This window comes from Pongo abelii, chromosome 4, assembly GCF_028885655.2.
Source record: "Pongo abelii isolate AG06213 chromosome 4, NHGRI_mPonAbe1-v2.0_pri, whole genome shotgun sequence".
NCBI classification, from domain to species: domain Eukaryota; kingdom Metazoa; phylum Chordata; class Mammalia; order Primates; family Hominidae; genus Pongo; species Pongo abelii.
This window is the reverse complement of record NC_071989.2, coordinates 73329273-73617630: the sequence shown is the minus strand read 5'-3', so window position 1 is coordinate 73617630 and position 288358 is coordinate 73329273. Positions and strand designations below refer to the sequence as shown.

Genomic DNA, 288358 nt, shown 5'->3' with positions numbered 1-288358 from the left:
TTCCAGATAAATCTTTAAAAATGTCAGATAATGTCATTTTTAAGATAAAAAACTGTGGTTATTGTGAACTTTTTCAGAGTAGAAATCAAAGTCTTCTGTAGTCAATCAAACCCTATCTGATATAGGTCGCCATTACTTTTTTTTTTTTTCATCTACTACTGCCTTGTAACTCACTTATTTTGCTGCAGCTATTTGTCAGTCTTCTTTATATTTCTTAAATATTATAAATGTTCTTTATATTATTATCAACTTGAAGTCTATGCTTTTGCTATTTCATTTGCCTAGGAAGCTCTTCTCCCACATATTGACACAGCTGGCGTTTCTTGCTTAAATATCACCTTGGAGTGGCTTCCTCAGAAGACCTTATTTTAAACAATACCCTCTACCCTGGCACTGTAGTCGCCTTTCTGGTTTAGCTTCTATTCATAGCACTTACTAGCTTCTAATAGAGGATACATTTCAATTAATCACTTTGTTTATTGTCTGTCTCTCCTCATTCCATGAGAGTAAAGATTTTTTGTCTGTGATATGTCTAATACCAAGAATAGTGCCTGGCATGAGGAGTTGTTCAAATGAAGGTATTTACAGGTTATTCACTGTTTTTAAGGTCATCAGATTACCTCAAGGTGTGTCATAAATTATGCAATGTTAGTATGCAGGTTTAATAATTATGCCATAAGTAATAATGGGGGATATTTCATGTCACTATCTTCACTATCTTCTAAGTGAGATTACTCATATTTATAATCAATGAAATTGTGGTGTTTAAAGCAGTCTACTAGACTTTTACACATTTTTATTGTTAACATCTTTTTACAATACAGACTTTTTTTAGAACAGTTGTAGGTTTACAGCAAAATCAAATGGAATGTGTAGAGATTTCCCATGTACTTCCAGTCCCTACACATGCATAGCCATCTCATTATCAACATCCCCAACCAGGGTGGTATATTTGTTATAATTGATGAACTTACATTCACACATTTGTACTCATTAATTTTACTCATTAATTAACCTCTCTTTATCTCTCCTTCCCTGCTACCTTTCCAATGCTCTGTAACCACTATTCTACTCTCTCTTCCTGAGATCTACTTTTTTAAGCAACCACAGGTGAGTGAGAATATGCAATATTTGTCTTTCTTTGCTTGCCTTATTTCACTTAACATAGTGACCTCCAGTTGCATCCATGTTGCTGCAAATGACATGATTTCATTTTTTTATGGCAGAATAATATTCCTTTGTGTGTGTGTGTGTGTGTGTGTGTATATACATATATATACACATATATATAATATATACACATATATACACATATATATACATATATACACATATATACATATATACACATATACATATATACATATATACACATATATACATATATACATATATATACGTATATGTACACGTATATATACGTATATATACATATATGTACACGTATATATACGTATATATACATATATGTACATGTATATATGTATACATATATACATATATGTACACGTATATATGTATACATATATACATATACACGTATATATACATATATACACATATAAACGTGTATATATACGTGTATATACGAGTATATATATACGTGTGTATATATACGTGTGTATATATACGTGTATGTATATATACACGTGTGTATATACGTGTATGTATATATACACGTGTGTATATACGTGTGTATATATGTATATACACACGTGTGTATATACGTGTGTATATACGTGTGTATATACATATACGTGTGTATATACATATATATATACGTATATATATATGTAGTGTTAAAAGATCCATTTATTCTTTTTTTTTTTGAGAATCTCACTCTGTCACCCAGGCTGGAGTGCAGTGGCGTGGTCTCAGCTCACTGTAACCTCTTCCTCCCAAGTTTAAGTGATTCTCATGTCTCAGCCTCCTGAGTAGCTGGGATTACAGGCATGCACCATCATGCACCATCATGCCTGGCTAACTTTTGTAGAGATGGGGCTTTGCCATGTTCGCCAGGCTGGTCTCAAACTCTTGGCCTCAAGCAATCCACCTGCCTTGGCCTTCCAAAGTGCTGTGATTACAGATGTGAACCACCATGCCCAGCCCTATTCAATCTTTGGTGGGCACTTAGGTTGGTTCCATATTTTGGCTATTGCAGATAGCGCTGCAGTAATCATGGGAGTGCAGAAATCTTGATACGTTCATTTCCTTTCTTTCGGATATGTACACACTAGTGGAATTGCTGGATCATATGGTAGTTCTATTTTTAATTTTTTTGGGAATTTTTTTGGGAACTTCCATACTGTTCTCCATAGTGGCTGTACTAATTTACAGTCCCACAAATAGAGTATAAGAGTTCATTTTTCTCCATATCCTCACCAGCATCTATTTCTTGTCTTTTTGATAAAAGACATTTTAACTGGGGTAAGATGATACCACATTGTGGTTTTGATTCACATTTCCCTGATGATTAGTGATGTTGAGCATTTTCTCATATATCCTTTGGCCATTTGCATATCTGCTTTGAGAAATGTTTATTCAGATCTTTTGCCCATTTTTAGATTGGATTATTAGTATTATCATTTGCTATTGAGTTGTTTGAACTCTTTGTGTATTCTGGTTGTTAAATCCTGGTTAGATGGATAGTCTTCAAATATTTTCTTCCTTTCTGTGGGCTGTCTCTTCACTTTGTTGATTATTTTCTTTGCTGGGAAGAAGCTTTTAAGTTTAATCTAATTTCATTTGTCCATTTTTGCTTTGGTTGTCTATGCTTTTGAAGTCCTACACAAAATATTTTTGCCCAGATCAATGTTCTGGAGTGTTTCCCCTAAGTTTTCTTCTAGTAGTTTCATAGTTTCAGGTCTTACATTTAAGTCTTTAATCCATTTTGATATGATTTTTGTTTATGGTGAGAGATGGAGGTCTGGTTTTAGTCTTCTGCATCTGGATATCCAGTTTTCCCAGCACCATTTATTGAAGAGATTGTCCTTTTCCCACTGTGTATTCTTGGTACCTTTGTAAACAATGATTTGGCTGTAAATGCGTGGATTTATATCTGGGTTCTCTATTTTGTTCCATTGGCTTATGTGTCTATTTTCATGCCAGGACCATCCTGATTTGGTTCCTAGAACTTTGCAGTATATTTTGAAGTCAGGAAGTATGATGCCTCCATCTGTTCTTTTTGCTTAAGGTTGATTTAGCCTTTCAGGGTCTTTTGTGGCTCCATTATAAATTTTAGGGTTCTTTCTATTTGTGTGAGGAATGTCATTGTTATTTTGATAGGGATTGAATTGAACCTGTAAATTGCTTTGGGTAGTATGGTCATTTTAACAGTATTAATTCTTCCAGTTCATGATCATGGAATGTCTTTCCATTTTTTTTAGTTCCTTTTCAACTTTCAAATTCAATGTTTTAAAATTTTCTTTGGATAGAAATTTCAAGTTTTGGTTAAATTTATTTCTAAATTTTTCATATTCTTTTTAGCTATTGTAAATTACATTGCTTCTTGATTTCTTTTTGATTTTTCTTTTGCTATTGGTGTATATAAATGTTACTGATTTGTGTAGGTTGATTTTGTATCCTGTAACTTTGCCGAATTTGTTTATCAGTCCTAACAGTTTTTTGGTGTTTTTTAGGTTTTCCTAAGTATAGGATCATGTCTGTGAACAAAGCTAATTTGACTTCTTGCCTTCTGATTTGGATGTCTTTAATTCTTTCTCTTACCTAATTGTCCTCTTCAGGACTTCCAGCATAATGATGAACAAAAGTGGGTATGGTTGTCTTGTTCTAGATCTTAGAGGAAAAGTTTCCAATTTCCCTCCATTTAATACAATGTTAGCTATAGGTTTGTTGTGTATGGCCTTTATCATTTTGAAGTATGTTCCTTCCATACCCAGTTTGGTTGAGAGATTTTATCGTAAAGAATGTTGAATTATTATCAAATGATTTTTCAGCACCTATTGAAATGATCATGTGATTTTTGTTTATTCTGTTAATGTGATGTATCATGTTTATTGAATTGCATATGTCAATCCATCCTTGCATTTCTGGGATGAATCCTGCTTGATCGTGATGAATAATCTTTTTAATGTTTTGTTCAATTTGATTTGCTAGTATTTTGTTGAAGATTTTTGCGTATATGTTAATCAGTGATATTGGCTGGTAGTTTTTTTTTTTTTTTCCACTGAGTCCTTATCGGTTTTGGTATCAAGGTAATGCTGGCCTTGTAGAATTAGTTTGGAAGTATTCCTTCCCTGTCATTTGTTTTTTGAACAGTGTGAGTAGAATTGATGTTAGTTCTTCTTTAAATATTTGGTAGAATTCACAGCGAAGCCATCAGGTCCTGGGATTTTCTTTGACTGAAGACATTATTACAGCCTCATCTTGTTACATATTATTGGTTTGTTGAGGTTATTTCTTCATGGTTCAGTCATGGTAGGTTGTGAATGTCCCAGAATTTATCAATTTCTTCCAGGTTTTCCAATTTGCTGAAATATAGTCGTTCATAATAGCCTCTAATGATTCTTTATATTTCTGTCTTCTCAATTATGTCTCAGTTTTTTTGTTTACAATTTTACTTATTCGGCCCCTTCCCGTCTTTTTTTTTTTCATTAGTGCAGTTAAGAGTTTTTTCATTTTGCTTATCTTTCCAAAAAACAAGTTTTCATCTTGTTGATTTTCTGTATTTTTCAGATCTTAATACCATTTATTTCTGCTCTGATCTTTATTATTTCTTTCTTTCTACTAATTTTGCATTTTTTTTTCTCGATTTTCTGGTTTCTTGTGATGCATTGTTGGGTTTATTTGAAAGTCTTTCTGCTTTTTGATGTCAGTGTTTACTAATTTTGCATTTAGTTTTTTCTTGATTTTCTAGTTTCTTGTGTTCCTCTTCTTATTAATGTCGTTTTCTTCAATTGTTGTCAGAAAAGATACATGATGTGATTGCTACCTTTTTGAATTTGTTGAGACTTGTTTGGTGGCCTAAGATATGGTCTATTTTGGAGAATGTTACATGTGTTGATGAAAAGAATGTGTATTCTGCAGTACTTGGGTGAAATGTTCTGTAAATGTCAATTAGGCCTATTTGGTCTAATGTATAGCTTAACACCAATGTTTCTTTGTTGATTTTTGTCCTGGACTCTCTATTCATTACTAAGAGTGGGCTCTTGAGATCTTCTACTATTATTACACTGCAGTCTGTCTCTCCCTTTAGATACACTTACGTTTGCTTTATATACTTTGGAGCTCTATTGTTGGGTGCATACATGCTTATGATTGTTATATCATCTCACTGAATTGTCCCCTTCATTATTATATGGTGACCATCGTTGTCTCTTTTTATAGTCTTTGATTTGTAGTCTATTTTTATCTGACGTAAACATAGATATTCCTGAGTTTTTTTTGTTTTCTTTTTTTTTTTTTCTGGTTTCCAGTTGCTTGGAATATCTTTATCCACTCCTTCACTTTCACTCTGTGTCTTTATGGATGAAGTAGGTTTCCTGTAGACAGCCTATAGTTGGGTCTCGTTACTTCCTCCATTCAGTCACTCTATGCTTTTTAATTGAAGAACTGAGTCCATTTACATTTATTGTTACTACTGATAAGGACTTATTACTGCCATTTTGTTGCTTGGTGTTTGGTTGTCTTGTAACTTCTTCTTTCCTCTCTTCCTTTCTTACTATCTTCCTTTGTGGTTAAGTGATTTTCTCTTGCAGTACATTTTAAATAATTTCCTTTTATTTTTAATGAAGCTATTGTAGAGTTTTGCATTGCGGTTACCATAAGGCTTACAAAATTATCTTACAGATAAAAGAAGTTATTTTAAAGAGATGACACCTTATCTTAGATCACAATAAAGAAATAGAAGCAAACAGAAAAAGAGAAAAAAAAAACCTTTTCACTTTAACTTCATCACCTTCCAACACTGGACATTATCTTGTCTCAATTTACATGCTTTTAGTCTATCTCTTAACAAGCTGCTGTAGCTGTTATTGTTTTCTATAATTTTTTTGGGGCTTATATTAGAGTTGTAAATGGATTGTAAACCACAGCTACAGTGTTAGAGTATTGTATATTTCTCCACGCACTTACTGTTACCAGTGGATTTTGTATCTTCACGTGTCTTTTTTTGCATGTTAGTGTTTTTTTCCTTCAGATTGAAGAACTTAGCATTTCTTACAAGATGGATTTGGTGGTGGTGGTGAATTCTCTCAGCTTTTGTTTATCTGGGAATGACCACCTCTCCTTCATATTTGAATGATAGCTTTGCAGGATGGACTATTCTTAGATGCCAGTTTTCTTTCTTTCAGTACTTTGAAAATGTTGTCCCACTTTTTCCTGGCTTGTATGGTTTCCATCAAGAAGTCTGTTGCCAGACAAATTGGAGCTCCTTTATATGTTATTTGCTTCTTTTCTCTTGCTGTTTTAAGGATCCTCTCTTTTTCATTGACCTTTGAGAATTTGATTTTATGCCTTCAGATAGGCTTATTTGGGTCAAATTTATTTGGTGTCCTCTGATCATCCTATATCTGGATATTTATATCTTCTCCAGGTTTTGGAAAGGTTTCTGTTATTATTACTTTGAATAAGCTTTCTACCCCTTGCTCTTGCTCAACTCCGTCTTGAACACCGGTAATTCTTATACTTGGTATTTTGAGGTAATTTTCTATTTTGTGTAGGCTTTCTCTTCTTTTCTTTTTCTTCTCTTTTCTTTTTTTCTTTTTTTTGAGACAGGGTCTCATTCTGTCACCCAGGCTTGAGTGCAGTGGCATGATCTTGGCTCACTACCACCTCTGCCTCCTGGGGTCAACAATTCTCTTGCCTCAGCATCCTGAGTAGCTGGGACTACAGGCGTATGCCATCATATCTGGCTAATTTTTGTTATTTCTTGTAGAGACAGGGTTTCACCCTTTTGCCCAGGCAGTTCTCAAACTCCTGGGCTCAAGTGTTCCACCTGCCTCGGCCTCCTAAAGTGCTGGGATTACAGGCATGAGCTACCTCACCTAGACTTTTCTCTTCCTTTTTATTGTTTATTCTTTTTTCTCCTCTTACCATGTATTTTCAGATAGCCTGTTTTTTAAATTTTTAATTTTTGTGGGTATATACTGGGTGTATATATTTATGGGTTACATGAGATATATTGTTACAGGCATGCAATGCACAGTACTTACATCAGGGCATATGGGGTATCCATCACCTCAAGCATTTATCCTTTGTGATACAAACAATCCAATTGTATTCTTTTAGTTGTTTGAAAGTTTACAATTAAATTATTATTGACTATAATCACCCTATTGTCCTAGCAAATACTAGGTCTTATTCTTTCAATTTTTTGTACCCCTTAGCCATCCATGCTTATCCCTCCTACCCCCAACTACCCTTCCAAGCCTCTGATAGCCATCCTTCTACTCTCCATGTTCATGAGTTCAGTAGTTTTAATTTTTGTCTCCTTTAGCCGTCCTTCTGCTCTCTGTCTCTGTGAGTTCAATAGTTTCAATTTTTAGCTCCCACAAATAAGTGAGAACATGTGATGTTTGTCTTTCTGTGCCTGGCTTATTTCACTTAACATAATGGCCTCCCGGTTCATCTATGTTGTTACAAATAACAGGATTTCTTTTTTTATGGCTGAATAATACTCTATTGTGTATATGTACCAAATTTTCTCTCTCCATTCATCTGTTGACGGACACGTAGGTAGCTTCCAAATCTTGGCTATTGTGAATAGTGCTGCACTAAACATGGGAGAGCAGAAATCTCTTCAATATACTGATTTCTTTTTTTTCAGTATATACCTAGGAGTGAGATTCAGGGATCATATGGTAGCTCTATTTTTGTTTTGTTTTGTTTTGTTTTGTTTTGTTTTTTTGTGTTTTTTTTTGAGGAACTCCAAATTGCTCTGCATACTGGTTTTATTAATTTACCTTCCCACCAACTGTGTACAAGGGTTCCCATTTCTCCACATTCTCACCAGTATTTGTTATTGCCTGGCTTGGATAAAAGCCATTTTAACTGGAGTGGGGTGATATCTCATTGTAGATTTGATTTGCATTTCTCTGATGATCAGTGATGTTGAGCACCTTTTTATATACCTCTTTGCCATTTGTGTCCCCTTTTGAGAAATGCTTATTTAGATCTTTTACCCATTTTTCAATTAGATTATTATATATTTTTTCCTATAAAGTTGTTTTATCTCATTATATATTCTGTTTATTAATCCTTTATCAGATGAATAGTTTGCAAATATTTCTTTCTAATTCTATAGGTCATCTCTTCATTTTGTTGATTGTTTCCTTTGCTGTGGAGAAACTTTTTAGCTTGATGTGATCCCATTTGTCTATTTGTGTTTTGGTTGCCTGTGCTTATGGGGTATTACTCAAGAAATCTTTGCCCAGTACAACGTCCTGGAGAGTTTCTCCAGTGTTTTCTTTTAGTGGTTTTAAACTTTGAGGTCCTAGATTTAAGTCATTAATCCACTTTGACTTGATCTTTGTATATGGTGAGAGAGGGGTGTGGTTTCATTTCATTGCGTATGGATATCCAGTTTTCCCAACACCATTTATTGAAGAGACTTTCCTTTCACCAATGTACATTCTTGGCACCTTTGTCAAAAATGAGTTCACTACAGATGCATGGACTTATCTCTGGGTTTTCTATTCTGTTCCACTGATCTATGTGTCAGTTTTTATACAATATCATTTTGTTTTGGTTACCATACCTCTGTAGTATAATTTAAAGTCAGGTAATGTGATTCTTCCAGTTTTATTCTTTTTGCTTAGGATACCTTTGACTATTTAGGGTCTGTCGTGGTTCTATATAAATGTTAGGATAGTTTTTTCTATTTCTGGGAAGAATGTCGTTGGTAATTTGATAGGGATTGCATTAAATCTGTAGATTATTTTGGGTAGTATGGACATTTTAACAATATTGATTCTTCCAATCTATGAACATGTAATATTTTCCCTTTTTTTGTCTTCTTCAATTTCTTGCATCTGTGTTTTATACTTTTCATTGTAGAGATCTTTCAATTCTTTGGTTAATTCCTAGATATTTTACTTTTAGCTATTATAAATGGAATTACTTTCTGATTTCTTTTTCAGATTGTTTGCTGTACACATATAGATGTGCTACCAATTCTTGTCTGTTAATTTTGTATCCTGCAACTTTAATGAATTTGTTTATCAGTTCTAATGGTTTTTTTGGTAGAGCCTAGGTTTTCCTAAATATAAGATCATATCAACTGCAAAGAAGAATAATTTCACTTCTTTCTTTCCGTTTGGATACCCTTGCTTTCTTTTAATTTAATTTAATTTAATTTTTTTACTTTTATTTTAAGTTCAGGGGTACATGTGCAGATTTGTTATATAGGTAAATTTGTGTCATAGGGGTTTGTTGTATAGATTGTTTTGTCACCAAGGTATTAAGCCTAGTACCCATTAGTTATTTTTCGTGATTTTCTCTCTCTCCTCCCACCCTCTACCCTCCAATAGGCCCCAGTCTGTGTTGTTCCCCTTTATGTGTCCATGTGTTCTCATCATTTAGCTCCCACTTATAAGTGAGAACATGTGGCATTTGGTTTTCTGTTGCTGCATTAGTTTGCTAAAGATAATGGCCTCCAGATCCATCCATGTTGCTGCAAAGGACATGATCTCATTCTTTGTTATGGCTGCATAGTATTCCATGGTGTATATGTACCACATTTTCTTTATCCAGTCTGTTATCAATGGGCATTTAGGTTGATTCCATGTCTTTGCTATTGTGAATTAGTGCTAGAATGAATATACATGTGCATGTGTGTTCATAATAGAACAATTTATATTCCTTTGGGTATATACCCAATAATGGGATTGCTGGGTCAAATGATACTTCTGTCTTTAGGTATTTGAAGATTTGCCACACTGTCTTCCACAATGGTTGAACTAATTCATACTCCCACCAATGGTGTAAAAGTGTTCCTTTTTGTCTACAACCTCACCAGCATCTGTTATTTTTGGACTTTTCAATAACAGCCATTCTGACTGGTGTGAGATGATATCTCTCATGGTTTTGATTTGCATTTCTCTAATGATCAGCCATGCTGGGTTTTTTTTTTTTCACCTAATTGTTGGCCGCATGTATGTCTTCTCTTGAAAAGTGACTGTTCATGTCCTTTACCCACTTTTTAATAGGGTTGTTTGTTTTCCTCTTGTAATTTTGTTGAAGTGCCATATAGATTCTTGTATTAGATCTTTGTCAGATGCATAATTTGTAAAAATTTTCTTCCATTCTGTAGGTTGTTTGTTTACTATATTGATAGTAAAAACATAGTTGTTTCTATGAAGGAACATAGCGCTTTATTTTGATGTGCAGAGCCCTTTAGTTTAATTAAATCCCATTTGTTAATTTTTGCCTTTGTTGCAATTGCTTTTGGCATCATCATTATGAAATCTTTGCCCATGCCTATGTCTTGGCAATGGGCAATTGGCATTTTCTATGTTGTCTTCCAGAGTTTTTATAGTTTTGGGTTTTACATTTAAGTCCTTAATTCATCTTGAATTAATATTTGTCTATGGTGTAAGGAAGGGGTCCAGGTTCAATCTGCTGCATATGGCTAGCCAGTTCTCCCAGCTCCTTTTGCTGAATAGGGAATCCTTTCCTCATTGCTTGTTTTTGTCAGGTTTCTGGAAGATCAGCTAGTAGCAGGTGTGTGGTCTTATTTCTGGGTTCTCTATTCTGTTCCATTGGCCTATGTGTCTGTTTGTTTGTATCAGTACCATGTTGTTTTGGTTATTGTAGCCCTATAGTATAATTTGAAGTTGGGTAGCATGATGCCTCCAGTTTTGTTCTTTTGGCTTAGGATTGCCTTGGATATTCAGGCTCTTTTCTGGTTTCATATGAATTTTAAAATAATTTTTTCCAGTGCTGTGAAGTATCTAAATGATAGTTTGATAGGAATAGCACTGAATCTTTAAATTGCTTTGGGCAGTATGGCCATTTTAACAATATTGATTCTTCCTATCCATGAGCATGGAATGCTTTCCATTTGTTTGTATCATCTCTGATTTCCTTTAGCAGTGGTTTATAGTTTTTCTTGTAGAGATCTTTCACCTCTCTGGTTAGCTGTATTTCTAGGTATTTTATCCCTTTTGTGGCAGTTGTGAATGTGAGTTCATTTTTAATTTGGATGTCGGATTGACTGTTGCTGGTGTATAGACATGCTAGTGATTTTTGCACATTAGTTTTACATCCTCAGACTTTGGTGAGTTTATCAAGTTAAGATTTTGGGCTGAGATGATGGGGTTTTCTAGACAGGATCATGTCTTCTGCAAACAGGGATATTTTGACTTATTCTCTTTCTATTTGAACACCTTTATTTCTTTCTCTTGCCTAATTGCCTTGGCCAGGACTTCCAATACTATGTTGAATAGGAGTGGTGAGAGAGGACGTCCTTGTTCTATGCCAGTTTTTAAGGGGAATACTTCCAACTTGTGCCCATTCAGTATGATGTTGGCTGTGGGTTTATCATAGATGGCTCTTATTACTTGGAGGTACGTTTTTCCAGTAAGTAGTTTATTGGGAATTTTTTAACATGAAGAGATTTTGGATTTTATCAAAAGCCTTTTCTGAATCTATTGACGTAATCATGTGGTTTTTGTCTTTAGTTCTGTTTATGTGATGAATCACATTTATTGACTTGTGTATGTTGAACCAGTCTTGCATCCCAGTGATAAAACCTACTTGATCATGGTAGATAAGCTTTTTGATCTGCTGCTGGATTAGATTTGCCAGTATTTTGTTGAGGATTTATGCATCATTGCTTGTCAGGGATATTGGCCTGAAATTTTCTTTTTTGTTGTTTCTCTGCCAGGTTTTGGTATCAGAATCATGCTGGCCTTGTGTAATGAGTTAGGGAGGAGTCCCTCCTCCTCATTTTTTGGAATAGTTTCAGTAGGAATGGTACAGCTCTTTGTACATCTGGTAGAATTCAGCTGTGAATCCATCTGGTCCTGGGCTTTTTTGTTGTTGTTTGGTAGGCTGTTTATTTTTGCCTCAATTTCAGAGCTTATTATTGGTCTGTTCAGGGATTCAATTTCTTTCTGATTGAGTCTTGCCAATACCCTTTATTTGTTTCTCTTGTCTGATTGCCATAGCCAGGATTTCCAGTACTGTGTTGAATGACAATGGTGAAAGTGGGCATCCTCAATAGGCTTTCAGTTTCTCCTCTTTCAGTATGATACTAGCTATGAGTCTGACATACATAGCTTTTATTACGTTGAGGTATGTTCATTCTATATTCAGTTTTTTAAGGGTTTTTAGTCATCAAGGGAGGTTGAATTCTATAAAATGCTTTTTCAGCATTGGTTGAAATAATCATATGATTTTTGTCCTTCATTCTGTTGACATGATGTATCAAACTGATAGATTTGCATGTGTTGAATCATTCCTGAATCCCTGAGATAAATTCTGCTTGCTCATGATGAATGGGCTCTTCAATGTGTTGTTGAATTTGGTTTTCTAGTATTTTGTTGAGGATTTTTTCATCAATATTCATCAGAGATATTGGCCTATAGTTTCCTTTTTTTAAATGTATCTTTTTATGGTTTGGTATAAGGTAATACTGGCCTCACAGAATGGGTTTGGAAGTATTTCCTCCTCCTATATTTTTTCAGAATACTTTGAGTAGGACTGGTATTAGTTCTTGTTTACATGTTTGTTTTAGCATTGAAGGCACCGAGGCCCAGGCTTTTTTTAAATGGGAGACGTTTTTTACGGCTTTGATCTTGTTACTTGTTGTTTACCTGTTCTGGTTTTGGATTTCTTCATGGTTCAATGTTAGTAGGCTGTGTGTTTCTAGGAATTTATTCATTTCTTCTAGATGTTCCAGTTTCAAAAAACTGAAATAATATGAAGTATCTTCTCTGACCACAATGGAGTTAGAAATCAATAACGAGGAATTTTAGAAACTACAAAAACACATGGAAATTAAACAACATGCTCCTAAATGACCAGTAGGTCAATGAAGAAATTAAGAAGGAAATTGAAAAATTTTGTTGGCATATAATTTCTTATAGTAGTCACTAATGATCCTTCAAATGTCTGTGGTATCAGTTGTGATGTCTCCCTTTTCATCTCTGATTTATTTGAATCTTCTCTCTTTTTTTCTTTGTAAGCCTGACTAAAGGTTTGTCAATTTTATTTTTTTAAACATATTTTTGTCTCATTAATCTTTCGTATTTTGTTTCTTGAAACAAATGATAATGGAAATATAACATACCAAAACCCATGCAATACGATGAAAGTAGTACTTAAGAGGAAAGTTTATAGCTATAAATGCCCACATGAAAAAAGAAGAAAAACTTCAAATAAGGAAGTTATTTGAATAAATAACTTAAATTAAAGAGAATATTACACCACAGTTACCGTGTTGTCATATTCTGTGTTTTCTGTGTATTTACCATGACCAGTGAGTTTTGTACCTTCGGATGATTTCTTCTTATTAGCATCCTTTTCTTACTTATTGAAATACTTCGTTTAGCATTTCTTATAGGACAGGTCTGGTGTTGATGAAATCCCTCAGCTTTTGTTTGTCTGGGAAAGTCCTTTATTTCTCCTTCATGTTTGAAGGATATTTTCACTGGATATACTATTCTAGGGTAAAAGTTTTTTTTCCTTCAGCACTTTAAATATGTCATGCCGCTTTCTCCTGGCCTATAAGTTTTCCACTGAAAAGTCTGCTGCCAGACATATTGGACTCCATTGCATGTTATTTGTTTCTTTTCTCTTGCTGCCTTTCAGATCATTTCTTTAACATTGACCACTGGGAATTTTATTATTAGATGCCTTGAGGTAGTCTTTGGGTTAAATCTGTTTGGTGTTCTGTAACCTTCATGTACTTCAATATTGATATCTTTCTCTAGGTTTGGGAATTTCCCTGTTATTATCCCTTTGAATAAACTTTCTATCCCTATCTCTTTCTCCCCCTTCTCTTTAAGGCCAATAAGTCTTAGCTTCCCCTTTTTGAGGCTATTGTCTAGATCCTGCAGGTGTACTTCATTATTTTTTGTTCTTTTCTGTTTTGTCTTCTCTGACCATGTATTTTCAAATAGCCTGTCTTCAAGCTCACCAATTCTTTTTTCTTCCTGATCAATTCTGCTATTAAAAGACTCTGACACATTCTTCAATATGTCAGTTGTATTTTTCAACTCCAGAATTTCTGCTTGATTCTTTTAAATTATACCAGTCTCTTTGTTAAATTTATCTGACAGGATTCTGAATTCCTTCTGGTTTTCTTGTTTGTTTGTTTCCTCAAAACAGCTATTTAAAATTGTCTGTCTGCAAAGTCACAAGTCTTTATTTCTCCAGGATTGGTGCCTGGTGCCTTATTTAGTTTGTTTGGTGAGGTCATGTTTTCCTGGATGATCTTGATGCATTTTGGTGTTTGTCTGTGTCTGGGTATTGAAGAGTTAGTATTTACTGTAGTCTTAGTCTGGGCTTGTTTGTACCCACTCTAACTTTCCAGATATTTGAATGGACTTGGTTGTTGTGATCTCAGTCATATCTGCATTAGGGGACACCCCAAGCTCAGTAACACCGTTTCTTGCAGACTTGTAGAGATACTGCTTGGTGGTCTTGAATAAGATCCAGTACAATTCTCTGGATTACCAGGCACAGACACTTGTTTACTTCCCTTACTTTCTCTCAGACCAATGAGTCTCTCACTCTGTTCTGAGCTGCCTGAAGCTGGGGGTATGGTGACACAAGCACCTCTGTGACCACCACCATTGGGACTGTGCTGGCTCAGACCTGAAGCCAGCACAGCACTGGGTCTCACCCAAGGCCCACTGTAACCACTGCCTGGATATTGGCTATATTTGCTCAGGGCTCTGGGACTCTACAAACAGAAGTTGGCAAAGCCAGCCATGCTTGTGTCCTTCCCTTCAGGGCAGTGAGTTCCCTTAGGCCCTGGGTGATTCCAGAGGTGCCATTTGGGATCCAGGACTAGAGTAAAAAAACCTTAGGAATCTACCCAGTGTTCTCTTGTACTGTGGCTGAGCTGGCGCTAAAATCATGAACTGCAATTCTTACCACTCTTCCCTCCCCTTTCCACAGGTAGAGGAACCTCACCCTGTGGCCACCACCACCATAGGCCCATGAGAAATACTGCCAGGCTACTGTCAATGTTCACTTAAGGCCCAAGCACTCTTCAGTCAGCTCATGGTGAATGTTCCTAGGCCTAAGACTCACCCTTCAGGGCAGTGGACTCCCCTGTGTCTCAAGGCAGGTCCAGAAATGCCATCAAAGAGCCAAGGCCTGGAATTGCGACTGCTAGAGCCCAATTGTTGCTCTATCCCCCTGTGGCTGAGCTAAGGTGCAAGACAGAATTCCTTTTAGTTTACCTCTGCTTTTCTTTTTCTTTTTTTCCAATGAATTTGGAAAGTTTATTTTGCCAAGGTTATGGATGTGACACAGCCTATGGAGGTCCTGAGGACATGTTTCCAAGATGGCTGGGGTACAGCTTGCTTTTATACATTGTTGGGAGTTGTGAGACATCAGACAATATGTTTAAGATGTACATTGGTTTTGTCCAGAAAGCTGGGACAACTCGAAGCATGGGAGGGGGCTTCCAGGTCATAAGTAGATAAGACAAACAGCTGCATTATTTTGAGTCTCTGATTAGCCTTTTTCTGAATACACAATTTACATGTGAGAGGAGGGTAAAGGAATCTTCACCTATGTCTTAGTCTGGCTTAGTGAAATGATAGGGCAGAAGAAGCAATGAGATGTGCATTTGTTTCAGGTGAGCAGAGAGATGGCATTGTGTTCTGTTCATCCTTTGCCCACAAGGAAATTCCCTAAGGGCAAATGGTGAGGGAGGTATAGTAGCTTCCTTATCTTTGTAGCCATCTTATTTAGTAATAAATTGGGAGCAAGTTTGCTTGATACAGTTCCCAGCTGTCTTCCCTTTGGAGTAGTGAAAATTTATTTTATTTCATACCATAAACTTGCTCTGTGATTTAGTTGGTGTTAGTGTGATATTTGAGAATATAGTATTTGGGATTTGAAGATAATTAGCTAAGCTAGAGAGAAATTCCTAAAATAATTCTAAAAAGAAAATAAATAAATCCCTTTTCTTTATTATTGCTTCCTGGTCCTCTGCTTTTCTCAGGCAGGAGGAATTTAGTCCTGTAGTCACCGCAGTTGGGAATGTGCTGAGTCTCACCTGAAGCCAGCAAGTCTCAGAGTCTCACCCAAGGCCTACAATGTATTATGTGGATATTACTGCTGGTTATTCAGGGACCAAGGGCTCTTTAGTCGGCAGGTGATTGTTCCTTTCTTTCAAGGCAATGGGTTCCCTTCTGGCTCATAGTGTGTCTGGAAATGTTGTCTGTGAGCTAGGGCCTGGAAAGGGGGCCTCACAACTCTGACTGGTGCCCTATCCTACTGTGGTGAGGTGATATCCAATATGCAAGACAAAGTCTTCTTAGTTTTCCTTCTCCTCTCCTCAAGTGGAAGAAAAGGGTCTTTTTTTGGGGGCTGTGGGCTATACAGCCTGGGGTTGGGAGAGAGGTGGCACAAGCACTCCCTTAACCACCTCAGCTGGTATCTTAGTAGGTTGTGTGTCCCCCCCACGTCCACTGGCTCTGAGTCCAGTTCAAGAGGAGGACTCATGTAGAAGTTACAGTCTTTGTTGCCTAGGCTACCTTTTAAGTTTATTTAGAGCCCTACAGCACTTTAGCCTGTGGTGGTGAGGCTTGCCAGAACTCACATTCGGACCATTGGGATGGGTGATTCCCTTCTGGCTAGGGCTGGTTTTAATATGCCCTCTGTGGGTGGGTATCATCTGAGTTCAGTCCAGTGTTGCTTTCTGCTCTGATAGGGCAGCACTGAGTTCAACACAGTGTCTCACAATTTCTGCACTCTCCCTCTCCCAAGTGCACAGATTCTCTCTCCACGCCAAATGGCTGCTGCCAGGAAATGGGGGCGGGGTGGCATCAGCAATTCAAGATTATTTTTCTACCCTCTTAAGTGCCTCTTTCAGCTATATGTTAAAACCAGGTACTGCAAGTGCTGACTTCATTTTTGGTACTTATGAAGGTACTTTTTTTGTGCATGTAGATATTTGATAAATTTTGTGTTTCTGATCAGTGGAGCCTTCTATTAGGCTATCTTGCTCTGTCCTCCTCAACAGCTTGTTTTCTAGTTCACTGATTCTTTCCTCTGCTTGATTTATTCTGCTGCTGAGTGCCCCTAATGAGCTTTTCAGTTAAACAAATGGATTTCTCAGTTCCAAGATTTCTGTTTGATTTTTTTACATTATTATTATTATTGTTATTATTATTATTTGAGATGGAGTCTTGCTCTGTCACCCAGGCTGGAGTCCAGTGGCACAATCTTGGCTAACTGCATCCTCTGCCTCCCAGATTCAAGCGATTCTCCTGCCTCAGCCTCCCGAGTAACTGGGATTATAGGTGCCTGCCATCAAGCCTGGCTAATTTTTGTGTTTTTAGTAGAGATGGGGTTTCACCATGTTGGCCAGGCTGGTCTTGAACTTCTGACCTCAGGTGATCCTCCCACCTCAGCCTCCCAAAGTGCTGGGATTACAGGCATGAGCCACTGCACCCAGCCCATTATTTTAATCTCTGTTAAATTTCTCTGACCAATTTCTGAATTGCTTTTCTGTATTATGTTAGAGATCACTAAGTTTCATTAAAACTGTTTTTTTTTTTGAATTCTTGGTCAGAGTTCACATGTCACTATCTTCTTAGGATCAGTTACTGGTTTCTTGCTTTGTCTGTTTTGGGAGGTCTTGGTTTTGTTTGCCATTGTTCCTTGTGGATGAACATTTGTGTATTCATTGAAAGATTAGTGATTCCAGTTTTCTCTGTTTGGCTTGGTTTGTTTTTTATTGACTATGTTTGCCTTGAGATTTTTTTTGTAATTTATCTGTTGATTGTTTTTACTTTCTGCTTGGTCACTTCCTTCTTCTTAGCACAGATGGCACTTTATGCCCAGGTTTGTCTTGGTTCTAGTATAGTTAATAATCAGAGTACTTCCTGTCCCAAATGGAAGAGGTTCTAATTGTGATATCCCAGTAGTGTGGGAAGGCTGGCTAGAAGTTTGTGTCCAGGGACTTGTGTAACAAGCCTCCTATAGTGTGGTGCTACTGAACAGTCACTCTGATCTGGCATCTCCTTTGATTGAGTTACAGAGCAGAGTTTCTAGGGCTAGAGGATGGTAGTTCTGTCTCCCTGCTTTGATTATTCTCAGGGATATTTCTCCTTTCAGGCACTCCTGATGCTTCCCACGAGTTAAGGTGAAGACAGAACTCTTGCTAGGCAACCCAAGATGGTGGGGAAGCTGGTTGTCTAACTCAGTATCATTTTTCCAGTGTAGAAATAGAATTGGGGAGGACATTTTTTGCACACTTGGTGTCAGCAGATTGGGGGTAGGAGCACTGTGGATGTGGGAGTCTGATTCTCTCACTGTCTGCTCAGAATTTTTTCACTTTTCTGTAACTGTGGGACTTGTCTTATCCTTATATTTGAGTTCTGTGATATTGCTAGTTATAATCTTGTGCTATACATTTGTTTTTGGTTTTCTGGGAGGGGGTGGGGGAGACTGAAGCCAGTTTGCTTCTATATTGTCATTGGAATTGGATGTTATTAAATGCCTGGAATTAACAGCTTGACAATATTGTCTTCCTATCCATAGACATGGAATATCTCTCCAGTTATTTAGTTCTTTTTTCCTCTCATCAGAGTTTTGTAGTTTTCCTCATATAGATCTTATACATCTTATACACATTTTGTTAGTTTTATACCTATTTCAGTACATGGCAATGTGTTTCTAATTTCAAATTCCAGTTCTTCATTGCTAGCACTGTAGTCTCCTCTTATCTACAGTTTCACTTTCTGTGGCTACAGTTACCTGTAGCCAACTATGGACTGTAAATATTAAATGGAAAATTCCAGAAATAAATAATTCTTAAGTTTTAAATTGTGAAGTGTTCTAAGTAGCATAATGAAATTTTGCACCATCCCACTCCATCCCTTCTGGGATGTGAATCATCCCTTTGTCCAGCGTATTCACACTATATACGCTCCCTGCCCTTTCGTCATGGACATAGTCTGGTTCTGACTTCCAAGCACATCAACACTGTCATGGCTTGATGATCTAGGATCACATGAAGCAGATGATCCTCATTCTGATATCTTGTCAGAAGGTCAGTAGTAGCCTAATGCTATATCACAATACCTATATCATTCACATCACTTCATCTCATCCTGTAGGCATTTTATTATCTTGTATCATCATAGGAAGAAGAAGGGTGAGTACAGACAATGAGATATTTTGAGATAGAGATACCACATGTACCCCATATAACTTTTATTTCAGCATAGTGTTACAATTGTTCTATTTTATTATTGGTTATTGTTGTTAATTTTTTACTACACCTTATTTATAAATTAAACTCTCTCATAGATGTGTATATATAGGAAAAAAACAGTACATATAGGTTTTAGTACAATGGTTTTAGGCATCCACTAGTACTCTTAGAATGTGATAAAGAGTCTAAGAGTAAAGGGGGACTACTGTGTATAGACAAGTGATTGACTTTCATATGTTAACCTTACAACCTTACTATAATTATTTCCACTCTCACTCATTATTTACACTCATATCTTCATAAGATTTGTGAACATCAAAAGTGTTATTATAGGTAACTGTCAGTAGTTCTTCAACTCCTACTTCATAATCTCTAATTGTCCCACTGAAGTGTTTTCCCAAGAAGTTCTGTGGGGAAAATATATGCCAGAGGTATCAGTGATAAAAGATTGGAACTAACTTAATGATTACAGAATTCCCTAAGGGTGTAAAAAGGCAAATATAATTCATAAAGCTCTCTGCTTTTTAAAAGAAAGTGCACATACATTCATATCATTTGTTTTAATGTTTTATTTTTATTTTACTCAGAATAGTTGGTTTTCTATATCATGCTGATTAATTTAAAAATGCATATACTTTTTTTACTCTATTGTTCAAGCGTCCTACTCCATGTAAATCTGATGCTTTAAAATATTAAATGATAAAAAAATCAATCAATGGAAAATGATGAATATTATTGGTCTTTAAAAAATTTACAAAGGACCCTACCACAGGATTAATTTTTAGTAATAATTCATATTAGTGATTTCAAAACATCACTGATTTTGATTTTCAAAATAGGTACTTATTTACCCTTATAAGGAATAAAGCTATTTCAGAAAATGCAGGAGAAAAACATCAGGATTTCTTTTTAGTCCTTTGCAGTGACTATGAATGAATTAAAAAATTATTTCAGTTAGGAATAACAATATGTATTTTTATAAAGTAGGCCAGTGTGCCTACACCAGCTGAAAACAATATTTAAGTTAGCATGTTATTTACCTAAGATTCATCATATCATTGCATTTCCCCCATATTGTAAGGCATTTTTTCCATCCTACTTCAGAATTTTTTTTTAGAATGTAGTGCTACCTGGATTACAGAGAAATTTTGGGTAATAAAAGCTTCTAAAATTTTTTATCATTTGTAAGTAAATACTGGCATAAGTAAATGCAGTGTATGATAAAATGCATTCTAACATATAGTCTTGCAAGTATAGGAAACTTTACTACTCGGAGAACAATATTTAAATATGAAAATGGAATAACATTCTCATGAATTAATTTTAAAACTTTTTGTGTTTATTTTTAGGAAACCGTGAGTCTGATTTTGGTGTAGATATTTTGGAAGGTACATGAAACAAATGCATTTTACATGGTTTCTCAGTAATGTCTATGACAGATTTACTTCTGAACCTCTTGGACATGGTGCAGTAAAAAAAAAAAACAGTTAATTGGAACAATATAAAAGTTGGCTTAATGGGATTAATTGAGGAAGACTGGCCAGATACACTGGCTACAGTTAATAAGTCAAAAGTAAACTATAAAGATTATGTTGAAGTTGCTAATAAAAGGAAGGGAAGTAGAACTTAAAGAAGAAGGAGCAGATCTGGTTATTGCAATAACTCATATGAAATGGGGAAATGATACAAGGCTTGCCCAAAGAGCAGAAGGGGTCAGTTTGATTCCTGGAGGCCAAGACCATGATTATGGAATCAGTAAGGTGAATGAAACTTGGATTGTCAAAAGTGGATCCGATTTTAAAAACTTAACAAAAATAAATATAAGACTATTTGGTGCATATTTCCAATATGTATTTGAGAAAGTGGACATTTTGAATTATTTGGAAGAAGATTCATATATTCAAGCAATAGTAAAACAATTTTACTCAAAACATACAGGTACATGAATATTGCTTGTATTATTTAGCAAAGTACAGATTGATCACGTTCACATTTATTGGACAATACATTAACATGATGGCATATGATTAATGACTAAACACTGGAGAAGGCATATTTAATCACAATAAATTATTGCTAGTTTTAGATTTATTGGATTTTAATTTTCATATTCAATTTGTACTTCATTTTGGCTTTATAAGTAATGAATTTAGATCTACTTTAATGTTTGAACTTACATTAACTATCATTATGAAAATATTTTTAAACATTCAAACTCTGCAATTATTTATTTCTTGAATAAAGGGATTAGTACTCAAATTTAAGAAGAACTGGGTTATCAATGGAAAAGGTGAATTTTACATCAGCTTGTAATGAGAAATTGTACTTTTTCTTGCCTTCTCTCCTTAACTACCTGAAAATGTTGAGTAGTGGCATGATTTGTAATCATGCCACTTAAATTTTATATGCATTTGAAGCCTTGAGGTTTGTCTTTTTTCCAGGCGTCCCTACACATTGGAAAATCAATGTGTGTGTGTGTGTGTGTGCGCGTGTGCGTGCATGTGTATGTGTGTGTGTGACATTTTTAAGAACTGATGGGCAATATGAGCCAGGTTCTATTTATATTTATTCATGCATTATCTCATATAACTTCTGGTGTCTCAGTTAGTTCTGTGGGAATGGAGCACTCTGTTTTGATTAGGGTCTAAGTATTAATGGATGGCTTCATGTTTGGATCAGCTTGGTATCATGAATATTAGATATTTTATAACAGTTTTCTGGTTCCTGAAAGTATAGATGGGGGCTCCTAAAATTTATGATAACCTGGCTCATTAAATGGCTCTGAAAAGTAAATGATTGTTGAAATATGCAGTATTTTGGTATCCCTTTCGTACTTTCATATTTGGAGAGGAAGAATTGCAATAAATTTATCTGATTTTGAGGTGGAGGTGAATAAATGATCAAGAGGAGAAAAAATAATTAAAAAATGAGAAATGTTGGTTTTTAGATAACTTTTTTCTTTTTTAATTTATTTTTTATTTTTGTTTTTATTTTATTTTATTTTTATTATACTTTAAGTTCTGTGATACATGTGTAGAATGTGCAGTTTTGTTACGTAGGTATATACGTGCCATGATGGTTTTGCTGCACCCATCAACCCCTCACCTACCTTAGATATTTCTCTTAATGTTATCCCTCCCCCAGCCCCCCACCCCCCGACAGGCCCCAGTGTGTGATGTTCCTCTCCCTGTGTCCATGTGTTCTCATTGTTCAACTCCCACTTATGAGTGAGAACATGCAGTGTTTGGTTTTCTGATCTTGTGATAGTTTGCTGAGAATGATGGTTTCCAGCTTCATCCGTGTCCCTGCAAAGGACATGAACTCATCCTTTTTTATGGCTGCATAGTATTCCATGGTGTATATGTGCCACATTTTCTTAATCAAGTCTATCATTGATGGACATTTGGGTTGGTTCCAAGTCTTTGATAGCAAAGTGTGAATAGTGCCACAATAAACATAATGTGTGCATGTGTCTTTATAGCAGCATGATTTATAGTCCTTTGGGTATATGCCCAGTAATGGGATTGCTGGGTCAAGTGGTATTTCTAGTTCTAGATCCTTGAGGAATCACCACACTGTCTTCCACAATGGTTGAACTAATTTACACTCCCACCAACAGTGTAAAAGCATTCCTATTTCTCCATATCCTCTCCAGCATCTGTTGTTTCCTGACTTTTTAATGATCACCATTCTAACTGGCATGAGATGGTATCTCATTGTGGTTTTGATCTGCATGTCTCTAATGAGCAGTGATGATGAGCATTTTTTCATAAGTTTGTTGGCTGCATAAATGTCTTCTTTTGAGGAGCGTCTGTTCATATCCTTTGCCCACTTTTTGATGGGGTTGTTTGCTTTTCTCTTGTAAATTTGTTTAAGTTCTTTGTAAATTCTGGATACTAACCCTTCGTCAGATGGATGGATTGCAAACATTTTCTCCCATTCTGTATGTTGCCTGTACACTCTGCTGATAGTTTCTTTTGCTCTGCAGAGGCTCTTTAGTTTACTTAGATCCCATTTGTCAATTTTGACTTTTGTTGCCATTGCTTTTGGCGTTTTAGACATGAAGTCTTTGCCCATGCCTATGTCCTGAATGATGTTGCCAAGGTTTTCTTCTAGGATTTTTATGGTCCTAGGTCTTACATTTAAGTCTTTGATCCATCTTGAGATGATTTTTGTATAAGGTGTAAGGAAGGGGTCCAGCTACAGTTTTCTACATATGCTAGCCAGTTTTCCCCACACAATTTATTAAATAGGGAATCTTTTCCCCATTGCTTGTGTGCATCAGGTTTGTCAGAGATCAGATGGTTGTAGATGTGTGATGTTATTTCAGAGGCCTCCATTTGTTCCATTGGTCTGTATATCTGTTTTTGTACCAGTACCATGCTGTTTTTGTTACTGTAGCCTTGTAGTATAGTTTAAAGTCAGGTAGCGTGATGCCTCCAGCTTTGTTCTTCTTGCTCATGATTGTATTGGCTATCCAGGCTCTTTATTGTTTCCATATGAAGTTTAAAGTAGTTTTTTCCAATTCTGTGAAGAAAGTCATTGGTAGCTTGATGGGGATAGCATTGAATCTATAAATTACTTTGGACAGTATGGGCATTTCATGATATTGATTCTTCCTATCCATGAGCATGGGATGTTTTTCTATTTGTTTGTGTCCTCTCTTGTGTGCTTGAGCAGTGGTTTGTAGTTCTCCTTGAAGAGGTCCTTCACATCCGTTGTAAGTTGTATTCTTAGGTATGTTATTCTCTTTGAAGCAATTGTGAATGGGAGTTCACTCACACGTGGGAGTTTATTTGCATAGAGGTGTTTCTAGTATTCTCTAATGGTAGTTTGTATTTCTGTGGGATCGGTGGTGATATCCCCTTTATCATTTTTTTGCATCTATTTGATTCTTCTATTTTTTCTTCTTTATTAGTCTAGCTAGTGGTCTATCTATTTTGTTGATGTTTTCAAAAAATCAGCTCCTGGATTCATTGATTTTTTGAAGGGTTTTTTGTGTCTCTATCCCCTTCAGTTCTGCTCTGATCTTAGTTATTTCATGTCTTCTTCTAGCTTTTGAATTTGTTTGCTGTTGCTTCTCCAGTTCTTTTAATGTTGTTGTTAAGGTATCAGTTTTAGATATTTCCTGCTTTCTCTTGTAGGCATTTAGTGCTACAAATTTCCCTCACATACTGCTTTAAATGTGTCCCAGAGATTCTGGTACGTTGTGTCTTCATTCTCATTGATTTCAAAGAGCATTTTTATTTATGTCTTCATTTCATTATTTACCCAGTAGTCATTCAGGAGCAGGTTGTTCAGTTTCCATGTAGTTGTGTGGTTTTGAGTGAGTTTCTTAATCCTGAGTTCTAATTTGATTGCACTGTGGTCTGAGAGACTGTTATGATTTCTCTTCTTTTGCATTTACTGAGGTGTGTTTTACTTCCAATTATGTGGTCAATTTTAGAATAAGTGTGATGAGGTGTTGAGAAGACTGTATATTCTATTGATTTGGAGTGGAGAGTTCTGTAGATGTCTATTAGGTCTGATTGGTCCAGAGCTGAGTTCAAGTCCTGAATATCCTTGTTAATTTTCTGTCTTGTTGATCTGTCTGATCACACTATTATTGTGTGGGAGTATAAGTCTCTTTGTATGTCTCTAAGAACTTGCTTTATGAATCTGGGTGCTCTGGTATTGGGTACATATATATTTAGGATAGTTAGCGCTTCTTGCTGCATTGTTCCCTTTACCATTATGCAATGCCCTTCTTTGTCTCTTTTGATCTTTGTTGGTTTAAAGTCTGTTTTATCAGTGATTAGGATTGCAACTCCTGCTTCTTTTCGCTTTCCATTTACTTGGTAAATATTCCTTCATCCCTTTCTTTTGAGCCCGTGTGTGTCTCTGCACGTGAGATGGGTCTCCTGAATACAGCACACCAATGGGTCTTGACTCTTTATCCAACTTGCCAGTCTGTGTCTTTTAATTGGGGGCATTTAGCCCATTTACATTTAAGGTTAATATTGTAGTGTGTGAGTTTGATCCTGTCATTACAATGCTAGCTGGTTATTTTGTCATTAGTTGATGCAGTTTTTTCATAGTGTCAATGGTCTTTACAATTTGGTATGTTTGTGCAGTGGCTGGTACCAGTTGTTCCTTTCCATGTTTAGTGCTTCCTTCAAGAGTTCTTGTAAGGCAGGTCTGGTGGTGACAAAAATCCCTTAGCGTTTGCTTGTCTGTAAAGGATTTTATTTCTCCTTCACTTTTGAATCTTAGTTTGGCTGGATATGAAATTCTGGGTTGAAAATTCTTCTCTTTCAGAAGGTTAAATATTGGCCCCCACTCTCTTCTGGCTTGTAGGATTTCTGCAGAGAGATCTGCTGTTACTCTGATGGGCTTCCCTTTGTGGGTAACCTGACATTTCTCTCTGGCTGCCCTTAACCTTTTTTCCTTCATTTCAACCTTGGTGAATCTGACGATTTTGTGTCTTAGGGTTGCTCTTTTTGAGGAGTATCTTTGTGGTGTTCTCTGTATTTCTTGAATTTGAATGTTGGCCTCTCTTGCTAGGTTGGGGAGGTTCTCCTGGATAATACACTGAAGAGTGTTTTCCAACTTGGTTCCATTCTCCCCATCACTTTCAGGTACACCAATCAAACATAGATTTGGTCTTTTCACATAGTCCCATATTTCTTGGAGGCTTTGTTCATTTCTTTTTTTTTTTTTTCTCTAATCTTGTCTTCTCTCTTTATTTCATTAAGTTGATCTTCAATCACTGATATCCTTTCTTCCACTTGATCGATTCGGCTATTGATACTTGCGTATTCTTCATGAAGTTCTTGTGCTGTGGTCAGGTCATTTATGTTTTTCTCTACATTGGTTATTCTAGTTAGGAATTCAACTAACCTTTTTTCAACATTCTTAGCTTTCTTGCATTGGGTTAGAACATGCTCCTTTAGCTTGGAGGAGTTTGTTATTACCAACCTTCTGAAGCCTACTTCTGTCAGTTTGTCAAACTCATTCTCTGTCCAGTTTTGTTCCCTTGCTGCTGAGGAGTTGTGATCCTTTGGAGGAGGAGAGGCGTTCTGGTTTTGGAATTTTCAGCCTTTTCGCACTAGTTTCTCCCCATCTTTGTGGATTTATCTACCTTTGGTCTTTGATGTTAGTGACCTTCAGCTGGGGTCTTTGAGTGGATGTGCTAATCCTTTCTGTTTGTTTCTTTTCCTTCTAAAAGTCAGGCCCCTTTGCTGCCTGTCTGTTTGAGTTTGCTGGAGGTCCACTCCCAACCCTGTTTACCTGGGTATCACCAGTGGAGGCTGCAGAGCAGCAAAGATTGCTGCTGTTCTTTCCTCTGGAAACTTTGACCCAAAGGGGCACCTGCCAGATGCCAGCCAGAGCTCTCCTGTATGAGGTGTCTGTCAGCCTCTACTGGGAGGCTTCTCCCAGTCAGTATATACGGGGGTCAGGGACCCACTTGAGGAGGCAGTCTGACCCTTAGCAGAGCTCGAATGCTGTGCTCAGAGGTCCGCTGCTCTCTTCAGAGCTGTCAGGCAGGGACATTTAAGTCTGCTATAAGCCCCTGACTGGGGCTGCTGCCTTTTTTACAGAGATGTCCTGTCCAGAGAGAAGAAATCTAGCAGTCTGGCCACAGCAGTCTTGCTGAACTGCAGTGGGCTCTGCCCAGTTTGAACTTCCTAGTGGCTTTGTTTACACTGTGAAGGTAAATACACCTACTCAAGCCTCAGCAATGGTGGACACCCCTCCCCCGACCAAGCTGGAATGTCCCAGGTGGAGCTCAGATTGCTGCTCTGCTGTCAGTGAGAATTTCAAGCCAGTGGATCTTAGTTTCCTGGGCTCCATGGGGGTGGGACCCACCAAGCCAGACCCCTTGGCTCCCTGGCTTCAGCACCCCTTTCCAGGGGAGTGAATGGTTTTGTCCTATTGGCATTCCAGGCGCCACTGGGGTATGGAAAAAAAAAAAAAAAAGAAGAGCTCCTGCAGCTAGTTCAGTGTCTGCCCAATTGGCGGCCCAGTTTTGTGCTTGAAACCCAGGGCCCTGGTGGACCAGGCACCAGAGGGAATCTCCTGGTTTGCAGTTGCGAAGACCATGGGACAAGCACAGTATCTGTTCCAGAGTTCCTCAGGCTCAGACCCTCAAGGCTTCCCTTAGGTAGGGGAGAAAATTCCCTGACTCCTTCTGCTTCCCAGGTTAGGTGACACCCCACCCTGCTTCGGCTTGCCCTCCGTGGACTACACCTACTGTCCAACCAGTCCCAATGAGATGAACTGGGTACCTTATTTGGAAATGCAGAAATCACCCACCTTCTGCTTTGATCTCACTGGGAGCTGCAGACTGGTGCTCTTCCTATTTGGCCACCTTGAATCTCCCCCCACCCCCGTTTTTTCTTTTAGTATATGTTAGAAGAAGTTCTGTGCCCAATTGATATGCAATTAGATGGCTGTGAAATTACAGTAAGAAAATCTGAGAGTAATCTTGGAAATTTGGTAACTAAGGCAATGTTAGAAGCTACTCGTGCAGATGTAGCACTATTTAATTTAGGTGATTTCGTTATGCAGTTTGTTAAAAATAAAGTTATACTTTTAAAAAGACAAAACTAGTTTTTAAAACTTATAGTTGCAGTAGACTGTTTTTATTACATGCAAAGTCCTGTTTAGAAATCCATTCCATCAACTTCATGAGATTAGTTCTTCATTTTCTGTTTTTCTCTGGTACAGTATACACAATTAGTTGTTTATTTGAAAATTAAAGCAGCAGGTTTTAAAAATTCTGACTTTTATGTTCAGTGAGATTTTGAATGAAGATGTAGCCTTGTTATTCATTTTAAACTTGGTGTGCAGTGAATTCTTGATTATATAGGAAGCAATGGACTGAAATTGTTACTGCAGCTTGGACCTCGAGTTCTTCGCCCTCATGTAAATAGAAATTAATACCAGGCCAAATATAAACTTTCTTCAGACAATGTTTAATAGGCTTGCAGCTTAAACAATCGCAACGGAACAGCATATAGGAAGGGGATCCTGGTGCTAGCTCCCCAAGGGGCTAGGCTGTTGTCATTTAAAGGAAGTTGAAATGGGAAAAGCAATGATATACAGGCATGTTTAGGCAGGGTCTTTTCCATGCTTGTGTAGTGGGACATCATGCTTTAACATACATCACATGACCAGAAAATGTTGGATATGCCCCATCTTGAGCAGAGATTTTAGTATTACAATGAGATTATAATGAGGAAAAAGTCAGTAAAATGTCAGTGCTGGAGTCCATCTTGTCTTCAGCCACTGGATCTGGTCAGGTTCTCATCAGGAATGCCACAGTCTTGTTTCAGTGACCTTGGAGGGCATGACTAAAAGAGATAAATGGTTAGGTTCTTCCTTTTATAATTAGGAATTCAGCCTGGTCAGCTAAGTTAGACAAGGTCCCCTTTCCTGGTATGTGACTTGAATAAGCTTGTTAAGGGAGGAAAAAAGGTAGGGGAGGGAATATGCTTGGACATGTAAGGCCCATCAGGCCCTTGGTTACCATGTCACTTCTCTTCCAGGACTGAGTCTCTTCCCTATATTGCCTCAAAATCTTTTATTTAGGTTCTTGCTCTTTTACCAGTTTTCTTTTCTTTTTTTTTTTTCTCTATTCTTTTTTTTTTATATTTTTATTTATTATTATTATTATACTTTAGGTTTTATGGTACATGTGCGCAAGGTGCAGGTAAGTTACATATGTATACATGTGCCATGCTGGTGCGCTGCACCCACTAACTCATCATCTAGCATTAGGTATATCTCCCAATGCTATCCCTCCCCCTTCCCCCCACCCCACAACAGTCCCTGAAGTGTGATGTTCCCCTTCCTGTGTCCATGTGTTCTCAGTTTTCTTTTGTAGGGTGAATGGGGAGACTCCTCCTTAATCTTAGTATTTTTGTGTACTACTGTAATCATCTGAAGTTGTCCTAGCTAGGGTTATAAAGTATTAAGAATAGAAAATTAAAACCAAGTCTTTTGTTGAAAGCAACCTTGATTCATGTGCCATAATCCAGAGCTTTAGATGCTGTGACAAGGTTACTGATTATTTAAAAAATGTGGAATGTTTCATCATGTAACATCCTAATAACAAACTTCTTACAATGCCAGTTTCACTGAAAATACAAGTGATCTTAATCTTCCACATGGATAATTAAGTTAGTTTATGGAAAAATTTCCTAAGAGTGAAATTTGTAAAGCTTTAGTATTGTTTACTTAGGAAGTTTCTGGAATTCCTTTCTTTGGAGATCTTTAAAAATAGAACGTCTTTGCTTTGGCATGATCCTGTCTGAAAGCCAGAGTAGAAATAGTAGTTTTTCAGGTGGAATATTCTGTAAAGAGAAAATGGTAGCTAACATAAAATCACATCTTCTAAAAAGGAGTAGGTTAGATATAATCACATTATTAAGATGGAAGTAAATGTGGAGAAAGGATTGGAGAAATAATTAGGAAATTTTGTCAACGTAGTGTATAACTGTAGTTTTGAACATAATATTGAGTCATAAAGGTGATATTTTATGGAAAATATTAAAGTATGTATTTTTTTCTCTTAAATTGCTATAGGAATTCTCAGATCAGATCGAATACATCCAGTGCGGAATTTCACTTTGCATGATCTTTTGGCTATTCTTCCCATAGTGGATACAGGTTTAGTTGTCAGAGTGACAAGGTGCTTAGCTGCTTGAAGCACTGGAAAATGGAGTTTATAAGTACCCTCTCCAGATGTGAGGTATGTATATATACTAATTGATGTACTCATCAACTATTTTTTTTTTGTATCATGGAACTGAAAGAAAACTCTATTTAAATGTGAGTTAAGATTTAAAAATTTTAAGTATATAAAACTTTAAAATTTTAGTACATAAGGGTGATTTTTAAAATTCTTTTATAAATTTTTAAATTCTTTTTAAATCCTTTTTAAAATAGTGTGAAATTGGCAAAGTGTTGGTCTATAAAAATTATACTTTCTATTAAAAATTGGGATTATTTTTAGATGTATATGGTTATTTTGGGGTGAGTCCTTAATTTCAATATTTAAGTACATAACTTTTTTTTTTCTTTTTTTTCATTGTTTAAGAAATAAGGTACTACCTTGTTGGCTGGATTTATATCCAAATCCCACTGCAGAATTCTTAGGTAAATGGTGCAAAACTAGTAGATTTAAAGGGTTAAGGTACTTCTCTCCCTTCGTCTAACTCTTAAACAAAAATATATGATGAACCAGTAATTCAATATTGTAATCTATGGTATCATTATACTGTATATATTAGAGTATTAAAGTGACAATAGTAAAGATGCTGAAAAAAGAATGAGACCAACCATCTGGCAAGAAAGCTTAAAGAAAAATCTTTTGCTTTTATAAAATATTACACCAAGTTTTGTTTAAAACATTTTATTGAGATATTTACATACCATACAATTCAGTCATTTATAGTATACAATTCAGTGGTTTTTAGTATGTCCACAGACTTGTGCAGTTAGTACCACAATCAGTTTTAGAACATTTTCCTCACTCCGAAAGGAACCCTGTATCCATTACCAATCAGTCACCATTTCCTCCCAAAGCCCCCAGCCCTAGGCAACCACTAATCTATGTTCTGTCTCTGGGTTTGCCTATTCTGTACGTTTCATACAAATAGAATCATACAGTATGTGGCCTTTTAACTGGCTTCTTTCACTTAGCATGTTTTTGAGGTTCATCCATGTTGTAGCATGTATCACATTTTTTATTGTTGAATAACATTCATTATATAACACATTTTTCATTCATGAGTTGGTGGACATTTGGATTGTTCCCACTTTTTGGCTATTATGAATAATGCAGCTATGAAAATTCATATAAAAATGTTTATGTGGACATATATTTTATGTCTTGGGTTATATCTTATGAACAGATTTGCTGGGTCATATGGTAACTCTTAAGTTTAATCTTTTGAGAAACTGACAGACTGTTTTCCAAAGTGGCTGCACCATTTTAAATTCCTCCCAGCAGTGCATGCAGGTTTCAGTTTCTCTACTTCCTTGCCAACATTTTCTGTTTATTTGTTGTTTTGCTAATAGCATTCTAATAGATGAAAAGTAGTATTTCATTTTGGTTTTGATTTGCATTTCTCTGATGTTTGTTGATATTGAGCATCTTTTCTTGTGCTTATTGGCCATATGTATATGCCCTTTGGAGAAATGTCTATTCATATATTTTTCTCTTTTAAAAACTTTTTTTTTTTTTTAAATTATAGAGTTATAGGACCTCTTGGTATTTTTAGATAGAAGTCTCTTATCAGTCATATATGATTTGCAAACATTTTATCCCTTTCTGTAGTTTGCCATTTTACTCTGTTGATGGTGGTCTTTGAAGCACAAAAGTTTTTAATTTTTAGTATCAAATTGATTTATGTTTTTCTTTTGTTGAATGTGCTTTTGTTGTAATAGTAAGAAACCATCGCTTAATGCAGTATCACAGAGATGCCTATGTTTCTTCCAAGAGTTTTATAATTTTAGCTCTTACTTTTGGGCCTCTGATCCATTTTGAGATAAATTTTGCATAAGGCGTAACAAGATAGTTCAACTGCATTCTTTTGCCTGTGGATATCCGGTTATTTCAGCCCATTTGTTGAAAAGGCTACCGACCTCACCCCCGCCACCCATAGAATTATCCTGGTACTCTGGTCAAAAATCAATTTACCATAAGTGTAAGGGTTTATTTCTAGCCTCTCAAGAGTGCTCCATTGACCTATGTATGTCTTTTCTTAATGGCAGTACCACATTATCTTGATTATTCAACCTTTGTAGTAAGTTTTGAAATCTGGAAATGTGAGTCCTCCAACTTTGATTTTTTTCTTTCAAGATTGTTTTAGCTATAGAGGGTCCCTTGTATTTCCACGTGAATTTTAGAATCAGCTTGTCAATTTTTGCAAAAAAAGGCAGCTGGGATTTGATATGAATTGCATTCAATATGTAAATTTGGGAGTTTTGCCATCTTAACAATATTAAGTCTTTTACTGCAACAGCGCAGAATGTCTTACCATTTATTTAGTTGTTTAATTTCTTTAAACAATATTTTATAGTTTTAAGAAGTTTTACACTTCTTTTATTACATTTATTCCTAAATATTTTTTTATTTTGGATGGTATTATAAATGGAATTGTTTTCTTAATTTTTTAACTGTTCATTGTTAATATATAGAAATACAATTGAGTTTTATATATTGAGTCAATTATGTCTTAACATCAAACCAACTTAACACTAATGTAGAGAAGAAACTCAAGGAGAAATTTACAATAGTGTAACTGGCTTTCTGTGTATGTAGTTTAAAGTGAAGTGCTTAGGAAGATCTATAAGTACCTTCTTTTTCAAAAGTAGAAATGTTAATTTCACATAATAAGTGCAGTTAAGAAAAGTAAGCTATATAAGGTGTAAGGAAGGGATCCAGTTTCAGCTTTCTACATATGGCTAGCCAGTTTTCCCAGCACCATTTATTCAATAGGGAATCCTTTCCCCATTGCTTGTTTTTGTCAGGTTTGTCAAAGATCAGATGGTTGTAGATATGCGGCATTATTTCTGAGGGCTCTGTTCTGTTCTATTGATCTATATCTCTGTTTTGGTACCAGTACCATGCTGTTTTGGTTACTGTAGTCTTGTAGCATACTTTGAAGTCAGGTAGCATGATGCCTCCAGCTTTGTTCTTTTGGCTTAGGATTGACTTGGCGATGTGGGCTCTTTTTTGGTTCCATATGAACTTTAAAGTAGTTTTTTCCAGTTCTGTGAAGAAAGTCATTGGTAGCTTGATGAGGATGGCATTGAATCTATCAATTACCTTGGGCAGTATGGCCATTTTCACGATATTGATTCTTCCTACCCATGAGCATGGAATATTCTTCCATTTGTTTGTATCCTCTTTTATTTCCTTGAGCAGTGGTTTGTAGTTCTCCTTGAAGAGGTCCTTCACATCCCTTATAAGTTGGATTCCTAAGTATTTTATTCTCTTTGAAGCAATTGTGAATGGGAGTTCACTCATAATTTGGCTCTCTGTGTGTTATTGGTGTATAAGAATGCTTGTGATTTTTGCACATTGATTTTGTATCCTGAGACTTTGCTGAAGTTGCTTATCAGCTCTTCCTTACACCTTATACAAAAATTAATTAAAGATGGATTAAAGACTTAAATGTTAGACCTAAAACCATAAAAACCCTAGAAGAAAACCTAGGCATTACCATTCAGGACATAGGCATGGGCAAGGACTTCATGTCTAAAACACCAAAAGCAATGGCAACAAAAGCCAAAATTGACAAATGGGATCTAATTAAACTAAAGAGCTTCTGCACAGCAAAAGAAACTACCATCAGAGTGAACAGGCAACCTACAAAATGGGAGAAAATTTTCGCAACCTACTCATCTGACAAAGGGCTAATATCCAGAATCTACAATGAACTCCAACAAACTTACAAGAAAAAAAAAACAACCCCATCAAAAAGTGGGCGAAGGATATGAACAGACACTTCTCAAAAGAAGACATTTATGCAGCCAAAAGACACATGAAAAAATGCTCATCACTGGCCATCAGAGAAATGCAAATCAAAACCACAATGAGATACCATCTCACACCAGTTAGAATGGCAATCATTAAAAAGTCAGGAAACAACAGGTGCTGGAGAGGGTGTGGAGAAATAGGAACACTTTTACACTGTTGGTGGGACTGTAAACTAGTTCAACCATTGTGGAAGTCAGTGTGGCAATTCCTCAGGGATCTAGAACTAGAAATACCGTTTGACCCAGCCATCCCATTAGTGGGTATATACCCAAAGGACTATAAATCATGCTGCTATAAAGACACATGCACACGTATGTTTATGGCGGCACTATTCACAATAGCAAAGACTTGGAACCAACCCAAATGTCCAACAATGATAGACTGGATTAAAAAAATGTGGCACATATACACCATGGAATACTATGCAGCCATAAAAATGATGAGTTCATGTCCTTTGTAGGGACATGGATGAAATTGGAAATCATCATTCTTAGCAAACTATGGCAAGGACAAAAAACCAAACACTGCATGTTCTCACTCATAGATGGGAATTGAACAATGAGAACACATGGACACAGGAAGGGGAACATCACACTCTGGGGACTGTTGTGGGGTGGGGGAGGGGGGAGGGATAGCATTAGGAGATATACCTTATGCTAAATGACGAGTTAATGGGTGCAGCACACCAGCATGGCCCATGTATACATATGTAACTAACCTGCACATTGTGCACATGTACCCTAAAACTTAAAGTATAATAATAATTACAAAAAAAAGTGCTAACAAAAAATAAAAAAAAAAAGAAAAGTAAGCTATAGCCAGTAGTGTTTTTTTTCACAAGTAGTCAATTTCTTGATATTCATTATTGGCATGTATTGCAAAGGGATTTCCAACATGATTTTAATTTAGCCTAGATTTTAGACCAGTTTTATTTAGATTTTTGGTTTTTCTTCAACCTTTAGTTATATTACTTGACTTTATAGCTCTTTATCCTATGTCGTCCTTTCCAGTATTGGTCATTTCCTTCAGGACAATTACAAACACAGGTAGAAATGGATTTTATGAGGACTGCATACATTCTGATCCTGGAAGCAGTTTTTTTTTCTCTTGCAGTCTTTCTGGTGTAAAATTATTCTATGTCGTTTTCATTTTTGAATATTTACAGTATCAAAATAGTATCTTGCACACAGTAAGGCATTTCATAAATTCTTGACTGATTTTACATGATAATATGGAATTACAGGCAATAATAATATTTTCACCTGTTTTGCTGGAATAAAGGCTGAGGGGTAGGCATAGCAGGAGCAGGATAGATTTTTTGGAGTCAAAAGTAAAACATTTTAAAAGATTATGTTATACTATTTCAGACTTTGTCTTGGTTGACTGAGTTTAAGCCAAATTGTAAAATGTTAGTTTGGTAGGGTTAAGATGGTGTTAGGAAGGTTGAAGCAGTTGCAAAGAGATAATGTCAGATATAGAAGTGCTTTCTAGTTCTTTCTTATCAGTGTGGCTAATGCGCGTTCTAGGATTAAAACTAACCTGAACTAGTTGACAGGTGTTGCTGTTTGCCTGGAGGTGGGCTCACTGAAACAGGCATCATTCTGGCTGTCAGAATTAACTGGGCTTGGAAGAAGAAACTGATAAAATGCCAAAATCAACCAGCTTCAGACCTGTAGAAGTACTTTGTCAGCTTTTCTTAGTGAATAGCTATTGGCCAAGCATTCGCATGTGCCCTGTCTCAGGTAATCATGAAACTGCTGTGTATATAAATTATTGTATTATTTAGTGTTAACTACTCATATATTTGCAGGAAAATCATCAGTGATTTAGACTCCAAGTCTGCCTTTAGGAAAAGCCTGAGTTTTCCAGATAGGGTTAACTCTTTCATACCAGAACTTAAATTTTATCCTTTTGGGTGAAAACTTATTATAATATACTATCTTGTCTTCTGCCTTCAAATGTATCACTAAAGTTTATCCTGTTTAATGACACAAAGTTGTCATCATTGACTGTAGGTACTATAATGTGCTGAAGATATAGTTATATGCAAACATCAGTGATGTAAGTCCTCACAGAGATAATTTACTTGGATTTTGCTCTCTTGAAAAAGTTCCAAATATCACTTAAAAAACTTAACAGCTCTACTGACATATAATTCACATAGTTCACCCATTTAAAGTATACAATTAAATGATTTATCATATATTCACAGAGTTCTGAACTATCACCATAGTTCATTTTAGAATATTTTCATCATCTCAAGAAGAAACTTTGTACTTATCAACAATTGCCTCATATTTTCACAAAACACCTTCAGTCCTAGGCAACTGCCAGTCTACTCTTTCTGTATAGATTTATTTACTCTGCACATTTCATGTAAATGGAATAACATAATACGTAATGTTTGTGATTGTCTTCTTTCACTCACCAAATATTTCAGGTTTATCCATGTCGTAGCATGTATCAGTAATTCATTATTTTTTATTGATGAATTATAGTCCATTATATGTATAAACCACATTTTATTTATTCATCAGCTGATGGACATTTGATTATTTTTGCTTTTGTTCTATTATAGATAATGGTGTAATAAAATTAATGTATAAGTTTTTGTGTGGGTCCGTGTTTTCATTTCTTTTGGGTATTTACCTAGGAGTGTAGGAGTGGCTTTTATTATTTTTTTGATTATTTGCTTTTTGTTTCTCACAAAGGTGGAGTTAATGCATGTACATTGGTAAGACATCTTATCTTAGGCAGTGTAAAATGTAGAATGGCTGCCTTTCTGTAAAATTGATTAGCAGATCAAAGACTGAAGTTTTTCATAAGTGGATTTCCCTCTAGAACGTTACCATCTTTTTTTTTTTTTTTTTTACTGTTGTGTATTTTTCACTTGTTAGCACCATTTAAAAAATCATCTAAATATTATAAGAAATATTGTAAGATTGAAAGTCCTGGACAGTATGTGCATGATGAACCCATTATCTCATGTAGTGTCTATTTTATAGTTTGAATAGTATCATTTTGCATCGGTTGAATTACTGTGGTAACACTGAAGGGCAGGAGAATGGAAAAAATATTCCTAGTCACTAACAATGCTTTGGGAGTAAATTCTAGAATTATGTTATAAAACAATAGCTTTGATATTCTTTGATAAGTTTATGAGTCTGAAAAGATTATTATTTCAGAAAAGCCAATAGAATCACTGATAAAATATTATCTTAGTTTATTATTTATTATTTTATTCATCAAAAATTTATTGAATCCCTGCTGTATACTAGGTACTATAATTGGTTCTGAAGATTAAAAAAAATAAATAGGGCATGGTTTATGCCCACGAGGAGCTTATCATGTAGTAGATTTTATATCTATCTGTATCTATGTACATATACATATGCATACATATCTCTCCCAAGAATAATGGTACAGCAGATCCCTGAATAACATTTCATTCATCTTCGTTTTGTTATATATATATTTTTTCAACTTTTAAGTTCCAGGGTACATGTGCAAGATGCGCAGGTTTGTTACATAGATAAATGTGTGGCATGGTGATTTGCTGCACAGATCAACCCATCACCTAGGTATTAAGCTCAGCATCCATTAGCTATTTTTCCTGATGCTCTCCCTCCCCCTACCCTCCTCAACACGCCCCAGTGTGTGTTGTTCCCCACCATGTGTCCACGTGTTCTCATCGTTCAACTCCCACTTACAAGAGAGAACATGTGGTGTTTGGTTTTCTTTTCCTGTGTTAGTTTGCTGAGGATAATGGCCTGCAGCTCCATCCTGCATTCTTTTTTATGGACATGATCACATTCTTTTTTATGGGTGCATAGTATTCCATGGTGTATATGTACCACATTTTCTTTATCCAGTCTATCATTGATGGGCATTTGGGTTGATTCCATGTCTTTGCTATTGTGAATAGAGCTGCAGTGAACATAAGCGTTCATGGATCTTTATAACAGAATGATTTACCTTCCTTTGGGTATATACCCAGTGTATTGGTCTGCTCTCATGCTGCTAATAAAGACATACCCAAGTCTGGGTAATTTATAAAAGAAAGAGGCTTAATTGACTCACAGTTCAGCATGGGTGGGGAGGCCTCAGGAAATTTACAATCATGGTGGAAGGTGAAGCAAACATGTCCTTCTTCACATGGTGGCAGCAAGAAGTGTAGAGCAGGGGCAAAGGCCCCTTATAAAATCGGCAGATTTCATGAGAACTCACGTATACGAGATTAGCATGGAGGCAACCATCCCCATGATTCAGTTACCTCCTACCAGGTCCCTCCCACGACATGTGGGGATTATGGGAACCACAATTCAGGATGAGCTCCAGATGGAGACACAGCTAAACCATATCATCCAGTAATGGGATTGCTGGTTCAAATGGGGTTTCTGCTTCTAGATCTTTGAGGAATCACCATGCTGTCTTCCACAATGGTTGAACTAATTTACACTCCCACCAACAGTGTAAAAGCAACCTCATCATCATCTGTTGTTTCTGGACAATTTAATAATCGTCATTCTGACTGACATGAGATGGTATCTCATTTGTGGTTTTGATTTGCATTTTTCTAATGATCAGTGATGTTGAGCTTTTTAAAATATGTTTATTGGCTGCACAAATGTCTTCTTTTGAGAAGTGTTTGTTCAATCATCACAAAGACCTCCCTCATGTTACCTACTCTGTATGGTCACACCTATCACTTTCCCTCTCACCATTTCTAATACCTGGCAACCACTACCCTGTTCTCCATCTTTATCATTTTTTTTCATTTTGAGAATATGAGATAAATGGAATTATAAGTAATGTGATGTTTTGTGATTGGCTTTTTTTCACTCAGTATAATGCCCTTGAGATGTATCCAAGTTATTGCATGTGTCAGCAGTTCATTTATTTTCATTACTAAGTAATATTGCATGGTATGGTTAGTAGTCCCCCTCTTATCCAACTGGGATACATTCCAAGATCCCCAGTGGATGACTGAGAAGCCACAGATAGTACAAAACCCTATATATACTATGTTTTTTCCTATACATACAGATTGATGATAAATTACAAATTAGGTGTAGCACTCTTGTGCTTTTGGGCTACTAAGTAACATAAGGGTTGATCGTTTACTGTAGGGGCACTAATAGCAAATAAAAGTAAAGGTTAAAATAAGGGTGCCTGTGTTACAAGCACCGTGATACTGCAGCAATCAATCTGATAATTAAGTGACTGACAGGCAAGATTTCACCATGCTACTGAGAACATTGTGTAATTTAAAACCTGTGAATTTTTTATTTCTGGAATTTTCCATTTAATATTTTCAAACCACAATTGACTGCAGGTAACTGAAACTGTGGAAAGTAAAACCGTGGATGAGGGGGGACTACTGTACACCAGTTTAACCATTTCCTTATTGAAGAACATTTTGATTGTTTCTTATTTCTAGTTTTTGGCTATTATAAATAAACCTGCTATGAGAATTTTGTGTATGTGTTTGTGTGAATGTAAAATTTCACTTCTCTGTAATAAATGCCCAGGAGTGCAATTTCTGGAGCATATGGTAAATACATATTTTATTCCTTAAGAAACTGCCGGCTGGGCGCAGTGGCTCATGCCTGTAATCCTAGCACTTTCGGAGGCCGAGGCGGGTGGATCACCTGAGGTCAGGAGTTCGAGACCAGCCTGACCAACATGGTGAAATGCCATCTCTACTAAATACAAAAAACTAGCCGGGCGTGGTGGTGCATGCCTGTAGTCCCAGCTACTAGGGAAGGTGAGGCAGGTGAATCATTTGAACCCGGGAGGCGGAGGTTGCAGTGAGCTGAGATTACACCATTGCACTCCAGTGTGGGCAACAAGAGCGAAACTGTAAAAAAAAAAAAAAAAAAAAAAAAAAAAAGAAGAAAGAAAGAGAAAGAAGGAAAGAAAAAAGAAACAAAGAAGAAAGAGAAAGAAAGAAGAAAGAAAAAGAATGAACGAACAAACTCTTTTCTAATGTGCCTGTACTATTCCCACAAGTAGTGTAGTGATGTTGAAAATTTTTTACAGTGCTAATTTACCATCTGTATCTCCTCTTTGGTGAAATGTCTGTTCATGTTTTTCTTGGTCATTTTTAAAGTGTATTTTTTTTTACTGTTGAGTTTCAAGACTTCTTCATACATTCTAGATATCAGTCCTCTGTCAGATATGTGGTTTGCAAATGTTTTCTTCCAGTTTTTAACTTGCTTTTTCATCTTCTTAATAGGGTCTTTCACAGAGAACAAGTGTTTACCTTTAACTAAGCCCTACTTATTGATTTTTTTTCTTTCATGTATTATGCTTTTGGTGTCACGTTTAGGAACTCTTCACCAACCTGAAGATTTTCTCCTATGTTTTCTTCCAAAAGTTTTATAGTTTTATGTGTTATATTTAAATCTGCAATTCATTTTGAGTTAAATCCTGTATAAGGCATGAGGGTTAGCTTGAAGATCTTTTTTTTTTTTTTTTTTTTTTTTTTTTTTTTTTTTTTTGCCGACGAATATCTGATTCCTCCAACTTAATTTGCTATCCTTCCTTCATTGAATTACTTGTGTACCCTTGTAAAAAAATCAGTTAGCCATAATAATGTGGGTCTATTTTTGGGTTTGCTATTCTGTTTCATTGGTTTATGTTCTTTTCCAACAATACTACTTAGTCTTGATTATTATATTTTACATGTCTTGAGACCACTTTTTTCTTCTTTTTCAAAATTGTTTTAGTTATTTTAGTTCCTTTGCCTTTCCATATTAATTTTAGAATAAGCTTGTCTACAGTAGAAAATCTTGCTGAATTTTAATACGAATTATGTTAAACCTGTGTATCAATCTGGGAAGAACTGACTCTTCACTATGTTGAATCTCCCAATCTATGAATGTGGTGAGCCACTCCACTTTATTTATATATTTCTTTGATTTCTTTAATCAGTATTTTGTAGTTTTCAGCATATAAGTCCTGTATATTTTTTTTAAGGTTTATACTTAAATATTTCATTGTTATGTGCAAATGTGAGTGGTCTTATATTTTTAATTTTGTTTCTATGTGCTCTTTGTTATACAGACGCTCCTCAGTTTATGATGTGGTTTTGTTTTGATAAACCCATCATAAGTTGAAAATGCTGTAAGTTGAAAGTGCATTTTCTACTTAAGGTATTTTTAACTTATGATGAAAATGGGTTTATCCAGATATAACCCCATTGTAGGTCAATGAGCATAGGGAATGCGTATCATTTCCACAATTGGAAGTCAAAACATCATAGGTTGTGACATTTATATAGAAATATCACTGATTTTTGTCTATGGCCATTCCACCCTGAATGCACCTGATCCTGTCTGATCTCAGAAGCTAAGCAGGGTTGGGCCTGGTTAGTACTTGGATGGGAGAAATATCATTGATTTTTGAATGTTGATCTTGTATCCTGTAATCTTGCTAGTTAATTCCAGGAGTTTATTTGTATATTTCTTCAGATTTAAACCATGTGCCATCTGTAAATATGCAAAAATTTTTTCCTTTATAGTCTGTATGCCTTTTATTTCCTTTTCTTGACTTATTGCACTGGCTGGCACTTCCAACACTGTAGAATAAGCTTGGTGAGAGCAGACATGCTTCCCTTCTCCTAATTTAAGGGGGAAAAACACTCATGCTTTCACCATTAAGTGTGATGTTAGCTGTAGATTTCTTGTAGATGCTCTTTATTAAGTTAAGGAGATTCTGCTCTATTCTAAATTTTTGGAGAGTGTTTAATCAGGATTGAGTGTTGAATTTTTTCAAATGCATATTTTGCATCAATTCATAAGATCATGTAATTTTGCTTCTTTAGGTTGTTAATGGGAACCATCCTACATCCCTGAAATAAACTTAACTTGATGAAGGTGTACATTTTTTTATATATTACTGAGTTCTATTTTTAATATTTTGTTAAAGATCTGTGTGTCCATATTTAATATTCAGAAGGGATAATAGTCTGTAGGTATTGTTTTAATCATCTTTTTCTGGTTTTGATATTAGGGAAATATTGGCTGCATAACATGAATTGGTAAGCGTTCTTCCTCATCTGTTTTTTGGTAAGATTGTGTAGAAATAGTGTTAATTCTTTTTTAAGCATTTCATGAAAGTCTTCATTAAAACCCTTGGGGCCAGATGTCCTTTTTTGGAAACTTACTTCATTGTAGGTATATACTGCAATTCATTTATCCATACTTCATTGTAGGTATATACTGCAATTCATTTATCCATTCACCTAATTGTGGACATATGAGTTGTTTCCAATTTTCTCCTTTTATAAACAGCATTGATGGGTATATCCTCTCACACACAATATTGTCTGTAGAAGCACCAACTTTCTGTAGGATCTACACATAGAAATGGAATTGCTGGGCATGTACACATTGACTTTTACAAAATTTCATGACCCTGTAAAGGGTCACAAAAATTAACACTCCCATCTGCAGTGTATAAGGTTCAAATTTTCTCATTTGGTATTGTCAGATGCTTTAATTTTTTCCAATTTCATTAAGAATTATTCCAGTATGGGCTTCTGTATAAAAAAGATGGACTGAGAATTTAGGTATAGTTCCTAGAGCACTTGCTTTAACTCTTTTTTGTTCTCTACTGAGCTATAGCTTTAAATACCAACACTAGCTGAGAGCCAATACTCTATCATGTTATGAGTGATCTTTGTCATCACATGCAATGATTGCCTTCTCTTTCCTCCCATGTTTTATTTATTTATTTATTCAAAAAATCATCAATAAAATTGATTTTTTTTGTTATACATGTCAGTGAAGCTTAACAGTACATGCATAGGTTTCTGTAACCATTGCCTCAATCAGGTTATAGAAAAGTTCCATCATCTCCCAAAAAACTCATGCATGGTATTCTTTCTTTATAATGCAGTCCTATATTCCTCCCTTCTTAAGCTCTACAACCACTGATCAAGTCTCAATCACTATAGTAGTGTTTTTCTTTTTGATAATGTTATGGAAATGTAATTATACAGCACATAACTTTTTGAAAGTAGGCTTCTTTCACTCAGCATAATACCTTTGACATTCATTCAAGATGTTGAATGTATGTTAAAAGTTTGTTACCTTTTACTGTTGAGTAGCATTCCATTGTATGGACGTATCCCAGTTTGTTTATCTGTTTGCCCACTGAAAGACCTTTACGTTATTTCCAGGTTTTGACAATTATGAATACAACTGCTATAAACATTTTGTACAGATGTCTATGTGAATATAAATTTTCATTTTTTTTCTAGAATAGGTGGCCAGGAGTGGGATTGCCTTGTAACATAGTAAGTGTATATTTGTTTTTACAACAAACTGCTAAATTTTTCCAGAAGAGCTGTAGTATTTTTACATTTTCACCAGCATTATATGAGAGTTTTGACTGCTGTTCTTATCAGTAGTTTTATTTTATGTATTCCAATAGGTCAGTAGTAGTATCTCATTGTTGTTTTAATTTGCATTTCTCTTATGACTAATGATGTTGAGCATCTTTTTATGTATTTATTTTCTATCCAAATATCCTCTTTGGTGAAGCATTTAAATCTTTTGCCCATTTATATATATATATATTTTATTTTCTTACTGTTGAGTATTGATATTTTTAGGAATGTTCTGAACACAGGAAATTCATTCCAAGTTATTTATAGATATGTCTATCAGTCTGAAGCTTTTCATTCTTTTGTAATCTTTTCAATATCTTTTGTAAACAAATTATTTTAATTTTAATAAAATTTAATTGCTTTTTTCCTTTATGGATCTCGCTTTTGGTATCATGTATAAGAATTATTTGTCTGACTTCAGTTAACAAAAATATCCTATTTTTTCTAAAAGTTTTATATCATTTAGATCTGAGATTTATTTTGAGATATTTTTGTATAAGTTGTGAGATTCATTCTGAGATATTTTTGTATATGTTGAAATTCATTTTATTTTCCATATGGATGTCCCATTGTTCCAATACTATCTGTTGTATAGACTAACCTTTCCCTAATGAATTCCTTTGCATCTCTGTTAAAAACCAGTGGCCAAGACAGACAAAGATAAAAGAAGGAGAAGACACAAAATACCAGTATCAGGAATGAAACAAGATATTACTATAAATTCTGTAGCCATTAACAGAATAGTAAGGGAATACAGCAAATATGTCTACATAGATAAATTTGATTTGACAACTTAGAATAAATGAATCAATTCCTAGAAAACTACAAAATACAAAATTCATCCAAGACGAAATACAATATTAATCCAATAACCTTTAAATAAATGGAATTCATGATTTAAAAGCCAAAAGAAATCTTTAGGCCAACATAATTTCTCTGGGGAATTCTAATGAACATTGAATTTAAAATTAACACCAACTTTGTACAATCTCTTCCACAAAACAGAAGAGGAGGGAACATTTCCAAATCATTGTATGAGGGTATTATTACATCAATACAAAAACCAGACAAAGATAGTGCAAAACGATACAGTTATAGACCAATATCTTATGAACTTGGGCACAGATATCCTCAACAAAATGTTAGCAGATTTAATCTCATAATGTATAAAAATAATTATAAAACATGATCAATCATGGTTATTCCAGGTATGCAAGGCTGGTTCAATATTTGAAAATCAATCAATAAAATTCACTATATCAACAGGCTAAAGAAGAAAAATTACATTAATTGATGCAGAAAAGACATTTTACAAATTGCTTATTTTTGGTAAAAATTCTTAGCAAATTTGAAGAAGAGGAAAACTTCCACAACTTAATAAAGAACATCTATAGAAACCTAAAGCTAACATCATACTTCTGAATCTTCTTCCCCAATATTGGAAATAAACCAAAGATAATCTGCTATCACCTCTCTTATTCAATACAACACCAGAGGTCCTAGCCAGTGCAATATGCAAGAAAAAAAAGGCATACAGATTAGGTAGGAAGAAATAAAATTATACTTATTTGCAGATGACATGAAGGTCTACATAAAAAATTCCCAAGAAATCTACAAAAAATATCTCTAGAACTAATAAATGAGCTCAGCAAGGTTGCAGGCTACAAAAATCAATCACAGTTCCATATATTAACAATGCACAAGTGGAAACCAAAATTAAAAACACAATGTTACTTACAAATTATTCAAAGAATGAAATGCCTTAGTACAAATCTAACAAAGTATATATAGAATATGTATGCTGAAAATTACAAAGTATTGATGAAAGAAATCAAAGGAAACTTAACTAAGTAGCAAGATGTACCATGTTCATGGATTGGGAGACTCAACATAGTAAAGATGTCATTTCTCTCCAAATTGATCTGTAGGTTTAATTCAGTATCTTTCAGAATCCTAGAAAGGTTTTTGTAGATATAAAAAAGTTTACTCTAAAATTTATATGGAAATGCAAAAAATCTAGACTCATATAATTTTGGTAAAGAAGTGTAAAATGTGGTGAATAACTGATGCTCAGGCTTTACATAACTACAGTAATAAAGACTGTGGTATTTAATGGAAGAATAAATACATGGATAAATGGAACAGAATAGAGAACCCCAAAATAAACCACACACATATGCTCAATAGATTTTGACTTAAGCTTCATGCCTTATGTAAAAATTAACTAAAAATAGATTAAATACTTAAATTTAAAACATAAAACTACAACTTTTAGAAAAATACATAGGAGAAAATCTTTGGGACCAAGGACTAGGCAGAGTCCTTAGACTTGGAAAAAGCATGATCCAAAAAAGGAAAAAATTATAAATTGGACTTTATCAAATTTGAGAACTTTCATGATCTGAAAAACATTGTAAAGAGGATGAAAACAAGCTACAAACTGGGGGGGAAATATTCACAAAACAAATATTTAACAAAGAACTTGTATCTAGAATATATAAATGCCTCTCAAAACTCAACAGTGATGAAAAAAATTGCCCAATTAAAATGTAGGCAAAATACATGTACAGACGGTTTATCAAAGAGAATAGTCAGATGAAAGATAATCACATGAAAAGATGTTTAATATCATTAGCCATTAGGGAATGACAACATTACAATGTATATCACTAGATACCTATTAGAATAGCTAAAAAAAAAAAAAAAATAGTGGTAACACCAAATGCTGCTGATGATGGAAGACACCATGTTGCTGGTAGGAACATATAGCCTCTCTGGAATAGAATAGGGCAAAGTTATTTTTCCCCAGAATACTCCTTATCATATGACCCAGCTGTTGCATGTTTAGGCATTTATCTCAGAGAAATGAAAAGTTATGTTCACACAAAAGCGTATGCCAAAATATTCATAGCAGCTTTTTTCATAATAGGCAAAAACTAGAAACAACCTAATTGTCCTTTGATAGGTGAATGGTTAAAGAAACTGTAGTACCTCCTATCACCCCTCAAAGAACTCTGTCATGCTATTCTACATAGTCATATCTTCCTCCCTTTTGCCGCCACTGATCTATTCTCAATCACTATATATGTATTTTTTTCTTTTTGATAATGCCACATAAATGTCATAATACAGTATATAACCTTTTGAAAGTAGACTTTCACTCAGTATAATATCTTTAAGAGTCATTCAGGTTATTGATATAGTACTCTAATATAAAAAAAAATAACTTATTCACACAATAATTTGAATGGATCTCAAGGGCAGTATGCTGAGTGGAAACAGCCAATCTCAAAAGGTTATATACTATATAATTCAATGTTTATAACATTTTTGAAATGTCAAAATTATAGTGATGGGGAACAGATTAGTGGTTGCCAACAGGTGGGGAAGACTGTCCCTATGAAAAGCTAGCACTAAAGGTCCTTGTAATGGAACTGTTCTGTATTTTTACTGCTGTGGTGGTAATATGAATTTGCACATGTAATAAAATTGCATAGAATACACAGACACATAAATTAGTTCATGTAATTGGTGAGATCTGAATTCACTTTACCATTTTAAAATAATTAGCATCTCAGTGTTTTCTGGAGATGCTTGGTACTTCTTAAAAAAGTTTGCTTTCCAATTGTAGATTCATAGTATATTGAAATATGGTCAATTTTCCATGTGGGTTGTATCGTGACCTCATGCTATATTCAGATATTGTAGCAGTTTGGTGTAGATTTCTTGGGATTTTCCTCATGGACAATCATGCCATCTGCAAACAGAGATAATTTAGTTTCTTCCTATCTCTTTTTCTTGCTTTATTAAATTAGCTAGGACTTCCAGTATGATGATGAATAATTTGGTGAATGTGTTTGTCCTTGCTTTGTTTTCCCATTACAGGAGGAAAACATTCAGTCTTTCACTGTTATGATTTTATTTATGGGATTTTTAAAAATGATGAACTTTATCATCTACCAAATTATAGGGAGCTGAGGAAGTCCCTTTCTATTCCTAGTCACTGAGAGTCTTTAAAAAATCATGAATGAATTTTGAATCTTGTCGAAAGCTTTTTTTGTATTAATTGAATGATCATGTATTTTTTTCTTCTTTAGAATGTTGATATGGTGGGCATTGATTGGTTTCTTAATGTTGAAGCAGGCTTACATTTTTAGAATAAACCCTAATCACGGTGTATTCATTTTTTGGTGTATTGTTGGATTTGAATGGATATTGTTAAGGTTTTTTTTTTCCACTTCTATATGAAGAATATTGTTGTGTAGTTTTCTTTTTCTATACTGTCTTTGTCTGGTCGAATATGAAGGTAATGCTGGTCCCATAAAATAGGTAGTGTTTCTTTCTCTTCTGTTTTCTGTAATACAGTAGTGATATTATTTCTTTTTAAAATGTTTGGAGGCCAGGCGTGGTGGCTCACACCTGTAATCCCAGCACTTTGGAAAGCCTGAAGTGGGCGGATCACTTGAACTCAGGAGTTCAAGATCAGCCTGGCCAACATAGTGAAACCCTGTCTCTGCAAAAATACAAAAATTAGCCAGGCATGATGGCAGGTGCCTGTAATACCAGCTATTTAGGAGGCTGGTGCAGGAGAATCGCTTGAAACCGGGAGGTGGAGATTGCAGTGAGGTGAGATGATGCCACTGCACTCCAGCCTGGGTGACAGAGTGAGACTTTGTCTCAAAAAGTAAATAAAATAAAATAAAATGTTTGGTATAATTCACCAGTGAAACCATTTGAGTCTAGAGATTTCTTTTTTGGAAGGATTTCTTTTTTGACTACAGATAAAATTTCTTTCTTTTTTTTTTTTTTTTTTTTGAGACGGAGTCTCACTCTTTCACCCAGGCCGGAGTGCAGTGGTGCTATCTCAGCTCATTGCAAGCTCCGCCTCCAGGGTTCACACCATTCTCCTGCCTCAGCCTCCCGAGTAGCTGGAACTATAGGCGCCCACCACCGCGCCCGGCTGATTTTTTGTATTTTTAGTAGAGACGGGATTTCACCGTGTTAGCCAGGATGGTCTCGATCTCCTGACCTCATGATCCGCCCGCCTCGGCCTCCCGAAGTGCTGGGATTACAGGCGTGAGTCACCGCACCCGGCCAAAATTTCTTAATATAGTAGTACTGTTTAGTTCATTTTGGGTGAGTTTGGGCAGGTTGCGGTTTTTGAGGAATTGGTTCATTTAAGTTGTTGAATTTCCTTATGTAGAGTTTTTCATAGTATTCCTTTATTATATTTTATAATGTCTGTAGGGTATGTAGTAAAAGCCCTTTTTTACATCTGATATTGGTAACTTGTATCTTCTTTCTTTTAGTCTTGGTCAGTCTTTCTTGATAATTAACAATAATTTATTGATCTTTTTAGAGAATCAGTTTTTTATTTCATTGATTTCCTTGATTGATTTCTGTTTTCAGTTTCACTGATTTCTGCTCTTATTTATATCACTATCTTCTTTACATTGCTTTGGGTTTATTTTTCTCTTTTTCTTGTTTCTTGTGGTGGAAGCTTAACTTGTTGATTTGAGATCATTCTTCTATTTTAATATGAGCATTTCATGCTGTAAGTTTCACTGTAAGGACTACTTTAGCTGTATCACACGGATTTTGATATGCTATATTCTTATTTTTGTTTAGAATATTTTTAAATTTTCCTTGAGATTTCCTTTGAACTATGGATTATTTAGAAGTATGTAATTTAATTTCTAAGATTTTCTTGTTACCTTTACTACTGATTTCTAGTTTAATTTTATTATAGTTAGAAAATATATGTTGTAGGATTTCAGTTCTTTGATATTGAAAGATTTTTATGACCCTGGATATGGTCTGCCTTGATTAACGTTCCATGTATACTTACATAGAATATATTATTTATCCCACTGTTGTAGGTGAAATATTCTGTAAATGTCAATTAAATCAATTGGGTTCAGTTCTTCTCTATCCTTAAAAATTTTCTGTTAACTACTTCTGTCTGTCTGAGGGAAGAATATTCAACTCTCCAACCTGTAACTGTGGTTTTGTTTCTTCTTTTAGTTCTGTCAGGTTTTGCTTCATGTATTTGTAGCTCTGTTGATAGGTACATACATATGCAATGTTGTATCTTGTTGACCAGTTGACCATTTTACTTTTATATAAAGTATTGGGCTCCGTAAACTCTGACTCAAACTATGGCAGGCCAAAATCCAGCCTGCCATCTGTTATTGTAAATAAAATTTTATTAGACTACATTCAAGCCTATTCATTTATGTATTTTTTATGGTTTGTTTTGTACCACAGTGTCAGAATTATACTTTTGGAATAGAGACTAGATGGCTTGCCAAGACTAAAATATTTATCTGGGCTTTTATAGAAAAAGTTTATTGTTCTCTGATATAGTATCTCTCTTTATCACTGGTAATTCACTTTGCTCTGTAGTATACTTTGGCTGGTATAAGTATATCCAGTCTAGCTTTCTTTTGACTAGTGTTTCTATGGTATATCTTTTTTATCCTTTAACTTTTAACTGAACCATGTCATTATATATTTGAAGTTAGTTACTTATAGACTGTGTATAGTTGGTTCACGTGTTTAAAAAAGATCCATTCCACAATTTCTGTCTTGCCTTTTGTAGGTTGAATTTGCCTCTAATTATTTCAATGTTTGGAGTATTTCTAAAATTTTAGTATTTTTTGTTTATTCTCTTTGTTTTCCATTCCTTTGTTTTACTTTTCCTGCCTTCTTTGGGGTTATTTGAATATTTTTAGTGTCCAGCTTTAATGTATAGTGTTTTTATATTTTTTAAAGTAGTTGCTCTAGGGCTTCCTATATGCGTATTTAACTTTTCACAGACTATTTAGAATCAATATTCTTGTTACTTAAAGTGGAATACAGAAACTTTCCCACTATGTAGTACTATGTATTCTCTCCTCTTTATGTTGTAGTGTTCTTATACATTACATGTAGTTACACCGTAAATCTCATCACAAGGTATTATAATTTTTCTTTCAACTGTTTAAACATATTTTAGACAACTTAAAAGAAACATAGTTTCCTATTTACCCAGATATTTTCCATTTCTATTGCTTTTTATTCATTTATGATATTCCAAATTTATTTTCTGGTCTCATTTCCCTTTTGTCTGAAGAAGTTGCTTCAGAATTTCTTTGAAAGCATGACTGCTGACAATTAATTATCTTAGTTTTTCTTTATCTGAGAATGCCTCCATTCCTGAAGAATATTTTTGCTGGACATGGAGTTCTTGGTGGACAGTTCTTTTCTTTCAGCTCTTTAAATCTCTTGTTCTGCTCCTTTTTAAACTCCAGGATTTCTGATGAAAATTTTTAGTCTTTAAAATTATTTTTCCTTTATGTGTACAGCATTGTTTTTCTCTGGTTGTCTTTTATTTTCAGCAGTTTGATTTTGATGTGCCTAGGCCTAATTTCTTTGGATTTCTCCTTTTTGGGTTTGCTGTGCTTTTAAATCTATATGTTTGTCTGTCATCAAATTTGCAAAGTTTTCTGTCATTATTTCCTCAAAATTTTTTTTAGCATCACCCTGTTTCTTCTGTATTTCTGAGACTGTGATAACACAAAATTAGACTTTTTGTTATAGTCTTATAGGTCCATGAGGCTCTGTTCAGTTATTTTAAAAAATCATTTTTTCCTCTTTGTTCAGACTGATTCAGAACAAACATATTTGCTAGTTCACTGATTTTTTTTTCTGTTAATGACATTCTGCTATTAAATGTCTCCCTCTCTCCCACTCTCCTTCCCTCCTTGCCTCCCTTCCTTGCTATCCAATGAATTTTAAATTTTGATTATTTTATTTTCAGGTCAAACTTTTCTTTTGATTTTTTTTCATATTATCAGTTTCAGTGCAAAGATTTACTATTTTCTCATTGGTTTCAAGAATTCTTTTGATTGCTTGCTGGAGCATTTTTATAATGGCTGCTTTAAAATCTTTGAAAAGTTCAACATCTGTGTTATTTTACCACTGGCGTTCTTTGATTATCTTTTACCTGGTGGTTTGGCATTTTCCTAGTTATTTGCCAGGTAATTTCAGGTTACCCAGCAAAGAACGAGGTAATTCTAGTTACCTAGTAATTTATTACCCCAAATTACTAGGCTATGCTAGACATTTTGAATCTGATCTTATAAGAATCTGATCTTATTTCATTTCTATGGAGAATGTTAAATAGATTTGTTTTAGCAGGCAGTCAACCTGCTTAGATTCAGGCCACTGGTTCCAGCCCTCCTCTGTAGGCTGTGGTTTCAATGTCAGTTCCATTTTCAAAGTCTTTATAGTATGATGTATCTTTCCTGGATATGTGCCACCCAGTGGTCAGTCTTGGACCTTGGCTATGGTCTGTTCAGTTTTCAGTCACCATTATGCTGAATAGGATCAGGTCCACACTTATGCAGCTCTGGGGTGAGCTTAGGAGTTCATAAATGACTTTGTGGGTTTGCTTTCCTGAGCTTTCACCTCTCCACCATCTCCCTCAAACTTTCTGGTTCCTCAAGACTCCTCTTTTTAGTTGTTCAGCCAGAAAGCCAAGACTCTAGTTACCACACATTGCTATATACTTCTTCAAGTACTCCACATCAAGGGTCAAGTGGTAGTGGGGAGGGGGAACTAAGGGAGAAAAAGGCAACGGGGAGTTTTCATACACTCTTTGAACGATAGCTCCTCTCTTTTAGAGTTTTGGTTCTTGCAGTCTCCTGTTTCCTCTGCCTGTTGACACCACCATTGTATTGCTTGGGGGCTTGATGTGGTGGAAAGAAGCAGTCTCTCTGAGCTTTTGTAGTTCTTTTTCTCTGCTTGCAGTCAGAGCTAGTGGGCTTCTCTTGGAGCTCTCTCGGCCTACATGTTGCTGCCCACTTCTGGTATGTTAAAGTTAGGCTCAGAGTTACTGGAGGAAAAAAAATTAGTAAACTCACTGTCAGTTCAGCGACATTTCAAATTCTGTCCTTTTTCCAGAATCCAACTGCAGCAGTTTACTACTCAAAATCTCTCATATATCTGTTCCATCTGTTCTGTTCAGGTTTTACTGATGTATTCATTAGGATATACAGGGTGGGGTGTGCTTATCTCTAACCTAGAATTGGAACCTCCTCCCTTAGATTGCAGATTGTGATTGTGTGACCATCTTTGGTCAATCTAAAGTATTAGGCCATCCAAGTCTCTTTCTCTCTTGCTTGCTTTCATTCCTCCCTCTCTTTCTCCTTTCTCTCCCTCTCTCTCTCCCTCCCTCCCTCTCTTCCTGTCTCCTTCCCTCCCTCCATTTCTCCTTTCCTCCTTACCTCCCTTCCTTCTAGAATCTGGTTGCTTTTGGTCTTTTACATAGACTGGTAGAGGGAAAATAGAAAAGTACATATGGCTTTGTTTCTTTCTTCTCTCCTATTGCAAAACCATTTTATTTCTTTTCATTGTTGGCACCTTTCCATTGGCCGAGTCTTCTCCTTGCCATCTCTGTCATCATTACTGATTGCCCTGATTGCCATGTCATCACTGCTAGAAGATCTGCTCATGGTCAGTCATATGTGCTTCTCATTCATTCCCCACCCCCTGCCCCAGTCTTTTTTGTATTTTCTGATTATTCCTTTTCTCATATTTCTCTGCTTTTATGCAAAATCCCACATCCGTCCAGTTTTTCTATTCTACCAATGTACCAATTATAGTGAAAAAATCAGATGTATTTTTTTTCTTTGTCTCTGTGTTGTTTCTCTTTAATCAGAACCCGTTGTAGTGTTTGTATGTATATTTGTGGATACTATATTAGTTATCTGGAGAGACACTGGAAGCCTGAGGCTTTGAGTATTTTGATTTTTGGTATTTCTTTAAGATTAAAACAAGTAGTGTGTTATACAGGAAACAATTTATGTACACTTATGAACATGTTTGTGATTGACATATACATGCTGCATACTGTTTCCAGATTAAATGACTTCCATGCTAACCTTTTCAAAGTACTTATTTATACATTATCCATTTTTGCTTTTAATCTTTTTTTTTCTGTCTGAATGAAATACATGTCCTTTTCCTTCCATTGGTTTAAAGCCACTTAATTTCACTCTCTATTGTCACTCATACTTGATTCAGAATAGGGGAAAATAAGATAAATGTGTATATAACACTGATCATTACTATTCTTTGTTCCAGTAAAGATGATGATGAAGTTGTAAGGTATACAAAGGGATATTAAATACTTTCTTTTTAGAAGTCCTGAGTTTTTCATCTTAATGAAACAGATAATGTGAACTTACGTACTTTGCTTACCTGTTATTTCAATTATAGCAGTCTTTAGTCTTAATAGAAATAAATGAGAGTATATTGCAGCATTTATCAATAAACTATGATAAAAATTCACTTCACAATAATTTAAAACCAGATGGGACCAAATTCATAATGAATTTATAATTGGTTAATTGCTTGATAAAATAATGGTCTTTCCTAATTATACCTCATCTCTGACAGTTTTAAGTTTCTAATTTTTGGAAGTAAAACACATCATCCTTTAAGTCTTCCTGTCTTTTCTTAGTTAAAGATCTACATATCATAATTAGGGCAAAGGTACATTTCTGTGGAGGCCATGCGTGCCTTTTCCTATCATAGAAAGAAAAGGACACACCCAATTAGGGTCTAGATTGGAAGTAATAATTAACAGAACCATAAGTGCAGGTTTATGTGGTAGAAAGAATTGTGGTGGTGCTAGTTTCATTTAGTTTCTCCTCTGCTTTTAGCCTTCTATTAGCCATAAGTAGAAATGGATGTGCTCACATACATATATACCAATTATCTCTGAAATCCATGACAATAGAAAGCAGATCAGTAGAAAACTTTGTTTCCAGCAGCAGTGTTAGCTTTTATTTGAATAATCAGATATCAGGTAGATTTCTGAACACTATTTTTAAATTAGAAGGAGTATATAAACTCCTAGGTCAAAAGAACTTCATTCTGAAATCTTACTTCATAAGAACTTCATTCTGAAATCTTACTTCATAAGAACTTCATTCTGAAATCCTCAGGATATGTGGCTGGCGTTTAAGTGGGCTTTAGATCACGGAGAAAACTTCAATTGAGGATGATTTATAAACGTGCATTCATTTATTCAATGAATATTTATTGACTATGTACTGTTTTTGTTTGCTGAATGCAAAAATGAATTAGGGGGCCTTGTAAGTATGTGTTATTGCTGAGTTTTACTGGGTTCAGAAGTACTGTTTTATATGAAACCTTTAGAGTAGATAGAAATATTATTAAGGAAGTTAAAACCATAAAGGGAGGTAATTCCTTTATTTCATAAAGGAAAACTAAAGAGCATCAGCAAAGATAAAGAGAAGATAGCATGTATAAAAATAGGCTATTAGTTGGTTACACTATAATTTACAATGAGCTTTAATAGTTTATTGATATTTGGAGGCTGAGGTGGAAGGATCCCTTGAGCCCAGAAGTTCAAGGGTGCAGGGAGCTATGATTGTGCCACTCTACTTCAGCCTGGGTGATGGAGTGAGACTTCATCTCTTTAAAAAATTTGATTTTTGGATATTAATTCTGAACAAGTAACTGAGACTGCCATGTGAGAGGGATCATGTATTAGGAGCTTTATTTGATCCTCTCAGCTGGGCCTAGTTTTTAGCCATCCCTAATAAGACACCAGTTACATGAGTGAAGTTGTCTTGGACTCTCCAGATTAGTTTGTCTGTTAGCTGAATACCACCAGTTAACTTCTGTTGATTCCACCAGCTAACTTCTGTTGAAAGAGAAGAATCATCCAACTGAGCCCTGATTCTTTGGCCCACAAAATTGTTAGATATAATAAAATGTTTTTTAAGCCATTAAATTTGGGGTGGTTTGTTACTCAGCAATAGATAATCAAACCACCTACACAGGACATCTAAACACTTTTATGGTACTGGAGAATAATCATTACAAGTTATGCTATAATTTTTAAATTACAGGTTGTTAATTTTGTATCAATAGGCCAAGGATAAAATTAAGTGAAAGGGCAGTTAGTTGAGCATAGCATATGTGATGGCTATGTGGTATGCTGTCTTGGCTAGGCTAAAAAAACTACATTCCTTTGAATTTCTTTTTCAGTAAGTTTCTGGATAAGTGATCTATAAGATACATTCATTCCCTCAAGATTTGGAAGATAGAAGACAGCACCAGCAGTTTTGCGATCTCTACACACCTTCTCCTAATTACTGAATCAAACACTAATTTAGCTGCTGCTGTGAAGAGATTTGTGCGAGTATAATTAAAGTTCCTAATCAGTCAAGAAGATTATCCTGAGCAGGCCTCATTTAATCAGTTGAAAGTACTTAAAAGATAATGTTGACCTCTCCTGGAAAAAGAGTTAAACCTGTGGACAACAGCTTCAGCAGTGTCTGTGAGGCTTCAGCCTTCTTGTGATCTTCTCTGCCCTACGGACTCTGGATTTGCCTATCCAGCCTCCGAAACTGTGTAAGCCAATTCCTTGTTATATGTATGTGTATATTCACACATATATGCATAGATAGATAGATATCTCCTACTGGCTCTGCTTGTCTGTTTGGACTCTGACACAGATTTTTGTGTCAAAAGTGGATGCAGAGGCACAGATCTTAAGGATGGGTTCTCTGAATTGGTTCGGATTTTCTGGAATTGTTTTTCTAATCTGATAAAACTTAAGGCACTAATAAGTCTGTTTCTAGTTGTTTAAAAGACATTGGTAGTCCATGACATGATGTGGTGAAAGAGTTGCTCAAATTATCACCTTTGGATACTGTAATTAAATACCTATAGAAGGTGAGATTCAAGATGTCTAAGCATGAATCACTTGAGAACATTTTAGTCAGAACAAGGAGTGGAATGGAGTTGGTTGGTTATTCTAACTGCTCTAGAGAAAGTGACCATAGAAAAATGAACTTAGGGCTCTAAATTTCTAGCTAAATGTTCTGAAAACTTCTACATTTGCCCTCAGAGAAACTCTATCCTGTAGCTATAAGGCTGGGGTTTCTGAAAATGAAAGCCACAGTTTCCTCCTGTGAATGGCAAACTGAATTCCCAACCACTTCTGTTAAAGTTTGGCCAGTGATTGGGAAGGAATGGGCTTCTACAAATGGGAGTGGGGAAATATGGGTAGATTCTGATAAAGCTGGGGATCTTGGCTTCCCATATGAAATTGAATCTTTTCCCATAGAACCAGTCTTTTCAGTTGTGCTTGAGGAAGTGTAATGTGTCAACTTGACTAGGCCACATGGTGCCCAGATATTTGGTTTAACATTTTTCTGTTATATGAGGGCATTTTTGGATAATTAACATTTAAATCAGTAGACTGAGGAAAGTAGATTGCCTTCCATAATATGGGTGGGCTACAATCCTCGGCTGAAGGCTTAAACAGAGCAAAAGGCTGATGCTCCCATGAGAAGGATAATTTTCCTGCTTGACAGCCTTTGAACTGGGAAATCAACTGTTCCTGGTTCTGCAACAGCCTGCCAGCCTCAGACTTTAGCTGGGACATTGGCTCTTTTTTCTGGTTCTACAGCAGCTTCTGACCTTTGCACTAGAACTAGGACATCAGCTCTGCGGATTTTAGACTTGCCAGCTTCCAGAATTATGTTAGCCATTTCCTTATAAATTATATATTTATAATATATATCATAAATATATACATTTAAACAATATATTTATAAATCATAAATATATGTATATATTTTGTTTTTCTGGAGAACTCTAATTAATATGGGAAGATAGTCCTCCTTTACCTGAATAACCTGGAATGGCCTCCCCTGAGGATTGTTGATAAAAAGTGTCAAACTCTGTAAAATATTTTTAGAGATTTATTTTGAGCCAACTATGAGTGACCATGGTCCGTGGAGGTCCTGAGAACATGTGCCCAAGGTGGTAGGGGGTACAGCTTGGTTTTATGTATTTTAGGGAGGCATGAGACATTTATCAAATACATTTAAGAAATACACTGGTTTGGTTCAGAAAGGGGGGACAATTCAAAGCAGGGGGCTTCCAGGCTATAGGTAAATTTAAACATTTTCTGGTTGACAATTGGTTGAGTTTATCTGAAGACCTGGATCAGTAGAAAGGAAGTGTTCAGGTTATGATAAAGGATTGTGGAGATCAAATTTTATTGTGTGGAGGAAGCTCTCAGATAGCAGACTTCAGAAACAACAGGTGGTAAAATGTTTCTTATCGGACCTAAAAGGGTGCCTGGCTCTTAGTTGATTATCTCCTGGATCTGGAAAGGAAGGAAGGAAAACAAGGGGAAAGGGGATTCTTGATAGAACGTGGGTTTTTCCCACAAGGGATGGCTTTGCAGGACTGTTTCAAGATATGGCAGAGAAACACGTTTTGGGGTAAAATATTTTGATTTTCTTCCTTGTTATGCCAGAGTCAGATTGGAAAGCAAGTCACAATATACAGGGTTAAATAAAACCCATCTGATGAGAATTCATGGTTTGTAGGGCATGACTCCCCACAGCCCTTAGATAGGAATTTGGGCAAGATAAAAAAAAAAAATGAGAGCTTACTCCTCAAGAAGTTGCTTACAAGGTACTCCTGATGCTCCACAGGACCTACTCCCCAACACCCCTTTTTGTTTCTGTAACTAGACTCAACTTGAAGCAGCCCTCAGAAAATGAGGTACAATGTATGACTGATGAAGAGGTGTGATACACACCAAAAGAACTGCATGGCTTTTTTTTTTCAATTTATATAAATAGAAATCTAGGAGTTACGTGTGAGAATGGATATTGGTGTGTAATCAAGGTGTAAGGAATATAAAGTAATCAGGCTTAATTTGTAGGCTCACTATTCAGAGACTCAATGTTTTAGCTCAAGGAGTTAGGAAGGGCTTAATTAGATGGTTGGTTGGCTGGTTGCCAGGAACAAAATGGTGGCCTACACTAAATGAGGTTGAAATGCCTTGTTATATTATAGAGGAAGGTAGCTAAAGCCTTCAGATTGCAATGTATGAGTGTATTTACCATGCAAGATTGCTCTCCAGTCCTGGAAAAACATGCCTTTCACCACAGCTGTGAAAAATAAATTTGTGAGGGAGCATCAGCATCCTTGAAAAGCTCTGTAGTCTCTCTTCTCTGTAGGTCAGAAATCAAAGTAAACTGCAACCATTGAATGAGGATACCTAAATGCAATAGAGATAATAGATCCTGGGATGTTAAGGGTCAAATGGCGACACTTAATTGCCAAAGATAAGATAGGCAGGGTTACCATAATGGATAGCAGAGTTAAAATAGTAACCAGAGGCCAGGCTTAGTGGCTCATGCCTGTAATCCCAGCACTTTGGGAGGCTGAGGCAGGAGAATCACTTGAACTCAGGGGGCGGAGTTTGCAGTGAGCTGAGATCATGCCACTGCACTCCAGCCTGAGCTACAGAGTGAGGCTTTGTCTCCAGAAAAAAAAAAAACAAAACACAACAACAAAAAACCAGAATAGTTTGACTCAAAGAGATTATGCTGTTGGTTCTCATGATGATCGAAATTCTCATGATGTCCCAAGAGTGGAAATAGACAGTTAACCTATTAAATTCTTTTTTGATCTGTATAAGCAGAGGAGTTCTGGGTCTAGTAAATAGAAGTCTGGCTTGAATTTCCAAAACATAGAGTTAATTCCTTCATTTCCAAATTTGAGTCAGTTAACAGACTCAGAACCCCTTGAGAAAGAAACCCACTCCACTGTCAAAAATTCATACTGTTAACTTTTCTTTCAGTATTTCCCCAAAGGGACTTATGGCTCTTTACCAGGTTGACTGTGCACTGGGGAAAGGAAATTCTGGGGAAGGGAGTTTAGCCTAGCCAGGCTGACACATCACAAAGCCATCACAGACCACCCCTTGTCAACTTGGTACCCATACATATCTCCTTAAAACATACTGCCTATATGATACAACTATCCCATATACAACTGCAAACATGCCAACCTTTTCCTCAAAAGAGGATACAAAATCCTCAGGTAATGTTCCTCTTCTCTTTTGAAATTTAAATACTAAGATTAACTACCATAAAAACATCTTGTGATGTAAAGTTAGCTATTATTAACACATCTTGTGTTAGATAAGAGGACAAGGGAGAGAAGAAAACAAAAATACTTATTATACAAACATTCACATCAAGAGAAAACTCGTAAAACTAATGCAGTCTTCAACTGGTCATGTAGTTGTAACTGGCATTTTTAACAGCCACCTTCTATCCATTCCATATTCTTTGCCCTCAGCAATCACCTTAGCTGGGATCAAACCCTTATTCTTGAAGGGTCTGGGCCATTATCAGTCCTGCCTGAATTGTTTTTTTGTAGTTTTCTATTGATATGAATCACAGGATGTGAATATTAGGAAGCATGTTAGAAGATCTTCTGTATTCGAGGCATATTTTTCCTTACCTCCATTGTGTAGTAGCAACTCAATCCCCTCTTGATGGGAGCAGTTACCTCAGCTATTACAGTAACCCCCTTGTTTGTCTGTTCATTCAGAGGCATAAAAAATCCAGAGTGACCAGGTGGCAGTCTCAACTTTCAGTTTAGTGGAATCATTGTTCCTCTAGTAGAAGCATTCCTCTCTCTGGAACTAGGACTTCTAAACCAGCACATTTTAAAGTTATGAGGACAGGAAGAATAAATTTTGGTGGTGGATCCCTAGGAGTAGTAAAGAGACCTCTCCTGTTTCCACCTCTTGATTCTTGGATGTGTGAATCCTGGTAATGGGAAAAATAGCACTGTATACTAGATGCTAATTTAGACCACATACCACATTCTGGAGGACATTGCCCCAGCCCTGCAAAGTAACACCACCTGTTACCTTAGCTGGGTCTTCAAAGGCCTTTGTACAATTGTCAAACCAGCTGCTTTGGGATTATGGGGAAAATGAGGAGACCAGTAACTTCCATCAGTTGTGAAATGAGTTCTTGATTAAAATTGATATTCAGTGGGATACATGACAGAGGACAAAGCATTGTGTAGGTCTGTACTTGGTCATTTTAGCAGAAGAATCATATGCACAGAAGAAAAAATCATATTCAGTGTAAAAGTTTATTCCTCTAAGAACAAAATGCTTTCCCTTCCATGAGAAAGCAGTCCAGTGCATAATAAACCTGCCACCAGCCTGTTACCCCAGGAAATGATACTATATCAGGGACTTGTTGTTGGTCCCTGCTGCTGGCAGTTTAGGTCCTCAACAGTGTCTGTTATGGTGAGTAGAAATTCATGTTGCTGAGCCCATGCATAGCCTCCGTCCCTGCCACCATGGCCACTTTGTTCATGAGCCCATTGAACAAAGTGTTTTGGTAATAACTAGAGTAGCTGGGGAAAGAGGCTGACTGGTGTCTACAGAACAGGTCACTCTTTCCATTTTATTGTTTAAATTCTCCTCCATTGACATAACTCTCTAGTGAGAATTCATATTGACACAAATATTTCTGGGTGTCATTCTAGAAGAGGTCCATCCAGATTCCTCTTTCCCAAACCTCCTTGCCAACAATTTTTCAAGTATGTTCCTTCTAAATCCCTGACTCTTCAGCCAAACCATCTGTCAGAGTCAATCCATTACAGACTGGTATCTCTGGCTATTTTATTCTCTTGGGAAAAATAACCAAGCAAGGGCACTGCTTGAAGTTCTGCCCACTGGGAGGATTCTCCTTTACTATAGTCTTTCAGGGATGCCTGGAGTAAGGCTGCAGAGTTTCAGCTGTCCACTTTTGAGTGGTACTTGCATACAATGCAGAACCATTTGTTAATCAGACCTGAGGTTTTTTTTTTCTTTTGTTTTTCCCTTAGTCAACTTGTCTTAGGCAGGAAGACTTAGGTACAGATTGAAAGAGAGAAGGTAATGTAGGGGGAATAGGGACCATGGACATACTGGCAAATCCCTCATGTAACTTCCTTGTGCCTTAAGGGCCTCCTCAAGTCTGATCTCATATATACTGCCTCCCTCTGATAACAGAGTACTGTTGTGCACACTCAACATTATGTCTTGTCAGACAACACCCAGTTCATGATGGGAAGTTCAGGTAGCAGGGTAACTTAGTGGCCCATGATCAAGTGTTTGTCTCTACTAAGGCCCAGTAATAGGCCAAAAGCTGTTTCTCAAAAGGAGAGTAGTTATCCACAGAGGATGGTGTAGCTTTGCACCAAAATCCTAAAGGTCTATGCTGTGATTTACCTAATGAAGCTTGCCAAAGGCTCCAAATATCAATCTCATCTATCACTGATACTTTAAGCACCATTGGATCTGCTAGATTATGTGACCCAATTGACAGAGCAGTTTGTATGGCAACACGAACGTATTGAAGAGCCTTCTTTTGTCTGGGCCATATTCTACACTGGCAGCTCTTTGCATCATCTGGCAAAGAGGTCAGAATAGCCACCCCAATAAGGTGTATTTTATATCTAAAATCTAAAGAGGATCCCCTGGGCATTGTGCCTCTATTTTAGTGGTAGGAGGATTAGATGCAGCACTTTATCTTTTACCCTGGAAGGGGTATCTTGACATATGATAGATCACTGGACCCCTAGAAGTTTCACTAAGGTAGAATTTTTGTTTTACTTCGTTACTGTTAAAGAAAAACTAAATTAGGAATTGAACTTTGTAGGTGTATGTAGTGACAAGAATATAGCCTCAAGTTACTAGTCAGACGCGGGTTTGACTCCTAGCTGTACCACTCGTAGCTACAGGACTTTAAGAAAGCTAGTTAACCTCTTTGAGCTCCAATTTTCTTGTCTATAAAATGGATGTGGTAACAAAAGTATTTTAGGGTTGTTATATGAAATGAGATACTACTGTGTGCAAAGCACTGTATAGTACCTGGCATATATTTAGCATTGAACAACTGCAGCTCCTCCTCCTTATTATAAAGAGTCACCATGAAAATATATGGATAATAGGTGTTTCAATTCACAATCTTCTTGTAAATTGAATTTTATTGCAGCAGAATTATGGGAAGGTTTGTGTTATGTACAAGGTGAGGAAATGAGGAAAGAAAGATAAAGTGAATTTTAGTCATATAACCCAGGATGATGATCAGGTCTCTTGATTTTGCAGTTATAATGTGTACTAAAATTTAGAAGTGAGCAGAAGTGCCAGAGTATATTTTGTTTTCTATTTCCAGATGTGGTATTATAAGTGACTATATATTATCTCACATTTGTTCTATATGAATAGAGTCTAGATAGAGATAGCCAAAGAAAGAATGAGTAATGAGAGAGAATAGGGAAAAAGTAGGAAAATAATTTTTTTTTTTGTTTAAAGAAAAGTTTGAATTACAGATTTTAAATAAAATACTTATATATTGATACCTAGACTTTAATATGTGCCAGATAATGTCAAAAACTTATTCAACAGATTTATATAAAATTATTTATAGCATAATTCATTATTCTTCCTTTATATTGGATAACCAGTATTGTGTAAATCTCAAATGCAAAAACAATGTGAAATTTGTCTTTTGGGGACAGTTAATGATAAGAAAGCAAGATTCATGGCCACCTTTTCAGATGTGCTTCCTTTAGTTTCTTGCTATCCCAGGTGTGGTCCATGGGGCAGCAGATCAGTATCACAGACTGCTTATTAGCAATGCAGAATCTCAGGTCTACCCTATACTTTCTGAATAAAAATATACATTTTACCAAGATTTAATGTAGGCATATAAAGGTTTAAAAGGCATTGCTGTTGACTTCTGATCTAGGTTGACTTCTGTACTATATTCCTGTCTGCCCGATTTACTTGCAATATTGGAATCAGAATAGCCAGTAGTGTCCATTTAGTTCTGTAGAATTTGCAAATCAGAACTCTACTTATAATTTTTTGAATGACAGTTCACATTTTTCTGAAATGAGAAAATTAAACTACACTGTAGCTACATCATTATGATTTAAAAATCGATGTAATTCACAATTAGGTTCCTATTAAGCTTCTGTTTTAAGGCAAAATGAGAAGTGTAAGACTAGAAAGTAGTTTATTATTAATTATATCATAGCTAAATTGGACTATATCATAGTATTATTAATTACAGTCAAGAAACTACATTTTGTTCCCCTCAACAAATGGTGATAGCAGTTTCTAAAACATGAATGATTTTTTTGTGCCCTTATCCAAGGATGGCAAATATCTGAGATGGCTAATTTTCCCTTAAGACCCTCTTTCCCCTATATATGAGGGGCAATGCCAGTGGATCCAGAAAACTTTTTCCCCCTGGATCCTGGATGTAACCTCAGAATCCTTCTCAATAAAGCGTTCTAGGCAGCCACCACAAATCGAAGTTGCCATGCAGAATAAAAGTTATCAAATGTAGCATTTCATATTAGTCTCCTGCAAATATTAAAAATATTAAAGTTTTTCATTGTTATAAGCAATGAAAATTGTCAAAAACAAAGTACAAGTATCATATTCCTGCATTCTTGATCCAGACCATCTTTTATTCCTCATGCTTCTCTAGCAGTATTACCAAAACTTCCTCAGTGAATATTGAACTTCATCAGGTTATCAGATATTACTGACAGTATAGTGAAAAGAGTAAAGGTCTTAGAATATGACAGAAATGAAGTTAATCACCTCCTAATCGTTCCTGTGTGACGCTGGTTACATTACTTCTCTTCCTTATCTGTAATGTGAGGATATCATCTGATTCAGAGTATTGAAAAGATTAAATTAGATAACACATTAATGTAACCAGCAAAGTAAGATACAGAAGTTATATAAATGTTAGCTGCTGTCTTCTCTCACTTCCCTTTTCCTCTAAATAGTTTTATTGGTAGACAAGGTGACTCTTGTAAAGCAAGTAAAATATTTACCAGGTTCTAGAAGAACAGTATTTGTCTCTTGCAAGGCTGTTATCAGTAATAAAAATTCACTGTAGTGGGCAGTTACTTAACTATACTGTTTACTGGATATGCTCTAGATGAGGTTCTTAGACTTAATATGTGAAAAGAGTGAGGGAAGTTTAGAAGGATTGTGTTTTACAGTACTTAATAGTAACATGCAGAAAGAGAAATAACCATAAAACTTGTGATACTAGTCCAAAAACTATTTTTAGAAGTACTGAAATAAGAAAAATAATGATCAAAGTATATCTATTGTATCATATGAGAGATCCTCAGCGACAGTGGGTATGGTAAAGTATTTGTTTTCCTGACCCTACAATAGAAACATGAATGTAAGATAAGTACATATTTTAGTAGATGCTTATTACTGTAATATGTTAATACCATGGTCTAAAGATACTTCTTGATGATGGTTCTCCCAGGATCTATGCAAGAAAAAGTAAAAACTGAAATGTGTAAAGTAATTGTTATAGGTGTTGTCTTCAAGAAAAAGCATAAGAAAAATAAATGCATTCTGGGGAAAAAAGTATACATTGGTAGAACTTTAATGTTCTTTGAAAATTTACTGACAATCAAACACTTCAAGAAGTAAGAGTTGAGCACGTTAAAGCATTCAAACCTTTAGGAACACTTTCCTAAATGACAGTGTTCTCTGGCTTCAACTACAGAATTCTGTGAAGAATCAAAGACTCCAACTGTAATTGCATTTAATCAGAGAATGCTCTTCTATAAGGCATTCTTTGAGAAATCCATATAAAAATTAGATGTTTAAGAATCTGTATATTCATTTAGCCATACAAAAGACACTTAAATGAAAATTTTATTAACTGGAATTTTGTTATGCCACAGAGCTAACTTAGGAGCAAGATTCCAAGGCAGAAGTGAAACTGATGGCAGCACTGCTTTCATATTTAGCATATAATACCATAGTGGCATTAATAATACAGCAGATACAGAAATTTTTCCCATTCCTGATTTTGTTGATTCAGAGTGGTAGAAGCTTTGTAACATAAATTCTGATTCTTTTTCAACTTTGTCTAATTTAAATTCCCCTATCTTCTGCTGAGTATAAAATAAATGGGTCTAGGTTTATGAATTTGCTTTTTTAAAATTAAAAAATAACCTGCTGAAACTATTCAGAAATGTACCTCAATTAGGGCATTTTTTTAAAAAAGGAATGTGTGAACATGTTTAAAATTAACCTTTACCATAATTAAGCTTGGTAGAAATAGAAATTATTGATAATGATAACTCATAAAATTAAGCTTATTAAATAATATTACTTGGGACAAGTACTATATTTCATTAACTTTAACATTTTTCTTCTTTTCCTTTCTTTGGCTCTTCATTGGACAATGAGTTTTTACTGTGAGAGATGCTAAAGAAGAGCATTATAATTTTTTGTTTTACTCTAAAGCTCATCCATGTATTTTATTTTGAATGGCTACTGTGTGCTACATACCAGAAGAAACTGGTTTCTTTCCATCTGAGATTTTATCTGGCTTCTTATAAGCTAGTAGATCTAGGAAATGCTATACTTCTTAATATTTAGCAGTTTTTATCTCCACTTGTATAAAATTTAAGAATATTTTAAAGATTAGTAATTTATAATTTTATGAATTTACTTCTTTTAATATTCTATAATTTTCAGATCAAGTTATTAGTCAAGATAAATATACTCAATCCATTTTGAATGCTTTTCCAGATTATGTTTTCTTCATTTAAATGTTCATATTTATTTAAGGGTATCATGAATATTTAGTACATTGAGATCTATAAACTGATATGTATGACTGACCTAACAAATATATATTGGGAATCAACTTGTTCCTATGAGAGATCTGTATCTGTAATAATACTTATTTAGTTTATACATAATTAAAACTTTTATTGTAATTTAGGAATGAATCAAGATATATTTTCTAGAGTGTATAAACCAGAAGTTGCCTAGGAAATGGCTGCAATTTAAAGTTCTTAAAATAATGCAACTACTCATATGTGTGTTTTCAATCTTGTTATAGATTTTAAGAGAGCTGATATTTTCCCTTATGTTTACTTTGAGCAATTAGTAATTATAAATATCCATTTATGAGTATAAATTTATCTGTTTCTAAATTGTATTTAGTGTTCTGATTTCTGGATTTGATGTCTAGTATATTCTATTTTCTGTAATAGATATAATTTAAAACACAATAATAAGAACAGCATTAGAATAGAAATCAGTACCATTCTTCTAGATTTCTTAGAACATCACATACCAACAGTCAAGTGCTTTCATTGAAATACAGTTAGTAGCAATTAGCTTAAATTTTGGCTTTTCATAGATTGAAACTGTTAAAGCCCAGTTGATCCCAGTGTTTTTGGATAGTGGTAGTATTTTCAGTGCCATGAGAGAGTCACCTATTAATGTAAAAGTTTGCTTATTGAATTACCAGATATATGACATCATAGTATAGTAATATTGGATTAGTAATTCATAATAAAAACCTTGTCCCAGGTTTCACAAAGACCACCAGAATAACTGAATAAATAAGCTTAAGTCTCTGCTCCAGTTTTTCATTTTTCAAATTGGGTTACCTGCCCCAATTCTATCCCACGTTCTAATGATTCAGGTCTCTTATTTTTAAATTTTAATAATGAAAAAAATTAATGATTACTGTAATTAAAAATGTCAGGTTTTCTTTCTAAAATCGATAAGCCTATTTCTAACAATTCTTTATTCAGACATTAAAAAAAATTAAAAGCCACTCTTTATTGCACATTTACAATATATTTAACCATCTCCTACTTAAATGAATAACTAAATTACATTTTGGACATGCATTTCTCTTTTAGACTACTAAAAGTCAGTAAATTTTTCATGTCTTCTGGTGATTAATCCTTCAATCTGGAAAGTGTTAATATAGCTCTCTAAAGTGTCTATTGGTAGGGATTAGTCTCATGATTTGTATTTACTATTCTGTTTATAATAATTTAAAATGTTGTACTAATTAGATCTGTACAAAAAGCATAGTCAGTTTTCTTGGTAATAGAAAGGGATATAAGTAGTGACAATTAGAAACCAAAACTGAATATACCCTGCTAGATTAGTTCCCAGAGAATATGGTTTGTCTTTAATACATATAATTTGCCTGAGAATAAGTGGTGATTGACTAAATATTTTATCAGTAAAGATAATATCTACCTAGATTATCATTTCTTTTTGTATTTTTACTATTTTTAAGTGGAGAGAAAACTTCAGTTTTTTACAATCAAAATAAGTATTAAAGTGATAAAATCAGAGCCCCAAATCCTAACCCAAGAACAACTATGAAATTAATAGTGCATTGTTGCTAAGTGCTGGGTAGGTTAGCTCTTGAATAAAGTTTAGTTTGTTACATGAAAAACATTAATAAATAAATTCATTATTCTCAGGATTTCTATAAACACCAACAACTTGTATAATGCAACATTAAAAAAACTTCAAAGCACATTTAAAAATTGTTTAAGCAATTGTTATTTACATCATTTATGACTCGTCAGTTATAATAAGGTATGAAAATTCCTAAAACGGAAAGAAAAAATAGCAAAGAAAGCAGAAAACAATGAATCCAATGACCCAGTTCACTGAATAAATATATATGATCACCATATCCATGTCAAACCACCAACCACGGCTATCATCCTCAAAGTGCAGGTAATCCATCCTGTGTGCACCATGTGGGAACTGCCTTCTTGTAACTGGAGCTGCATGTCTGTGGAAACCTAGAAGATGTATGAACATATTAAAGCCCATTAAATTCAAGCTAGTGCTCAGAAAAGAAGCTGCAATATGAACACAAGTACAATTAAACAAAGCATATCTTGATTTCACTGAGTGGAGTTATGTTGTATTCCTGACAGTTTTTTCAATGATAAGCAACTATTAGAAGCCTCTTCTAGTTCAGGGCATTAAAGGCAGGGTAGCAAAGAACACAAGATATGAAGTCAGGAGATTTGCCTAGATCTGCCACTTGGCTGGGGCAAGTCATTTAACTCTTTTGGTCATGAATTTCTCATCTATACTCTCTGATTTCTTCAAAAATTTGTGGGGATCAAATGTAATTATTTTCAAGAGAATATTTTCTAAATTTATCATGTTTTATTTTTACAACTGCTTTTATAACTTTTGATCACCAACTTAACCCTGTATCTTATACTTTGAGAATTTCATTCAGTTTAGTTCTTTGAGCAAAGTTCTAAGAAGAATATCTTATTTTAGCATAGAATAAACTGGACAGACATAATGATACTCCTTTAAAGAAATTTAGCTTTAATTTCCATAGAGTTCAAAGCATGGGGATTTGTTGGTACAGCAAAAGCAAATCTTGAAAGTAAACTATAGTCTACTTATTACTAAATGAATATGACATTTCTGAGAAATATTACATCATGAAATAACAATTTTCTTTTGTATATTTACATGCTAATTAGAGCTTGAGAAAAAACCTGTTCAATAGCAACTTGTTTTTTTTGGTTGACCAATATATAAACTCAAAGTCATTTAAAAAACAAAATTCAATTTTCTGAGGACTGATAACCTATTAATCTTTTGCTTTTTACTTATCTAGTTTCTACTTTAAGTATTTTTGTGTTTATTCCTGTTAGGGAACAGGGACAGCATAATAAACTAGGCAGAAAAATGTAATTCTGGTACTTGCTAGCAACTCTGGTGATAAAAGTTCTGTGAATCTCTAGCCTGAAGCAAATTCTGGTTCACTCATTATAACAACTGAGTAATGTTAAATATTCTCTAGGTCAGGCTGCTTATTCTGATGGCAAGGTTGCATTTACCTGGGTATTAGTATGCTCATTTAAAATCAAATCTCTTTAATCAAGAACTATCCTATTTTTTATGTATTAAGTTTATTTGGAAATTATATTTACTTATGTAGGTTCAAAACATGAAATTTAAAAAGATAAACATGAAATAAGTGATATTTAAAAATTTGTAGAGCAACATTTCAAATAGGTTTTTAAATAATTTCTAATTGATCTTGGCTGACTTTCTATCATATCTGATTTGATTTAAAAACTTTTTTTACTGCTACACAATATTTGTACATTTTAATGGAGTATATGTAATATTTTATTGTTTATCTTTGTAGTCTGGTGGTTTTCTATAGTGGTATCCTTTGTATTTTTTCTCTTATTTGTATGTTTGTTCTACCATTTGGGTTTACTTTCACGTGTTTTCATGATATCATTCTTTTGCTTCCAGGTATAGGACTCCCCTAAGCATTTCTTACAGAGCCAGTCTAGTGGTGATGAATTCCATCAGCATTTCCTTGTCTGGAAAAGGCATTATTTATCCTTCATTTCTGAAGGAAAACTTTGTCAGGTATAATATCCTTGGCTGCCATTTTTTTCTTCAGCACTTTGAATATGTCATTCCATTCTCTGGCCTGTAAGGTTTCTACTGAGAAATCCAATGTTTTCTGATTGGGGTTCTCTTGTAAGTGACTAGATACTTTTCCTGTTCTAAAAATTCTATCTTTGACTCTTGATAGTTTGGCTATATGTACCATGGAGAAAACCTTCTTGCAGTATGTCTATTTGGGGATTTCTGAGCTTCCTGTATCTTGATATGTAAATAAATTTCTAGCCTTGCAAAGTTCTCATCTATTATTTCATTAAATATGTTTCCTATCCCTTTCATTTTCACTTCATCTCTGGGACACCAAAAATTTGAATATTTGATGACTTTATGGTGTCCCATATATCACACAGGCTTTGTTCATCCTTTTTAAAATTCTTTTTTTCTTTATTTTTGTCTGACTGGGTTATTTCAAGAGACCTGTCTTCAAGTTATGACATTTTTTCTTCTGCTTTATCTAAACTATTATTGAAGTGCTTAAATATATTTTGTATTTCATTTACTGAAAGAGATGGGGAGAGAAGCAACTTGGAAAACATATTACAGGAGATCATCCACAAGAACTCCCCCAACCTAGCTATAGACGCCAACATTCAAATCCAGTGAATGCAAAATATTTAGTAAGAAGGTTATCCCCAAGGCACATAATCATAACATTCTCCAGGGTGGAAATGAAAGAAAAAATGTTAAAGGCAGCTAGAGAGAAAGATCACCTACAAAGGGTAGTCCATCAGAGTAACAGTAGACCTCTCAGCAGAAACCTTACAAGCCAGAAGAGATTGGGGGTCTATATTCAACATTCTTAAAAGAAATTCAACCAAGAATTTAATATATGGCCAAACTAAACTTCATAAGCAAAGGAGAAATAATATCCTTTTCAGACAAGCAAATACTGAGGGAATTTGTCACCACTATACCAGCCTTACAAGAGCTCCTGAAAGATGCATCAAATATGGAAAGGAAAGACTGTTACCACCCACTGCAAAAACTCTAAGTTCACAGACCAGTGACACTATAAAGCAACCATACAAACAGGTTGGCATAATAAACAACTAACAACATAACAGGATCAAATCCACATATATCAATATTAACCTTGAATGTAAATATGCTAAATACCAGTTAAAAAAAGGCACAGCTTGGCAAGCTGTATAAAGAACCAAGATCCAATGGTATGCTGTCTTCAAGAGACTCATCTTACATGCAGTGACACCTATAGACTCAAAGTAAAGGGATGGAGAAAAATCTATCAAGCAAATGGAAAGCATAAAAAAGCAGGGGTTGCAATCATAGTTTCACAAAGACTTTAAACCAACAAAGATAAAAAAAGACAAGGAGGGGCATTACATAATGGTAAAGGGTTCAATTCTATAAGAATACTTAACCTAAATATATATGCACCCAACACAGGAGCACCCAGATTCATACAGCAAGTTCTTAGAGACCTTCAAAGAGACATAGACTCCCTCACACTAATAGTGGGAGCCATCAACACCCCACTGAAAGTACTAGATCACTGAGGAGGTAAATTAACAAAGATATTCGGGACCTGAACTTGACACTTGACCAAATGGACAGAACTCTCAACCCCCGAACAACAGATTATACATTTTTGTCATTGCCACATGGCACATACTCTAAAATTGACCACACAATTGAACAGAAAACAGTCCCCAGAAAATTAAAACTGAAATCAAAACATCCACACCCCTGGACCACAGTGCAATAAAAACAGAATCCAATAAGAAGAATATGTCCCAAAACTATATATTTACATGGAAATTAAACAACCTGCTTCTGAATGACTTTTGGTCAAATAATGAAATTAAGGCAAAAATCAAGAAGCTCTTTGAAACTAATGAGAAGAGTTAAAAGGGAAACTTACAGCACTAAACACCCACATCAAAAAGTTAGAAAGATCTGAAATTAACAGCCTAACATTACAACTAGAGAAGCAAGAGCAAACCAACCCCAAAGCTAGAAGACAAGAAATAATCAAAATCAAAGCTGAACTGAAGGAGACAGACACAAAAAGCATTCAAAAGATCAACAAAACCAAAAGCTGGTTTTTTTTTTTTGAAAAAATTAAGATAGGCCACTAGCTAGACTAATAAACAATAAAAGAGAAGATCCAAGTAAACACAATCAGAAACAAAGGGGATATTACACCACTGACTCCACAGAAACACAAGTAACCATTACAGAATATTATGGACACTTCTATGCATACAAACTAGAAAATCTACAACAAATGGACAAACTCCTGGACATATATACCCTCCCAAGACTGAACCAGAAAGAAATGGAATCCCTAAAGAAAACAATAATGGGCTCTGAAATTGAATCAGTAATAGCCTATCAACCAAAAAAATTCCAGGACCAGACTGATTCACAGCCAAATTCTATAAGATATACAAAGAATGCTGGTACCATTCCCACTGAAACTATTCCAAAAAAATTGAGGAGAGACTCCTCCCCAATGCATTCTATGAGGCCAACGTCATCCTGATAGCAAAGCCTTGCAGAGACACAAGAACAAAAAAATAAAACTTCAGGCCAATGTCCTTGACAAACATTGACACAAAAATCCGCAACATAATACTGGCAAGTTGAATTTATCAGCACGTCAAAAAGCGAGTCCACTACAAACAAGCAGGCTTTATCCCTGGGATTCAAGTGTGGCTCAATGTATGCGGATCAATAAATGTGATTTGTCACATAAACAGAACTAAAGACAATAACCATCTCAATAGATGCAGAAAAGGCTTTCAATAAAATTCAACATTGTTTCACGTTAACTCTCGACAAACTAGGTATTGAAGGAATACACCTTAATAATAAGGGCCATCTATGACAACACCACAGCCAACATCATACTGAATCAGCAAAAGCTGGAAGCATTCCCCTTGAAAAACATAAGACAAGGATGCCTTCTGTAACCACTCTTATTTGACAAGCATTGGAAGTCCTGGACAGAGCAATCAGGCAGGAGAAAGAAAGAAAGAGCATCCAAATAGGAAGAGAGGAACTCAAACTATCCCTGTTTGCAGACAACATGATTCTATATCTAGATAGCCCCATAGTCTCAGTCTAAAAGTTCTTAAGCTGATAAGCAAATTCATCAGATTCTCAAGATAGAAACTCAATATGCAAAACTCACTAGCATCCCTATACACCAACAACAGGTGAGCAGAAAGCCAAATTAAGAACAAACTCCCATTCACAGTTGCCACAAAAAGAATAAAATACCCAGGAATACAGCTAACCAAGAAGGTGAAAGATATCTACAAGGAAAACTACAAACCACTGCTCAAAGAAATCAGGGATGATACAGACAAATGGAAAAACATTCCATGTGATGGATAGGAATAATCAATATCATTAAAATTGCCATACTGTCCAAAGCAATGTACAGATTCAATGCTGTTCCTAGGAAATTACCAATGACATTCTTCACAGAACTAGAGAAAACTACTTTAAAGTTCACATGGAACCAAAAAAGAGCCTGAATAGCCAAGGAAATCCTAAGCAATAAGAACACAGCTGGAGGCATCATGCTAGCTGCCTTCAAATTATACTACAGGGCGATAGCAACCAAAACAGCATGGTATTAGTACAAAAATAGACAGAGATCAATGGAACAGAATAAAGAGCCCAAAAATAAGGCCGCACATCTACAACCATCTGATTTTCAACAAAGCTGACATGAACAAACAATGGGGAAAGTATTCTCTCTTCAATAAATGGTGCTCGGATAACTGGCTTGCTACACGTAGAAGACTGAAGTGGACCCCTTACTTACACCGTATATAAAAATCAATTCAAGATGGGTTAAAGACTTAAATGTAAAAAACCCAAAACCATAAAAACACTGGAAGACAATATATGCAATACCATTCTGGACATAGAAATGGGCAAAGATTTCATGATGAAGATGCCAAAAGCAATTTTGCAACAAAAGCAAAAACTGATAACTGGGATCTAATTAAACTAAAGAGCTTCTGCACAGCGAAAGAAACTATTAACAGAATAAACAGACAACCTACAGAATGACAACCTACAGAATGAGAGAAAATTTTTGCAAACTGCATCTGACAAAGGTCTAATATCCAGACTCTATAAAGCACTTAAATTTACAAGAAAAGAACACCCCTTTAAAAAGTGGGCAAAGGACATGAACAGACATTCTTGAAAATAAGACATACATATGGCCAAGAAACAGCAAAAAAGCTCAATATCACTGATCATTAGAGAAATGCAAATCAAAACCACAATGAGATACCATCTCACACCAGTCAGAATGGCTATTATTGAAAAGTCCAAAAATAAAAGATGCTGGTGAGATTGCAGAGAAAAAGAAATGCTTATACACTGTTGATGGGAGTGTAAATTACTTCAGCCATTGTGGAAAGCTGTGTGGTGATTCCTAAGTCCTAAAAACAGAACTACCATTTGACCCCAGCAATCCCATTACTGGGTATATACCCAAAGGAATATAAATCATTCTATCATAAAGACACATGCACGTGTATGTTCTTTGCAGCACTATTCACAATAGCAAAGACATGGAATCAACCTAAATGCCCAATAATGGTAAACTGGATAAAGAAAATGTGGTATCTATACACTACGGATTACTATGCAGCCATAAAAAAGAAGGAGATCATGGCCTTTGCAGGAACATGGATGGGGCTGGAGGCCATTACCCTTAGCAAGTTAATGTAGAAACATAAAACCAAATACCACATGTTCTCATTTATAAGTGAGAGCTAAATGATGAGAACACATGGACACAAAGAGGGGAACAGTAGACACCAGGGCCTATCAGAAGGTGAAGGGTGAGAGGAGGGAGAGGAACAGAAAAATAACTGTTGGGTCCTAGGCTTAGTACCTCAGTGATGAAATCATCTGTATATCAAATCCCTGTGACATGAGTTTACCTATATAACAAACTTGCACATGTACCCATGAACCTAAAAGCTAAAAAATTATTTTAATTAATTTAAATTTAAATTGTTTAAATAAATTAAAAATAAATTTATTAAATTAAATTTAAATTTCTAATTTCTTTCTAATAGGATGAATTAAATAAGCATAAGATTTTGTCTGGTAGGGTTGAGCTTATGAGGATCACAAATCACTCTAATATCCAAGATTTTTTTTGTCCACCAAGTATCAATTTTTGTCCCCATTTAAAATGCATGGTACAAGAGACAATACACTTAGAACTATTATGATAACATAATAGTCAATGTATATATTTTAATATACACAACCACTTCATTCTAAAAAAGGATTTGGATTGGAGTTAATAGTAACAGAAGCTTCTGCATCAGGAATTCACTTTTACAGGCATAATCATAACTTATTCTTTGTGATAAGCTGTGAATTATTTTGGTATTAAGACACGGTTCAAAGAGTACCCAGTATTCTTAGTTCATTTTAACTATGCTATAGTTCATTTTAACTATGCTATTTTAAAGTAAGAGACATAATAAGGACACATACTTCAAACACTTTTTGCCATATAATCCAGTGAAAAAAAGGCACACTGCAGTGAAAATTGTACTCTTCAAGGAATCTGAAGAATTGAATTCTTGTAACAATATTCCACATACTCATTATTCACAAGTCAAAATAATTTCTCTGTATCTCTGAAGATGTTTATATGGTTTTCTCCTTTAACCTGTTAATGTGATAAATTCAACTTGTGAATGTTTCTACAGTTGAATAATATTAAATTTATTAAATTGATTTTCTTCCCTCATATATACCATTCCTTCATATGGATAAATTCCATATGTCCTTAATACTGGTTTTTAAATACTGAAGAATTCAGCTTATTATTTTATATGGCATTTTAATCCATATGCTAAAAGGGAGATTGGTCTATAGTATTCTGTTTTATGATACTTTTACCTGGTTTGTGTATCATGATTTTATTGGCTTCATAAAACATGTTGGCTGTTAGGTGACAATTTTCCATGGATCAATGTGTGTCTGCACATCTTGCAAGCAGAAGTACTAACTGCCTTTGTTCTGGACTATTTTTGAAAGATATTTGTATAGCAAACTGTCTTGGAAGACAGTGTCTCCCTTTGGAGCAGAGTATAGGTTTGTTTGTATTCTTAGAATATAGCATATTTAATGCCTATTGTAAAAGATTTGAGTTTTGTAAGCTTAGAGATCTCCCATGTAACACACCCCACTGCATATATGAATATCATGATACCCTATGGGAAATGAGGCTCAGGTATCCATCACAAATGCTGCTACTCTGGCTATCGCTGTGAGTAACAAACCATCCTTTGTCTCTAACACGTAAGTCTTGTGTCTTCTGCCACCATCTATGACAGTGGCCAAATAACTTGTTAGCTTACAAATAGGGTAAAATCTCAGGCCATTAACAGTTCTAGACATTGGTAATCTGGTAATCTCTTTTAGTATCTTAAACAGTTTGCATAAAAATAGAATTCTTAAAGGTTTGATAAATCTAGCCTATAAAACCACTTGGGCCTGTAGTTTTTTCAGGTCTATGGGCAGATTTAAAAATACCTATCAATTTCTTTAATATTTGTTGGTCTCTTCATGTCTTCTAGTTCTTCTTGAGCCATTTCTAATAACTTTTATAAAAGATTATCCATTACATCCAAGTTTTCAAATAAATTGGAGTAAAACTTTCATAATTGTTCCCTTAAAGCTCTTCAGAAATACTCTAGTCTCTGATTACATGGTTGGTTTGTGCTTCCCTGTCCCCTGGAAGTTAGGAAGGCCATGAGACTTGACCAATGAAAATGATTGTGCAGTGAAAGTTATGTGTATTGTTTCTGGATAGAGGCATTTATCAGTTTAAGTTGCTTTGCAGCAGTCTCTTTTCCTCTGCCACAATAACCATCAATATACCAGACAGGGGCTGCTCTGTCATCGTGTTTTAGGTTGGGTTCCAAGGTTTAGGATGATGTGGGGTGGAGCACCCGGCAGTTCAGGGAAAATTTTAATCTCACTATGAATTCTTACTGAAAACAATGAAGTAACTAATAAAACTGCTGAAGAAACAGGTGATAAAAATGGAAGTTGAATCTGACCTGTTTTCCCACATGGAAAAACAAACTCTTAGAGAAATTCATTGTGGTGAAATCAAAGACCAAGAAGGACCCGTGAAGAAAATCTACAAGTTGCTATCAGGTTTAGATTATAAAAATTACAAAGTTACTCTTGTCTTTTCTTCAATTCTATTTTGTAGAAATAATTTTACGTCAGAGTGAGTTCTCTCTCATATCCTAGAAAACAAGGCTATGACTTTTTTTCGCTACAGAATATGATTCAAATTTGTATTCACCATCAAAGACCATAAAGTGAACTCTATTATTTTGAAGCTTGTTTCAGAGATAGAAAAACTATCTCTGAACAGTTATCTCACTAATTTTTGTAATTTTGGTAGATTGTGTTGGGCTAATAGTAGGCATTCAATATATGTTTTTGGATGGATGAGTACCTGCATAAAAGGACAGACTTTAGAGAATAAAATGAATAATTAGCATATTTTTGAGACTGTCCTAAATCAAGCCTTTCAAATATATTTTCAGCAGGAATTGAAAATTAATATGAATATATTTGAAAGACATTTTGTAGGTTCTTTAGAGGCTAATTCAGAGAGCCTTGAAATTAGTATTAAAAAGGAAAAATGTCCTATCTTTCACATATGATGGGACAGATAAAAGGTTAAAGCACAATATTTTACTGCTTTATATTACATAAGAATTTTGTTGTGTCAAAAGTTGATTGATATAAGTAGGTCTTAGCAGAGGTGGAAGATATATTTATAGTCACAACTAGGTATAGAGTTACTGTTAATATACTTAAAAAGTTAATGCAAAATAGATTTTAAATTTCATCTTTTCTCCTATACCCTTAGGCTCCTAGAGTAAAAAGTATTAATTCTGAAAGTTAACCCTTTATATTGAATAAGTTAAAATTTATTGTACATTACTTATAACATCTGCTTAAATTTCAATATAGTTTATAAAGTTATCAGGCTACATTACAAATTTTTTTGTTTTGGTTCAATAACCAGGTAAGAATTGAATATCACTTTTTTAAAAAAATAGTTTTTGTTGGGTAAGATATATATAACATAATGTTTGTCATTTTAACCAATTTTAAGTGTACAACTCAGTGGCAATAACTACATTCACAGTGTTGTACAACCATCACCACTATTTATTTTCAAGTTTTTTCATTATCCCAAACAGAAACTGTAGCCATTAAGCAATAACTCATGAGTCCCTTTCCCCAGCCACTGGTAATCTCTATTCTGCTTTCTGTCTATATGAATTTGTGGAATCACTCAATCTTGGCCTTTTGTGTTTGGCTTACTTTACTGAGTATAATGTCTTCAAGGTTCATCCATATTGCAGTACGTATCAGAATATCATTCCTCTTTATGGCTTTTACTCCTTTTTACCTATTGTATGTATATACCACATTTTCATCCATTCAATTGCTAATGGAAATTTAGGTTGTTTCTACCTTTGGCTATTGTGAATAATGTTGCAATGAACATTGGCATACAAATATCTTTTTGAGTCCCTGTTTTCAATTCTTTTGGGTATACACAGAACTGTAGAGTCATACGGTAATTCTATGATTAGCTTTTCGAGGAATTTACATTTCTAACAGAAATGTATCAGAGTTCCAATTTCTCCTTGCTAACATTTTATATATATAGTATATAGTCTGGATATTAAGCCATTATCAGAAATGATTTGCAACCCTTTTCTTCCATTCTGTAGGTAGCCATGTTGTCTTTTTACTTTCTTGATAATGTCCCTTACACCACATTTAATTTTTTTTTGAGATGGTCTCACTCTGTCAGCCAGGTTGTAGTGCAGTGGCACGCAATAGCTCACTTCAGCCTCAACCTCCTGGGCTCAAAAAATGCTCCCAGACGTCAGCCTCCCAAGTAGCTAGGACTACAGGCATGCACCACCATGCTCAGCTAATTACAATTATTATTATTATTATTTTTTTTTTTTTTAGAGACAGGGTCTTGTTATGTTGTCCAGGTTGGTCTTGAACTCCTGGCCTCAAGTGATTCCTTTCAAAATTTTTAATTTTGATCAAGTTCAATTTACTTTTGTTGCTTGTGATTTTGATGTCATATCTAAGACTCCACTGTTCATAAATATTTACCCCTCTTTATTTTACAATATTTATGTTTTTTAGTTTTTATATTTAGGTCATTGATTAACTTGGAGTTAAGGGGTCCAACTTCATTCTTTTGCATATGTAAATCAGCTATCCTAGCACTATTTATCAAAGAGACTATTCTTTCCCAGATGAATGGACTTCATTAGTAGACTTGTCAAAAATCCGCTGGTCATAGATATATGAATTTATTTCTGCACTTTCTATTCCCTTGGTCTATATGTCTATTCTTATGGCAGTACTACACTGTTTTGATTACTGTAGCTTTGTAGTAAGTTTTGATATTATGAACACTACTTCTTTTCAGGACTTTTTTTGGTTATGCAGGACCCCTTGAAATTCTGTATGAATTTGAAGATCATCCTTTTCATTTCTACAAAAGCGCTGTTGAAATTTTGATAGAAATTGTGTTAAATCTGTAGATGGCCTTGGGTAGTACTGATATCTTAACAATATTAAATCTAATGCATCAACACAGGATGTCTTTCTATTTATTTGGATCTTCTTTAATTTCCTTCAGCAACATCTTAGTTTTCAGTGTGCAAGTTTTTAACATCCATGCTTAAAATTATTCCTAGGTATTTTATTCTTTTAGATGCTATTGTAAATCGAATTGCTTTTAGTGTCCTTTCTGGATTGTTCATCCCTAGCGTACAGAAACACAATTGATTTTTCTGTGCTGATCTTATAACCTGCCATGTTGCTAAATTAATTAGCTCTAGTAGCTTTCTTTTGAATTCTTTGGGATTTTCTGTATACAGGATTAGGACATCTGAATACAGATAGTTTTACTACTACTTTTTCAATTTGGATGCCTTTTATTTATTTATTTATTTATTTTTAAATCAAATTGTTCCAGCTAGAGTTTCCAGCACAATGTTGAATAGCAGTGGTTAAAGTGGACATCCTCATTTTGTTCCTAATTTTAGGGGGAAAGCTTTCAGTTTTTCACAAATGTGTGGTGTTAGCTATGAGGTTTTCATAAGTGCCCAGTGTCATGTTGAAGCAGTCTTCTTCTACTCCTAGTCTTCTGAGTGTGTTTATCATGACAGGGTGCTAGATTTTGTCAAATGCTTTTCTGTATCAAGTAAAACAATCCCTTCCCCCCTTTATTAATGTGGTACATTACATTGATTTTCTTATGTTGAACCATTCCTGCATTCCTAGATAAATCCCATTTGGTAATAATGTATAATCCTTTTAATATGCTGTTAGAATCAGTTTGTTAGTATTTTGCAGAGAATTTTTGCATTTATATTCCAAAGGGATAGTGGTCTATAATTCTTTTCTTGTGATAACTTTGGCTTTCATACTGAGGTAGTGCTGTCCTCATAGAATGAATCATTAAGTATTTCTTCTTCAATTTTTTTTTGAACAGTTTGAGAAGGATTGATGTTGCTTCTTTAAATATTTGGCAGAGTTCATCAGTGAAGCTATTTGGTCCTGGACTTTTCTTTCTTGGGAAGTTTGTGATTACTGATTCAATCTTTTTAGTTGTTATAGTTCTGTTGAGATTTTCTATTTCTTCTAGATTCAGTTCAGATAATTTGTATGTTTTTATAAATTCACGCATTTACTTAAGTCCTCTAAGTTTTGGTATAAAATTGCTTATTCTCTTATAATCCTTATTTCTGTAAAATTGGTAGTAATGTCTCCACTCTCATTTTTTATTTATTAAGCATCCTCTCTTATCTTTGTCAGTGTAGGTAAAAGCTTGCCCAGTTTTTTGATGTTTTCCTGACCAAATTTTGGTTTTGTTGATTCTATTTTTCTATTCTGTATTTCATTAATCCCTATTCTAATCATGTATTATTTCCTTCCTTCTGCTAGCTTTGGGTTTAGAGTGCTCATTTTTCTCGTTCAAAGTATAAAATTATGTTGACTTGAGAGTTTCTTCTTTTTTTAATGGAGGCATTTACTGCTATAAAATTCCCTTTTAGCACTACTGTTGCTGGATCCTGTAAATTTTCGGTGTGCCATATTTTTGTTTTCATTCATATCAGTGTATTTTCTAATTTCCCTCGTGCTTTGCTTTCTTCTTTGACCCAATTGGTTGGTTGAGTGTGTTTTTAATTTCCACATATTAGTGAATTTTTCAGTTTTCTTTCTATATGGATTTCTAGCTTCATTCCATGCGGTCAGAGAAGATACTATGTATCATTTCAATCTTTTAAAATGTATCAAGACTTACTTTGTGGTAATACGATGTCTTTTTAACTTGTATGACTTTAAATACCAAAAGTAAACACAGATTTACATATTTTAATTTTTTCCTTAGTTAATGGGGGCTATAATACTTGTCATTAGGTTATATAACATACATTTATATTTATATTCATGAATTCTGGGTTTATGTTATACGATTTCAAATTGGACACAATTAGGCTAAACACGACTTATTTTTTATTTTGTTTCCAGAATACATATATTAATATAATAAATACCAGAAGGCAATTTTTCTATTAAAAAGATAAGCAAACAGCACTTATGCAATCAATTAGTGATATTAGTTTTGATTGAATGGTTGCTTTCCAAGATTGAGGTAAACACAATCTCTAATTTTTGTTTATTTGTTTTACTTTAATAGCATTCAGTTTATGTTCAATTACATTTTCTAATAGTCATTTTATATTCAAAATTGAGGACTTTTTCAACATGAATGAAGCAAAACTTAGTTTTTCTGTAATAAACAGAAAATGTTTTTTCTTCTGTTAATATGGAATACAGAATAAACTAGATATTACCAATTAGTCTATTTATAACTATATATCTATATATTAAAAACTTAAATTCATTGGTAAAGTTTTAACAGCAAATATAGCCTAGAGATTTTAACTTTAAAATTTAACCTAATGTGTAATATATTACAAATTTATATTTTGTCAGGAAATACATCAAAGAGTCTCATTTAGGTTGTGGAACAGACTGTATTAGATCATAACTAACAGTCATTTAGGATAGATATGTTCCCCCATTTTACAGATTAAAAATAAAAAAAGAAGGCTCTAGCTTTGAGTGTAGTTGATTTGCCATGTGTTACATATGTGATGGAGCTGAGTCTGCAGCCAGTTTCTGTTTATGTATTTATGATAGTACTGTGAATTGCAGATATTTCAAACTTCAAGAAAATTCAAAAATCTTCCTTCAGTAGCCTGATATTTTATATCAAAAAATTCCAAACAAATTGCTTTTTGAGAAGACAGCTATTTTAAAAATCATTTTATCTATTCTTTCTAAATACACAAATATATCTTACTTTAAAATTCTTTCTTTGAAGGCAGAAATAAAGATGTTCTTTGAAACCAATGAGTACAAAGACACGACATACCAGAATCTCTGGGACACATTTAAAGCAGTCTGTAGAGGGAAATTTATAGCACTAAATGCCCACAAGAGAAAGCAGGAAAGATCTAAAATTGACACCCTAACATCACAATTAAAAGAACTACAGAAGCAAGAGCAAACATATCAAAAGCTAGCAGAAAGCAAAAAATAACTATGAGAGCAGAACTGAAGGAAATAGTGACAGAAAAAACACTTCAAAAAATTAATGAATCCAGGAGCAGGTTTTTTGAAAAGATCAACAAAATTGATAGACCACTAGCAAGACTAATAAAGAAGAAAAGAGAGAAGAATCAAATAGATGCAATAAAAAATGACAAAGGGGATATCACCACTGATCCCACAAAAATACAAACTACCATCAGAGAATACTATAAACACCTCTCTGCAAATAAACTAGAAAATCTAGAAGAAATGGATAAATTCCTCTACACATACACCCTCCCAAGACTAAACCAGGAAGAAGTTGAATCCCTGAACTGAACCAATAACAGGCTCTGAAATTGAGGCAATAATTAATAGCCTACAAACAAAAAAAAGTCCAGGACCAGATGGATTCACAGCAGAATTCTACCAGAGGTACAAGGAGGAGCTGGTACAATTCCTTCTGAAACTATTCCAATCAATAGAAAAAGAGGGAATCCTCCTAATTCATTTTATGAGGACAGCATCATCCTCATATAAAAGCCTGACAGAGACACAAAAAAAGATAATTTTAGACCAATATCCCTGATGAGCATTGGTGCAAAAATCCTCAATAAAATACTAGCAAACTGATTCCAGCAGCACATCAAAAAGCTTATCCACTATGATCAAGTGGGCTTCATTCCTGGGATGCAAGGCTGGTTCAACATACACAAATCAATAAACGTAATCCAGCATATAAACAGAACCAAAGACAAAAACCACATGATTATCTCAATAGATGCAGAAAAGGCCTTTGACAAAATTCAACAGCCCTTCATGCTAAAAACTCTCAATAAACTAGGTATTGATGGGACATATCTCAAAATAATAAGAGCTATTTATGACAAACCCACAGCCAATGTCATACTGAATGGGCAAAAGCTGGAAGCATTCCCTTTGAAAAATGGCACAAGACAGGGATGCCCTCTTTCACCACTCCTATTCAACATAGTGTTGGAAGTTCTGGCCAGGGCAATCAGGCAGGAGAAAGAAATAAAGGGTATTCAATTAGAAAAAGAGGAAGTCGAATTGTCCCTGTTTGCAGATGACATGACTGCATATTTAGAAAACCCCATCATCTCAGCCCAAAATCTCCCTAAGCTGATAAGCAACTTCAGCAAAGTCTCAGGATACAAAATCAATGTGCAAAAATCACAAGCATTCTTATACACCAATAACAGACAAACAGAGAGCCAAATCATGAGTGAACTCCATTCACAATTGCTTCAAAGAGAATAAAATACCTAGGAATCCAACTTATAAGGAATGTGAAGGACCTCTTCAAGGAGAACTACAAACCACTGCTCAATGAAATAAAAGAGGACACAAACAAATGGGAAAACATTCCATGCTCATGGATAGGAAGAATCAATATCGTGAAAATGGCCATACTGCCCAAGGTAATTTACAGATTCAATGCCATCCCCATCAAGCTATCAATGACTTTCTTCACAGAATTGGAAAAAACTACTTTAAGGTTCATATGGAACTAAAAAAGAGCCTGCACTGCCAAGTCAATCCTAAGCCAAAAGAACAAAGCTGGAGGCATCACGCTACCTGACTTCAAACTATACTACAAGGCTATAGTAACCAAAACAGCATGGTACTGGTACCAAAACAGAGATATAGACGAATGGAACAGAACAGAGCCCTCAGAAATAATACCACACATCTACAACCATCTGATCTTTGACAAACCTGACAAAAACAAGACATGGGGAAAGATTCTCTATTTAATAAATTGCGCTGGGAAAACTGGCTAGCCATATGTAGAAAGCTGAAACTGGATCCCTTCCTTACACCTTATACAAAAATTAATTCAAGATGGATTAAAGACTTAAATGTTAGACCTAAAACCATAAAAACCCTAGAGGAAAATCTAGGCAATACCATTGAGGACACAGGCATGGGCAAGGACTTCATGTCTAAAACACCAAAAGCAATGGCAACAAAAGCCAAAATTGACAAATGGGATCTAATTAAACTCAAGAGCTTCTGCACAGCAGAAGAAAGTACCATCAGAGTGAACAGGCAACCTACAGAATGGGAGAAAATTTTTGCAATCTACTCATCTGACAAAGGGCTAATATTAAGAATCTACAAAGAACTCAAACAAATTTACAAGAAAAAAACAACCCCATCACAAAGTGGGCGAAGGATATGGACACTTCTCAAAAGAAGACATTTATGCAGCCAAAAGACACATGAAAAAATGCTCATCATCACTGGCCATCAGAGAAATGCAAATCAAAACCACAGTGAGATACCATCTCACACCAGTTAGAATGGTGATCATAAAAAGTCAGGAAACAACAGGTGCTGGAGAGGATGTGGAGAAATAGGAACACTTTTACACTGTTGGTGGGACTGTAAACTAGTTCAACCCTTGTGGAAGACAGTGTGGTGATTCCTCAAGGATCTAGAATTAGAAATACCATTTGACCCAGCCATCCTATTACTGAGTATATACCCAAAGGATTATAAATCATGCTGCTATAAAGACACATGCACACGGATGTTTATTGCAGCACTATTCACAATAGCAAAGACTTAGAACCAACCCAAATGTCCAACAATGATAGACTGAATTAAGAAAATGTGGCACATATACACCATGGAATACTATGCAGCCATAAAAAAGGATGAGTTCATGTCCTTTGTAGGGACATGGATGAAGCTGGAAACCATCAGTCTCAGCAAACTACCGCAAGGAGAAAAAACCAAACACTGCATGTTCTCACTCATAGGTGGCAATTGAACAATGAGAACACGTGGACACAGGAAGGGGAGCATCACACACTGGGGCTTGTCATGGTGTGGTAGGGGACAAAGGGGGAGGGATAGCATATTAGGAGATATACCTAATGTAAATGACGAGTTAATGGGTGTAGCACACCAACATGGCACATGTATACATATGTAACAAACCTGCACGTTGTGCACATGTACCCTAGAACTTAAAGTATAATAAAAAAAAAAGTAATACTCAAAAAAAAAAAAGAAGACTGGCCTGTCAGAACTTGTCTTATTATTATTACAATGGCAATTAAAAACTTTATTAAAACAGAAGTATCAATAAAATACAAAAAAAATGAAGTTAACAACAACAACAAAATCCTTTCTTTGGCATTAAAAGAATAAGCAACCCTAATTAATGTTTATGTCTATTTGTAACCTCAGTTTTTCTCAAGGAAGGGTGGTGGCAGACATTTGGAAATACAAGGGGACTTTTTTGATGTAATAAATGGGGGGATTTACTTCTGGTTAGGTATGCTAAATGTTCAGCAGTGTTTAGTTCTATAGCAAGCAGTGTTGGGTTAGAATTGACCAACAAGTGTCCTTTTAGGAAACACTTTAGAGGTTATTTAGCAATCTTTTTGAAACAAAACAAGGAATTAAGGAGAAAATGACTCACAGGTAGTTAAAATCTTAACTCAAGCTTATTGGATGAACCTTGCTTGTTGGATCATGTCTCAGACAAGGTATCATTTAAGTAGCAATATTAATATCAAAATAATGCTATACTTTCTAAATCTACAAGTAAAAATTCCTTGACATGGTGAATAATAAATCACTTGGTAATCAGTTTCATAAATATTTAGAGAATAAAAAAATCTATTTTATAATTTTAGACTTACATATAGATTTTGTTACTAGTACTTAATATTTTAAATATCATCCCAATAGGAAATATTGTTCAGAAACATCAGATTCCATTAATTTAATGACAATTCGATTTAGAAAAATATTTTATCTGGTTGAGAGATTTTCTCTTGAGGATTAAAAAAAAATCACTATTGCTTCAACTATGATAGCTCTGCTGCTTGTGTTTCCAACAAAATCTGTGCTCATTTGAAAGGAAGTTGTATTATCAGATTTAGCTTGAAAAATCTCCTATATGGCCACCAGTTGTTTGTATAATCTCTTTTAAAAGTGAGTATTAACTTATCCTTTATGTGTGAATTCTTAGGACTCTAAGGAATGCAGAATAAAGTAACTTGAAAGAATAAGTTTCACAGTGAACTCAAGGTTTTTTCAAGTCATTGAAATTCTAAGTTCTCTTTGAAATATTTTTAGAAATTATCCTATGGCTTTTAATTTTCTCAGGCCAGAAAAAAGTAACGAAAGAACACACAGTACCTGTGGCATGTATTATTGTTTTCTCTCTTTGCTATTAGAAAAAAAGGATATTTATATGTAGTATTGAAGAAAAACCTAATAGAACAAAATGAAATATTTTTAGATTTATGTTATAAAATCTATTATTTATATATAACCTTGCATTATATCCAGCTACCTATACAATATTTCAGTGCACCAGAAATGCATAAGATACATATTTTAAGTGATACTATAATGGAGTAGCACCTTTATTGTTAACAAAATAATGATCTTGTTCATAAAATAGTAGTATCTATTATTTCTCAACAAAATCTTGAATTATTACAATGTAATCTTAGCAAAGTTAAAACATGTATGTAGAGTAAGATTTTGCCAACAAAAACCACTTTATTGCCAGCATAGTTATGAAGTTTTTCTGCAACACTTTATTTTTGAGTGAATAACATTTGAAGCTGCTCTTGTTAATAATAACACAGTCCTGATACTGGTAAAGGCAAAGATTTCAACTTCTAAACTGTTCAGTTGTTTGCAAGGTTTTAACTGCAAATTATAAATCTGTAAATATTAAAACATTTCATATTATCCTATTTTAATGAATGCTCTAATAGCTGCTGAAATTTATGAGTATATATCTCATTTAATATTAATCTATTTTAAGTCATAATAAATAAGTCCTACTTCATGTGCACTGCAACAATGAAAAATGCAGCTACAGTTATGGGATGGTAAATCATGGTAGTAGCTCCACCAGCTGGCAAAAAAGGTCTGATACTTTTAAGCCTATCTTCAGATCATTAACATACTCCTCAAGTACCCAAAAGAAAGAAGTTGGAACTGCCCCTTCCCTCTTCTCCAGATAGTTGTAACCTTACTTTTTGGAATTTCTTTTCCTCTTCTGGGACTACCTTGACATCCATTTTAAACCACTCCTCTTTTTTTTTACAGATTTTTTTGAATGTAATTTTTTATAGATGGAAGAAAAAGGCAAATAAATTTAATGCCTTGAATACAGTATTGAAGTACTATAAACACTTTGTGGTCTCACAGATCCCATTGTCATTTCCCCAGGGTGCTGTTGTTCTCAGCATATTGGCTAAACTCCAGTTTGAACAATTACTTAGATTTCTTAAATTTGCACTGTAGTTTCCAACCAAACTTGCATATGCTATACAAATAGTGCATGGACAATAGCCATGCACTATTAAAGTATCATTATATGCCAGAGTTAACTTTATTTCAGTATAAGGCAAACACTGTTCGTCTCTTTTATTTATAACATTGCATTTCTTCTGACTAATTCATTCTTCATCATAGTTCAGATATGCAGAAAATAAACAAGTCAGAGAATAAACAAAATAATCTTTCAAGGTACCTTTCCATTCTGAGTCCATAATTCTATTCTTATGTTCCCAAGTCCTATCACCTTTTAGAGCAGTGTAATTGTAACCTTGACTTTTTGGATGCACATAGTTATCATCTGGGGAGCTTTAAATAATACTGATGTTTGAGAACCATCTCCAGAGATATTGAATTAATTGGTCTGGGACATGGCCTGGGCATTGGGAGTTAGTCAAGGTCATAAATATGAAAGAACAGAAACTAGGCCAGGGACAGTGGCTCATGCTCGTAATCCCAGCACTTTGGGAGGCCGAGGCGGGTGGATCACTTGAGGTCAGGACTTTGAGACTGGCCTGGCCAACATGATGAAACCGTCTCTACTAGAAATACAAAAATTAGCTCGGCATGGTGGTAGGCACCTGTAATCCCAGCTATTCAGGAGCCTGAGGCAGGAGAATTACTTGAACCTGGGAGGCGGAGGTTGCAGTGAGCCGAGATTGTGCTACTGCACTACAGCCTGGGTGACAAGAGCAAAACTCTCTCAGAAAAAAAAAAGAAGAATAGAAACTAGTAGCCAGAATTATTTTTGTTTCAAAAAACAAAACCAAACCTTAGCTCTTATCTTCCCTCACCTCATGAATATTTTTTTCCGTCTGCCAATGTGAGTTGAGGACCTCGGAATTTTCCAAGATAAGATGAAAAGTTCTGTTTCATAATAATGGTCTTATTTTGTAGTTGCTCTATCTGGGGAAGCCCAATTCCTGAAATTTTAGATTAAGATTATGAATGCTGATGGTTATCTCTCCTGGAAGTTCTTTACCTCTTTATTAGTATCATCAAACTAAATGCTCATTTGATTGATTTGAAATTAATCTGAGAAATTCAAATTTTACTTTCCCTAAAAAAAAGATCAATGATTGCAAACTGTAATTTCCTAGAAGCTGGTTATTTTACGTCATTTTGAAAAACATTTTAACTGCCAATATAATTGTACTTCACACACATAAAAAATCAGAACAAAAATTCCTTCCAAATTTAAGGATTTTTTTTGGATCTAAAATAAATTTATAAGATTTACATGTATTCAGAATAATGGCTCAGGCATAATAGTAAGGTTTTGGTCAGTAATGTGAGTTATATTAGATAATTATCCAATCCTTAACTTACATGAAGAATAGCAAATTGTTTATAATGTGTTCCTTTTTGCATCTGTCATGACAGGTGCTATGAGTGTGGTTGATTGGAAGTGGCCCAGCGTTTAAAGATAAATCCTAGCTTTCAAATCAGTTAGATCTGAACATTGTGGAAAATTTCACTAAGAAATTGCTTAGACTATAGACTGCATCTCTTCAATCCATCTTTAATTAATACATTTTAAATATATTTTATTTACTGGGTATCTCTCCATTATTTTTCTCTTATATCAGTGTTGGGGTTATTATGGTATTTCCTGATAAAGTTATGCCTACAGACCAAGAAATACCCCTATGGATAGTTATCTTTCCCAGTGGAGAGGCCTTCCTCAGGATCAAGAAGCCAAAACTAAGTAGAAACCATTTACCAGGAAAGAGGATAAGACATAGAGTGCCATATACGGACACTTCTGCTGTGCACTGCAGAGCTCCAGAGGGCACTCTTCATACATAACTAAGCCAAAGGTGCTTCCTGGAGTTGGGCAGTATGGGATCCCTGATTTCAAAGCTCTCATTGCTTTCTTAAATTAGAAGAGTGCTGGAGGTGCATAAACTCAGGTGGATAATTCTCTATGATGAGGTGGGCTAGAAGCCCTTTAGGGGGCTATGTTTTTAAGTTATACCTTGCAAACTGCATTATCTAGATTCTGATGAATGGATCACTAGCCAAATGAGAAACAAAACACTGATTTTATTAATATAGGCAATCACTAGTAATCCCCCAAATGCAAGGCTTATTGGTAAACTGGCTTGAAGAAGGAGGGGCTTCTTGTTCCCTTCTCTACTCTTCATCTTGGGATCCATATAAATAAAGACACAGAACTAAGCCTACAGACTGGAAGTCTCAGTCCATTTATTCAATCAACTCAGCTGCACAGATGAAGTAGAATTCAGAAATGTATGACAGGTTACTATTATTTAACCTGTAACAAGCAGAAGAGAATGAGAACAGTGAATTGGCTAAAAGAGGCCTTTCCTGGGTCCAGAAAGTGAAAGGCAACCACTGTGCTACAGTACAGGAAGTAGAACTGAAGGGGAAAAGAATAGGCAATTCTACTCCAAAGCACTGACTTTGAACACAGAGACCGCTGCTAATAACACAAGCCCCAACCTTTCAGATTAGCCACTATTCTTCACAGGTGAAGGATCCTGTACACCATCATTGTGTAAGTGTGTTTTTCTTCTTTTTTTCTAGCAGTTCCTGAGATAGATGTGTTGAAATCTGCAAGTGTGATAGTAGATTTATTTCTATTTCTTGTTTTAATTCTATCAACTTTTGTTTTACATATTTTGAAACTTTAAGTTGCATACAAATTCATGGTTTTATGTTTTCCTATGGAATTGCCTCTTTTATTACCATGAAATGTTCCTTTTTTCTCCAATAATTCCTGTTCACTTAAAGTCTATTTTTTTAATATTAACATAGCCACAGCTGCTTTCTTTTGATTACTGTTTACATATATATAATTTTCTATACTTCCAACCTTTCTTTGCCTTTATATTTAAATGCCGTCTCTCATATACAACATATAATTGGTTCTTGTTTTTCTTAACCCATCTGCCAATCTATTTTAGTATGAATTTTTAATGTTTACATTTTTTATTTGTTGTATCTGATCTTTATTCTTTTGTATTTCTTTTATTGCTTTCTTATGGATCAACCAAATATTTTTATATTATTCTATTCTTTATTAGCTGTTTTTGATAAATGTTTTATTTTAGAATAATTTTATATTCACAGAAAAGTTACAAAGATAGTACAGAGTTCCTGTATACTTCACACTCAGTTTCCCTTAATATAATACATTAATATAGTACATGTCACAACTAGTTAGCCAATATTAATACATTATTATTAGAGTCATTATACATTCCCCATGAGTCAACTGGGATTATGGGTTTTTGGGAGGAAGTCCAGAGAGGTAGTGTCCTTATTAGCTTTTTATACATTTATTCATTTTTCCTTGAGTAGTTTACTCCAGTGAGTATGCAACTTTTATTTGTGACTGTATACTCTAAATTAGTATTTTTATCACAATGTAAGAACCTTACAACATTTTAACTCCATTTGCCACTTTCACCATTTTTGCAATAACTGTCATATATTTCATTTTCTGTGTTTAAACTCACCAGATATTATTGTTATAAACAAATAACACTTATTCATATTTACCCATATAATTATCCTTTCTGGTGTTCTTCCTTGCTGAAGTTCTGTGCTTCCAGCTAGGATCCTTTTCTTTTGCCCTAAAGAGCTACCTTTAGTTTTTCTTGTATTGTAGGTCTACTGGATACCTGAAATGTCTTTATTTCACCTTCATTTCTTAAGGATATTTTTGCTGGATAAAGAATTCTTGGTTAGCAGTAAGCCATTAAATAGCATCTTTAATGTTCCATGAGCACATTAAAGATGTTATTCCACCATTTGGTCCTGTGGTGTTTCTGTTCAAGTCAGTCATCCTTGCTTCTTGGAAGGTAACTTTTTTTTCTACATGTTTTTAAGATTTTTTCTTTATATTTGGGTTTCAGCAGTTTGGCTGCTCTAGATGATGTCTCTAGATATGGTTTTCTTTCTATTTATCCTAATTAGGCTATGCTGAGATTTATCAATATGTACTGATGTCTGTCTTCAGTTTTGGAAAATTCTTGACAATTAGCTCTTCAGATATATTTTTCTATTCCCTTCTTGTTACTTCAGGTCTCCAATTACACATATTCAACAGATTATATCCCACATAGTCTGCTGTTAAACCCGTATCATGCATTCTTAATTCAGCTATTGCACTTCGTAGTCCCAGACTGTTTTATTTTTTTTTATAGCTTCTATTTTCTATTGGCAGTTTTTTACCTTTTTATCTATTCTTTTTCTCTATTTTCATTAACATTTTTTTCTACTGTATATTTTAAAGTCTGCTAACCCCAACATCTAGATCAAAGAGATGTGTTTCTATTTTGTACTTTCTTTTTTGATTATTGGTCACATTTTCCTAACCCTCTGCATATATCATAATTTTTTATTGTATGAAAGATCCATGGAGACTGAAGTTGATATCTCCCTCCAGAGAGGACAGGACCTTTCTTTTGTCAGGCAGATAGAGTGACAGACTCATCCCCTCAGTCTAACAATTAATAAGCAGGGTTGGGTTTGAAGTTAGGTTGTACTTTCATTATACTCAATCTAATTTCAAACGTCTTAAGGACACATGACCTATGCTGTGTTTATTGCTGCCTCATTTCTTTAATGGGACTTTATCTCCAAAGCACTATGGAGTTCACAATGGGACTGCAGAAAATTTTTAGCGTTTAGTATGTTGTTTTTCAGGTCTGGACCCCCTACTAGAGCATGGTTCTGTGCATTTTTTGCTTAACAGTTTATAAGGTCCCTAGCTCTTCTAATCTGAAAGCTGTGCTTTTCTGAGGTTGTGGATGTTGCTCTTTAGCCATCCATCCTATATAGGTTTAAAATATGAGATATATCTTAAGGAGGATTCTTACTATGTATCTGTTATAGGTCCCTCCCTGTAGGATAACTTGATTCCTAAACTCTGAGACTACAAGAGATTTCATTCTGTCTTTTTAAGCCAACTTTTTAAGCCTTTTTTACTCCCAAAGCTCTCAGCAAATGTCTCATGTAGAAAATCGGCTGTATGTTTGGAATACTCTTCCAATCTGACATGTCAGTCTCTACGGTTATCAAAACTTCTGATTTCTATTCCCCCTCATAGAGTCCTCTGCCCATGGCTAGACTAATCCTCAGACTCAGAAAATACTCCCAGTAAAGCAAAGAGCTGGCAATATTAGCTTTCCTAGGGGGCTCTGATCATACTGGAGTTTTAATTCACCTAGTCTTCAATTCCATATATCTCAAATTTATTTGTAAATATGATTTTTTTAACTTATAATTTCCCCCCAGTTATTAACACTGAGAGTAATGGCTTGCCACCACTTACTATATCCTACTCAGAAGCAGAAATTCCCACTCCTGTTGTTGCCAGAAATAATATACTTGACTTATATCTGTCCCTGCTCTTTCTCAGGGTTCTGTGGTTGTTTTCTCGTTGTACTCAGAATCAGGTCACATTTATCCCTCTAATCTGGCCTCCTGATCTGCCATTTCCATCTTTGCTGCTGTTGATCAAATGAGATTTCTACTCTTCTAGTGTTGAAGCAGAAGAGGACAGCCCTGAGCTCCCTTTTGCCACTGTATCTCAAATGTTGTATAGATCAGATCTGCTATAACTTTTCGTAACATTTTTGATCATTTGGGATAAAAGGTATGACGCAACATCAAGAATAACCTGCAGCCATTGCACAGACATGGATTCATCCTCAGGATACCTTTGTACTCCTTGCTCACCTCTGTGTCCCAGGAGTGAGTATCCACCATCACCCCCAAGAGTACTCTACTCTTCATGATTGTAGAATAGGATAAACCTAAACCTACCATGGGGTCTCGCGGAAATGGAGTAGGTTTTCCATCATCTCACTTAAGGCCTACATACTGAATCTTCATATTCTATACCAGACTGACCACAGTTTCCCAGAATGATTCACAATAAGTACATATATTGCCCATGGCCCCAACAAGGTAGTCACACAGTGATCAAAGTTTAGAACACTTGAACATTTCTGAAATCTTTTTTTTAATTAAATGATACCATTTATTGATATCGACAGTCCAGTTTGAGTTAAGAGCTATACTGAGCTCCTTCACTTCCTTTCTGCCCTTTCTTCTCAAAGGTTAAAATAATCCAGTATCAGTCATCTTATCTTTGAACACTTTTACTTGGTGTCATTTATTCTGCAGGGTAGTTAGGTAAAGCATTATTTTGGGACACATTATTACAACTGTGAGCTCTGGGCCAAGGTCAGGACTACGTGGCCACCACCCTTTCACACCAGGAGAATTTATTTCTTGTGCTAATTTCAGAAGTCTTGTGGTTGACTGGTTGAATTTTTAATGCACAAGCATACATGTGCACTTTTAGAAATGCAAGTGTTTTAAAATGAAGGCATCATATCCCACCAACAACCAATTTCATATGGAATTAACAAGCAAGTTCTATATATGTGAAATAATGAAAAGAATAAAAATTGCTGAGTGTGTGCGCAAAAGGAAGAGTCAGAGGGAAAGAGTAGGTAAAGGGAGAGGGAAGGAGGTAAAGGAAGAGGGAGGGAGGAAAGGAGAGAATGAAACACTGCTCATAATTTTAAAAATAAGTTATGAAGTGGTGATAGTTGAACAAAATGTACAATTTGCATTATAAGTCATTTGGGTCATAAACTTAATATAGAAGCAAAAGGCTTCTGAAATTCTAAACTCATAAGTAAACCGTGTAACAAAAATAGAACCTGATTCTGCCAAACTAAAAAGGATAAGTTCAGAATTTGCAGGCCTTTTCAAAAAATTATCTTGTGAACAAAATCGTTCCAGTTTCAGAGGAAATGTAAGGGTTAATGTACCTTTTGGCTCCAAGGCAGCCCCAGGTCTACAGCATACTTTAAATTTTCTCTGACTTACCTCCAACTTTCTGAGAAGGTGGATTTCTGGGTTATATTCACACTCATGCTGTGTGAGCATGTACTGTTTTGTTTCCTATTAGAGATAATCATTCTTTTCCATGTGGAGTTCTTTGATTTATACTGAGCATGTTTAAACTTGCAGCACCAATCTAACACCTTCAGGCAAACTAATGACCAAATAAAATAATTCTCCAGGCTTTCATGAAAAATGGATGGATTGTCATAAATATATATCAGACACCTACATTTCAGCTGCATGTTTTACAGTGAGTAAAATTAAGACATGGAATTTTTAATTCTTGTTAAAAATTCCTTTGACTTGAGTATGTTTAGAAAAGAAACTCAGCAATGTAGAACTTTTTGCAAAAATGTTTTAGCGAAACCTCTTTGCTACATTGCTTTGTGTATGTATGTGCGTATACATATGCATGTAATTATATATATGAATGGTTTCTCAGGGAATAAATTAACATAGCATAGATGGAAACCATATATTAGTTAGATACTGTTCAAATAAACTGAGGATTAAATGCCTGGAAATGGTAGGTATTTCAGGGAAAGGAATTACAATTGACAGAGTCATCAGTGCAACTAGTATCTGATAAGAGATTAAAAAGTGCTAGCTCACATTTATCTAGATTATTTCCATTCCTTTTCTTATTACCCATTTTATGTATTAATACATGAAATATGTATTTGTAAGAAAAAAATTTAAAACATGTCTGCTTACTTATTAATTATCTAAGACACTTCACAGGGTGAAAAGGACAAGTATTAGCTAGTTTTATGCCTGAGTTCAAGCTTTTATACAAGCTTCTTTGGTTGGAAAATCTATAACTGTTTGTCTTCGCAATTTTGTGTGTGTGTGAAAAAAACCCCACTAATTTTGTGGAGCCAAAGGCATTTATGGGAATGTCTATTTTTTTCCCATAAGATCCCCCTTTCCACCTTACTTCCATCTACCAACCATGAAAACCAAGCTGAGAAGTAAATTTCTTAGGGAACCTATTAATGTTGCATAGATGGCATCTTATACGAAATAGTGTGGTATAACTTGAAATCACAGATGCTAATTTTCCAATACAACCCTGATTTTGTACAATTGTTATTTTTAATCAAGATGATCCAACCAGTATGTGATTGTGTGGTTTATTATAAAAAAATAATTAGAAATGAAGAATAAAAAATACTACAGGTGATGAAAGGGAAATTTATAGCCTTAAGTAATAATTTAAAGAAAGTAAAAAGGATGCAAATTGACTTAGAAAGTCACCTTAATATGGTATAAAAATAACAAAATAAATCCAAACACAGTAACAGAAAGGATTTAATAAAGAGCAGAAATGAATGTATAAAAACAAAGATACAATAGTCAATTCTCAAATTTGGTAATTTAAATGGAATAATAAAATTGACAAATACTCAGCAACATCACAGAAAAATGAGTAGATAATCAGAATTCAAACAGCATAACTAGATAAACAAGAGAGATTAAAATATTATAAACAAAGGCCAACAAATTTGTAACAAAAAAAATTCTCAGCAAAATGATATATAAACTTAGGAAGAAATTGACAAAACAGTATAAAAAATAAATACAATTTTACTCATAAATAAGTAAAATTCTGAAACAAAATATTAGCAAACCAAATCTAGCAGTGTTCTAATGTCCTAACATTAGAACATCAATTACAATCTATTAATATGATTCAGTGCATTAACAAATTGAGAAAGTAAAGCCATATGATCATTTCAAGAAATGCTGAAAAAACATTCACAAAATTAAACTCCAAGAAAAACTACAGGTATTAGAAATTAGGAACAGATGAGAACATTCTTAAAACCTGATGAAGGGTACTTACCAAGAATACAGAGCAACAATTATGCCTATTTGTAAATATTAAAAGCATTACTTTTCTTTTTTTTTGAGACGGAGTCTCGCCTTGTCGCCCAGGCTGGAGTGCAGTGGCGCGATCTCCACTCACTGCAAGCTCTGCCTCCCGGATTCATGCCATTCTCCTGCCTCAGCCTCCTGAGTAGCTGGGACTACAGGCACCCGCCACCCGCCACCATGCCAGGCTAATTTTTTTGTATTTTTAGTAGAGACGGGGTTTCACCGTGTTAGCCAGGATGGTCTCGATCTCCTGACCTCGTGATCCGCCTGCCTCGGCCTCCCAAAGTGTTGGGATTACAGGTGTGAGCCACCGCGCCCGGCCAAAAGCATTCCTTTTAAAATCAGGGATGCTATGATTACTTTTTCCATTCAAAATCAAATAGAAGTCCTAGCTCAGAAAGTCTGGCAAGTGCAAAGAGAAAAAAGCATATGGATTAAATTGAAAGATATAAAACTGTCCTTATTTAATATTGTCTTCACTGAAAGCCACAAAAACCTTATAAATAATTAGACTTAATAAGACAATTTCATAAGGTTGTTAAATATGATATCAACATACCAATATCAATATATTTCTAGACAACAATAGGAAACCATATAAAAATCTCAGCAAGATTGTATAATATTCAGAAAAGTAGGCTATTATATGAAAAAAGACAGATGTTGAACCCTTTGTAACAAAATATAAGGGGAAGATTCTAGATAAAGACCGAAAAAGTAAAACTACAAAATAAATGTTTAAAAAAATCTAAGTGAGGCTTGGCATGGTGGCTCATGCCTGTAATCCTAGCACTTTGGGAGGCTGAGGGAGGAGGATTGCTTGAGCTAAGAGTTCAAGACCAGCCTAGGCAACATAGTGAGACCCTGTGTCTACAAAAAAATACAAAATCAGCCAGGCATGGTGGTGTGCTCCTGTAGTCCCAGCTATTCAGGAGTCTGAGGTGGGAGAATTGCCTGAACTGGAAGGTTGAGGCTGCAGATCATACCACTGCACTCCAGCCTGGATAGCGGAGTGAGACCTTGTCTCAAAAAAAAAAAAAAAAAAAATTCAAAGTGAAAACCTCTGTGGTCTGGGAATAGGGAAGAACCTAAATAAAAATTTAAGACACAAAGCGAAAAACATTTAATTATATCAAAGTTAAGAATTCCTTACAATGAAAGATACCATGGACAAACAATATGTAGATGATAAAAATGGCAGAAGAAATTTGTAATGTCTAAAGTAAATGAAAAATTATATCTAGAATATAAAAGAAATTTTACAAAACCAATAAGGGCAGAAACCTCCATAGTAAAATAATCAAAGTAATTACAAAAGAGACATCTGAAAGGCTAATAAGTATTTAAAATGACCTTAAACTATTATCAGATGAATGTAAATTAAAACGAGGGTTTCTAATTCTCATTCCCTGTCAACATTTTCCATAGTGCTAATTTTTCCCAACCTTACACACTGATAATAGGTGTCTAGGCTAGTCATTTGGGAGAACTGTTGGCAATATTTAATCAAGCATACTCATATCCTATGACCCAGACATTCTGCTTTGGAGCCTATATACCAAATAGATATTCACAGTCCACAGTAGGATATTCATTAGAGTGTTATTTATTGTGGCAGAGAGTTGGAAGTATTCTAGACAGTGAATAGATAGACAAAATATGGTAAATGCACACCTTAGTAGAGCATTAATTAGAAGTCACAGATTAGAGGTACGCATAGCCACTTGGATGGATCTAAAGGCCAGTGCTAGGTGAAAAAGAAACAATGCAATATACAAGACCATTTTCATAAATTAAAAATATATGCACAGAAACAATATACATTCTATAAGAACACAAAATGACACACATTAAGTAAACCCAATATAATGGTTGGCTATGGGATGAGAGTGAAGTAGAAGGATAAGGGGATAAAAAGAAAACAAATGAGTATGTGAAACAGTGATGATGGTATGCCATAAATTAAGTGTGACTGGGACAATTTTTCTGCACGGAAGTTTCAAAAAAGGAGAGAAGAGGACAACACAGCAAGTGCATGGGAATAAATCTAGCCAAAAGATGTGCAAGATATTTATAAAAACATTATAAAACTTTATTATAGGACATCAAAGGAGTCTAAACAAATGAAGAGATAAACCACATTGATAGAAGAACTTTTACTCTAAGGTATCAATACTCCCCAAATTGATTTTCATGCAGCTTGACCAGATGATTTACAAATTTATATGGAAGAGCAAAGGGCCAAAAAATGGCCAAGACACTCTTGCAGCAAAACAAATTGGAAGGGGGGATATCAAAACTTATTAAGTTTTTAGTGACTGAAACAGTATGGTATTGCTATAGGAATAAAAAATTATATCAATGGACTCAAAGACCTCAAAACAGACTCAAGTGTGGAAATTAAAATATGACAGATTAGTACTGTAGATCAGTGAGGAAATAATACATTATTTTCAACAAATGGTGGTAGGAAAAAAAATCCAAAGAAACTGGGTCTCTACCTACAACAAAGAAAGAAAGAAATAAAAAAAATATTAACACAAATCAGTTTCAAAGATCTTTAAAATTATTTGAAAAATACATAAGAAAATATCTTTATGACCTTGGGGAAAGAGAAGAATTTCTTAAGCAAGTACACACCAGAAAGATGGTGAAGAAATTGAAGAATTACAATTCATTAAAATATATCAAAGTAAAAAGAACCCACAAACTGGGAGACAATAGCTGCCATTCATATAACCAACAGAAAAAAAGTCACTAGAAAATATTTTAACACTGTCAAACAACAAAAAAATACAACCAACAGGAAATCGTTAAAAAGCATTTCACAGATGAAGAAATTTAATGATCAATACACATATAAAGCTATGTTCAACCCCCATCAATAATCACAGTAATGGAAATTAAAACCCCAATGAGATATCATTTTATACCTATCAAATCAGTAAAGTCTAAAAGACTGAAAATACCAAATGTGGTAGACAAAGCTGGTGATAAATCATCACAGCCATTTAGGAAAACGGTTTTGGGTAGGTTATGAAGTTAAAGATGTGCTTTTCGTATGACCCAGCCAGTTTCTACCTGGCATTTATTCTAGAGTAACTCTTATGCTCCAGGAGACATCACAGGAGTGTTTATAGAAACACTGTTTATAATAAAAATTGGACCACTCAATTGTTCATCAACAAGAGAATGGATAAGTTGGGTTAAGGCATTTTCACATAATTGGCTACAGTGTAGTAGTAAAAAGAATGTGGCCACACTTACTGAAATGGATTTGAGAAACATATTGAATGACAAAGCAAAGCAGAATATATACATTGCTACCATTATAAAAGTCAAAAGACAAGCAAAATTAACTAACATGATTAAGTATACATATGTATACTTATACAAAGAAATGATAAATACAAAATTCAGGGGAATCAGGGTAAACAAAGTAGAACTACAGAAGGTGCTTCAATAATATTGGTAATTGAGGAGTACAGTTCCTGATTAAAATCCTACGTGTGATTTTTTTTTCAGGCCTCAACAGACCATTACAAAGGCTTTATCTGGCAAGATTCATGGGAAAAAGCCAGATTTGTTATACAACCAGTGCATTACAATCTCTGAAGGGAGCTGCAGTCAAGTTCTCTGGCTCCCCTGGCTGCATATATACTTTCATATATTTATATTCATATTCCCAGCACCTTCATTACTACGTATATCTATCTGAGGGCTTGGGCAGAGGTCCTTCTGTGCCTCTACAAAGGCTTTCTTATGGAGGTTGGAGGGGGAAACACTTTTCTCCACTCTGACTCAGTGCCCATTGCTTTCCCACTCCTAGCCTTTCCTCTTTGCCACTCTTCCTGACCTCAGGGTCTGAAAAACTGCTGGAGCCTTTTGTTTGGGACATTCTCAACAGTGAGCAAATTCTTACTTCTGCCCTGCTCTATGTGGCCCTGGACCAGTGTGCACTATTGCATGAGATAATTGAACAGGAGGAGACAGCATTTCCTCTGGTTTTAGACTCTTGGTTATACTATTGCAGTAAATGATTAAAGGCTTAACTCCTTCATTTTTAGCTTTATATTTTAATCGGCTACTCCAGACACCTGATAACTCAGCTCTTTCCCAGCTCAGCTGAGTTCCTGATAGAATATATATATTTCTTATGTTGGGTGGTGTAATAATGCTACTTTGAACCTCCTCCATAAACACACACTGAAAAAATTATTTGGAACTCCTATGGGGAAGACAAGTAAGATGAAATCACAAAGAAGCAACTGCTTTAAATTCTAGCTTCTGTACTACCTCAGAATACAAAAAGACAAGGGAAAGTGTGGAGTTATCCAGAAGGTACTCCATTCTCTTAGAACTTTGGGTATAGCACAGAAGGTAGAATACAAGGGACTGTTTTGAAGAACACTCTTAAAATAATAAACTTACTTTTCTTTGGTATGAAATCCTTTAAGACTCATTTTCTTATATTTGATTTCATATTTTGGGGGCTAAATGTGACCTATTTAAAACCTATCTATGGCCGGGAACAGTGGCTCACGCCTATAATCCCAGCACTTTGGGAGGCCAATGTGGGTGGATCACCTGAGGTCATTCATTATTCAAGACCAGCCTGGCCAACATGACGAAACTCCTTCTCTACTAAAAAGCTTGGCATGGTAGCACGCACCTGTAATCCCAGCTACTTGGGAGGCTCAGGCAGGAGAACTGCTTGAACCCAGGAGGCAGAGGTTGTATTGAGCTGAGATTGCGTCACTACACTCCAGCCTGGGTGACAGAGCCAGACTTTGTCTCAAAAAAATAAAATAAATGAGTAAAAAATAAAAAATAAAACCTATCTATACCAAATCTCTAGATACTAAATTTTTAGTTACTGACCACTTCTATAAAGTAGTATGTGCTTATATAATGCCCTTAAACTATTTTCTTCATTCAAATCACTGTGTAAAGTCATATTCTTATGTTACTTTGAGAGTACCAATTTCATGCACCAATTTCTCTTTTGCCACAATCACAGGGGCTCTGCTTCTATCTCCTTTTGGTGTAGGTAGTACTGTACTGATCTTGTTGGTCTTACGCAGAAGACCAACCTCCTTTTGGTGTAGGTAGTAGCTGTACTGATTTTGTTGGTCTTATGCAGAAGTTCCTCCTGTTCCGTGAAGATCACAGTTCCTCATATCTGGACTTTTCTACCAGGTCCCGTAATGTCATAATTGTTAAATAATGAAAACTGCACAGTAGTTCATGCTCTGATAAACTATGGTTTCATAAAAGATGAAATTATATTTTATGTCCATATTGTATGTTCATACAGTAACAAATTCCCAAAGCAGAAAAAGGTATTAGATATTGCATTACCTTCATTCCTTATATTTTTATAGTCAAATTAGTTATAATTTACAATGTACTTTCACATTAGCCCATTTAATCTTTACTACTGTATTAGGTGGGGAAGACATAATTATTCCTATTTTACAGATCAAAAAAGAGATCCTATGATACCTCTGAAGTCATGTTGATACTTAGACCTAAAGCCAGAAATTGGTATTCCTTGACCACCGCACATCTCTAAGACACCCTGACACCAAGGCTCTGTTACTTTCTATTTGTTTTAAACTTGTGGGACAACTATAAAATATTAAAACTAAATAAATTTAGCTTCTGCCAATGAATGCATTATTAGGAATCTAGAATATTAAAACTAAATTTAGCTTCTGCTAATGAATGCATTATTAGAAATCTTTATACAGAGTACTAGTGCTTCTGTTAACTATTGTCACAGGATCCCTAGGGTGTCACTTCAGCCAGAAACCTCTGTAGCTGACGGCATCTTCTGCCTCAGTATTGCTTGTGCCTGCTGGGCTAGTTCCACCCACTTGGCCTGGCAGGCTGTGCTTGGCTCTTACTACTGGCTCAGATCCCACATCTGCCAAGTGCAAGCCAGGTGCAGAATGGCAAGGGGTGTGTGGTTGAGCAAGCGTGAGGTCCAGCCACTGTGCACAGCCAGGCATGCTGGCTGCTGTGACGGGGCAGGGAGCTCCAGGTGCTGGCTCTGTGTGAGGCTGTGGCTGGATAAGATATACTTCATGTGGCTTCTGCTGTGGGCACCCGAGTCAGGACGAGGTAAATGCAGTGGTGCCTGGAAGCTTGGAGACTCCAGGAACTGCAGAACCCCAAGGAGGGTTGTCACAGCCCTGGCTCAGGGATCTCTACATCTGGGCTCTGCAAAGGGCTGCAGCTCTTCTTGTCTTGTCGCCCGCATGGGGCGGGGGTGTGTTTCAGCCCTTATTGTGTTACAGTTCTTTTAGTCCTGCCACTCAGCAGGTCCCGAGTTCTTGTCCCACATTCAGGAGGAATGAGGTACGCAGACAACTGGAGGGTAAGCAAGGTGGAGAGGAGCTTCATTGAGTGGCAGAACAGTTCTCAGGAGACCTGCAGTGGGTATCTCCTATCCACAGGCAGGTTGTCCCGCTGTCTCTAAAGCCCTCAGTGGAGAGGAGACTCACAGGTCGTACTGGCAGGTAGGTTGTCCCACTGTCTGCCTGAGTCTGGCTGAGTCCAGGGTTTTTATGGGCTAAAGAGGGGAGGAAGTACATGCTGACTGGTTCATGGGTGGCCATAGGCAGGCCTGGAAAAAGCACTGTAAGTTCTCACTCTGGTCCACAGAACTGACAGCCCAGCCCCCAGTCTTCAGGTTTGAAGAAGGTGGGGCTTTACCAGGGACCTGTCCCCTTTCTGCCCAGGAGCCTGTCTGCCTCCTGCCACCATCAACCTGCCATCCACAGTGCCCAAGCTATTCTTGCCAAGGGGTGCATGTATGTTGCACTGAGCTGCCCTCAGCCCCCCTCAGCCTTCCTCCCAGGCTTGTCAGCACCCAAAGTTTGAAGTGGGCCAAGGCAGCAGGGGGCTGGCATGTCAGGACTGCCCTGAGAGTGTGCACACTTGGCTGGGTTGCGACAGTGCCTGGGCTTGGCCTCAACTTTGCTGTGAAATTGGAGTGGGTGCTAGGAGCATGGAGAGGCCAGGCAGCAGGAGTAGGCATTTCTGAGCCTGCAGGGGCAAGGGGGCTTCCCCAGTCCCCGAGAGTACAGGGATGTCCGGGTCCGCAGCCATGGCTGGGCGGCTGCAACTTTGCCTGGGTGGGCAGGGCTCCCACCCCGCTAACTTGGAAAGGGGCAGGGCTCCTGCCTGTTCCTGGCTCCTGCCAGCTCTGTGGAGTGTGCAGCCCTGGCTGTGCCTCCCCGACTGCAGTTGGCTTCATAGTAGCAGCTGTTCCAGATGGGCTGCCGCTGCCATAAATATGACTTTGTCAAATCTGATACTTTTGAGACATATTTTCATTATCTATGTACTAAACAGTGATAGCATGGCAAAGTCAATTTAGTCGTGAGTCTTCGGATTTGCTCTTATTATATAATCTTCATTTTCTTCATTTGTACATCTGTAGTTTTCAGCAAGGAGATACTTAGCAAAATCCTTATTTAAAATTGATTAATACAGAAATATGTTTCCCCTAATATTTCTGAGACAGGAGGAAGTTACTTTTAAGAAGAGACCTTAGACAAAATTACCAGACTTTTTTTTGGCATTAGATTTCCTTACCTCCAAAAAGATGAAATGCTTTTCTGCAGCTTGGTAGGGGCCATTTTGCAGAGTTGGATTTCTGAAAGCTTTGTTTTATTTTCAAATATTCTTTAGTAAAGAATGTTTTTGTGGCATTGTTCAATTCTAGAATAAAGCAAAAGAAAATAGGATTTTGAAATTAATTTGAGTAAAATGGCAAGAAAATGACAATTGAATACTGTAGTATTTTGATACTATTTGATACAATTCAGACCTCTTTAAGTCAGTGAGACAAAAGTAGATACAACATTTTTTTCTTTACTCAAGCAAATACAACTTCCCCAAGTTCACATTTGGTGCAACTTTGACATGCCTACACATAGAACACAGATCTACTGAGTAGCTCCTATGTCAAGTAGTATAGAGTATATAATGATAAATAAGACATCGTCCCTCACCTTAAAACAACTGTAGTCTAAAACAGTGGTCCCCAAGCCCTGGGTCACAAATGGGTAGCAGTCCATGGCCTGTTAGGAACTGGGCCACACAGCAGGAGGTGAGCCATGGGCAAGTAAGCATTGCTGCCTGAGCTCTGCCTCCTGTCAGATCAGTGGCAGCATTAGATTCTCATAGGAAGTGAACCCTATTGTGAACTGCGCATGCAAGGAATACAGGTTGCACACTCCTTGTAAGAATCTAACTAATGTGCCTGTAATCCCAGAACTTTGGGATGTTGAGGCAGGTGGATCACTTGAGGTCAGGAGTTCAAGACCAGCCTGGCCAACATGGTGGAACCCCGTCTCTACTAAAAATACAAAAATTAGCTGGGCGTGGTGGCAGGTACCTGTAGTCCCAGCTACTTGGGAGGCTGAGGCAGGAGAATTGCTTGAACCTGGGAAGCAGAGGTTGCAGTGAGCTGAGATGGCACCACTGCACTCCAGCTTGGGTGAAGAAGTGAGACTCCGTCTCGGGGGCGGGGAGGGGGGGAAATCTAACTAATGCACAATAATCTGAAGTGGAAAAGTTTCATCCTGAAACCATCCCCCGCTTAAGTCCCTGGAAAAACTGTCTTCCACAAAACCGGTCCCTGATGCCAAAAAGGTTGAGGACTGGTGGTTTAAAAGAAATAAACAGGTAGACAAAAAAGGAGAATAATGTGTTATGAGTGTAACAATAGAATAGCTGGAGTGTAATCTGGGCTCAGGAGTGATAGTGAAAAGGAAAAACACTTGTAGAACTTTAAATTTTATAATCTATTTCATTCTATATGTGATGGATTGACCACCTGAGTCTATTGCTATATACTTGAGGTAATTTTAAAAATGTGAAATTAACCATTCAGAAGCTTACTAATGAGTTAAAAAGGAAATAGTCATTTGAAGTACACACAGACCAACTGGAGAACACATATGATGGTATTCACTTTAAATGGTAGAAACTCTTTATATCTGAGCCATAGAAAGCAAACCATGATCTGAGTTGGACTGTTTAATGGAGAACAACCTCTTAGGCTGGTGCAGAGCTAGTTACTAACCTGAGAAGTAAACTAGGCTTTCCATCAACCATCCCCTCTTACTTTCATCCTGCAATGATCACCTGTAGCATTTCCTCAGTTTCCATCCTACTTCACTGCCTTGAGCTTTGGCTCAAGTGATTTGAATTAAATTTTCTCAATTTTTCTTAATCACTGCCTTGGGTTGATTTTTACCTAAGAAATTTAAAGGGAAAACGGATTCACAAAGTTTACAATTAAAAACAAAAGGACAAATGTAAAAAATACACTACTCTAGGCAACTGAAGTTATCTATTAAACCTGCAACTCTAACTCCCTTCCCAATTGCACACCCACGAACCAGTATACAAGTTAGAGAAAAGGTATTTTCATGCTCATCATGTATGCTAGGGGGTTGATATGACTATAGTGCATTTAAAAATCCTTCATATGTTTAAAAGTTAATCATTTCTTTTTTTTTTTTTCTTTCTTTTATTATTAAAAGTTAATCATTTCAAGTTAGATATTCTCTCAAGGGTTTCTGCAGCAATGCATAGCTGTTTTATTAAAGTCCACTTTTCCCCCTGCCCATTAATAGCCCTTTAGTGTAAGATGGTTATGACACTATCACTTGGTTGAAGGGGCTTGTCAGTGTCATTCATATTGATGAAGAAAATGAAAGAAGTTATCAAATAACATATTCATTTACAGTAATACTGGTCTTTTTCTTAGGACTTAAGAACTGATAACTATGATTCAGGGTATTTTCTGAGAGGTTAAAAATCCCCCCAAAAAAGTGGTATTGTATTAACTCTTGGGAAAATTGACTCACAACTTTCTAAATGTCCTTGGAAATGAGACCCATGTGGTGTGTCACATGGCAGATAACACAAACGAAGGTGAAGAGTTTGCAACTTAAGGATTCTTATTATTCTTTCCCTTCCCTTCCTTTTCCTCTCCCTCTTCCTCCTCCTCCTGGAAAATTACAATAAAGGAATCAGTTCAGTAAGAGAATATAATAATGATAAATATTATAAAAATGTACCCAAACACTGGAACACCCAGATAAAAGCAAATATTATTAGATCTAAAGAGAGAGAGATAGATTCCAATACATAACAGTTGGAGACTTTAATAACTCATTCCCAGCATTGCACAGATCTAGACAGAAAATTAACAAACATTGGATTTAAGCTGCACTACAGACCCAATGGACTTAGCAGACATTTACAGAACATGTCACCCAACAGCAGTAGATTACATACTCCTTTTATCAGCACATGGACCATTCTCTAGGGTTGACCATGTGTTAGAACAAAAGAAGTATAACAAAATTTTAAAACTTGAAGTTATGTCAAACAGCTTATTTGGTCACAATGGAATAAAACTGCACATCAAAAAGAGGAACATCAGAAACTATACAAATATGTGGACATTAAACAATATACTCCTGAATGACAAATGTATGAAGAAAGAAATTTAAATTTAAAAAGTATGTGAAACAAGTGAAAATAGAAACATAATATGCCAAAAGCTACAGGACACAGCAGAAGCAGTATTAAGAGGCAAGTTCATAGCAATAAATGCATACATCAAAGCACTAGAAAGATTTCAAATAAATGACCTAATGATGTACCTCAAGAAACTAGAAAAGCAAGAACAAACCAAACCCCAAATTAGAAGGAAAGAAATAATAAAGACCAGAGTAGAAATAAATGAAATTGAGACTAAGAAAACAACAACAAAATTAACAAAACAAAAATCTGGTTTTTTGGAAAGATAAACCAAATTGACAAACTATTAGTTAGACTAAGAAAAAAAGACCCAAATAAAATCAGAAACAGAAAAGATGTCACAACGCATACCAAACAAATACAAAGGACCATTAAAGACTACTATGAACAACAAAATATATACCAGTAAATTTCAAAACTTAGAGGAAATGTATGAATTCCTAGACACATACAACCTACCAAGATTGAACAAAGAGGAAATAGAAAACCAAATCCCAATCACAGGTAATGAGATTGAATTAGTAACAAAAAGTCTTCCAACATAGAAAAGTCCAGCTCTGGAGGCCTTCACTGCCCAAATCTACCGAATCTTTGAAGAATTATTACCAATTCTTCTCAAACCATTCCAAAAAATTGAAGCAGAGGGAAGTCTTCCTAACTCATTCTACAAGGCCAACATAACTCTGATACCAAAACCAGACAATAACAAAAAAAAGTTTTCAGGCCAATAGCCCTGATGAAAATATATACAAAAATCCTCAACAAAATACTAGCAAATGGAATCCAACAACACATCAAGAAGATGATATATCATAACCAAGTGGGATTTATCCAACAAATGCAAGGATGGTTTGACAAATTCATGGAAACATGGATGAAACAAAGTAGATTTGAATCTGATTTTCATCTTTTCCTAGTGAACTGTTAAAAGGTTACAATCTAGTCTGAGAAGTCCCAATCTCCAGCTGAATATGCAGCCTGATGACAGAGGCATATAAAATAGACAAACAAAAAACAAAATTTCTTTACCTGACACTTTGTCAAAATGGAGTTATAGATTTTACAATACGTGAGTCATTATAGTAAGCAATGTATGCTTAGCAAATGTTAATATTTAGGAGTTTCTATTAAGTAAGATTTAGTTAAGATTTGTCCATATTAATAATTCCATTTAGTTTTTGGTAGTACAATATTTGGTACTCATAATTGAGTATGTTTTTTTACCAGAATAAAAAGCTGTTGCAATGATTTTAAACCCTTTCCCTTAAGAGAAATCTGTAGCAGGTGGGTCCTTGGATTTCCCTGAGGGAAGAAAGATGCACCATATATTTATTCTCTTCAGTTTTACTATTAATGTAGTACATACTCAGGTCCTCATTTGGCTCCTTTATGGCTGAAAGGAGAATGTGAAGATAGAAAATTTCCCACCTAACATTTAGCACCCAGTAGTGTATTCTATCATTCTACCCTTAGTCATTCTCTATGTTCCACATTCATTATTATCTCTTCATTAATATTTTAAATATTGTGTTATATTACATCTTTATATGAAAATTAGGTCAACAAATCCTTGCTCCAATTTGACTTTTTTCCTGTCCAAGGAGAAAGATCTTAACCTTAAGAACATTAAGAAGGTTGAGAAAATTTTGAGTTTGGGGGAAAGATGTAATAACTGTATTTAGATATTTATGGATTTATTCTCTGTGACTCCAAAGGAAATAACAAGAACCAAAGAATAAGGGGTAGTGGAAGGCAGATATGAGGAATAAATAATCAACAGCATTGCTTCAAATGGAACTTCCTTAACACTAGAAATGTCCAAGACTGAACAACTACTAGTTACAGTGTTTTAGAAAGGATCTGAGCGTACAGTAGGGAATTCGAGATGAGGATCCATTCTCATCTATGATTCTAACAGTTTTATGAGTTGGGTCAGTACTGTTTTATAAACTGGAGAATAACAAATTATGGTATATGTGATTTTCAGTAACTTTTTAATAATTTATAAAGTACCTTTAGAACTATAACAAAGAGGTAGAATAATCAGACAGTCATGTTAATGAAAGAGAATTGTTACCTGTTTGGAAAAAGACTCTAGAAATAATTGTCCGACACAAAGGGCATGGAGTGCTTGAAGGATTGTCTTTGGCCAGAGTCCGTAAGCAGGGCTCACAGAAGATGTGGCGGCAAGGGTAACACATATAAGGGTTGAAATAAACGTCCAGACACACTGCACAGATGTAGCTATCCTTTTCTTCTGCATATTCATTGTCTTCATCTGTACTCATCTCATTATTCAAAGTCTGCAAAACATAAGAAAACTTTTTTTCTTAATTTAGTATGAGACTGGTTTCCTTAAGATAGCCTTTATATTTTGTTAAAATGAACAAAAATATTTGAGAAGCATATAAACTGCTTGTGGCATATTCAAAGTGACAGAAATGCTACCTTTCAAAGTCAAGAAACTAAAAATATACATGAAAACCCAGAAGCCTATTTTTCTTTTTAGTATTGTGACATAGTGCTAAGTGCTAAAATATACCTAAACCTATTAAGTATACCTGTATTTTGGCTTAATCAACACTAGATAGGTGTTAGGTGTACCAGTCCCAGAGTTATGTAGATTCTCTATCTAACCCATTCCTACCACAGCAAATAAACTGGTTGTCACAAGGTTATAAAGTTTTAATATGAGCATCCATGCATGATGAAAAGTGAAGGCAGAAGGTGTCATACTTCATTCTCATACTGTGTGTGGAACATTCTCTATTCTATATTTTGTGTCTTCCTGGACCTCAAAGAGAGAGCCAAAGCCTAAGGGGTGTCAGGAGGAAAGCAAAGCAAAGAAGCTGAGAGTAATTATGGGATTAGCCTTGCTATGGTGAAACATGATGAGCCTCTTTCCCCTCCCAAATGGAATTGTTAGGAAAAAGATACATCAGGTTCTTGAATAATATCATTTCATTCAACATTGTCTTGTTATAACGATGATGAAAAAAAAAAACTGATTTCCAGCTGGGGCTGCTGTCTGTGTGGAGTTTCTGTCTGTGTGGAGTTTGCATGTTGTCCCCACGTTTGTGTGGGTTTTCTCTGGGTAATCCAGTTTCCTCTCATATCCCAAAGATGTGCATGTTAGGTGCACTGGTGTGTCTAAATGGTCCCAGTTGGGGTGAGTGTTGCTGTGTGTGAGTGTGCCCTGTGATGGGATGGGGTCCCATCCAGGCCTGGTTCCTGCCTTGTACCCTGAGCTGCCAGGACAAGCTCCAGTAATTATCTTGTTTTATTCATCTGTTGTTAATGTATGTGTAGCTCACATTTATTTCAGTGTTTAATATTAGAAGTGTTTTGGTCTTTAGAAGTTTGGTGATGCTTTTGTGATCAGAAATAGGCTGTAAAAATTGAACTCTTTATTTATATCAATTAGCCTATGGTAAAATTGGTGGTGTTATTTCGCTTAAAGTCACTGATAGTAGATTGGTGCAAAAGTAATTGTGGTTTTTGCTACTAAACTGCAATTACCTTTGCATCCACCTAAAACATCACCAGTAGGTTCTTGGAAATGGTGACTTTAAGCAAAATAAATGAGGATTTACTGTAGTTAGGAAAGAGGCAGCTCAGAGGTAAGTATTAATAGTAGAAGGTTTGTTAGCAGAATTCCTGTAACTCACAACTTCCTCATTTGTGAAATTGCTGTGAGGATTAAATGAGGTAATCCACTTAATACATTCAGTATGATACCTGGCACATAGTAATTAATTATCAAAAAATGTTAGCCACGGCCATACTTCTCTACCCTCCCCCATCCCTTCTGCTCTTTCTCTACAGGTTCTGTAGTTTTTGCTAAAGCCTTGAGAACGTTTTTCTCAAACCAAGCATTTAAAACAGTGCTTATAATATAAAACATACTATAAGTGTTTACTGTTATTATATTCTATTTGTATTATTATTATTATTATTATTATTTTGACACTGAGTCTTACTTTGTCGCCCAGGCTGGAGTACAGTGGTGTGATCTCTGCATACTGAGCCTCTGCTTCCTGGGTTCAAGTGATTGTCCTGCCTTAGCCTCCTAAGTAGTTAGGATTACAAGCATGTGGCATGGTACCCGACTATTCTTTGTATTTTTAGTAGAGACAGGGTTTCACCATGTTGGCCAGGCTGGTCTTGAACTCCTGGGCTCAAGTGATCCCACCCGCCTTGGCCCGCAAAGTGCTGGGATTACAGGCGTGAGCCACCACACCCAGCCTATATCCTATTTGTATTCTTAAGATTAATCTTAAGTGTTAATAAAAATAGTCGAAGTTCAGTATCTGTAATCTACCCCTTCTAAACAAGACATTATATTCTCAACTCCAAACACAAAGACTGCCTTCTGCCTCTACTTGTCAGGAGCATGTTCTTTAAAACTGATAATCTATGCATTTTAACTACATTTTATTCTTCTGCTTATTTTCATTCTTTGGCTTATTTAACAATGCTTTTTCATATTCCTTATTGTCCTCTTTGTTTTTATTTTGTTCTTTATTTTCATAGGTTTTGGGGGAACAGGTGGTTTTGGTTACATGAATAAGTTGTTTAGTGGTGATCTGTGAGATTTTGGTGCACCCATCACCTGAGCAGTATACACTGAACCCAGTTTTATCCCTCACTCCCTTCCCCCTTTCCCCCTGGGTCCCCAAAGTCCATTGTGTCATTCTTATGCCTTTGCATCCTCATAGCTTAGCTCCCACTTATGAGTGAGAACATACAATGTTTGGTTTTCCATTCCTGAGTTACTTCACTTAGAATAATGGTCTCTAGTTCCATCCAGGTTGCTGAGAATGCCATTATTTCATTCCTTTTATTGGCTGAATAGTATTCCGATATATATATATATATATCACCAACAGTGTAAAAGCATTCCTATTTCTCCACAGCCTCACCAGCATCTATTGTTTCTTGACTTTTTAATAATTGCCATTCTGACTGGCATGAGATGGTATCTCATTGTAGTTTTGATTTGCAGTTCTCTAATGACCAGTGATGTTGAGCTTTTTTTCATACGTTTGTTGGCTGCATAAAATTGTGAGAAGTATCTGTTCATATGCTTTGCCCACTTTTTGATGGGGTTGTTTTTTTCTTTAAGTTTCTTATAGATTCTGGATACTAGACCATTGTCAGATGGGTAGATTGCAAAAATTTTCTCCCATTTTGTAGCTTGCCTGTTTACTCTGATTATAGTTTCTTTTGCTGTACAGAAGCTTGTTAGCTTAATTAGATCCTATTTATCAATTTTAGCCTTTGTTGCAATTGCTTTTGGCGTTTTCATAATTAAAGCTTTGCCCATGCCTATGTTCTGAATGGTATTGCCTAGGTTTTCTTCTAGGGTTTTTGTGGTTTTGGGTTTTACATTTAAGTCTTTAATCTACCTTGAGTTAATTTTTATATAAGGTGTAAGGAAGGAGTCCAGTTTGTTTTCTGCATATGGCTAGCTGGTTTTCGAAGCACCATTTATTAAATAGGGAATCCTTTCCCCATTGCTTATTTTTGTCAGGTTTGTCGAAGATCAGATGGTTGCAGATGTGTGGCGTTATTTCTGAGGTCTCTGTTTCATTGGTCTATATGTCTGTTTGGGTACTAGTATCATGCTGTTTTGGTTACTGCAGCCTTGTAGTATAGTTTGAAGTCAAGTAGCATGATGCCTCCAGCCTTCTTCTTTTTGCTTAGGATTGTCTTGGCTATACGGGCTCTTTTTTGGTTCCTTATGAAATTTAAAGTAGTTTTTTCTAATTCTGTGAAAAATGTCCATGGTAGTTTGAGTATAGCATTGAATCTGTAAATTACTTTGGGCAGTATGGCCATTTTCATGATACTGATTCTTCCTATCCATGAGGATGAAATGTTTTTCTACTTGTTTGTGTCCTCTTATTTCCTTGAGCAGTGGTTTGTAGTTCTCCTTGAAGAGGTCCTTCACATCCCTTGTTAGCTGTATTCCTAGGTATTTTATTCTCTTTATAGCAACTGTGAATGGGGGTTCGTTCATGATTTGGCTGTTTGTCTATTGTTGGTGTATAGGAATGCTTGTGATTTTTGCACATTGATTTTGTATACTGAGAGTTTGCTGAAGTTGCTTATCAGCTTAAGGAGGTTTTGGGCTGAGACTATGGGGATTTCTAAATATAGAATCATGTCATTTGCAACAGCGATGATTTGATTTCCTCTCTTCCTATCTGCATACCCCCTTTTTTTTTCCTCTTGCCTGATTGCCCTGGCCAGAACTTCCAATACTATGTTGAATAGGAGTGGTGAGAGGAGGGCATCCTTGTCTTGTGCCGGTTTTCAAATGGAATGCTTCCAGCTTTTGCCCATTTATATATATATGTATTTTTTTTTTGAGACAGAGTCTCGCTCTGTTCCCCAGACTAGAGTGCAGTGGCACGATCTCGGCTCACTGCAAGCTCCGCCTCCCGGGTTCACGCCATTCTCCTGCCTCAACCTCCTGAGTGGCTGGGACTACAGGTGCCCGCCACCACGCCTGGCTAATTTTTTGTATTTTTAGTAGGGACGGGGTTTCACCATATTAGCCAGGATGGTCTTGAACTCCTGACCTCATGATCTGCCCTCCTCGGCCTCCCAAAGTTCTGGGATTACAGGCGTGAGCCATTGCACCCAGCCTTAATTAAAGCATTTATAATATCCCTTTTGTTTTCTGGATCTGTTTTTCCTTGTGTCAGGTTTTTTGTTTCTTCTTTTACATTATTGATAGTCCTCAAAAGTCTGACAATATTTGCTTTATTTTTATATACAAGGGATTAGGTTTATTAGTATAGTTAGCTGACACAGATTCTCTCACTTGTGTAGGTCTTTTTCTGCAAGAGATCACTACTCTGAATAGAGGAATTGACTGCAAATCCTAAATGAACGAAATATGTCAATAAACATGTACCTTTTGTGTATATAGTGGGAAGCAAGCATACAGGCTGAGAATTCTCACAATTGCTAAAATACAGAATGTTTTCCTAGGGAGTGAAGGACTTACTTCACTCATGAGAACTGCCTTTCCATGCTCACCATCAATCTATTTCCAGACTCTGCTTCTCCCTCCAGCTCCAAGAACCAGGCATGTCCTTGAATTTAGGAAGGAGTTCCCACGGTGTTGTCAGAGTGTAAACATCAAAGCTAGCTATTCTTCACATGGGAAGTGGAAGGGCAGGATCAAGACTAGGCCAACTACTCAACAGGTTATGTAGTAACAATTATAATGTTCACACCTGTGGCTCTAAACCTTTACTGCTTATCAAAATCAGCTGGAAAGCTTGTTAAACTAATGCTGGGCCCATCCCTAGAGTTTCTGCTTCAGTAGATCTGGGATGGGGCCTGATAATTTGCATTTTTAGTAGGTTCCCAGGTAATGCTGATGCTGTTGGTTCACACTTTGAAAACTGATTCATATCATGACCTATATTCCTGCTGATTTTTTTAAACAATGTTCAGATCATTTTAATGAATACAAAGTTCCCCCAAAGTCCCACTGTTCTAGATCTTTTTTTTTTTTTTTTGGGGTTTTTTTTTCTTTTATTATTATTATTATTATTATTATTATTATTATACTTTAGGTTTTATGGTACATGTGTGCAACGTGCAGGTAAGTTACATATGTACACATGTGCCATGCTGGTGCGCTGCACCCACCAACTCGTCATCTAGCATTAGGTATATCTCCCAATGCTATCCCTCCCCACTCCCCCCACCCCACAACAGTCCCCGAAGTGTGATGTTCCCCTTCCTGTGTCCATGTGTTCTCATTGTTCAATTCCCACCTATGAGTGAGAATATGCGGTGTTTGGTTTTTTGTTCTTGCGATAGTTTACTGAGAATGATGATTTCCAATTTCATCCATGTCCCTACAAAGGACATGAACTCATCATTTTTTATGGCTGCATAGTATTCCATGGTGTATATGTGCCACATTTTCTTAATCCAGTCTATCATTGTTGGACATTTGGGTTGGTTCCAAGTCTTTGCTATTGTGAATAATGCCGCAATAAACATACGTGTGCATGTGTCTTTATAGCAGCATGATTTATAGTCCTTTGGGTATATACCCAGTAATGGGATGGCTGGGTCGAATGGAATTTCTAGTTCTAGATCCCTGAGGAATCGCCACACTGACTTCCACAAGGGTTGAACTAGTTTACAGTCCCACCAACAGTGTAAAAGTGTTCCTATTTCTCCACATCCTCTCCAGCACCTGTTGTTTCCTGACTTTTGAATGATTGCCATTCTAACTGGTGTGAGATGGTATCTCATTGTGGTTTTGATTTGCATTTCTCTGATGGCCAGTGATGGTGAGCATTTTTTCATGTGTTTTTTGGCTGCACAGATGTCTTCTTTTGAGAAGTGTCTGTTCATGTCCTTCGCCCACTTTTTGATGGGATTGTTTGTTTTTTTCTTGTAAATTTGTTGGAGTTCATTGTAGATTCTGGATATTAGCCCTTTGTCAGATGAGTAGGTTGCGAAAATTTTCTCCCATTTTGTAGGTTGCCTGTTCACTCTGATGGTAGTTTCTTTTGCTGTGCAGAAGCTCTTGAGTTTAATTAGATCCCATTTGTCAATTTTGGCTTTTGTTGCCATTGCTTTTGGTGTTTTAGACATGAAGTCCTTGCCCATGCCTATGTCCTGAATGGTAATGCCTAGGTTTTCTTCTAGGGTTTTTATGGTTTTAGGTCTAACATTTAAGTCTTTAATCCATCTTGAATTGATTTTTGTATAAGGTGTAAGGAAGGGATCCAGTTTCAGCTTTCTACATATGGCTAACCAGTTTTCCCAGCACCATTTATTAAATAGGGAATCCTTTCCCCATTTCTTGTTTTTGTCAGGTTTGTCAAAGATCAGATAGTTGTAGATATGTGGCATTATTTCTTTTTTTTTTTTTTTTTTTTCTTTTTCTTTTATTATTATTATTATTATACTTTAGGTTTTATGGTACATGTGCGCAATGTGCAGGTAAGTTACATATGTATACATGTGCCATGCTGGTGCGCTGCACCCACCAACTCGTCATCTAGCATTAGGTATATCTCCCAATGCTATCCCTCCCCCCTCCCCCCACCCCACAACAGTCCCCAAAGTGTGATGTTCCCCTTCCTGTGTCCATGTGTTCTCATTGTTCAATTCCCACCTATGAGTGAGAATATGCGGTGTTTGGTTTTTTGTTCTTGCGATAGTTTACTGAGAATGATGATTTCCAATTTCATCCATGTCCCTACAAAGGACGTGAACTCATCATTTTTTATGGCTGCATAGTATTCCATGGTGTATATGTGCCACATTTTCTTAATCCAGTCTATCATTGTTGGACATTTGGGTTGGTTCCAAGTCTTTGCTATTGTCAATAATGGATATGTGGCATTATTTCTGACAGCTCTGTTCTGTTCCATTGATCTATATCTCTGTTTTGGTACCAGTACCATGCTGTTTTGGTTACTGTAGCCTTGTAGTATAGTTTGAAGTCAGGTAGTGTGATGCCTCCAGCTTTGTTCTTTTGGCTTAGGATTGACTTGGCGATGCGGGCTCTTTTTTGGTTCCATATGAACTTTAAAGTAGTTTTTTCCAATTCTGTGAAGAAAGTCATTGGTAGCTTGATGGGGATGGCATTGAATCTGTAAATTACCTTGGGAAGGATGGCCATTTTCATGATATTGATTCTTCCTACCCATGAGCATGGAATATACACAAATCAATAAACGTAATCCAGCATATAAACAGAACCAAAGACAAAAACCACATGATTATCTCAATAGATGCAGAAAAGGCCTTTGACAAAATTCAACAACCCTTCATGCTAAAAACTCTCAATAAATTAGGAATTGATGGGACGTATCTGAAAATAATAAGAGCTATTTATGACAAACCCACAGCCAATATCATACTGAATGGGCAAAAACTGGAAGCATTCCCTTTGAAAACTGGCACAAGACAGGGATGCCCTCTCTCACCACTTCTATTCAACATAGTGTTGGAAGTTCTGGCCAGGGCAATTAGGCAGGAGAAGGAAATCAAGGGTATTCAATTAGGAAAAGAGGAAGTCAAATTGTCCCTGTTTGCAGATGACATGATAGTATATCTAGAAAACCCCATTGTCTCAGCCCAAAATCTCCTTAAGCTGATAAGCAACTTCAGCAAAGTCTCAGGATACAAAATCAATGTGCAAAAATCACAAGCATTCTTATACATCAATAACAGACAAACAGAGAGCCAAATCATGAGTGAACTCCCATTCACAATTGCTTCAAAGAGAATAAAATACCTAGGAATCCAACTTACAAGGGATGTGAAAGACCTCTTCAAGGAGAACTACAAACCACTGCTCAAGGAAATAAAAGAGGATACAAACAAATGGAAGAACATTCCATGTTCTAGATCTTATGGCACCTGCCAAATCTTGTAAAAATAAAGATTCAACCGTACATAATGTTTGTTTTGTTTTGACTGCTGCTAGTTTGTTTTCATAATAAAAGGCCGCAGGCATCCCTATAACTTGTATGCCACTCCTCACTCACCTATTAAAAGGAAACACTTCTTCCTCAGCCGGATAATACTCTCAGGAGCTTAAATCATATATTCTGCATTGCTCACAGGGTACATGATGTACTTATGACCTCAGCCAGCCCACCCAATGGGAGCAGGAAAGCTCTAGACTTTGAAAAACATTTGTATTTTAAATTTTTTAAAAAGTGTATTTCCAAATAATTTCAAGTTTATAGAAAAGGCACAAAGAATAGTATAAAGAACTCTATCTTAGACTCAGGTTCATCAATTGTTAACATTTGCCTTTATCATATTCTCTTTCTCATATTATTTCATATAATCACACTGCACATCACAATAATCAAAATCAGCAAATTAAACATTAACACAATAGTATAATGTATAGTACATCAAATTTTACCAATTTTCCCAGTGGTGTCTTTTATAGTAATTATTTTTTTAAATGAATAAAGAATAATCTTTATTGTCAAAAATGTGGTTAGGATCCTTTATTGTGGTATATGCTTCACAAGCATGTGGCTGAGGACTCAACCTCAAGGTAAACTTTTTATAGATACAGAGGTTTTTTTTTTTTTTTTTCAAACAACAGTTTTAGGTTCACAGAAAAATTGTGCAGAAAGTACAGAGAATTTCCATATACTTTCTCTACACACACACATGCACACACACAGAGTTTTGCCTGTTATTAACATCTCGCATTAGTGTGGTACATTTGCTACAAATGATGAACGAACTTTAATACATTATTGACAACTGAAGTCCACAGTTTACATTAGGGCTCACTCTTTTTGTTGTACAATTCTATGAGTTTTGTCAAATGCATGATGTCATGCATCCTAATTGATTTTTGATCTTGAAATTATTCCAGGTCTCTGATGAGAACTCTCAATTCTACATCAGTTTGTTTCTTCCTGGGCATTTAAAAAATCAATTTGCTTCATTTTCTAAATAAATGTAAATCCAATTTTTTTTACTGCCTAGAAATTCCTGAGTCTGTTCAACTGATGGTATATTGCTGTTTTCAAGCAGTATGATACATTTATTATTTTTAAAATATACCCTTTTCGATAATCCCACTTTTAACTATCAGCTGAAAAGAAACAGAATAAGTATCACTTTGCTTTCACTAAAAATTGTCTAAAAAAGTATGTATAAAGTAAATGAAAATTTTCACCTAGTCTTATTTTATATATGTATGTATGTGTGTATATACAATAGTTCCCCCTTATTTGTGGTTTCACTTTCTGTAGTTTCATTTACCATTTACCTGAAAATATTAAATGGAAAACTCCAGAAATAAGCAATTCTTAAGTTTTAAATTGTGTGCCATTCTAGGTAGCATGATGAAATCTTTTGCCATCCTACACAGGATGTGAATCATTTCTTTGTCCAGTATATCCACTTTGTATACACGACCACCTGTTAGTTATTTCATACATGTCTCAGTTATAATGACAAATCACAAGAAGAAAGGCGAGTATGGTATAATAAAATATTTTGAGAGAGAAGAGGGAGAACACATTCACATAACTTTTATTACATAGTTAATCGTTCTATTTTTTATTGTTAATCTCTTACTGTGCCTAATTTATAAGTTAAATTTTATCACAGGTTGTATATATAGAAAAAACATATAGTACACATACAGTACACACAGCACAGATGGTGCCCATTTTAAAATGGTTCAACTTAGGATGGTGTGAAAATTATATGCATTCAGTAGAAACCATACTTTGAGCACCCATTGATCCATTCTGTTTTTTACTTTCAGTGGTGTTTAATAAATTAAATGAGATAGTCAATATTTTATTATAAAATAGGCTTTGTGTTAGATGATTTTGCCCAACTGTGGGCAAATGTATTAATGGAAACGTTCTGGGCACATTTAAGGTAAGCTAGGCTAAGCAACAACTTTTTGGTAAGTTAGGTGTATTAAATGCATTTTTAACTTATATTTTCAATTTAAAATGGGTTTATCAGGACATAAACCCATAGAAAATTGAGAAGCATATGTGTGTAGACATATATATATAGGGTTTGGTACTACCTGCTACTTCAGGCATCCACTGGGGGTCTTGGACCATATCCTCTGTGGATAAGGCAGGACTACTGTGTGTGTGTGTGTGTATATATATATACCTCACTTGTTCATGCTTGGCTTTATTGCATTTTGCAGATATTGCTTTAAAAAAAACAAATTATTTCCTTCAGTTCTGCTCTGATTTTAGTTATTTCTTGCCTTCTGCTAGCTTTTGAATGTGTTTGCTCTTGCTTTTCTAGTTCTTTTAATTGTGATGTTAGGGTGTCAATTTTGGATCTTTCCTGCTTTCTCTTGTGGGCATTTAGTGCTATAAATTTCCCTCTACACACTGCTTTGAATGCATCCCAGAGATTCTCGTATGTTGTGTCTTGGTTCTCGTTGGTTTCAAAGAACATCTTTATTTCTGCCTTCATTTCGTTATGTACCCAGTAGTCATTCAGGAGCAGGTTGTTCAGTTTCCACGTAGTTGAGCGGTTTTGAGTGAGATTCTTAATCCTGAGTTCTAGCTTGATTGCACTGTTATCTGAGAGACAGTTTGTTACAATTTCTGTTCTTTTACATTTATTGAGGAGAGCTTTACTTCCAAGTATATGGTCAATTTTGGAATAGGTGTGGTGTGGTGCTGAAAAAAATGTATATTCTGTTGATTTGGGGTGGAGAGTTCTGTAGATGTCTATTAGGTCCGCTTGGTGCAGAACTGAGTTCAATTCCTGGGTATCCTTGTTGACTTTCTGTCTCATTGATCTGTCTAATGTTGACAGTGGGGTGTTAAAGTCTCCCATTATTAATGTGTGGGAGTCTAAGTCTCTTTGTAGGTCACTCAGGACTTGCTTTATGAATCTGGGTGCTCCTGTATTGGGTGCATATATATTTAGGATAGTTAGCTCTTCTTGTTGAATTAATCCCTTTACCATGATGTAATGGCCTTCTTTGTCTCTTTTGATCTTTGTTGGTTTAAAGTCTGTTTTATCAGAGACTAGGATTGCAACCCTTGCCTTTTTTTGTTTTCCATTTGCTTGGTAGATCTTCCTCCATCCTTTTATTTTGAGCCTATGTGTGTCTCTGCACGTGAGATGGGTTTCCTGAATACAGCACACTGATGGGTCTTGAGTCTTTATCCAATTTGCCAGTCTGTGTCTTTTAATTGGAGCATTTAGTCCATTTACATTTAAAGTTAATATTGTTATGTGTGAATCTGATCCTGTCATTATGATGTTAGCTGGATATTTTGCTCGTTAGTTGATGCAGTCTCTTCCTAGTCTCGATGGTCTTTACATTTCGGTATGATTTTGCAGTGTCTGGTACCGGTTGTGCCTTTCCATGTTTAGTGCTTCCTTCAGGAGCTCTTTTAGGGCAGGCCTGGTGGTGACAAAATCTCTCAGCATTTGCTTGTCTTTAAAGGATTTTATTTCTCCTTCACTTATGAAGCTTAGTTTGGCAGGATATGAAATTCTGGGTTGAAAATTCTTTTCTTTAAGAATGTTGAATATTGGCCCCCACTCTCTTCTGGCTTGTAGGGTTTCTGCCGAGAGATCCGCTGTTAGTCTGATGGGCTTCCCTTTGATGGTAACCCGACCTTTCTCTCTGGCTGCCCTTAACATTTTTTCCTTCATTTCAACTTTGGTGAATCTGACAATTATGTGTCTTGGAGTTGCTCTTCTCGAGGAGTATCTTTGTGGCGTTCTCTGTATTTCCTGAATCTGAATGTTGGCCTGCCTTGCTAGATTGGGGAAGTTCTCCTGGATAATATCCTGCAGAGTGTTTTCCAACTTGTTTCCATTCTCCCCGTCACTTTCAGGTACACCAATCAGACGTAGATTTGGTCTTTTCACATAGTCCCACATTTCTTGGAGGCTTTGCTCGTTTCTTTTTATTCTTTTTTCTCTAAACTTCCCTTCTCGCTTCATTTCATTCATTTCGTCTTCCAGGGCTGATACCCTTTCTTCCGTTTTAATGGTGCTTAATTACCATAAACTATTCAGTTCCTCTCTCTAAACATATAAGGGTCTCTAAGTCAATGTTAGAAGACTACTGGGGAATGGTTTCAAATCTGATTTTCTGTAAGGTGTGAGTCCCCCTGCTGGGGTTTTCTGGGTGTGAGGATCAGCCACACTACATGGCAGGCACTGCCCTAAGCACTTTGTGGACATGTGCTCAGCTAAAACTCACCAGGATCCTTTAGTGGGTACTATTATTATCATCCCCAATTTAAAGAGGGGGAAACTCAGGCACAGAGAGGTTGGGCGATTTGCTGTGGTCAGACCACTTGCAAGAGGTCGAGGTGGGATTCGAACCAAGGCAGCCTGGCTCCAGAGCCCATGGTCCTGGCCTTTCACCACGGGGTTCACTACCACTGCCTCTCAGCACACCGGTTATGCCTGCCAACAGCACAGCCATAGGATGAGGTTCAGTTTCTAAAGCACCTTTCTTCTGAGTTCCCAGTGTGTCTGTCACACAGTTTCATTTATCCTCCCAACAACCCTAAAAAGCAAGTGGGAGACACACAGTATCTACATTTCACAGAGGATAAAACAGAAGTAGCATCAATGAAATGTCTTACAACTCCTATATTTTAAGTCAAACAGCTAATTTCACTGTTTTTACACCAAAATGAAAGTCTTCTGAAGTCTTTCTGTTGGAGTATTTCAGTTTTGTGTGACTACCTCAACAGATACCAGAAACATATCCAGAGACTTTGCTAGTCCAAAGCAGGTTATCTGACTCTCAAATGAAGGTTTTTCTCAATGAATCACGTTTACAAGAACATCCACTGGCTTACAGTCTACTAAATGTCCCTAAATGCTAACCAAATAAACAATGCTCATTGGAAATAAGCCATAAATGTGTCCATGTACTAGCTCTCTTAGAAAAATGAGGTTATCTTAAAATGTATTAAGCAGAAAACTTTAAAGAAAATCTAACTGATCTAATCATAAAATAAAATAAGAGAATAAAAACTTTAAAAAAAAAACAAAAAAAACCAAATTATAGTTTTGTAGCAACCCTGTGACAAACAAGTCTGTTGGCATCACTTCTCCTAATAGCATGTGCTCATTTAATATCTATCAGTATTTTTTTAGCAATAAAGTATTTTTAAACTAAGACATACATTTTTTACACATAACACTATTGCACACTTAATAGACTACAGAACAGTATAAACATAACTTTTTATATGCACTAAGAAACAAAAAAACTCATGCAACTCATTTTATTGTGATATTTGCTTTATTGTGATGGTCTAGAACCAAACCAATAGCTCTGAGGTATGCCTGTATATGTGTGTGTACACACACACATACACACACACACATATATATAGTTGACATGGGTTTGAACTGGGTGGGTCCACTTATATGTGGATTTTTTTTCAATAAATATAGTTGGCCCTCCATGTCTGCAGGTTCTGCATCTGCCATCAAACATGAATCTAAAATGCAGTATTTGTGAGAAGTAAAACCTGTGGATATGAAGGGCTGACTTTTCATATATCTGGGTCCCAACAGGGCCTACTGTAGGACTTGAGTATGTGTGGATTTTAGTATTTGCCAGGGGGTGTGAAGGGTCGCTGGACGCATCCCCCTTGGACATTGAGGGACATACCTGTATTTCAGTGCAAAATTAATAAACTTAACAATATTCTCTTGGATTACAGAAATATACCACAGAAGTAAAGGATAAGCATTCAAATTGCCTTCTCCATCAACACAATTATATTTCATATATTCAAGACTCTTAAAGATTATTATTAGGTCAAGTACTAAATGTGTTTGATTTATATATTTTTATTTCTAGTTTAATGGTTAAAAATAAGTGACCTAAGCTATAGCATATCCAAAGTCTTGTATCTGCTGCAATCTGAAGAATGCAGGGACAATTTCACAAAAATGTCACTACCTTAAACCCTAAATATCAGAGTGCATTACAACACCATAGTAAGTTCTCAACAAATTATGCATGGATGAATAAATATCACTCAGATCACTCATTGTCCTCTGCAATTAAGCCTCTTGTGCAGTACAAACATTTCCAGAAAGGGACATCTCACTTTCTGCAGTATCTTGGTGTGAGTTTATTAAATCACATTCCTCTCTAGCAAAATAAAATGATAGGGTATTTGTAGGAGATAAATATTTAATGGGTCCTTTAGGATAACAATTCTTAAGTGTGATTCACAGATTCCTGAGAGCAAAAAGTCCCTTTCAGAGGATTAATGAGGGCAAAAGTATTCTCATAATAATACTAAAAGCTGGGGACATTGACACATGCCTGCAATCTCAGCTATTCTGGAGGCTGAGGCTATGAGCTCAGAAATTTGATTCCAGCCTAGACAACATAGCAAGACCTTGTCTCTAACAAAAAACAAAATAAAAACAACAAAATAATATACTGAGATGTCATTTGCCCTTTTCACTGTGTTGGCAATTGTACTGATGGTGTAGAAGTAATAGTGGGTTAAATTGCTAGTGCTTTAGTGTGAATCAAGGCAGCGGGCCAAACTTTACTGAGTCATTATACTCACTTATGGGAAAAAAAAGAAAAGCTCATTGCTATTAAGAATATCCTTAATCAATCTGGAAAAATATTGATTTTTATTTTTATTGTTTTTGCCCTTTTAATAATGCGTGTGACAGAAATGGGATGTATCCATAAAGCATTTCAGCTGTATACCAAAGCATAATGGTTATTTTAAGTAAAAAATATTTTTTTTGTTTGAGACAGTTACGCTCTTGTTGCCCAGACTGGAGTGCAATGGCACGATTTCGGCTCACTGCAACTTCCACCTCCCAGGTTCAAGCAACCTCAGCCTCCCAAATAGCTGGGATTACAGGCATGCACCACTATGCCTGGCTAATTTTGTATTTTTAGTAGAGAAGGTGTTTCACCATGTTGGTCATGCTGGTCTCAAACTCCTGACCTCAGGTGATCCACCCACCCCAGCCTCTCAAAGTGCTGAGATTACAGGCGTGAGCCACCATGCCTGGCCGAGTAAAAGCATCTTTGTTATTATTTGAATTGTGAGCTGCATTAGCTTCTTTTTTCATAGAACATCGTTTTTACTTAAACTAAGTGTCAGACAAGCTGATTATTCAGATTTGGTTATTTGGTAGACATTTTCACAAAAAAGAACAAAGTAAATCTGTCACTCCAAGGGAAACAACTGACAGTATTTGCTGCCAATCAAAATGATAAAATTTGAACTTTCAAGCAAAAGTCAGAAGTTTGTAAAATTTGTTTTTACTTACAGCTTCCCAATACTTAATGACTTTTGTTAAGAGACTGGTGATGATATTAACAAATACTTTTTGACATTGCATAATAAAATATGTCAACATTTAGAAGAGTTAGATAATTCAGTAAACGAATATCTTCCAAATGTCTAATGCATGATGTTACAAAAATCACGCATGGGTAAATGAACTACTCAAAGGGCAAAGACAGACCCATGGATTTTAATGTAATAGAGTATTTAAAGTTAGTATCAGGTGTCAAGACTACATTGCAACTAGCCTTTAAAATCTAGTACTTGTCAAGTTTTGCTGTAATTATCAAAGACAAATATCCACAATTATTCTGAAAAGCTATTATACTACTATTTCCTTTTTCTGACTGCATGTCTAGCTAGATTTTCTTCACATAATTCAACTAAAACAAGTGGCAACAGACTGCATGCAGAAGCAGATATGAGAATACATGTGTCTTCTATTAAGCCAAATTCTAAAGAGATTTGCAAAAATGTAAAACAATGGCATTCTTCTCGAGTAGTTATACAACATGCAATAGTTTATCTTTATATGAATGCATAAATATCTTAAATTTTTCTTAGTTTTAATTTCTAATAAGGTAAATATTTATAATCCATGTACACAAAAGTTTGCTGGGCTCTCAAAAAATTTTAAGATTGTAAATGGATCTTAAGACCAAAAGGTGTAATAAGAACTGACACATTAGGAAACGGAAAGCAAAGAAGATTTGAGCACTAGACATCTGTTAGGTACCATATTAGAGTTTATACGTACTTAATTGGCAATATTGTCAATATCAATGATAATAGTAAATAAGATTATTTAGGGTAAAAATTCAACTTAGGATCTAAATAATGATAAATTCTATCTATCTGAGACCCAAATAAATAAAAGCTCAAAGAAGTAGTAAAAAAAATGTTGGCATGCTGTAGATTTTAGGACAGAGAAAAAATATTTAGTACAGGTTGAGCATCCCTAATCCAAAAACCCAAAATCTGAAGCTTTTTGAGTGCTAAGACACCACAAGTGGAAAATTTCACACCTGACACCTTTACTTACTGATGGTTCAATGTACAAAAACTTTGTTAAACAGAGTAAACAGACAACCTATAGAATGGGAGAAAGTATTTTCAAACTATGCATCCAGCAAAGGTTTAATATGCAGACTCTATAAGGAACTTAAATCAACAAGCAAAAAACAACCCCATTAAAAAGTGAGCAAAGGACATGAACACTTTTCCAAAGAAGACATACACATGGCCAAAAAGCATTTGAAAAAATGCTCAACATCACTAATCATTAGATAAATGCAAATCAAAGCCACAACAAGATACCATTTCACGCCAGTCAGAATGGCTATTATTAAAAAGTCAAAAAATCATAGATGCTAGCGAGGTAGCACAGAAAAGGGAACACTTACACACTGTTGGTGGGAATGTAAACAAGTTCAGCTACTGTGGAAAGCAGTTTGGTGACTTCTCAAAGAACTCAAAACTGAATTCAACCCAGTAATCCCATTACTGAGTATATACGCAAAGGAATATAAATTGTTCTACCATGAAGACACATGCACATGTTATGTTCACTGCAGCACTATTCACAATAGCAAAGACATGGAATCAACCCAAATGCCCATCAATAGTAGACTGGATAAAGGAAATGTACACATACACCATGGAATACTATGCAGCCATAAAAAGAATGAGATCATGTCCTTTTCAGCAATGTGGAAGGAGCTGGAGGTCATTATTCTAAGCAAACTAACACAGAACAGAAAATGAGATACCACATGTTCTCACTTAAAAATGGGAGCTAAGCATTGAGTACATATGGACACAAAGAAGGGAACAACAGACATGGGAGCCTATTTATGGGTAAAGGGAGAGAGGAAGGTGAGGATAAAAAAACTACCTATTGGGTGCCATGTTCATTATCTGGGTGATTAATTAATCTATACAACAAAACCTCATGACAAACAGTTTACCTATTTAACAAACCTACACATGTATCCCTGAACCTAAAAGTTAAAAAAATGTTAAAAATAAAATTACCTTCAGGCTATATGTATAATATGTATATGAATCATAAACAAATTTCATGTTTAGACTTGGGTCCTATCTCCAAGATATCTTACTATGTACATACAAATATTCAAAATTCTGAAAATACCCAAAGTCTGAAAAACTTCTGATCTCAAGCATTTTAGATAAGGGATACTCAACCTGAATTTACTTCAAAAAGCCACACACAGATATAGTACCATTTTATAGATCAATCAGCTTTTATTTACAGCACATTAGATGATAAATAACTTCATTTAAAATGAGAAGAGCTACTAGAAGACCCCAGATGTAAGGTTTCACTGAACACGGCACCAGCTTTTGAGGTTCCTGTGTTTTCTTTGCAATCTGAGCCAGACCTACACACATGCAACCACGTCTAAGGGACCTGCAGTTGGTATTGTGATTTTGGTACCACCTACTCCTGTTCCTGTGTAGGTGTTTTCCAGCACAGAAAAGTAGAGATAATTACCAACAATCAGTGAAACGGAACCACTCCAAGCTATGTTGCCTTACTGATGCTGAACGATTGACAACACTGCAAAGTAACAAGTTGCAATGAACCCCACCGACACAGTTTTTGATGCTACAGGTCTGATTGAACAGAGATGCTCCCCTCCACTTCCCTGTGGTTTGATGCTTTCTCTTATTTTCATTGCTACTTCCTAATTCAGGTTCTTATCTTTATATATGCTTAACAAATATTTGAGTGTGTATACATACCAGGTACTGTCCCAGGCTCCAACAATATAGCATAGAACTTTTAGGCTAATGGAGGAGAATAAGAGCGTTCTAAGAAACTATGAAACTGAGAAACTCTAATTAGTCTCCAGTCCAGAAAGGCATCTGTGAGGATGTGCTATTTAAGTGGAGATCTTGTTAGAAATCTTTTTGTTACAAGTGGCCAAAAATGGAACTCAATGTGGCTCAACAATTAAAATGGAATTTTTTGGTATAAGACACTGAAAAAATCCAGAAGTATATCTAGTTTCAGGTAAGAACTGACTCAGTAGCCTAAAGGACATCTCTAAGAACCTGAATTTTCTTGTTCTGCTATCTGTGATGACAATTTTTTCCTAATGCCTAGCAGTTTCATTCTCTCTCCCTTGCACCCTCCAATGGCTCTGGCAGCTGCAACTCTCACATACTTGTACCATCATACTATCCAGAGAAATAAAGAGGGTCTTTTCCAGTGGCTCTTGCATAATCTCGGATATCCATTCTCTTTCACTGGCCTGAAGAGGGTTTGTTTACCTATCCTTAGGAAAAACCCTATCCTCAGGGAGACAATTGACACTGAATCATTTAATCTAATCAGAGCACATGGTTATGGCTATAAATGGGGGAAAGGTGAATTTTCTAATGGAAAATCAGGAGATTATTGGTAGAAGATGGTAGGAATCGATACCGAAGACGTTTCCCAAAAATGTCCACTAAACCAGACCATGTCAGATCTGAATGGTATTTACAAATTAACCAGGAAAAGAATAGAAGAGAAAGAACATTTTGGGCAAAAGGAATAGTTTATGAAAAAATCTTCAAAAACAGTAAGGACTTTGGAGCAATTGAGAAACAGGAAGGTAGTTTGGTTACATAAAGATAAAACAGGAAAGAAGAGAGAACTTGCAGGCTCCTTTCAGAATTTTGGACCCACACTCTAGTTCATGTACATGTACATCTCCATCTATTTTTTTTTTCCTACCTGGAGGCAGGAAACCATAGGCCTTTGTGTCTCAAGGACTGGGTACTATACTTTAGTACATGCCATATTGGACACAAAGCAACAAGTACTTAGTGACTTAAATTCCAATGTGTGATGCAGATCTATGCTTTTACAGTTTGGTTAGTATTTAGTTTGAACTATATCAACCATAAATTCCTCTATCCCAAAGAGCCAGGCTAACAGCTAGCATACTTCAGATCAAAGTATCTGTAATTTCTTTTCTTTTTTTTTGGTAGAGATGGGGTGTCACTTTATTGCCCAACCTGGTCTTGAATTCCTGGCATTAAGTGGTCCTCCCTCCTAGGCCTCCCAAAGAGTTGGGATTATAGTAAGCCACTGTGCCCCACCCAAATAATCTGTAATTTCTACCATGAAATTCTTCTTGGTATTTTTAAGTCCGAAAGTGATAAAAAGTGTATTACTATCCATTTACTTATAGTTGTTCACTAAGCCCATTATTCTTCCCAGGTCCTTAGCTAGATTATATATCCAGAGTTCCTGTGAATTAGGTGTGGCAGAAGAAATGAATTACTGATGTGACTGAGTTTTAACCAAAGGAATGTAAGCAGAAGTGAGATGTGCCACTTCCAGGGTTAGCCCATAGACAATAAATCCTTTCATTAGTGGTCTTCCGCACTCTTTCCCCTTCCAGATTGAGGCAGATGAGTGGCAGTAGAAGTCAGATACTGAAATACGATAGAGCTACAAGATGGAGGGAAACTGGATCTCTGGATTGCCATTTACAAAAGAACTATGTGCTAATTAGGACTTCACTTGAGTGAGAAATAAAAATTTATCACAGAAAACAATTGAGATCTGGTATTTATCAGTTATAGCAGCTAGTGTTATCAACTACTACAAAAACTGTTATATCAGTAACAGGGTTTTTTTTTGTTTTTTTTTGTTTTTTTTTTTGCAAAAATATTTTGCGGTCATAACAAAAACCTAAAATATGAGGCACTGGTTTAGCAGTGAGGAGACTGATACTCAGAGGCTAAAAGATTGAGACATATATTAAGCAATGACAAAGCATTTGGTAAAATGTCATCTACAATAACATGGTAGGCAGACTATGTGTGCTCCTGTAGCCTAGATCTCTAGGGGAAGTGGCTGAAATGAAAGTAATTGTGAACATTTACTTTTATTAGTTTAAACCATATGACAAATTATATTAATTTCTGAATGTGGATCCAGCCTTGCATCCCTGGACTAAATCCTATGTGGTTGTGGTATATAAATAATTCTTTTTATATGTGTTGAATTTGGTTTGCTAATACTTTGTTGAGGATTTTTACATCTATCTTCATGAATGATACCAACTAGTGGTTTTCTTGTAAGTTTCTTGATATGAGGGTAATGCTGGTCTCATATAATGAGTTTGAAAATATTCCCATCATAGATACCCATCTGAGAAAGGGCACTACAACAAATCTGGCAGGATCTTATTAAGTGTCAATTATAAGAAACTCTCATGTAGTCAAAGTTTTATGAATTCTCTAGGCCTTTGTTCCTTTGACTGTTAAATGACATTTTCACCAAAAGATGAATGGAAAAATTAATATAAATATAAAACCCAGTCAATTTGATACTGGTAAGAGTTGGTAAAGAATAAAATGAATGATTTTTTAAAATATAAAGGTTTGAGTGGTTGCTGAATTTATTTATATATATTACTAAAACAGAAGCAACTAAATCCCCATTTTGTTTATAAAGAACCTATAAACAGGTATAAATCAGATAGATTATAACATTAAACAAATCACTTCAATATATTAAAATATTAAAAAGTTCAGGAGATCTCCCAGTATTAATTATTAATAATTAAAACACACCACAATGTTAGAACCACATTTGGTGAAAAAGTCCAATATTAGTATTTTCTACCAAAATATTAAAAAAAATTTACATCATGGAGGCAAAAACAGTCTGACAAACTATTTTCAATATAGGAACAAATGGAAAAGAAAATTTTGTTTTGGCTCCTTTATATATACAAAACAAATCTAAATCAATTCTTTTTTTTTTTTTCTTTTATTATTATTATTATTATTATTATTATACTTTAGGTTTTATGGTACATGTGCACAATGTGCAGGTAAGTTACATATGTATACATGTGCCATGCTGGTGCGCTGCACCCACCAACTCGTCATCTAGCATTAGGTATATCTCCCAATGCTATCCCTCCCCCCTCCCCCCACCCCACAACAGTCCCCAGAGTGTGATGTTCCCTTTCCTGTGTCTATGTGTTCTCATTGTTCAATTCCCACCTATGAGTGAGAATATGCGGTGTTTGGTTTTTTGTTCTTGCGATAGTTTACTGAGAATGATGATTTCCAATTTCATCCATGTCCCTACAAAGGACGTGAACTCATCATTTTTTATGGCTGCATAGTATTCCATGGTGTATATGTGCCACATTTTCTTAATCCAGTCTATCATTGTTGGACATTTGGGTTGGTTCCAAGTCTTTGCTATTGTGAATAATGCCGCAATAAACATACGTGTGCATGTGTCTTTATAGCAGCATGATTTACAGTCCTTTGGGTATATACCCAGTAATGGGATGGCTGGGTCGAATGGAATTTCTAGTTCTAGATCCCTGAGGAATCGCCACACTGACTTCCACAAGGGTTGAACTAGTTTACAGTCCCACCAACAGTGTAAAAGTGTTCCTATTTCTCCACATCCTCTCCAGCACCTGTTGTTTCCTGACTTTTGAATGATTGCCATTCTAACTGGTGTGAGATGGTATCTCATTGTGGTTTTGATTTGCATTTCTCTGATGGCCAGTGATGGTGAGCATTTTTTCATGTGTTTTTTGGCTGCATAAATGTCTTCTTTTGAGAAGAGTCTGTTCATGTCCTTCGCCCACTTTTTGATGGGGTTGTTTGTTTTTTTCTTGTAAATTTGTTGGAGTTCATTGTAGATTCTGGATATTAGCCCTTTGTCAGATGAGTAGGTTGCGAAAATTTTCTCCCATTTTGTAGGTTGCCTGTTCACTCTGATGGTAGTTTCTTTTGCTGTGCAGAAGCTCTTTAGTTTAATTAGATCCCATTTGTCAATTTTGGCTTTTGTTGCCATTGCTTTTGGTGTTTTAGACATGAAGTCCTTGCCCATGCCTATGTCCTGAATGGTAATGCCTAGGTTTTCTTCTAGGGTTTTTATGGTTTTAGGTCTAACATTTAAGTCTTTAATCCATCTTGAATTGATTTTTGTGTAAGGTGTAAGGAAGGGATCCAGTTTCAGCTTTCTACATATGGCTAGCCAGTTTTCCCAGCACCATTTATTAAATAGGGAATCCTTTCCCCATTTCTTGTTTTTGTCAGGTTTGTCAAAGATCAGATACTTGTAGATATGTGGCATTATTTCTGACGGCTCTGTTCTGTTCCATTGATCTACATCTCTGTTTTGGTACCAGTACCATGCTGTTTTGGTTACTGTAGCCTTGTAGTATAGGAGCCAAGATGGCCGAATAGGAACAGCTCCGGTCTACAGCTCCCAGCGCGAGCGACGCAGAAGACGGGTGATTTCTGCATTTCCATCTGAGGTACCGTGTTCATCTCACTAGGGAGTGCCAGACAGTGGGCGCAGGTCAGTCGGTGAGCGCGCCGTGCGCCAGCCGAAGCAGGGGCGAGGCATTGCCTCACTCGGGAAGCGCAAGGGGTCAGGGAGTTCCCCTTCCAGGGGTGACAGACGGCACCTGGAAAATCGGGCCACTCCCACCCGAATACTGTGCTTTTCCGACGGGGTTAGGAAACGATGCCCCAGGAGAGTATAGCCCGCACCTGGCTCAGAGGGTCCTACGCCCACGGAGTCTCGCTGATTGCTAGCACAGCAGTCTGAGATCAAACAGCAAGTTGGCAGCGAGGCTGGGGGAGGGGCGCCCGCCATTGCCCAGGCTCGCTTAGGTAAACAAAGCAGCCTGGAAGCTTGAACTGGGTGGAGCCTACCACAGCTCAAGGAGGCCTGCCTGCCTCTGTAGGCTCCACCTCTGGGGGCAGGACACAGACAAACAAAAAGACAGCAGTAACCTCTGCAGACTTAAATGTCCCTGTCTGACAGCTGTGAGGAGAGCAGTGGTTCTCCCAGCACGCAGCTGGAGATCTGAGAACGGGCTGACTGCCTCCTCAAGTGGGTCCCTGACCCCTGACCCCCGAGCAGCCTAACTGGGAGGCACCCCCCAGCAGGGGCAGACTGACACCTCACACGGCCGGCCAGGTACTCCAACAGACCTGCAGCTGAGGGTTCTGTCTGTTAGAAGGAAAACTAACAGAAAGGACATCCACACCAAAAACCCATCTGTACATCACCATCATCAAAGACCAAAAGTAGATAAAACCACAAAGATGGGGAAAAAACAGAGCAGAAAAACTGGAAACTCTAAAAACCAGAGTACCTCTCCTCCTCCAAAGGAACACAGTTCCTCACCAGCAACGGAACAAAGCTGGACAGAGAATGACTTTGACGAGCTGAGAGAAGAAGGCTTCAGACGATCAAATTACTCCGAGCTACGGGAGGATATTCAAACCAAAGGCAAAGAAGTTGAAAACTTTGAAAAAAATTTAGAAGAATGTATAACTAGAATAACCAATACAGAGAAGTGCTTAAAGGAGCTGATGGAGCTGAAAACCAAGGCTCGAGAACTACGTGAAGAATGCAGAAGCCTCAGGAGCCGATGCGATCAAATGGAAGAAAGGGTATCAGCCCTGGAAGATGAAATGAATGAAATGAAGCGAGAAGGGAAGTTTAGAGAAAAAAGAATAAAAAGAAACGAGCAAAGCCTCCAAGAAATGTGGGACTATGTGAAAAGACCAAATCTACGTCTGATTGGTGTACCTGAAAGTGACGGGGAGAATGGAAACAAGTTGGAAAACACTCTGCAGGATATTATCCAGGAGAACTTCCCCAATCTAGCAAGGCAGGCCAACATTCAGATTCAGGAAATACAGAGAACGCCACAAAGATACTCCTCGAGAAGAGCAACTCCAAGACACATAATTGTCAGATTCACCAAAGTTGAAATGAAGGAAAAAATGTTAAGGGCAGCCAGAGAGAAAGGTCGGGTTACCATCAAAGGGAAGCCCATCAGACTAACAGCGGATCTCTCGGCAGAAACCCTACAAGCCAGAAGAGAGTGGGGGCCAATATTCAACATTCTTAAAGAAAAGAATTTTCAACCCAGAATTTCATATCCTGCCAAACTAAGCTTCATAAGTGAAGGAGAAATAAAATACTTTACAGACAAGCAAATGCTGAGAGTTTTTGTCACCACCAGGCCTGCCCTAAAAGAGCTCCTGAAGGAAGCGCTAAACATGGAAAGGCACAACCGGTACCAGCCACTGCAAAATCATACCGAAATGTAAATCAATTCTTAATGGTTGATGGGATCACAGCTTTCATTATGTAGTCTGAGTGAGTATGTTTTCTGCTGAATTCAAGAAATACTTTCTTACCAATTAAATACAATCATATAAATTATGCTAATATAGTAGGTGGAAAATTATTTTCCTATTTTGAAAACTGCTGGCTGAGCCAGAGTCCCTAACATTGAAGGTATATAACTGCTCTTTTAACTTTCAGGTAGTCAAAGTTTCATGAATTCTTTAGGCCTTTTACATTCCTCACCTTTGTTCCTATGACTGTTAAATGACATTTTCACCAAAATATGGAAATACATCTATTAATGTTCAAGGAAATACATTAATATACTTTTTGATTATGTGGAAACTGGCATCTGGATTAGGCTGGAAGGAGGGTTAAGGACAGCAAGGATGAGACAAGAAGAGGGCAAATTATTCTGCTTTATAAAACAACAGATAAGAGAGAGTTACAGAAGGAGGAGGAGAGCAGAAACACAAGCTAGAACAGGACTAGGAGAAGAATGCATTTGCCTATGGGGGAGTCAGCTGAAGAACTTTTAAGAAAAGTGAAGTTTAATATTCAATTCTAAGATGTTTCTAATTCTGCAGATTAATTACTCAGCTTAGTCGTTATCTCTAAGACTTTAGTAAAAGGTTGTTGCATATTCCAAGTTTAAGTTACTGGTAACTGAAGAATACAGAAAAATACCCCTTGATATTTTTTACTCTGAGCAAGGTGGGAGTAAAATAGGAAACCAGTCTTGGGTGGCAAAGTGCCGTATTTTGGAATAAGAGATGACAGGAAACACTACCAACTCCCACCAAAACTTACTCCTCAGAAACACTGAACCATTGTTGTTGGTTGGAAAAACATAGAATTAGGTTCCTCCAAGCCCCTGGCCACATTTTTGTCAAATAATCAATATATAACTTTGTTTAATGTTTGTTGCTGTTTAAAGACACCTCATTTAAACGCAAAAACTGTGACCTGACACTAAACAGACTACAAAATGACACTTGTCTATAGTAATAGAACTGAAACAAGAAGGCAGACTGTTGCCTTGTTTGATCTCAGCTGGGAAAATGCACATAAGATTACAGTTTTTTGCTGTTCTGTGCATGTCAATGAATGATTACAAAAGCACTGTGAGTACTGATTTTGGAGTTACAAATAAATTTTAGTGACTATGCAAATTCACAAATGTGGAACCCACAAATAATGAGGATTGACTGAATCAATCAGTTATTCAAAGCTCTCCATAAACTAGACTCTCTTCACCTTCCAACTTTCACCTTTCATTCTTCCTATGCATAACTGCACTGCAATCAAAATAGCCTTGGCTTCTTAGAATAGGTGAAATTTGTATCTTGATTCATACTATTAAGCTCTTCTAAAATGCTCTTTCTAATCATTTCCCGCAAATTTAAAAATTTTTTCCAGAGTCCAACTAAAAATTCATTTCTGAGAAAACTATCTGCTTCAGCCATACTGCTTCCTGCAATTTAGCAGATTACAGATGGTCCCCAACTTATAATGGTTTGACTTGAAATTTTTTGACTTCTCACTGCTGCAAAAGTGATACATGTCCTGCAGAAACCATACTTCAAGTCCCCATGCAACCATTCCATTTTTCACATTCTGTGCAGGATTCAACACATTACGTGAAATTGTCAACACTTTATTATAAAATAGGCTTTATCTTAGATGATTTTGCTAATGGATGCATTCTGAGCACGTTTAAGGTAGACTAGGCTAAGCTATGTTGTTTGATAGGTAAGGTGTATTAAATAAATTTTTGACTTATGATATTTTCAACTTATGAGTTTATCAGGATGTAACCCCACTGTAAGTTGAGGAACATCTATATTTTGAGGGCTATATGTATATCATTCAGATTTATACTAAACAACACACTTACTCATACTTAGCTTTTTAAGTCTTCTCTGGATGCCTTAAAATATTTTGTTTTCCCAGTTAGAGAATAAGGATTTCAACCATGTCTTTTAATTAATCTTCATTTTGTCTTTCTTACATTTGGAATCAAAGAATAGATGTCTAAATATTAACACTAATTTTTAAATGCAGTTTAACCAAGTCTTAAGTGTCAGAAATAGCAAATAAGTTTCATGTCCTAAGCCAAACTAATTAAATCAATACTGATATTATTAAACGAATAATGACTACCCAATATATTGAGAGTATTGTGTTGAGCTTTCCTGAGGGCTTGTCTTATACTAGATGGGAAAGAGCCGTAATTGGTTATTAACGCCTGCAAAGGGTACGGAAGGTGAAATGACAGAAAGCATGAAGAGATTTGCTATCCTTTGGCTCACAGTTATGCTTTTTACAATAATTTGGGGGGATATTTTGGATTACAGTAACCATTTTATGGTCACATCTTTTTTTTATTTTTATTTTTATTTTATTATTATTATACTTTAAGTTCTAGGGTACATGTGCACAACGTGCGGGTTTGTTACATATGTATACATGTACCATGTTGGTGTGCTGCACCCATTAACTCATCATTTAGCATTAGGTATATCTCCTAATGCTATCCCTCCCCGCTCCCCCCACCCCACAACAGTCCCCGGTGTGTGACGTTCACCTTCCTGTGTCCATGTGTTCTCATTGTTCAATTCCCACCTATGAGTGAGAACACGCGGTGTTTGGTTTTTTGTCCTTGCAATAGTTTGCTGAGAATGATGGTTTCCAGCTTCATCCATGTCCCTACAAAGGACATGAACTCATCATTTTTTATGGCTGCATAGTATTCCATGGTGTATATGTGCCACATTTTCTTACTCCAGTCTATCATTGTTGGACATTTGGGTTGGTTCCAAGTCTTTGCTATTGCATGGTCACATCTTTTTAGAGGAAACTAAAAAGTACGTATTTCCTTCTTATATATAGGTCATATAATCTTTCTGGTTTTAGTTTAAGTTTACCTCCCTTTTCAAAATGTCCCACCTGCTATGCTGGCTAGACTATGTATTTTACCCTTTCATTCAAAAACAGACACCTAAATTAATGTTTTTGTTATAGCTTCCAGTTTTTTACATATATTATTTATGATTGGAACCTGCCTTCCCACTGTGATATCATCAACAGTATAATACACACTCTTTCAAACAGTTGTTTTCGATTCTCAGATTGAATTATAAACATATTATTTTGTGAATAAACAATCTCACAGAAAACAATTCTTATGCAATTGGGTTTCAAGAAATCTACCTTTTTATTTAGCTTAGCTCTTTTCAAATGCAATAACTGCAAGTTATATTTTTAAAAAGTATAAAAATACAATACAGCTGTGAGAGATTAGATTTTTCTACAGCGAATTAGCTACTTTTAATCCCTGTAAGGATTAGGATAAAATATGTCCACCCCATTGACATCAAGCTAGGCTATCTGACTTATTTTGTCGAAAGGAATGTGAGTGGAAGCAATTAAAACCATGTATAAACAGATTTCCTTAAAGAGTCATTGCATGGTTCTGCCATGGCACTTTTACCTTGGTCTTAATAATGACATGTCTGTTATAGTGGATGCTCCATCATTCTAGATCTCTTGACTAGATCCTTAGTTAAGAAAGTCACTAAATCAGAGCAGCAGCCAACATGAAACATGAGAAATAAATAAAACTCTGTTGCTTATAAGCCACTGAGATTTAGGGGCAGATTGTTACTACATTAACATGTAGTAATTAATGTAGTGACTAATACAAAAACTGGTATCAGGAATAGAGGTACTTATGTAACATAGTCTAAAATACGGGCAGTGACTTAGGAAACTGTTATTAGAGGTTGAAAGATATAAATAAAAAATAGAACTCATACACTGGTGACACATATGGTAAAACTGTCACCTGTAGTAAACTGGCAGGCGATATAGAGCAAAATGAGCTTAGAAAAGAGAATTCAGTAACATGCCTTGGTTGCTACTGGCTGCATTTAACATGGTACAACAAGAAAAAGATAAGCTCAGAAGGAAATGATCTGGTTTCAAACATCAACAAAGGAAGAAAGAGAAGAATCTAGAAATTATAGGACCCCCAGAGTTAAAGATAACAGTTTTTCTCATGCTCAACCAGTGAAAGATAAAAGTTAAATAAGCTCTGAGAAACAAAGGCTGACCCAGAGTCAAAGACCAAATCAAGTATACCTACACCTTGGAGATACTGCAGGTTTAGTAATAAACCATTTCATTAAAGTGAATATTGCAATAAAGCAAGACACACACATTGTTTGGTTTCCCAGTGCATACAAAAGTTATGTTTACACTATGGTGTAGTCTATTAAGTGTGTAATAGCTTTGTGTTTACAAAACTAATGTACATGCTTAATTAAAACCCACATTACTGCTAAAAAATACTAACGATCATCTGAGCCTTCAGTAAGTCATAATTCTTTTGGAAGGTGAAGGGTCTTGTCTTGATATTGATGGCTACTGACTGATTAGGGTGGTGGTTGCTGGAGGAAGGAGTGCCTGTGACAACAATGAAGCTTGCTGCATTGTTAGACTCTTCACAAACATTTATCTGTAGCACGCAATGCTGTTTTATAGCATATTATCCACAGTAAAACTTCACTCAAAATTGAAGTCAATCCTCTTAAATCCTGCTGCTGCTTTATCGATTAAGTTTATGGAATATCCTAAATTCTTTGTCATTTCAACCATGTTCACAGCATCTTCACCAGGAATAGATTCCATCTCAAGACACCACCACTTTCATTGCTTATCCATAAGAAGCAACTTCTCATTTTTCAAATTGTATCATGAGATTGTAGCAATTCAGTCATATCTTCAGGCTCCTCTTCTAATTCTAGGTCTCTTGTGATTTCCACCATATCTGCAGTTACTTCCTCCACTGAGGTTTTGAACCCCTTAAAGTCATCCATAAGGGCTGCAATTAACTTTTCTCAAACTCCTGTTAATGTTATTTGCACCCTCTCATATGACTCACGAATGGTCTTTATGGCATCTAGAATGGTGAATCCTTTCCAGAAGGTTTTCCATGTGCTTTGCCCAGATCTATCACAGGCATCAGTATCTATGACAGCTATAGCCTTAGTAAATGTATTTCTTAAAATATAAGACTTCAAAGTCAGAATTACTCCTTGATCCATGGACTGCAGAATGTATGTTTTATTAGCAGGCATACAAACAACATTAATCTCCTTGTACACCTCCAGCAGAGCTCTTTGGTGACTAGGCACACTGTCAACAAGCACTGATATTTTGAAAAGCCTTTTTTTTTTTTTGGGAAGGAGATCTCAATAGTGGGCTTAAAATATTCCGTATGCCATGCTGTAAGCAGATGTGCTATCATCCAGACTTTGTTCTTCCATTTATAGAACACAGGCAGAGTAGATTTAGCATAACTCTTAAGGGCCCTATGATTTATGAAACAGGTAAATTGAGCACTGGCTTCTACTTAAAGTCACCAGCTGCATTAGCCCCTAGCAAGAGAGTAAGCCTATCCTTTGAAGTCAGGCATTGACTTCTCTCTGGCTATGAAGTCCTAGAGGGCATCTTCTTCCAACAGAAGGCTGTTATGTCTGCATTGAAAATGTGTTGTTTAGTTAGTTGCCTTCATCAGTGATCTCAGATAGACCTTCTGGATAACGGTGCAGCTTCTACACCAGTACTTACTGCTTCCCCTTGCACTTTTTTTGTTATAGAGACAGCTTCTTTCCTTAAACCTCATGAACCCATCTCTGCTAGCTTCAAACTTTTCTTCTGAAGCTTCCTGTGCTCTCTCAGCTCTCAAAGAATTAACGATAGGAACTTGCTCTGGATTAGGCTTTGGCGTAAGGGAATATTGTGGCTGGTTTCATCTTCTACATAGACCATTTGAACCGTCTTCATATCAGCAATGAGGCTGTTTTTCCCTTATTTTTGTGTGTTCACTGGGGTAGCACTTTCAATTTCTTTCAAGAACTTTTTCTTTGCTTTCACAACTTAGCTAACTATTTGGTGCAAGAGTACTAGGATATCCTGACTTTCCACATGCCTTCCTCACTAAGCTTACTAATCTATAGCTTTTGTTTTAAAGTGAGACATATGTGACTCTTCCTTTCACATGAATACTTAGAGACCATTGTAGGGTTATTAATTAGTCTAAATTAAATACTATTGTGTCTCAGGGAGGCCCAAGGAAAGGGAGAGATGGGGGAATGGCTGGTCAGTAGAGCAGTCTAAACACATGCAACAGTTATGGATTAAGTTCACCATCTTACACGGGCACAGTTTGTGATGCCCCCAAAACAATTACAATAGTAATATCAAAGTTCATTGGCCACAGATTACCATAAGAAATATTATAACAAAAATGTTTAAAATATTGCAACAATTGCCAAAATGTGACACAGAGAAACAAAAAGAGAACATTCTATTGGAAAAATGATGCCAATGGACTCGCTCAATGCAGGGTTGTCACAAACCTTCTGTTTGTTAAAAACACAGTATCTACAAAGTGAAATAAAGCAAAGCGCAAAAATGCAAGGTTTGACTGCATATAACTGTGATGTCCTTTGTTATATTCTCTTCATAAATTAAAAGTGGCACTCAACAAGTTCTTTCTAGATTAAGTGTAGCCCCTACAAATCCTTGGACAAAAGCAGATCAGAGGAAAGAGGCTATGTATGTTTTCTCATGGAAATCTTATAAGCTTAACAGGCCAGCAATTAAGTCTAAAGAAAGATGAACATGTCATCAAAATAACTATCTTCAAAATAGCTACTGACACATGTAAACACCTTGAATAAAATACATAAAAAGCTAAGGTTTAGACAGTTCTACCATGACAGCTTCTTGCATGGACTAAGAGACTTGGATTATCTGAGATTTATAATAACCCTTTGTCCCCAGTCCTCTATGGCAATGAAGTAGCCTGAAAAAGTTTCTCAGCCCTAAAAAGACATATATACTTCAATACCTTCTGATGTGGCCAAGGAAGATACTGGAAAATAATGAGCCACATAAAATTCAGAGTTTAAAAACCATACAGACAATAGACTAGGGATATAATGGTAGAGAACAGAATCTGAGCTAAAAATAAATAAATAAATATCCCTACCACAATGTAGGATTCCTTCGCAACATATACCAGTGGGATTTCAAAATTGCTATTGACCAGCGACTCTTGTGTGCTTCCAATTTTCCCTTTCTAAATTGGAGTTATTGTGATTATCCTGTTCCTGCTCCAGCAGTGTATATTGGGTATATGTGGGGAAGAAAATCTGTCTTTTTAGTTCTTAGCTCACTGGATCAAGAAGGGCCATATGGAGACTTGATACAACAGCTGTCATTAAATTCTGCACTTTGAGTCTGGGATGGGACTTATGACTATATACCTTGTGGAGTGGGTAAGTATTTTACATGTGTAAAAAAGAGAAATATTTTTGACCAAGAGGGTCAAAAACATATTAAGAGTGTATATGTGTTAAGTTGTATTATTGCTTCCAATTATTTGTTCTCATTCCCTGGTAAAAGAATCACACTTTGCTGCCCTATTAACCTTCAAGCTGGGCCATCTGACTTATTTTGGGCAATGGAATGTATGTAGAAGTGGTATGTGCCATTCCTAAACAGAAGGTTTAAGAGTCATCATTTGGTGCTCCCATGACTTTTACCCCTACCAAGAGACTTATAATAACCAGACTGAAAACTATACACACACACACACACATTCTGATGTGGCATACAACAAATATATGACAAGAATTTTTAATTAATTAATTATTTATTTATTATTATTATACTTTAGGTTTTATGGTACATGTGCACAATGTGCAGGTTAGTTACATATGTATACATGTGCCATGCTGGTGTGCTGCATCCACCAACTCGTCATCTAGCATTAGGTATATCTCCCAATGCTATCCCTCCCCCCTCCCTCCACCCCACAACAGTCCCCAAAGTGTGATGTTCCCCTTCCTGTGTCCATGTGTTCTCATTGTTCAATTCCCACCTATGAGTGAGAATATGCGGTGTTTGGTTTTTTGTTCTTGCGATAGTTTACTGAGAATGATGATTTCCAATTTCATCCATGTCCCTACAAAGGACATGAACTCATCATTTTTTATGGCTGCATAGTATTCCGTAGTGTATATGTGCCACATTTTCTTAATCCAGTCTATCATTGTTGGACATCTGGGTTGGTTCCAAGTCTTTGCTATTGTGAATAATGCCGCAATAAACATACGTGTGCATGTGTCTTTATAGCAGCATGATTTATAGTCTTTTGGGTATATACCCAGTAATGGGATGGCTGGGTCAAATGGAATTTCTAGTTCTAGATCCCTGAGGAACCGCCACACTGACTTCCACAAGGGTTGAACTAGTTTACAGTCCCACCAACAGTGTAAAAGTGTTCCTATTTCTCCACATCCTCTCCAGCACCCGTTGTTTCCTGACTTTTTAATGATTGCCATTCTAACTGGTGTGAGATGGTATCTCATTATGGTTTTAATTTGCATTTCTCTGATGGCCAGTGATGGTGAGCATTTTTTCATGTGTTTTTTGGCTGCATAAATGTCTTCTTTTGAGAAGTGTCTGTTCATGTCCTTTGTCCACTTTTTGATGGGGTTGTTTGTTATTTTCTTGTAAATTTGTTGGAGTTCATTGTAGATTCTGGATATTAGCCCTTTGTCAGATGAGTAGGTTGCGAAAATTTTCTCCCATTTTGTAGGTTGCCTGTTCACTCTGATGGTAGTTTCTTTTGCTGTGCAGAAGCTCTTTAGTTTAATGAGATCCCATTTGTCAATTTTGGCTTCTGTTGCCATTGCTTTTGGTGTTTTAGACATGAAGTCCTTGCCCATGCCTATGTCCTGAATGGTAATGCCTAGGTTTTCTTCTTGGGTTTTTATGGTTTTAGGTCTAACCTTTAAGTCTTTAATCCATCTTGAATTGATTTTTGTATAAGGTGTAAGGAAGGGATCCAGTTTCAGCTTTCTACATATGGCTAGCCAGTTTTCCCAGCACCATTTATTCAATAGGGAATCCTTTCCCCATTGCTTGTTTTTCTCAGGTTTGTCAAAGATCAGATAGTTGTAGATATGCGGCGTTATTTCTGAGGGCTCTGTTCTGTTCCATTGATCTATATCTCTGTTTTGGTACCAGTACCATGCTGTTTTGGTTACTGTAGCCTTGTAGTATAGTTTGAAGTCAGGTAGTGTGATGCCTCCAGCTTTGTTCTTTTGGCTTAGGATTGACTTGGCGATGCGGGCTCTTTTTTGGTTCCATATGAACTTTAAAGTAGTTTTTTCCAATTCTGTGAAGAAAGTCATTGGTAGCTTGATGGGGATGGCATTGAATCTGTAAATTACCTTGGGCAGTATGGCCATTTTCATGATATTGATTCTTCCTACCCATGAGCATGGAATGTTCTTCCATTTGTTTGTATCCTCTTTTATTTCCTTGAGCAGTGGTTTGTAGTTCTCCTTGAAGAGGTCCTTCACATACCTTGTAAGTTGGATTCCTAGGTATTTTATTCTCTTTGAAGCAATTGTGAATGGGAGTTCACTCCTGATTTGGCTGTTTGTCTGTTATTGGTGTATAAGAATGCTTGTGATTTTTGTACATTGATTTTGTATCCTGAGACTTTGCTGAAGTTGCTTATCATCAGCTTAAGGAGATTTTGGGCTGAGATGATGCGGTTTTCTAGATATACAATCATGTCATCTGCAAACAGGGACAATTTGACTTCCTCTTTTCCTAATTGAATACCCTTGATTTCCTTCTCCTGCCTAATTGCCCTGGCCAGAACTTCCAACACTATGTTGAATAGAAGTGGTGAGAGAGGGCATCCCTGTCTTGTGCCAGTTTTCAAAGGGAATGCTTCCAGTTTTTGCCCATTCAGTATGATATTGGCTGTGGGTTTGTCATAGATAGCTCTTATTATTTTGAGATATGTCCCATCAATACCTAATTTATTGAGAGTTTTTAGCATGAAGGGTTGTTGAATTTTGTCAAAGGCCTTTTCTGCATCTATTGAGATAATCATGTGGTTTTTGTCTTTGGTTCTGTTTATATGCTGGATTACATTTATTGATTTGCGTATATTGAACCAGCCTTGCATCCCAGGGATGAAGCCCACTTGATCATGGTGGATAAGCTTTTTGATGTGCTGCTGGATTTGGTTTGCCAGTATCTTATTGAGGATTTTTGCACCAATGTTCATCAAGGATATTGGTCTAAAATTCTCTTTTTTGGTTGTGTCTCTGCCCAGCTTTGGTATCAGGATGATGCTGGCCTCATAAAATGAGTTAGGGAGGATTCCCTCTTTTTCTATTGATTGGAATAGTTTCAGAAGGAATGGTACCAGTTCCTCCTTGTACCTCTGGTAGAATTCGGCTGTGAATCCATCTGGTCCTGGACTTTTTTTGGTTGGTAAGCTATTGATTATTGCCACAATTTCAGCTCCTGTTATTGGTCTATTCAGAGATTCAACTTCTTCCTGGTTTAGTCTTGGGAGGGTGTATGTGTTGAGGAAATTATCCATTTCTTCTAGATTTTCTAGTTTATTTGCGTAGAGGTGTTTGTAGTATTCTCTGATGGTAGTTTGTATTTCTGTGGGACCGGTGGTGATATCCCCTTTATCATTTTTTATTGCATCTATTTGATTCTTCTCTCTTTTTTTCTTTATTAATCTTGCTAGCAGTCTATCAATTTTGTTGATCCTTTCAAAAAACCAGCTCCTGGATTCATTAATTTTTTGAAGGGTTTTTTGTATCTCTATTTCCTTCAGTTCTGCTCTGATTTTAGTTATTTCTTGCCTTCTGCTAGTTTTTGAATGTGTTTGCTCCTGCTTTTCTAGTTCTTTTAATTGTGATGTTAGGGTGTCAATTTTGGATCTTTCCTGCTTTCTCTTGTGGGCATTTAGTGCTATAAATTTCCCTCTACACACTGCTTTGAATGCATCCCAGAGATTCTCGTATGTTGTGTCTTGGTTCTCGTTGGTTTCAAAGAACATCTTTATTTCTGCCTTCATTTCATTATGTACCCAGTAGTCATTCAGGAGCAGGTTGTTCAGTTTCCATGTAGTTGAGCGGTTTTGAGTGAGATTCTTAATCCTGAGTTCTAGCTTGATTGCACTGTGATCTGAGAGATAGTTTGTTATAATTTCTGTTCTTTTACATTTACTGAGGAGAGCTTTACTTCCAAGTATGTGGTCAATTTTGGAATAGGTGTGGTGTGGTGCTGAAAAAAATGTATATTATGTTGATTTGGGGTGGAGAGTTCTGTAGATGTCTATTAGGTCGGCTTGGTGCAGAGCTGAGTTCAATTCGTGGGTATCTGACTTTCTGTCTCGTTGATCTGTCTAATGTTGACAGTGGGGTGTTAAAGTCTCCCATTATTAATGTGTGGGAGTCTAAGTCTCTTTGTAGGTCACTCAGGACTTGCTTTATGAATCTGGGTGCTCCTGTATTGGGTGCATATATATTTAGGATAGTTAGCTCTTCTTGTTGAATTGATCCCTTTACCATTATGTAATGGCCTTCTTTGTCTCTTTTGATCTTTGTTGGTTTAAAGTCTGTTTTATCAGAGACTAGGATTGCAACCCTTGCCTTTTTTTGTTTTCCATTTGCTTGGTAGATCTTCCTCCATCCTTTTATTTTGAGCCTATGTGTGTCTCTGCATGTGAGATGGGTTTCCTGAATACAGCACACTGATGGGTCTTGAGTCTTTATCCAATTTGCCAGTCTGTGTCTTTTAATGGGAGCATTTAGTCCATTTACATTTAAAGTTAATATTGTTATGTGTGAATTTGATCCTGTCATTATGATGTTAGCTGGTTACAAGAATTTTTTATTAATTTCCAACTGATTTGGTTATTTAAAAAGCCATCATACTCACTGCTGAATAATAAATGTCTGAACATAAAACTAAAAGAAGGAATGTTTAGCAGCATTTTCCAGATCTAACTATTCTCTTTTTAACAAACATGCAACAAAAAATAAAACACAGTTAACCAGAAACCATCTGTCATTTCATAAAATAAAATTTAAAATCATCTTTTTAGTTATTTGGTTAATTTAATTTTCAGAAGTAAGTATAAAAACATTGAAAGTAAGATCATTGGAAGACCCATAAATAAACCCAAACCTGAAATTTTGACGTTTGCAGGTCAAATCCTTTGAGATTAAGGTTCATAATGACTATGAGGATTAAAATACTAATACAGTTTTGCGTTTATTTTTGTAAATACAACATATTGAATAAATTTAATTGTCATACTTGGGTTTGTTCATTTACCATTTGTTCTTATTGCTGTTGTTCAGTAGGAAGGGCTAAGAGAAATAGTACACTCGGGAATTCTATTATTTATTCCTACTCAGCAATGAATCTTTACTGTTTTACCGTGTATATACAGTACTGTGACAGAAGAATTGTTTTGTAAGAAAGAGACAAAGAGACAAAAGACCTTCAACAATCTGGAATTTAGCTTTCTGGAAATATCTGGAAATATATACCTAATGCTAAATGACGAGTTAATGGGTGCAGCACACCAACATGGCACATGTATATATATGTAACTAACCTGCACATTGTGCACATGTACCCTAAAACTTAAAGTATAATAATAATAAAATAAAAAAAAGAAAGTTTCACTGCATAAAGGAGTAAGACGTAGCTATAAGAAAATATCCTTTTATGGCTAGCCATATGCAGAAAATTGAAACTGGACCCCTTACCATATATAAAAATTAACTCAAGATGGAGTGAAGAGTTAAATATAAAACACAAAAACTATAAAAACCCTGGAAGACAACCTAGGCAATGCCATCCTGTACATAGGCATGGGCACGTTTACTGCAGCACTATTCATAATAGCAGACATGGACTCGATCTAAATGATAGATTGGATAAAGAAAATGTGGTACATTTACACCATGGAATACTATGCAGCCATAAAAACGAATGAGATCATGTCCTTTGCAGGGATATTGATGGAGCTGGAGGCCATTATCCTCAGCCAACTAATGCAGGAGTAGAAAACCAAATACTACATGTTCTCAATTATAAGTGGGAGCTACATCATGAGAACACATGGATACATGGTGGGTGGGAGGAGGGAGAGGATCAGGAAAAATAACTAACGGGTACTAGACTTTATACCTGGCTGATGAAATAATCTGTACAACAAACCCCCGTGACACACATTTCCTATGTAACAAACCTGCATATCCTGCACATGTACCCCTGAAGTTAAAAGTTAAAAAGAGAAAATATCCTTTTATATAATAATGTTTTGAAATGGACTAAATACAATTTCATTACCATAAAACAAATGTACTATTTAAATATCTTTTCAATTTTCCTGTCATTTCAAGTAACCAAGTTTGGAAGCTTTCTCCTGAAGTCCCTTAAGAAACTAGACAGTGAACTCAACTTCGAAGTCAGGTCTATTTCTTCCGCTGCAGTTAAAAACTGGAAACTTTTTTTTATTGCTCTCAAACGCTTTTAAGAAGCCCTAAATATTATGAGATAATTAAACATGTTGTGAACTAACCTTGGTGAAAGAACACACTTGAGACTATAGTTGGTATCATGGTAATTGTAGTCTGAGTCTATGTATACAACAAAACCGCAATTGTACCCCATGAATTTATATAAATGAAAGAATTTAAAAATTTAAAATAAAAATCAACAAAATACCAAAAAAAAAAGAAGCCCTTCTTCTAATAAATTGAAACTCGAGCCAAATTTTGAGGGATTTATAAAAATTAGAAATAAAATTTAACAACTATAAAATAATCAGTTTATAGACAGAATAGATGGGACATACAGGCCTTGGCACTTTCTATAAAGCACTGAAAAATGTAAGAAACCAGGCCTTTTGTGAGAAATTTACCAGAATATCTGTCCACAAATTTAAAAACAAAAAGTAACCATGAAGGGAAACCAAGCTATCTCAACCACTGTACAAAACATTAAAAGAATAGCATATATGACCATTTAATGAGACTAATAATCAGAGTAATTTAAATTTATTACTTTATTTTCAGTGGTTCCTGTCCTGAACTGTTATTTATATCTAGTAGTTACTGACTGGAATTCTATAATATTTATTTTATATACACATTACTATCTTCATAACATCTGGCTACGTTTTATCATATAATTTAATGTCTGGCTATAGTTTTCTTTGTGTAAGTTTATAAGAAACAGTTATAAAAGTCACTCTTTTCCTACCAAAAAACCAGATGAATGAAGTGTGAGAGTTCCACAAATAGTGGAAAGGCCTTTCTCATACAAAATCAAACCTCCATTTCAAGAGAAATAGAGAAAATGGTACCTCCTGACATCCAGGCAGACAGTACAAGTCTTGGAAAGGAGGTAGCAGCAGCTCCAACTATGCATTTCCCTCCAAAGCCTGGGACAGGAAAGCACAGGTTGCAAAACAAAATTCTAATTATCTGTGCAGCAGCACATTTGACTCATTAACTCTTAATCATTTTCCTTTTTTTTTCCACCCTAGGAAATGAAGCAAATCCAACCTTTTGCTTGCTTCCCCCTCACCCCAAAAGAATCCTACTGAGATTCTTCTGAAAGCTATGGATCCTCTCCCTAGAAAAATGCACATAGTTTCTATATATGCTATATTGCACAAAATTTCAGGGAGTCCACGTACTTCTTAAAGCTTGATCATGGAGCAGATAAAAACTTCTTGTTTAACATTTGGATGGAATTTTTGTCTTGAGTCAATAAAATTTGCAACATTTAACTACCTAAAGACACCAGTGTCAAATTGAGCATATTTAAGAATATTCCCATGACTTAACCATGTTCATCCACACTTTATTTTGAACTAAACTGTTCAAAACCTATTTCCCACTTCCTGTTGTCTATTTTTTCATTCGGCAACAAAGCAGTGGAGCAAGTAAGATAGGGTAAATATCAGGGGCTAATCATGGTATGTTAGTAGTCATACTTTAGAAATTTCTGTGGACCTAAGTGCCCTCCAGATCCTCTCTATAGGAAGTCTACTGTCCATTTTCAAGTCCCTGTCATAGTTGTCTGAAGTAGCCTGTAGTCATGTTAGGAATAAAGGTCTTTAAATCTAAACCTACTACACATACACCAATATTAATGTTTCTAGAAATACTCTTAATTTCTGCTACTGGCAGAGCAAAACAATGGAAGCAAGCAGACAGAAGTGACTAGAAATGGCTAATCGATAACCCTATAACATTCCTATATAACTTCTGCCCATCAAGCAGGAATCATGAATATTATGTTTAACCAATGTGTTCCTATAACTTAGAAGAGTGCTTGACACATAGAAGATGCTCAGTATGTAAGACTAAACTTTGAGGACTGATAAAGGAGAAAATCATACTTCAACATACTTTAAAAACTAGCAAGACTCTAGAGAAACACTTCAGGTAAGTGAGAGAAAAAAGACAAAAACTAACCTAAATGTCTGCATATAAGATGCATTACCTGGGGTTCCCCAGGAAATAGAACTGAGGCAAAAGTTTACCTGATACTACTTTATTAGGAAGCACAGGGGTGGGTAAAAAAGGGAGTTAGGGAGAGAGAACAAGTATCAGGACATGGATTTCTGAGTAGGCCTTTAATTAGTATCAAGTACAATCTTTTGAAAGGCCCCATGAACGATTATGTTCCAATCTTATGCATTATGAGCTACAGGCCACTGAAGAATGAAAGGAGAATAATTTATCCTCTGAGGCCCATCTCCTCATGGTCCAAGGCTTTCCCCATAGAGCATTAATACCACATCACTGACAGGTTACACACACACGAGAACCAACTAGGTCTCATTGCATCTTATGCTTCAGTGGCAACAGAGAAGCCCCAGGTGGCAAGTGCTATTATTCTGCTTGCTGGAGTAGCAGCTGGGCAGAGCCCAGGCTGAATTGTTTTTTGAGGTGGTTGCTAGGCCAGAACAAGTGGCCAAAGGGCTAGAGATAGTTGAGACTAGGAGGATTTCTGGAAGCACAAATAAACATACTGTAGTATATTCACATAATGAAATGCTACTCAGCAATAACCAGGAAAAAACTTATATACTCAACATCATGGATGAAACCCTAAAACATAACACTTACATTTAAAAACCTTACACAAAGATTACATAGCATATGATTCTATTTTTGTTACAGGACAAGTGAGATTAATCTGTGATTAAAAAATCAGAATAGTGGTTGCCTCTGAAAGATGGGACAAAAATTGAATGAGAGAGGAATAAAGAAACTTTCCAGAGTAATATGTTTTATGTCTTGGTGAGGATTGGGTTACACAGGTGTCTGCATTTGTTACAATTCAGTGAATGAACATCTAAGATTTATGGATTTCATTGTAGGTAAAGTTTACAGCAAAAAAAGAGACAGTCATACAATATAATTCATCAGTAATGAACTATGACAGCACAATTTAATACAGTATGATACCATTTTTATAAAATAATGCAGAAAGAATAATGTTGTATGTTTTTATGAATACATATATATTCTGTGGGAAGTGGGAGAGGATCTAAATTGGAAGCACTGGTTAAAGGGTCTTTAGCTTTTTCAAAGTTTTTGTTTTAATAATGTAATTTTTAAGGTAGAAAAATATACTAATGCAGTATACATATTAATCATTTACAAAAAAAGTAATACATGGTTGCTATAACTTTAAAATTAAAGTTTAAATAGATTAAAATGCTCTTAGCATGTGGCTATTTGCCACCCCCCAGATATTTTTCTTCTTTGAAATATAGAATTTTATTTTTAACTTTTGTGTGTATATAGCAGGTGTATATGTTTATGGGGCAAATGAGATGTTTTGATACAGGCATTTAATGTGAAATATGCACATCATGGAGAATGGGGTATCCATCCTCTCAAGCATTTACCCTTTTGCAAAGTTTGAGTTACAAACTTTTTAAACTTTTTTAATCCTTTGAGTTATAAACAATCCAATTATACTCTTAAAATTATTTTTAAATGTACCATTCAGTTATTATTGATTTTTAAAATGTCATTCAAAAAAAAACCCCTAAATCAAAACTGTAGGCAGGTGGTTAGAAAAGAAGTCTACAATTGTTGGAGATCGTTCTACTTGATTCCTGCAGGTCATTTTGAAGTATGTAGGCCCATGCATCATGCATACATAGCTATAAACATGCATTTTTAAAGAATATGTTTACATTATAAAGTGAATATGACTATGCATGATAAGAAGTCTTTTTAAAAAGGATGTACTGCATGATTGTTTAGTAGCAACATTCTACTTTAACTTTCAAAATATTTCACTTCTCAGAAAAAATACGGTATATACACTAAGATTTAACTGAAGTTCACAATTTAGGATAATGCTGTTTCTGGCAAAAGAAAGAGTGCTTTCTTTGATATGACAGAGAAATAAAGTGCATAACTCTGGAAGTAATACTAAGTACATCACCAATAAATCACCTATTACCCAACTTTCCAAATAATACATTGCAAATATTTTAATATATATTTTTAATTTAAAATAATATTTGTAATTATACAGTAGTTAAAATTATTCTACATTCTCAGCTACTATGGTAGATTAAGAATCTTCCTCTCAGAATAGTATAATGATTACATAATACTGCAAATTTAGATTTAAAATAAAATAAATATTCTCATAAAAAATGAAAAGCAGGAGCTATGTTTTAATATGTTGTAAGAAGAGTTTCAATCATAGGAGGGGCCAAGGTGGCCGATTAGAAGCAGCTGCGGTCCGCGGCTCTCACAGAGAGGAATGAAAATGGCGAGTGAATTCTTCACCTTCAACTGAAATATCCAGGTTCTTGCATTTGGACTGACTAGGCAGACAACTCAACCCATGAAGAATGAAGAAAAGCAGAGTGGGACAACAGCCCCCCAGGAGCAGGAGCAACACAGAGCCAAAGGCACACCTACCCCAAGCCAAGGGAATCAGTGAGTGATTGTGCAAACCCACCTGGGAAACCACACTCCTCCCATGGATCTTTGCAACCCACAGATCAGGAGCTCCCCTCACAAGTTAAGACCCACTGGTTTGGAATTCCAGCCAACCAGCGCAACAGGCTGGAAACTGCCTGAGACAGAGTAGACAGGGTGAGGAGGGACCACCATTTCTGTGGTTAGGTGGACTCTGCTGTTCCAGCCTGCTGGCTCTGGGGAATCCAGGCAGTCTGGACAAGGAACAGTGCCCACAATGTAGCACATCTGCTGTGCCAGATTGTGGCCAGACTGCTTCTTTGAGTGGGACCCCAAATGCATCCCTCCTCACTGGGTGGGGCCTCACTGTGGGAATTTCAGCAACTCCAGCCAGGGTTATATGGACAGAACTCTGATCTCCCTATGGAATGAAGCCCCATGGGGGAGGGGCTGCTGATGTCTCTGTGGTTTAGTTGACTCAGCCTTTCCAGCATGCTGGCTCTGCAGAGTCTAAGTGGTCTGGACAAGGAAGGGTTTCCCAGTGCAGCACAGCTGCTGTTCTCAAAATCAGCCAGCCTATTTCTTTAAGTGGGTCCCTGATCCCATCCCTCCTGACTGGGTGAGACCTCCCAACAGAGGTATCCAGACACCTCCTACAGGAGCATCCAAGCCACAAACAGGTTAGCACCCCCGCCAGGGATGGAGCTCCCAGAGGAAGAAGCAGGCTGCCACTTTCGCTGTTTTGCAGCCTTCACTGATGATACCTCCAGGTAAGGGGAAAACCAACGCAACTAGGATTGCTGAGCAATCCCCCAGCAAGCCACAGCAGCCCTATAAAATAATGGCCTGGCTGTTAAAAGAAAATAAGGCAGCAACAACATCAAGAAAAAAGACCCCAAAAACCCCATTCAGAGGTCAGCAACCTTAAAAATCAAAGGTAGACAAGCCCACAAAAATGAGACAGAATCAATGCAAAAACGCTGAAAACTCAAAAGGCCAGAGTGCCTTTTCTACTCCAAATGACCGCAACACCTTACCAGCAAGGGCACGAACTGGGCTGAGGCAGAGATGGCTGAATTGATGGAAGCAGGCTTCACAAGGTGGTAATAATGAACTTTGCTAAGCTAAAGGAGCATGTTCTCACCCAATGCAAAGAAGATAAGAATCACGATAAAATAATACAGGAGTTGATAACCAGAAAAACCAGCTTAGAGAGAAGCATAACTGACCTGATGGAGCTAAAAAAACGTAACACAAGAAATTCACAATACAATCACGATAGCAGAAGAGATCAAGCGAAGGACAGAATCTCAGAGCTTGAAGACTGTCTTTCTGAAATAAGACAGGCAGACAAGAATAGAGAAGAATGAAAAGGAATGAATAAAACCTTCAAGAAATATGAAACTATGTAAAAAGACCAAACCTACAGCTGATTTGGGTACCTGAAAGAGACAAGGAGAATGGAACCATATTAGAAAACATACTTCAGGGCCAGGCACGGTGGCTCACGCCTGTAATCCTAGCACTTTGGGAGGCTGAGGCGGGTGGATCACGAGGTCAGGAGATCAAGACCATTCTGGCTAACATGGTGAAACCCCGTCTCTACTAAAAATACAAAAAGAAATTAGCCGGGTGTGGTGGGCGCCTGTTGTCCCAGCTACTCAGGAGGCTGAGACAGGAGAATGGTGTGAACCCGGCAGACGGAGCTTGCAGTGAACCAAGATTGCACCACTGCACTCCAGCCTGGGTGACAGATCGAGACTCCGCCTCAGAAAAAAAAAAAAAGAAAACATACTTCAGAATTTCATCCAGGAGAACTTCCCTAGCAAGAAGGCCAACATTCCAATTCAGGAAATCCAGAGAACCCCAGTAAAACACTCCTTGATAAGATCAACCCAAGACACACAATCATCAGATTATCTAAGGCTGAAATTAAAGAAAAAATGTTAAGGGCAGCCAGAGAGGAGGCCAGGTCATCTACAAAGGGAAACCCATCAGGGTAACAGCAGACCCTTCAGTGGAACTCTACAAGTCAGAAAATATTTGAGGCCAATATTCAACATACATAAAGAAAAGAATTCCCAACCTAGAATTCCATATTTGGCCAAACTAAGATTCATAAGTGAATGAGAAATAAGTCCTTTTCAGACAAGCAAATGCTGAGGGAATTTGTCACCACCAGGCCTGCCTTGCAAGAGCTCCTGAAGGAAGCACTAAATGTGGAAAGAAAAACCATTATGGGCCACTACAAAACACACTGAAGTACACAGACTAGTGACACTATGAAGCAACCACATAAACAAGTCTGCAAAATAACAATATTAACTTTAGACGTAAATGAGCTAAATGCCCCAATTAAAAGACACAGAATGGCAAGCTGGATAAAGAGTGAAGACATATCAGTATGCTGTCTTCAAGAAACCCATCTCACATGCAAAGACACACATAGGCTCAAACTAAAGGGATGGAGGAAATTTTACCAAGACAGTGGAAAACTGAAAAAGGCAGGGGTTGCAGTCCTAGTTTCTGATAAAATGGACTTTAAACAAAGATTAAAAAAAAGACAAGGAAGGGCATTACATAATAGTAAATGGTTCAATTCAACAAAAAGAGCTAACTATCCTAAATATGTATGTACCCAATAAAGGAACACTGAGATTTATAAAGCAAGTTCTTAGAGACCTACACAGAGACTTAGACTTCCGCAACGTAACAGTAAGTGACTTTAACACCTCACTGACAATATTACACAGATCACTGAGACAGAAAATTAACAAATATATTCAGGACCTAAACTCAGCTCTGGATCAAGCAGACCTGATAGATACCTACAAAACTCTCCACCCAAAACCAACAGCACATACATTATTCTCATCACCACATGGCACTTACTCTAAAATTGATCAGATAATCAGAAGTAAAACACTCCTCAGCAAACGCAAAATAACTGAAATCATAACAGTCTCTCAGACCACAGCAAAATCTTAGAACTCAAGACTAAGACATTCACTCAAAACCACACAACTACATGGAAATGGAACTATCTGTTCCTGAATGTCTCCTGGGTAAATAATGAAATTAAGGCAGAAATCAAAAAGTTCTTTGAAACTAATAAGAACAAAGAGACAACATACCAGAATCTCAAGGGTGCAGATAAAGCCGTGTAAAGAGGGAAAATTATACAACTAAATGCCCACATCAAAAGCTAGAAAAACCTCAAATTAACAACCTAACATCACAAGTAAAAGAACTAGAGAACCAAGAGCAAACAAACCCTAAAGCTAGCAGAAGACAAGAAATAACCAAAATCAGAGCTGAAGGAGACAGAGACATAAAAAAAAACCTTTCAAAAAAATCAACAAATCCAGGGGATGGTTTTTTGAAAAAATTAATAAAATAGACCACTAGCTACACTAATAAAGAATAGAAGAGAGAACAATCAAAGAAACACAATCAGAAATGATAAGAGAGATATGACCACTGACCCCACAGAAATACAACCAACCAACAGAGAATACTATAAATACCTCTATGCACATAAACTAGAAAATATAGAAGACATGAATACGTTCCTAGACACATACACCCTCCCAAGACTAAACCAGGAAGAAACTGAATCCCTGAATAGACCAATAATAATGAGTTCTGAAACTGAGGCAGTAATAAAGAGCCTACCAACCAATAAAAGCCCAGGACCAGGCGGATTACAGCTGAATATTACCAGAGGTACAAAGAAGAGTTAGTACTATTTATACTAAAACTATTCAGAACAATTGAAAAATGGGAACTCCTCCCTAACTCATTTTATGAGACCAGTATCATCCTGATACCAAAATCGGGCAGAGATACAACAAAAACAGGAAACTTCAGGCCAATATCTCTGATGAACATTAATGCAAAAATCCCTAACAAAATACTGGCAAAGAGAATCCAGCAGCACATCAAAAAGCTAATACACTACAATCAAGTAGGCTTTATCCCTAGGATTCTTGGGTGGTTCAACATATTCAGATCAATAAATGTGATTTCTCACATAACCAGAACTAAAGACAAAAACCACATGATTATCTCAATAGATGCAAAAAAGGCCTTCGATAAAATTCAACATCCCTTTATGTTAAAAATTCTCAACACACTAGGTATGGAAGGAACATACCTCAAAATAATAAGAGCGATATATGACAAACCCACAGCCAGTATCATACTGAATGGGCAAAAGCTGGAAGCATTCCCCTTGAAAGCCGGCACAAGATAAGGATGCCCTCTCTCACCACTCCTATTCAACATAGTATTAGAAGTTCTGGTCAGGGCAATCAGGCAAGAGAAAGAAATAAAAGGTATTCACATACGGAGAGAAGTCAAATTATCTTTGTTTGCAGATGACATGATCCTAGAAAACTCCGTCGTCTCAGGCCAAAATCTGAAGCTGATAAACAACTTCAGCTAAGTCTCAGGATACAAAATCACTGTGCAAAAATCACTAGCATTCCTATAAACCAACAACAGGTGGGCAGAGAGCCAAATCATGAATGAACTCCCATTCACAATTGCTACAAAGAGAATAAAATACCTAGGAATACAGCTAACAAGGGACGTGAAGGACTTCTTCAAGGAGAACTACAAACCACTGCTCAATGAAATAAGAGGAAATAAACTAAAGGAAAAACATTTCATCCTCATGGATAGGAAGAACCATATCGTGAAAATGGCCATACTGCTCCAAGTAATTTATAGATTCATTGCTATTCCCACTTATCAGTGGCATTCTTCACTGAATTAGAAGAACCTATTTAAAAATTCATATGTAACTAAAAAAGAGCCCAAATAGCCAAGGCAATCCTAAGCAAAAAGAACAAAGCTGGAGGCATCACACTACCCAACTTCAAACTATACTACAAGGCCACAGTAACCAAAAAAGCATGGTACTGGTACAAAAGCACACACATAGACCAATGGAACAGAATAATGAACTCAGAAGTAAGACCACACACCTTCAACCATGTGATCTTCAACAACCCTGACAAAAACAAACAATGGGGAAAGGATTCCCTACTTAATAAATGGTGCTGGGAGAACTGGCTAGCCATATGCAGAAAACTGAAACTGGACCCCTTCCTTACACTTTATACAAAAATTAACACAACATGGATTAAATATTTAAATGTATAACTCAAAACTATAAAAACCCTGGAAGAAAATCTAGGCAATACCATTCAGGACATAGGCACGGGTAAAGATTTCATGATGAAAATGCCAATAGCAATTGCAAAAAAAGCAAAAAATTGACAAATGTGATTTAATTAAACTAAGGAGCTTCTGCACACAAAAAGAAGCTATCATCAGAGTGAACAGACAACCTAAAGAATGGGAGAAAATTTTTGCAATCTATCTAATATCCAGAGTCTACAAGGAACTTAAATTTACAAGAAAAGAATAGTACCATCAAAAAGTGAGCAAAGGACATAAACAGACACTTCTCAAAAGAAGACATTCACGTGACCAACAAACATATGAAAAAAAGCTCAACGTCACTGTTAGAAAAATATAAATCAAAACCACAATGAGATACCATTGCACGCCAGTCAGAATGGCAATTATTAAAAAGTCCAGAAACAATATATGCTGGCAAGGTTGTGGAGAAAGAGGAATGCTTTTACACTGTTGATGGGAGTGTAAATTAATTGCAGATACTGAGAGGCAGGCACATTTACCAGAGGACATCTGTGTTCCTGGATAACCCAGAAACTTAAGAGAATCCTCCATAGGCAATGGTGGGTCAACTAGATATTCTGGATGTGCACTCATTCTGAGAATTAATCGGCAATGGAATTTAGTAAACCATTAATAATAACTACTTTATATTTGTGCTGGGTTTTCCTTCCTTCATTTGACTATGATAACCTGCTTTTTCAAGTAGTAGATTTAACAATGTAAAAATAAATCCAGCCCAGGCACGGTGGCTCATGCCTGTAATCCCAGCACTTTGGGAGGCCGAGGTGGGTGGATCATGAGGTCAGGAGTTCGAGACCAGCCCGGCCAAGATGGTGAAACCCCGGCTCTACTAAAAATACAAAAATCAGCCAGACGTGGTGGCAGGTGCCTGTAATTCTAGCTACTCAGGAGGCTGAGGCAGGAGAACTGCTTGAACCTGGGAGGCAGAGGTTGCAGTGGGCTGAGATCACACCACTGCACTCTAGCCTGGGCAACAGAGCAAAACTTCATTTCAGAAATAAATAAATAAATCTGGACTTTTTTAAGATTAGCATTTGACGTCTTCTATTATCTTCTTGCCCTAATTTCCCCTTCCAGTTGTCCCTTTATATTCTGCCACAGGTGATTTCCTCTGTGATGAACAGGTCTTGTTTTCAAGCCTCTGTAACTTTCCTTGCCACCACTCTTCCTCTTCCAGAACTCCTGTGGTTCTCTGCTGTATTTCTTGTGAAATTCATATTCATATTCTCACATATATAGTTAATACCTTTACTGGATTGTAAACTGAAGAAGCCACGCTTTTGGTACTTCTGTATTCATTTTAAGCCTCTAGAATAGAGTGCTTTGCACAATAGAAAAGATTAATATTCTTAGAACTGATTGAACGATTTAATTTGCTTGAAAAAAGTGATAAAGAGTCAACTCAGTAATTCAGGAGTGATTCAGTTTTTCAGGTCCAATACTGCTTCTTCTGCCTTCTCATCTTTATAATACTTCATAATTTTTCCCCCTTATCTATTATTTGATTACACTCCTTTTCTGTATTGTTAGGGTATTGGAGTTAAGGGTTTGGGCTTTTATAGCCTGCTAGTGCATTGATCACAGAAATTTAATCTTCACGTCTTCTGGTAACTATGTGCTTTTTTCTTGAAACTTATGTCTTTATATAGCTTATGTCATAGAGCAGTGGTTCTATGGTTTCAGCCTGGGACCTTCAAGGCTCTCCACAGTTCTGGTTACAAAAACATCAAATAAATGATGTTTCCTTAAATACATACTTGTTAATCTAAATGACACCATATTATTAAAAACTATTTCTGAGGTTGCAAGTCATCATACAAAACCTTCTAGATTAGAAAATTCCTAAGGCATTGAGGGTAAGCGTATGGAGGGAGGAGGCAGATGCTGGGATGAAGTGGGAGGGAGATGGGAACCCATACTGGGACTTGTTCCTGATTTCCAGCAGTTCCTGGGGAAGGGGTGGGTTAAGCAGGTGGGAGTGGCCCACGCTTGCTATGGACATTTGGATTCCTGGCTGCAGGAGACCCTACGACCCCCACAGACACTTTAGCTGGCAGAAAGAGCTACTTAGAGAGACGGTAGGGGCAAGACTCCAGCCTGTGAGGAGCACAGAGAGTCTGGCACAGGAACAGCTACAGTGGAGCAGGGCCAGGGATGCCCCTTCCCCAAGGTTCACCATGCTCTTCAAGGTGGCTTTAGCCTTTGGGTGACTGTCGGACCTAGACAGAGCAGGGTAGGTCTTGACTGTAGGACAGAGATAGTCCAGTCTGAGCACCCTCTATCTCCTGGCCTCTGTGGGGGCCCCAGCCTAGCTGCGTCTGCCTCCAACATAGTCTCTGATGCCCAACCATGGTGCTCCCTGGAGTCCCTCATCATAGCTCTTTCACTGGCAGAGTGCACCTAACCATCAGAGAGCTCCAGCTGACTTGACCCACATGATGCACACCTGTCCACCTGTGGTCTACCCCCACTGCAACCTACTCCCACCACTTTGCTGGCATGCACTTGCCTGCAGCCAAACTCATTGCTTTGCTGGCACATGAGCATGGGTAGACCTTGCCTCCTCTCCCCCGCTGGCATCTGTGCAAGGATGCTGCCAACTTGATCCCAGTGCTGCTACCCACCCCAGCTGATATGTGTACAACCTGCTGCTGCTGCTAGTGACAACGGCATGCAAGTGAGTGAGCACAGGTTCTGGTGTCATTGACCAGATGAAGCACTTTGGCCAGCACCCCCAAACAAAGTATAATGACCAGTGGATTGGGAACATCTTGGTCTCTCCAGTGCAGTGGGTTCTTAAACACTAGGGGCCAGCAAACAAAGCAGCAGCCTGGTACCACGCCCCCAGAGTTAGAGCACGTAGCCCAGGAGTGCTGAGCTGAGCCTTGGTTCTGTGAAATCTTCCAGAAAGGAAGCCACTCAGGTGAACCCACCATATGCCATGATCAGACCCTCAAAGGCATCAAAGAAAATAAAAGCAAAAATCCCCATACAAAGGACAACAGCTTCAAAGATTAAACATCAGCTCACACAGATGAGAAAGAAATAGTGCAAGAACTCTCGCAACTCAAGAAGCTGGACTGTCTTCTTACCTCCAAATGACTGCACTAGTTTCCCAGCAATGATTCTTAAGCAGGCTGAATTGGCTGAAATGACAGACACAGAATTCAGCATATAGATAGGAATGATGATCATCAAGATTCAGAAGAGAGTGGAAGTCCAATCCAAGGAATCTAAGAAATACAATAAAATAGTAAAGACAAAATGGCCCTTTTAAGAAAGAACCAAACTGATCTGATAGGGATTAAAAACTCACTACAAGAATTTCATAATACAATTCCAAGTTTTAACAGCAGAATAGATAAGGTTCAGGAAAGAATCTCAGACTGGTTCTCTGAATTAAATCAATCAGACAAAATAAAGAAAAAATAATGAACAAAACCTCTGAGATATGTGGGATTATGAAAAGAGACTAAATCCACAACTCGTTGGCATTGGTGAAATGGAGACATCAAGCAACTTGGAAACTATATTTGAGCATATCATCCAAGAAAATTCCCTAACCTCATGAGAGGTCAACATTCATATTCACAAAAATGCAGGGAATCTCTGCAAGACAGTATACAAGATAACCATTCTGAAGATACATAGTCATCGGATTCTTCAAGGTCAACATGAAAGAAAAAATATTACAGGCAGCTAGAGAGAAGATGGAGGTCACCTACAAAGGGAATCCCATCAGGCCAACAGTGGACCTTTCAGTAGAAACCCTACAAGCCAGAAGAGATTGGGGGCTTATATTCAACATTCCTAAAGAAAAGAAATTCCAATGTAGAATTTCATATCCAGCCAAATAAAGCTTCAAAAGTGAAGGAGAAATAAGATCCTTTTCAAGCAAGCAAATGTCAAGAGATTTTGTTACCACCAGATCTGCCTTACAAGATGTCCTGAAGGGAGTGCTAAATATGAAAATGAAAGATAACTACCGGCTACCACAAAATACTTAAGTACATAAACCATTGATATTATGAAGCAACTACAGAATCAAGCTTGCATAATAACCAGCTAACAACACACAATGATAGGATCAAATGTGCACATACCAATTTTAAAACTGAACACAAACATATTAGTCTGTTCTCATATTGCTAATAAAGAAATACCGAAGACTGTGTAATTTATAAAGGGAAGAGGTTTAATTAACTTACAGTTCCGCATGGTTGGGGAGGCCTCAGAAAATTTACAATCATGGCAGAAGGCAAAGGGGAAGCAAGGCACCTTCATCACAAGGTGGTAGGAAGGAGAAGCGCAAGCATGGGAAATGCCAGACACTTATAAAACCATCAGATCTCATGAGAACTCATTCATATCATGAGAACATCATGGGGGAAACTGCCCCCATGATTCAATTACCTCCACCTGGTCCTGACCTTGACACATGCAGATTATGAGGATTATAATTCAAGGTGAAATTTGGGGACACGGAGCCAAACCATATCAGTAAACAAGCTAAATGCCCTAATAAGAAGGCACAGAGTGACAAACTGGATAAAGAAGCAAGATCCAACTGTATGCTGTCTTCAAAAGACTCTTCTTATATCCAGTAACACCCACAAGCTTAAAGGAAAGGGATGAAGAAAAATCTACCAAGTAAACAGAAAACACAAAATAGCAGACAAAACAAACTTTAAACCAACAACAATAAAAAAAGACAAGGCATTACAAGACAGTAAAGAGTTCAATTCAACAACAAGATGTATCTATCCTAAATACACATGCACCCAATACTGGAGCACCCAGATTCATAAAACAAGTTCTTAGAGACCTACAAAGAACCTTAGATAACCACACAATAATACAAGGTGGCTTCAACATTGTGCTAGTAATATTAGACAAATGACTGAGGTGGAAAACTCAAAGATATCTGAACTTGAACTTAACACATGACCAAATGAACCTAACAGGCATCTACAGAACTCTCCACCCCAAAACAACAGAACATGCAGTTTTCACATCTGCATATGGCACATACTCTAAAATAACCACATGATCAACCACAAAACAATTCTCAAATTGAAGAAACTGAAATCATAACAACCACACTCTTGAACCACAGCACAATATAGAAATCAATACTAAAGTCAATGAAAAGCATACAGTCACATGCAAATTAAACAACCTGCTTCTGAATAAGGCAGAAATCAAGAAATTATTTAAAACAAATGAGGATAAAGATATAACATACCAGAATCTCAGGAAAACAACTAAAACAGTGTTAAGAGGAAAGTTCATAATGCTAAACACCCACATAAAAAAATCAGATCTCAAATTAACAACCTAACATCACACCTAGAGGAACTAGAGAAATAAGAGCAAAACAACTCCAAAGCTAGAAGACAATAAATAATCAAAATCAGAGCTGAACTGAATGAAACTGAGATGTGAAAACCATACAAAAGACCAACAAAACAAGAAGTTTGATCTTTGAAAGAATAAGGAAGATTAACAGACCACTAGTTACATTAGTATAAAAGGAGAAGATCCAATAAACACAATTAGAATCAACAAATGGGACATTACTACAGACACACACAAATACAAATAACCCTCAAAGACTATTACAAATACCTCTATGCACACAAACTAGAAAATCTAAAAATAGATAAATTGCTGGAAACATACAACCTCCCAAGAATGAACTAGGAAGAAATTAAAACTCTGAAAAGACCAATAATGAGTTCTGAAATTGAATCAGTAATAAAAAGCCTACCAACCAGAAAAAGTACCAGACCAGAGAAGTTCACAGCTGAAGTCTATCAGACATATGAAGAGAAGCTGGTACCATTCCTAATGAAACTATTCCAAAAAATTGAAGAGGAGATAACAAAAAAAGAAAAGTTCAGGCCAATATCCTTGATGAACACGGATGCAAAAATCTTCAACAAAATATTTGCAAACCAAATTCAGTAGTACATCAAAAAGCTAATCCACCATGATCAAGTAGGCTTTATTCCTGGGATGCAAGGTAGGTCCAACATATGCAAATCAATAAATGTGATTCATCACACAAACAGAACTAAAAGGGAAAACCACATGATCATCTGAATAGATGCAGAAAAGGCTTTTGATAAAATTTAACATCCCTTCATGTTAAAAATCCTCAGCAAGGCACGGTGGCTTACACCTGTAATCCCAGCACTTTGGGATGCCAAGGCAGGTGGATCATGAGGTCAGGAGTTCGAGACCAGCCTGGCCAACATGGTGAAACCTTGTCTCTACTAAAAATACAAAATTAGCCAGGCATGGTGGCACATGCTTGTAATCCCAGCTACTCAGGAGGCTGAGGCAGGAGAATTGCTTGAACCTGGGAGGCAGAGGTTGCAGTGAGCTGACATCATGCCACTTCGCTCCAGCCTGGGCAACAGAACAAGACTCCGTCTCAAAAAAAAAAGTCCTCAACAAACTAGGCAACTAGGCACTGAAGGAACATACCTCAAAATAATAGGAGTCATCTATGACAAACCCACAGCCAACATCACCCTGAATAGGCAAAAGCTGGAAGCATTCTCCTTAAGAACTGGAATAAGACAAGGATTCCCATTCTCATCATGCCTAGTCAACATAGTACTGGAAGTCCTAGCCAGAGCAATCAGGTAAGAGAGAAAAACAAAAGGCATCAAAATAATAAGAGAAGAAGTCAAACTATCTTCATGGATGATATGATTTTATATACAGAAAACCCCACAGTCTCTGCCCAAAAGCTCCTAGATCTGATAAACAACTTCAGCAAAGTTTCAGGATATAAAATTAATGTACAAAAATCAGCAGCATTTCTATATTCCAACACTGTCCAAGTGTAGTATGAAATCAAGGATGCAATCCCATTCAGAATAACCATACACACAAAAATACCTAGGAATACAGCTAACCAGGGAGGTGAAAGATCTCTACAATGAAAATTACAAAACACTGCTGAAAGAAATCAGACATGACAAATACAAATGGAAAAACATCCCATGCTCATGGACAGGGGATACAAAAAATCAATGTTATTAAAATGGCCATACAGCCCAAAGCAATTTAGAGATTTAATGCTATTACTATCAAACTACCAATGACATTTTCCACAGAATTAGGAAAAACTATTCTAAAATGCATATGGAACCAAAAAGAGTTAGAATACCCAAAGCAAACCTAAGCAAAGGGTACAAAGCTGGAGGTATCACACTACTTTAAACTATACTACAAGGCTACAGTAACCAAAACAGCATGGTACTGGTACAAAAACAGACACGCAGACCAATGTAACAGTATAGAGAGCCCAGAAAAAAGTTGCACACCTAAAACCATCTGACCTTCAACAAAGTCGACAAAAACAAACAATGAGGAAAAGACTCCCTATTCAATAAATCATACTGGGACAACTGGCTAGCCATAGCAGAAGATTAACACTGGACACCTTATTTACAATATAAAAATCAACTCAAGATGGATTCAAGACTTAAATATAAAACTTAAAACTATAAAACCCTAGAAGAAAACTTAGGAAATACCATTCTGGTCATAGGCCCTGGCAAAGATTTCATTACAAAGACAAAGCAACTGCAGCAAAAACAAAAATTGACAAATATGATGTAATTAAACTAAAGAACTTCTGCACAGCAAAAGAAACAATCAACAGACTAATCAGACAATCTATAGAATGGAAGAAAATATTTGCAAACTATGCATCCAACAAAGGTCTATTATCCAGAATCTGAAAGAAACTTGACAAGGAAAAAAAAGCTCCATTAAAAAATGGGCAAAGGTCATGAACAGACACTTGTCAAAAGAAGACATACACATGGCCAATTAGCATATGAAAAAAATGTTCAACATCACTAATCATTAAGTACAAATCAAAAACCACACTGACATACCATCTCATATGTACATAGGATTCAAGTGATTCTCCTGCCTCAGCCTCCTATGTATCTGGGACTACAGGCGTGCACCACCACGCCCGGCTAATTTTTGTATTTTTAGCAGAGATGGGGTTTCACCATGTTGGCCAGGCTGGTCTTGAACTCCTGACCTCAAGTGATCCACATGCCTTGGCCTTCCAAAGTGCTGGGATTAAAGATGTGAGCCACCATGTCTGGCCGAAAGTGGACTATATTTTTGAGGACATATTGGTAATAAAAGCACCCAGTCAACTCTTCATTAACTCATCACAGGATGTAGTAGGATTAAAGATAACTCTAAATAGTCTAAAATGTGTTTAGATTCTCAATAAATATTCATTGTGCAAAATTAAGTGATATAAAAAAATAGAAAAAATAAAAGCCACCCATTAGCCAGAATTACTAATATTTAAGTATATATCTTCCTAGAGATTTTTCCTATGTATAAGCATACTTTTAAATAGTTTTTTAAAATAAGATCATCATTTCTCTCTTGACATGGCCTTCCCTAAACGAGACACACAGGTACAAATCCCTCCTATTCAAAAAACAAAAAACAACAACAGAAAAACCCCTCTCTGGATGCTACATTTTCATCTAGCCATAGTCACTTCTTCCCTTCCCTTCAGAGTAGAGTTCCTGATCACTTCTGTCTATTCTTTCCCACTACCCACTATTAAAATAAAATTGCTATAGCCAAAAATCTGTGACCCAATTGCCATATCCAATACTCTATTTTTAGTTCTCATTGTACTCAATAATTCTGCAGCATTTAATATTGTTGGCCAATCTCTTAAACTTATCCAGTTCAAGGATGCCACTTGAATAGAGTTTCCTTTTAGCTTCTAACTCTTTCTTTTTCTGGCTTTTCCCCTGGCAAACCATTAAATGTTGGTATGTTATAGGGCCCAGCCTTGGATCTTTTCATTTCTAACAGTATACATTCTCCTTGAGTAGTCATATCTTTAATTACTATGGTTTCAACCACTACCTGTTAATCTAATGATTCAATCTCTAGCTTTGGCTGGGACCACTCTCCTAAACCCCCAAACCATTAATCTATCTATTAGATATGCATCATACCAGGTACAGTAGCTCACACCTGCAATCCCAGCACTTTGGGAGGTCAAGGCAGGAAGACAGTTTGAGGCCAGGAGTTTGAGACCAGCCTAGGCAACAACACAATGAAACCCCCATCTCTACAAAAATTTAAATAAATATATATCCATCTCTCTGTAGATTCGCCACACAGGCAAAGGCAGGCATAACATGTTCAAAGGTAAGTTAACTTTTCCTTTAAACCTATACCTCACCCAAAATCTTAATTACTGTTACCACAATCCAATTATTATTCATCTAAGAAGGAAATTTAGTAATCATTTTAGATTCTTCCATTATCATCTCTTTCTACATTTCACTAGCCATCAGTTCATGTAAATTTTACTTAACTTTTCTTATACTTTACTCCCTTTCTCTTTTGCCACTGTTACCACCTCAGTTCAGCTCTCATAATCTCTTGTCTGGACTTAGCATTTCCTCCTCTCTCACAATTTGTACAACTTATGCTCTCTACTACTGCAAGACAGATCTTTTAAAATAGAATCTGGAAGAGCTTGCTGTCTGTGTCTCTTGAGACTATTAAAAATCTCCACTCTTTCTCAGTCCAGAGAAACTGCCATCTAGTCTCTGGGAAAGGATTTACACATCAGGTAAATCAGTTTACAGGTAACTGACCAAAACATGATTACTAACTGGTGGATGAGATCATTACATTAAAAGTACAGGCCCTGCCATTGTCTTCCACCACCTTCTTCCTTCCTCTTTTTCACATGCCATTTCGACACTCAGCAATTTCACATTTTTAGGCTGAGAGGTCAACTAGTCGAGTGACGGCAAGTTCTAAATTAGACGTTTATTTTCTAACTGTAAAATGAACACATTATAGCAAACAATGAAACAATGAAATATAATACTTATTAAGGCAAAACAAACTGTCACAGATACTCTTGGTTGGATAAACCAATACTTTCCCCAGCCTTCTTCTTCTTTATAAACATATTCTCCATTATAGAATGCAGAAAGCCTAAATAGTTGTTTACCTAGGCATTCTTCAGCTAGAGTTGGCCCAGCTTTGGCCAGTGAGACCAAAGGAAAAGTATGCTCAAAGTTTCTGTGAAAGCTTTTGATTTCCTGATGAAAGGAGAAGAAGGAGCTGACACTATTCCTTTTCCCTTCCTCGAACAAGATTTGTCTCTGGTATTTCCATCTGTGTCAGTCATCTTGCAAAATGAGGCAACATTGCATGAGAACAGAAGGAATGGAGACACAAAATTAGTCTGTATCCCTGACTGCAGAAACCACCACACTTATCATATGAGAAAAATAAACATCAACTTGCCAAGCCCCTGTCAATCATGTTTTTGTTATTTACAGCTAAAAATCACTATAACCACCTCCATCCCACCTGCCCAGCCCCTACCTTCCAGAGACAACCATCCTTGAGGCAACATTGGTAACTCCTCTCATACCTTTCCTTGGCTCACACAAAATACAAAAGCATGGGTGCCCATAAGTACACTGCTTATTTATTTTTCCCTTACCAACATACCATGAATATCTTTGTAAGTCAGCATATATTGATCAATCTTTTCCACTTGTTTTTAACTTAGATACATATTTTACATAAACAGGATGACCTCATTCCTGCTTTTTATATTTCAGCTTTTACTTCTTTCCATTTTGCTTGCCTTTCCCCTTCCCTACTGTCTTAGACTTGTTCCTCCTTCCACTCTCCATGGTCTCTTTTTTTTTCTTTTTTTTTTTTTTTTTTTTTTTTGAGACGGAGTCTCTCTCTGTCACCAGTCTGGAGTGCAGTGGTGCGATCTTGGCTCACTGCAACCTCTGACTCCCTGGTTCAAGCAATTCTCCTGCCTCAGCCTCCCAAGTAGCTGGGATTACAGGTATGCACCACCACACCCAGCTAATTTTTAATAGAGAAGGGTTTCAATATGTTGGCCAGGATGGTCTTGATCTCCTGACCTCGTGATCTGCCTGCCTTGGCCTCCCAAAGTGCTGGGATTACAGGAGTGAACCACTGCACCCGGCCGCTGCTTCACTAGTTCCATCTTGTGATGCTGCTTCACTAGTTCTATCTTGTACCTTTTCATTTCCTTTGAGGCCTTTTACTATTCTACCCTATGTAAAATGTTCCACCTCTTCCCTTATGTCCCTACTATTCCTTTTACACCTCCTACAATACCTGTATTGATTAGCTACATATATTCCCCTCTATTACAAGACCCTATGGGCATGGACTGTGTTTTATTTATTTTTCCTTAATTCCTGGACATGGAAGGAATGGAAATTGGAATCAATTTTCTTTCCACAATTAGTGGAGGAATTTTGAGACAGGGTGAACAACATGCAGTGTGTGGAAGAGGCACTTGTCAGTATGACTGGATGAGAGCTTTTCTGTTAAGAAGTAGTAGGCAATACTCCTTGGACAGCTAAGGTGGATCAAACTGTAAAGTCGTGGGCTAAATCCAGCCTGCTGCTGGTTTTTGCAAATAAAATTTAACTGGAAGACAGCCATGCTCATTTGTGTATGTATTATGGATGGTTGCTTTTGTGCTACTATGGTAGAGCTAAGTACAGATGCTTCTTGTCTTATGACAGGGCTAAATCATGATACATATAAGTCAAAAATATAAGTCAAAAATGCATAAACCCTGATAAACCCACTATAAACTTTAAAAATCATGTAAATTTGTTTGAGTTCATTGTAGATTCTGGATATTAGCCCTTTGTCAGATGAGTAGATTGCAAAAATGTTCTCCCATTCTGTAGGTTGCGTGTTCACTCTGATGGTAGTTTCTTTTGCTGTGCAGAAGCTCTTTAGTTTAATGAGATCCCATTTGTCAATTTTGGCTTCTGTTGCCATTGCTTTTGCTGTTTTAGACATGAAGTCCTTGCCCAAGCCTATGTCCTGAATAGTATTGCCTAGGTTTTCTTCTTGGGTTTTTAAGGTCTGACATTTAAGTCTTTAATCCATCTTGGATTAATTTTTGTATAAGGTGTAAGGAAGGGATCCAGTTTCAGCTTTCTACATATGGCTAGCCAGTTTTCCCAGCACCATTTATTCAATAGGGAATCCTTTCCCCATTGCTTGTTTTTGTCAGGTTTGTCAAAGATCAGATAGTTGTAGATATGCGGCATTATTTCTGAGGGCTCTGTTCTGTTCCATTGGTCTATATCTCTGTTTTGGTGCCAGTACCATGCTGTTTTGGTTACTATAGCCTTGTGGTATAGTTTGAAGTCAGGTAGCGTGATGCCTCCAGCTTTGTTCTTTTGGCTTAGGATTGTCTTGGCAATGCAGGCTCTTTTTTGGTTCCATATGAACTTTAAAGTAGTTTTTTCCAATTCTGTGAAGAAAGTCATTGGTAGCTTGATGGAGATGGCATTGAATCTATAAATTACCTTGGGCAGTATGGCCATTTTCATGATATTGATTCGTCCTACTCAAGAGTGTGGAATGTTCTTCCATTTGTTTGTATCCTCTTTTATTTCATTGAGCAGTGGTTTGTAGTTCTCCTTGAAGAGGTCCTTCACATCCCTTGTAAGTTGGATTCCTAGGTATTTTATTCTCTTTGAAGCAATTGTGAATGGAGTTCACTCATGATTTGGCTCTCTGTTTGTCTGTTATTGGTGTATAAGAATGCTTGTGATTTTTGTACATTGATTTTGTATCCTGAGACTTTGCTGAAGTTGCCTATCAGCTTAAGGAGATTTTGGGCTGAGATGATGCGGTTTTTTAGGTATACAGTCATGTCATCTGCAAACAGGGACAATTTGACTTCCTCTTTTCCTAATTGAATGCCCTTTATTTCCTTCTCCTGCCTGATTGCCCTCGCCAGAACTTCCAACACTACCCTGAATACAAATGGTGAGAGAGGGCATCCCTGTCTTGTGCCAGTTTTCAAAGGGAATGCTTCCAGTTTCTGCCCATTCAGTATGATATTGGCTGTGCATCTGTCATAGATAGCTCTTATTATTTTGAGATATGTCCCATCAATACCTAATTTATTGAGAGTTTTTAGCATGAAGGGTTGTTGAATTTTGTCAAAGGCCTTTTCTGCATCTATTGAGATAACCATATGGTTTTTGTCATTGGTTCTGTTTATATGCTGGCTTACGTTTATTGATTTGTGTATGTTGAACCAGCCTTGCATCCCAGGGATGAAGCTCACTTGATCATGGTGGATAAGCTTTTTGATGTGCTGCTGCATTCGGTTTGCCAGTATTTTATTGAGGATTTTTGCATCGATGTTCATCAGGGATATTAGTCTAAAATTCTCTTTTTTTGTTGTGTCTCCCAGGCTTTCATATCAGGATGAAGCTGACCTCATAAAATGAGTTAGGGAGGATTCCCTCTTTTTCTATTGATTGGAATAGTTTCAGAAGGAATGGTACCAGCTCCTCCTTGTACCTCTGGTAGAATTCAGCTGTGAATCCATCTGGTCCTGGACTTTTTTTGGTTGGTAAGATATTAATTATTGCCTAATTTCAGAGCCTGTTACTGGTCTATTCAGAGATTCAACTTCTTCCTGGTTTAATCTTGGGAGGGTGTATGTGTTGAGCAATTTATGCATTTCTTCTAGATTTTCTAGTTGATTTGCACAGAGGTGTTTACAGTACTCTCTGATGGTAGTTTGTATTTCTGTGGGATCGGTGGTGATATCCCCTTTATCATTTTTTATTGTGTCTATTTGATTCTTCTCTCTTTTCTTCTTTATTAGTTTTGCTAGCAGTCCACCAATTTTGTTGATCTTTTCAAAAAACCAGCTCATGGATTCATTGATTTTTTGAAGGGTTTTTTGTGTCTCTATTTCCTTCAGTTCTGCTCTCATCTTAGTTATTTCTTGCCTTCTGCTAGCTTTTGAATGTGTTTGCTCTTGCTTCTCTAGTTCTTTTGATTGTGATGTTAGGGTGTCAATTTTAGATCTTTCCTGCTTTCTCTTGTGGGCATTTAGTGCTATAAATTTCCCTCTACACACTGCCTTGAATGTGTCCCAGAGATTCTGGTATGTTGTGTCTTTGTTCTCATTGGTTTCAAAGAACATCTTTATTTCTGTCTTCATTTCGTTATGTACCCAGTAGTCATTCAGGAGCAGGTTGTTCAGTTTCCATGTAGTTGAGCAGTTCTGAGTGAGTTTCTTAATCCTGAGTTCTAGTTTGATTGCACTGTGGTCTGAGAGACAGTTTGTCATAATTTCTTTTCTTTTACATTTGCTGAGGAGTGTTTTACTTCCAACTATGTGGTCAATTTAAAAAAAAATCATAAATGCAACCATTGTAAGTCAGGGACCATTGATAGTTGTGACAAAGACTGTATGGTCAACAAAGCCTAGAGTAGACGTCATTACTTGTCAGCTGGGAAGTTTCATTATGTTCCTGAATGCAATGTAGTCCAGCTAATGTCCATGGCAGTCAGCAAATATTTATTGAATGGGCTAAGCATTATTCTAGGCCTTGGGGATTATTTTAATCTGCTTGGGCTGCCAAAACAAGGTAGTATAGACTGGGTGGCTTAAACAACAGAAATTTATTTCTCACAGTTCTGGAGTCTGGAAGTCTGAGATCAGGGAGTCAGCATGGTCAGGTTCTGGTGAAGGCTCTCTTCTTGACTTGCAGATATCCACCTTCTGACTGTGTGTTCACATGTGTGTGTGGGGGGGACGGTGGGGGATGGTGGTGTTATAAGAGTCATTAAAAATTATTTTAGGCAGATAGAGAGGAAATGGGGTCCTTGGGAAGTTTTTCTTTTAAAGCAGCTCAAGAAATATTTCTTGTCTAGCAGGAAAGCCCCGGCTCTTAGAGCCCACTGGCAAGCTTTGATATGGCCATTAGAAACTAGGTCCATCCAAACATGGCGATTCCTACTATCTTCCTCTTGCTCTTGCCCCAACATTTGCCTGGCAACATGGCTGCCCCCACATATCCCCACGTGTAGAATATTATGGAGCCCTGCATTTGCATATTAAAAGGCCCTAGGGTGGGAGGACCAGGGCTTTTTTTTTTTTTTTTTGTGGTCTACGTAAATGACACATCTGGTCAAACCAATCCCCTGGGCCCTATGGAAACCAAACACTTCCTCTTCCAGGATCCCAATATAAGCAGCCACTTCTCTGCCACACATGGGGTTTTCTCTTTGTTCATATCTCCCCTCCATCTGTCTCTGTACCAGGAGCTGTTTTCTTCTTCCTTGCCTATTAAACTTTTCATTCCTTAAAACCACTCCATGTGTGTCAGTGTCATTAATCCTATCGGCGTGAGACCAAGGACCCTGATGTTCCTCCAGTCATCAGAGCTGCATCAGTGAGGGGGGTGGGGGGAGTGGCAAGAAAGAAAGGGGTAGAGGAGAGACTGCTTTTTTTTTTTTAACAAGACCACCCATCCTATTGGATTAGGACCCTAACTTCATTTAACCTTAAAAGCTCTATCTCCAAATATCACATTGGGGATTAGGGTTTAAACATATGAATTCTGGGAACATGTAATTCCATCCATAGCAAGAATACCCAAGGCACTAGGGATGCTACAGCGAACATGCTGAGCAAGTAGGACCTATGAATTAATTCTTTAAAAAGGGAGAAAAACATGAAGAGAAGATATTTTCAAGATTGTGAGTGCTAAATGGCAGAAGGAGGGTTATTAAGGCATGGATATCAAGGGCCTGAACCAGGTGCTTGTGTTGGTAATATAAGACATTTTGAAAGCAAAATAATCAGAAGGTAATTTTCATTTGAGTGAAATAAGACACACTAGTTTTATAAAGAATAATTTTGATTTCTTTCCTTATAAGACTTAAAATAATCATATCCCCTGAGTTTACATTATTTTGATTTGTATTCCCTCATTTATTTTTAAATTTTTTAATAAATCAAAGTTCTTAGTTTCTGATTTCTAGGTAGGTGAGAAATCCCATTGAGCTATCACTGAGAGAGAACATGGCTCCACAACAAAATTCATTTTTCAGCCTCCCCAGGAACAATCCATATACTTGTCCACTGGTTCTAGACCCGTTAAATCTTCAGTCACAGGCATGTCATACATTACTTTAAAGAGTAAAGAGGTCATTTAGTATTTTCTCTCCTTTACTAAATCTCTTTGGCCTCTTTTCCTGCTTTATTCCTTTCTCCTTTCTTTGCGGAGAAAATAAATAAATACACACACACACACACACACACACACACACCCCAATGTGGTTTTTGTTCCCAGTTCTGGTTATCCATGACCGTTCTTCTCCATTCAGGCAGAAGCAGAAAATGCTCAAGGAATGGCTGACACAACAGTATGTGGATAACAAAGAAATTAAATTATTAAATTTTTGGCCTATGATTTTCAGAAGCCCATGATTCTGAGCATAAATAATAGATTTGGAAGGTCTTTTTCCTGCTCCTCTTTTCCCCATTCCCTTATGCTCAACACATAGTAGACGAAGATTCTACGGGGTTGGGGCAAGATGCTGATGGATCTCTGGGAAGGTACTCTGCAACATATTTGCCTCAGCTTATAATTGGTGGGAGAGTGACAGGATAGAACATTCCGTAAGGTTTGGAGTTTTGTCAGCAGGGAAGCCCACTTCATCCCACTTCCAGAATACACTCTAAAGAGAAAGCAAGGTCTCAGAATTTTCTCATGCTTAGGGTGGTAGGGGAGTAGCAGAGGATGTCACTGATTTAGTACTGAGTAAATAGTAAACATCTTTTAGTTAGTAGAATGAAGAAAGTACAGTGACCTGGAGGGCTATAGCTCAGAAAGCATCAGACAAGCCAAATATTCATCCTTGCCAACATACTGGCACTCAAAGGCACTACAATCTTAGGACCCAGACCCAGGGAGAAAAGAGAGAAGACGGCCCTGTATTTATTAAGACTTAGTTTCTACCTCCTCATAGAAACTGGGCTTAACATAGAAATTAATTAATTCAGCAAGTACCCATTATATTCACTGTATTATGTACAAATAACTTTTAATTAAAAGTAATAAAAAGTATATTTTCTAAATATATGACTTTGTGGACTGTCATTCATTCTTAAATTATTTCCTTTCCTCTCTTTTCATTATATCATTTAACCTCTTCACATACAGACTTGAAGGATGCCTACCTCTCTCTAAATCTTATTCTACTATGGACTAATGTGGACTTTGTGTCAGGTATATGAAAAATAAGAATAAAATATAGAGAATTCTATATCTTATTCTCTAAATCTTATTCTTATTTTTCATATGCCTGACACAAAGTCCACATTATGTCATGGGAAAAGTTTGGATATTAAGGTTATCAGAAAACACCAGTGATTAAGAGATAGCATATGGAAGTTACTTTAAATATACAGACATGTATGTTACAGAATTCTTTTAATTTCTAATTCTTAAACGTAAATTTTTATAAATGTCATTGTTGTGTCAAAAGAATTTGTAATTCTAGTCTCAGAATATGGCTTCAAATGTGCATTTATACACATTCCAAATTTGACAGTTTTGGATTTCTAACATATGCTAACTTCCATATCAGTCATCAAACCATATATTTTAAGAAACAACTAGAAAAGTTTTTATATAGCCCACAAATTCTTTGGTCAATATGGAGGACCATGCTGATGCAGGAAGTATTTCTCCAGTGCTAATTAGATTAAAATGCTAGATAAAAGGTTTAAAACCCTGATGTGTATGGTAGAGATACAGGGTGGGAGTCAAAATTCTACACTCTATGTATAGCAGCAAGCTAGGAAGGCTGTTTGGTCTGAGAAATACAGTACAGAAGAAGCCAGCCACTCTGGACAAAGGATAGCACTCCAAATCTGCACTATTTGTGGCTGTGAGGCTGAATTAGCACTTCTCAAGGAGCTTGGAAACCCTGAACAGACAAAATAACATTAAAACAAGTCTTTCACTGGTAAAAGCCATAAGATCACAGAAAATCAAACACAAAACTGGCTCCACAGAGTTGCTTCCATAATTCAGAACAGCCAAGACATACAGAAACAATGCCCACTAAAGATAAACTCACAATTATAAATTACGAAGCATGCCAGAAAATCAACTGCCAATGAACAAGTATAAGCAGATGTATAAATAGAAGAATTCACTTTTGAAGACTACATATAACTGAGAAATATATAAGGAACTTTTAAAAATGAGCGTGTTAAGAGATTTAAAAAAAGAAATATAGTTGATAAGGCAAGAACAGGACATAATAAAAAAGAGTAAGTGAATTTGAAAAAAAGTACCCAAATGGAGATTTTACATATGAAAAGCTGGGTTAAAGAAGACAAAATTAGTAAACTGGAAAACTAAAAAAAATGTATGGAATGATTAACCATTAAGATTCTCAGTTAATTTTAGAGAGACAAGGTAAAGACTCCTTGAAACCGCCTAAGAATGGTAGAGGGCTATAAATAATTTTAAAAAATCATCCAATTCAGCACTAAAATCAGGGCTTCTCTGAAAATCTCTTTCACATAATGCTCTGTGCAATATCCTAATAATTAAACTATATTGAACTCTTTTAGATTGGCAGTTCTCAACTCTAGTGTCAAATCTGTGGGAACAATTCCAGTGTTTTTTTCTGGCCACCTTATTAAAGTCACTTAGCTGCTCTCTGATATGACTCTTTTGAAACCTTCACCATTCCTTTCAAATTCTTCCTGGATCTACAATTTGTCTCTAGTGCCTTCTCACATTTAAAAAATAAATACAAAAAATAAAATAAAATTTTCTTAGTCCTGTGCCTTTTCTTTCAGTGACCTCCCTCTTTCTTCTTCCTGTCACAGCCAAACTTATCAAATGAATTGCCTGTACTTTTTTTCTTAGTTTTCTTACTTCTTCAAACGTTCTTCAACCCACTTTCTGCTGTTACTAGAGCCAACAGATATTTTTCAGTTTTTATCTTTCTTGACCTCTTTTTCAAATATCTTGAAATAGGTGTTACTTTTTTTCATCTTTATGATACAACATTCTTTTCTCCTAACTCCTCGCTCATTCTTCAAGTATGTCTTTGTTTATCCTTCCATAAAGTTGGAGTTCCTTAACGCTTGGTCTTAAGCTGCCTTCTCTTTTTTTCTCTTCTTTTTTAAGTGAAAGCAAGTTTATTAAGGAAGTAAAGGAATAAAAGAATGGCTATTTCACGGCTAGAGCAGTCCTGAGGGCTGCTGGTTGGCTATTTTTATGGTTATTTCTTGATTATATGCTAAACAAGGGGTGGATTATTCATGAGTTTTCCAGGAAAAGGGTGGGCAATTCCCCCCAGAACTGAGGGTTCCTTCCCTTTTTAGACCACATAGAGTAACTTCCTGACATTGCCTTGACATCTGTAAAGTGTCATGGTGTTGGTGAGAGTGTCTTTTAGCATGCTAATATATTATAATTAGTGCATCATGAGGAGTGAGGACAACCTGAGGTCACTTTCATTACCATCTTGGTTTTGGTGGGTTTTGGCCAGCTTCTTTACCCTAGGCAATGGACCTACAGCTTCTGTCAATATTTGTATACAGATAAACTTCAGATTTAGTACTCCAGCCTTGACCTCTTCTTTGACCTCCAAAACTAGACATTTAGGTGTCTTTTGGATATTTTCATTGTGATGTCTTAAAGGCACCTCAATTCAACACACCCATACTGAACTCACAATCTTCTCTCCCTAACCAAACTACTTCTAATTTTCTTTAACTAATTCAATTCATCCAGCTCCACAAGCTAGTACCCTAGGTATTATCCTTGACATTTCTTCTCAACTTATCAGTAAATCCTTTTCATCCTAGTCTCTGAATTTCTCCATTCCTATCTTTCTACGTTTATAACCACCACTCTCTCTCACTTAGACTACTTCAATAAGCTATTAATTTTCATTACCATCCTTTCTTGCATCTAATAATTTTTGCATACTGTGTCAAAATGCTTTTTTTCAAACTGTCATTCTTATCACGCCACTCCATAGTTTAAAAACCTTCAATATCTTCCTACTGTTCTTAGGCTAAAGACCAACATCTGTATCATGGTCCCTCCTACTCCACTCTAACCTCATCTATTTCATCTCTCACCACCCATACCATTGCCCTCTGAGCCTCAGCATGTCCTTCTTTTACTTCCTTAAATGTACCATTCTTCTCTGGGATATAGACCTTGGCACACATTGATCTGTTTGTCTGTAATGTTTCGCCCTCATACTTCTTTACCTAGTTAACTCCTACTCATTTATTAGATCTTGGCCAAAAAGACATTTTTTCAATTTGGAAAGCCTTCCCTGACTCCTCAAACTAAAATAGGTCCCCTACTTAAATGTCCTCATAGAAACATATCCTTCTTCATAGCATTTATCATAGTTTGAATTTTACATATTTGTGAAAGAGGGCTTCATTAATGTGTGCCACTCTCACTACACCTTAAGCTCTATGTCTGATACATTATCTATTATGTAGTAGCCATTCACTTGATATTTGTTGAATGAAAGAGATGTTACAATATGTGTTTAATAGTTAGTTTTAAAATTCCTTATTCCTAGTCTATTGTATTTTATATATTCTAAATTTATTGCATTCTGATTTTCTTCTTCGACTGGGAAAGAAGTGGAAGGGTTATTGCTGGTGAGGTGGGAAACGTGCATAAACCTGGGAATGTTCCTGAGAATGTATGTGAAATCCTCCTTCATTTGTGTCACAGTGAGAAAACAAAAAATAAAAACCAAAAAACTCATAACTGCTACTCTAGATTTCCAACTAATTGTTTGTTTCTTTAAATAAAACTAAAATTCCTAGAAAAGCACAAATAATCCTGAGACATATTATGGCTCTTTAGGCTAGTCAGCAACATGTTACTAAGATAAGTCACATTTTATTCACTCCATTGTATCCACTGTGGGGTGTCCTAGTTTTAATCTTCCCTCCAGGAATAAACAAGCTTTTTTGATAAGTAACTATAATAGGCAGAAAGCAGAACAATCCATTTCTCCAAAATAATGCCTCAAGTTTAGGGGATATTCCTTATACTGATAGTTACTTTAAAAAAAAGAAAGACTATTAGGTACATGCTTTAGTTACATGGAGATCAAAAATTAAATTCAGATATATAATATTGACTTTTGCCTTTCCAGCATGATACAGTGTATAATATTCTAAAGTAATTTAAAAATATAGCCCTATCTATGAAAATTTATATCTTCCATTTAAATGACTGAATAGTATATAGAATACATTCTTTTTCTGATTAAAAAGGTAATAATTGGAAGAAAAACAAAAACAGGATAAAACCCCAAATCACATTTTATTCTTATGACCAAGATACCCATTATTAATATTTTACATGCCATTTGAGTTTTCTTTCGGTGTGCATGTGATTTTTTTTTACAAAAATAGTATTATGGTTTATGTATTTTCCCCTTGTTAACATTCTGCACATCTTTATTGTTTCCTATTCTTCATAATAGGTGAAAAATATTAGAGCAGTGATTTTTAACCAGGAAAATTCTGCCTGACGGGGACATTTGGCAATGTCTAGAAGCATTGTTTATTGTTATGACTGGGGATGTGGGAATACTACTGGCACCTTGTGCGTAGAGGCCAGTGATGCTGCCACATATAGTATAATGCACAGTGGCCTCTATAACAAAATTATCCAGTCAAAAATGTCAACAGTGACAAGGTTAAGAAACCCTATATTAGTGTACAGTAAGCAGCGCATTGTGTACTGTACAATAATGCTTCAATAAATGGAAGGTGAAATTAAACCTCACACTGCATTGTCATTAATTTATGAAGATCTGGTATTAAATCTCTACTGTACTTTTATATAAGGATGCATAAAGTCCCTTTTAATATTCCTAAAATTCTCTGTGATTTATTCCTATTGAATAGCTTTTGAAAAGCAATGAAAAATCCTGACATCCAGTCCCTAAACATTCAGTTGTGAAAAATGTAATTCTTAACTCAGTATTACATTCTTTCATAACACCATGTACCTCTCCTCCTATAATTTATCACAATGTAATTTTATATTGAAATGTGTATCTTCCACTAAATTATAATTTCCACAAGGGCAAGGACCATATCTTTTCTCATCCTTATGTTCTTTAGCATAAGGCCTTACACACAGTATTTAATATTTATTAAATGAATAATATTAATACCCAGCATAATACTGTATGCATGGAACATATGAACCATGGAGTACGTTCTGAGAAACGTGTCATTAGGCAATTTTGTCATTGTGTGAAAGTCATAGAGTGTTCTTACACAAACTTAGATGGTATATCCTACTACACACCTAGGATATATGATATAGCCTATTGCTCCTAGGCTACAAACCTATACAGAATGTTACTGTCTTATGGGATGACTTTTATATGTGGTCCATTACTGAATGCAGTGTTGTTATACGACATATACTATAATTACTTTTCATATTTTGGTCATGAAAATCAAAGAAAATATAAAAAATGAAAGTGATAACATGTATTAATTAAATATTCAACAGCAATATATACCTGTCAAATGTTCCACATTAAAGAGGGTTCAGCTTAATTAAAATACCAGAAAATACTAACAGTAGGTATTCATACAATGTACACTTTGTGATTTTTATTTAATACAATAGTCTGGTTCACACTTAGTTGTAGTTTTTTATTTACTTTCTACATTCACTAATTTAGCTATTTACTTTTAGTTCAGATACACAGATACAGAAAATCAATCATTACCAAGCACATGAAATATTACGAAGCAAATGAAATATTGTTTCCTTCAAATCAAGTATTTTATTCTGTTTTGTTTTCTTCAACTCTAGTAGGAATCAATGACTAAGAATTACATTTAAAGAAGTCAATTTCAAATATTTATATGATTATAAGCTGATATTTCAATGGTGCAGGATAAACAAACACATCAGGTATTTTGTGATTATATCTTAGTCACTTCCTTATTTTCATTAAAATTATTTGAATTTCCTTTCAGATACAATTTAATAAGAGCAACTGATTTTGAAATTATATCCTTTCCTCAGTAACTGAAAAGCTAATTGAGAGAAGCAAAATAGTCAAACAGCTAGCAATTACAGGTAATATACAGAAATAAATTTTTAAATCCTTAAAAAATTACTGCTTCAGAAAGGTGTGAATTCTCAACTTTTCCACTTACTAGATTTTGTGATCTTAGACAAATGACTTAACCTCTCTGAGTCTCAATGTACTTATCAGCACAATGGGAAGAATGCCACTTCCCTCACATAACTGTTGTAAGAATTAAATGAGACTATATATATAAAGAGCATGACATGAGCACATAAAATAAATGTGCTTAAGGCCATGAGCACATTCAGCAAATATAATCCAGAATCCCTGAAATTCCTGGGGAAGGAAGGTAAGAACATTTTGCAGTGGTTTGCTTATTGTTTAGATGACTATACAGGGAAATAAATAATGCATTTACTCAATTAATTTCCCTTTTCCTGGTCCAGCAATTTACTGTCAATTTGAAGAGAGAAGGATGTAGACCACACAGCTTTGGTAATGTAAAATCTGGTATCCGTGAAGCCTACCATTTAACTTCTCTTCACTTGGGTGGCACTAGTCATCAATTACGGTAGTCTCCTCTAAAAATGTAATAAAAATAGACAAGGCAAATATTAATACAATGGTTTACCTACTTATTCCATGAAATATTCTATGAAAAGATATTAGAATCTTTTCATGTATTTCTGTGAAATACACTAATTTACGATCCAATAAAGGCTTTTTTGTTTGTGTGTGTGTGTTATTGTTATTGGAAAGGAGGAAGAGACAGAATAGGTAACTCATATCAGAATGGCATTATGGAGACCTGGGTTGACCTGGCCCATGGATTTTAGCCAGGCAGTGAATGCCTGCAGCATTTCCTGTAGTGAGTGCCTGAAAATTGATGGCTACCTTTAAGTTCCAAACTAAAGTTTTAAATACATGCCAAAATTTCAAATACATGCCAAATATATGCCAAAATACATTGTTTCAAATACATGACAAAATGTTTGGTACTCCATTGAAAATCAGCTTTACTTCAAAAATGAACTTTGAAGTTTGAAGATAATATCAGAGTTGAATAAATGTGGTCCTAATCACAATTTCCAAAGTCATGTGATTTACTCTGATGTCCCACAGCTTAGCTTAAATGTGGCTTATTATAAGAGTAATTTATCTCAGACAAACATATCAGGGCCTTCAGTAAGATTTTTTGAAAATCATTTCCACTTCTACATGGAAAGGAATAAATAATTTTCAGGCTTTTACTTGGGCACACAGGGATACCAAAAAAAGAGACTGTAGTATTCTATGAGGCACATGGAAACACAGAAGTACCTCAAATTTGCTGCAAGTGTGCTGTTGCTGGCAATGACAAAGCTATCATGGGAAATGTTAGGGAGAGCAAAACTATCACACACTTCCTCTTTTAAAATTACAACAGATTGCGTGAGCCCAGGAGTTCGAGGCTGCAGTGAGCAATGACCGTGCCGCTGCACTGCATTCCAGTCCAGGTGACAGAGTGAGACCCTGTCTCAAAATAAGAGAGGTGTGATAATTTTCCATGGGAGAATACATAAATGAAGACAGTATAAAATATTAAAGGCACTTCCAAAAAAGTGACTAGAGCAGGCTGGAGTTAATTTAACAATGTATCATTGGATGGACTGTTTGAAATCATTCCTCAAAGGAAGGGACAGATTTAGACTATTAAAGATGGGAAAGAAAGAATATAAGAGAGGTAAGGATGGTATGAGCAAGGCTATGGACATGGGAACTAGCAATCTGGATGTAGGTATGCAACAAAAGGTAGAGACATTAGAAGTAATAAGTAAGTGGGTTGGGGGTTTCCTGATAGAGGATTTTTATGCTGTGCTATGAATCAATACAGGTTTCAGAGAAGGGCTCTTGTGATAAAAAGGCATGTTCAAGGAAGAGCTGGCAGCTCTGCATAAAACTAACAGAAGTTAAGAGGGACTGAAGTCAGGACATGTTCCCCAAGGTTGATGCAGCAGTCCAAATATGACACGGTGATGGACTAGGTTTTTGGCTGCAGCACTGTAGAAGAGCAACAACAGAGATTAAATTTTGCATTTGAAGGAAATTAGAATGCCTTGGTTCCTTTGGAATTAATCAGATGGTTCTTAAAAGTTCAAAGATTCAAAATCTTACTTTGGTATGTTCTTCTCCTCCATGTATAAGGGGTATTTTGATTTTAAAAGTTAAGGAATCACTTAGCTGGTAGTATTAGAAATGTCAATGTTGAAATGTCAGCAGAGGATACATACACAAGTAGGTTCTTGCCCCTCTATGCAAATTCTCTCTACCTAAGATACTAGGGAAATTTATAATAGAAAAGGGAAAAAAAGTATCTCTCTTGTTCATTTATTTGAAATGAAATGTCATGGACACTAAAAAAAGGAGAAAAGACAAATGAAAATATTTCATTGCTTCTTAATTTATAATCTGGCTGGAAGAGAATACACTTAAACTGTAGTAATGTAGTTACTATAATTCAGCCTATAAATTCACACTCTCTGCTGCTGTGTCCATTGTAAAGTAAAACTCAAAATAAGGTAGGAACTGTCTAAAATAATGCTAGCTAAAAGTAAAGGCATAATTTGAACTTCACCATCACCACCTTGTGAACCTAAATGAATTAACATTGGAAACTAATAGAGAAGACAGATATATTTATGGTCAATAGATTTGTAATCATGTTTCAAGAAATCAAGGTTTCTTAAACTGTAACCCATGGATAAAATGTGAGGGGAGAGGTGTTCTATGAACTTGGATAGGAAAAATAATTACAAACATCATTATCTACCTAATCTCTATTTAATTTGCATCATATCCTTCAATGATAAATGTAGGAGACAAATCACAGCAGTATCAGCACTACCTGTGACACTGTCACCAGAAATTAAAGATACTTCCAGTGACTGCAGATATCCCCCAATATTACTTGCACTAATCATTGCAAAGACTTTACAGTAACAATTAGAGCCATGACTAGATACTTCTATTTAATGCCTTAATAAAGAAGCACATATATTACTATATCACGAGTTTTAATATTTTAAAAACTTTTTCAGTGTAATTACTTTATTATGCCTGTAGTTTATTTTATGCATTTAAAACCTTGTTTTAAAGAAACTATCTATAGGCTTTAACAGCCTGCCAAAGAGACTGATGGTACAAAACAGGTTAAGAAACCATGGTCTGGGCGAAAAATTTCCTAACTACAGTTTATACTCTGTTAATAGAACCCTTAGGATCAGAGATGTTTTAGAATTCAGAAATTTTAAAATTTCAGACAGGTAGAGAAGCTGAATATGATATAATGTCTCAGCACAGTCTGATGCAGCATCCTAAAATTAAACATACTAATATTTCTTCAGCAAAAATATGAAAATACACGCTAAGTAGAATAAATCCAAGCAACAAATAGTTCAAGTCAGGTTTTGCTGCCAAATACATTCAGAACAGTACAGGTTTTGCAAATAAGTGAATTATGAAAACTCCTGAACTTTTGGCTTTCAGTAGTTTTTGAATTTTGGAACTTTAATAAGGGACTGAGGTCTTATTGTTTTATATATAAATAAATACACATCTATCTGTCTTGTCCTTTTCTCGATTTACACCTACTCTCTACTCCCTCCCCTTAATTTTGAATTAATAGTTTTTTTACTCTGCATTATTTAAATTTTGATTGTTAATTGCAAGATTTTCTTCTAAAATCAGGCAGGTTAGAGCAGTTAAACTTGTAGCATAAAGCCACCTTACGTCTTTTCCTACAATTCGAAGAAATGCAGTGATGAAATTTTGATAACAGGTAATTATCTTGAGTGAGCAAAATATCCCTTTTAGTGCAAACACATGTTTCTGGCTACTAGTAGCCTATAATATCCTGGGGTCATTCCCTTAGCAACAATTTTCCATTCAATTACATACAACAGATATACACTATAATGGTAATAACTTTATAAAAGAAGAAGCCTGTATATTATAACTATTATAGTTATAACCAATAAACGAATTAAATATTTAAATGTGAACCTGGTGTCACTTTCAACTCTCAGTTTTGCTATTAACAGAACTTCCTTGGCAACCCTCATAGAATCCCACACACATTTCTTTTCTATGTGGCATTGACACATATTAAGATTGCCCTGGCTAGGGCAATCAGGCAAAAGAAATAAATAAAGGGTATTCAAATAGGAAGAGAGGAAGTCAAATTGTCTGTTTGCAGATAACATGATTGTATATCTGGAAAACCCCATCGTTTCAGCCCAAAAACTCTTTAAGCTGATAAGCAACTTCAGCAAAGTCTCAGAATACTAAATCAATGTGCAAAAATCATAAGCATTCTTATACACCAATAATAGACAAACAGTGAGCCAAATCATGAGTGAACTATTCACATATGTAGAAAGCTGAAACTGGATCCCTTACTTATACCTTATACAAAAATTAATTCAAGATGGATTAAAGACCTAAACATAAGACTGAAAACCATAAAAACCATACAAGAAAACATAGACAATACCATCCAGGACAGAGGCATGGGCAAAGACTTCATGACTAAAACACCAAAAGCCATCGCAACAAAAGCTAGAATTGATAAATGGGATCTAGTTAAACTAAAGAGCTTCTGCACATTAAAGGAAACTATGATCAGAGTGAACAGGCAACCTACAGGATGGAAGAAAATTTTTGCAATCTACCCATCTGACAGAGGGCTAATATCCAGAATTTACAAGGAACTTAAACAAATTTACAAGAAAAAACAAATAACCTCATCAAAAAGTAGGCAAAGGACATGAATAGAAACTTTACAAACGAAGACACTTATGCAGCCAACCAACATATGAAAAAAGCTCATCATCACTAGTCATTAGAGAAATGCAAATCAAAACCACAATGAGATACCATCTCAAGCCAGTTAGAATGGTGATTATTAAAAAGTCAGGAAATAACAGATGCTGGAGAGGATGTGAAATAGGAACCCTTTTACATTGTTGGTGGGAGTGTAAATTAGTTCAACCATTGTGGAAGACAGTGTGGCAATTCCTCAAGGATCTAGAACCAGAAATACCATTTGACCCAGCAATCCCGTTATTGGGTATATACCCAAAGGATTATAAATCATTCTACTATAAAGACACATGCACATGTATGTTTACTGCAGCACTATTTACAATAGCAAAGACGTGGAACCAACTCAAATGCCCATCAATGATAGACTGGATAAAGTAAATGTGGCACATATACACCATGGAATATTATACAGCCACAAAAAAGAATCAGTTCATGTTCTTTGCAGGGACATGGATGAAGCCAGAAGCCATCATTCTCAGCAAACTAACACAGGAACAGAAAACAAAACACTGCATGTTCTCACTCATAAGTGGGAACTGAACAATGAGAACACATGGACACCGGGAGGGGAATATCACACACTGGCGCCTGTCGGGGGTGGGAGGCAAGGGGAGGGATAGCATTAGAACAAATACCTAATGCATGTGGGGCTTAAAACCTAGATGATGGGTTGATGGGTGCAGAATACCGCCATGGCTTATGTATACCTATGTAACAAATTTGCACATTCTGCGCATGTATCCCAGAACTTAAAGTATAATTAAAGAAATAAAAAAAAAGATGTTTCTTATGACCTATTTTGGGGAAAACATATTCATCTGCCAAAGAACATGTATATTGGATAGAAGGCAATAAGGGAAAAGAGAGGAGAGAGATTTCATAATCCATCAAATTGTGAAAAAGGGAACCAAAACAAAGCACAACATACCTGCTTTTGAGGAAAGTTAGACTACTATATGCAGACTGAAGTAAATCAGGCCATAGCAAACACTAGGTAAAAGGCCAGTAGAATTATGCCATGGAAATGAATAAACTAAATTTGAAAACTAACAATATAGGTGAATCTTAGCAACACAAGGTTAAATCAAAACATTAGCCCAAAACAGTAAGCTGTTCATGTAAAAGTCAAAAATAGACAAGACTAAACATACTGATTGCACATCTGTATGGAAGTTTGTATGTGATGTAACTATAGTAACTAAACAAAATAAAAAATAGATGTGACTGAGGCTGTTCTAGTTTTTGAGTTGGGCAGTGGGTTCACAAGACTTCATCAAATAATAAATTTAAAAAACTAAGTAAGTAAAATAGGTAAAATAAAATTAATATGTGGATCAATGATGTTTTGTCATGAATTATGGATTATGAAAAATTCAATTTTGTGCAGCTAAGGAAACAAGTATTTTACATTAAAAAACTTAACAGGTTTTCATGGAGCCATTCTGTCAATTGCTTTTTCACTTCATAACAGCTAAGCAAAATTTGAAGGAAGTTAAAAAATACGACAGTTAAAAGGTTCATTACATAGTTAATTTTCTTTTAAACCTATTTTATCTAGGGATGTGCTAGAGACAACTCATACTAACTCAAAAGAGCTAAATGTGCACATCTCTTCCCAACTCTTCATTCAGTGATTTCATATTAATGAATTCAGGTGTGGCGAGAATATTTACACCATGGACATTGGCAAGTGTTACAAACTGGGGCTTCTCGCTGGAGAAATATTCACCAGCACACTGCTGTTTTAATTGAAGTGTTACTTACATAGAGAAAATTCACAAATGCATAATGAATTCTAACAAACTGAAAACACCAGACTAACCACCATCCAGGTGAATAAATAAACAGAATTTTATTAATTCCCTGAATATCCTTATCATGCTCCCTCCAAGGAAACTGATTCTCCAACAAGTGACTTATTCAGTATCACAGAGATAGAAGTTTTAGGGCCAGGACTTATTTCTAAATCTGTCTGACTATAATGCTACACCATATTTGTGGCCATTATATTCACTTCTGTTTTACATCTTGTTGGGACTCCTAGAGAACAGGATATTTGAACCAGCATCTTCTACAGAAGCACATATTTTGCAGTGGGAGTTTTTGGTTAGGCAGAGACATCACTGTCAGTATACCACAAATATTCCTTTGGAGAACGTAGGGAAGGTTAGAGGGAAAATAAAAAGTACCTGTGGTTCACAAAAATGTCGGGGAGCCCCTTTTGAGGACTTTAATGCTCAGAGTAAATAAGGCCAAAATGAATTTTCTACATGAGAATTATAAAAAACCAAAAATCCTCTGCAACTCATGGAAAAGTCTCTTGAATGAGTGCATGTTTCTCATTCATCAGTGGCACTGTGTTTCTGAAAATTAACAGTCTCAATTTTCCCTATTTAGGCAACATGAAACAATTAACTGGGGATTTGTTCATTATTTAACAGCCTGTTACTGGTAAATCACACATATTTCAAATTCACACTCATTGGTAGTTTGGACTCTATGCCACGGTAAAAGAGATGGGTGATCAATTTCTAAAAATTCCTTAGATTCAAAGAGTGGTGCTAAGGCTGTTCGATTTTGAAACATGAAATGAGCAACGTACAAGTTGGTATATGAAAGGCATCCAGCATAGTGCCCAGTGCATAGATGACACATAGATGCATTAATTGATGGTCTTGTCATTCTCCTGATTCCCCCAAACTGCTTTTACTTATTTATGTACATAACAAAGGGAAGAAGGTAATCTTAAAGAATGGATAATTCAAGATTTATATCTAGCTTTGAAATATATATATTATTTACCCCTTTAATCTTCCTATTTGATTAAACCAATTTGTATCCCCTTAGTAAGTTACCACTGCAAAGGAAGATCACAGGGGGAATACTACCTCAGATGTAAAAGCTGCCCAAAGTCATCTAAATGCAAAAAATTATTTGGTAAGTATAACAATAAAATGATACTTCACAAGAAGTTCTTGAGAACAGGGATAATACTGGCCATGAAGTCAGTAACAATATAGCTTTGTTTCTGGTCAATAAGACTCTGAAGTTGTATTAACTCCTAAAGCTTCCCCATGCCAACAGAATCCAATCGAGGTACACCTACAGCTTTCACTTTTTTCCACTATAAAACGTTCTCATTCATCTGCCTGCCTTTGAGGGTCTGCCAAACACCAAACGCAAGTGATGGTGGATGACTCCTTAGCTACAGCAAATTCTGAATAAATAGCCTTTGGCTGTTCTCACTTGAGCAGCTTTGTTTCTTTCCACCTGATATTGATTTATAAGAGACTCAAAAGAAATTACTACTTAAAACATATGTTTGTAACATTCAACCAGATAATAGCATTTTCAGAAAGAAACACAACGAAGGTAGGAAGAGGGTCTGTGAGTTCACTGTGTGTGATAAGAGAGATTTTTTCAAAAATAAATAACATCCTATAACCTCACAGGAAATATTTAAAATATTCTGAAACCCAATGAATGAAAGGCATTGGTATTAGGAATATGTAAAAGGACACTTAAAAATTTTTTTTGAAAGAAGTAGCAATACTATTCTTTAACCCAGTCCAATTTCACAGGTGCTTTATCAAAGCAAGGCTAAGATTGTCTCATCAGGATTACCCAGGCTTGAGGATTTTCTGTGTTGAAAGGTGGATGCTAGAAAATGAAATTAAGCCTTGTTAGGTTGACATGAATTTGCAAAAATGGTATAGCCACCATTTATAATCTCTTTTTCCTGAACGAAAATATTGGCTAATCTGAATCCAAAAGGATAAAACTGACAAATGAAGAGTCACTTCTCTCCAAGGCTGCTGTTGTACGTAGATATGATATGCCAAATGATCAGTGAATGATTTCTGATTTACAACAGAACTAGAAAGCCAAAATTGTTAAATCTACTATTTCTGCATGTGCTTAAATAAATCTGTATGACATCAAAGAAATATATCTTCTTTAGTTTTTTTCCTATTTGGAGCATTAGAATACTTGTTTGCATTCAGTATGAGCATGACTGTTGAATTAAATCCAACCCAAAATACAGCCAAAAAAAAAGAGGAAACTGAACTAAGCTAGATGATTTGATCATGATGGAAGGAACATACAACAATATAAACAATAGTACTTACTATATGGAAAGCATTGTGCTAAGAAAATTGTACATAATACCTTACCACAGTCTTTTAAGACAGGGATTAACATTCCCATTTTACATATGAGAAAACTGAGGCTCAGAGATGAGATGTTAAACAAAGCTGACCATGTCATACAGCCAGTTAGTTGCAGAACCATGGTTCAACCCTAAATCGATTTGATTCCAAGGCCTTTGCTCTGTGCAAATATGTTTAATTACCTCTCCAGAAGTAGTCATCAACAGAGAGAAACAGACAAGTCCACATAAGTGTCAATGCTGAAAGGAACTGAGGGATTGGTTTTTCTAAATTAATAGATAATTTCACAGATGAGGAAACTGAAGACAGAGAAGTGACACGACCTACTCAGATAGCACCTGTCATGAAATCCAAGACTTTTAACCCAACATTGAAGAAATTAATTTCTTTCTTAAATATGAAATAATTTACTTCAAAAGAAAGACTATTCTTTTACAAATAACTCTAAAATCAGTTACAATAAAAAACTGGAAGCAATTTTTAAAATTCAATAATAGAAGGATAATTACAGAGACTACTGCGTAACCATAAAATAAAATATTGTGTAGCTACTGAAAATGATGATGTAAATCACAGACCTAGAAAAACCGCCACGAGGGTCCTTTAATTTGAGGGGGAAAACAGTTCACAAGACTATGTCACATTACGTCTGTTGGGTAAAATATCTATATGCATAAATATGTATAAATATGTAAATTACATAATATGTGCCTATAGATACGTACTATTATATCTGTACATTTATTTGTGAGTACATAAAATTGTGTATGTATAAAGTCAATAAGAAATGAGGACATCCTAAAATGTTAATAATAATTGCTTTTTTGATGCTAGGATGATTAGCATAGTCAAAGATTTTTATTCTTTTCATAGTGTTTGAATTTTTTAATTTTTTTTTTTTTTGTTGAGACGGAGTTTTGTTCTTGTTGCCCAAGGTGGAGTTCAATGGCGCGATCTTGGCTCACCACAACCTCCGCCTCCTGGGTTCAAGTGATTCTCCTGCCTCAGCCTCCCAAGTAGCTGGGATTATAGGCATGCGCCACCATGCCCGGCTAATTTTGTATTTTTAGTAGAGATGGGGCTTCTCCATGTTAGTCAGGCTGGTTTCGAACTCCTGACCTCAGGTGAGCCACCCACCTCAGCCTCCCAAAGTGCTGGGATTACAGGCGTGAGCCACCGCGCCCGGCCTGAATTTTTATAATGAGCATATAGTACTCTTATAATCATAAAACAAAATGCTAACTTAAATTTGAAAAAACAAGTTATGTCTGTATTAAAGTTCAGACAATAGGGGTAAGTCTCTAAGAAGTCTTGGTGAGTAGACACAGAGCTAAGCTGTGTGAGTTGAACATCACAACGTCTATACTTGACTAGTTTTCCCAGGATCAAGTCTGATGACTACGGAAATCTCTCTAAATCAGAACAGGCTTAGAGCAGAGTATTCTGCTTCTCTAGACACTGATCTCTTCCAAAAAATCACCCTCATACTTCACTCTTTCCAAATCATTCTTTCACTGTTCCCCCAAAACCCTTTCCAACATGCCCTGGGAATCCCCTTACTGTTGGGATTCTCAGCCTCTTCAGACATGCAGATATTTCCTTGCCTTGCATGAAACCTTTTCCTCCCTAGCACATCACTTATACAGCCTTCTTACGAAAGATGGCTCCTCCAACAGCATGTTCCTCAAGAGAAAGGAGGTGGTTAGTATTCCACCCACCCCCGCCCCATTAATTCCTCTTTCAGATTAGTGCTCTTCTACCTCTGAGGACAAAAACAAACAAACAAACAAACAAACAATACACTCACATGTGGCTATATAAGCTTCTTCTCCTACCCACTGCTGTCCTCTTGTCTGCTATCACTTAAAAATATCCTACCTATTTGGCTTTCAAGTTCAAACAACCCACTCTCTGACAAGCACTGCCTAGCCTAACACCTCTTGTTTCTTTATTCCATCCCTTAATGATGGTGTTCCACAAGCTGTATCTACAAGTCTTTTCATTTTTCACATTACCCACTCTCCTTCCATTAAACTACTCACTTGTCACCCATGACTAATCAGTTATTATCTAAGAGAAAATGTTTTTCAAAGTATATCTCAGCCCAAAGATATCTTCTAAACTCTAAACATACATATGTATAAAGCCAACTGTTCAATATATCTACCTATATATCTCACACCCCACAGGCATGTCAATCTCAATATGTCTAGAATTCCTTGCTTCACTGCCCTCCCAAAACTGTTCTTTTACAATCCAAGGGAATAGCACCCCCATTCATCTAAAAGAAAAAAAACCTTAATTATTCTCTCTCACTCTCAACCATTATATCTAACTAGTTGCCAACTCCTGCTGGGACTCAGTCTCTCTCAAATTTGTCAATGCATCATATCATTTTACTGGTTCAGTAACTCAACCTCTCTTACCAGAATAACTTCTGACTAGTTTCTCTGACCTTATCCACCTCCCTTCCCACATTCATCCTCCATACTTCTGCCAGACTGAACTCAAAACACAACCTTATTAGGTCTTTCTTAATCTTATTTTAAATTTCCTTGTAAGGCACAAAATGGTGTTTTAGTTTTGGTCTCTACATACTTCCTACCTTGATATCCAGTCATAAGTGTCCCCAAATTCATTCTACCAATGTTACAAGAACATGTAGTCCCTGAAAGGCCATACACTCTCCTTTCTCTCTTCTCAGCCTCACTTGTCAACTCCTGACTGTCCCACAAGATTTCACGTAAGGACTCTCAGGAAGAAATCCCTTCTGACCCTCTGCCTTTCCCATGCAAAGTTTGCTGTTATTACTTCTTTTATGGCACTGGCCAAATTAGGATGTCATCACTTCCTTTATCTCCTTCTCAGCTTTCCTAGGCAGCAAGCACTATGTCCTTTTCTTTGTTTCCGTGGCCCTGAGAAGAGTATCTGACACACAGAAAGTGTTCAGAGCTGAGTTCAGTTCCTAGATATCCTTGTTAACTTTCTGTCTCGTTGATCTCTCTAATGTTGACTGTGGGGTGTTAAAGTTTCCCATTATTATTGTGTGGGTTCTGAAACTATTCCAACCAACAGAAAAAGAGGGAATCCTCCCTAACTCATTTTATGAGGCCAGCATCATCCTGATACCAAAGCCTGGCAGAGACACACACACAAAAAAGAGAATTTTAGACCAATATCCCTGATGAACATCGATGCAAAAATCCTCAATAAAATACTGGCAAACTGAATTCAGCAGCACATCAAAAAGCTTATCCACCATGATCAAGTGGGCTTCATCCCTGGGATGCAAGGCTGGTTCAACATACGCAAATCAATAAATGTAATCCAGCATATAAACAGAACCAAAGACAAAAACCACATGATTATCTCAATAGATGCAGAAAAGGCCTTCGACAAAATTCAACAACGCTTCATGCTAAAAACTCTCAATAAATTAGGTATTGATGGGATGTATCTCAAAAAATAAGAGCTATTTATGACAAACCCACAGCCAATATCATACTGAATGGGCAAAAACTGGAAGCATTCCCTTTGAAAACTGGCACAAGACAGGGATGCCCTCTCTCACCACTCCTATTCAACATAGTGTTGGAAGTTCTGGCCAGGGCAATCAGGGCAGGAGAACGAAATAAAGGGTATTCAATTAGGAAAAGAGGAAGTCAAATTGTCCCTGTTTGCAGATGACACGACTGTATACCTAAAAAACCCCATCACCTCAGCCCAAAATCTCCTTAAGCTGATAAGAAACTTCAGCAAAGTCTCAGGATACAAAATCAATGTACAAAAATCAGAAGCATTCTTATACACCAACAACAGACGAACAGAGAGCCGAATCAGGAGTGAACTCCCATTCACAATTGCTTCAAAGAGAATAAAATACCTAGGAATCCAACTTACAAGGGATGTGAAGGACCTCTTCAAAGAGAACTATAAACCACTGCTCAATGAAATAAAAGAGGACACAAACAAATGGAAGAACATTCCATGCTCATGGATAGGAAGAATCAATATCATGAAAATGGCCATACTGCCCAAGGTAATTTACAGATTCAATGCCATCCCCATCAAGCTACCAATGGCTTTCTTCACAGAACTGGAAAACACTACTTTAAATTTCATATGGAACCAAAAAAGAGCCCGCATTGCCAAGTCAATCCTAAGCCAAAAGAACAAACCTGGAGGCATCACGCTACCTGACTTCAAACTATACTACAAGGCTACAGTAACCAAAACAGCATGGTACTGGTAGCAAAACAAAGATACAGACCAATGGAACACAACAGAGCCCTCAGAAATAATACCACACATCTACAACCATCTGATCTTTGACAAACCTGACAAAAACAAGAAATGGGGAAAGGATTCCCTATTTAATAAATGGTGCTGGGAAAATTGGCTAGCCATATGTAGAAAGCTAAAACTGGATCCCTTCCTTACACTTTATACAAAAATTAATTCAAGATGGATTAAAGACTTAAATATTAGACCTAAAACCATAAAAACCCAAGAAGAAAACCTAGGCAACGCCATTCAGGACATAGGCATGGGCAAGGACTTCATGTCTAAAACACCAAAAGCAATGGCAACAAAAGCCAAAATTGACAAATGGGATCTAATTAAACTAAAGAGCTTCTGCACAGCAAAAGAAACCACCACCAGAGTGAACAGGCAACCTACAGAATGGGAGAAAATTTTTGCAATCTACTCATCTGACAAAGGGCTAATATCAAGAATCTACAAATAACTCAAACAAATTTACAAGAAAAAAACAAACAACCCCATCAACAAGTGGGCGAAGGATATGAACAGACACTTCTCAAAAGAAGACATTTATGCAGCCAAAAGACACATGAAAAAATGCTCATCATCACTGGCCATCAGAGAAATGCAAATCAAAACCACAATGAGGTTCCATCTCACACCAGTTTGAATGGCAATCATTAAAAAGTCAGGAAACAACAGGTGCTGGAGAGGATGTGGAGAAATAGGAACACTTTTACACTGTTGGTGGGAATGTAAACTAGTTCAACCATTGTGGAAGACAGTGTGGCGATTCCTCAGGGATCTAGAACTAGAAATACCATTTGACCCAGTCATTCCATTACTAGGTATATACCCAAAGGATTATAAATCATGCTGCTATAAAGACACATGCACATGTATGTTTATTGCGGCACTATTCACAATAGCAAAGACTTGAAACCAACCCAAATGTCCATCAATGATAGACTGTATTAAGAAAATGTGGCACATATACACCATGGAATACTACACAGCCATAAAAAATTATGAGTTCATGTCCTTAGTAGGGACATGGATGAAGCTGGAAACCATCATTCTCAGCAAACTATCGCAAGGACAAAAAACCAAACACCGCATGTTCTCACTCATAGGTGGGAATTGAACCAGGAGAACACTTGGACACAGGAAGGGGAACATCACACACCAGGGCCTGTTGTGGGGTTGGGGAGGGGGGGATAGCATTTGGAGATATACCTAATGCAAATGATGAGTTAATGGGTGCAGCACACCAACATGGCATATGTATACATAAGTAACAAACCTGCATGTCAGGCACATGTACCCTAGAACTTAAAGTATAATAATAATAAAAAAAGAAACTGTTCAGAAATGCTGGATAAATAAAATATACCAAGAATTGTGAAGCTTTAACCAATGTCAACATTTTTTAGATAATGGTTTAATAATTTTTTTTAAAAAATTAAGATTCAGAATTTACCTCATGGCTATTATCTTAAAAAATGTTTTTAAGAAAGTTAGTTCAAAACAATTGTGATCTTTCTTTAGAAATATGGAGAATGTGATTTGCTTGTGGGGAAAATGTAGTAAGGAACAACTGGAGGTTGTTCTTCTAAGAAAATGGGGCTCTCCTCCCCCAACGATAAAGATATCAGATATCATTTCAAATGGCTCAGATGTATTGACCAAAAGTCTTTCTAAGCACACTCATAAACCTGTGAATCTAGAAAGTTACCTTTAAGTATTAATGGCTGGAGAAAAACAGGAATGAAAGTCTCCTGCATTGTTGTTGTATACATTTCCTTAGGCATATTATTTTATGCAAAGATAGAATAAGCTTCGCATACTCTATAATTAGCTAAATCCATTTTGATACACAATATCCAAATAAAAAGATTATATAAAAAGAATGGATAATCTTAACAGACTGTCCCTATATTTTTATTAATAGTATGGCTTGCTTTATGATTGCTTCATCACAAAACTCAATTTATTTTATGTCCATTTATAAATTCATTTTTCTCCAGCCCTAATCTCCTAAATTTTTAAACATAATATTCTATAAAAAGCATGTTGCAAAATGCCAGAGATTTTCTGATCTCCCCAAGGCATAAAATACTTTTTTGTTATTTAAACAAAAGAAGAAATAAACAATTCTTGTTTGAAGAGCCATACATTACCAGAAATAAGGCACCAATATGGTTCTGCCAGTCTCTGAGGAAGAGGAATTATTAGATGAAACATCACTTCCACAACCTTCATTTTCATCCTGTCATCAGGCCCCATTTGTCAGCATTCCAACATTGCTTCTTAACTACCATCTTAAAACAGCTAAAGGTGGACTTGAAAGGTTTAGCTTCCTAGAGATTTTAGCTGTCTTTAACCTTAAAAACGACTTGCCTTCATAATCTTGATTTTTCAACCTTTTATGTAAATGAACAGAATTTTTAAATAATTTCTGTTTATCAGAGTTGAAATAGTGAAATTAAGGCCTAGTTTTCAAGCTCAGGATATCCAAATGTTTAGGTGATCATCACATATATGTGAAGTTAGAGAAGAGAGGGTCCACCCTTTAGTGGTAAGGGTAAATTTAACATAAAAAATAAGTTCACTTTTAATAAAATAGCTAGTATTTATCAAATGCCTACTATATGCAAGATAATGTTCTAAAATGGCTATCCTAAGCTGCTTGACCTCTTAGACTACTACATATCAGGTTTGATTAAAAGTTTAATATGCCCATATTATTTTAATTCAGAGCTTTTATAGGTGACCATGGGGTTATAATGAAGGAACTCCACTTATTACAAGCACTTTCAGGATAAAGACTCAAGAAAAAAATGAAAGTTATTCTAGTACTAACTATATTATTTACCTCAACATCTTACTGATTTCAGTTTTGCCTGTGCATAAAGCTCCTGAGACTCTATTGCCTTTAACAGTTTAATGGAATGAAGCACAAAAAACGAGGAACCAGAGAAACTAAATCAGATTTTTACAGATTGAAAAATTTCAATCTCAGTGATATTTTGGTAGCAAAATATTAAACTACAGGGGATCAAATTTTATTTCTCCAAAATGGGAAACCTGTGAAAATTTAAAGTTTTTAATTTATTTGGCCTTTGAAGAAAAATAAATAGTAGTATTGAAATAATTTACAGAGAACACTAGTTGTGACAGTTAAATGACAAGAGGGATATAAATGATGTGAAAAATTCATAGAAATTGAAAACTCAGCTAACAAATTTCTTACATTTTACAGGAGATAGACACTTCATTGACATGCCTTAGTTTTTGGAATTAAGAAAAACTCATAGAATGAACGTTTATAGCTTCATAAATGTTTAAGTCTACAAGTGTGAATTTCAAAGCTGACAAACTCAGAAATGTAATGATTTCTTAGCAAGGGGACCTAATTTGTTTATTTAGCTCTGATTTTCTCTGTGTAGACTAGGACAACAATCTTCAAGGCAAATCACTGGCTTACAGTTTAAAACTCAGTTTTTTAGTGGTAAATAGTTTCAAGATCCTCTCCTTGTATCTTTTCCTTCCTTACTCCCATCCTTGATCACTCTCGGGGAGGTACAGAACTTACATGAATGAGGTCATCTGAGGTGTGTGTGTGCTGGGGCGGGGGGTGGTGACGGTGGTGAATGGTTCATGAATGTCTTCTGTTAATACTGGCTCTGCTGAGATCTAACCTGCCCTTCGTTGTCCTCATCACTGTGCCCCAGCATCTACTACTAAAACCTGTGTTCCACAAGGCTTCCAACCCCCATGTCTATCAAATCACCACAGCATGAAGACTCTTTAGATCCACTGTTTTCTTCTCAGATATGTCCTTGATCTCTTTGAGGCACCGGAAGTTTAGTTTTCCATGCTCAGGACCACTACACTCTGGGCAGCTGTCCTCATGCCCACCCATCTGTAAACTTAACAGCTGGAACTGAAAGATGGCATTTCTATGAGACCTGCCATCTTCCCAGGCTCTGGTTTCTTTTTATTTATAACTGACAAAAAACCTTGTATGTATTCCCCATGCAAAATATGATGTTTTGTAGTATATATAATTATGAAATGACTAAATCTAGATAATATATGCATTACCTCACATAGTTATCATTTTTGTGGTGAGAACACTTTACGTCCACTCTCCTGACATTTTTCAAAAATACAATATATTAACTATGGCCACCGTGTCATATGATGTATCTTTTAAACTAATTTCTCCTAACTGAAATTTTGTATCCTTTGACCAATATCTCCTCAACTTTCCCCTCCCCCAACTGGGCTTTCCCTGTTGTGTGTTCTTGGCACCTTTGTTGAAAATCAGCTGGCTGTACATGCATGGATTTATTTCTGAGCTCTCTATACTAACCCATTGGTGTATGTGTTTGTTTTTATGCTAGTACTATGTGGTTTTGGTTGCTATAGATCTGTAGTATATTTTGAAGAAAGGTAGTTTTGTTCTTTTTGCTCCAGATTGTTTTGGTTGTTTGGGATCTTTTCTAGTTTCATATAAATATTATGGATTTTTTTTTGTATTTTTGTGAAATCTATAGAACACTCTGTATAGTATGGACACTTAAAATCATTCCAACCCATGTATATGAGATATTTTCCATTTATTTGTCTTTTTCTCCAATTTCCTTCATCAATATTTTATAGTTTTCAGTGTGCAGATCTTTCACCTCCTTGGTTCAACTTATTTCTAGGTATTTTTTTCTGTAGCAAGTGTAAATGGGGCTGTTTTTACTGGTTTTTCAGATAGTTTACTGTGTGTAGAAATGCTGCCTTTTAAATGTTGATTTTGTATTCTGTATCGTTACTGAATTCTTTTATTAGTTCAAAAGTTTTTTATGGTGTCTTTAAGATTTTCTGTGTATAAAGCAGTGTCACTAGGGAGGCCAAGGTGAGAAGATTGCCTGAGGCCAGACCATCCTGGGTAACAAGTATCCTATGCCTACAATATAAAAAATTTAAAAAATTAGCCAGGTGTGGTGGTACATGCTTGTAGTCCTACCTACTCAGAAGGCTGAGGCAGGAGGCTTGCTTGAGCCCAGGAGTTTCAGGCTGCAGTGAGCTAATGATGGCACCAGCCTGGGTAACAGAATGAGACCCTACCTCTAAAAATTAATTAATTAACTAGCTAACTAATTAATTTCAAAAAGCATGTCATCTGCAAACAGGGACAATTTGAATTCCTTTCATTTCTTTTTCTTGCCTAATTGCTATGGCTAGGGTCGCCAGTATGATAACGATAAAAAGTGGTGACACTGGCATTCTTGTCTTGTTGCAAATCTTAGAGCAAAAGCTTTCACTTTTTCCCCATTGTGTATGATGTTAGTTGTGGGCTCGTCAAATATGGTCTGTGTTGTGTTGAGATAAATTCCTTGTATACCTAATTTGTTGAGCTATTATCACAAAATGTTGAATTTTCTCAAATGCTTTTTCTATATCAAAAGAATATGTTTTTTTCTGTCATTCTGTTAATGTGATGTATCACATTTATTTATTTATGTATGTTGAAATATACTTGCATCCCTGGGATGAATACCATTTGATCATAGTGAATGATCTTTTTAATGTGATGTTGACTTCAGTTTGCTAGTATTTTATTGAGGATTTTTGCATCTATGTTCATCAGGTTTACTGGACTGTACTTTCCTCTTTTTATTGTAGTGTGTCTGTCTGGCTTTGATGTCAGGGTGATTGTGGCATTATAAATGAGTTTGAAAGTATTCCCTCCTCTTGAATTTCTTGAATCAGTTTGAGAAGATTTGGTATTAGTTCTTCATTTAATATTTGGTAGCATTCAGCAGTGAAGCCATCAGGTCCTAGGCTTTTCTTTGATGGGACACTTTTTATTTCTGATTTAGGCTTGGTAGGTTGTACGCATAAAGGAATTTATCCATATCTTGTAGGTTATCCAATTTGTTGGTGTATAATTGCTCATAATAGTGTCTTATGATCCTCTGTATTTATTTTATCAGTTGTAATATCTTTTTCATTTCTGATTAAATTTATTTGAGTCTTCTCATTTTCTGCTGTTAGCCCAGCTAATGGTCTGTTGATTTTCTCTTTAAAAAAACCCCAATATTTGGTATTATTGATCTTTTCTATTATTTTCCTAGTATACATTTCATTGATTTCTGCCCTGATATTATTTCCTTCCTTCTACTAACTTTGGGCTTAGTTTGTTCTTGTTTCTAGTTCCTTGAGGTTTAATGCTAGGTTGAGATTTCTGTTCTTTTTTATGAAGTAGACATTTGTTGCTACAAACTTCCCTCTTATAATGGCTTTTGGTGTATCCCACAACAATTTTTAAAATTTCCCTTTTAATTTTTTCACTAACCCATTGGTTGTTCAGGAGCACATTGTTTAACTTCCATGTATTTGTAAATTTTCTAAAGTTCAGCATATTATTGGTTTCTGGTTTTATACTATGTGGACAGAGAAGACACTTAATAGTATTTCAATTTTTAAAAATGTGTTGAGACTTGTTGTGTGGCCTAACATTTATACTATCCTGGAGAATGTTCCATGCGCAGTTGAGAAAAAAATGTGTATTCTGCACCTATTGAATAAAATGTTTCCTATATGCCTGTTAAGTCTATTTGATCTAGAGTAGTTTAAGTTTTATGTTTCCTTATTGATGGATGATCCGTCCATTGCTGAAAAGCAAGTGTGGAAGTTCCATACTATTATTGTATTGCAGTTCATCTCTCCCACTTGATCTGTTAATATTTACTTTATATACTTAGGTGTTAAGATATTGGGTGCAAATATATGTACAACTATTATAAGGATTGCTAAATTGACCCCTTTGCCATTACATAATGACCATGTTTTTCTCTTTTTACAATTTTTGAATTAAAGTCTATTTTATCTGATATAAGTATAGCTACTCCTGCTCACTTCTGGTTTCCCTTTGCATGGAATATCATTTTCTATCCCTTCACTTTCAGCCTACATGCGTCTTTAGAAGTCAAGTTAGTCTCCTGTTGGCAGAATGTCCCTTTAGCATTTCTTATAAGGCAGATTTGGTGGTAATTCCATTAGATTCTGTTTGTCTGGGAAAGCCTCCTCTCTCCTTCATTTGTGAAGGACAGCTTTTCTAAGTATAGTATTCACGATAGTGTATTTTCCTTTAACACTTTGACTAAATCATCCCACTCTCTCCTGGCCTGTAAGGTTTCGGCTGAGAAGCCTGCTGCTAGCCTTATGGAAACTCCCTTATATGTTATTTGCTTCTTTCTCTTGCTGCTTTTAGAATCCTCTCTGTCTTTGAGTTTTGACAGTGAGCTTATTTTTTCTTTTTTTATTACACTTTAAGTTCTAGAATACATGTGCAGAACGTGCAGGATTGTTACATAGCTATACACATGCCACGGTCATTTGCTGCACCAATTAACCCGTCATCTACATTAGGTATTTCTCCTAACGCTATCCCTCCATTAGCCACCCTCCCCTGACAGGCCCTGGTGTGTGATGTTACCCTCCCTGTGTCCATGTGTTCTCATTGTTCAACTCCCACTTATGAGTGAAAACATGCAGTGTTTGGTTTTCTATTCCTGTGTTAGTCTGCTAAGAATGATGGTTTCCAGCTTCATCCTCGTCCCTGGAGAGGAAATGAATTCACTCTTTTTTATGACTGCATAGTATTCCATGATGTATATGTGCCACATTTTCTTTATCCAGTCTAGAAGGGTATTTGGGTTGGTTCCAAGTCTTTGCTCTAGTGAATAGGGCCACAAATAAACATATGTGTGCATGTGTCTTTATAGAATGATTTATAATCCTTTGAGTATATACATAGTAATGAGACTGCTGGGTCAAATGGTATTTCTGGTTTTAGATCCTTAAGGAATCGCCACACTGTCTTCCACAATGGTTGAACTAATTTATACTCCCACCAACAGTGTAAAAGCATTCCTATTTCTCCACAACCTCTCCAGCACCTGTTGATTCCCGACTTTTTAATGATCGCCATTCTAACTGGTGTGAGATGGTACCTCATTGTGCTTTTGATTTGCATTTCTCTAACGACCGTGATGATAAGCATTTTTTCATATATTTGTTGGCTGCATATTTGTTGTCTTCTTTTGAGAAGTGTCTGTTCAAATCCTTTGCCCACTTTTTGATGAGGTTGTTTTTTTCTTGTTAATTTGTTTTAAGTTCTTTGTATATTCTGGGTATTAGCCCTTTGTCAGATGGATAGATTGCAAAAATTTTCTTCCATTCTGTAGGTTGCCTGTTCACTCTGATCATAGTTTCCTTTGCTGAGCAGAAGCTCTTTAGTTTAATTAGATCCCATTTGTCTATTTTGGCTTTTGTTGCCATGGCTTTTGGTGTTTTAGTCATGAAGTCTTTGCCCATGCCTATGTCCTGGATGGTATTGCCTATGTTTTCTTCTAGAGTTTTTATGGTTTTAGGTCTTATGTTTAGGTCTTTAATCCATCTTGAGTTAATTTTTGTATAAGGTGTAAGGATTGGGTCCAGTTTCAGTTTTCTGCAGATGGCTAGCCAGTTTCCCAAAAACATTTATTAAATAGGGTATTCTTTCCCCATTCCTTGTTTTTGTCAGGTTTGTCAAAGATCAGATGGTTGTAGATGTGTGGCATTATTACTGAGGCCTCTGTTCTGTTCCATTGGTCTATATATCTGTTTTGGTACAAGTACCATGCTGTTTTGGTTACTGTAGCATTGTAGTATGGTTTGAAGTCAGGTAGCGTGATAGTTCGAGCTTTGTTGTTTTCGCTTAGGATTGTCTTGGATATTCAGGCTCCATCTTGGTTCCATACGAAATTTAAAGTAGTTTTATTAATTCTGTGAAGAAAGTCAATGGTAGCTTGATGAGGATAGCATTGAATCTACAAATTACTTTGTGCACTATGGCCATTTTCATGATATTGATTCTTCCTATTCACAAGCGTGGAATGTTCTTCCATTTGTTTGTGTCCTCTCTTATTTCTGTGAGCAGTGGTTTGTAGTTCTCCTTGAAGAGGTCCTTCACATCCCTTGTAAGTTGGATTCCTAGGTATTTTATTCTCTTTGAAGCAATTGTGAATGGGAGTTCACTCATGATTTGGCTGTTTTTCTACTACTGGTGTATAGGAATGCTTGTGATTTCTGCACATTGATTTTGTATCCTGAGATTTTGCTGAAGTTGCTTATAAGCTTAAGGAGATTTTGGGCTGAGATGATGGGGTTTTCTACATATACAATCATGTCGTCTGCAGACAGAGACAATTTGACTTCCTCTCTTCCTATCTGAACACTCTTTTATTTCTTTCTCTTGCCTGATTACCCTGGCCACAACTTCCAATACTGTGCTGAATAGGAGTGGTGAGAGAGGGCATTCTTGTCTTGTGCTGGTTTTCAAAGGGAATGCTTCCAGCTTTTGCCCATTCAATATGATATTGGCTGTGGGTCTGTCATAAATAGCTCTTATTATTTTGAGATATGTTCCATCAATACTCAGTTTATTGAGAGTTTTTAGCATGAAGTGGTGGTGATGAATTTTACTGAAGGCCTTTTCTGCATCTATTGAGATAATCATGTAGTTTTTGTCACTGGTTCTGTTTATGTGATGGATTAGATTTATTCATTTGCATATGTTGAACCAGCCTTGCATCCCAGGGATGAAGCTGACTTGATTGTGGTGGGTAGGCTTTTTGATGTGCTGCTGAATTCGGTTTACCAGTATATTATTGAGGATTTTCTCATAGATGTTCATCAAGATATTGGCCTGAACTTTTCTTTTTTTTCTTGTGTCTCTGTCAGGTTTTGATATCAGGATGATGCTGGCCCCATAAAATGAGTTTGGGAGGAATCCCTCTTTTTCTATTGTTTGGAACAGTTTCAGAAGGAATGGTACTAGCTCCTCTTTATACCTCTGGTAGGATTCAGCTGTGAATCCATCTGGTCCTGGGCTTTTTTTGGTTGGTAGGCTATTAATTATTGCCTCAATTTCAGAACTTGTTATTGGTCTATTCAGGGATTTGACATCTTCCTGGTTTAGTCTGGGGAGGGTGTATGTGTCCAGGAATTTATCCATTTCTTCTAGATTTTCTAGTTTATTTGCGTAGACGTGTTTATAGTATTCTCTGATAGTAGTTTGTATTTCTGTGGGATCACTAGTGATATCCCCTTTATCATTTTTTATAGTGTCTATTTGATTCTTCTGTCTTTTCTTCATTAGTCTGGCTAGCAGTCTATTTTGTTAATCTTTTCACAAAACCAACTCCTGGATTCCTTGATTTCTTGAAGGGTTTTTCGTGTCTCTTCTCCTTCAATTCTGCTCTAGTCTTAGTTATTACTTGTCTTCTGCTAGCTTTTGAATTTCTTTGCTCGTTTCTCTAGTACTTTTAATTGTGATGTTAGGGTGTCGATTTTAGATCTTTTCCACTTTCTCCTGTGGACATTTAGTGCTATAAATTTACCTCTAAACACTGCTTTAGCTGCATCCCAGAAATTCTGGTATGTTGACATTGTGTCTTTTTTCTCATTGGTTTCAAAAAACTTACTTATTTCTGCCTTAATTTCGTTATTTATCCAGTAGTCATTCAGGAACAGGATGTTCAGTTTCCACGTAGTTGTGTGGTTTTGAGTGAGTTTCTTGAGTTCTAATTTGATTGCACTGTCATCTGAGAGACTGTTCATTATGATTTCCATTATTTTTCATTTGGTGAGGAGTGTTTTACTTCCAATTATGTGGTCGATTTTAGAATAAGTGCTATGTGGTGTTCAGAAGAATGTATATTCTGTTGATTTGGGGTGGAGAGTTCTGTAGATGTCTATTAGGTCCACTTGGTCCACAGCTGGGTTCAAGTCCTGAATATCCTCGTAAATTTCCTGTCTCGTTGATCTGTGTAATATTGATAGTGGGGTGTTAAAGTCTCCCTCTATTATTGTGTGGGAGTCTAAGTCTCTTTGTGGGTCTCTAAGAACTTGCTTTATGAATCTTGGTGCTCCCATATTGGGTGCATATATATTTAGGATAGTTAGCTCTTCTTGTTGCATTAATCCTTTACGATTATGTAATGCCCTTCTTTGTCTTTTTTGATCTCTGTTGGTTTAAAGTCTGTTTTATCAGAGACTAGGACTGCAACCCCTGCTTTTTTTGCTTTCCATGTGCTTGTTAAATATTCCTCCATTTAACAAAAAATTTTTTTTAAAAAATTTAAATTTTATTTAAAAAAAAAAATTCCTCCTCAAAACAAAGCTTTGTTTTGAGCTTATGTGTGTCTTTGCATGTGAGATTGGTCTCCTGAATACAGCACACTGATGAGTCTAGACTCTTTATCCAATTTGCCAGTCTGTGTCTTTTAATTAGGGCATTTAGCCCATTTATATTTAAGGTTAATATTGTTATGTGTGAATTTGATCCTGTCATTATTATGCTAGCTGGTTATTTTGCCTGTTAGTTGATGTGGTTTCTTCACAGTGTCGTTAGTTGTTGCAGTTTCTTCATAGTGTTGATGGCCTTTACAATTTGGTATGTTTTTGCAGTGGCTGGTACCAGTTTTTCCATTCGATATTTAGTGCTTCCTTCAGGAGCACTTGTAAGGCAGGCCTGGTGGTGACAGAATCTCTCAGCATTTTCTTGTCTGTAAAGGATTTTATTTCTCCTTTGCTTATGAAGCTTAGTTTGGCTGAATATGAAATTCTGGGTTGAAAATTCTTTTCTTTAAGAATGTTGAATATTTGCCCTCACTCTCTTCTGGCTTGTAGGCTTTCTGCAGAGAAATCCACTGTTAGTCTGATGGGCTTCCCTTTGTGGGTAACCCGACTTTTCTCTCTGGCTGCCCTTAACGTTTTTTCCTTCATTTCAACCTTGGTGAATCTGAGGATTATGTGTCTTGGGGTTGCTCTTCTTGAGGAATATCTTTGTGGTGCTCTCTGTATTTCCTGAATTTGAATGTTGGCCTGTCTTGCTAGGTTGGGGAAGTTCTCCTGGATAATATCTGGAAGAGTGTTCTTCAACTTGGTTCCATTCTCCCCGTCACTTTCAGGTACACCAATCAAATGTAGGTTTGGTCTTTTCACACAGTCCCATTTCTTGGAGTCTTTGTTTGTTCCTTTTCATTCTTTTTTCTCTAATCTTGTCTTCATACCTTATTTCATTAAGTTGATCTTCAATCTCTGATATCCTTTCTTCCACTTGATCGATTTGGCTATTGATACTTGTGTATGCTTCACGAAGTTTCCATGCTGTTTTTTCCAGCTCCATCAGGTCATTTATGTTCTTCTCCAAACTTGTTATTATAGTTAGCAATTTCTCTTTTTTTTCAAGGTTCTTAGCTTCCTTGCGTTGGGTTAGAATATGCTCCTTTAGCTTGGAGGAGTTTGTTATTACCCACCATCTGAAGCCTACTTCTGTCAATTCGTCAAACTCATTCTCCATCCAGTTTTGTTCCCTTGCTGGCGAGGAGTTGTGATCCTTTGGAGGAGAAGAGGCATTCTGGTTTTTGGAATTTTCAGCCTTTTTGTCCTGTTTTTTCCTCATCTTCATGGATTTATCTACCTTTGGTCTTTGATGTTGGTGACCTTTGGATGGGGTTTCTATGTGAACGTCCTTTTTTTTGATGTTGATGCTATTCCTGTCTGCTTGTTAGTTTTCTTTCTAACAGTCAGGCCCCTCTGCTGCAGGTCTGCTGGAGTTTGCTGGAGGTCCACTACAGACCCTGTTTGCCTGGGTATCACCGGCAAAGACTGCAGAACAGCAAAGATTGCTGCCTGTTCCTTTCTCTGGAAGCTTTGTCCCAGAGGGGCACCCACCAGATGCTAGCCAGAGCTGTCCTGTATGAGGTATCTGTCCACCCTGCTGGGACGGGTGTTCCAGTCAGGAGACTCGGGGGTCAGGGACCCACTTGAGGAGGCAGTCTGTCCCTCAGCAGAGCTTGAGCACTGTGATGGGAGATCCGCTGCTCTCTTCAGAGCTGGCAGGCAGGAACGTTTCAGTCTGCTGAAGCTGTGCCCACAGCCACCCCTTCCCCCAGCTGCTCTGTCCCAGGGCAATGGGAGTTTTATCTATAAGCCCATGACTGGGGCTGCTGCCTTTCTTTCAGAGATGCGGTGTCCAGTGAGAAGGAATCTAGAGAGGCAGTCTGGCTACAGCAGCTTTGCTGAGCTGCAGTGGGCTCCACCCAGTTCAAACTTCCAGGCGGCTTTGTTTACCCTATGAGGGGAAAACCGCCTACTCAAGCCTCAGTAATGGCAGACACCCCTCTCCCGACCAAGCTTGAGCATCCCAGGTCGACTTCAGACTGCTGTGCTGCAGCAATAATTTTGAGCCAGTGAATCTTAGCTGGCTCCATGGGGGTGGGATCCACTGAGCTAGACCACTTGGCTCCCTGACTTCAGCCCCCTTTCCAGGGGAGTGAACGGTTCTGTCTCACTGGCATTCCAGGTGCCACTGTGGTATGAAAAAAAATCTCCTGCAGGTAGCTCAATGTCTGCCCAAATGGCCACCCAGTTTTGTGCTTGAAACCCAGGGCTCTGTCAGCGTAGGCACCTGAGGGAATCTCCTGGTCAGCAGGTTGCAAAGACTGTGGGAAAAGTATAGTATCTCGGCCGGAGTGCACTGTTCCTCAAGTCACAGTCCCTCAGGCTTCCCTTGGCTAGGGGAGGGAGTTCCCCGACCCTTTGTGCTTCTCAGGTGAGGTGACGCCCCACCCTGCTTCGGCTCCCCCTCTGTGGGCTGCCCCCACTGTCTAACCAGTCCCAGTGAGATGAACTGGGTAACTCAGTTGGAAATGCAGAAATCACCCACCTTCTGTGTTGATCTTATTGGGAGCTGCAGACTGGAGCTGTTCCTATTCGGCCATCTTCAATCTGGGATCCCAATAATGTGATTATTATATGTCTTGAGGCAGTCTTACTTGGATTGAATCTGATTCGAGACCTTTGTCTTTCCTTTAACTGGATATTTACATCTTTTTCCAGGTTGAAAGGCTTCTGTTAATATTTATTTAGATAAGCTTTCTTTCCCTTTATCTTTCTCTTCTCATTCTTGAACTCCTATAACTTGAAGATTTGCTCTTTTGATGATGCCCAAAACTTTTCAGCTCCAAAATATCTGTTTTGATTATAGCATTATTACTTCACCTTATTACATTTCTCATCCTGGTCACATAGTTTCCTTCAGTTTTTTTAATTGTTTCACTGTATTTTCTGAGGTTCAGTGAGCTTCTTAAAAACAGTGATTTTGAATTGTCAGGCACTTCATACATCCATTTCATTAGGGTCACTGACACCTTATGTTGTCCATCTGGTTATATTACATTTCTCTGATTGTTCTTGATCGCTGTTCTCATGCACTGATCTCTGCACAGTTGAAGTAGGAGGTACTTACTCCAGTCTTCACAGACTGGCTTTGTCTGGGAAAGCTCTGTGGCAGATGTAGGTGGTGCTGGGGTGCCAGAAGCAGCCACAATCAGTGCAGGGCTGACAGAAGCCCAGAGCCCAATATGGCAGACATGGCAGTAGGGCAGGCCCGAAGTCCAGGACAGATGTAAACAGCATAGCACTGGATTGTGTCAGAAGGCTGGGGCCTCTGAGAGCTGCCTGCCACTGAGGGCTTTCTGGAACCTGAGGCCAATGGAGTCAGCCCAGTGCGGGAGGGTGGGGGGACTAGAGACTAAGTCAACCATGTAAGCTTGAGGGTGGTTTTAGAGGATCTGTCAGTGAGTACCGGCCTGGAACATGGGGCTGTGGGGTTCTGCTGAATGCTGTGGTGGGCCTGGTGTTAGCATCCATGGCAAAGTCTTGTGCTCACTTCCCTCTTTTTCCCCCAGGAAAACAGTATCTCTCTTTGTGTTGTGCTACCTAGGGTTTGGGGAGGAGTAATGTGGGTAATGAAAAACTGTCCTTCCTACCCTCTTCAATGAGTCTTTTTTAAATTAATATTATTATTGTGCTACAACCAAGTACTACGGCTTTTCACCTGGTTTCCTTAGCTCTTATGAAGATATTTTAGTACACAGATAGTTGTTCAAATTGATGTATAAGACTCATCTACTGTGTGCCAAATACTGAGCATACCCTCCTCCCAAAGACTTTTGTATTGTTAAGAAAGCTGTCAAATGCAATAAATAGAATAAGTTATCATATGTAGCTCAAATAAATAGTGGTTCATTTCCTTATGTACTAAAATGTCTGAACTTGTAGGCTGCAAGATTGGCTTCCACAAGTTTAGGCATTGGGTTCTTGTTTAAGACAGAAAGAAAAGGTGTCTGGATCAGCCACATCTGTCCCTTTTGTACATAAGAGAAAGCTTTCCCAGAAGGCCCCAGCAGATGTCTGCTTATTTCTCACTGATCTGAATAATGACACACAGTCAATCCTAGCTACAAGGAGACTGGCAAAATGAGTAAAACATTTAGAATTTGTGTCTTTGTTTTTTGGGAAGGGGTCTTCTACAGTAAAGGCAGGCAAAGAAGGAGGCTGGAAATAGGTGCTAAGTTAGTGAACTAACAATGTCTACCACTATTGTATTTGCATTATATTTGCATAGTTCCAAAATCATGTATCTAATGTTAAAAATACAACTGGGAGAGACCAATATATGAATCTCATTTATATATACTTAATAAAATGTCATTCATTCAATAACATTGAATTATTATTTGTACAGTAGTAAATACAACCCAAAACACATTTTTCTTGTGAGGTTTAAAGTCTAGTAGGGTAGAAAAAGATTAAAATATGTATTAGGTGGCAATAAGTACTAAGAAGAAAAATAAACTGCACTAAGTAGAGAAATTAAGAATGTAGATATAAGGTAGGTAGGTCACTACTTCAGAAAGGGTAGTCTAATAAGGGTCTTTCTAAGGAAGTGACATTTGAGTAGAGACGTGAATGAGGTAAGGGACTTATGTGGATACCTCAGGGCAGAGCCTTCCAGGCAGAAGAAACAGTAAGTGCTTGATATGCTAGGAAGATGGTGGGAAGACGATTATAGGTATAGGAGAGTGAATGAGAGGGTAAGTAATCAGTGATGCCATCTAAGAGGGCATATCACAGGATACTGTAAAACTACACTTTTAGGGAATCATCACGGTTAAAAGTGCTGAAGGAACTCTGTCACCCAATTTCCACTGTGAAGCTAAAACCAATGACTGCGTATCAGGTACACATGTTAGCATGTTTAACTGCAATAACAAAGTTTAGTAATGATTTTAAGGAATCTGAGGTTCATATTAGGTAAGGCTTTCATAGACTCTATTATAAATATATTATGTCCTCCTCATTTAGGCATATAGCCTGCTAATCCTTGTCATATAGTTGTGTGAAAAATGCTGGATAAAGCAAATTTTATCAGATTTAATTCATACAGGACCTACTGGAGCCTTTATTATACTGATCTGCACTTTGAGTCTTCAAAAAGAAGATATGGTTAATAGGGCATTTCTATATTTAATATACTATGAGAACATTTTGTTAAGATTTTGAGAAAAGCAAACAATGAAATGCTGTTATATATTATAGTCTATGGATATTTATTATGCTGATAGTTTGTGCAGAAGAAGGACATGGGGAACCCTTCCTATTCAAATCTATTTGGTTCCTCAGTTAATGAGTTCAGAGAGTGAAGAGCAAGAATACATAGGGCAAATGTGTATTTCTGAAAATATGTTCAAACCCATTTGGTTCCTGAGTTTAAATAGTGAGGAATACCTGTATATAGGTGAGCAGTACATTAGACATTTAATTAAAGATTTGGGAAGGTAACATCTAAAAATATATTTTGTTATATTTAGCAAACAATTGTAATGCCAAGTAGAACTTTTATGACATTTCTCATTTAAAGTACAGATCTGTTCCCCTGAAATAATGAATTTGCAAAGTAAGCATTTTCAGATGAAGGTAACGCTTATTTTTTAAGATGATCGTTATTTATATCCAAGGAGATATATTTATTAGCACTAGCATATATTTAAGACAATGATAACAGACTCATGACATAAAACACCATGTTTCACAAAATTGCTAATTTTAAACTGTTCTATCTGCCAAATGAAGCCAAATTAATAATTCAGCTACCTCTAAAATGCCATAATCAATATAACAGCTTTGAGCTCAACTGAGAAACGTTATTTCAAAAGACAATTGCCTTATGAAATAGACTACTCCATTCTTGTTTCAAACCAGACACATTTTAAAAAGCAAGCTCTTCCAAAAAAAGGGCATTATCTACTAGCAGACAGGAAAATGTAACGGGCAGCAAAAGCAATTACTACTAGGAGCAAAGTAAGCTGTCTATAAAACTGAAATAAGCTGAGAACAAAATAGCTGAAAGCAATGATTCTCAAATATTAAAGAGCATATGAGTCACCTGGGGAATGTATTAACATGCAGATTCTAATTCAGTAGGTATGTATGTTTCTAACAAGTTTTCAGGTGATGCCGATGCCACTTGTCTATGAATCCCACCTTGAGTAGCAAGCCCTGAAGTATACTATTTATAAAGTACCTACATCTAAGGTGCTGTTGGGAGAACCATATACATGGGCCAAAATAATACTCAAATACTTTCCTTAAAAATTATATTTAACTAGAAGAAATGATAAATTTTCCAAAAGCAAAATCAGACAAAACCCCCATAAAGCATGAATCATCATTATAAAATTATTCCTCAAAATTATTAGCCATTTCATCCACCTAATGGTTAAACTAATATCTCAGAATGATGAAATGAGATTATTGACCATTAAGAACTTCAGGGTCTCCTTAGGAATGATTTCATGAATATGACAACAAAAGCATGGGCAACAGAAACAAAAATAAATAAGTGGGAATAATCAAATTCAAACAACTTCTATACAGCAAAGAAAACAATCAACAGCGTGTAAAGGTAATCTATAGAAAGGGAGAACATATTTGCAAACCATATCTCTGATAAGGGGTTAATCTCCAAAATATATAAGGAGCTCCTACAACTCAGTAGTAAAAAATAACCCAATTTGAAAATGGGCTAAGGACTGAATAGACATTTTTCCAAAGAAGACGTACAAATCAACAACAGGTATATAAAAATTTTGAATGTCACTAATGAACAGAGAAATGTAAATTAAAACCAGAGTGAGATATCACCTCACACCTATCAGAATGGCTATTACCAAAAGAAACCAAAAGACAACAAATGTTAGTGAGGGTGTGGAGAAAAGGGAACCCTTGCATACTGTTGATGATAATGAAAAATGGTAGAGCCACTATAGAGAAGAATATAAAGGGTCCTTAAATAATAAAAATAGAACTGCCATATGATCCAGTGATGCTACTTGAGTATTTGTCCAAAAGAATTAAAATCAGGATCTCAAATAGATATTAGAATTCCTATGTTCACTGTAGCACTATTCACACCAGGCGAGTTGTGGAAACAATGTCCATTAACAGGTTAATGCATAAAGAAAATGTGGGATATACATATAGTGGGTACTATACAGCCTTAAAAAAAGAAGGAAATGCTGCAATATGCAAAAGCATGGTTGAACACTGAAACACTATGCTAAGTGAATAAGCCAGTCATGGAAAGTCATATACTGTATGGTTCCACTTATATGAGGTATCTAAAACTCATCAAGTTTACAGACGGTATTAGTCTGTTCTCACACTGCTATAAAGATACTACCTGAGACTGGATAATTTGTAAAGAAAGGAGAATTAATTAACTCACAGTTCCACATAGCTAGGGAGGCCCCAGGAAACTTGCAATCATGGAGGAAGGTAAAGGGGAAGAAAGGTACATTGTACATGGCAGCAGGAGAGTGAAAGTGGGGTTGGTGGGGAAGAGAAAGAGAGACAGAGAGAGAGAGAGAGGTGCCAGACATTTATCAAACAATCAGATCTCAAGAGAACTCACTATCACAAAAACAGTGAGGGAGAAATCCACCCCCATGATCCAATCACCTCCCACTAGGTCTCTTTCTCATTACGTGGGGATTACAATTTGAGATGAGATTTTGGTGGGGACACACAGCCAAACCATATCATTCTGCCTCTGGCCCTTCCCAAATCTCATGTCCCTTTCACATTTCAAAACCAATCATGCCTTCCCAGCCATCCCCCAAAGTCTTAAATCATTCCAGCATTAACTCAAAAGTCCAATTCCAAAATCTCATCTGAGACAAGGCAAGTCCCTCCCACCTATGAGCCTGTAAAATCAAAAACAAGTTTGTTCCTTCCAAGATACAACTGGGATACAAGCATTGGGTAAATGTTCCCATTCCAAATGGGAGAAATTGGCCAAAAATAAAAATAAAAAAAAAGAGGACACAGGCCCTATACAAGCCTGAAACCTGGCCGGGCAGTCAATAAATCTTAAAGCTCCAACATCTCCTTTGACTCCATGTCTCACATACAGGGCATGCTGATGCAATGAGTGGGCTCCCACAGCCTTAGGCAGCTCTGTTCCTGTGGATCTAATGGGTACAGCCCCTGTGTCTGTTTTCACATGTTGGCACTGAATGCCTGTGGCTTTTCCAACCTCAAGGTGCAAGCTGTCAGTGGATCTAGCATTCTGGGGTCTGGAGGACAGTGGCCCTCTTCTCAGTTCCCCTAGGCAGTGCCCCAGTGTAGACTCTGTGTGGGGGCTCCAACCCCACATTTCCCTTCTGCATTGCCTGTGTAGAGGTTCTCCATGGGGGCTATGTTCCTGCAGCAGACTTTTGCCTGGACATCCAGGCGTTTCCATATATACTCTGAAATCTAGGCGGAGGTTCTTGAAGCTCAATTCTTTTCTGCACACCCACAGGCCCAACACCATGTGGAAGCCGCCAAGGCTTGGGGCTTTCACCCTCTGAAGCAACAGCTTGAGCTGTTCCTTGACCCCTTTTAGCCACATCTGGGGCTACTGCAGCTGGGACACAGGGCATCAAGGCCTGAAGCTGCACAGAGCAGCAGGGGGCCTGGAATGGCTCACGAAGCCATTTTTCCCTCCTAGACCTCTGGGCCTGTGATGGGAGGGGCTGCCACAAAGATCTCTGATGTGCCGTGGAGACAGTTTCCTTATTGTCTTGGTTATTAATATTCATCTCCTCATTACTTATGCAAATTTCTGCAGTGGGCTTGAATTCCTCCTCAGAAAATGGGTTTTTCTTTTCTACCACATGGTCAGGCAGCAAAATTTCCAAATCTTTATAGTTTGCTTCCCTTTTAAACGTAAGTTTCCATTTCAAACCATCTCTTTGTGAATGCATATAACTGAACACTTTCAGAATAAACCAGGTCACCTCTTGAATGCTTTGCTGCTTAGAAATTTCTTCTGCCAGGTACCATAAATCATCTCTCACAAGTTCAAAGTTCCACAGATCTCTAGGGCAGGGGCAAAATGCTGCCAGTCTCTTTGCTAAAGCATAGCAAAAGTGACCTTTACTCCAGTTCCCAGTAAGTTCCTTATCTCCACCTGAGACCAACTCAGCCTTAGCCTGGACTTCACTGTCCATATAACTATCAGCATGTTGGTTAAAACCATTCAACAAGGCTCTAGGAAGTTTCAAACTTTCCCACATGTTCCTGTCTTCTTCTGAGCCCTCCAAACTGTTCCAACCTCTGCCTATTACCCAGTTCCAAAGTTGCTTCCACATTTTCAGGCTATCTTTATAGCAGTACCTTACTCTACTCGTACCAATTCTCTGTATTAGTCTTTTCTTACACTGCTATAAATGTACTACCTGAGACTGGGTAATCTGTAAAGAAAGAATGTTTAATTAACTCACAGTTCCACACGGCTAGGGAGGTCCCAGGAAACTTGCAATCATGGTGGAAGGTAAAGAGGAAGCAAGGCATGTCTTACATGGCGACAGGAGAAAGAAGGGAGAAGCTCCAGACACATCAAACAACCAGATCTTGTGGGAACTCACTCACTATCATGAGAACAGCAAGAGGGAAATCCACTCCCACTATCCAATCACCTCCCACCAGGTCCCTCCCTGTAATCCCCTCCCACGTGGGGATTACAATTTGAGATGAGACTTGGGATTTAGATAGAAATTCAGGAAAAGTGGTAAGAACTTCAACACGGTGTTGTCTATCCTAGAAAACTTTGGAATTGTAGGTGGATCCAGTATCACCATAAGAATAGCTATTTTCACAAAATGAATGTGAAAACCTGTCTGAGAGTATGGCTGCCTTGGCAAATGTGTATATTTATCCTAAGGGGAAACTGTGTTGTTTATTTATTGTAATAAAAGACATTCATGCTTATTTTAAATATTTAGTAGAAAAAAAGATCTTTGTCAATCTTTGATATGTTTTCTTGGAATTCTTTTGATTGTGATCGATGATTTAATTATCTGTAAAGATACTCATATAGCCTGCTTTGGTGTTTTATGTTTGTTTGTTTGAGACAGAGTCTCACCCAGTTGCTCAGGCTGGAGTGCAGTGGCACAACCATGGCTTACTGCAGCCTTGACCTCCCAGGCTCAAGTGACCCACCCACCTCAGACTTCTGAGTAGCTGGGACTACAGTGCATGCCAACATGCCTAGCTAATTTTTTTATTTTTGTTTTTTGTAGAGACTGGGTCTTGGTACATTGCCAGGGCTGGTCTCAAACTCCTGGGATAAAGTGATCCTCCTGCCCTGGCCTCCCAAAGTACTGGGATTACAAGTGTGAGCTACCACACCCGTCCCCTGCTTTGTTTTTTGCTTAACATTATGACATAGCCCTTTAAAGGAATATCTTAAACAAAAACATTATGTAGAATTAAGGTAAAATAAGAAGGGGTAGCCGGGCGCAGTGGCTCACGCCTGTAATCCCAGCACTTTGGGAGGCCGAGGTGGGCGGATCATGAGGTCAGGAGATCGAGAACATCCTGGCTAACATGGTGAAACCCCTCTCTACTAAAAATACAAAAAATTAGCCGGGCGTGGTGGCGGGCGCCTGTAGTCCCAGCTACTTGGGAGGCTGAGGCCGGAGAATGGGGTGAACCCGGGAGGCGGAGCTTGCAGCGAGCCGAGATTGCGCCACTGCACTCCAGCCTGGGCGACAGAGTGAGACTCCTTCTCAAAAAAAAAAAAAAAAAAAAAAAGGAAGGGGTAACTGCTATTTGGAAAGCTCAGCTACATAAGACTATGAATTAGAAAGCCTAAGGTCATGGTATTGTCACTGACCATGTTCATAAACTTTATTTATTTTTATTTTTGAGACAGAGTCTCATTCTGTTGCCCATGCTGGAGTGCACTGACGCGATCTTGGCTCACTGCAGCCTCTGCCTCCTGGATTCAAGCGATTCTCCTGCCTCAACGTCCTGAGTAGCTGGGACTACAGGCACATGCCACCACACCCAGACAATTTTTGTATTTTTTAGTAGAGACGGGGTTTTGCCATGTTGGCCAGGCTGATCTTGAACTCCTGATCTCAAGTGATGCGCCCACCTCGGCATCCAAAGTGCTGCGATTACAGGCGTGAGCCACTGCGCTTGGTTAGTAAACTTTAATTCGTTTTTTACAGGAAAAAAAAATGAGCTTTATTTCTTAGTTTCTGTGGACAAGGTAGTAAACACACAGAAGAAACCAAGACAGCTGAATTAAGCATGTTGCACAAGAGCATACAGCTAAATCACCAGGGGAGTTAGGACTCCAATCTCAAACTACTGACATTTCTAATTTTCTTTCCAATATATTATACTGCCTCTCTCCAATTACAAGCCATGTAGTATGATAAGTTTTCTGAACCAGACCAGGGCATTCATCTGGAATGCTAGGAAATTATTTAAGGCAGTGGGTCTCAATTCTAGTGGCAGTGAAGAAGAACCAGGCATAGTGTTCCTTTCCAGTTCTAACATTCTGTGACTCTGCAATCTTCAGAAAGGTTACTGAATTTTTCTTTTTCTTTTAAATGGACCTCGCACAAGAAAGAATTTGGGGCAAGTCCCTAGAGTAAGTGAAAGCAAGTTTGTTAGGGAAGTAAAGGAATAAAACAATGGCTACTCCATGGGCACAGTGGCCAAATTTTTGTCTTCTTCCAGCTCCCAATCCTATCAGTTTCCTTCACAGATTTTGGCTTATATTACTCAATACACATTGGTCTATAGTTTCTTCTCAGAGGCTTGCACACAATTCCCATGATAATTAGGAAAGAATGTATATATATAGTCCATAAGCAAAAGCCATCCCTTTTTGTCATTTGTAATTATGTTTCTCAATGGTAATTAATTTCTCGTTAATTTTTAATTTCTTTCATTTCTAGCTTCCTTAAAAATTATTTATGTTGGCTGTTGTATTTGCTACACAGCCCTATAACTGCTGAAATCTAACCTGCCAATGCATTCTAGACAGTCCTGTTTGCCAATAATTTTTCATTTTTTAGGCTTCTTGACTGTCTAATGCTTTAACACTTAAAATAATTATAGCTACCAATGATTGGGTACTTATGTAAGATCCATGTGTTCAACATTTTGTAAACATTTCTTAATTCAGTCTTACCAACAACCTTATAGTAATATATTTTACATTTCATTTTTTTGGATGAGAAAACTAAGCCCCAGAAAGGGTAATTAATTCACCTAAATGATTCCTTTGCCAGTGCTGTGCAGTGTCTTCCTCAAAAGCCCATGGTTTAAACCACCTTAACTATGTTGCTTCTCATTATGGACCTCCACAGCATAACCAAATCATGAGATAGGCAGAGGATGGAGCATATTAGTTAAGAGCACAACTTCTTAAGCCTCCTGGCCAAGGTTTGATTTCAAGCTTCACCACTTACTAGTTTGGTGACCCCAGACAAAATATCTAACTTGCATCTGTAAAATGGCAATAATAAAGTCAACACCTTACAGGCTGCCATGAACATTGAGTGAATAATATATCCAAAGGGATTGGAGCAGTACCTGGCACACAGTAGACACTATGTAAATGTTTATTGTTTTTGTTACTACTGCTGTTATTATCTATCATTATTGCCATTCTTTTGTCTCCCACGTAAAAATATTTTTGAAGTCAATCCTTCAGAGGTGGCATACCATTTAAGAAGGTTTATTCATTTTCATTCTTCAATATCAATCTTATGACTTGACAGACGTTAGTCTAATAACATCAAGGAGAAAATATTCTCCTAAACTTTTGAACAAACATGTAAGAGTTACCAAGCCTGCCTACACACTTGGATTAACCAGCGTGCTTATACAAATTGTCTGGTCACTTGAGTCCAGGAGTTCAAGGCTGCAGTGAACTCTGATCACACCACTGCACTCCAGCCTCGAATCAAACAAACAAACAAAAAAACTGTCTGGGGCCTATCCCAGACTTATAACACTTACAATGTCTGCAGAAATTGTAAAAAAAACTCCCCTAGTGATTCTGATGCAGCTGGTCCACAGATGAACATTTGAGAACCACTGTACTACACATTTCTTTAAGGCATAAAGAAACCAATCCAAAGAGAGTAAAATATCCATCTCTTCCCTAAATATGTTCCTAAGGTAAATCTCTTACAAAAGGCTAGAAATATAAACCCCTATGCTCTGCGACCCTTATAAAGGTGAAGCCATTACATTCTCAGTATTTATTACTATCTAATAGACAGGAAACGTCTGGCACTTAGTATGACAACAGTTACTATTAGGTGCCAATCAAGCAGTCAAAGACTTTTGACTTTTCAAGTGTGTAGTCCCAAACTGTAATAAAATCTAAGTGTTACTAAAAAGCAAAATATCCTAACACAAAGACTGGTCACTTAAAATAAAGGAACATTTTCCTATAATTTCAAGTGTGCTGAGAGGAGCACTACTCTTTGACTCATAAGTATCTGTAGTGGCTGCAAAGCCTTTTTGCTCTGTAACACTGCTTTATTTTCTTTCTTCCTTAGGCTTAGCCCCAATAATAAACGCATTCACCTAATATAAGTGAGATGATAGCACTGCATCAAGGAGATGGCACAGAATTCTCCAGAGCTTGCTGGTAGAGCAAAATTCAGCAATTAGCTTCTGAGTAAGAAGAGAATCTTAAACATGTCACAACATACACTATTCCACAAACTATTACTGATTAAAGTTTAAAGGCTAACTCAAACTTCTGGCTTCAATATTTCGCATAATGATTTGGGACGTATATAACTAATGAATTAACTGAAAGAGAGCACAAGTCTTCTTATCAAACTCAGCAAGTTTGTGGCATCCAGTTTTCATTAAATTTGCACCATTTGAGGATAAATAAAGAGTGTGTGGCACATATACTAAGTTTATTCAAAATAACATGAGGAAAACTGGATTTTCAGGGCACTTTGCTCATTAATAAGTGTAAAAACCTCACACACACATGCATCCCAAATGAAATCTATTGTCTTTGTCATTAATACACCTCTAGTCTGTGACTGTCATTATTTCTATGGACTGAAATGGACCCTAGCAGTCTGAAGGTCTTGTCATAGCTTTGTGCTACGTATGTGTTATTTATGTACCAAGAAGATGTGATTTATTGTCTAATGTTTCTTTACTCAGATTGGCTCCAGGCAACACTGTGAGGTAGGTCAATATTATCTTTAGTGCCATACCTTTTACCTAAGCAGCCCTTGCTTTCATATGGCTTTCTCTTTTCAGAGTCCACTGAACCTTTTCAAACAATGCCTTGTGCCTTTTACCTTTCTTGATCCAGCTCTGCCATCTAAACTTAATTGCCCTTTATGCTACTTAGGCAAGACCCAATGGACTAATCTGATCATTTCTGTCAAATTATGATACTAATGGTGGATACATAATTAATGAATTATACCTCCTAGAACCCATACTCACTTTCAGAACCCCAAGAAAAACTAGAGAAGTGAATAATGTGGAAATTCCAAAGAAAGTTAGAGAAAACACTAATTTTTCTAGAAGCTGTCAAGACCTGTAAGTAGTAGCTACCTCTTCTCTTTCAAGGTTGGCCTGACTCAAGAATTCCACCAAAACTATCTGTGGTAAGCAGAATAATACTTCCCTCCCCTCTTCAAAGAGGCCCACATCCTAATCTCTGGAACCTGTAAATGGCAGTGGGGAATTAAGATTGCAAATGGAATTAAGGCTGCTAACTAGCTGACATTAAAATAAGGAGATTATCATGATTGAAGTGGGTGGGTCCAAGTGTAATCACAGGGTCCTTAAATGAGGAAAAAGAAGACAGAAGAGTCAGAAACAAAGAGATGACATTGTGAGAAAGATGCAACCAGCTACTGCTGGCTTTGAATATGCAAGTTTTGTATGAGCCAAGGTTCAGACTCTAGATGCCAGAAAAGGCAAGAGAATAGACTCTCCCCTGGAGCCTGCAGAAAGAAATGCAATCCTGCTAACACCTTGATTTTAGTCCAATGACAACCATTTCCGACTTCTTACCTGAAGAACTGTAATAAATGTGTGTGTTTTAAACAACTTAATTTGTGGTAATTTGTGACAGTGGCAATAGCAAATGAACATAGTATCAAAGCACACAGAGAGTGCTAGTGCCTTCATTTCCTTAAAATACATGCTTGGCATTTATCTCACTGGATTATGCTGCTGCTTTACAGAAGTTGCCTCATTTGTATTTCCTACAGATTAGACAACCTAAATAGACTACCCATTGTTGTGGCTAGAGATAAAAGGAGAAAAATTCAGCAACCAGAAACAATTTAATGTACAATGCAAAAATATCTTTAAATGTTTTAATTGGACAAAAAAAGGTATAATTAGTGACAAGAAGTCATTGACTGGTGTGACCTTGTTCCAATCACTTTTATTGAAGAATAAAAGGATGATTTATCAAACCCAAGTTAAGAAACTCTGCTAAACATCAATGTATATGAATGGCTCACTGTAACCTACTAGCTAACATCATTTCACTCCTCTGTATCAGCACCCCAATTCACACTGAAGCACAATACCAGCTATTGATTTTATCCTGAATTTAGGGGAAATGCCTATTTTCAGAAAACTGCACACGCTACCTGAAACTTAAAACCAGAATAAATGATGTGTCTAACCCTAACCCTTAAAAATAAGTTATCCCAAGCATTAACCCGGAGTAGCTGTTTTATTCCCTCTGGACAAACATACAACAAATGTTCCTGAAAAGCAGTTTAGCAAAAGCATTGACAGATTCTTAGCTAGAGACAGATTCATAGCAAGAGAAAGCCTTACTACGATTCTCTAAACCATTTCTCATAAAGCACAAAATCTCTTACGTTTCTGGTTATCAAACGACTGAAAATATACCAATCCATATTCTACCCCAGTAAATGAAGTTCTTTGGTGGAAAACATTGATTGTTTTGCTCCAGAAGAGAATTTGGTGCCCTCTAGTGTTGAAAAACAAGATGATCCATTTCACCGTGCACTTCAGAGAGGGTCACAAAAGCACAGAATTTAAGAGCTAAATAGCATATTTCAGGACAGCACAGATATGTAATTATTTTTTAGTAGAAAGTTTTAGGCCAGGTGCGGTGCCTCAAGCCTGTAATCCCAGCACTTTGGGAGGCTGAGGTGGCTGAGTCGCTTGAGTCCAGGAATTCAAGACCAGCCTGGGCAATACAGTGAGACCGCATCTCTACAAAAAATACACAATAACTTAGCTGGGCTTGGTGATGTGTGCCTGTAGTCACACCTACTTGGGGGGCTGAAGTGAGAGGATCCCTTGAGCTAAGGAGGCAGCAGTTGCAGTGAGCCGAGATCATGCCACTGCACTCCAACCTGGGTGACAGAGTGAGACCTTGTCCCAAAAAAAAAAAAAAAAAAGGAATAATAGAAAGTTTTGGTCATGGATTATCATTCAATTTTTATTCTGATAGATTATCTTACAAGCATTATTTTGAAATTGAGCCTCTTAGGTAAAATAACACTTGGCTATATGATCTGCTGGAGATTTTCCCTCCAGCTTTACAAGGAGAACAAAGGTGAGTGATCTAAGATTCTGCACCAAAGAAATGAATAAAAAGGGTATAATATTAGGGTAATGACTTATAATGATTTTTTAACGTTTTACAAAATACTGGAGACATAAAATAGAACAGAAAATAGCATCTGTGATAATACTGCCTAGCTTAAGAAATAAAACATAATTAATAGCATTCCAGATTACATTCTCCTTCCCCTTCATAGATAACAACTCTCTCAAATTTGGCATTTTATTTTATTTTTGAGACAGGGTATTGTTCTATTGTTCTGTCATCCAGGATGGGGTGCAATGGTACCATCATGGCTTACTGCAGTCTCGACCTCCTGGGCTCAAGTGATCCTCCTACCTCATCCTCTCCAGTAGCTGGGACTATAGGCTTGCACAACAATGCCCGGCTAAGTATACATTTTTTGTAGAGACGGGGGTCTCACTATGTTGCTCCAGCTGGCCTTGAACTCCTGGGCTCAGTCAGTCCTCTTGCATCAGCCTCCCAAAGGCTAGGATTTCAGGCAAGAGCCACCGTGCCTGACCAAATTTGACCTTCTAATGATTGATGCTTACATATATTTTCAGTTTTCAGCCCTCTGACACTATTATATTGCTTCTAAGATTAAACATTAACTTTAAAATATGACTTTGTAAAAAGGAATCCCCGGTGATAATTACAGTTGGTATGCTGAGCCAAGGAGAGGATTCCAGATACCTCCCCAGTTTGGGAGCACATGGAGGCTGATGTTGTAAGGTCTCCACATGTGAGAAGAGTAGATGAGATTTGCATCTCCACATGGGACAAGGCAGGACAAGGAAGCACTGCCAGCAAGTGACTATGGTTTTAAAAATGGGTGAGGGCAGACATGGAGCAATGAGAGAGAAAAACAGGTTGGCACTGTATATCTTGGTTGACATGGTAAATAAAACCAAATGTGCAGATTTAGAATGAAAAAAAGATAGTCTTTCCTATGCACAAGGCCAAAAGAGCTGAAGGCATCACCTAGTTCTATTCATCAAACACAGCTAGCACTAAGCTCAGACCAAAATGGTTAGTTCCAGTTTTCTGTGTGTGTTACTACTCTGAGACTAGCTGATGATTCTGATTTTTTCCCCTAACAAGCTGGCTTTACATAAAACTTAGCATCTTATTCCTTTTTGGTTACTAGTAACAGAATGCCCAAGACTGGGTAATTTATTAAGACAAAAAAAATGATTTTCTCACAGTTTGGGAGGACAGCAGCCCAAGGTCAAGGGACCAGCATTTGGTGTGGTGAAGGCCTTCTTGCTGCATCCTCACATAGCAGAAGGTGGAAGGGTAAGAGAGCAAGCTAGCCGAACGCTGTATACAGCCTGTTTCAAAAGGGCTTTAATTCCATTAATGAAGAAGGAGTCCTCAGGCCTAATTACCTTTTAAAGGCCCCATCTCTGAATACTATCACATAGGCAACATATGCATTTTGGAGGTGACACGTTCAAACCACAGCACTTGGGAAAGACAGCATGCATGCATCTTTGCTTACCTCCCAATTGACATTTCCCCCCAGTGCCTGAGGAGGTCAGTGCTCTTTTCTCAGACCTTTCCTATACCCCAGTGACCTAGTAGCTCATATAAATCTGGTAATGCAAGGAAAATACCTCCCACTGTACCTAGCATACAGTAAAGCTCATTAAATATTAACCTGCTGTCATCACCTCACCACTACAACTTCTCCCTCCCATTCTCTCTTTCCCCCTTGCTCATAATCAAAACTCTCATTCTCTCAATAGCAGGGTAAGAAAAGCTATATGAATGAACTAAACATTACTTGGACATAAATATTTATACCATTTCACTACGTGCCAGGGCCTATATTAGGTGTTGGACAGCATAGGATCAAAATATTTTCCTCTCCCAGTATGGTTCTTTATCTACCCTTGTCGGTCTGGCAACCACTGAAATCAGCTGTCTTTCCCTCTATAACATCCATCAGAATTCTCTTTGCTGCTAATACATCCTTTGTCAAGGACTCTATTAACTCAAGTCTAAACCTCTTTAAATTCCTTTTTGTTGACCTCTCTTCCTTTCAATAGTTTTTGACCCTGGAATAACTTGAGATATAAATATGTATGTATACACACACACACACACACACACACACCCCAGCCTAGACCAACTGAAGAAAATCTTATAGAGCCAATCATGCTTGCTCCTTTGTGACTACTTTAGAATTCTCAGTTGCATCTCAAGGTCTTGGCCAAAGCAATCCCATATTAAGTAGATTGCTGTCCAAAATTCTCTACAATATGGCATTTCTGCAAATACCCAAGAAAGTGATTACTGAAATTCATGTGTCTCCCCCTATCTACTTCCATTTCCAGGAAGCGATGATATTTCATTCATTGTTGTATCCTCAATACTTGACACAGTTTCTGGCAAAAAGTAAACTACCAAGTGATCATTAATTACATGAAGGAAAGGATGAATGAAGAATAAAGACCTATGATAGTAAAATGTTTTCTGAATCATCAAAAAAAGATAAAATATGTGGGAGAAAAACTTTTTTTCTTGAAAGGCTGTGGAATAATGGTTAAGGGCACAAACTTTGGGACACAGGTCTATTATCACATACTAGGTTTGTAGGCCTAGGGAAGTTATTTAGCCACTCTGAGACTCAGTTTCTCCATCTATAAAATAGGGATAATAATAGAAATTATCTCTAAAGTTGTGTCAAATTAAATGAAATAATGCACTCAGAAAAATAACTGGCATCTAGAAAGGTGAGGCAGGCAGAATAATGACTCCCCAAAGATGTCCATGTCCTAATCTAAGATCCTGTGAATGTACTACCTTATATGGGAAACGGGACTTTGCAGCTATGATTAAGTTAAGGACCCTGAGATGGGAAAATTACCTTGGATTATTCAGGTAGACCCAATGTAATCACAAGGGTCCTTAAAGGGTCAGAAAGGAGATGTGATGAAAGAAAATAGGAGTTGTAGTGACGCCATATGGCTGGAAGGGGGCCACAAGCCAAGAAATGAGGGTAGACTCTAGAAGCTGGAAAAAGAAAGGAACAGATTCTACTATAGAGCCTCCAGAAGAAATACTGCCCTGTCCACATATTGATATCAGCCCCACAAGGCCCTTTTCATATTTGTGACCTTCAGAAGTATAAGATGATAAAACTGTTATTTTAACCAATGTTTATAGTGATTTGTTATAGCAGCAATAGAAAACTAATGTAAGGGATATGTAAGTGTGACAATTATTTTTCCTCTGTTACAAAACATTCTCAAGTTAACATCAACAGTGATAACTCATGTTGATAGTATGTATTCTTCTAATAAAGAATGGCATTTTATCTCTGTAGTCTTCCTCCCCGAAACTTATGTGCAGAGAAGAGATAATATAGCATATTTGTCTTCATTTACAAGGCTGGCCCTTGTGTCATCCAGAAACTTGAATTTTGGGAGAGCTCCCATCATCCTAATTGATAATAGTGACTCACTGTGCCCAAACTACAATGTGATTTATGCTTAACACCTGTTTTCCTTCCAGAAGTTTGGAATTCTGGTATGTGCCAGACAGAGGGTACCTATGTGACCAGCTCCCAGTAAAAACCTTAGCTACGGGGTCTATAAATGACCTTCCTGGTGCACAGCATTTCACACCTGTTGTCATAACTTACTGTTGAGGGAATTTAGCACATTCTGTGTAACTCCATGGGGCAAGAACTCTTGGAAGCTTGCACCTGGTTTCCTCTAGATTTCACCCCATGCACCCCCTCCCTTTGCTGATGTTGGTTTATATCCTCTTATTGTAAGATGAGTTAATGGGTGCAGCACACCAACATGGCACATGTATACCTATGTAACTAACCTGCACATTGTGCACATGTACCCTAAAACTTAAAGTATAATAAAAAAAACATAGCTGGAAGTATGACTTTATGCTTAGTTCTATGAGTCCTCTTAGTGAATCATCAAATACAGTAGTTTTGGGAACCCATGACACAACCGATAAGCCCAGTCTAATCATGGGGAAAACATCAGGCAAATCTCAGTTGAGGGGCCTTTTACAAAATACCCAACCAGTACTCCTCAAAACTGTCAAGGTCATCAAAAACAAAGTCTGAGAAACTGTCACAGCCAAGAGGAACCTAATGAGACATGACAACTAATTGTAATGTGGTATCCTAGATGAATTATTTATTAGGTAAAAACTAAAGAAATCTGAATACAGTATAAATACTATTAATAATGTATTGATATTGGTTCATAAAATGTGACAAATGTATCATACTAATGTAAGATATGAACAATCCAGAAGACTACATGTGGAGCATTTGGGAACTCCCTGTACTATCTTCAAATCTTTTCTATAAATCCAAAACTATCCTAAAATAAAAAAGACCGTTTAAAAAATACTTGACCATCTATTATGTACAAAGTACTGTGCTAAGCATTAGAAAATTAGATCTATATAAATACTTCAGGTAAAGGCATTATCAATCATACGTTATTTTGTTCCACACCTGCTCATTTAGCTGTATGTTAGCAGAAAGGCCAAATTAAGATATTCAGTTTTATTTATTTAACTTGACTGCACATTTATATCTTATTCTAGTAGATGATGACTTCCTAGAAGGTAGAATAAAATTAGAATTATCAACTTATTGAGCATGCCCTAGGGATTTTTACATTCATAAAACAAAGAGAGTAACAAACTTATACTGAAATAATAATTTGACACAAAGTACAGTGAGCAATAAATACTGATCTGTTTCAATATATGACTAAAGGTCATGATGCTCTTTTAATCTATTGATTGTCTTCTTTACTAAACGACTATTTTGTGACTTTCTATGTTTAATAAAACCATAAGAAATGTGTATTATAAACTCAAAATTGTCACATTTTCATTACTGAAGCTTTTCATTTCAATAACCATTAATTTTCTGCTTGAGGAAGAGGAGAATGAATAGGGAATAATTCTCCAATATTTGGATCACTATTATAATTCTATTGCATAATCAAATATATATTTGGAGTGTGATTTGTACAAGATTTTAAGACGATGAATCAAGAGATGAAATATTAAATGGGCTCCTTTAAAAACTGTAAAAATTTCAAAATGATCTCTATATGCAGATCCATGAAAATGAAACTTAGTGCCTTTGTGGAAGATAGGTCTTTGCTAGATAAAACCAAATAAGCAGGTCTTTAATATAACTTATTAGCTTCTATTATGCGTAGTGTCTAAATCACACCCTTTTAATAATACAAGTCATCGTAATTCATTTAGCTCACTGAAAATAATGTAACAGAATTATTGTAGATGACTCAGTGATTTATTACAAACCATGATATATGGTCAATTATTTTAATTTTCAAGTACAATACTCCACAGACACATAAGGCAAAACTCCCTCTTTTCACAACAGCTTCCTGTGGCCTTAAAGAAACATTTTCTTTTATTCATATTAAATAGGCCCAAAGGTAAGAAATACAAATATAGTAGAATGAAATGCTGTTTAAATAGAATTATTTAGAAATATTAGGAAATACTATGCAACTATACTACTAATGGTAGTTTCAGTTTCTCTCAATTCAGCAAAAAAAAATGTTTTGCTCTAGGATTAAATTTTTTATTAATTTCCTCAAAATGCTGATATACTGGCAATTTCCTGATTACACTAATAACTTAGATAAACTAGATGGACCAAATGAAGTTGCAAAACAAATTAGAAAAAGTTTTAACTGCATCAAAATAAAAGTATCACATAATAAAATTTATAGTATACAGCTAATACAGTAAAGGAAATTTATAGCATTAAATGATTAGGTAAGAAAAAATCTCAAATCAGTAACAGAAGTTTCTATCATAAAGATATTATAAAAGAAGGACAAATAAATTCAAAGCGAAGTAAACAAAGAGAAGAAATATATGTAAATATATACATATTTATATATAAACAAATTTTGAAAACAGTAAAACAATTTTAAAAACAATAAAAACAATTGAAACTTAAAGCTGTTTCCTTGAAAATATCAATAAACTTAATAAACCTCCAGCAAGACTAAAAAAAGGAGAGAAGCCATCATTATCAGGATTGAAAAGAGGTTATCATTACAGACCCAAAAGACATTAAAATAACAAATAGGGAATACTACGAACAATGTTAAACATGTAATTTTGACAACTTAGATAATTCTTCAAAAACAACATCAAAATTTACCCCATATGAAGTAGATAACCTGGATTGTCCTGTAATTATTGAAGAAATTGCATTCATCGTTAAATGCCTTTCAACAAACACATCTCCAGGCTCAGGTAGTTTCACTATGAAACATTGGGGATTTAAGTAAAAAAATGTTATCCTCGGCCAGGCGCGGTGGCTCACGCCTGTAATCCCAGCACTTTGGGAGGCCGAGGCAGGCGGATCATGAGGTCAGGAGATAGAGACCATTCTGGCCAACATGGTGAAACCCCATCTCTACTAAAAATACAAAAAAAAAAAAAAAAAATTAGCTGAGCATGGTAGCGTGCGCTTGTAGTCCCAGCTACTCAGGAGGCTGAGGCAGGAGAATCACTTGAACCTGGGAGGCAGAGGTTGCAATGAGCTGAGATCACGCTACTGCACTCCAGCCTGGCGACAGAGCGAGACTCCATCTCAATTAAAAAAAAAATGTTATCCTCATTATTTTCCAGAAAACAAAAAAAAAGACAACTAACTCATTTCATAAGGCCATCATACCCTAGTACCAAAATCAGACAAAGACATTACAAAAACAGAGACAATTTTAGACTAATATTCTTCAACGACAGAGGCATAAAAAATCCTCAAAAATGATTAGCAAATAGTATCTAGTAATACACATAATAATATAGCATAACAAAGTGTAGTTTATGGCGGGAATGCAAGACTGTCTCAATATTTGATAGTGAATCATTATTAACATTGAAAACACATGATCATATCAACTCATACAGAAAAAGCATTCTACAAAATTCAACATCCATTCATGAGAATACTATCAGCAAACTAGAAACGGAAGAAAATGTCCTCAACCTGAAAAAGAGCATACAACTGACACTATATTTACTGGTGAATGAATGCTTTCCTGCTAATATCAGGAAAAAGACAAGGATTTCTGCTCTCAACATCTCATTCAGCATTATACTATAATGAAGAATTGGAAACTAAGATTTAATAAAACATTAGCAACAGCATTAAAAATAATAGGAATAAATCTGACAAGAGACGTCAAGAATGTATACTCTTAACAACACAAGATACAAAGTCAAAAAAATAGTGTTTTTAAACATTAGCAATATATAATTGTGAGTCAAAAAATTTTTAAATAACAATAACTCCTCTCAAAAGAAAAAATACTTGGTATAAATCTAAATAAACATGCACAGGTTCTGAATGCTGGAAACTGCAAAATGCTGATGAAAGAAATCAAAGACTTAAATAAAAAGAAAGACATACCATGTTCACGTATTACAAGAGTCAACGTAGTAAAGATTTCAATTCTCCCCAAGTTTATCTATAGCTTCAATATAATTCCAATCAAAATCCCAACATGATGTTTTATAAATATAAACAGACTGATTTTAAGTTTTATATGGAAAGTCAAAAAATTAAAATAGCTAAACCATTTTGAAAAAGAATAATAAAGTCACAGGAAAAAAGGGGTACTAACAAAAGCATAGACATAAATATGAACTGTACAGAACAGAGTCCAGAAATATACCCACACATTTTCAGACAACTTATTTTTGACAAAGCTGCAAATGCATTTCAATGAAGGAAGGACATTGTTTTCAACAACTGGTGCTGAAACAACTGAGGATCTCTATGTAAAATAATATACCCCTTAAGTCTCACAACTTATTACAAATTAATTTTAAATGAATCCTAATTCTCAATTTTACATAAAACTTAAAACTATAAAACTTTTTGAAAAAACCATAGGAGAAAATCTTCATAACCTAGTATGAGGCAGAGTTCTTAGATACAACACCAAAAGCATAATCTATTAAAACGCTTTTTGAGAAATAGGACATCATAAAAATTAAACAGGTTGGCTCTACAGGAAAAAAATTAAGAGAATAAAAAGAAAAGCTACAGACTGAGAGAAAATATTTACAAATCACATATCCAACGAAACACTTGTATCCAAAATATATAAAGAACTCTCAAAAGTAAGAAAATAACCCAATTAAAAAGTGAGTAAAAGATTGTTTTTGTATTTTTTGAGACAGGCTGGAGTGCAGTGGTGTAATCATAGCTCACTATAGCCTTGGTCTCCTGGGCTCAAGCAATCCTCTGACCTCAGCCTCCAAGTAGCTAGGACTACAGGCACACATCACCACGCTCAGCTAATTTTTTTTAAATTTTTTTTTGTAGAGATAAGGTTTTGCTATGTTGCCCAGGCTGGTCTTGAACTCCTGAACTCAAGCAATCCTCCTGCCTTGGCCTCTCAAAGTGCTGGGATTATAGACATAAGCTGCCACACCAGCCCGGAAGATTTGAAGACACTTAACTAAAGAATATATACAAATGGAAAATAAGTACATATATGTTCAGCATCCTTAAGGAAAAGCAAATTAAAATCATGATGTGATACAACTGTCTATATATTTGAATGACTAAAATTTTAAAACATTGAGAATACCAGTGCTTGCTTTCAAGGATGCACAGAAAATGGAAGTCTTTGCTGCTTGGGATGCAAAATGGTACAGCCAATCTGGAAAACAATTTGACAATTTCTCATATAAGTAAATATATACTTACCATATGATCCAGGAATCCCACTCCTGAGTATTTACCCTAGAGAAATAAAAAATTAGGTTCACACAAAAATAAGCACACGAATGTCTATAAAAGTTCTATTCATAATTTGCAAAACCTAAAACAACCCACTTGTCCTTCAGCAGCTGAATGGATAAACTGTGGTTCATTCATACAATGGAATACTACTGAGCAATAAAAAAGAACAAACTATAAATATACACAACAACTTGCATGAATCTCATAGGCAATTTTACTGAGTAAAAGAGGCCAGTCTCAAGGTTGTATACTGTAGGATTCTATATTTTAACAGTATATTAATATTTTACAACATTATCAAAAAGACAAAACTAAAATAATGGAGAACACATCAGTGGTTTTCAGGGATTAGGGACAGGATGAGCATGTGATTATAAAGGTATATAGCACAAGGGAGTTTTGGGAGTGATCAAAATGTTCTGTATGCCCATTGTGTTGGTCATTATATAAACCTTTACATGTGTGTAAGTCATAAAGCTGTATATAGAGAATAATTTTATTGCATGATAATTTAAAAAATAAAAATGAAAAACAAAAGGACTATGCTGGATAAAAAAGAGGTTTGCTGGTTAAATGTGGCTCAGCAATACGTCTTTCCCCAAAGTAGATGCTCAATTAACTTTTGCTAAACAAAAACCCTGAAAATTGGCTGTAATATCTGCTTCAATATCATCCCTAAGATTCAAATATTTAAATATTTGATATTTAAATATTAAATATCAAATATTTAAATAACTTTCTGTACTGTCATTAACACTTTCTGTCATGGCATAGATCACTGAAAGATGTCTAGCTTACAAACATTTATTAAAAACCTCAAGTGAAAGTTAGAAATCCAGATATATCAACCAATTATTTTAAACTTTTAAAAAACTATCATTAATAATAGTAACTTTTACTTTACATATTGTATGTTTATCCTCATTTTTAAAAGGGCAAGATCGATCTGTACTGAAGTCATTACTCAAAGACACAGTATCCCAAACAAGCATTTAATAAGTGTTTACATAATCTTTATTAAATATGGAATGAACTGCACAGCTATGCCATTAATTTATCCCAGATATTTACTCTTTCTAGGATTTGTCTTTTTGCTTGAATTAGCAAAACAGACTTAAAAATTGTAATTATTCTGGTTCTAACTGCGATGTATACTTACATCACTAACACAAAATTTCTGTGCTGCTATACACTTTAAAATTTTCTTTGCTAAATGAACACTGGGTATTTGTTTGCCTGTAGCTTCTGTGCTACCAGTCAAACTCAGTAGGATCCTGCCATGTCACTCCCTACACTGACCTGTGACAATAGGTCTAAGACTCATTAATTCTGATCAATTAAGCTATATCATATGTATGTGAATGAATACAAATAACTTCATCTATACAAAAAAAACACATTAACTTTGTACTTGCTTTGCTCTAAACTGTGTATATAAGAGTATTCCTATGATGGAAAATGATCAATCATGTAGCTGAGGTTTTCAAAACTACCTAGCCTAAGAATTAAACACATTTTTAAATTGCAAAGATGTTATCTGCATATATTTACAGTACAAAGTATAATTTTCATACTTCTTTTACATTTCTATTTGCTACAGAATTATTTTAGAGCCCTCCACATTACATTAATCATTTTAAAAATATTCTTTCTGAATATTCACTTAACATATGATCATTTCCAATTTACCTATGTATAGCTCAAGTCTCAATGAAAATTTTGAATTTTACAGTTTAAGTTAAACTATGAAGTATGTTATAATGATGCTAAAACACATTCATTTTTTACATTCTGTAATATATACTTTGATGTCACATTACACTATCACTTGTAAACAAACCAAACTGAAATGCATTTTAGCAACCAAAAATATAATAAAAAATTACCTATAGAAATAATTATACTATGTAACTTAAAGATGACAAAAACACTCAATCTGGAGCATTCAATGCAGTAATTTTATTTTATTGAGTCAAAACTAGAATAAGCCATAATGAGTTTACTTAACTATTTTTAAAAGAAAAAACTAATATATCAAGTTGCAGCTTTCTGTATTTTAGTTCTGTTAACATACAACACACTGATTAATAAGGACACTATTATGAATCAGTAGATAATAAAGTCAATTTGCAAAAAAAAAACAAGTTTATTCAGAAACATATTGGTTCGAACTTTCAAATGTTCACGAGCATCTCATCCATTGGCTTTAATTGCTTTCTTTCCACGGCACCTAACATTTACTGTTCAGTTCCTTTGCACATCCTACTCTGGAGCATATTACTATGGGTACTGAAGTAGATCAAATCATAGAGAAGCATAGTCTCCTATGAAATTACAATACAGGTAAATTACCCTTTAGATAATTTTCACAATTTATCACAGTTAATCATAACTAGATCATGTGAACCCATGATTAAGGCTCCTTGAAATACCCACTTAAGCTATTATAAATGTGATGAAAAGTGAATGACTTTGTCACCTGATTGAATTTACTTAGAGAAACATTTATTCAACCCAAAATTTAAAAAAAAACATTTTTGACCCCAAATAAAACCACTGTAAAACAATCCTAATAAGTCATACATTTAAAATATAGTAAAAAACAATCCAGTGTTAATTAGAGATTAATATCCCTCTAAAATATTAGCAGAATTGGGAAATATTGCACAAAAGAGGTTTTTTCTAAACATGCATGAAGCATAGAGACTGGGTTATACACGCCAATTATAATATGGCTGCATGATTATTGAGTGCACTTACAGAGAAACAGCATTTCCAGAATTATTAAAACCAAGTTTTTATTATACAGATGTTGAAAGTTAGCTCCACTCCCCAAATTCCAGTATTTATAATACAGATTTTTTAGTAAACTCTTTTGAAAAATATTACCTGCTTCTGTAGCCATCTTTCACGCCTTCGTTGTTTCCTTCTTAGGTTCTTCAACTTGCTCCTTTCTCTCTTATTGAGCCTCTGATTAATGCTGCCCAATGAAAAATTGGCTGAGTGCAGGAAGTCCAGAGGGGAGAGGTGCTCTTCCTGGTCTGAGGCCTCCGGCATGCTCCTGCCAGCTGAGGGCAGGTCCATCAGGAAAGTCAGATTGTTAGTATTAGTATGGTCAGAGTACACTGAAGCAGCTTCTAGACCACACTGAAATTCTCCTCCTCTTTGTGTCTGGGTCTCATGGGGGGCCACTGAAAATCTTTGCAGCAGCATACCAGGATCAAAACTGGATGGATTCTGAAAGGAACAGCTATTTTTACTAGATTGTAAAGGCAAGCCTGAAAGGTCAATAGGCTGTGTTTCATTTAGTCTGGAATAGGCAGTAGTCTTACCACGTATTTCATATAAAGTGGGTAATAAAGTCAGTTTCTCACTGATGTTCAGATCCAAACTATGTGATTTTCTATGAAAAGCTCTTGTAGTGCATCTGCCAGTCACAAGCTGGGGAACAAAAAGCTGGTATTTTGGTTCTGATGCTTTGGAGAGCAGTTTTTCATTCTTCATCTCAAAATATGTTGGTCGCACCTCCAGGCAGAGTGCTTCTGTTAATCTTCCAGGGTCATTATTATTTCGGGCCATGTTTAAAAGCCTGTGATTTCTGTTTTTAGAGCCACCACCTGTCAGCAGAACTTCCTTGTCACAACCTGACTGAACTCTAGGATGTGACAAGTATTTCACTGATGGTCTCATTAGTCTGCCTGCCTGTGTTGGCTGATAATCGGTCCGGCTCTTGGAGAGATGTACAGCTGCAAGCTGGCCACAGGAACATTTTGGAGTGCTGACAAAATTAAAGCCCCCTAAACGGGCCCCACAGAAAGGACAATTCAGTTTTCCAACTGTCCACTGGGCCTACAGGTAATAAAGAAGGATAAAGACAGTGCTTTCATTATAAAGTAACCGAAGAGAAATTTTTTTTTCTTTAAAGCCAGCCACATGAAAGTTTTCTATGCCATAGAAAAGGCTAGCTTTCTGTTTTCTGATTAGTAGACTGAACAGCAAATAAAACAAGCCTTCCAAGAAATAAAGATAAGCAGGGCCAAAGTTCTAGAATGATAACATATTGCAAATCATGCCCATCCAAACAATATTCCTAAGAATTCTAAATGAGAGTCTCTTGAACAATAGGTTGAATATGGATACAGTATGAACTAAAGAAAAATACGCTATGGAACCAGGAAGCAAATCAGTGGACAGAGCTTAATTTGCAAGTAAAATCTCACAGAAAAGTATCTGTTTTGATACACTTCTTGCATACCAAGCACTGTGGGAGGGAACGTTACCCAACCAACAGAATAAAGCTCTTCCTGGCTTTTTACATACAACCAAAAGATATTGATTGCATACATCAGACAGTGCATTTTCTATGCTTAGATTGGAAATTAACAATGAACTGTCTTAAAATTATCTTTCCAACTGAGATAGTGAAATATCTGCAGTGTCCTAATATATTTTGTTAAGTTCAGGACACTTATAAACAGTGCACTGGCATTCTCCTAGAAAACTGTTACAGTGTGAGAAGGGATATCTATCAAATGTTATTTTTTAACAAAAAATTAAGCTGGTCAGTGGAGAAATGTAATGATATATTTCCAAAGTCCTACTACTTATAATTTTCTAAGACAGGAGTTTTGAATTGTGAAAAATAACTATACATACCAGGTCAGTTCTTGCTCTTATAATTTAAGGAACCTTTAAAGTGTAGAATTTTCATTTTGATTATACCAAAGAGGGTCATTAATTATCCTATTTATTTTGTATGTTTGTGCATTTATGTATATATGTATAGATATGAATAACACATACAGAATATTCCATTTATTCAACAGGACCTATTCTTGGTGCTGGGAAATACAAATGAACAAAATATAAAAGTCCCTGACTTTATGGTGCTTATATTCTAGGGTGGGAGCTAGGCAATTAACAAGTTAAATAAGCTATATGTGTATTTAGGTAAATATGTATATGTGTGTGTATAATAATATATATGTCACATATATGCTTCTGTATATTTAAAAGTAACATATATTACGTGTGCGTGTGCATGTGTGTGTGTGCGTAAAATACAGATAGGTATATAAAGTGGAGAAAGGAGAAAAGAAGTGTGAAGAGAGGTAATGGGAGTGAGGAGCAGTAAGAGGCTGGCCAAGGAATGCATCTAAGAAAAATAGCTCTAAAAGGAGGACAAAAACATTCTGAAGGTTGTATATTCTTAATTTTACTCAGAAACTAAGAACTTACTTTTTGGATTAGGCAGCTTATCCATTCTGGAAGGGATTCTATATTCATGTGCCACACATGACAAATATTTTGAGCATCAACTGAATCATCTTTATCCTGTTAAATAAAAATAAATGATATTACTAATTACCAGTTCAGAATTTATTTCACAGGTTTCATATTTAAGTAAAACTCAAAAATACAAATTCTATTTTAGCTAGAAGGCAAATATACACTGCCTTCCCTTCCTAACTCCCATAATAAAAAAACAAGCCTACAAAAAAAGATTTTTTAAAAATTTCTTCAGGGAATAACTACCTGTGATTTAAGACAAAGCCCTTCCATCTCACTGAGGTCATCAAATGAAATTTACAATTTAGCAGTTAGTTACTGAATGAACACATCTAGTGTCTTTTTCTGCATGTGAGACAAAATAGTGTCTTTCATGGCAACTTTCTCCAGCCTCAAATCTCTATTCTATCTGAATTCCATTAATGACAGAATAAAGTTGCTCTATTCTCTATCAAGATGCTGGATGAATGTGCAGAAAGATGGGGGAGCAGAATGATGGGATTCAGGACACACTACCCCAAAATAGGCCTCCTTGGCATACTGAAAAACAGCAGAGGCAGGAAGGTCTCACTAACCTTCCCCCTGCCCTTTTCCCCTGAAGCAGGTCAATAACCTAGGAAGGATTTTCTGACCTCCCATAAAGTATGTCATAAGACTCTTACATAAGAGATGCTAAAACTGTCCTTATAAACTTTATAAATTAGCCAAGGAAGAAGAGGGGGACAAACAAAAATAAACCAAGCTTGCAGCACATTGAGCATTAATCCCCAGGTCTGCTTGCTCTCTGACCTGCTTCCTCATGGCTGTTTGGTGCCTATTGCCCCAAATCCCATAGATCCTAGATTATAGTTTCCCTTAACTGCTCTATAGGTAACAACTTGAACATTATGAAACTCAAAGTTTTCCCTTTGAGATATTCCTCTAGTTTTCCCTTTGAGATATTCCTCTAGGTCCTGCATACCAATGAAACTATTAACACCAGCTGGTCTGAAAAACCCCATTGATGCCAGCTGCTCTGAATGAAGGATACCACCAGAAGCTGACTCACCAAAGAATGTAGTTTCCACATCCTGAAGATTTCATCCCTCATTCCTCAACCAATCAGCCACCCCAATTTTCCAGCTCCTCACTCTCCATGGTTTCCTTAAAACTCCCAGCCCAGAACTCCTCAGGGAGATGAAGGATTTGAGGGTCTCTTCCCATCTCCTCACTGGACACCTTGCAATCATGACATTCTTTCTCTGCTGCAAATCCTGCTATCTCAGTGTATTGATCTGTTACTACACGGTGGGCATATGAAACTATTAGTCCTATAACACTGCCATCCCCTATACCAGGAGAAAGGTATCTTCAAAACTGCATTTGAAATTGGCCCTCTAAATAAGTTTACCAATTCAACTAATAAACAGGGTGGGAAGAGGTGTACTTCAGTGCAAGTCTGTATATGGATAAGCATATGACAGACTAATATGTCTTTTGAAAGGTAAATCTTCAATTTTAGCAAGAGAAGAGAAACTTTAAGTCACATTCTATCTCCACTGTTCAGCAGCAAGCAAACTGCATGAAAACAAACACCCTAGAATTATTTTTCATAAACTCACAACATAATACAAATATAAACAGATGTTATCAGATTTTCCCCCTCAAAAGAGAAATTCTGGCACGTTCAATCATTGATAATCCTAGGGTTCCAAACTTTAATTATTCTAAGACATCTGTGGATGCCAATTTCTACAGAGAGTTTGAGAGAGAATATCAACACTCTGGTAAGTCCGAGGTTCTCTTTTGACTAGCACTGAAGAAAAGGGCCTGCATCAAGATCATGAACTCTGTGAAGAACCACCTTAGAAGAGTATTTCACAAAATGTGGTCCCCAGATCACTAGCATTAGACATAAGTTGGGTTACTTACTAAAAACTTATACTCCTGGGCCACACCTAAGAGTGTCTATAAATAAATTCCTACTTATGATCTTCATATACGCTAAAGTTAAGAACCCAGAGACATCTTTTTTTAGTGTTTGATTTTGTGTGCTTCTGTCAACTGCCTTTTCTACGTTCTAATAGTGATTAATTTACAGTAACAGTTCAGTCATGACTAGCTTTTCTCTCCAACTCATATATAAAATTTTTAAAGAAACTTGGGAAACATATTGCAAGTGACTCAATAAAACTAAACAGTATAGCTTTATCTATTTTGCCCCAGAAACAAAATAAAGGTATGGATACAGTTTTTGAAAAAGTAGAATTAATTTTGCGAAACATCCATACTCACACACACTAGCTCCTTTCATTAGGAGCTGACAATTATGAAGATTAGTATAACTCTAATGAATTCTTTAAAACAATCTTACAGAGAATACAAAGTGGAATTGACAAATGAAGTAATCTTTTCATTATCAGATCCAGAATTTTGTTCTGACTTTTCAAGATTATGTCTACATATAGAGGAAGGAAAGAAGGGTGGCAGTGACAGAGGGAGGGAGGAAATTTCTACACTGGTAGAATAATAGATTGTCAATGTCAAAATAAGTTAATGGCACTCAACCTATCAATATTTATTCAGTGATTACTAAATACAGTGTTGACCACACAAAGCATGTAGAGACATACTTATTAATATGCCAGGGATTGTGTTGCATAAAGGTACATCTATTATTTGTATTAATGTATTAATATTTCACTGTCCTACGTCTTATTTTACTATGTACATTTCATTATTTCATTTAATCATATAAGTTGATCATTTTTTAATCACATAGCATTGATCATAACACTAAAAAACCACTACCCACTATAAATTTCGGAAATGCTTTATGAATACTCCTATGAGAATAAACACTGGAGTCACAGTTGTAGGTAGAAGAAAGTTTTCCAATGTACTTATTCTTCTTATTTTCACTAAATAACAAATATTTATATTGTGCTCACTATGCGCAGGCACCGTTTTAAGAGTTTTTACTGTCTTACAGATAAGAACACTGAAACAAGCGATCCCAAGCTTCCACATTGCCTCTTATGCCATATAAAATACTATAGTTTTTAGGGCAATAAACTTTCTTATCTCTAGCCTGTGTATGCTTTAAGGCATGATACTGCTATTCTTCTCTACACTTATAAAACTAAAACTGAAGCATATCTTATTTTTAAATTAACTAAGATAAATTTATGTAGGGAGAGGTATGTTTAGGAAAAATTCCACAGCTGATTCTCCTTTGTACCCCTCAACCCAACCTCCTTCATTTGAGAAAAAATAATATAAAACAGCATATATTGTTTTCTTTTAAATAGCTAAAATTTAAAGTATACCTTCATCTCCTCACAACCAAAAAGACAGGAATAGCAATTCGTACAGGTAGGAAAGCATAAAAAGCTGGGTTGAATTTATAGCATTGTTTCATTTTCTGAAAACTTTACATATGGACCACGGTAAACACAGACACCTCAACTATAAATGAAACTGCCAACTACTTTCACCTGTATTTACCAACACAGTCTTAGAAAAAATACATTTTTATTTGTAATATTTATTTCCAATGTAATTCTACAAGTAAAGAGGATGTATCAACTATTGTTTCTAAGTTTTAAGTCAGTTAATTTTTTAAAATCACACAAATATATAAACGATAAAACAAGTTTTGATGGACATATTTTAAGATGAGTGATGAAACTGGAGGCAACCCAATTTTAGGAATTTAAAGCCATCAAAGTATTAGCACAACAAGTTATCTCCTCGGGAAAAATCTGACTGAAAATTAGAACTGTTTTACTAGGATTTAAAAAAAATTATTAGACAGATTTTCTTTATGTCTCAAATTTCCCACACGGAGGAAGGAGGAAGGAAAAGGAGGAGAAAGTAATAGCAATTTCATGTAATAATGTCAGAAAAATGTTGACAACATTATGTTTGTAAATGAAATAATTTGTTCAAGCAGCAGAGGGAGCCAATGTATTGTTATTTTAATTTTTTCTTTAAGTGTTGGGAATATTCTCAGTTGCTATAACAGACAAATATCACTTAATTTTAAAATTACAAATTTGATGCCTTATTTTTTATCATTATGTGATCTTTAATATTTTTAATTAAGTGTAACAAGTTACATGCAAAAAGTTGATAATATTATTACGTAATATTTTGGAAGATGTTTAACCCTTGGCATTTCCAACGTAAGCAATAACATTCCCTCAGCTAATTCTTTAAATGTGAGCCAACTATATTATTTGACTACTGCAGCTAATACCACAGGGAAAAGACTATGTAACAAAAATGTCATTTAAATTAACATTATTAGTTGTCTAAAGTGTCACAAATGTAAAGGAAACACAATTCTATTGGACTGCCTAGTTTGTCTATTTGTACTTTGAGAAGGTACCTGAAGGGTAAAAACTTTTTATAATCAAAAGGTCACAATGAATTGAAAAAAATGAAAGCCTCACTTAAAAAACAAACAGGCTCCCTGCCTCAATTCTTGGTACCTTTCTAATTCACTCTTCACACTATTACCAAAATAATCTCAAAATTCAAAAGTCATGTTACTTCCTCCCATTGACTTCCCAGCTCCTAGAATAAAGATCAAAGTCTTTGACTTACAAGACCATACATGATTTGAACAATACCCAACTTTCTACTCTCAGATCTTGCCAAACTCCCTCTTCATCTCTGAACTCCAATCGTGGCAATCTCTTTTAGTTCTGGGGATCCACCACAGGGCCTTTGAACACGCTGGTCCTGAATCTTGGAATGTTCTCCCACCTGTACTGTCCTCACTTATCCATCATATCTCCACACAGGTCACTTCCTCAGAAAAGCTTTACAGCTAGGTCCAGCATTCTATCTATATCCTACTCTTATGGCTTCCTATACTTTTCCTTTTTGCCACTTAAACAGCTAATAATTTATATCTATATGAGTAATCAATATTTAATATTTATATAACTGGTCAATGTTATAAATATTAAATTATTTTACTATTAAGTTATAAATATCAAACTTTTAATATGATTATAATATAATCAGAATACATTTATAATTGTTAAAATATTAATAGAAGATTAAATGATAAATCCTGAAAACTTCACAAGGACATACCATTTCTCTTCTGCTCATCTTTGAATTTCCAGTTCCTATTACAGGACGTGTGTGGTCTTAGTCTGCTTGGGATGCCATCACAAAATACCAGAGACTGAATGACTTAAACAATAGCAACTTATTTTCTCTCAGTTCTAGAGAATGAAGGTTTGAGATCAGCGTGCCGGCATGTTCTGGCTCTGGCAAGGGCTCTCTTTCTAACCTGCAGGTGGCTGTTTACTCACTGTGTCCTCACAGGATCTCTTTCTCTTTTCTTCCTTTTATAGAGCCACAGTCCTATTGAATTAAGGCCCCATCTTTATGCTCTCATTTAACCTTCATTAACTCCTAAAGACCCTATCTCCAGATATAGTCACACTGCACCTTTAAAATATGCACTTGGAGGGCATACAATTCAGTCCATAGCATAGCATGTGCTAAGACTAGTATGGAACAAATATATGCTATCACTAAGAAAAGAGAACACAAAGCATTAAAAATGTAATAAGCAATAAAAATATTTATTTCGATATTACAGCCATTGAAGGAAAAATACCATCAGAATAATAAAGCCAGAGAGAAAACAAGCAAATTATCTAACCAAAAAACATGAGGGAGAGGTATATACTCTAATAATTAATTCAACATTCATCAGTCCTATTCATGTCAGCCACTGCATTGGCAACGGTGTTATACAGATGAAATACTTCATAGCCTGGTGATGGAAGAAGTCATAACCTAATAATTAAAGTGTTTTATTTTAAGTGTTTGACCATCCCTCAGCTCCCAATTACCTGAACCCAGTAGAATTTGGTAACTGCCCCTAAAAGTTTCATAACTGCAATGAATGTTGACCAACGATTTCTTTTAAAACCAATGGACACTCTCATTTAGAGTCTTTATATATGGATATATAGTTTGTATGCTAGCTCTGCACAAATCCAGGGCAAACCTTTCACAAACTAGCTCCCTCTAGAATTGTGCAGTATACAATCTGCACACTGAAGGAAATGTCTGATCTTCTAGATCTCATTTAACATTTAACACGAATAATCAACACTTTTTTTTCCTAGAAAATGTTTGTCCCTTGACTTCCATAATATTGTATCCTAATTTTCGGTTCTATTTTTTCACTCTTTTTTTTCTCCTTTGTGGAGCTTCTCTTTTTCTGTCTATCCTATAAATGTTCCTATATGATAGTAACTATTGCTCTCTCCTATTTTCGGTTCTATATTTTTCACTCTTTTTTTTCTCCTTTGTGAGAGCTTCTCTTTTTCTGTCTATCCTATAAATGTTCCTGTATGATAGGAACTACTTATCTCACTCCATTCATACACTGCATGGCAATTTCATCTACTCTCACAGCTTCACCTAAAACTTACATGCTGATGATCCACAGTTTTAGTTCAGATCTCTCTTCTGAATCCCGTATCCACAGAACCGAGCAGCCTCCTAAAATATTTGAATATTCTACAGGCCACATAAACTTCACATGTCCAAAACCATAACAAAACTAAAACTAAGGACGCCACTCCTTAACACAGATTGCACAAGTGGAGACCATTTCTGTTATTTTATTTCTACATCTTTAGGGTCTTTGTTGTTGTTATTTTGTTTTTGGTTTTTGCCCACATTTCATCTATCTCAGGCCTGAATGCAAGGTCGAAGTCCCCATTTCTCCTTGTGGACGTTGTAGATTGTCTGAAAACTCCATTCTAAATTCCCTTTCTCATGTCTTACCGTATGCCAGTGGCTAGATAACTAAAGCTCAAATATCCCAGTTTCCCTTAAAATTCAAATTCCACACTAACCTAACTTTGACAAACCTGATACACCCGCACAACATTACAAAAGCAGAACTGATGGCTGCATTTGTACTGTTTCTTGTGGCAAATTTGGTTTTGGAGGTACATGATTATTCTGCAGCAAACATCACAGCAATTCTAGTGTCCAGTTCCTAGCTTTGGGAGGGCTGAGACAAAGAGTGTGAGACTTCCATTTCCTGGCAATGGTCAGGGCTAAAGAAGGCAATTGGTCCTGGAGTCAACAGCTATTGATGTTGTTTCCCCAGTTTCCTTATTCTCTATGTTGTTCTGAGAGCCATTTCATGTCTGCATGTGGAAGACAGGAGATAAAGCCCAGGGCACCCTCGGGATGGAAAGAACCTAAGGAGAAACTCCCTACATAAAGCTGGTTATAACCTCAGTATGAGGGTAAATGAGAAACCTGTTTCTCAGAGGGCACACAAGAAAACTTGCCTAACTTTGGTATTCAGTAGAAGGAGAGGAAAAAACATTTTCCCGCACAATATAGATTTTCTTAAACAGTACAACACATAAAGGACAGAACAAATACATTCATCAAATTATGAATTTCTTTTCAACAAAGACACCACAAGAATGAAATATAAGTTACATAAACTGGGAAAAAAATATTTGCAATACAATAACCAAAAAAGATTAGTATTTAGAACACAGAATCTCCAAATATCAAAAACAAAACATCCTAATAGAAAAATAGGCAAGAAAAAAAGACATTTTGCAGAAAACACAATTGACCTCTGAGAATGAGATGTTAAATGTTGGTGAAGATGTGAAATCACAGCAATGCTGAACTATTGCTGGTGAGACTGTCATTTGAAAACAGCATTGCCCAGTAAAGTTGAACATGCACATACCCTATGATGCTGGAACTCCATTTCTAATAATACTAATGCCAATGTGTGCAAAGATATGCATAAGAAAGTTCACAGTAGCACTGATTATAAGAGCAAGACAAATAGAGGTAACCCAAATGACTATCAACAAAGACTTTAGAGATCTTTCAACAAGAATTTCAACAAGACTTTAGAGATCCTAAGGACCAGAGTATATTCTGGAATACTATCCAGAAGTGAAAATGAACTAAATCTACACTCGACATGGTGATACTGAGTAAAAACAGCAATTTCCAGAATAATCACAGTGTAATTTCATTTACAGAAAGTTCAGAAACAAAACACTTATTATATATATAGCTTATTTTTAACTGTATAGTTACTTTAATAGGTGATAAATTTAGCAACCTTTCAGCACAGTACTGATAAAATTACTTTGGGGTTCTAATAATTTATTTTGTGGTTTCCTTTAAAGGATCCTTTCATGTTCATTTTTAATATTTTGATAATGTATACAGATTTATAAAATATAAAATATGTTTTATAAAGAGAATTTAAAGAAAATACCAATATGCCCACTACCAAGATTAAGAAATTTAACATTAACATTACTTTAGAAGCCCCCCTCAGAGTCACTGCTTCATACTACTCCTTCTGCTAAGACTTAACCATGATATTGAATTATCCCTTCATTTTAAAATAATTTGTGTGTATTTTATATATATTTAGTATACAATTTTTACATATTTTTAATTACAGATGCAATTTTATATAAATGAATATATTTTTATTTTATAAGGTATTTTCAATGGTTTACATCTTTTATTATGTTTATACATTTTATTTTACACATAAATCTACAGAGACAGAAATAAGATTGGTATGTTGCCTGGGGATGGGAGCAGGACAAATCGGCCTGAGGAAACTTTACGGGGTAATGAAAATAGCTGAAAATTGCAATGTAGTGGTGGTTACACAACTAAAAATCATTAAGTTGTTATCTAACAACGGGTGAATTTTATGGTCTACAAATTATACTTTAAAATCTGTAAGAAACAAACATATATATGTTCACATATTATCTTTTCTGCAAAGTCTCCTGTGACCAGCCCAGGCAGAATTTTGTTTGCATTCCTCTGTTAGAGTACTCCTCAAATCAGGCTACACTTGTTGGCCTATTTTCAACAAGACTTTAGAGATCCTAAGGACCAGAGTATATTTTCTCAACTATGTATCACTCTTCCACTATCCATCCCAATACATCCTACAGCAATGCTTGAATTGTTCTTGCTCATTAAATATGTTTTAATGAATGAATAAGTGGGAGTTCTCCAGGTAAATAAAAGGATCAGCCACTCTAGTGAGAAGTGACATCATATGATATCCTGAAGGAAGAGCAAAGGCAGCAAAGAGAGTGTGGAGGTTATGAGCACTGGCTCTGTAGCCTCACTGCCCAGTCCAATTGCAGCTGCACTTCTTAGTAGCAGTGTGAACCTGGGCAAATTACCTAATCTTCTGTGCCTCAGTTTCCTTATCTAGCAAATGGAGATGATAGGTTATCTTCCTCAAAGAGTTACTGTAAGGAATAATATTTTAAAAGCATTTAAAACAGTTCCTAACCAGCAAGTACATAAAACAGTACTCTACATCATTAGTCACCAAGGAAATGAAAATTAAAGCTATAATGATATACCACTATATGTCCATCAGAATGGCTAAAATTATAAAGACGGAAAATACTAAGTATTGGCAAAGATGTAACTGGAATTCTCATATGTTGCTACCGAAAGTAAACATAAACTTTGAAAAGCTACTAACAATTTCTTAAGAAATTAAACTATACCTACCCCTGACCCCAAAAATCCATTCCTATGCATATATTAAAAAGAAATAATAAAACATGACCACAAAATTTATAAAAATTTTGATAGCAGTTTTATTCATAACTTAAAACTGGAACAAATGCCAATGTCCTTCAGCAGAAAAAAACTGATAAATATTCATAATATTTATATATTATGATATATTCATAAATGGCACATAGCTCAGGAGAAAAAAGGAACACACTACTGACACATACAAAACATAAATCTCTAAAACACTATGCTGACACAAATAAGTCAGGTACGTTAAGAGTGCATGCTGTATTATTCCATTTGAAGGAATGTAAAGAACAAGCAAACCTAGACTATGGTGAAAGACATCAGTGAGAGGGAGACCATTGCCTGCAGAAGGGCAAGACAAAAATTTCTGGGGTGATACAAATGCGTATCTTGATCTGATTCACGGCAGGGCTGATAAAACTTATCAAGTTGTACATTTAATTTTTGTATTACATATAAGTTATATCCAACAAAATACTCTCAGCATAAAAAGTTTTGGATTTTTTCCTAATTAAAATGTTATTTCAAGTCATTAAAAAGTATTTGGTTCGAGACCGGCCTGACCAATATGGTGAAACCCCATCTCTACTAAAAAATACAAAAATTAGCCAGGCATGGTGGCAGGCGCCTGTAATCCCAGCTACTCAGGAGGCTGCGGCAGGAGAATCACTTGAACCCAGGAGGTGGAGGTTGCAGTGAGCCAAGATCGCGCCATTGCACTCCACCCTGGGCGACAGAGCAAGACTCCATCTCAAAAATAAGTATTTGGCATGTAGTAAGTATCCAATCAAAGTTATCTACTATTATCAGTTTAGACTAGCTAATTTGTTAAAGTGGAAGGGAAACCATCATGATCAAATATAACTGAGGTAAAACAACGAAACAAACAAAAACTAAAAAGCTGAGTATGTCTCCCAAAGAAGCAGAAGAAAACAATGACAGGTGATTACAGTCACTCTGTCTGTTAAATTTAGAATTTCCTCCAAACTCCATTAATTACTTTCTAGTTCATGCCTCTTTGATACTGCTCTTAGAGAAGTTAAGGAATTTTTATTTTTGTTGTTTAAAAACACTCATTCTTTATCAGGATGACCAAATACACACTTGAATATTATTCAGGTTTTCCTATGGGTTACTTTTATATTATACATGAACTTTCTCTTCTAGGCCCATAGTGAATACAAAAAAAAAACAAACAAACTATATAACAAGTTTCCAATTCTTACTAGGATTCTGAATTTAATTGTGCAGTGATTACTGAGGCTCACTCATAGTGGGAATAAAAAACATTGACTATTATCTTCAGCTTATGCCTATAACATTGCACTTAAAACATTAAGGTCATGTTAACATTAGTAATTAAAGGCAAAATTAATTTTAACTGTGGAAGGGGATGCTTTTTGAATACTTTAGAATGTTTTCAGTGGGTCAGGTGAAATAAGGTAAGAGACAAAGAGTCATGACAAAGAACTATAAATATTCTTAATAAGGTAGAGAAGAATAAGTGCATGTGTGTGGATAGGCCCACAGCACTCCTCTACCAGGAAACTGAAGACTGGAGTTACCAATACTCACCTTAATCACTTGATTCTCAAAATACTCCATAAAACAACCAGAGCTTGCTATACATTTTCTACATTTCCAACAACGAAGAATACTTGTTTCCTCTTGACTATGATTTTTAGTTATCAATTCTTTGCTTCTTTTCATCTGTGGAAACATTAATGCATTTTTAGAATGTTAAACTGTCAGATAAACTGGACTTTCTAAATCCTTAACATGGCATTAGCTACAAGTGGAGAGTAAAGCAGGGAACTATAATTTATTAAGGTACCTACTAGTTATCAGGTTTTAGGTTTGGGGCACTCTATACATTACACCTGAGATTGAAAATGCCAATTAATTATGATGATACATTATGTTAATGACTACCAGCTTATTTTCTTTGTGCACAGAGTTTTGTATCTACTGCTTTTCATTTGTCTCTCACTAAAAGTGGTAAACACAATCTGTAGAGTCAATTCAACAAGTTACTGCACTAGTTTTTTTTTTGTTTGTTTGTTTTTAGACAGGGTCTCACTCTTGTCACCCAGGCTGGGGTACTGTGGCACAATCATGGCTCACTATAGCCTCGAACTCCTGGGCTCAAGCAATCCTCTTGCCTCAGTCTCCTGAGTACCAGGGACTATAGGAGTGAACCACCACGCTTGGCTAATTTTTTTTTTTTTTTTTACTTTCTGTAGAGACAGGGTCTTGCTTGGTAGCACAGGCTAGTATCAAATTCCTGGCTTTCCAAGCAATCCCCCTGCCTCAGCCTCCTAAAGTCCTGAGATTACAGGCGTGAACCACTGCATCTGGCCTACAGTGGTTTTAAAGAGTCTTGACAAAGAACTAAATATTCTTATAAGTAGCATGTTTTGAATAGTCGTACCGGTAAATTTTAAAAATAGGATTTACTGAGTTGTTAATTCTGTGAAAATTGGAAGTGCCTACCTTAAATTGATAGCAAAAATCCTTTATTCTGAAAGCAACAAAGTCTCCACTATATTGTACTTATTGGAACAGTTAACTATATACTACATCTTGTATATAATCAAGCAAGACTCAGAGGACAGCCCCACCAAATTTGTAATCTATTTTTGCACCTGAGATTTTATGTCAATACTTTCATTTAAGCCAATTTGGGATAATAGTTTCACACTAATATATAACAATTCCAAAATAGGTACAGGGTGTTAAATAACTTGTCTGGTAATTATCCACTACAAAGAAAGGCAATATTAATTTATCAGGCTACCCACATGGACCTGCCTAGTTCCCTGGCCACATTTCCTCATTTGTTCATTCAGTTCTCATTCGTCCAACACTTACTGAAAGCTACCTATGTGCCAGACAATGAGTCAAACTCTGGGAACATGAAAATGAGTAAAACTTACTTTCTGTCTCAGAGGTGCTCACTATGCTACAGATCAATAGTTTTTCAACTGTAGCACACAGAATCGCTTGGGAAGCTTTAAAAGAACAGTGATGCCTAGGACCCACTCCTAGAAATTTTTACTGATTCTGAGATGCGGATGGAGGTAGAAATGGACATTCAAAAAAAATTACCTGAGGGAATCTATAGTATGGTCAGGGAGAACACGGAGACATGCGTACTATTAACAGTTAAGTAAAATGCAACTATAAGAGAGGGAACATGAACAGACAGTAATCAACTTTAATGGTAGGACTTAAAGAACTCCGACTGAGAGGGCACAGCAAGCCCCTCTAGTTCAGACCTTCAACAAGTAGAGAGGCTGCAGTTCTGTCTCTACTGACCCATCTTCAGAATGCATCTTAGCCCAGTTGACCACTTCATTTTAACTATGTCCTCAATGACCAAGAAAAATCATTTAATTTGGCAGGGCATGGTGGCTCACGCCCGTAATCCCAGCACTTTGGGAGGCCGAGGTGGGTGGATCATCTGAGGTCAGGAGTTCGAAACCAGCCTGGCCAACACGGTGAAACTCTGTCTCTACTAAAAATACAAAAATTTAGTCGTGTGTGGTGGCACATGCCTGTAATCCCAGCTACTCAGGAGGCTGAGGCAGGAGAATTGCTTGAACCCGGTAGACAGAGGTTGCAGTGGGCCGAGATCGTGCCACTGCACTCCAGCCTGGACAACAAGAGCGAAACTCCATCTCAAAAAAAAAAAATTGTTTAATTTGCAAATGTTCTGCCCTCCCCTTTCTTCATTGTTGAAGCATGAACACACTTAACTTCTTTAGTATTCTTTCCTCTCTTACCCTTCTTAGCCTCTTTTATCTTCATCTCCCTTTTAACCAGTGGTCCTCAGCCAGGATAGGGACTGCAGGGAGGATTCATACCAGAATCAAGTATGGAGAAACTCCACATCTGCCTGTGCCCTCCAACCCTGAAATACCTGCCCTCTTCTCCCTGAAATTTTTCCATGCCTTCTTGGGGTACAACTATGTAGCAGGAAAAAACCCTGTAGGAGATTCTTGTAAGTCTTCATTTAAACACTGAAAACTATACTCACTCTGTGTGACAATGCTTCTGTATCAATGATTTTTACATCTATATATCTAGTTTTGGTCTTGTTCCAAAGCTCTAAACCAGTATTTTCAATTTCCAAATGCCAATGCACATCTCTCTATGAATCTCCTTCAGGGCCTTTGTACTGGCTGTTCACTCTTCATAGATCTGAGCTATTCTATACAGTAGCTACTAGCCAGACATGTTTATTGAGTGCTTGAAATGTGAGTTATCTAAATTGAGATGTCCAGATTTTGAAGTCTTGGTAGAAAAAAAAGAATGTAAAATATCTCAATATTTTAAAGTACATGTTGAAATAATACTTTTAATATATCGAGTTAAGGAAAATGTATTATAAAATTAATTTAACCTGTTTCTTTGTACTTGTTTATGTGGCTTTATAGATAAGGCTTGCATTGTATTTCTACCAGATCGCCTTTGTCTAGACCTCCTCACCTCTCTTGGGTCTCTGCATGGTTGGCTCCTTTCTCATCATTTAGATCTCGGTTCAATGTCACCTCCTCAAATATATAGTATAAGGAACACCTTGAATTTACTTAAATGCAAGTCAGTGGGCCACAGTCTAAGAGATTCTAATTCAATGTTTCTAGGATATAAATCTTTGTATAAAGTTCAAATTTATTACTTATAATACTGCCAAATATCCATGTCTGAATATACAGTTTGCCAATCATTCAAGTAAAAAATAATGTGCCATGAAAAGGTACTGACTTCAACTCTCAACTAAAACAACTGAACATGGGTTTTTCCTCAAGACCATCATCAGCCATCAGCAGACTGCACAAGTGCTCTATGGGTTCTTCTCATTTTTTCCCACAAAGAATATTTTTAAAAAGATGTACTTAAAAGTAAAGATTTAATAAAATATTTTTTACTGCTTCGATAAACAGGTTTGTTGCATCTGTATGGTGGTAAAGAATAAAAGGACTCCTAGTATAGATTGTCACCATTGCCTTGATTTTGCTAAGGGACCTGCAGTTTTACCCACTATTGCTTTTGTATTATTTGTGCAAATATCAACACAGTGAAAAAGGCAAACAACATCTTAATATTACGAAGAAAACAGTTTTGACCGGATTCTTTGAAAAGATCTCACAGACACCAGGGGCATGAACCACATTTTGAGAAATGCTACTTTATGCAAAACAGCTATCTCAAAAATGTTGTTTTTGAAAATCTTACTTCTCAATAACATTCTTTAAAATACTTAGGAAAGAAAGATGAGTCCCTATGGAGAAACATATTTATAATAGATTAGGTTGAAATTTTTTATAATACCAAGCACTGGAATTACAACCTCCATAACGAAGTTGCATTTCTTTGTCTATCCTTTGCTATTTGCTACACTTTATGGTGACATACCAGCATTTGACACAGTAATAATTCTACGTTCCTGGGTCTCTAGTCTTTGCTGACCTTTTTATTTGTTATTCATAAATTTAAACTTGAGATGAGGTGGACAAAATTATAAATTAAAATTAACCTAAAGTTAGAAAATACGAATAAAACAATTTTTAAAATTGAAACAGAACTCAGATATCTTCTCCAAAGCAAGTTGGAAGGCGGATATAAGCATAAATGCTGTAACTGCCAAATTTTACCAGTCTTTTAAGAAATAATCTTTATAACCTGTAAGCTGTAGTCCAGAAAACAGAAAAGAAAAAAAAGCTCCTCCAAATAATTCTATAAGAGTAATATAAGTTTGATATATTAACTAGACAAGGAAATTCAAAACTAGACAAGGAGAATATGAGAAAAATATAAACCAAAACCAAACTATTTATAAACATAGATGCTAAAATTCTAAATAAAATATTAGCCAACAGAATCCATCAATGAATTAAAATAATAATGCATTTTAACCAAGTAAGATCACTTTCAGGAATTCAAGAATGGTCAAAATTAGGTGAAAAACTATTCAATATACTGAAATAAAAGATTAAAAGAAAAAACATGCTCATCTTAAAAGCTGCAAAAAATATAACTCTTGGTGAAATTCAACATTTAGTGAGAAATGAAAAACAAAACCAAAAATCATCACCCTAGCAATAGAAGGAAACTTCCTTAACCTGAGAGAAAGGGAGTTTACAGAAAACATTAGCAATTATATAATACTTGATGGTGAAACTTTAAAATCATTCCATCAAAATCAGGGAGAACACAATGATGCTATCTGCCCTATTATTCAAATTTGTAGCAGGACTCCTAGCTAATGCTAGTAAATAAGAGTTATTTACTAGCTTTCTGATGCGTTAACATCAGAAAGCGTTAACAGTGGAAAAAAAAAAAACCTAAGCGCCTGTTAATACATGACATCACTTTTGGTTTTTAGGTTACAGGTGTTTCCATCTTGTTAGAAATACAGCAGGCCCTTGAATAACATTGTTTTATTCAATATCAGTTATAAAATTGATAAGGAAAAGAAAGTCAATTTCCATCGTAACATTGATGAGAAAAATAATCAATTCCTGACCACAATCACTGTCTGTGTGGAGTTTGCAAGCTCTCCCCATATCTGTGCGGGTTTTCTGTGGGCACTGCAGTTTCCTCCCATGTCCCAAAGATGTACATGTTAGATTAACTGGCATGTCTTAATGGTGCCAATCTGAGATGGTGGGAGTGTACCCTGTGATGGAATGGTGCCCTGTCCAGGGCTGGTTCCCACCTTGCACCCTGAGCTGACAGATTAGGTTTCTGCCACCTGCAACCCTAAACTAGAATAACTGGGTGAATATTGATCTTATTTTCTTAAATGTCTTGATTTCTTAAATGTCTGTATGGCTTACATTTACTTTAATGTTTAATATTAGAAGCATTTTGGTATTTACTTAAAAGTTTGATGTTTTTGTGGCCAGAAATATGCCATAGGCAATTAACTCTTATTTATATCAATTAGCCAATGGTAAAATTGGTTTCATTATACTAAATTCCGATTAAAGTTGCAGTTTCCAAGAACTTATCAATGACATTAACTGAGGACTTACTGCACATAAATAACAACAGTTAGCAAGTTTGTTCCCTAATGCTGAGGAACTGGGGAGAACCCACCCCTTTCATATGGTATTTCTTTATTTCCTAACTACACAGGAGGTGGTTAATAATTATTTGCTTACTACGATGATTTTAACTACATCACTTTCATACACTTGGTATATAAAACTTTCCTATATTAGTAAATATGCTTGGTTTAAAAATGTTTAAATTCAACTTTTGGACTTACATGAAATACTTTCAGTATTACTAATCAGCTAGAAGACACTCTACCCCCAATACGTACATTTGTCACTAGGATAACTGGTGAGGATAAGATCATGGAAAATATTTTCCTGTATAGTTTTCCTTATTTGAAGGAGAAACCGTACTACTCAAAAAAAGAATCTCCTGGGATACAATGTTAAATTTATAAATAAGCTAACATAATACCTGATAAGCTTCTGTGGTACTAGAAATATACTAATTTCTAACATACTACTAGTTTTCCTACTCTGGGTACTGGTATTTTACATACATATATACATGTTCAGTTTGTGAAAATTCATTTGCTGTATACTTGTGATGTGTTCATTTTTCTATATGTATATTTCAATATGAAAATTTCTTTTAAAACTTGTAACTTGTAAACAAGAAAAAAACAAACAACCCCATCAAAAAGTGGGTGAAGGATATGAACAGACACTTCTCAAAAGAAGACATTTATGCAGCCAAAAGACACATGAAAAAATGCTCACCACCACTGGCCATCAGAGAAATGCAAATCAAAACCACAATGAGATACCATCTCACACCAGTTAGAATGGTGATCACTAAAAAGTCAGGAAACAACAGGTGCTGGAGAGGATGTGGAGAAAACACTTTTACACTGTTGGTGGGACTGTAAACTAGTTCAACCATTGTGGAAGTCAGTGTGGCGATTCCTCAGGGATCTAGAACTAGAAATACCATTTGACCCAGCCATCCCATTACTGGGTATATACCCAAAGGATTATAAATCATGCTACTATAAAGACACATGCACACGGATGTTTATTGCGGCTCTATTCACAATAGCAAAGACTTGGAACCAACCCAAATGTCCAACAACGATAGACTGGATTAAGAAAATGTGGCACATATACACCATGGAATACTATGCAGCCATAAAAAATGATGAGTTCATGTCCTTTGTAGGGACATGGATGAAGCTGGAAACCATCATTCTCAGCAAACTATCGCAAGGAAAAAAAACCAAACACCGCATGTTCTCACTCATAGGTGGGAACTGAACAATGAGAACACATGGACACAGGAAGGGGAACATCACACACCAGGGCCTGTTGTGGAGTGGGGGGAGGGGGGAGGGATAGCATTAGGAGATATACCTAATGTTAAATGACGAGTTAATGGGTGCAGCACACCAACATGGCACACGTATACAAACGCAACAAACCTGCACATTGTGCACATGTACCCTAAAACTTAAAGTATAATAAAAAAAAAAACTTGTAACTTTAAAGTGTGTCTCTCTTCCTTTCCCTCTTTTCCTCTCATCAATATAACCTCATGCTTGCCTCTGTTTGATAACAGTAGGTAAAGGATGCCCAATATGGGGCAATGTCTACAGTGACAACTCATTATTGGGCCCTGGTTAAAAGGTCAAGGTTTTTGGATAGGTAAAAGTCAAGCCCTTGCAATGAGACAAGAAATCACAGATGTGTTTTCCCACCATTGCCCATATGGGGATTACTTATCTATCACCAAGGAAAAACTGGAGAACAAGAAAGTGTGGAAATGAACCCAGGCTGATCTTTCATTATAAAAGTGATATATAATAGATAAATTTATATGTGGATAAACAGCACCATCTCTTGTCACTACCAAAGAACTGGTTAAATGCTAAAGAAGACTTTCATAATCCGAATCCTAAACAATTGGGAATGGGCCAAGATAGAAAGATCTAATGTAATGCTGAGAACCTCTCAAAACAGATAACTTTGTGATTTGCTATCCTTTATATTGACTGACGTTAATTTTTTTTAAAAAAAGCTTTATTAAGATATAATTGGTATACAAAAATTGCATATATTTAATATATACATTTTGATGAGTTTGGACATACGTATATGCCCAAGATTCTGCCACTGCAATCAAGGTACTCGATATATCCATCACTTCCAAAAATTTCCTTGTTCTTTGTACGGTTTGCTTTTGGTTAAGAACACTCAAAATGAAATCTATCCTCTTAACATATTTTAAAGTGCATGATACTTTACTGTTAACTATAGGTAACATGTTGCACATCAGATCTGTAGAACTTACTCATCTTACATAACTAAAACCGTATACCCATTAAGCAACAGTTACTGATTTCCTTTCCCCCATCCCGACAGTCACAATTCTATTCCCTGCGTCTATGAGTTTGACTATCTTAGATAATCTCACATAAGTATAATAATGTATTTGCCCTTCTGTGACTGCCTTATTTCACTTGGCATAATGTTCTCTAGGTGCATCCATGTTACAAATGGTAGGATTTCCTTCTTTTTCGATGCTGAATGTTTCATTATATATATATATGCATGCCACACTTTCTGCATGCATTCATCTGTCAATAGGCACCTGGTTTTTTCTCCCCTTATTTTGGCTACTCTGAATAATGCTGAAATGAACATGAGGATGCAATTATCTCTTTGAGACTGTTATTTCAATTATTCTGTATATACGTCAGACATAGGATTGCTGGATCACGTGGTAGTTCTAGTTTTAATTTTCTGAAGACCTCCATACTGTTTTTTGTTTGTTTGTTTGTTTTTTGAGATGGAGTCTCACTCTGTCGCCCAGGCTGGAGTGCAGTGGCGCGATCTCGGCTCACAGCAACCTCCGCTTCCTGGGTTCAAGTGGTTCTCCTGCCTCAGTCTCCTGAGTAGCTGGGATTACAGGCATGCACCACCATGCCTGGGTAATTTTTGTATTTGTACTAGAGACAGGGTTTCACTGTGTTGGTCAAGCTGGCTTTGAACTCCTGACCTCATGATCCGCCAGCCTCAGCCTCCCAAAGTGCTGGGATTACAGGAGTGAGGCACTGCGCCCGGCAACTCCATACTGTTTTTAATAGTGACTACACCATTCGATATTCCCACCAAATGTGTACAAAATTTCTCTACATCCTGGCCAACCCTTACCTTTTATTTGATAATATCCTAACAGGTGTGAGGGAATATCTCACTGTAATTCTGAACTGCCTTTCCCTGATGATTACTGATATTAAGAACCCTTTCATATATCTAGTGGCCATTTGTATGTCTTCTTAGCAAAAATGTCTATTCAAGTCTATTACCCATTTTTAATTGTTTTGTTTGTTTGCTATCTCAAAATCAGGCATATATGATCAAGTGATCTTTGACAAGGGTGTCAAGACCACAGTGGGGGAATAGGACAGTTTCTTCAACAAATGATGCTGAGAAAACTGGACACCCACATGCAAAAAATAAATAAAATTGGACCCCTATCTTACACCATACGCAAAAATCAACTTGAAATGAATTAAACACTTAAACAATAAGATCTGAAACTGTAAAACTCCCGGAAGAAAATAGAGAAAGTTTTTTGGCATTAGTCTTGGAAAGGATTTCTTGAATTTGACACAAAATGGACAGGCAATAAAACCAAAAATAGACAAGTAAAACTACATTAAACCAAAAAGTTCTTCACAGGAAAGGAAACAATCAACAGAGTGAAAAGGCAACTTATGGAATGCGATAAAAATATTTGGAAACCATTTAGATAAGGTGCTAATATAAAAAACATATAATAATCTTCTAAAATTCAATAGCAAAACATAAGCCAATTAAACACTGACATATTAGTCTTTAAAGTCATTAGACAACAGAAAAAATATGTTTGTATTTCATGCATTGACCTTCGTGAAATAGTCTATATTTTCTATCAGAATAGTAAAGAAAGACAATTTCCAGTTAGTGCTTTCTAGCAGTTTCATCACCTTGTATTAATATCTAAGTATCTGGGGGGAGGAGAAGGATGAATAGGTGAAATGTAGGAGAATTTTAGGGCAGTGAAACAATACTGTATGATATTGTAATGGTGGACACATGATGTTATACATTTGTCAACACCCAGAGAACTATACAACTCCAAGCATGAATCCTAATGTAAATTATTAATTTTAGTTACTATTCATTGATCAATTGTAACAAGTGTACCACATTAATACAAAACGTTAATGATAGGAGAAACTGCAGGGTAAGAGGAAGTGTTCTGTACTTTCCATACAGAAATAAATGGGAACTTTCTGTAACTTTCTGCTCATTTTTTCTATAAACAGACTGCTCTAAAAATAGTCTACGAATTTAAAAAACTAATTATTTTGACATCTAATAACAATACCATCTACTCAAAGTTACTGGTATTCATTAACAAAAAAAGGAGAAGTTTACTTTTGTCTTGGGTTTTTACACCCTTCTTTTGAAATTTAATATCAACATTGCTTTTCTAAATGTAAAAAAAGTTATACTTTGTCAGTATGATATATGTACTAGTCTGCTTGGGTTTCAATAACAGAATACCACAGACTGGGGGGCTTAAATAACAGAAAATTATTTTCTCACAGCTCTGAATGCTGGAAATTCAAAATTAAGATGTTGGTAGGGTTGTTTTCTGGTGAGGCTTCTCATTTTGGCTTGCAGACAGCCACATTCTTACTGTGTCCTCACATGGCCTTTCCTCTGTGCATGTCTACTTCTGGTGTCTCCTCCTCTTAGGAACAGGAGTCCTACTGGGTTACAGCCCCACCCTTTTGACCTCATTTAACATTAATTACCTCCTTAAAAACCTTATCTCCAAATTGGGGGTTAGGACTTCAACATATGGATTTAGGGGAGAGGACACAATTCAATCTGTAACATTCCTCCCTCTGGACCCCCAAATTCATGTACTCTTCACATGCAAAAAACATTCACTCCATCCCAACAGCTCCCAAAAGTCTTTTTATTTTATTTTATTTTATTATTATTACACTTTAAGTTTTAGGGTACATGTGCACAATGTGCAGGTTAGTTACATATGTATACATGTGCCATGCTGGTGTGCTGCACCCATTAACTCGTCATTTAGCATTAGGTATATCTCCTAATGCTATCCCTCCCCTCTCCCCCCACCCCACAACAGTCCCCAGAGTGTGATGTTCCCCTTCCTGTGTCCATGTGTTCTCATTGTTCAGTTCCCACCTATGAGTGAGAACATGCGGTGTTTGGTTTTTTTGTCCTTGTGATAGTTTACTGAGAATGATGATTTCCAATTTCATCCATGTCCCTAACTCATGTTAGCATCAACTCCAAATCCAAAGTCTCATCTAAATATCATCTAAATCAGGTATGGATGAGACTCAAGGTATGACTAATCATGAGGCAAAATTCCTCTCCAGCTGTGAAACTGAAAGCATGCAACGTATATGCTTCTAAAATACAATGGTGGCACATGCATAGGGTTGCCATTCCCATTCTAAAAGGGAGAAATCAGAACAAAGAAAGGGGTTACAGGTTGAAAGCAAGTTCATAACCTAGAAAAACAAATTAAGTCACAATAATAATCCTTTCTGGCTTAATGGTCTGACCTACAGGCCCACCATAACAGCGGCTTTGCTTTCTTGGCCCACTGAGATGGCAGACCTGATCCCTTGGCTCTGGGTGGCAGCCTTGCCCCTAAGGCTATGGACACAAGTATACAAATATTCAACTGCTAAAACTGAAGAGATGGCCCTATACTCAAACTGAGGAAGAAACAGCCTTAGCCCTGTGAGTCTGTGCGCTCTGGGCCTGTGGAGGCATCTCTGTATCATCTTCGGGTCCTTATTTTTTGTTGAAGGATAAGGCATATTCATAGCCAGATAGGCCTATGGTCCTTTTCTGTAGAATCCCAGAGGTCTGAAAGCCTTCCTTTATTTTGTCCTGTCTTGTCTCCTTTAATCCGAAATGGCAGTATCTCTGCTGCTATAATCCCATCATAGTATTATGGATGGAAAGATTGTCCAACCATACAGTTAGTGTCCTCTCCAAAACATGATTTCCAATATTTATTATGCAATATAAACAGGCTGAGAATTTTCAGAATCTTAATTTCTGGTTCCCTTTAGCTTAAAATTCCTTGTATAATTCATCTTTCTCCTTTTGAGTTGACTGTAAGCGGTAAGGAGAAACCGGGCCACATCTTCAACACTTCGCTTACAAATCTCTGCTAAATATTCAAGGTCATCACTCACAAGTTCTACCTTCCATAAAGCACTAGAATACAATTCAGCCAAGGTTTTTTTTTTTGCCACTTTATAACAAGGACTGCCTTCTTCCAATTTCCCATAACACAGTCCTCATTTCTGTCTGAGACTTCACCAGAATCACCTTTAACATCCACATCCCTACCAATGATTCCTTCAAGTTAATCTAGGCTTTTTCTAATCTAGGCTGCCTCAAAACTCTTCCAGCCTCCATATATTACCTAATTCCAAAGTGTTTCTACATTTTTATGTGTTTGTTACAGGAGAATACCAATTCACAGTACCAAAATATGCACTATTCTGCTTGGGCTACCATAACACAATACCACAGACTGGGTGGCTTAAACCAAAGAAATTTATTGTCTCATAGTTCTGGAGGCTGAAAGTCTAAGATCAAGTTAATGGCAGGGTTTCTTTCTGGTAAGACCTCTCTTCTTAGCCTGCAGATGGCCACTTTCCTGCTGAGTCCTCATATGTCCTTTCCTCTGTTTGTGTATACTTCAGATGTCTCTTCCTCTTCTTACAATTACACTAGTCCTATTAGATTGGGGTTTTGCCCTGTGACCTCATTTACCCTTAACTTTCCTCTTATGACCTCATGTCCAAATATAGTCACATTGGGAGTTAAGGCTTTAACATACGAATTTTGGGGCAGGGGGTGAGGGACACAATTCAGTCCATAACAGTACCTATAGAACCCAAGCCAGTCCTCCCAATTTTGTCATTATTAGAATGCTCATGTTTATTACATGTCTTTTCTGTTATACTTCATGCATCGAATAAAGTCATGGCACAAAGAAAACCCACCAAATATTTCTCAAAGGGTAAAAATCCTGTTAGTGAACAAGAAAGAAAAATCAAGAAGAGAAATGACCAAAGAATTTAGAGCTCCCTTAGCAATTATCAATATCTTTCTTAAAACTTAAGATAAAAATTCAAGTGAGGTAAAATTGATAAATTTATGAAAGCAGCAAAGCATACCAACTTAGAAAATAAAATTCTTAAATAATTTAGCCAGTTCAAGCCATCTCAGGGCAAATAATATTTCCAAATTTTGTGTTTTTTTTTTTTTTTAAAAAAACTATCCATACCTCCTGGGCACTTAAAAATATGTACATTTTTTTTTTTGTTTACAAGAACCATAATGTATTTGTAACCATTAAGTTTAGCATAATTAATCACCTAAAGGTTGTATACTGTTAGTGCTCAGGACCTTATGTCTCCAGAAAATGAGAAAGAACATTCCTTTTGTAGACATAAAGAAATAGCATGTCCTTAATGTAAGGGAAATCTCATTGTTACACAGGGCACAGCAATCCCAACAGTAATCCATAACTGCTTTGTTGAAATGGGCTTTGGCATCTGTCGCTGTTAACATGAGCAGAACATCATACATAATAACTCTGTCAGATGAGCTGCACAGATATTAATTATTTTGTAAAACTGATTACATGTCAGCTCACCCTACTGATATTGAATCTTCTTGATGTCTATTGTGAGCACGGAAGAACTGAAATAAAAGGAGTCCAAATCCAAGCAGGCCACAGCAAAGAAATACTAGCAACACTACAGTCAATGATCTGTGAAATGCTGCAAAAACGTAAAATGGCTGAGTTTGCAAAACAACAGACAATCACCTAATTTGTTTGTGAATCATTTAAGAACACCTTAGGACACAAAAAGTAACCCTATGTTAAGCAGAAATTAAAACAGCTTCTCACAGTTATGGCCAGATGCCTATGGAATGTATGTGCCTTACTTACTTAGTTCAATGAATATTTCAAGTACCTGTATTATTTGGTGAAAGACAGTTTGTAATCCAGGATCCCTCTCATATTACTGTTCAATCTTTGTGAAAGATATCAGATACTTCATCTACACAAATAGACAGTGTCAGGTGATTTCTAAACTGTCATTTTATAATTATATGCTGCAGTAATGAAAACTGCATTTGAAACTGCTAATTTATGAACTTAAACCATCCAACACAAATTACAGAGAGAGAGACCACAGTCTTCTTAAATAATTGTTGGTGTTATGTACTTCTGTGTTTGAACATGATAAAGTCAACTTCAACAGTTTAAATGGTTCTGCATATACTTTGGTGTTCACATCTATAAGTATTTTTCCTATCTCCATCTAGCCACCTCTCACCTTCCTTATTTCTACTTTTCTTCTACCTTCTCTGGGTTTGTTGAGTTAGGCATAGTGCAATGCATAATAAACAACCTTAATGACAAAAAGTAATATGAATTTGTCATTGTATTTGCTACCAGTACTTCATATCCTGTCCCATAGGTTCTTAAGTCACATACTTCAATTAAAGTTGAATAGCACTTCTTTATTCTTGTAAACTGACTCATTTTCCCTTTTCTTTTTCTTACAAATATATCTCAGGCACTTAGTCTTGAATGCCCACAGCAGTCTTTCAATCCAAGTAACATCTTTAAGAATTATAAAATATTACTGAAGAAATGCAGACATGTGTTCTGATTAGTTTTGTCCATTTTAATTGCTACCTCTCTTTCATAAAAGAATGAATTTTAAAGAAGAATGAAAGTAATAATAAGCAGGACCCATATATTCACTGACTTCTAACACACTACTTTCTTATGGGAAAAATAAATGAAAAGGTAGAAATTGCATGCAGAATTAAGAGAGTTGTACAAAATGCTGAAATACACTTTTCAAAATGTTGTGTGCATGCTGGTATTTACATGGGACTCTCAGAAATCATCATATGATGAGTATACAAGTTCTGGCTCCAAAGAAGAGTTTTCATTATTTTTGGAGATTCTTGAGCAATCCAGGACATGATACATCTAAATATAATTTTAATAAAGGTGCCAATAATATTTCTGATTGGACCATAAAGATACAGTAAAGAAGAAAATAAAATCAGGAAATTTCTTTTCAGTTAATATTCAATAATTATTTGCTGAGAAACTATTATTTTGTCCCAGAACATAAAGAATAACAAAGACATGTGCTATGAAAGCATATGACAGGGTGAGAGGGGTTCTAAGCCAGTTGACTGGGAGAGAACAGGCAAAAATTGTCAGGGTTCTCAAAGGAAAACATCTAAATAAAGACTTGAGCCTGAGGTCAAATGGAGCCTTCTTCCCCCCAAGTGCTTCTCGGGCTGACTTCTTAGAAGGGGAAATATGGGCTAAAACATATTTACCTTATGTTAAATATATTAATATGACATAAAGCGTTGTTTTAACCAAATGTTGATAATAAGTATTTGTCTAATTTGCCATACTCTTACTAGATATATTCTTCTTGATGTATCAGTAATCAAGAAAGGATTCAGATGAAAGGCGGCTGCATAGACAAGCACATGGACTTGGCTTCAAAATCCTTTTTACTTCAGGGCAAGAGGAATTGTCACACACAGAAGCATGTTGTTTGATACAGAGGCAACTATACTAGGTTACCTCAAAAGATACAGCTCCAAAAAACTGCCAGATAATGGAGAAAAAAAAAGCAGGTATCTCCTAGCAGATAAAACACTGACCAATAAAGCACTGCCTGGGAAGCCGAGAGACTTGGGCTTGTTTACTTACTTATCCCACCATCTTCCCCAAAAGAGAGTTTTACGTTCCTAGCACTTTTATTGTTTGCTCTGTTCCTAAACAGCTTTTACCTTTATTCATCTGATACCTTTGTTCATCTGTTACCTATGCCTTTATGTTGTACTTATGTCTTTGCATCACCAGATAACACACTAATGAGTACATCTGATTCTTCCTCTACTTGTAAACTCCCAGAGAAAGGGCATAAGCAGCAGCTCAAGTTTTTGTAGTCCCCCTCAATACCACAGGCTGCCTTGTATGTGACTATATATGTTGCTGAAATAAATTTGTGGCAATTAGAGCTACTGTTCTCTCTTTGGGCACTGAAAGGAAATCCAAACATATCAGGTATAAACCACATTCTTTATTTCATTTAAATTCACCTAAGAGCCAAACCAATGTTTAAATAAATTAGGTTGAATTACATGGGGAAAAAACCTAATTAGAAACTAAATTACGATTTACACACTCATATGCTTCTGGTTGAATCAAAATGCTTGTCCTAGTATACAATACGCTTCTACAAGCTTCTGCTCTTTCCCCAGTAAACTCTTAATTTACTCATAATTACACAAAGTAAGAAAAGAAAAATGAGATAAAGCAGTACTTTTTAAATGAATTATTATATTTATTTTTAAATAAAACTCTCTGAGTGTAAAACAGGACTATGTTTATGAAAAGTACCAACTAACTCTTCTACCAGACAAACACTGTTATGACGAAAAATGCTGCTACAGGAATATAGCCAAAAGTTAGATTAAGGTGATAGCAGTGAAGGTGTTATGTTATCATCAAATTCTAGATATATACTGAAAGTAAAGCAGAGATGATTTCCAGACAGATTGGATGTAGAGTCTATGAGGAGCTAAGGATCTCCAAATTCTCTGTCATAAGCAACTGTAAAGATGAAACTGCCATCAACGGGTAAGGGAAAGGCTGCCAGTGAAAGAGAAAGGACAGTCAGGAGTTTGGTTTGTGATATATTTAGGTATGAGATCTCTGAACAAAAGATTTAAATGTGGGATGGTTCTCTAAAGCCATGAAAATAAGTGATATCTACAAGGTTGTGAGCATGGACAGAGAAAAGACCAAAGACTGAGCCCTGGGTTTACCTAAATTTTCTGGGGATATATTAACTCTCATTCATTTCCTCATGGATTCTGCAGTTTGGGAAGTGAACTTATCTTTATCATGAGACTAGCATGTGACCTTGAGAAACTGCCCCTCCTGGAAACAGAGTTTCACACCGTATCTGGACCAGGTGTTCCAAAGGCATCACCAGCCCAGGGATACTTTATGTAAATTTCTCAGTTTGGAAGTCTTTGGCTCACCCTAATAGTATAACTTCAAATCCCCAAACCTGAAATTTTAGGATTCTCAGGTGATATGGAGGATGTCAGAATCTAAAAATGAATTTAAAAAGAGAAAGAATCCAATCAAGCAGTTATTGTACCTTTGCAATACAGACTATTTCACGGTAACCAAATAGTTGGTGAGCAAAAATTCTTCAGTATAGAAGCATAGTGCTAAACAATGAAGGGTGATTATATTAAAATTACCATTTTTGACCCCTGATGAAATAATGGATCTAGATAAAACCATCAATAGATGCTAAAACAATTAGAAAAAAAGATAATAAAGTACCTTATAATTGGCAAATAAGGCTCTTCCCACTTACACTCAAAGATCAAACCAAAATCACGAAGAACAGGACAATGGTATGAGTTTGCTAGGACTACCATAACAAAGTACCACAGACTGGGTAGTTTAAACAACAGAAACTTATTGTCTCACAGTTCTGGAGACTAGAAGCCAAAAATCAAGACATCAGCAGGTTTGGTTTCTTCTGTGACCCCTCTCCTTGGGCTGCAGATGGCTGTCTTCTCAATGTGTCCTCACATGATCTTTCCTCTGTAGGCACACATAACCAGTAGGTCTTTATGTGTCCAAATCTGTTCTATGTATAAGGACACCAGTCAGATTGGATTAGGGCCCACACTAACAAACTCATTTTAACTTAATCACCTCTTTAAAGTCCCTATCCTCCAAATACAGTCATGTTCGGAGGTACTAGGAATTAGGCCTTCAACACATGAATTTGGGGGTGCCCAATGCAGCCTAATAAAGCTATTATAGAGATTGATGTTTTAGAAAATCCATTAAAGAACGCAGTCTGAGTTTCAGGACATCATATGTGGTTTGATGACTATATGTTACTATGCTGTTTGTGAAACTATCCATCAAAAAATGTATACTTTCTGACTGGGCACGTTGGCTCACGCCTGTAATCCCAGCACTTTCAGAGGCCAAGGTGGGCAGATCACTTGAAGCCAAGAATTCAAGACAAGCCTGGCCAAGAAGGTGAAACCTTATCTCTACTAAAAATACAAAAATTAGCCAGGTGTGGTGGCATACGCCTGTAATCCCAGCTACTCAAGAGGTTGAGACATGACAATTGCTTGAACCAGGGAGGTGGAGGTTGCAGGGAGACAAGATAGCACCACAACACTCCAGCTTAGACAATAGAGAGAGACTGTGTCAAAAAAAAAAAAAAAAGTATACTTTCTCCCTTTTTAATAGGCAATAGGCCAGAAAGTGGTATATCCTTCATATATTTGAAACTAAAATTTCCACATATAAAACATGAAATCAAAGCATTAATATTATTTTTAAAACTAGCTATAATTTTTTAGTGTAGTACTTATTAAGTGGCATTAGTTCCCTTAATCATCAAGACATTCCTATGAGGTAGGGACTGTTAACTCTATTTTATAGATGAGGAAACTGAGTCCTAGAAGTTAAGTGACTTCTCAAATTATTCCCATCACTTTGTGAGGAAGACGTTCTTATTTTCTAGTCTTGAGATTTCTAAGGATGAGAAGAGTGAGATGCATTGAAGTTTTGACAGAGAATTCTAAGCTGATGGTCACATACTGGAATGGAGGATGCAACAAACATCATTGGTTGTCCTCCCCAACCTGCTGGCATCTTAGCTGGCTACAGCAGCAGAAGGTAAGGAATGGAAGCAGCAACTAGCTCTGAGATAGAATGTCAAGATCTACATTCAGTCTTGATCACCTTTTAGGTGACATCGGAAGTACTCTCGTTTAGCCATTCTAAAAATAAAACAGGGTCCAATACATTGACAGGGTCTGCAAAAACTGCACACATTACTATCTTACCATATGAATATTGCTGGCCTTCTTTACTTTAAACTTTTTCTTTGCTTTTGTGTACTTTTCTCCCTTTCTTCAGGAGTATGGAATCTGCATCAAGACACACCCAATTTCCTATCACTTATTCTCGTATAAACTTACTACTATCTAGGAGTAAATGCCTCTGGAGACAGCTGTTCTATATAGTCCTTCAGCATGAATCTCCCTGAAATTCAGTAATACTCTTAGATCTTACGCTAAGATAAAGATTTTGCTTATAATACTAAAACAGCCAAGCTGTCCCAGTTATCTCTTCTGTCTTCTCATTCACTGAGGCCCTTGGAGGCTCCTGAAGTATGCAATTTAGCTTGTTTTCTTTAAATGTTTCCAGACACTAATGTTTCCTACATTCTGAAGTTACTCATGACTCTTAGTAAATTCAACATCCCTAGTTTCACAATAAAATATTTAATGGTGATTAGTGAAGATCCTCTAATGCAATTGGATTGATTCATTTTGTGAAATTTCTTTAAAATAAATTTTTTGTGAATCACATTATTTAAGAAAGTAGCTGTAATCCCAGCACTTTGGGAGGCCAAGGCAGGCGGATCATGAGGTCAGGAGATCAAGACCATCCTGGCTAACACAGTAAAACCCTGTCTCTATTAAAAATACAAAAAAATTAGCCAGGCGTGGTGGCAGGCGCCTGTAGTCCCAGCTACTCGGGAGGCTGAGGCAGGAGAATGGTGTGAACCTGGAAGGCGGGGCTTGCAGTGAGCTAAGATGTGCCACTGTACTTCAGCCTGGGAGACAGAGCAAGACTGTCTCAAAAAAAAAAAAAAAAAAAGAAAGTAGCAGTTGCACTTTTCCCTCATACAAAATCTTATAAGGAACCCCAAAATGTTAACCTGACCAAAGCAATTAAGGGGTTAAATATTTCACTATTTGCAGAATCCCTGAAACACAGATTGAGCACTACTGATATAAAACATGGTGTTCACAAACCACTATCAATCAAATTATTGAAATTAATGTTTTATTACAATTATTTTCAATAATAAATCTTCCCTTGTTCCATAGTATTTCAGAGGTTTCATTTCAGGCTGCTTTATTTTTCTTCATACACACAGCGAGATTACAGAGAGATCTGCCCAGACTTTGGTGTCAGACAAGTTGAGAGAAACTACCTATGATCACTTTTCTGCTCATCTGCTCCTATCTAGGCAAAGGTTGCTGACATACAAAGCACTCAGTCCTGTTCACCTATCCTTAATAGGCCTTTACCACCTGATTTTTAGCTCAATATTCTTCAGAGAGGGCATTTTTCAATACCCTTTATTGCCTACCTGTTTTTCTGGGAGAGGAAACCCATTTAAAGAACTGTAATTGCCACTGCTACCACACATAATCAACAGGGTTCTTTTTGTGTCAGATCTGCAAATGCTTTGTGGTACTCATGTGTGATGGTTAATACTGAGTGTCAGCTTGATTGGATTGTAGGATGCAAAGTATTGTTCCTGGGTGTGTCTGTGAGGGTGTTACCAAAGGAGATTAACATTTGAGTCAGTAGACTGGGAAAGACAGACAGACTCACCCTTAATTTGGGTGGCACCATCTAATCAGCTGCCAGCGAGGCTAGAACAAAGCAGGCAGAAGAACATGGAAGGAGCAGGCTTGCCGAGTCATCCAGCCTTCATCTTTCTTGCGTGCTGGGTACTTCCTACACTCAAACATCAGACTCCAAGTTCTTCAGCTTTTGGACTCTTGGACCTATACCAGTGGTTTGCCATGGGCTCTCAAGCCTTCAGCGACAGACTGAAGGCTGCATTGTTGGCTTCCCTACTTTTGAGGTTTTGGGATCCAGACTGGTTAGTTCTGCCCATCTAGAGAACCCTAATACACCATGACAAATTCCCCTTCTGCCTAGTAGCTTCCTGGAATTTGCTGGGAACACAGGAAATGAAAGAAATACAGCAGTTTCTGCCTCACAGAGTAGTATCTGAGAATCTGAGAGGCGAAAAGGGATGTCTTTCCATTTTGCCGTTGGTAGAAGTTCTATGAAGGAATTGACTACAGGGGAAGAATAATGCCTCTTAGCCTGTATTTATCAGGTTGCTTATATCTTGAGGCAAGGGTGGGGTATGCAGGCGCTACAGTAGAGAAATTCCTCTCAACCTAAGACCATATGCTGCTTAATTAAGGTACTTCCTCCTGCTTTCTGTGTTTTTGAAGTTTTTAAGTTTGGTTTTGTGGTAAATTTTGATTTTATTCTACATCTTCATAGGAACTTAATGAAAAATGAGAAAATGGTACACTGGAGGCTGCTAGCTGCCATTTCTGAACCAGTAGACTCCTTCACATAATTTTTAAAAAATTCATAATTTTACACAAATTTTAATGAGCAACTGTATGGCATGTTTACTTCATTTATTTATTTATGCCCTGCCTTATCTACAAACAATTTTTGAAAGTAAGATATTATAGAAAGCTGCAAACCTTGAGCTCAAACTCGTGACTATAGGCTGGGTCATGTTTCAAAAAACATAGTAGAATAAAGTGGCAAAGTGAAACATTGATAGAATTTTAACTTCAATGTAAGAAAAGGCAAAATTAATGACAACCCAGACTGGAAGAAGAAATCTGCAAATATAAGCAAATGGTTAATAGCTACAATTAATTGTACAAAACAAATTTTTTAAAAGAAAATTATCCAGCAGAAAAATGAACAAAGAGTATGGAAGTGCAGTTCCTAGAGGAGGAAAGCCAAATGGCCAACGATTATATAAAAAGTGTTCAACCTCACCAGAAATCAGGAAAATGAAAAATAAAACAAGATTCCCGTTCACACCCATCACACTGGGAAAAATTAAAAAGTCTTACAATACCAACTATAAAAATGATCTGGAGCAACAAGAAGAATCTCAAAAACTGCTACGGGGAGGTATAACTAGGCACAACCGTTTTGGAAAGCAATTTGATAAGGTCTGGTAAAATAAAATATGTCTATCCATGGATGTGCAGTTCTACTTCTAGGTTTGTATATGAATAAGGAAACATATCATATGGGAATGTTCATTTTAGCAACACTTTGCAATAATATAAAAAAACTGGAAACAACCCAAATGTGCATCAATTGATTTGATAAATATTTGTTCATTCATACAATGGAATACTATATAGCAATAAAAAGTAATAAAGCTATATGTATCTAGAAAAAAAATCAAAGTTATTTTAGGTAAAAAGGCTGCAGAAATATACACATTAAAGAATAACACAGCATAGTAAGATTTATAAAAAGTTTTAAAGTATGTAAAACAAAGTAATATTTTGTTTATTGATACATGCACGTGTAGCAAAAGCATAAGAACATGCATAGGAATGACAGACACCAAATTTAGAATAGTAACCTCTAGGAAGAAACCAAAGAGGGCTTAAATTTTACCTGCATTTTTATTTTTAAAACAAAAAAGGAAAAATAGTAAAATGTTAATATTTTCTAATGCTAAGTGGTGAGAACACAGATGTTCAGTATATTATTCTCTATATTGTAAATTTGAAATATTTTATTTAAAAAAATTTAAATTTGTTTTATTAGGAATCTGCAAACCACATATTTTCTATCCCATAAGTATCTGTGAATATGAAAAATATAAAACATTTATTTTGCTTTGAAGAGCACATAAAGTAGCATTCAATTTCCATTTAAGCCTTAGTTACTAAAAAGTATGATATATACTGGGGAGTGGGGAAGGAGCAGCAACAACACTTGGGTCAAAATGATTACCTGTGCAAGTAGTTCTCATTTATTATGCATCTGAAATATCTGAAAGGTTTTTTTTAAAAGAATAGACGCTCAGGCCTCATCTTAAACCTGCTTGAATCAAAATGTCTGCATTGAGGACCATATACACAACAAGACCGAAAACCACTTGTCTATGAAAATGACACAAAAAGAAAAATGAGCAACCCTGATTGATTTAGAAAAAAACATGTAATTGGAATGGTGAAGGTACAGTTTTCCTAATGGCTATGTGGACAGTTCCATGTATTCTACCTATGCACTGTACAAGCAATAGAAAAATATAAAAAAATAAATTAAGAAGACACATTTGACAATACTACACAAGTTAATACCACAAGAAAAGGGGACAGTAGCTGCATTTCATATGCAATGCATCAATCATACAATGTTCTTGGATGTTAGTAACTGAATTAGACTAGAAAAACATAGGTGCCTTTCAAGAAATAAAAACAGCACAAAAAGGCATAAAACATTAACTGTAACTGAAACACTCTCTTGGTATGATTACAGTGCTGGATATTCTTTGCTCCACATTCCAGAGTCTACTCTTTATCTTCTTAACTTTTCTCTAACTCCTAGGAGGCTGACTTTTGGACTGCTACAACAAGGCTCTCTTGCCTTTTGGCTTCCAATATTGTCTGCCAGTGTGGAAAGCATCAGGTGGAGATCAAAGGACTGGAAAAGCGTGAGGCTGGGGTATATATTCCCTCTGGTGCTCCCCTGTCAGATATTCAAAGGCTAGAGTTCTTGTCAGGCAGCCTTTTTTTTTTTTTGAGACGGAGTCTAGCTCTGTCACCAGGCTGGAGTGCATTGGCGCCATCTCAGCTCACTGCAACCTCCGACTCCCTGGTTCAAGCAATTCTCCTGCCTCAGCCTCCTGAGTACCTGGGATTACAGGCACACACCACCACGCCCAGCTAATTTTTGTATTTTTAGTAGAGATGGGGTTTCACTATGTCAGTCAGGGTGGTCTCGATATCCTGACCTCATTATCTGCCCACCTTGGCCTCCCAAAATGCTGGGATTACAGGCGTGAGCCACCAAGTCTGGCCCCAGGCAGCCTTTTCTACATAGTTTCCATGTGGGTTTCAGTAATGGTCCTTCTCTTGCCTCTTCAGGGCTAGGGATGATAATGACTCTCATTATTGCTAGTCTTGGGGTGCTTCACCATCCATTGCTGGTTTATTTTAACTTAGAGACACCTATTTAAATTAAACTCATCTCAGTTACCTCATTTGAGTATGTCATCTATTTTCTACCAGAACACTGACTGACATTACTAAGTTATGCTTTAACCAGAGTATCAGAGTAATAAATTTATTCTGTAGATCTAACCTTATAAGCTGACATATACCGCTATTAACCACTGTTCTAGGTATTATGTATGATTCAGGAAAGAAAAAAATACATATATATGTGTGTGTGTGTATATATATATATATATATGGCATAATTTATGCCTTTGAAAAAAATCTAGATAGAGAACAAGTTCATGGCCAAAATAAGTAAAATAATTGAGAACACAGAAAATAACTAGCAATTAAGTAGTATTAGATAAACTAAGGGCAAGAAACAAGAATTAGGGAGTCAGGGAAAGCTTTGTGAAGACAGTAGTCTTCCAGTTGGGTCTTAAAGTACAGAGGGGATTTAAATAGCATTAGTCAAGTAGAATGAAGAGTATGGACATCTAAAACAAAGAAAATAAATAAGCCAAAACACTAAGTTGGAAAAGTGTAGGGTTGTTCGGCTAGCAGTAAGTGTAATGTTTGACTTGAGCAGAGAAAGCTTTATTTCTGACTCTACAGCCTTAGTAGTTCTAAGTCAGACACGTGTAGCTATACAAATATCTACTATACACTTCACGTATCATCAGAAAACAGTCTGAGAAATAACAAACTCCACTTTGAAACCAGAGATCTGAGCAAAATTTGGCCAGAAAGATAGAAGTTCTCCTTATACAGTTAACTTCTAACTCTATTAAACAAACTTTGAGTAGACAGCCCCCAATTTACCTATAATACCATTGGCCCACACGTCTATTCTCTTCATTCCTTGCTGCCCAAAATATGTGTCCATACATCAATTTTGGCCTCTAGGATACATTTTTTCAACAGGTTTCTGAATAGGCTAAGCAATTCTCATTCAGAACAAGCCTCACTGTTTATTTCAGCAATTTTACCAAGGATGTTTTAAAGCTGCTTTTAAACAGCTGTGGTTGTTTCTAAGGTTTTCCAGATATCAATCCATCAGTGAACTAATCAGGTAAAGAGATTATAAAACATAAGGACAATTCAGTTACTAACAGAATATTCTCCAGTATTTCTGCTTGCTATGGAAAAATTTATCAAGATTAAAAAACCCAGGAGTTCCAATTTCCTCAGCCAGCTTTTTAATGAAACTCAGCCATCATTTCTCAAAAATTTTCTAAAATCTACGAAAGCAAGAAAACACCTTGTTAATAGTGATGTCACCAAGATGGCTGACTAGAAGTACCTGGCATTCCCCACAAAAAGGGACTTTTTCGAGAAGAGACTAAAAAGAACAATACAAAAGATCAGCACAACAGAGCTGGTTTTCTGGAAAGATAAACAAAATTGACAGAACTTTAAGAAAAAGAAGATAGGAGACTCAAATAAAATTAGAAATGAAAAAGGGGATATTACAAATGATACTACAGAAACACAAAGGAAAATATTATGAAAACTATATGCCAACAAATTGGAAAACTGAAAACAAACTGACAAATTCCTAGATACATACAACCTACCAAGATTGAACTATGAAGAAATAGAAAACCTTTACATTAAGACCAATAATAAATGAGGAGATTGACTCAGTAATAAAAAGTCTCACTTCAAAGTAAAGGCCCAGGATTTGTTGGCTTCACTGCTGAATTCTATCAAACATTTCAAGACTAATACCAGTTCTTCTCAAAATCTTCCAGGATTTATAAAATCCTAAAGACTCCACCAAACTGTTAGAACTAATTACCAAATTCAGTAAAGTTGCAAGATACAAAATCAATATATAAATTCAGTAGCATTTCTATGTGCCAATAGAGAATTATCTGAAAAAGAAACCAAGAATGCAATCTCATTTGCAATAACTACAAAAACTTAGATTTAACCAAGCATGTGAAAGATCTCTATTGTAAAAATTATAAAGTACCGATAAAAGAAATTGAACAGGATGCAAATATATACAAAGATATTCTGTGTTCATAGATTAGATTGTTAAAATGTCCATACTACTCAAGGCAATCTAAAGATTTAATGCAATCCCTATAAAAATACCAATGACATTTTTCAAAGCAATGAAAAAAAAATCCTAAAATTCATACAGAACCACGAACGACCCCAAATAGCCAAAGTAATCTTGAGCAAAAAGAATAAAGCTGGAGATCATATTATCTGGCTTCAAAATATACTACAAAACTATAGTAATCAAAATGGTATGGTACTGCTATAAAAATAGAAAAGCCAATGGAAGAGAATTGAGAACACAGAAATAAATCCACACACTTACAACCAACTGATTTTTGATAAAGGTATAACAAGCACATGTTAGGAAAAGCACTGTCTCTTAAATAAATGATACTGGAAAAACTGAATATCCACATGTAGAAGAACGAACTAAACCCCCGTCTTCTACCATATGAAAAAAAGTCACCTCAAAATAGAAACGGATTGGCCAGGCACAGTGGCTCATGCCTGTAATCCCAGCTCTTTGGGAGTCTGAGGCAGGCAGATCACCTGAGGTTGGGAGTTCAAGACCAGCCTGACCAACATGGAGAAACCCTGTCTTTACTAAAAATACAAAATTAGCCGGGCGTGGTAGCACATGCCTGTAATCCCAGCTATTTGGGAGGCTGAGGCAGGAGAATCACTTGAACCCAGGAGATGGAAGTTGCAATGAGCCGAGATTGTGCCACTGCACTCCAGCCTGGGCAACAAGAGTGAAACTCCATCCAAAAAAAAAAGGAACTGGATTAAAGACTTAAATGTAAAACCTGAACCTATAAAACTACCAGAAGAAAACATGAGGGAAATGCTTTATGACCTTGGTCTGAGCAATGATTTTTTGGATAAGATCTCAAAAACACAGGCAACAGAAACAAAAACAGACAAGCAGGATTATATTTAACTAAAAAGTTTCTGCACACCAAAGGACACAATCGATAAACACAACCTATAGAATGGTAAAAATATTTGCAAACTATGCATCTGAGTTAATATCCAGAAGATATAAGGAACTTAACTGAATAGTAAAATAATAATAATCTGATCAAAAATGGGCAAAAGACCTGAACAGATGTCAAAAGAAGACATATAAATGGCCAACGGGTATATGATAAAATGCTCAACGATCACTAACCGTTTGGGAAATATAAATGTAAATTAAAACCACAATGAGATATAATCTCACCCCAATTAGAATGGCTGTTATCAAAAAGACAAAAAAAAACAACAAACGCTGGAATGTATGTGAAGGACGAGGAATTCTTACATACTGTTGGTGGGAATGTAAATTTGTCCAGCCATTATTGAAGACAGTATGGAGGTTCCTCAAAAAATAAATAATGAACTTCAACATGATTCAGCAATCCCACTACTGGGTATATATCCAAAGGAAATGAAATCAGTATGCTGAAGAGACATCAGCACTCCCATGTTTATCACAGTACTATTCACAATACTCAAGATATGGAATCAATCTAAGTGTCCATCAAAGAATGAATGGATAAAGAAAATGTGGTATATATACACAATGGAACACTATTCAGCCAAAAAAAGGGATGAAGTCCTGTCATCTGTGGCAACATGGATGAGTCTGGAAGGCATTATATTAAGTGAAATAAACCAAGCACAGAAAGGCAAAATCTGCAAAATCTCACTCACGTGCAACCTAAAACAGTTGATGTCAGGCCAGGTGTGGTGGTTCACACCTGTAATCCCAGCAATTTGGGAGGCCAAGGCAGGTGGATCATGAGGTCAGGTGTTTGAGAACAGCCTGACCAACATGGTGAAACCCTGTCTCTACTAAAAATACAAACATTAGCTGGGCATGGTGGTGCATGCCTATAATCCCAGCTACTCCAGGAGGCTGAGGCAGGAGAATCTCTTGAACCCGGGAGGCAGAGGTTGCAGTGAGCCAAGATCATGCCATTGCACTCAAGCCTGGGTGACAGAATGAGACTCCATCTCAAAAAAAAAAAAAAAGTTGATGTCATAGAAGTAGAGAGGAGAACAGCAGTCACCAGAATCTGGGAAGTAGAAAAGGGGAGAGAGGGAAAAGGGAAAGGGGAAAGGGAAAGGAGGAGGGAGAGAGTACAATAGGTACAAACTTGCAGTTACGCACAAGGAATGAGTTTTGGTGATCTACTGCATAGCAAGATGACTATAGTTAACAACACTATATTGTATATATTTCAAAATACCAAGAGAGAATTTTGAATGTTCTCACCATAAATGACAAATCTTTGAGGTAATAAATACCTTGATTTAATCATCATACAACATACACATGTATCAGAACATCACACTGTACCCCCAAACATGTACCATATATGTTAAAAATGTGTCAATTATAAATAAAAGTACAGCGAAATTAAATGGCTATTTACAAAAATATGACAACAAAAATTGTATATACATTCAAGAAATATGTAAAATGATTCTCATTTAAATGTTATTGGGTGGTTTCTACTTTGGCTGGGAATTCAAGTAATTAAAATTTGTCTCTGTAAAAGAAAATAAAAACCTTAATTAAATGGTTAATATATACTGTATCAAGGATATTTGGTTTTGGTTAATATGATTCTATTTTTTGTACAGTTTGTTGTATACTAGGGACAAAAACCTAACAGGCAAGGATGGCAATTTGTCTGGATCTAAGAGTCATTACCAGGATAATTATTTAACATTTCCCAGTGGTTCCAAACCCAAATACTCTTTTGTCCCAGGTCCCCTGAATTCTAAACAGTTGACAGTGGTAGAACTGTGTTCAGCCTTTTTTAGCATTCCCACTGACCATGATAGTCAATATCTATTTGCTTTCACCTAGAATAATCAACAATGTACCTGGACAGTCATGCCTCAGGGGTTCACTGAAGCCCCCTCCTACTTCTCTCAAGTGCTCCATCAAGACTTGAGCACACCCTCCAGTATCAAGGGTCAACTCTCCTGCAATACATGGAGGACCTCTTTGTTCGTGCACTGAGGAGGCATCCTAAGAGTATTTCATCTACATATTAACAGTTAACAGAGAAAGGACATAAGGTCTCCATAGAAAAATTACATTTATCATCAGATACTATTTACTATTTAAGACATGATCTAAGTGCTGCAAGTATCCAAGTCTCCTAATAAACTTAGGCTTATCCAAGATTTTCCCAGGCCCAGAACTAAGAGACAACTTAATATGTTAGTAGAGTTAGTTGGATATTGCCATCTACAGGTTCCTAAATCTTTACTCTTAGCATCCCGACTTATTGAACTCACTAAAAATTCAGTTCCTAAACCCATTCCTTGTGGGGGGTGGGGGGAGACATGAGGCAGCTTTTGTAGAATGAAAAAGGGTAGTACAACAACCCCCAGCCCCCTGCTTTAGAATTGCCCAATGATTCAAAACCTGTAATCTTTTTGTACATTAAAGCAGGCACTGGGGAATACTCGCACACATACCTGTGCCTGCATTTTATCTAACAATCAGTCTGTCAGCATTTACACTAACAGTCACTATGCATTTGAAGTGGTTTGTGATTTTGAAACACTTTGGAAGCAAAGAGGTTTCCTCACTTTTTCAGGCATACCAATAAAAAGTGGCCCACAAGTTGATAAGCTCCTTGCTGGATACTGATGCCCAAAGACATTACTGTTATTAAAAAAAGAGGCTCAAACAAAGAGAACTGAGGCTGAATATCAGGTAAGTACTCCAACTGATTTTCGTGTCAAAAATGTTACCCAACTCTGTGAAGTCTTTTACCTAAATCCAACAGCTGGAAACAGTAAGACATGCTCCCTGCTACTTAATTTTGCCTCCTTATACCCAGATGCTGTTAGTTATTGGGCAGGGGGGTGGAGAAGGCCTCTAAAAATTAAAACGAATTTTAGGAATGAGAAGGATGTTCTTGTAATTTCCTTTCCAAGTTCTGGGAAGGCCAAGACAGCCACTTGGTACTCCAAAGGTTACTTAAGGGATATTTGTTATGCTTCTTACATTCCCTTATCCATAATGGTACTGACAAGATAGATCAAATGATCAAAAAGTTGTGGTGGGAAAATTGTTATAAAGTTATAAAAGCTATTTAAAATCAATATTTAACCTGGCAAACTCATAATCCAAGAAAGTCTCTTTATGTTCCCCTGGAATGACCACCCCTCACTCCAACCATTAGGCCCACTTGAACATGTACAAGGAGACTTCATCCACTCCCACCAAGCATGTACTTGCAATAGTCTGTATGTGCCTGTTAAAGTCTATATGTTCTCTGGATAGGCTCAGGCCTTCCCATGTCAAAAGGCTGACAATGCCCTTACTGTAAAACAAAACTGCCAAAATTAGTACTTCACACCTGGGGTATATACTGAATACCATTTCAAGTAACTGAGCCACTCATTTTACTGGACAGTTAATTCATGCTCTACTTAAATTTTTACAAACAGTCTAGCATTATCATTGTCGTTATCCCCCTCAGTCCTCTGGTAAGGTTGATAAAACGAATGGGATACTTAACCTCAGAATTTCCAACTTTTCTGAAACCGCTAGCCTTCTTTGGCCTAAAATTCTGTCTCTGGCTCTTATGACTCTTCAGAGCAACAGTGCTGGAAAACACAAGTTAACTTCTTATGAAATTATTGTTTGTTACTCTATATCTTTGGCTATTACACCAAATGTAGATCCCTAATTGACCCATGTTGAAATGACCCAATACTGTACATTCTTAATGCACTATGCCAAAAGTTATCACCAACAGGTAAAGGAAGACTTTCAAGACACAGATCCAAAAAGGCTTGTTGGAACCTGGTGATTGGGTGTTCTCGAAATGTCATCAAAGAAAGACTGCTCTTGAATCCCACTGGAAAGGACCCTACCAAGTGCTCCTGACTACAGGCATTGCAGCTAAACTCAAAGATGCTGACCCCTGGATTCACATCTCCCTCACAAAAGACCACCTCCTGATGCCACCTGCTTCTGTTCTTAAGCCACGGACCTTAAAAAATCAGGTTAACCAGGATAAGAAGTTGATGACTTCACACTGTGGATGGCTTTTCCCAAGACATCAGAAAAAGATCCTCCATCATAATAAGACTCTTATCCCTCTTAATTTTTCCTTTTTTATGCCTTTTCTGCTTGGCAGGATAATACTGTCATAACCAGTTGCTTCTGTAGGTAAATTCACAGAGTGTTGGATCTGTCCTGCCAAACCCAAATCTTTACATAACTTAAAAGATCTTTTAGTCCACTCAGTGGCTAACTTAAAAACACCCTGAACACAACTGCTTGTTCAAATTGTACTACTGGTCCCTTTTATAGAGTCAGATTTCTAGACCCACTTGTTCTCTCTCCCTGTTTTAATTTAATCCAGTCATGGGATACAAGAACCAAGTCCAAATGAGTGTATCATAAGACAGGATTGTACCAAAAGCCTGAATAGAGTTTATTTCAAACTGACTTATGTGCAAACATATTACAGTTTTTTAACCTGTAAACTCTGCTTCAGATTCTTGGCTAGAAACTGCTAAATCCACCATTCCAAGCAATATATCCATGAACAACAGAACTGGAAAGCAGTCCTTATGTGCACCCACAGGGTATATCATTATTTGTGGATAATTCTGTGGCCAACCTTATACACAGGCAACCTCACGCCTTGACAGGTAGAGGATGAAGGGCCAATGTGGGCTAAAAATCTAAATGGTAAGTTGTCACTCCATAATCCAGAAGTGGAATACTGGCTCACTCCTCCTTACCTAAGTCATAGATTAAAGAGAACACTGCCAAGAGGCATTAACCCTTTTGGATCGGCTTTGTTAGGTCCCTTTTCCTATGGCTTGGAGTGATACAAATGAAGTAATGATTAGAATTTATCCCTCACAATAGCCTCTATAGAAGATTCTACTGCAATGCAATAGCTACACAAGACTTCTTTGAATTCTCTTGTTAAAGTTATACTAGATATTAACAGAATTGCTCTAGATTTCTACTGGTCAAAGAGGGAGGAGTCTTTGCAGTTGGTAACACTTATTGTTGCACATGCATAAATTCCAGTATTATAGAGACTCAGTTGCAAAAAAAATTAAAGAACAGGCTACTTGGTTAAAATGAGTGGATTCTTTGTCCGTCTCATTCTTTGATCTGTTCAATTTCAGTGGGTTTGGTTCATGGGAACTTTGATTAAGAAGCACATTCCAAACTCTTGGTATTATCTTTCTGATAGTCATAATAGTGGTCTCCCTAGTGTGCTGCATTCGCTCAAAAGTTTTAAATGACTGCACGCAGCAATCTGCTGAATGTCAATGATCTCTCTCCAGCTGATATGATGAAAACTCAAAGAAACCTATGATAATGAGGACACCTAACCTATTAATGACATGTTGAGACTGAAAACCCAGAATGATAGTAACTCAGAGTAGCGTTAGTGCCCTAAGTTTTGGTCACACTCTCACTTAGGTGAAAGCTTACTGAAAGGACAGAATTGTTAAATAAAATTTACAACAGGACGTTGTTTTAGACGGAGCTCCTCCACTAGGCCCCAACAGATCAAACCAAAAGGGAGTCACTCATGCTCAGTGCCACATAATCAATCTGAAACTGAAAGGAACTAGTTCAAAGACCAAACTAGTTTTTCCTGAAAACAGGAGATTCACTGCAACAAGAAAGGGCTTGGTAAACCTAAGCTGGCATAAGTAGCCCCTTCTGCTTTAACACTTAAAAGTAACCTTAAGTAATCTGATGTTAACCAACAGACTTTTAAAAACACTCTGTTTCCTTGTTCCCACCTTACAAAAACCAACTATTCTGCCATGCCTAGAGCATGGCATTCTATTTTATGGAATGAGATGCTACCCAATTTCAGAATTGCTAATAAAAGCCAATTTGATATTTAAACTAAATTTGTCGAAATTTTTTCTTTCGACATTGGTGTGGTCAGGAAAGTCTGCTGCACACACAACTTGTTAATAACTTTTTTTTTGGAAATAGCAATTTTATATTTTAAGGCTACATTGCCTCGGCTGTATTACACTCAAAACATACAATATGGAGCCACATTTTATTATTCAAAATTGTTACGAAGATTTAAATTTAAATTTATGTGACATTCAAACTTCTCTATGAAATACACTTCCAATCTAACACTGTTCCAGTATGATGTGACCTACTTAATGTACTCTATTTAATATGTAAGTAAAATATCTAATTTCTAAGAAATCAATGTGATGAAAAGAGATAATTGATAGGTTACAACAGGGATTACATGCAAATGTGCACATACGCACAGAACTTCAGCCTACAAGTAAGCATTGTCCCCTTTGTAGTAGACTGCTGGGAAGGTTGCAAATTTATTCTAATAATGTCTGTCATTATTTTAAACTATTTTTAAACTGCCCTTTTGAAACTGCCTTCGTAGCCATCAGGACAATCCTTTAAATATCCTTAATAGTGGTAAAATCTTGAAGGTAGAACTGAGTTTTACAACCATGTAGAAATCATTCTGCCAAATTTAGCAAAGAAAATAGGTACTCAAGCTGAATTAGTTTTTTGATTAAAAAATAGAAACAAAAACAAGTGTTTATGAACGTTATCATGAAATGTTTTTATTCTGCTTATAAATTGACTAGAAAATTTCAAAAAATACAAAATAATTATGAATGGCAGCAGCACTACTGGAATAAGTTTTTAGCCTCCTGAGGTGACTACTTGCAATGACCACTCTCTAAAAATATAAACGACAGCACGTTTAAGGAGGGAAAATGTTTCAAGACTCTGCAATCACATTTCAAAGTTACAAAGTTGCTTTCTTCCGTGGAGTTCAAACTACCTTCGAGATATTACTTCATTAATTCCCCAAATATCCCTATGAAGGAAAGGACAGATCACCATTCTTTTTTCAGATGGCCAAATGGAGGTGGTATAAGGGAGAGAGAACTGCGTTTTATTCCATAAAAGCAACAATTAAGTCTAAGCACACTGTCCCCTTGTACTATGTAGTTAGCAAAATTGAAGCGAAATTTTTAATCTTTATGCTCCTTAATGAAAAGACATCGTAAGAGTAAAAAGCATTATTATTCAGGTAGCTATGTCATAAAATATTACAGAAATATATTAAAATGATTAATTTATTGCATTCTTGCCTGGAAGAATTCCTGCTTCATGTATGAGGTGTTTATTAAAGAGGCTGGTGTCGGTCCTCAGACACACTCAAAAAAGTGCTAATTAAGTCTATTTTATCGCGAAAGAAATCTTGTTGATTTTTTGAATATTTTTAGAATTTTCGAAGAAAAAAATCTTCACTTTGAAAAACCAAACACACAAAAAATGAAAGAGAGGAAGAAAAATGGGGTAACAAAATACTGTTGACAAAACGAAGAGCAAACCCTAGGGAAACTGGTAAATTGTTGATGGTTCCAGAGAGATGAAGTACAACATAACACGCACACAATTACGAGATAATTTTCATTACAATAATTAAAATGACTATTCTCCTAAATTTTTGATTCTTTATGAGAAAAAACTTGCTCAAATATTCCGGGAAACCTAACAGCTCGCCTCCTCGATTCTACTTATTAAATAAATATTTAGAGTTTCTGCCATTGTCACCAAGTATCTTCGGGCTGCCAGTGGCACTACATTTATACAAGAGATGAAAGTTTGACAGATAAAAGACAACGGAATTTTACTTCTTTCTACGACTCAAATGATACCACTCATTTGAAACTGAAGTGTTTATGATCTTTCAAGTATCACTTTTAGGGGTACTGTAACAGGAGTCTGAAAGGAATAGACTCTATTTTTTAAGAAAGGTTTTAACAATTAATGAGTAACTAAAAATACAATGAGCATCAGACCGTCCATCTTTGAGAGCTAAATTTTGTTTGAGGCTAAGAGATCAACTGGACCAAGGACAACTCTAGTCAAACAAGTTCTACTCACAGATTCCACAAGGATTGACTGCTTAGTTTTGATATAATCACTTTTCCTCTTGGGTGCCTCAGCTGTCTGGTCTATAAAATGGGATAATAGTAACCCGTCCGCATAATGCTTCTTTGAAGTTAACTAATGAATGCTCTCACAGGTGCATTTACAACTGTTAGATGCTACGAAAATAATGAGCACTATCTCGGAAAAAAAACAAGGTAGAATATATGCGTTAGTGCTCATAACAGCACTAGTAATTTCCCACCAAAGGACCATCTCCCCACCTCCGCCCCGATGGATTTCAGAGCTTATGACCTCTGCCTAGCAGAAAGTCGTACACTCTGGACCCAAGGCTGCAACAAAAGCGACTGCGACGCCGATACTGAAATGGACTAGACAAAGGAAAGTGGAACCGTGCAGAGGGAACCGGCCGTGGAAGGGGTTGTGTGGTCCCCACAAGCTCCGAAATTAAACAAGACGCAGTTCCCCACCTCAGCCCTGGAGAGTGTTCAGTACTGGACCCCTGGCACCCACCCCACCTTCCCCGGCCTCCTCCGCCACACCTCCAGCGCCTCGCTTCCAGGGCTCAGCTTTTTCGACCCTGTGTAATTCCAACCTCCAGGCGGGCGCGCCCCGAGGCCGCTCCGAGAGCCTCAGGTGCGAAAGTTAAGCCGCCGCCGCGTCACCTGAAGCCCAGGCGAGAGGCGGCCAGGCCAGCGGCAGCCCTAGCCCAGCCCCTTGGCACGTCCCCGCCTGGGCCAATGTGGGGGCCCGGGCCACCGCGGGCTGGGCAGGGCCCGGCCGAGGCCGGGTACCTCCGAGAGGCGCCGCCGCCGCGCCCCGCCCGACTCCGACCCGCCGGCCTTTACCTGTGTCCACGTCTGGGAGCCTCCGGCTTCGCGCCCCGTCCCGGCGCTCCCGGCCGCCAGCAGGCAGGCTCTGAGGACTCGCTACGGCTCCGGCGGCGGCGATGCCGGTTCGGCGAGACGGGAAGCGACAGGAGCCAAACCCCGCGGAAAGCGCTCGAGCTGTGCCTGCAGCCCCGACCCCGCGGCCTCGGACGTGGCGCCCCGGCGCTCGCCCGCCGCAGCCAGCGGCCCTGCTCACCCACGTCTGCGGGTTCCCACCCGAGCCGCGCGTGGGCGGCGCCGGGCTTTGACCTCGCGCAGGCAGACAAGCGCCGCGGGCCAAACAGAACCGTGGGAAAGTTTTTCTCCCTTGTCATCCCCTTACCAGAGCCACAGAAATTATCCTTGTGGTCTCCCTTGTCCTCACTCGGCCTTTTCTGGAGTTCAGAGATCCAAGCCAACTGCTGGGTCTGTTCCCTGCTAAAATCTTAGGCCGGCGTCCCATCCACCCATCCCCATGCCTAGGACTTTAAAGCTGGCAGCGCTACCTGGGTTTAGTTTTCCCTTCGTATATCACTATCTTCGTTGCTTACCTTCTTGTGCCTAAAGTTCCACCGATGTGCAAGGAGATTAACCACTAAAGTGCACCTGACACTACTCTTGACAAATTGCAATTGGGAGGTGAGTTGATGACTGGCGGTAAATCAAAAGTGCTTATTTAGGGAGTGAGGGGGCCGCTTGCAGTAAATGTTGACTTGAAGGTGCCTCATAGATGATCAAACGACTATAAATAAGATTTGGAATATAAAAAGCAAGTTTTATTAGTTGGCTTGAGGAGAGGGAAGGAAGCTAGGAGGGAACCTCAAAAAAAATATACAGCTTTGTTTCTCTGCTACATACAGAAATTTTTATTTGCCTGAAGTGGCTTATTTGGAAACTTGTCCTAAGATTAGGGCTGTATGCAGTGACTTCCCATCTGGAAATACAAGGAAATAAAGAACAAAATGAAAGACATCACGAAAAAACTACAGACCAATATACCTTATGCACAGTAACATAAAAATCCTCAACAAAATACTAGCAAGCCAAACCCAGCAACATTAAAAAAAATTATACAACATGACCAAGTAGGATTTATCTCAGGAATGCAAGTTTGGTGTGACATAAAAAATTAATGTGACACACTACTTTAATAGACTAAATGACAAAAACCACATGATCATCTCAAAAGATGAAGGAAAAGCAATTGACAAAATCTAACACCCTTTCTTGATATAAACACTTCAACTAGGAATAAAAGGAAACTTCTTCAACCTAATAAAGCGCCTCTATGAAAAATCCATAGTTAACATCATACTTAATCTTGAAAGAATGAGCATTTTCACCTAAGATCAGGAATAAGACAAGGATGTCAATTGTTGCTACTTCTATTCAACATTATAGTGGAGGCACTAGCCAGGGCAGTTAGGCAAGGAAAGGTGGAATATCTAACTGCTAGTAGAGCAAAGAGAAGAAAGATAATTACCAAAGAAAACCAGGACAACAGTTCTCAGAGCTAAAGGACAGAAGCACATGAGCTCTCAGTTTAATGGATAAAAATTATCTATAACAAAGTTGTGAAATTTCAAACCACATGAGTCAGAGAGATCTTAACTTTCATGGAGGAAAAAATAGGAGGTGATTTACGAAGATTTAGAAATCAGAATGGCATTGGATTCTCGACAGAAGCATAAATAAAAGATAAATTATGAGAAAAAAATGATTTCCAATTTTGAAATTGATGAAGTATGAGGTTTAAAAAGACATTTTCAAATATACAAAGGTTTAAATATTATTTTCATGCATTCTTTCTCAGGAAGCAATTGGAGGATGTATTCTATAACAAAGTGGTTAGACAGAGAATCTGATAGAAGAGAGAAGTGAAGGTGACACCCACAACAACTGTGGTAGGCAGAATGGCTCCCCCAAAATGTCCACATTCTAATCTCTGGATCCTGTAAAGATGTTACAGTATATAGAAAAGGGATTTTACTGATGTAATAAAAGTGACTGACCCAAATAGGGAGACTATTTCGGATTACCTATGCAGGCCCAGCCTAATCACATGAACCTTTAAAAGCAGAAAACTTTCCCCAGCTAGAATCAGAAAGATGAGATGGCAAGAAATGTCAGAGAGCTTTGAAGCCTGAGAGAGACTTGACCTTCCTTTCTGGGAGGGAACCACCTTGGAAACACACAAGAGGGAGAATGTGGGCAACTTCTAGAGGAAAAGATTGGCCTCCTGGCTGAATTTGCAGTGCTTCCTTTTTAAAGAAATAAACTTTTGGAGGTATAAGATTTGTTACAAACAGGACTGAAAGAAGAAAGACAAGATGAAAGTCTTGATGCTTTCTGATTCAATAATGTGATATAATCTCTTATTTCTGATGAAATCACAAGGATGAACTCAGAGATGATAAGGTTGACAAGTTTGGCAAATAAAAACACAGGATGCCCAGTTAAAATTGAATTTTGGATAAACAGTGAATTAATTCTTAGTATAAAACACACTAAAAATATTTGGTTACTAAAAATTAAAATTTAACTGGGTGTCCCATATTTATTGAGCAACCTTAAAAAGTGTAACTTCTGAGCAATGATTCTCAACCTTGGAAGCACATTGGAATAACCTGGAGTGCTTGTGAAAATACCAATGCCCTGTTCTTACTCTGGTACAATTCAATCAGAATTTCTTGATGTGGGATATCAGATGATTCTAAAGAAAAGTCAAGTATGAGAACCCATGACTCTAGAGAGGAATTAATTTGCACAGGTGTGATAAACTAAAAACAACCTCTCCAGTCATTTTACAACCAGAAGTGAAGAAACACTTTTTCCTTTAATAAACATCTTAACAAATATTCATCATCTCAAAGGTACAAACGAAGAGTATGATTTTCAATATTTCAGGAAGATCATTTACATTTTAGTAAAAAGACGGACAAAAACTCAGCTTTATGATTATAAGATACAAAATAAGTACAGATTTATTTTAACTGCTAGGTAATTAGTATCTAAATATTAACTAACATTATCTCTCATCACACCGGATATAATGGCTAGCTGAATCCTTAGTCCTCCCAAAGCACCTGTGTCAATAATCTCATTACCTAACGGTTGAATTTTATAACCTCTAGCATAAATTATAATTTCCAACAAGACTGAAATAATAAAAAAAATTAATTTCTTCCTACAAACCCAACATTGATGCAATTCATGCCATGTGAGGCCCTAGCAGGACATTGGGTGATTTGGAGACAGCAGGAAGTTCAAAATTAGAGGTTTGAGTTAATGCACAAAGGTATGTGAAATTACCAAGAAAAGAGCAGAGAATTATTAGGAAAACCTTAGATTTAGGAGGCAGAGCAGAAGAAAACCTAAAGAAGTTCCTAATAGAAGGACTGGAAACCTAAAGCTTTCTATGCAAGTTTGAAGAGCAAATGCATAGTCGAACTGGGCAAAGAGGCTAAAGAGAATGAGAAAAGGCCACTGGATATGCTGACTCTTGAGGCAGTGTAGAATAGTACAGGTGTGGAACTCTTCCCCGGCTTGAGTCTCAAATCTTCCACTTACAAGTGTATAACCTGAGGACAAGTTTCTTAATCTCTCTGTGCCTCAGTTTTTTCATCTGTAAACAGGAGATAATAATAGTAATATCGTAGAGTTATTGTGAGGTTTTAATGATTTTATCCAAGCAAAGTGCTTAAAATGATACCTGGTATATAGTAAGCACTCAATAAATATCAGCTATTGTTGTTAGTATTAATGATCTTTAAGAAACAGTTTCTGGAGATCAGTGCCTAACGCACTGCTCAGTCCATTCCATCCGGAAGTGCATTAGTTAGGACTCATTTCAGTGAAATGACAGAAACCTAACTCAAGTTGGCCCAAGGCAAATATTCACTAGTTTGTATGGATAAGCCTATCATAGCTTCAGGCATGTGTGGATCTAAGTGTTCTTATTGTTAGAAACAAATATTCAGTGCCACAAAGTGAAACTAGCACTCAGGCAAAAGTTTTCTCAGCAAGGAAATTTACTTCTATAGAAGGGCACCTCTTGCATACAAGGCAGAGGAAAGGAAGAGCACACAAAACAAAGGAGAGCAGGAGTTTTTTTATCCCTAACGCAAGCCCTGTTCCTGTGTTCTCCTGCTGTGGACTGGGGTCAGACCACACAATCTAGGCTAATTCCGATTGGCTACTGTTGACATCATCAAAGGAGGCAAGGGGTGTTTGACAGGAAGGACAGGTATGGTACATCTTGGGGTGTTTGGGCATAGCAGAGATAGGGAGGGCTGATAGATGAATGGTTACGATTACCTTTTAGAATAGAACACAGAACCAGGAACTGAAACCCTTTGAAGAGGAACTGTTTGTTCTTAACAGCAATTTCCCCGTCTTGAATTTACACATTTTGTTATTCAAACTTACCTAACATGACTCAGCTTTGTTGTTCTTCCAGGAGAAATAATCTATTAGTATAAGTTCGGGAAGAACTAAGGAAGCTACTGGTAACAGCTGTTTCTATAAGTCTTTGGACTAGTCCACGAATGCAGGGTATGATGCAGCATCCAACAGGAATAAACACAGCTATTGCGATTGTAAGAGAAGTTACAATAGAGGCCATGAATCCTTTCCATTTACCAAACCATTTCCCTAACCATCCTGTGAAAGGGTTGTTTATCCCAGAATTTGTGGCTAATTCATTTGATAAGGAGGTAAGACCTTATAAAGCTTTGGTAATTTTTCCATCAGGGACTGTATTGTTGGAAATGTAGGTGCAGCATTGGGTTCCTATTATAACACAAACTCCACCTTTTTCTGTTAATATCATATCTAGGGCCCATTCTGTTTTCTCAAGCCATCTGGCTAGTAGGCCCTAATTGTTTGGCTAATTCTTTGACAGCATCCCTAGTGTAATTAATTAGTCGCTGCTGGTTATAATAGATGTAATTTATCCAATCTACATTTTTATTAATAGCCATGGAAATAATGAGTCAAATCCTGCAGCTCTTTGGTCTTGGGCTTTGAATCTATCAGGTACCTGCTGTGGGACTCCAATTGCATCTATATAAACATGACAGTTGAAAGATCCATGAGGGGCCTCTCTCGTTTTATGGTGTTGTGGTTTCCCTTTTTCTGGTTGATGAAATGCCAGGGTGAAATGGATGGCCAATTGAGTTAGAGCCCAAGTGCCTCTCCGGTTACTTGGCAGAGTGTCCAGTAGAGGTCCACCAAAATATCACCATACATCAGCATGGGGATGAACAAGGGCGGACTGATTTGTAAACTATTGGAAAGATTTAAACTCACTGCATCCCTTCAAGTCTCCAAGAAATGCCAAATGTTGTCCCTGTAGTGAGAGACATGAAGTAAAATTGGTGTCTGGAGATGGAGGCTGGATGGCCCTCAGGAGCTGACCTGCAGGATGTTGAACTTCAGGGAATAGCAGAGAGAGAATTCGACAGAATTCATTACCCCAGGCTGTGGGGTCTTGGAAAAATGCCACCTTACAGCTCATGCCCGGCTAGTCAGAAAACCATCCAAGTGGAAAGGGGATAACTTGGGCCTCTGGCTACCATGCACACAAGCGTAACAGTCGCTTTTATTTAGAGTGCAAACAGAATATTCAATCCATTCCATCCAGGCATTTGCATCGTGGTATCCTTTTTCAATTGTCAGTGTTTGTTTTAAATTTTTAACCTCTACAATAGCTACGTTGGTTTTGTCATTAGGTGGAGAAGAGACAGTGGTCTGGTCAGCAGGTTTAGAAGAGGATAGAGGTGGAAATGTGAGGGATGAGGATGTAATGAGGTGCAACTTGAAGAAACCTATAGGGTCTTTTCCTGTTACATCTGCTCCCATACCATAAAAACGGTTTAGGGTAGGGGAGGAATCTTGGAGAATTGGGGTGGTGATGGAAATTTGCACCGGGTTACATTGGTTATGTTGACAATTGGGAGGGGCACTTCCTCTAGTAAAATGGTTATAGGGCTTTAGAACTGCTAGTGGGAAATCCTCTGAGGGGACCCAGTCTTGACATTGAGTGGTCCAAATGACATATTCCCAAGTATGACAAAACAGGTACTTAAACAATTTAGAAGCATCTGCTGTGGATGGGGCAGAGATATTTCTCTGCTGCTGCAAGCTGTCTCTGGCTTTGGAGATCCCCACAAGAAATAACTAAACAAGCATCAAAGGTAATGGTTTGGGGTGAGTCTGATCTAGTTACATTAATAATGAGGTGGCTAGCAACAGAACAAGGAAAGAAGGAGTAATAGAATAAACGAAAGAGAGTTAAACTTTCCTTAGCTTTAGTTTGGTAGGATTTTCTCCTGGGACTATAGCCCATGACCCTGGATGGGGGGGGGGGGTCACTTTCTTGACTCAGGTGTGATGGGTCCATCCTTTCTCAGTGGTTCAGACTGCAGTTTCAGTTGTTAGGAGCACTAGATATGGTCTCTCCCAAGACGGTTCAAGTTTCTGTTCTCTCCAGCTCTTAATGAGGACGTAGTCTCCGGGCCAGTGCTGATGGACTGGAAACTCAAGAGGTGGGGTTTGCGCTAAGAGACCTTTAGTCCTAAAGGAAGATAAAGTAGAAGATAGACCAAGTGTATAGTTCCTAAGGACTTGATCTTTGGTCTCAAAAGTGGGAATATCACTAGTG

The 288358-nt window shown here is 36.5% G+C and overlaps 1 protein-coding gene and 1 pseudogene across 11 annotated transcripts; both read right to left on the bottom strand.

Annotated features, from left to right (window-relative positions):
- Positions 1-64888: 64888 nt before the first annotated feature.
- RNF180 (ring finger protein 180) lies at positions 64889-281895 on the bottom strand. Of its 11 annotated transcripts, XR_008525014.2 has the most exons (10): positions 281674-281894; positions 246389-246523; positions 235157-235252; positions 232808-233767; positions 229883-229918; positions 108936-109179; positions 106177-106319; positions 105449-105560; positions 103892-104017; positions 67728-67830 (listed from the first exon to the last, which is right to left on the bottom strand). XR_008525014.2 is itself a non-coding variant. In XM_054555060.2 (8 exons), exons 2-8 carry the CDS (start codon positions 246521-246523, stop codon positions 67631-67633), a joined length of 1797 nt encoding a protein of 598 aa, XP_054411035.1. In that variant the 5' UTR covers positions 281674-281895; the 3' UTR covers positions 64889-67630.
- Positions 281896-286108: 4213 nt separating this feature from the next.
- On the bottom strand, positions 286109-288097 carry LOC129059280 (uncharacterized; annotated as a pseudogene).
- Between the last annotated feature and the right edge of the window lie 261 nt (positions 288098-288358).

Excerpts from the sequence above, each read along its gene's own strand:
- RNF180 (XM_054555060.2), bottom strand. The coding sequence starts at position 246,523 with ATGAAAAGAAGCAAAGAATTGATAACTAAAAATCATAGTCAAGAGGAA. Across the intron at positions 104,018-108,935 it reads TAGAGTCTTTTTCCAAACAG|AATTGAACAATGCCACAAAA; the intron begins GTAACAATTCTC and ends GCTTTATTCTAG. Across the intron at positions 67,831-103,891 it reads AGCATTTCATCTTTTTGGAG|GTTTCCACAGACATGCAGCT; the intron begins GTAAGGAAATCT and ends TACATCTTCTAG.